The sequence below is a fragment of the Parasteatoda tepidariorum genome, chromosome 3, assembly GCF_982258835.1.
Source record: "Parasteatoda tepidariorum strain Cologne lab strain chromosome 3, Ptep-v5.0, whole genome shotgun sequence".
NCBI classification, from domain to species: Eukaryota; Metazoa; Arthropoda; class Arachnida; order Araneae; family Theridiidae; genus Parasteatoda; species Parasteatoda tepidariorum.
Window position 1 is genome coordinate 119889197 of NC_141757.1, and position 288358 is coordinate 120177554.

The 288358-nt window shown below is 30.4% G+C and overlaps 6 protein-coding genes and 2 long non-coding RNA genes across 9 annotated transcripts; 4 read left to right on the forward strand and 4 right to left on the reverse strand.

Annotated features, from left to right (window-relative positions):
- Nucleotides 1-1660: 1660 nt before the first annotated feature.
- LOC147814235 (uncharacterized) lies at nt 1661-32760 on the reverse strand. Its single transcript, XR_015432724.1, has 2 exons — nt 31166-32760; nt 1661-4812 (listed from the first exon to the last, which is right to left on the reverse strand). It is a non-coding gene; the product is annotated as an uncharacterized LOC147814235 (long non-coding RNA).
- An 871-nt stretch (nt 32761-33631) lies between these two features.
- Nucleotides 33632-35767, reverse strand: LOC147814236 (uncharacterized). Its single transcript, XM_087160286.1, has 4 exons — nt 35061-35767; nt 34664-34857; nt 34173-34550; nt 33632-34122 (listed from the first exon to the last, which is right to left on the reverse strand). Exons 1-4 carry the CDS (start codon nt 35765-35767, stop codon nt 33632-33634), a joined length of 1770 nt encoding a protein of 589 aa, XP_087016412.1.
- A 700-nt stretch (nt 35768-36467) lies between these two features.
- LOC147814237 (uncharacterized) lies at nt 36468-37319 on the forward strand. Its single transcript, XM_087160287.1, has one exon. It carries the CDS (start codon nt 36468-36470, stop codon nt 37317-37319), a length of 852 nt encoding a protein of 283 aa, XP_087016413.1.
- Nucleotides 37320-39426: 2107 nt separating this feature from the next.
- LOC147814238 (uncharacterized) lies at nt 39427-40566 on the forward strand. Its single transcript, XM_087160288.1, has one exon. The coding sequence runs from the start codon at nt 39427-39429 to the stop codon at nt 40564-40566; it is 1140 nt and encodes a 379-aa protein (XP_087016414.1).
- A 10485-nt stretch (nt 40567-51051) lies between these two features.
- Nucleotides 51052-211448, reverse strand: LOC147814239 (pancreatic lipase-related protein 2-like). Of its 2 annotated transcripts, none has more exons than XM_087159988.1 (8): nt 211178-211424; nt 119435-119733; nt 115042-115188; nt 111232-111361; nt 98467-98577; nt 96507-96632; nt 80535-80804; nt 51052-54203 (listed from the first exon to the last, which is right to left on the reverse strand). In XM_087159988.1, the coding sequence occupies exons 1-8, from the start codon at nt 211227-211229 to the stop codon at nt 54172-54174; spliced, it is 1167 nt and encodes a 388-aa protein (XP_087016114.1). In that variant the 5' UTR covers nt 211230-211424; the 3' UTR covers nt 51052-54171. The 2 variants fall into 2 exon arrangements, with proteins under 2 accessions (XP_087016114.1, XP_087016113.1); XM_087159987.1 differs by lacking the exon at nt 51052-54203 and adding an exon at nt 75683-75902 and having other exon boundaries at nt 211178-211448.
- LOC147814240 (uncharacterized) lies at nt 101816-105824 on the reverse strand. Its single transcript, XM_087159986.1, has 2 exons — nt 105317-105824; nt 101816-104229 (listed from the first exon to the last, which is right to left on the reverse strand). The coding sequence occupies exon 2, from the start codon at nt 104003-104005 to the stop codon at nt 101816-101818; it is 2190 nt and encodes a 729-aa protein (XP_087016112.1). The 5' UTR covers nt 104006-104229; nt 105317-105824.
- A 9721-nt stretch (nt 211449-221169) lies between the features above and the next one.
- Nucleotides 221170-226441, forward strand: LOC122272295 (uncharacterized). Its single transcript, XR_006226916.3, has 3 exons — nt 221170-221214; nt 222372-222581; nt 225917-226441. It is a non-coding gene; the product is annotated as an uncharacterized LOC122272295 (long non-coding RNA).
- Nucleotides 226442-251585: 25144 nt separating this feature from the next.
- LOC107451122 (uncharacterized) lies at nt 251586-251984 on the forward strand. Its single transcript, XM_016067117.1, has one exon. It carries the CDS (start codon nt 251586-251588, stop codon nt 251982-251984), a length of 399 nt encoding a protein of 132 aa, XP_015922603.1.
- Nucleotides 251985-288358: the final 36374 nt, after the last annotated feature.

Sequence of the window (288358 nt, forward strand, 5' to 3'; positions counted from 1 at the left end):
CTGTATCTGTAGCAATTGAATTATAAATTTTTAATAATTTAGTGTAACGTAATAAAAGTTTTCTTTAATATACAAAATTTACAGTCATTTCTTTTATAATACTAATTTCTGTGACTAATAGTAAATTAATAATTTCATAATTGACATTCTACATCATTGAAATGTGAAAATTCGACTTTAATGAAAATCTTGCAGAAAGGATTATCCCAAAACCGGAAGACTTTCGGTGTATCCCTCCGCTTATGAGAGTGAACAGGCTCTAGGAAGAGTTTATTATTCGTGTTTAAATTTACCATTCATAAAAATTTTCTGCAATTAATAAATTTTAACTAGTTGTGAGTCTAACACAAATTTCAGAAAATTAATATCACGAGATAGTTATCCCTTATTTGTCTATATTTAATGTAAAATATGCATCTTGCTGGGTATAGCCTGCTTGCGGAGTTTCACAAATTCTTATGTTTCGTTGGCGTATCAAGTTAAAAAAACGAGTTATATTGTAAACGATACAGGTATAATAAATATTTGATCTTTTTCAAGTTTAGGCGTTAAAGTGGTAACCCAGAAGCGACAAATTTTAGCCCAATCCATTTCCAGATTTCTTCCGACGCCTAGTCATCCTTTCAGGAAAGACGATATTTTTTATTTAAAAGGCGATATTAACATGATTTCATTATTCCTTGTTAAGAAAATCATTTATAGTCACATTAAAATATTCTAAACAGAAAATTCTAATTGGGTGTGGAATTAAGTTAAAACGTTTTCTTTTTAAATGTAAGTGGATAATTATCTTCACTTAGTTTAAAAGTAAACATCTAAGCACTTTCTGAATGGGAGCATTTTTCACATGATCTCATTATTAAAATTCTGGCGTTAATGTATGTGATGCAATCGGAACTCATTTCATATTACAAAATTATAATAACAAAATATCGTAGAAACTAATATCGCTAATTAGAATATTGCTCAATTTTCACAAAATAATTTCTCCCTATAGTTTATTAATGTGTGTTCTGTTTTCGCGGGTGCATTTCTCTATATTTATCTTCATTTCACATAATTATAATTGCATTAAAAATATGATAAATTCTGCACAAATCCAAATCAAACTGGACTTTTTTCTAAATTTTATATATAGTTATTATCTAAATTTTATATAGGCTCTATTCTGATGGGATGAACTACAAAACACGAGTTTTGCTTAATTTAATAACTAAAAGCCATCGGAAAGGGCAACAAACAATGATAAGTAAAAAAAAATTAATTATTTTACCTTTATTAATTGAAATTTAGTGGAAGAACCAGATAAGCAACACTTTCAGAGAGGCTATAATCAGGGTACGAAAAAAAAGAACTATTTTATTACCAATTTAAAGTCGGGACTAACAATTCTTTGCCTTATTTTATTTACCACTGCCTAATTTAAAATAAAAAATCATACGAGCATACAGAATGTGGATTTGTTATGTTAAGATTAAAGTGAAAGCAAAATAAAAACCACACTTTACTTTATGTTAATTTTCCTGATTCCCCACAAAAATGCCACTTACTTAGTTCTTCCACTAATCTGTTCAGTTTTGAGCATGACTTCGTAGTGTTGCTGAATACTGATTTAATTCGTGCGAAGGACAGGTATTCATATTATAAATATTAATTAATACAGAGTTTAATAAATTTATTCATTGAAATATATAATAAATAGTCCAAGTAAAGAAATAGTTGAATAATAAATGGTTTAACAAACAATATGCAAACAAGAACAGCAAACAATTTCTATTGCAGTAAATCAGTGTTTCCCAAACTTTTGATGAATGTATTTTTTACTATAAAAAAAATTACACTAAAGTTAAAAATCACAACTGGCTGTTGAAACAACTAATTATTAACTGTTAACTCTGCAAAAACTAGCCAATTGAAAAATACGTAATCGTAGATTTTTCTTTCTAGCTTTGTTTTTTTTTTAAAAAAATTGAAATTTTCGTTTGTAGCAAAATATTTCGCATAAGAACGCGTACCCCCGATAAACTGTTCCCGTACCCCTGGGGGTACGCGTACCACACTTTGGGAAACACTGCAGTAAATAGTGCAGCAAACAATTATACACTCATATTTGTGAAAATTGCAACACTAAGAAAGAGTTATGCATTTCACCAAACTTTAATGAAATGTAAAGTGAGGTAAAACATGCAAATGATTAGAATTACAAAGGGACTGCGCATACGTGGGACGAGATCCTACACCTTGTATATAAAGGACTGCAAAGAATGATTGAAACTAATTTATCGTCTTCTGTCTACGATAAACGCTTAATTAGTGGTCAATTTGCCTTTGCAAAAGCGGTAAGTGTCACATCAACAACTGATTGAGTTTGTACGAGGCCACATCGTCGGTATGCTAGAGGGTGGATTTTTGTATCGAGAAACCCGTACGCTGTGTAATGCAACAACAGTAAAGCTTGTTTGAGGGAAAAAATGAACAAACGAGTCGAAAACCTTACAGTGGAGCACGCAATAGTTCCGGAAGACATCATTCGCATGACTGTGACGGACTGTATAGCGTATTCCAGTGGGTCAGCAAAACGTTACAGCGTGACTGCAAGTGTTTTGCTGTCTAGCTGGACTTTTTGTCCCTATCTGCTGCAACGTCAACTGCGTGCAAGGATTCCTCTGATCATCAACTCCTCCGACTCGTACAGCTTATGGAGTTAAGACTGCACTTTGGAGTCAATTTGAAGCAAAATGGAATGCCATTCACCAAGATTAGATTCAAAACCTGTTTAAATCAATGCCACGACGTGTACAGGATTTCATTGCTCAGCGTGGGTGGCTCATAAAATACTGATTTCTTTTTGCTTTGTAAATATGATCGTTTACTTGAACCACTATCAATAATATAAGGAATAAATTTCATTAATTTCTGACTATTCCTTCATAGTGTTGCATTTTTCACAAACAGTAGTGTTTTATTATAACAACAAAGTTTTGAAACTAAATACACCAGCGAAAGGCAGTGAAGCGTTATTTAAAGAATATCTGTGCATGATAAGTCAAATATTCAAGAGTAATTTTTGTCTTCACTAAAGAGCAACAGAAATAGGCATGAGTAAATCATTAAAGAACTTCAATACTTATAAGCAAAGGTATGCAAAAAAATATTTTTGCATACTTTTGCAAATAATATATATCTATTTAAAAAAATACACATTAAAAAATAATGTAATCAAAATATATACAGTAGAACCTCGATTATCCGAGCTTATTGGGCCCACTAGTACCTCGGAAAGAAACTGTGTATAAAAAGTCGCCTCGCTCGCTAAAATTAACTTTTTGAAATAGAACGATTTTTTAAATGATAAAAATAAGCATATATAAAGTTATGTTTCTCAGCTCAACAAATTTCAAAAGGAAATCAACTACTAGTAGTAAATTTTAAAAAGTAAATAGAAAAATTTTTTAAAATAATTTTTTAAATTAAACTAAAAGATGTATTTTCAAAAATAACACAAATCTCAAGAAATTATTGTATTTTTTTAATTTAATATACATTAATTTATTAATTTTACATTACTATTTCCTAAAATATACTGTTACCTTTTCTTGCAAAAGTATATTGTTGCAAAAATACTGTCCGGTAAAATATTGCACCTGGTGTTCAATAGAGCCACACCGCCACTGGAAACAAAGCATTGTTCGCCACTGTTGACTTTTCATGGTGCAAAATTTGTTGGAGGTTGAGTGTTTTCGAAGGAAGTTGAGCCGGACAACAAACTAATTAGTGCTTTTTTTTTTTTTTTTTTTTTTTAGGGCTCATTCAGAAGAAGAAAAAAAAACACCCGTTACCGACTCGATTAACAGAAACCTCGGTCAATCGAGGTTCGACTGTATATGATAAAAAACATATAATATAATATAATATAATATAATATAAAGAAATGCATAATATATATAATATAAAAAATGCATAATAAAAAATATATGTTAAAAAATATATTTTTTTATAAACATTTTTGCTTAAATTCCACAAAAAAATTAAATCTGTTGAATGTATATTTTAACAAGAATTCCTATTGACTGTCGGTAGGAGACTTATTTACAGTCGTGTGGATAAAGACAATTTTGAACCAATTAATTATCAGGTGCCTCAAAAATAGACAATAATTCGAAAAATCAGTAAAAAAAAAGTATGAAATCTGTATGAAAAATCAAGCTAAAAAACAAAAAATATATTAATGTACTGTTTGCTGCGTTCTGCTTAGGAAACTTTAAACTTCATATCCCCAAGCTTTAAAATTAGTTTCAGAGTTCATCGATACTGCTGAGAAAAACTATAACAACATTCGAAAAAACAATGTGTATTCTGAGGACAAATTTAACAGATGCCATGCATGCAACAGAAAACAATAATTCATAGTTCTTCTCTCATCTCCATCTTTGATATATTTCGTAACTAATTTTAAAAACTTGTTGAATAACATAACCTGATTTCTTTAGCAAAGTTCCAGCTTGAAGTTCGTCTCTAAATCCATCCACTTCTTTTTTATTAACTATCAAATTATTGTCAATCATTTAAACGACACCTGGTATATATCCATATAATTCAAAAATAAAAGTCAATGTAATTTCTATTTTCTTCCTCGTCAATCTTTAAAAAAATCTGATGATAACATCTTTAAAGTGTATCTGGCATATCATATTGTTCCTTTCAATTATCATAACCATAATCAATATCCTTATTATTCAATGAGTTCATTTAGCGTAGCCCTTCATACCATGTTTCCCATTCAGCAGTCTTTGTTAATAATATCATAATCTTCTGAAATTCAAAAAGAAGTTTAGGATCAAATTTAAAATGTTAAATCTAAAGATCAGATCAGTTACATTAAAAGTATAAAAAATGGAATTAAACAAAAATGAAGACCAACGTTTTAAAAACAATAAGTCAAAATGGAAAAGCGTTAAAAGCAGCGTAAAACCCAAATTGTCTTTCGTACACAATTTAAAAAAATAAGAAGTTAAACCAAACGAAATTTCAAAAATTAGCATATCTGCTAAAACAGTACTTCCAGGGGACACACTACCCTGCTCGAGCCTTTCAGTTAAAAACTTATTGTACCCCGAGGTTCCATTATGGTAGACAAAATAAGAATAAAAACACAATACTTCAAACATTCAAGGATTAAAATAAAAAGGAAAAATCTAGTGAAACATAATTATATTCGAAAAACATAAGCCAAAAGTTCTCATAACTTAACACGTTAAGATATAAAAACTACAAATTGAAAATTAAAATTACCAAAAAAATATAAATTGCCAAATCTTTAAGTCATCTAAAAGTGAAATTAAGTGCTGTCCTCTTTCGAAAAACATTTCAGTAGAAAGCTTCACAACTGTGCGCTTCAGAACGTGTGTTAGTTTTAAATGATAAGGACTACATATTATGATGCTGCCATCTGGAGAGTATTGTATTGACATAAAAGCTTCCCTTTCGAAGAGCGTCGTAAATAAAATTTCCTTTTCATGTGACTGACACGTCGTTAAAATATACTTCACTTATTGTTAATTAAGAGAAACGGAACAGAATATCAGGAGAAAAAAACTTTTCTTGAAATAGGAAAATAAATCCCTTTTGATTAAAGAAGTTACTCTCTGTTATTAAATCTTCAAACCAAAAAATATAACTATCTTGAAGACTTTGTTGTAACATTTGAAACCATAATTACTATTTATTATATAAATAATCATGATAAATAAATATTTTTTTAAATAAATAATTGACTTTTATTAATAATTGAAATTTCCCCAGACATCCAAATAGGCTATAACATTTTTTTTATCTTACCGCCTTAAACAGTGATTCTATTTTCTTTTTTCCTCACTTAACATAAAAATATAAGCATATTAGCAAACAGAATTATAGCTGACCGAGGTCTTCAATTACAATCAATAAGTAAACGAAACTTCCGATTTCTTCACTGGTGCTGCCATCTAGTTGGTTGGTGTCGTATCTTCTATTGAATCATTTTTCATGGTGTGCTTGAATAGTTTTTGTTATTTCTATGGCATTAAATTAATACAAATCCTCTTCGGTGGTAATAATTATATATAAAGTAAATTTGGAGAAAGTATTGTATGAAAAACAAGCTCTTAATGCGACTAGCATGTTGAATTTTTTTGAAGACTCTGTATAAACTGTTGCTGTTTGTGTTACTGTTAAAATTTAAAGAGAATAAATTATTAATTTAAATCATCAATAATAGTAGTATTTGTTACTAAATTTTTTCCCGAAGTATTTTTTAAATATAAAGAATTGAATACAATTTATTATTTGTGTTGTGCACAAAGCATCTAATAATTTTTGCTTTATTAGGAAAAAAATTTTTTTAAGCAATTGATGAATGAAGAATATGACTACACCACGAGTGGTGATTTTATAAATTGAGAAATGTTCTAGAAAATTTATTTGACCTGTGGAAGGTTTTAGTGAATTAAAATTTGGGATTTTAAATTGTTTTAAATTCAATTTTTTAAATAGTAATATTCAATACCACGGTTGTTATTTGAAGTCTAATATGATTACATTTGTAGCGCCGCTAACTTTGAAATTTCGTGATCTGGCAACTGAACAAAAAGTTTCAGTTTAGTTTTCTGCAAAAAGGGTTTCAGTTTACTCTTTATGTTTTACTTCGGATATAGCTGTCAGCGATCTTTGTCTATAGTTGTGCTCTTATTTCCGCGAATGTTATTTACTTGTTAAATGTTATATTAAAGTTGTTAAGTTTTTACTGTTCGCATTTCATTTACTAAAAGCATTAGTTTCAATTACATAGGCTTGTATATCTGGTAAACTGGTGACCCGGACGTGATGAATGGCGAAAATAAATACAGTTCTAAAACGGAGCCTGCAATGTCAGAACTTACGCGTGTAGCTGTTAAAGTTCCCCAATTTTGGAAAGAAAATTCTGCAATATGGTTTTCACAGGTGGAATCTCAATTTATCACTGCTGGAATTACTCAAGATAGCACAAAATATGATACGATCGACGCTTCAATCGAGACGGGCATTTTATAGCAGGTCAGTGACATTATTGCTTCACCTCCAGTTACAAACATGTATGATTCTTTAAAGCAATGATTAATTGAAATATTCAGTATTTCTGAAGAATGTCGTTTAAAAAAACTCTTGCAAGAAATCGCATTAGGTGATAGACGACCGTCCGCATTGCTGCGACAAATGCAAGATTTGGCTGGTGATCGTGATGGTGATGCATTGCTAAAATCATTATGGCTTCAAAGACTTCCCACACAAATGCACGCTATTTTAAGTACTTCATCAGATACTCTTAATAAATTAGCTATAATGGCGGATAAGATTGCTGATGTTACGTTTTCAAACGAAATCTTCTCTGCTAGTTTGGAAACGAAACTGAAAGTGCCAAACGATAGCGATTATTCAAAAGCTCAAGTGTGTGAATTAAATAAAAAACTTGATAAAGTGTTACGTTTCCGAGGTCGGAGCCCTGGTAATATAAATAAGCACCGTAATCGCTCCACAAGCAAAAATAGACTTTGGTGGTACCATTATCGTTTTCGTGAAAGAGCTAACAAATGTATCCAACCATGCAGTTTCAAGCAGGAAAACTAGACGGCCATGCGTTACTTGCGGCGAGCGTCAACGGCCATGCAAATTGTCGCCTTATAGTTATTGATAGGACTTTAGGGCTTAAATTATTAGTAGACACTGGCGTCGATATTTCTGTTTTGCCACCTTCTCAGAATGAATGCAATAAGACTCCGTCCATCTTGAAACTCTTTGCTGCTAATGGTTCTCAAATTTCGGTTTATGGAACACGAAAATTGGATCTTGATATTGGCCCATATAGCACTCATCTTCCGAAACCTTTCCCTAGGACCAGTGGCGTATCTAGGGTATGGCAAGTATGGCGAATGCCATGGGCGCATTATTTCAAAAAGGCGCAAAATCGATCAACATCAACGATTTTTTTACTTAAAAATTTTATTAAGTGTTTTTTTTAAATTCATATATATATATATATATATATATACAGAGAGAGAGAGTTAGTTAGAGGGCGAATTAAAATCAGGTATACAACATTTAACCATTTCATGTGGGCTCGAAAAGAAGACATCGTCTTTTGAGGGACTCTTTTTGTCACTGGGAGAGTGAAGTATGAAAGGGAACCGCTAATCGTAAAACAAAGTAGGTGACAAGCGTCAAACAATTCAGGTTAAATATAATTTGTTAATGTTCATGAATACATTCACGTTAAATACTAAAATAAGTAACTGAAAAAAATATCTTTGTCCTTTCTGCTGTTATATTTACGACGATTTCGGCAAAAACAAAATTTTAATTATAAAATCATAATTTAAAGAATAATGCTTAATTTTTAATAATTATTACTCTCGTTGCTAACTTTTTGATACATTCCAATTAAAATATTTTTAATTTTAGAAAATTTCCTAAATAATTCCCATTTAATTTTCATCAAAATCCTTTTACTAAAAGTCTTTTAACCACATATATAATTTCAAATGCATTTAAAATTTTCGAAAATGTAGCTTATCATTGCTTCACAACAAGTCAAAGCTGTAATAGAAAGAATTTAAGTTCTCGCCAGGGCCGGATTAAGAACCTCAGAGGCCCTAAGTACTTATATCTTTGGATGCTCCTTAAATATAATTAAGAAGATCAATATAAATAAATAAAATATTTTTCTTAAGGAAAACTAAAGTTTACAAAAATAAATAAATGTATATAACTGCAAAATTTAACACTTTTTGCAGAGAATCTGGTGGAAATCAAAATTTTTCAATTAACTCTGTGAATGTTTTTTAAGACTAATCAAGTATTCTTCGATTTTAGAGGAAAATTAAAATAATTCCAGGTATTTCATTTTTAAAAATTCATTTTAAAAATTGCCTTTCAAATCTATAAAATATAACCTAATTTTATTTTCAAACTTTCCGGGTGTTACGTAATGTTTTCGAATATGCTTTTTAAATTTTTAATAAAAATATTTTCACTGCGGGTGTCAAGTTAATATTCACGTAAAAAAAAAAATATCGAACTTTAACCAATTTTTATGGAGAATACAAAAGGTTAATTCAGTATATAAACGAAATTAGTAATTAATAAAAATAACAAACAACTCTTTTTTTTCTTTGTCCTAGAATGTTGAGAAACCTGAGACAGTTCTCCATGAATTAATAAAAGATTTCTTATTATCTACCGCATTTATTATTATTATTAATTCAACTATTTCGCTTTTTGTGTCAAAATCGGTTTGCTTCCACTCCTTTGAAAAACGTAGTGTTAAGTTTATTTTACATTATTATTTTATTCATAATAATCAATCAAAAATATTCTATACATTTAATGTGTTTAATGTAAAACAATTTAAAGTTCTGAATTAATAATAAACTTAATTTATAATTAAACCGTTACATGCTGCTTCACTTTAATTTCATGTTTGTGAAAATTAACAACAGAAAGTGAGTTTTGTATATAAGTGATAGTGTGATTATTTTAGAACGCACAATCATGGTTATATATAAAAATAAAATAATTAACTAATTAATATAATAATTAACTAATTAATATTAATATAGTTTATATAGCCTGTGCTATGTATGATGTTATAGCTTTTGAGTAGTAAATATATCGATATATCAAATTTCTTCTTCCTCGGCAATGCATAACGTATTTATTTAAAATCATGTACTTTTCAATAATAAAAAAAGAATACAAATCCTAAAAATATTTATTGATTTTTATTTAGAATAGCTTACTTTGATATTCATTTCAGTTTAAAATAATTTACTTAAAAAAATGCTTTCGACTTAGATTATTTGATATTATTTATGTATATTTGAAAATACCATACGTTAAAATTAAACTATAATAAAGAAGCTGAATCCTTAAATTTAAAATATTTATCTATATGAAAAAATTGAGTAAAAATATAAGAGACTAAAAGAAAATGAAAGACGAACGAACGAATTTTAGGATGTTCAAAAGTGGGTGAGAAATGTAAAGAAACTTTTTCTCCTTATCTAAAGGAAAGTGAGACCTCCCATAGTGCATCCCACTGTAACTTTACTCTTTCTTTTGAAGAAGTCCCCCATTCTTAAACAAGAAAAGATAAGAGAAAGACCAGAATGCAGAGAATCCATGATCCCTGAATAAATTTTTATTTTCTTTATTTTTTCACTACCACAAGCAAAGAGAAAAGAATTTGTTCCTCCTCTTCGTATCACATTACAAGATTGTAGTCGTTCTAAAAAGGCAATTAATCAGGGAACCCCTTCAGGCAGAGATAGATCTTTGGTGATGACCAGAGGACAGAGAAATGTAAAATCCATAGGGTGTCTCATGCTTGTAAATCTTCAGTTTCATCAGGGGTTAAAATCTCTTTGAAAAACGTTTTCGGGATCTGTTGAATAGATTTCAAAAAGAACCCCTGCTGTAAATTAGTGTAAATCCTTCCAAAACAGGAAATATTTATCATCCATGGTGGGAATCACCTCCACAAAAGTGTGAAATACTAAAAATGGGAGGTGCCTCTGTCTGGTAGTACACCCCTCTATTTTGAAAAATAAAGACAGACGTAATTGTAAGTTGTTAGGTGTTCACGCTCCTATGAAAAATTCTGCTCGTTCTAGTTGTTTTTTAAAAATTTAATTCAAGAAAATAAATATTTATAGTCGATTTTGGAATTTTATAATCTAATTTGATAGGTTACAGCTTTTTCAGATAGGTTTTAATTCATTCAACTATTTAAGTGGTAAGATTTTTTTCCTTGATTGTAAGTAATCATTTCCTAAATATTTAAATAAATGTATTACGCATAAATTATTAATTAGCGTTATAGGCGTTCGTTATATTTTTTAGAAATGATGTCTATGTGAAGGGATGCCAACTGCTAAGATTTCTCAGAAATATTTTATTAAGTGGTGGAAAGTTAAAGACCAAAGCTTGCAAACGTTTGGATAATTTTGGTTAAATTTTAAATGCTTACAACTAGATAACTGGAATGAAATTGTGTTTAACACGAAATTCCGAATTATACATACGTAGTGACTTAAAAAATAATTTTATATCAAATTTAATAATTAAATAATTGTATATCTGCATAAACCAAGAAACAAAACATAAATTTTGCTACCACTAGAAAAAAGTTTCCCATTAAACAGAGCAAGTTGTCATCTCTATATACATATAGATCGAGAGGGACATTTGGCTCTCCCCCCTTTTAATTTTATAAATTAGAATTTATAATATTTTTTAGTTTCTATTATTGCTGTTTTATATGAAAAAACATTTAACATGCACAAGGAATTTTTTGTAGTAATAATAAAACATTGTATAATTAAATATTCGTTAATGCTTTAGTATTAAAATTAATATGTAGTAAAAAAAAGATAAATGTTAAAATTTCAAATGTTATTGGGGACATAATTTTTTAAATTTTCTGAAAATTTATTGCGATAGGTAAATAATTTTTTGTTTACAAGTAAGTAACATTCATGAAGTAACATGCTTTTCTTTTTATTTATTAATAGATAAATTTTGAATTTAACCACTTGTAAAAGTTTGATCTTTTTTTCTTCCTTTGAATGGTTAGGAAGCATATCGTCAGTTGTTGGCATTTTTTTTTTTTTTTTTTTGTACTCTAAGTTACAGAAGTATATTCACTCACAATTTTAATTATATTTTAATGCTTTAAATGTGAATTGCAATAATCCTTCTACTTACAAATTGAAATTTTTTCTTCTAATTTTTAGACATGTTTGTTCTGAATTTTTAAATTATATTCAGTTAATATTTATCAAACTGTCTTTGACTTTGAAATTGAATCAACTTCTTCCTTATTTCTCGGCCACAAAATTTCGCAAATCTTTCTCCTATATTTTTTCTTTTTTTTTTCAGATTGCCATTTTCTTCCCTTTTTTTTTAAATAAAAAATAGATAAAATAAATACTACTTTTTTAATTTTATATAAATACTATTCTTTTAATTTTCAAGTGTTTTACAATATATGTTACTTACATTACATTTATATCATCCCATATCACATTGCTTGAAAAAAATTGGTATACTATTTTCAAATGGGTTTATTAAGTGTCCTCCATTTATATATTATATTTATTTCTTATAATCAAAGTAAAATGGTAGCAAAATAATATTAATGTTATAATGTGTAGTTTATAACCCAATCATTACAACAGTTTAGTAACTTGAAAGAAAAAGTTATCAATAAAGTGATAATCACAATAATATTTATTCATTAAATTATTATCTTTATTTTAAGAATATATTTAGAAATGTATTTCCATAAAGATGCAAAAAGTCATCTTCTCGAATATTTCAATGATTTATATTTTTTTCTTTTTCTTTAAAAACAACTTAATTTACACAATTATAAACGACCTTTATAATTGCGCAGAATTTTTTTTTCACTTTGCTTGAAAATCTCTCTAGGTACTTCTCAGATTGCGATTACCCCCTAAATTTTGGGATTCAGAAATCCAAATCCGTCGAAAAAATGGCATGTATAAACAGAAACTTCAGAGAAAGTACGTTTTAGTATCTGATTTCGTAACTTAAAATATCATACCTGCACCTATTAATTATCATATTTTAAGTCACCCCTTGAACCATTGAGATGAGAAGAAAGTGAAGATCTGATCATTAGATCAAAAGTTATCAGAATGGTCCGTTTATTTATTTTTTTGCGCACTGAACGTCTAAAAATTCATAATTCAAATTTGTTTAATATTTTGCTTTATTTTTAATTTGTTCCATTGTGATGCGAAGAGAATTTTTCATATTTTTTTTTTTAATTAAATATGCTAGAATGTATTCTGGTCTATTTTTTTACTTTTTGCCTTTTTTTTACTGTTAGCAAAAGAATTATTTCTAGATATTCTTAAAACTAATCGTCAGCTTCCCCAAATTTATTTCTCAATAAAAAATGTATTATTGTCGTTATTAAGTCTTGTTTTGTATGTAATTGTGTGTATATTTTTTCTTATTATCTGTTTTTATATAAGGATTGTAAAACGTAATTATATTAAGAGCATCGGTTTTTTTATTTTATTGAACAGTAAATAAACTAATCAAAATATATCTTTTTTTTTATTGTTGCTATTTTATTCGTAATTATCATAACAAATCGTAATTATTTACACTGTAATCTTTAATGAATTTATTATATCGCGATGATTTTATTTTGATGTTAGCAAAGCGTGATTATTTAAAAAAAATCAATTTCCTTCACTTTTAATTTTGAAAATGTTGAGTAATCATCCGGTTATGTTATAGTTCTTCTTTAACTCAGAGCTACATTTGTTGTGTGTACGTAATTCTGTTACCAAATTATATTTGTAAAACTTTAAAATATAATTGTGCTTAATTAAACAACTTCTTAGAATTTTTATTGACAATTGAAAAAACGCAATAGAATCTTCTATAAATATGATAAAAAAGGTATTTTAATTTCTTACCGATGAGGATTTCGAATACACGTGAATGCATAACAATTAAAAAGAGATAATTTTATTGTTATATTTAATATTTATTTATTTATCAATTTTTTTTTTTAAAAATTCAATTCAATCTTTTTGTGATATTGTCAAAAGAATTAAATACTTCAAACAATGCTTTTATTTTGTATTGGATAAATAAAAAAAAGAATTTTAATATTTTAGTAAGGGCGCCAGTAAGAGGTTTGCCATAGGCGCTTCTTTCCATAGATACGCCTCTGCCTAGGACCTCCCAAATGCATCCCTTTCTTCCCAGGGAAGGTGCGGATAAATAGGGGAACGCCGAGGGAAATTCCATTCTAACATTCCTACGGATAACGATACGTAGGAAGTCATTCGGAAACATCGCCTACGGATATTCCTCCACCGGTCATCCGTTAGAAATCAATCCAATGGATTTTTCTCCCTGGTTATTCCGTAGGAGCATCATAATTACTTATGTCTGTGCGTGCAACCGGCTGAGCAATTGCGCATGCGCTAGATGTGATTAGTCCCTGTTCTCACCAAAGAATTTTTGAAAAGTAACCCTGCTGAAGAAATTGCGCGGAGGTATACATAGTTTGTTGCTTTTGACTGTTGTTATTTTGAGTTCTTCATTTATGATTCAGTAAATAAAGTAAATTAATTGTTTTGAATAATTTTTTTCTGTTTATAATATTGTATCTATATATTTTAAACGTTTACCACATTTTATAATTCTAATTATCTGTGTTAAAGTAGTTAATGATTTCCACGTTACTGAGTTAGGCCTAGTAACATACTTGTTCTCCGATTTTATCTTTGATATAATAAGAAATGTCTGCTAATAAAAAGAGTTTTATTTTAAAGATACGATAGTTTATTATTTTGTATATAAAAACTATAATCAATAAAAAAATTTCTGAACTGTTTAATTCTTTTATGTGTGTAAAAAGGTAAAATATAATAAAAGGTAGGTGTCAATGAACCATCATTTACAATTAAAAGGTTTTCAATTGTAAATGATGGTACATTGACATTGATAATTAATTTTCTTTAAGATTATATAACCGTATTTCGTAATGTGGTAATTGTAGACTTGTATATCACATTGAATTAAACTTAAGTAAGTTAATATAAAATAGCACTGTAATAAATCTATCAAATGTTATCTGATATATTTATTGTTTCATTAATGGTGTAGTTTTTACCAAATGATGTATTTAGCGGCATATTTTCAACTGAATCTACTTGTGCAAAGTGCCAGTAAAGTTAAGATTATTTTATAATTATTCATATTTTTCATCAATAATTGATGAAATACCAGAATGCATATAAGTACAGTAAGATTTCCTAAGCAGAGGTTGCGTAAGCATTATCTTTAACTGTGGAGAAGTGATGCAGTTTAGCGATTATCTATGATGCACGATGGCTCAGTGGGGCTTTAGTGAGGGAACTTGTTTATTATTTTGATATCAAGTCTTTCCTTCTATTGCCCCTTCTAAGCCGCATCTTTTGATTTCCACAAACAACTTGGAGTTTTTGGGAATCTAATAATGTAGATGTATTAGTAAGTATAATTATATGTATTAGCATATATGGCAACGTTACTTTTGAAAAGTAACGAGTAAAAGTACAAGTATTTTTAAAAAAAGTAACGAGTAAAAAGTTCTTATTTTAAAAAGTAACGAGTAAAAAGTACAAGTAAAAGTATAAGTACTAAACAAAAAAGTAACGATTTAAAAGTACATTTCTAGGAAATCGAAAATTCAAAGTAACCTAAAATTTTATTGAATAATATTCTGATGCTCTTTAATGTTTTCGCAAGATTGTTGTTATTTATTTAATTATTTTTAATTTTGAAAGTTATGGACATTAATTTTTTTTTTAATTTGGAAGAATATTATAATATAATTTTATAATATAATCGTGTAATATAATTTTTAAATCAAATATAATTTTAATATCAAACTTTTTATGGATTTGCACGAAAAAGAAATTTTATCTATTGATTTAAATTTTTAGTTTATTATTTTTATTTATTTAAATTACCATCGATTTAAAATTGTTTTACTCTATAGAAGCGCGTTTTAAAGTCACAAACATAAACAAAGCAAAAACGCGGGATTTCAGATAGCTTTGTGATCTTTGAGCTAGTAAAAAATAATTTAATGTGCAGTATAAGTTGAAACAGAACAGTCTACAGTTTTATTTGTAACAATGGCTAATGCTGAAGTCATGCGAGAAAATCATTTTCCGAACATTTCTGCCTAACGGAATAATTAAAATTTGTAAACGAATTTTAGTATCAGCGGCTAAATTAGTACCTTCGAGTTTTCAAGAGTTAAAATATTAATTTTAACAGTAATAGCACAAATAGTTCTGAAGTTCTTAGAGATTTGACTGGGCGTTGTTTGACAAGGTCGGGCATAAACATAATTTTTGTAAAAAAATGTACTAGGTAAAAATTTATTTAGTAAAAAATGTGTTAAGACAAAAATTAGTGAGTTAAAAAAAAAATGGAAAAACGTAATAACAAAATCAAAATTTTTCTATTTAAAATTTATTGAAATGTATCTACGATTTTGTAAATGTATTACGATTGGATATCGATTAAAAATTGATATGCTTTCCGTTAATTAAAAATAAATCCGTTAATTAATCAATAAATTAAAAAAACATAAGCATTTTTTTTAATTTAATTTTTTTTTAGAAAGCTTACCGAGTTATGGAAAAAAGTAACGATTTCATTCGACATTTCCGTTACAAATACTTGTACTTTTTCCCTAAAAAAGTAACGAAAGTACAAGTAAAAGTACTAAATTTAAAAAGTAACGAAGTACAAGTAAAAAGTACGTACTTTTTACTTGTTCCGGCGGTACAAGTAACGAAAGTAAAAGTACTGCCATATATGTGTATTAGTAGCCTAAGGGAAAGCCATAAGATTCAAATCTACCTCAGTACCCGAGGAAAGTATGCGACCTTGAAACTTCCTCAGTACTGCCTTAGGAGACTGCCCGGGAACAGCCATCGGAAAGTATGAGAGCTTGAAACTTCCTCACCGTTCTTCCTCGGCTCCTCCTATGGAGTGACTTTCGGGAAGTCCGCCGGAGGAACTGAGGAACTGAAAGGTGCGGACATTTTGCATTACTGAGGAGCTCCGCGGGAGGAATTTGGGAAAAGTCGGGAGCTCCGGGGGAGGTTGAGCGATTCCTCCGTGGGAGCTACTACGGAAGAATTTTTGCTATATGGGGGACTGCGTCGCATCTTTCCCTGGACTATTGCTGATGTATCACGACCCATTCTTGGAGCTGATTTTTTTTTATCACATTATGACATTTTAGTGGATCTAAAATCCAAGTCGTTGATTGATAAGTTAACTAATGTTACATTTAGCGGAAAAATTTCTTATGAATCAACGGCTAAAATAACTGTGTTGAAAATGTCTGCTGAATTTCATTCTTTAATTAGTGAATACCAAAACATTTTCGAAGAGCCAGAAAAAAGATTATACCTCATAATGTCAGTCACGTCATCGAAACAAAGGGTCGACCAGTGGTTGCAAAAGTGAGAAGACTATCTGCTGATAAATTGGAAGCGGCAAAAGAAGAATTTAATTGCCTAGTACACCAAGGAATATGTAGCCCATCCAAAAGTTGCTGGTCATGCCTATTGCACATGGTTAAGAAACCGGATGGTTCTTGGCGACCATGTGGAAACTACCGTGCGTTAAATGCCAATGCACTTCCTGACAAGTATCCCATTCGTCATTTACACGATTTTTCTACCAATTTACATGGAAAAACTGCTTTCACAACGCTTGATCTCCACCCAGTTTATCATCAAGTGCCCATGCGCAAGGAAGGCATTACAAAAACTGCCATCATCACCCCATTTGAACTTTTGAATTTAATTTCATGACTTTTGGGTTGAGAAATACTGCACAAACGATGCAGCGTTTTGTTGACCAGATTCTGCAAGGGTTAAACTTCCATTTTCCCTGCATCGACGATATTTTGATTGCCTCGTCCACAACCCAAGAACATCTCCTTCATGTTAAGAAAGTTTTCAAACGTTTGAGACAATATGGCCTCATCGTTAACTTTTGAAAATGCACTTTTGCTGCAAAAAAAGTCAAATTCTTAGGTCATCTGGCTGATGAACATGGTATTATGCCATTACCAGAAAACGTTGAAGTGATTTCCACTTATCCTAGGCCAACAACAGCAAGCAAACTCAGACGATTTTTAGGAATTCTAAATTTCTATCGCAAATTCTTGCAGCATGCTGCTCAAAAGCAATTACTATTACATCAAATGCTTGGACGTTGCAAGAAAAATGACAAAACCCCCCTCTCTTGGACAACTGAAGCTGAAAACTCATTCCAATCTTGCAGATCAGAATTAAAAGAAATCTGTTATTTGGCTCATCCAAATTCATCTGCAGTGCTGGCTTTTCTGACAGGTGCTTCAGATACTGCTGTTGGTGCACGTGTTCATCAGAAACGTCATCAAGATGCGGAGTGGCGGCCTTTAGGTTTCTTTTCTCGTAAATTGAGTGCTTCAGAGAAAAAGTATAGTGCTTATGATCGTGAACTCCTTGCGATTTTTACATCCATAAAATACTTTCGTTACATGTTGGAAGGAACTAATTTTATAGTGTTCACTGATCATAAACCTTTACCTCATGCATTAACTCAAAAATATGACAATCTTTCACCACGGCAAATTCATCAACTAAATTTCATCAGTGAATTCACCAATGACATCCGGCACATCAGCGGCTTAAACAACGCAGTTGCTGATGCCTTTTCCAGAATTCAACAGATTGCAGTTCCAAGATACTTAAATTATGCTGATATTGCTGAAGAACAAATAAATGATCCAGAATTAGAAGCCTTACTTAACAGTGAAACTGGCCTGCAGTTGAAAAAGATTAGCATTTCTGATCCAAACACTTTCCCATATTGTGATACCTCTACTGGGATGATCCGGCCATATATCTCAAAATCACATCGCACTGCAGTTTTCCATTGCTTGCACGATCTGGCTCACCCTGGAATAAAAGCAACCGTCAAGTTTATAAGTGAGAGATTCATTTTCCCAAACATTAAAGAAGATGTCTCCCTCTTGACAAAGAGTTGTGTATCATGCCAACGTTCCAAGATCACGAGACATGTGCATTCTCCTCTCTTTAAATTTACTGTTCCCAACAAACGAATCAATCATGTAAACATTATTTGGTAGGTCCTTTGCCGTCTTCGCAAGAATTTACCTATTGTTTAACTTGAATCGACAGATTTACCCGTTGACCTGAAGCAATTCCATTAACAGATATAAAAGCTGAAACTGTTGCTCAGGGATTTTACAGTGGATGGATCGCACGTTTTGGAGTACCTCAAAGAGTGACTACCGATAGAGGAACCCAATTTACTAGTGAACTTTTTAAAGGCTTTGCAAATATATTTGGCATATACCTGTCACGAACTACATCATATCATCCACAGGCTAATAGCCTGATTGAAAGGTGGCACCGTGTCCTTAAAACATCAATTATGTGTCATACATCAGTAAATTGAACTCTTGCCCTACCTTTAGTTCTACTGGGACTGAGAACTGTGTTTCGAGAAGACCTACAATCTTCCACGGCAGAAATGGTCAATGGAGAAAATCTTTATTTTCCAGGTCAATTTTTTTCTGATGAAGAATTGGATGTGACAGAACCTGATTTTATCAAGAAATTAAAAAAAAAACACGCTCAACAGTTAAAACCAAAGCAAACCGCTTACCATTCTTCTCCATCTACATTTGTTTTCCGAGACCTAGATACATACTCTCATGTCTTTTCACGTGTTGATGCTATGAAACCTTCATTAGCAACGTCTTATACAGGTCCTTATAAAGTAATTTCTCGAAATGACAAAAATTTCACAATTCTCATAAATAATAAAAAGTGTACTGTGAGCATCGATAGACGTAAACCTGCTCATCTACCTGATGTCTCATCTACCTACTTGCTCATCTATCTGATCAAGATACTTTCCATCCTCTATAAACACAACCAGAACCTATGCCTAAAGAAACATCTCAGCCACAAAAGCAAATTGTAAAAGAAATTGCCCCAGATCAGAACATCCCAATTCGGACTCGTTCTGGAAGACGAGTTCACTTCCCCGCCAAATATACACAGTTTTCTACATATTGAACTTTCGCGATCTTTCAACTGAACAAAAAGTTTCAGTTTAGTTTTCTGTAAAAAGAGTTTCAGTTTAGTCCTTGTGTTTAACTTCGGATATAGCTGTCAGCGATCTTTGTCTATAGTTGTGCTCTTATATTTCCACGAATGTTATTTACTTGTTAAATGTTATATTAAAGTTGTTAAGTTTTTACTGTTAGTATTTCATTTACTAAAAGCATTAGTTTCAATTACATAGGCTTGTATATCTGCTAAGCATTTATACCGGGCTAAGCATTTGAGGGGCGACATTCTTTTTGTGTCTCATCCATTCTGTTGACTGCATATAGAAACTTATTGTAGGCATTTCATTTATCGACCATTATATATATGAAATTAAACGTTTTCCTCTACCAGATGGTGCTAGTTTTTATTTGAAGAAGTCAAACCATCGATTTCGCTAGTTTTTTAGCAGCTTGTTTACTCAACGATGGCTGCAAAAGTGTTTTATTAATGATGCAATAAATGCATCTGGAGCCGTTCATATCAAGTGCAGAGTTGGATGAGAGACAAGGCAGAGGTGAAGCAAAGCAGCAAAATAGGTCGGCTAGAAAGGACAGTTTTCGGGAGGAGAGATATATGGACCCGGCATTGCAGAATAAAGGTTAGTCATTACTAATTTACTAGATTGAACATAAGTCAAAACTTTAAACGTGTTGTTTTTCCTCAAAACGCTGTTTTTTTGACTTGGCCTAACATTTTTCTCATGATCTGTGCAACGAAATAAGCTGTTCTTTATTTCAAATTACGTAAAAATATATTCTTTAGAAAGTAGCATAGGATTTTTTTGATATTTTTATATTTCGATTTTATATTAGTATTTTAATGCACATTTTTTTAATGAAAAACTTAACTTTTTTTCAAGTTTCCGCCATTTTGGTAATTTTGCGAATATCAAAAAACCGCTTTGCTACTTTTTAGATAATGTCTTTATGTTTCAGAAAATCTAAACAAAATTGTTTTCGTATGTTTCAGGACTTTTAAATCCATGAGGCCAGTGAGGTGCTACTTTTTGATGATCAGCCATACACGGAGCTGCCACCAACTTATTTTTTTATTATTTTATAAAAGAAAATTTTTTAAATAAGACTTAAAATGTAGCTAAAAAACATAAAAAAACAAGGAGTCTGCATTGTCTCTATTACTTAAAAAAAATTCAAGAAAAACGCTAATATTTTACCATCTCAGGGTGGGGTCCCCCCTTAAATCATCCTTATTTATTTAAAACTATTAAATTTCCCAAAATTCCAGTTAAATTTAGATTTGTTACTTGTAGTACTGGATGTTTAATTCTGTTTTTAGAAAAAAGTTTTTTTAATAATTGAACACATTATTTTAAATAAAATTATTTCTAATGATAAACATCTTATTATAAATAGCAACCGAAAAGTTATTAAATATTTAAAATACAATAAAATTGATAATATTCTTACATGCAATTTTTAAAATTTATATATCACACATTATCTATTATATATAATTCTCTTACGTGGCTCCCAAATTTTGGCTGTATTTCTTTTCCGCCGGTGGCAACGTTTGCTTTGTTTTGAAAACACCAAAGCATTCTGCCTTTTAATGATGTGTTTCTGATCTAATATATATAATTCTCTTACGTGGCTCCCAAATTTTGGCTGAAGTACTTTGTACAACTAAATAAGATTCTTTTCACAGCAGTTAAATATGTACTTTATTTTCTTCATTCATAGAGAAAACAGTCGGGAAAGAATTCTGTTAGGTTAAAAAGCATTTCGCTAAAAAAATTACGAATTCTAAAAGAAATAAAAATAAACAATTTAAAAAATAAAAATGCTGTTGCCAGCCATAGAATTTTTTGATAGTTAACTTATCAAAATAACATAGAAGCGCAACTAGATCAAAATTATGATACCTGAGCGCTTGACGTAACAAATCCTTCAATTCTATAAGTGTTGTATCGCCAAATGCCCAAATCAGCAATTGGGTAAAATATAGCCTACGTCACAGGTTGTGTTGTTCCTACTAAATTTAACCCATGAACGGCATTTTCTGCGAGCCTAACTTCAAGCCACAAATAAACAAACGAAGTGTTCGATCGTTTAAATAGCTGCTCGCCAGATTTTATTGCATTATAAAGAAAAGTTATTGAAACTAAATACAACTAAATAAACAACAACAACTAAAACAAATAACAACAACTACTAATAACAATAACTAAATAAACAACAACTAAATTCCATTCGTTTAGCATTGCGTCATATGTTGTTCCTACTAAATCGAAGTAGTTGTGTTTTTTTCATATTATACCCAATTGTGTTCTTAAAGAAATTCGATAAAAAGTTTTAAATAAACAACCTACTTCTACAACTGCTTCTTGAAGAACTTGGCTCATTGATTAAAAATATTGTTTTAATTTTACAGTACCAACTTTACTTCTACTTTTATTATTGCTATGACCCTCCTTTATTACATTTTACAACTTCATGCTAAATTTGAGGACTTTAAGTTGTTTTGTGGTTGAATACTGACATTTAGAAATGTGTACATAAAAAAATTAATATTTAGAGGTTAAGAGTTGCCTCAGAAAAATTTGAATTGTTGACATTGAACTTAACAATGGAAATAATCGTTTCTGTGAAAAATTGAATTGTATTGTTGACATCAAAACTAAAAAATATTGTGTTTCAACTTTACAATACTACCTTAATTTATACTTCAGAATTGCCTCGGAGAAATTTGAATTGTTAGCAATGACTTAAACAAAAAGTTTTATTTTAACTGACAAATACTATATTATAATTTTAGCTATGCGAAGATAGCCCCCGAAAATGAGGAAATTCAAAAATTCAAACTGCATTCGTTTGACCATTTTTTGACCACAAATGACCACCTTTTAAATTTTTTTGACCACCCTTAATTTGGACACAATCCCAAAAATTAAATTCGGAGGCTAACTTCGCATTTTTTCGAAAAATATATAAAAATTCAATTTTTATATTGTATTCGTTTGACCACTTTTTGACCACAAATGACCACCCTTTAAATTTTTTTGACCACCCTTATTTTGGACATAATCCTGAAAATTAAATTCGGGGGCTAACTTCGCATTTTCACGCCAAATGAATAAAAATCAAATTTTTATATTGTATTCGTTTGGCCACTTTTTGACCACAAATGACCACCCTTTAATTTTTTTTGACCACCCTTATTTTGGACACAATCCCAAAAATTAATTTCGGAGGCTAACTTCGCATTTTTTCTAAAAATATATAAAAATCCAATTTTTATATTGTATTCGTTTGACCACTTTTTGACCACAAATGACCACCCTTTAAATTTTTTTGACCACCCTTATTTTGGACATAATCCTGAAAATTAAATTCGGGGGCTAACTTCGCATTTTCACGCCAAATGAATAAAAATCAAATTTTTATATTGTATTCGTTTGACCACTTTTTGACCACAAATGACCACCCTTTAATTTTTTTTGACCACCCTTATTTTGGACACAATCCCAAAAATTAAATTCGGAGGGTAACTTCGCATTTTTTCGAAAAATATATAAAAATCCAATTTTTATATTGTATTCGTTTGACCACTTTTTGACCACAAATGACCACCCTTTAAATTTTTTTGACCACCCTTATTTTGGACATAATCCGGAAAATTAAATTCGGGGGCTAACTTCGCATTTTCACGCCAAATGAATAAAAATCAAATTTTTATATTGTATTCGTTTGACCACAAATGACCACCCTTTAATTTTTTTTACCACCCTTATTTTGGACATAATCTTAAAAATTAAATTTGGGGGCTAACTTCGCATTTTCACTCCATATGAATAAAAATCCAATTTTTATATTGTATTCGTTTGACCACAAATGACCACCCTTTAATTTTGTTTGACCACCCTTATTTTGGACATAATCCCAAAAATTAAATTCGGGGGCTAACTTCGCATTTTTACGAAAAATAATTAATAATCTAATTTTTATACTCTATTCGTTTCCCCACTAATGACCACCTTTTAGTTCTGGTTGACCACCCTTATTTATGCCGTAATCCTAAAAATACGACTTGGGAGAAGCATGAATTTAGCCCCCGAAAATAAGAAAAATTACTTTCTTAACAACATTCGTTTGGCCACAAATGAACCATTTGAAAATGAGAAAAATTAAAAAATTTCAAGTGCATTCGTTTGACCAATTTTGACTACAAATAACAACCTTTTATTCTTTTTCTTACTATTCTTATTTTAGCCGTAATTATAAAAATAAAGTTTTAGGGTGGAGTTAAGTTGGACCCTGAAAATGGTTAAAATAAAAATTTCAACAGCATTTGTTTGACTATTTTTTGACCCCAAGTTACCACTTTTTAGTTTTTTTTACCACTCTTTTTACAGCCGTAATCATAAAAAAATATATAGTTGTTAATGAAGTTATACTAAAGCGCAGCATAAAATTATCAAAATTATAAAATTATATTTATAGCAATTATTAAAATTATAAAATTATTATTAATTTTAACAATCTGTCTTTATCTCATTTCATTTGTACATACTTTACATATGTTCTTACTTGTATTAGAGTAATTATTTAACACATTTATTTGGTTACAACATTGTGAAAAAAATACCTTTCTATTTGTAATTGCTAAAATTCTAATAATGATTAAGACCCGATTGAAAATAGTATTGGTAAGTTTTGTGCAGTTTGTTTGAAATTGTTTTCTCCATTGTTTTTGCATAAATTAAAGTTATGTCAGTTTGAGAATGTAATTTAATATAGTGATAAGATATGTGTTTCTATATTGTATATAATTATTTCTATATTTTACAAAAATCAATGTTTTTAAAAATAAAATGCCTAAATGCTAATGAAGAATTCTTAGCTACTCTTAGATTTGAGAATGTAATTTAATATAGTGATTAGATATGTGTTTCTATTTTGTATATAATTATTTCTATATTTTTCAAAAATCAATGTTTTTTAAAATAAAATGCCTAAATGCTAATGAAGAATTCTTAGATAGTAAAGCTAAATAATACTTGTTATTGTATGCTAATTTAATATATAACTAATTTTATGTACCATGGCTAAAGAAGAATAACTATTTACTATCTATATATATATAATATTGATGAGAGCTAATACACTACTGGAGAAAAAGGTGTTATGGTTGGTCTCTAAAATAACTTTATTGCTATGAAACTATTTCTACTCTTTTATAGAGGAAATATGTTAAATTTTATATATCATTATTGAGAAAAATGTTTTTAAACAGTATAACTACTTAATAATTGTTTTAGAAATGTTTTAGATTTACTACATCTTATTAAACTTTTATTTTTCTACTTGTAAAACAATTTTAAAATAACATTGCAGAAAATAAAGATACGATTAATGTGAACAAAACTTATACATATAGTTTTTAGCATTCCTCGTTTTTATGGATTATAATCATTGCATTTGAAGTACATAGTCGTTTTGGAATTTATTTTTAAAAATTTTATATTGCAAGAAAAAGTTTTGGATCATTACTACGTTTAGATGTCAGCTATAATTAAAATATATTATATTGATATCGCTAAAAGAAAGACTGAAATAAGAATTGTCGGAAAAACTTCAAGGTCGTCATTTGTAGTCAAAAATGTTGTGCAGTTGAACGTGTTGAACGAGTGCAGTTGAAATTTGTTATTTTCCTGAATTTTGGGGACTAAATTCACGCCAGTTTTGTCTTTAGGAATATGTCCAAAATAAGGGTGGTCAAAAAAAAATTAAAGGGTGGTCATTTGTGGTCAAACGAGTACAATATAAAAATTGGATTTTTATATATTTTTTGAAAAAATGCGAAGTTAGCCCCCGAATTTAATTTTTGGGATTGTGTCCAAAATAAGGGTGGTCAAAAAAAAATTAAAGGGTGGTCATTTGTGGTCAAACGAATACAATATAAAAATTTGATTTTTATTTATTTTCGTGAAAATGTGAAGTTAGCCCCCGAATATAATTTTTAGGATTATGTCCAAAATAAAGGTGGTCAAAAAAAATTAAAGGGTGGTCATTTGTGGTCAAAAGGTGGTCAAACAAAAACAATATAAAAATTGGATTCTTATTTATTTTTTGAAAAAATGCGAAGTTAGCCTCCGAATTTAATTTTTGGGATTGTGTCCAAAATAAGGGTGGTCAAAAAAAATTAAAGGGTGGTCATTTGTGGTCAAAAAGTGGTCAAACGAATACAATATAAAAATTTGATTTTTATTCATTTGGCGTGAAAATGCGAAGTTAGCCCCCGAATTTAATTTTCAGGATTATGTACAAAATAAGGGTGGTCAAAAAAATTTAAAGGGTGGTCATTTGTGGTCAAAAAATGGTCAAACGAATGCAGTTTGAATTTTTGATTTTCCTCATTTTCGGGGGCTATCTTCGCATAGCTTATAATTTTAACTTTTTCTATGACTATACTCATTTTCTTACTCTTTTCTTAGTTTTTTTTATACATTTTGTTTTTTTCTGATAAAATAAAAAACTTATAGTTGTTCTGCTTCTGAACACTGATGAAAACACAAAATGATGAGCTTCATGAACAATCAAAAATATATACATTTATTTTACAAATTCTACATTATTAAGGTGGCGCCCTTCAGAGAATTATAAATACAAAATTATCTTCATCAAAGCCGATGCTTTACATCCTGCGTTCAGTGGCAGACTACTATTTCATATTGTTTTACAACACATGGCTTTAGCCCTCTGGTGGGAAAGACTTTAAAACAAAACTTACAACAGTTACTTTTCTCAACAACTGAAATTTAGAATAGTGTGATTAAAAAAAAAATATGTGAACTGTTTGCAATTTCAAATTAATATTGAAATGTACAGGTTTAGAATTTTCTACAGTGAAAAGTTTTCGGAACTTCAGTATTCAAAAAAGTATAAAAAAAACTGGACGTTAAGAACTCATCCAGTGAGCGAGCAAAGCGAGCATTGGATTGCGAAGCAATTCGAAATGAACTGTGAAAGCAGTTCCGGGGGTTGGTGAGCGCCAGCGAGCAGGGGGCGAAGCCTCCTAGTATTACATAAGTATACCACGTAATAACTTAAAACACATCTGCTTAGAGATTTTTAATACCTACTTGATTAATGAGGATATTATTAGGGAAGATTGGATTAATTTATGTAACGTAAACTTATTTGAAAATTATCTTTTAAATGGCATTTGTTTTTATAAGCAAATTAAAGGTATTTCAATGGGAAATTCCAGTGCTTTTGCTAATATTTATTTGCATTTTTATGAATAAATATCTTAGAACATATTTTATTAATAGGCTTTAGATTTATTGATGATTTGATTATTTTTAATTGCACTGATTGTGATGTAATTAATTATATTTATCCTAAGGAATTTAATTTAATAAGAATTAACTCAGATATTAAACGGGCCGATTTCTTGGATCTTGAGATTAAAATTCATAAAGATAAAAGCTTACTTGGATTATATAATAAAAGAAAAGATTTTTATTCTAATGTTATGAACACATTTTAATTCCGATTTATAGTTTAAAATATTTTGAATAATCTAATTTTAAGATTTAAATATGTTTGTAATAATATCGCAAATTTTCGTACAGCTATTAATAATTTCAGAATTACTTTGGATAATAATAATTTTTCTTTTAATTTTTGTAACTATAATCTTTCAATTCAAAATGTTTTAAAGAAGTTTACTTAATTCGTCCGATATTGAAGTCCGCATAAGTAGACCTATGCAGTGAAGAAATGATTTTTGTTCCTGTTTCGCGATCGCAACGAACTATAGGGGGCGTTGTTGTATGAGACTAATACCTGCGATTTCTATATGAACAGTCATTCAGTTACTCTAGAGACGTCGTTAATGTAGCACGTAGCATTGCAACGTTCCTTCTTTATTGTGGCTAATTAAATTTAAAAAAGAAAAATGCTTGATATTCTTTCTTATGCAAACGAAAACAAAATGGTATCTCTTTTTTTTAGAGAAGGAATATCCAAAACACATCGGAAAAATATTTGTACATTAACAGAAAAAAATATGTATATTCTTATAAGAGTTAAAACCTAATGCCCGAGAAATAGTTTTACTAAATTTAATGATATAACATGAAAGGCCCATTTAAACTTTACATTCTATAGTTATAAGAATCATATTACTTCAAAAATTAAAATGAACAAAAAGTATACAAAAGCCTCATAATTTTATGAAATTTAATTTTGTAAACAAAGTTTTTTGACAACAATTTTTATCAAAAACTTTCAAGTTTCAATAAAAATCATTATTTAGAAACTAAGAAACGTAAAATAAAGAATGCTGACGAAACAAAAACAAAAAAACAATTCTGTTTTGTCGCCATTTTTAGTGCTACAAAAATTCGTCTTTGGGATTTGCCAAAAACAAAACAAGATGCAATTGTATTTTTTTAGGAGGGAAATATTTTACCGAAAAAACGAAAATGTACCAATTCCCACAACATAAAACTTTATCTTGGTAAACGTACGTTTTGGAAATGTTATTTCATTTGGAATCTTATTTATCAGAGTTCATATGGCGATATGATTGTTTTGAATCTATGCTAAACTCTATATCGGCTAATTTTCCACCGAAATCCGATTGACTATTTTGATTTTAAATAAAGTGTTTTATTTTAGGAATTGTCGCAAAAATTTTAAGTGTAGATTAGCGGCACTTAAAAACCGCCAAATCTGTAGCGGCGGGGGCGTTAATACGTAAGTACCGAATTTTTATTCCATACTTTTTTGAATCATATTACTTCAAATATTGGAATATACAAGAAGTATACATTAACACATAATGTTATACCATTTAATTTTTCAAAAAAAGTATTTTGAGAACAATTTTTATCAAAAAATTATAAACTAAAAAACGGAAAATAAAGAATTCTTAGGATAAGAAAACGATTTTAAGAATTCTTTACATTGAAATAAAAACTTTCATATTGTTTCTTTTTTTATTATTCTTATAGTTCTTAATCAGACGTAAAAAACCATTCTGTAGAGAGCCGTCATCAAATGAAAAAAAAATATTTACAGGCAAATTTTTTATTGTAAAAATCAGTGTACTTACCTGATTTATAATTCCCGGAGAATTCCAAAATGATAAGTTCCTTGTTTGAAAACTTTATTCTCAAATAATAGATACATAGTTTATCCCTTCATTACTTTTAGATAACATACTACACAGCAAAATTTTATAATTGATATGAATTTGAATATGTAGCTTAAAAAGAATAGCTGAATTCTAGTTGAACTTATTCTTTCAAAACTAAAAAATACTTACCAAGAAAACGATTAAAATTAATTAAGAATCAGCACAAATGGCACTATTTCAAGTAACTTGGATAATTTTTTACTGTTGTTTTCCGAATTATATGGATACAGAAATATATATTATTCTATAACGAAGAAGAATATGTTATAACTATTACAATTCTGTATGTTCTGAATTCATATTTATTCACTGGAATGACGAAAGCAATGTTGACTTCACTTTAATGAATTGAAGACAGAAGAAATGCATTTTACCTTAATACACACATCTGTAACAGTATCCGAAATCGGAAGTCATCAGTTGCAAGTTTGTTGATAATAGAAATTAAAAATTATTGAGGAATTTTTCTTCAAATGTTTGGCGTGTTCTGTTCCTGAAAGATTTACTAATATTCTGGAGATTTTTTTCAAGTTCTTCGGCCTTTTCCTTAGGGAAATTTTGTTTCTTCTTTGCTGCTAAAAAATGGCGTCTGATTCTGTCAATGATTTCGATGGAACTAAATGAAAACGTGATAAATTAATGTCTGATATTTACAGGCTCCCGCTAGACGGCGTACTCGAGCGTTGCGATCTCGAATTGGCTTCATTCATTTATATTTTCAATTTTGGTCTTTGATTTCATTCAGGTCAATGGGTTCATAGATCTGGTCTGACAGCCCAGATGAGGATAAGCAGCATATTTTCAATTTAACTGAGCAGCATTAAAATATTTTTCGAAAGAGGATTAATTTCGAAAGAATATTTTATTTTTTTCGTTATTTTAAAGATCTCAATTTGTAGATCTTATATGTTAACTAAGAACTTTTGGCTAATGCGTTTTTTTAAATATAATTGTGTTTCACTGAATTTTCTTTTTTATATTAATCTTTGAATGTATTGTGTTTTTATTCTTATTTTGTCTTCCATTATGGGGTCTCGGTGCAAAGTCAGTATCTTATTGAACCACTGAGTACAGAAAGGCTCCAGTATGTAAGCAGGGTAGTTTGTCCCTTGAAAGAGTACTGTTTTTGCTGACATGCTTATTTTTGAAATTTCGTTTGGTTTTTAAGTTCTTCCATATTAAGATAAGATCTTAACATATAAAAACTGGAAGGTCCAACACCAGTTCACAAAACTGTTAACCCCCGGAAGTGCTTTCGAAAGGCTATCGGTTTTTTAACAACATATACGTATCAGTGTTTTATATAATCAATTTCTGATAGTATATTTAAAGAAAAGGCATATTAATATTTATGATGTTATAATAGAAGCCACTATGGCACAATTCCTAGGGTGCTAAGCTGTCAATGCGAGTAATTTGAATTTTATCCGAGGTGAGAGCTTGCACAGCGACCATAGATGGCTTTGGTGGCCATCGATGGCAACCAAATTTGTCTTAGAAGACAAGGCGGTCGGTGCGTAATATTTAACCAATACCGTTGTTCACGAGTTTGCTAAGAATTAACCTCTATGACACATAGCCCATGTGATATAATAAAGTTACTCTGATAGGATTCCTTTGTAAAATATATCCTTTTGGGATATGTTATTTTCCATTTCCTCAATATGCTAATTAGATAAGGCTAACTAATAATTAAGTTACTAAATTAGTAATTAGTCAAATGCACATCTGGAAGTTTTGGTTTATTCTGAATAACATTCAAATTTGCTACAATTTAAAAAATATGAGAAGTTGAACTAGATTATCACGCAAATTAATGATTGCTAAACTTGATTACACAGTACAGTTTATAGTTCATTTTGAATGAAGAGATATTGTCAATTTATCACGTTATCAAATTTAAAGTTTTTTTTTTTTGTATTTAGATTCTAGGCTATGGTTTAACGTTGTCTCTAGTTTCGAGTAAGCGAATCAAATCTTACCTTTAATGATCAGACTAAATTAAACTGAGCAATAATTTTCATTTTAAAGCAAAAATTTTGCCAATTAATCTTTTTTCTGTTAAAATTCGAGATAAAGTTACCAGCCTTTTACATTTTTGACAAAATTACTTAAACTACTTTGGATTTTTTTTAAATTCTCTATTCACACGCACGTTTCTTTTTTATTGATCTTAAGACACAAAAACATTACATGCATTCAAGCTCAGATATGATTGACAAATACATACTCACCATTGTAGGGGCATACGAGTCCTAAATTGTAATAGTACTTCCTCACTTTCCTTGGTTCACCTAAATAGGGAAAATAGCGTTCAGCATCCATTCCTGCTACAGCACAATTCATTCCATTTTCCTTACAGCAACGTGTGCATTTTCCAGATAAAAAGTCTTCGTAGCTGTCGCACTCCACTCCTATTTGCAATCCCCCAGGATGATTGATAGATACTTTAAAATATTCAATTGCTTGCAAATGAAAGCATAATTGTGGAAGAAATGAAAAAGCTAAAAAATAAATTTTTGAAATGATTAGCCAACTAAAATAAGTGAATATTTACAAGATGCGTGCATCATACATATTAAATTGTTATGATGCGGAAGTAGCTCACGTCATAAGAATTATTAATGGTATGGAAATATCCATTACCGAAATTGTTGTGGTGTAATCAGCGTACTTGGTTCAAGTACCGAAGTTCATGCTCTGGCGAACGTTCAAAATACCATCAATGTATTTCTGTTGTTGTTGTAGTTCATTTACGTCGCACTAGAGCTGTACGATGGGTTATTGGCGACGATCTGGGAAACCTCCCTCAGGATGATCCGAAGACATGCACGCGAAGTCGAGCACTTTACGGTAGAACAGTTTAATGAGGACCAATACAGCACACCCTCGGTTTCTACGCAGACTAATCCAAGTGGTCACCCACTCACACACTGACCGCAGCCAGTGATGCTGGACTTTGGTGATCTGCTGGGAACCGTGTCTTAACGATCAGTCCATTGCGGGACCAATGTATTTTTGTAATCTTCTTCCTGAAGTATAATGAACTGAATGGAATTTTCAAGGAATGAAATGTGATACACCATCGAAAAACTTTGTTCTTTTTTCTCTTTTGGGATTTGCTTTACGTCTATTCTTCGGTTCTACGTGTTTGAATGTAATCCTAGAAGTTTTTAATTTAGTTTCTGAAATATTATTAAAGTTATGCTTAAATTTCATATTTCTCTTTTTTTTTTAATCTTTGGCGATTGACTTACCTAAAATGCAGAATATAATACACGCAACCTATCTCGCCAATGATAAGTGGTGACCCGGTTTTTGGATTTAGCGCCTCTATTCCAGTTTGTGGATTGAATTCTTCACATATGCAATTGTGCAACATCAAAATTTTCTAGAATACTTTAAATATGCTATTGCCGGAAAGTAATAGTTCAGAAGCAGCACCATTGTTGGAAATATCACGAATAGCAGTCAAACCTCCACCTTTTAGGAAGAATAATCTTAAGTTGTGGTTTGCCCAAACGGAAGCCCAATTTGAAATTGAGCTTCTTATACGATCAAAAATTTTAACAGCCATAAATTATCAAACCCCCTTATCTAAGATTTCAATGGTTTTTTTAACCATTAAAACTCTTTGTTTCTCAAATGTCCTACAAGTTCTCCCCATTTATGCAGAGGATGTATTTGGTTCCTTTAAAGGATCATAAAAAGAGACGCGTGTATTATGACAAATCTCTGCAAGAAGAATACAATTGATCTTTTCTTTGTTTGCTTCGTAAAATTCATCTGACAATACCTTGCTTTTATTTTTAATCCGAAGACAAAAGTCTATTTTAGACACAAACTTTATTATGAAATCTTGATTCACTTCCTGATACTGCATAATATAGTCCCAATTCACTTCAATTCACTTCAATTCACCAATTCACTTCAAATCTACATGAACAGAATGCTTTTCGATAAAAGCCTCTGATAGTTTTTGGTATTGAGAAATAGTAAACCAATCATCTGGTTGTGCATATCTTTCGATTAAAATTTCAGACAATTCGGAATATTGAAACACGTATTCCCATTTTAAATAGTCAGCTAGACTTATAATCACATCTTCGGAAAGATTCTTTTTGGAAAAGTCGCACCAATTAAGCCATTTATTGTAACTAAAATTTTTCTTTTATTGTGTAATGTCCTAAAGCCAAAGTGTGAATGCCATCTTCCAATATATGTCGTTTATCGTCAATCTCTGATAAGGCAATCTTATTTACTCGTATGGAATGAATCTCATGTTTCTTGCTTCGAATGAGATTCATGGTTTTGTACTGCTTTTCCTGTCAGAATAGACAGCTTTTATAGTCCTTTAAGGAGATTCCATTTTATACAACACACTTCTTCACTCCTTTCGATTTTTTCACTAAACTTTCTTCTATTTTGCAGGCATACATTTTAGATCTCAATCCGACAAACTCTTCTAAAATTTTACCTGCATTTTCGTCTTTCATTTTTCCCAAAACCTTTTTATTTACTCGCGGCAGTCCATATCTATTATTTTCCGGGTAATCAGAGGTGTCAAAGTAATCGATCATTCCTTTCATATCTTCATAAAAATCATTCGTTTTTACATCGTAAATAAAACTGTCCGTATCCATATATAATAACTTAATGTTTTCTCCGTATTTAGGTTTCATCATATTGTAATGAAAGTCTTACATTAAATGTTTCGATAGATCTAATATACTCATTCCAACATATATGGGTTCATCGAAGATCACTTTAGTTTTATGCATATGAATAGCGGCTGAGGTTTCTTCAAAAATTGTCCTCCCTTTAAAATTGGGCTTAGCTATAAGTTTTTCAGCTTTCCTGGGATCGCAGCAGAGTCTAATATCAAGCCTTTTTCTAATATTTTCCATTGTCTTTCCAAATACTGAGTTATTCATGAGTTTATGAAATTCTTTTTCAAACTCATTAGCTGCTTTTGTTCGCAGTTCCGTGTTTAAATCTATATATGTCTTCATCCAAGGTGCTTGAAAAAATTGTAAAACTCTATGGACTTTTTCAAGTTTAGTGCCTATTTGTAAAAATTGTTTCGAAACCCTATAATGAACCACAGAATGTTCTTTGTTATATAGGGTCGTGAGTAATTTTGTCTGTTTTGAGTCATCAGGAACTCTGTTCTCAGCTCCTATTGGTAGGTCTGAATGTAGATCGTGCAAATATGTAGGATACTCCAAGTCGCATTCTAACAATAAGATGTATCTGAATCGTCAGGGATCATCGCTCCATCTATGTCGTTATGACCCCACATGAAGCCATCGTACGGAAGGAATTGGCTCATTGCCCAACCGTATAAATTTTTGGCATCAAGGTACATTAAATAATTAGATTCTTTACTTTCATCATAGTTTTTCGTGTATTTATTATTGGCTTTTCCAAACCTATTACAACACTGGGAAATCCCCCCTCTGCTTCCCTTTTCTAACATAAGTATCATGTCATAATCATTTAATAATTGTAATTTGACTCCAGTTGGTTTAAGCTTAGCATCCCACGATAGGCCAGGAGCAGTGAAGTACCATGCAGGATCCAGTTTATAGGTCCTCAGACAGACATCCCTAAAATTTTCTACAATATCGGATAAGATCAATACATCAGTCTTCACATACGAATCAGAATACTCGCTAAATTTTTAATGTTGAAACTTTTCCATACTCTTTTGGCATGTGCATAGTCCTTACGCTTTATATGCGACTCAGTCATTTTGTTGTAAAATTCTTTTTTATTAGGTAGTCGCGTTTCTTCACATTTATCCCACGAGTCCATATAATCATGCGGATATACGCCCTTTTTGGAAACGATGTCTAGTTTATCCCTGGGAAAGTATTTGGCTGTTTCTCTGAACTCTTTCACATTCTTGGCTAAACTATCGATGCTAAAGGGGATGAACCGAAATGAATCTATAAACCTCAATTTTATCCCCGGTGACTTGACCTTTTTCCCTCCTTTTCCATCCACCATTTTAGCCCCGACTTCTTTACCGAATGAAATGTATTTTTCTTCGGTTTTTGGAATGACATCGATGTCCCCTTTATCTCCCCCCCCCCCAGTTCTTTTATGAATAAATGAGAATCATACCCAGATAGGTTATGAAAGAAAACTGGAATGAAGGAAGGGTTTTGGTACATTAAGTTGCATAAATTATGAGCTGGACCTCTATAGTTTGATGCATATTTTGATGGATCGACTAAATGATCGTGATCTCTAACTTTTTCGTAGTCAGGGTTGTCCTCGGTTGAGTAGGGTGACGGCTCAGTTTTAATATTCAACCAGCAAATATGGCATATATCGGTTCTCTGGAAATGCTCCTCATCTTCAGCAGTCATCTTTATTTGTTGCTTCTTGTCATAAATTTCCTTTATTGCTGAGGCTTCAGTCTTCATTGTATCATAAAATACTTTAGTAGCATCAGGGCCTCTATAAATGATGGGCGGTTTATAGTCTTCTTGTTTATTTTTGATATAGAGACAGAAACTCATAGGTTCGTGCCTTTGATAGTTCTGCGTGTAGGACTTGTTACCAGCAGGTCGATAGGTATCTATTTTGTTCGTCAAGCTTTCAAAATCTGCGTAAATCACAAAAGGTGTTCGCAATGACTTATGGTAATTTTGAAATTTTATGTATTTGTCCTTCTCAGGCATTACTATTTTAAAGGCCTTATTTTTCTTACAATCCACTTCATGAGTTTGAAGACCTTCCTCAGAGTGAAAATATAACAAACATCTTTCACAGAGATGAATTTTTCCATTATGATTGCTTAATTGACCGCTTATTAGTTTTGGCATGCCTTTTATCCAACAATATCCCCCCTCATTCTTTATGTAAAGTAAATTTACATGTTTATCTACTTTAGTTTTAGCTATCCTCAGAGGGTATATGTCCCTTATTATTTCTGTTTTTTGATCGTATACTTTCACCGATATATTATTTAACTTTTCGAACTTTCTGAATTCATTTTTTCCCCTTTTTCACTGGAAATTCTATACCTTCGAAACTCAGCTCATTTTCATATGGCTTATATTTGGAGACTCTATCTGCGTTATCTTCAGCTGGATAAAGAGCAGACAATACCGACCATCTAAAGCACTAGTTGTCATCTTCATTTTTTACATTTATGACTGCCTTTCTATCCTTAATCTTTTTTGGTAAATCAATGTAGGATGATCCTCTCAGTGGGTTGTATTTATTGATTCTCAGTTCTAAGTATTTATTTGAATTAGGCGCCAACTCGGTCCTCGGGCTTCGAACTCTTCCACCTCTGTTTTCAATTTATCCATGACATCATCGTAGAATGCATTTAGATCGGTAGATTCTAAAATGATATGATTTTGTGCTTTGAAAGAGAACTCCTGGACTTCTTTTTCCCTTTCGAAATCGCATTTTGAAAAACGCAAAATTAAGATATACAAACATTGCAGAGTGGTATTCGGCCTTACGTCGAGTCCGTTTTTGCTCATGGCAACAATTTATCACCATTTGGATAAAATGAAGGAAACTGAAAATGATATCGCTGTGAAATTGAAAGATGCATTTTACGTTGACAATGTAGTGACAAGCGTTGAAAACAAATGGGAATTACAGCGATTTTCAAAGACAGCTTGTCAAATTATGTCTCAAGCAGGGTTTGAGCTTACGGGTTGGGTTTCTTCCTCACAGGGTGAAAAACAAAATCTAGATTTAAAAGAATATAGATATTCTCCTGTTCTCGGACTTTTATGGCAACCCAATTTAGATACAATAGCATGTGATATTAGCAGCGTCACAAGTGAAGTACATAACAAATGTACAAAACGGCAACTTTTGTCGATTTCCCCAAAAATATTTGACCCAATCGGTTTTACCGCACCCGTGACGCTCATTCCAAAGCTTCTAATGCAAAGAGCATGGAAAAATGATAAGCTGGGATGGGATCATAAACTTCCATCTGAAATAGTGGAGGAATTTAAAAACTGGCTATCCAGCTTAGGATTTTTGAAATTAATTCAAATTCCGCGTTATTTTGGAGGATTAATTAATAAATCAACTACTACTATTCACATGTTTAGTGACGCTAGTGGGAAAGCCTTCGCGGCGTGCGTATTTTTGCGAATTGAATGCGAAAAAAAAGTTCAAATTAAATTAGTGCAGGCAAAATCACGTGTCGCTCCTCTAAAAAAGGATCCCATCACCAAAATCAAAACTGAAATGTCTATTCCAAAATTAGAACTTTTAGCTGCACTGATAGGTACTCGTCTTGTTCAGACAGTCAAGACTTCCTTAAACATTTCTAATATCGAAACCTTCTATTGGACTGACTCTAAAGTGGTTCTTTGTTGGATCAAAAATCCCGGAACATGAAAAACATTTGTGAACAACCGAATACAAGAAATTCACTTGAACTCATCTAAAGAACATTGGTGTTATATCCCATCTCAAATGAATACAGCGGACATCGCTTCTCGTGGGTGTAACGCACAAACTCTTTTCAGTCTTCGTTGGTGGGAGGGTCCCACATGGTTAAAAAATCGACACTCTTGGCCAAACACTCACAATGCTGATTTTTCAGACGCTTTAGAACTTGCTACCTTGGAGAAAAAACCTACAGTTTCGACGAATCTTTCGTTAGGTAATTCCGAACCTAATTTTTTCGAATGGACTAAGCGAATTTCGAAATTTTCTACAATCGTTCGAATTTTGGCCTATGTTAAACGATTTATCTTCAATGCTAAATCAGTAGTAAATAAACAGAATGAATCCCTCTTGAATGGAAACTTAAAAGAAGAAGAGCTCACCAAATCTGAGCTCGATATACTCCTTTTCATACAAAATGACTCATTTGGGAAAAATCGTCGACTGATACCTCCCAATTTCATCATTTACCGCGACTCTAGTGGTCTTCTAAGAGTTGAGACAAAACTTATCTCGACTGGTGATGGTGATTTTTTCAGACGTCCTATCCTGTTGCCAGACAGGAATGAACTACACTGGTTATCATAAATTAAGGAAAATTCACAAAAATCGCGATAACTCAAGAAATTACACATGGAATTTTATGAAACTTACCCACAATATACAACACATAGTAAGGTATTAAACAACATAAAAATAAATTATCAGACATTAATAGTAGTATAGAAATTAGCACATGTATAAAATAAACAAATTGGAAGTATCGGTTTGCAATAGAAAAAGTACCTTTAATATGGAATATGATTGCCTCTAGAAGCAATACAGCACAAACAGCGATGTGTGATGCTTTCAATTATGCGGTCTATCAGTTCAATAGGAAGTGAGAGCCATTGCTCTTGTAAAGCAGTTGCAAGCGTGGCAAGGGTCTGAGGGGGCGGATTGATGGCAGATACACGCCTCCCTAGAGCATCCCAAACGTGCTCGATAGGATTCAAGTCCGGGGATCGAGCTGGCCACTCCATGCGAGTAATTGTTTCCTGTTGAAGATAATCATCAACAATGCGAGCTCTGTGTGGTCTTGCATTATCGTCCTGTAACAGGAAGCAATCACCAATTGCCCCGGCATATGGGCGCACATAAGCATCAAGGATGTTGTCTCGATAAACCTGAGCATTCACGGTTCCCCTTGGAAAGACATGGAGGTATGTGCGCCCTCCTAAGGATATGCCTCCCCAAACACAGACACTGCCTCTTCCGTATGCATCTCTTTCACGGATGTTTGATGGATGATAACGGGTCCCAGGTTCTCTCCATATCAAATAACGTCTACTGTCACTTTCTAGACTAAACCTGGACTCATCCGTAAAGAGAACAGGCCTCCATTGATCTGACGTCCAGTGGACATGTTGTCGGGCCCACTGCAAACGGTCTCTCCTATGGCGTGATGTGAGCGGCACGCAAATGGCTGGTCGTCTCGCATACAGACCACCTTCGTGGAGCCTTCTGCGCACAGTTGACGTTGACACCAACCTTCCGGTGGCTGCAGCAAGAGAGGATCTAAGATGTGTCGGAGTAGCGGTTCTATTCCTGCGTGCACTTAATGTCAAATATCGGTCATCGGCACTGGTCGTAACAGTTGGCCGTCCTTGACTGAACCTCCTAGATGCCGAATCTGTGGTTTGAAATTGCCTCCAAAGTCTATGAACCACAGATGGACTCACATTTAGCCATCTGGCCACTTCTGATTGACTCTGCCCTGCCTCTAGTCTCCCGATGGCTCTCCATCGTAGTTCTTCAGGCAAATGATGCCTAGAGGTCATTATTACGAATTGGCTATCTCAGATTTTCAATGTCGCAATCACAGTAAAATTTGTGTGCTTTCTCTCAAACTTGGACTTTTATGCTCCAGGCAGATGACGTAAGCCGAGTGCAGCGCCACTAATTTGCATATTGCAATTTTACTCAGCTACTCTTAGTGGACAACATATGCAAATTTTGCACGGTTTGGCTTACTTTTGAAAGAGTTATCGCTATTTTTGTGATTTTTCCTTAATTTATGATAACCAGTGTAGTTTTCAAACTCATCGAAGAGACTCATCGGACCTACAGCCATGTAGGTGTACAGACACTTGTCACAACCCTTCGTGAAAAGTACTGGATTTTGCGATCAAGAAAAACCGTTCGATCAGTTGTTTCCAAATGTGTAATTTGCCAAAGATTTAAATCCAAATCTGCTACGACGATGTTTGCTCCTCTTCCAGAAGAACGTGTGCGAATATCAGCAGTGTTCGAAACAACTGGAGTTGATTTAGCTGGCCCTTTGGTTCTGCGAAATCGTGACAAAGTTTGGATTGCAATCTTCACGTGTGCCGTGTACCGTGCGGTACATTTCGAACTTGTTTCGGACATCTCCACGCAAAGTTTTCTTCTCGCATTGAGACGATTCATTTCGCGTCGAGGTCGAGTAAAATCAATCTATTCAGATAATGGCACAAACTTTGTTGGTGCAAACAACGAACTGAAAAGTATAGACTGGAATGTCATCATTGCTCACTCAGATTTGAAAAAAATCTCCTGGCATTTCAACCCACCTACCGCTGCTTGGTGGGGGGGTTGGTGGGAGAGGGTGGTAAGAATGTTGAAGGAATTGCTGAGACGCAATTTAGGAAAAGCGTGTCTTAACTACGAAGAACTGTACACCGTTGTGTGTGAATGTGAAGCTCTACTTAATAGTAGACCTCTTACTTACCTCTCCGAAGAACCATCAGATCTAGTGCCATTAACTCCTTCTCTCTTTTTACAGGATCAGACTGAATTTTGTGTTGATGATCTCGATCAGAATGATATGCAGAATCTTCGCAAACGCGCGAAACACCTTCACTCCATTAAGCAAAAACTAAAAACGCGTTTCTATAAAGAATATATTTCGCTCCTTAAGCAATCCAGACACTCTCATCAATCCCCACTTGAAGTGGGAGATATGGTTCTAATCAGTTCAGATAATAAAAAACGTGTTGATTGGCCTCTAGCCAAAGTAATTGAAATTTATAAAGGACGTGATGGTGTTTCCCGAGTTGCGAAGGTTAAGACTCAAAATGGCGAAATAATTCGACCATTTCAACGATTATTTCGTTTAGAAACAACAAGCATTGCAGGTAAAACTCTGAGATCTACAGTCAAACCTGTTAAGCTTTAACTTCAATTTTGTATTATACTTTAACTTTTATTTAATATTTTTGATAATTTTAAACTTTAACCTTTTGCGGTTGGAGGATGTTACATCTTCCTTCCATTAAATTAAATTTTTACCTTGCGATAGATGGCGCAGTGTGCGCATCTGTAAGGATACATAGCTTTTCTCTTCAGTCTTTTGTTTGTTGTCGTTTCGTTAAGTTTAAATAAAAAACACTAAAAAATATTGGCTCGCACTGATTCATTTCAAACCAATAGCCAAAAAGATCCCGAGATACAAAAATGTAAAAAAAAGTTAGATAACTTACATAATATTGTTTTAAGCTTTTGGTGGTTTAAATAATAAGTAGTAAGATGACCAAGTGAAGGAACACTTCTTACTAGTGAATAAACACTAAATTTTCCAGTGAATGAACACTTAATTTTGAGAATGTTTGATGCTCGTTAGGAATCCATAGGCCACAGAAATGTCTAAAAACAAGATTTTTCTTGGAATTACGACATATAACCATAGTTAATGTGGAAAATATTACTTTTTTTTCAGTCATGGAATGGAAAGTAAAATATGTTTGAATACATAATTTTAAAAAAATGTTTTTCATTTTTTTCTCACAGTTTAATAGTCCGTTCTAAGTTATGAATGTTTATCATTGCGTAATCCGATGATGTTTTTATTATTATTATAATTCGATCATTTTTTTGTTTACTCTTTTCCCCATATTTTTTAAGCTTTTTTTAAAATCTTTTTAAGTATTTTTTTTTCTCTTCGTCATGAGTAATTTATTTCTTTTTCTTTTGATTTAACCTTCCTCTTTTTTCCAAATTTTTGGCCAATGTAAATGTATCTTTGAAAATTTCTTTTGATTTTCCAGTTCCATTTCCAGAATCCAGAATCCAGTTCCAATTTGGAAGATTAAACTTTTCTGTCAATGTTCCTTTAAAAATTTGCAACATAACTTGTGAGATTTCCTTCTCAAGCTTCTGAAGAAATAGCGCATCGTTACTCTCGAAGCATGTGTTTTGTTGATAAGTTGTCTTGCTCATTAACTCTTGGTGTCTGTTTTGCATGCATTTGTTAAAGTCAACATTTTCTACATCGAATGGAAAAATATCGCATTTCATAAAAGCATTTTAACTTCATCAGTTGATGCCTCAAATCTTATTTAAAAATGGATGTAAAATTTTCTAGACATATTGTTTTACAATTCTTTTGTTTTCAAGATCTAACGAGAGATTTCCTTGAATTAGGTAGAAAACTAAGCCAGAAAATTTGTTTTGAGGAACAAAACTTGATCAGTTTCAAATTGATATGAGATTTATACCTATCCAGAAGAAGCAAAATATGGAATTTGATTGCATTTTTAATTAGCCATGGGTAGAAACATTTGCAATATATTTGTAAAATGTTGCTGCGGTCATCGTTTCATTTCATGAATAGCTTTTTCCAATGAAATATGTAGTAGAGACTGATTCTGTAATATCTCAACGAATTCTTCTGTAAGGAAAAATTACCAATGGAGGTACTTTTTCTTTCCTAGGTACTTTAGAATATAAATCCTTATAATTTTTAAGACCGAAGATTTTTCCCGTTTAAGGGCAGTATTCAACTCTTGTTTTATTCGCAAATTCGCATTGTAAATGCAATCACTTTATAAAATGATGCCAGGGCTACTTCCCGCTTAAAGATTCTTCTGAAGTTCTTAAAACCAGTATTTCGAATATTATTCTCTAAGGGAAGTTTTGCCTTTTGAAATTATCTTCGCATTGCACTGAGTTATCGGTCGATGTCGCCTTAAAAAAACTTCACCCATTTTTCACCTAGATAATTGTCTTTAAATGGATTTTTCCTACCAGTTCCCGTTAGGACATTAAAGACGGCAATAAGATAATAATTTAGCTAATTATTGGCACAAAATCCTGCAAAGAAATTTTCCATTCAAGCTTTTATTATTATATTTAGTTGTTATATTTAGTTAATAAACATAGTTTATTAAGGTGTCTAAGGTATGATGTAATAACTAATCACTACATTTATTAAGATAAATAATAAATTAATTATTATTATAATTCTTTAAATAAATTTAGCAATTAAATTTGCATATTTAAATGAAATTGTTATAGGAATTATTCATACAACATTTAACTGAATTTTAGGAGACTTCTATGTCGCTGAACTACTAATTATCCATGTAAAATCATATTTCACACATACTATTCATTCACTGGGAAATCTATTCTCAGTGAAGGAACATGTCTGTTCCTTCACTGGTTAGAAGTTTTTTTTTTTTTTTTTTTTTTTTTTTTTTAACATAAGTTTGATTTATAATATGACAAAAGGTACAGAAAAATAAAATTTTTCTTTTATTTTCATTAACTTGAAAAAATCCCAGTAAAGGAACACTTGTTTACTCATTGGTTTTTCATCGTTCGGTAATCCAGTTAATAAACACCCCCTAATCTCAGTACTTGCTTATGTTATGATGCTTAAAATAAATAAAGCGTTACTTCAATGACCATATTTTGAATTCTTTTTTTCACAATGAGAAGAAAAAGCATTATTATATGCAATTAATTGTAGTTTAAACGGATAACAACAAACACTGACCTTATAATTTTGTCAAAGAAACAAGGCGTTGAACAGATACTAACAAATTCAAAACTTTTTCCAGAGAAGACTCAAAGACCAGGTAACTAAATGTATTGTTAGATGACTTCCTATTGTTAGGTAGTAAGCTACTGTTACCAATCAATCTAAATTAAAACGTTTAAAATTTTATTTCTAAGAAATATCTATGAAATGCTTCTTCATTTGTTGGTTTTTCCTATATCATCCTAATCTTAAAAGAAATTTCCGGAAGTGTGTCGCAGAACTATTTTACCAACTATTTAATTAAATTTTAACATTTCAAAAATCTTATTCTCTACCATTTTACATTTATTATTTCTTCATTAATATACTAATAAATTTTTTTAGAACTTTAATTTAGATTTTCTTTAATTTAGGTTTCCTTTCTAAATTATAGTCGAGTTTTTTTTTAAAGAATTATTGTCTGCTAGCTAAGAATGAAACCTTGTTAAGAAATTAAAAACATTCTGCTGTTTAAAATTATTTAATGCAAAACAGCTGATTATTTACTTAGCATACTATTTTTTTTGAAAAAAGAATATAAATTATTGATTGTCTTTTTTTTTGTTTCTTGTGACTTCAACTTAGATTATCTAAAATAGTGTTGATGATTTATAAGTCACTACAAAGTGATAAAGATACCGAACATAAAAAGCTGTGGAATACGTAGCCAATTTTTTTAGTATCTTAAAATATCTCAGTATCTTAATGACGTCCTACTATCTTAGTTGTGAAATTAAATTTTTAATTATCTGACCACGTGTGATTCACTAATTATTTCATTATATCTTTTACTCTTTATGATACCAAGTATATTTTTTTTCTGATAATATACTAAACTATTTTGTTTAATTTTTTACTTTAGCATGATTTCCAAGATATTATTGTAGTATAATTTGTTATCAGGAAAATGCCTTATTTTGTTAAGCAGGAAATACTAAAAATTGAAATTTGTAAGGATTCCGAAGCTGTGCCAATTTTAGAGTCATCTGATTTTTAAAAAAATGCTATAAAAAATACACACTTTCCGAACTTATTTTAATAAAAAAAATTTTTTTAAAAAAACGTGGCAAGTAGGCTAACATACGTTTTACAGAAACTGTGAAAACTAATCTTTCCTATATTTCGTCAAAAGAGGATAAGAATGATATTGCTCCAAGGGACTTACTCAATAATTTCGCTATTTCTAGAATGAAATCTGTTTGATCGAAACATATTATTCCTTGAAAATTAAAACGAGGGAAAAATTAACTTTTATTATTTATCTAAGCTTATTCCATTTATTTAATGATAGCGGTATTAAGGTTAAGGATATGCGTTGGAAGCTCCGTTTATTATTATACTATAAATGCATTACATCATGTAGCTTGAATAATTTATTTTAAGTAAATTATTTAATAATTTTAAGCAAATAAGGGTGTAAAAATAAACTCGATCGAAATACTCCGAAAGTATACCCTGAAATATATGTAGAATAAACTTTGGAATCGATATATAAGAAATACCTTTTCAAACATATTCGAGTAGGACGGAAACGCTAACTTGTTTAAAAAAGTTGTTCTTGTAACTATTTAATTTCGATTCCTGGTACTTGGGGACATTCCATTTTCACATTCGACTTTTGAAATTTCAATTGTAAACGGAATTTTTTTATGACCTTAATTTAAAATGTTACGGCTTGCAGCGAAAAAAAAAATTTTTTTTTACTGCATTGATTTTTTTACAAAGTAGTGAATTATTATTTTTTCAATCTAAGAACCTGTGCCTATAACATATGTAAAACTTATTTTAATATCGAGTGAAATAATTTAATATGTTGTGTAACTAAATGGATAATCCCAAGAAACTGAATCGAAAATATAAAAACTTCATTGATTTAAAAAAATAATAGATGATAATAAAAATAGACATGTTTTGAACGTCCAATAATAAAAGTCACAAGTTATCCAAGCCTGACAAGTCTTGAAAATGGGCGATTATATTTGAAATCTCGAAACATGTCGACTTTTACTTCCCTCTTCATATGTTTTGAAGCCAGTTGAGTTTTTATCGTCAATTATACTGTTTTACATTTGGGTCTTGATCCTTATTTTGATAAGGATTTTACACTCGTTAAGGTAAACATGTGCATTTTAATATTTTATCAGGATTCATGTGGTCTTTAAAAACGTAAGAACATCAATATTGTAAAAGTTATATTTAACTTAAAAATTAATATTTTGACACCAGATATTTTGAGTTAATGAAATTAAATATTTTATCTTTTAAGTTTTTGTGCCCCCATTTCAGTATCTTAAGGATCTTACGAGCTCTGTTTAAAAAAAAGAGTATCAGATATATATAAGAAAACAAAAATAACCATAGTAGCAGTATTTGGTGGTGAATGTAGCTTATCGTAATTGAAGAATATGCTGTGCGACATTTTATGGTGAATTTGCGAACGTATAAGTTTCAGAATGTATCGAAACATGAGGATGCTATTTTCTAATCATCTTTATCCAAAGAAAACGATGTAACCTAAATATCTAGTAGAAGGAAGCGATTTTTTAAACAATGAATCCTACAATATGCAACATATTATTTCAATATCTTATTCTTAAACATAACATATTTCAATCTTTTTAAAATGCCACTAAACATTCAGCAATTCCTTGAGTTATAGACAAAAGAAATATCGTAAATTATAGAAAACCTTGTGAATGTGCATTAGAACTGTTATACAATCTACATTTTATTTTTCAAGCACTTTTTTTTTCTTCAAACTTTCTTGCCTAGAAGACTCGATTAAAGCTGTAAAAATGATTATCCCTAAAATTTTGTATATAGCTATAATAAGTTATGTTCATTTGATTTTAGTACAAAATCCTCGAATAAATATAGTAAAAACAGTGTAATCTAAATAATACCAGATAAAAAGTTCATGTATTTAAATTCTAAAAACTATCATAAATAATTTATAAATCGATTCAAATTTACTTTTCAAAGGAGATTAAAATTATTTTTTTTTTTTGCTCTATGGACAGAAATCCCCTAAAAAATTGTTTATTGCCTAGAAACCTCGAGATATTTTCTATTAATAATAAATTAAACCTCTCCGAGCAATCACTGAACATTATTTCAATTTTTTTACTATCAGAGTTTGGTTGCGTAGCAACCTAGTAAAATTAAGCACTCCTCTTTTGAATTAGTCAATGGGTTATCTTAAAATATTTATTTGCGCAGGCGACTTTTTTTGGCGGTTTTCTGGACTATCGCCAAATATATAAACCTTTATTGCGGCCCAATTTACCACCCAATTTTTTTAAAATTTTGTGTCTAGATTCCAAATATGTAAAAAAAAAATTATTTGTTTATTCAGAGAAAGTACGTTTTTGTGTCTGATTTCGTAACTTAATTAATAGTTAGCACTAACTAATTAACATATTTGAGGTCACCCCCAGGAACCATTAAGATTGACACTTAGTTCGTGAAAATCCGATCATTAGAACGAAAGTTATTCAGGGTGATTCGTTTTTTTTTTTTTGCGGACTGTACAACAATGGTATATTATGCTACTTGGATGACATATTTGTTATAGCAAAAACGTGGGGAGAAATGATACGGAAGCTAACTGAAGTATTTAAAGCATTACTCTCCGCAAATTTAACTCTGAAATTACCTAAATGTGAGTTTGGAAAGAAGGAAGTGGAGTATCTAGGATTTATTATAAATAAAAATGGAATTGAGCCTGGATCAAGAAAAGTAGAAGCTATATCTAAGTTTCCCCAACCTAAAAATGTGCACGATGTTAGACGATTTCTTGGATTAACAAGTTTCTTTAGAAGATTCATTCCAAACTATGCCGTTAAAGCTCTATACTTAACGCAGCTGACAAAAAAGAATGAAAGCTTCAAATGGGAAAAAGACCAAGATGAAGCTTTTGAAACCTTAAAACGTGAGTTAACGAATCAACCAATTTTGGCTCTTTGTAATCCTGAAGCGAAAACTGAAGTTCACACCGATGCATGCGCAGATGGTATGTTGCTTCAGCATGGAAACGATAACAAATGGCATTTAGTTTACTGTGTGAGTAAGAAGACTACAGAGACTGAAAATAAATATCATTCGAGTAAGCTGGAATTAATAGCAATTGACACTTGAACGACTTAGACAATTTTTGTTGGGCTTCAGTTTTACTGTAGTTACAGACTGTCAAGCTTTAATTTAAATGAATGCTAAGAAATCAAATAACTCACAAATTGCACGTTGGAGTCTCCTCATTCAGGAATTTGATTTTAAAATTCGGGCCGGGTGCTAAAATGTCTCATATCGATGCAATCAGTAGGGCTCCAATTTTGAACCCTTCAGATACCCTGGGTTCTTTGTTAGAAAATAAGTTGGAAGTTCGTTTAACATTGAGTGTCGAAGATCAAGTACTTATAATACAGCATGCAGATAATACTTTGAAGGAATTGATTAAGATTCTCTAGAAGGATGCAGAAAACAGGACCAAAGAAGAAAAACAAAAGGCCCAGAATTATGTTTTGAAAAGAAACAGACTGTTTTGTGTCATTAATGAAGGAGAAAAGGAAAAACTTCTTTTTGTCATACCAAAAAGCATGAGGAAAAGCATGGCTGTAAAATTTCACGACCTTAAGGGACACTTTGCTGTAGATAAGACTATGTCTAAAATCAAGGAGTTGTATTGGTTTCCTGCTATGAAGAGATACGTTCGTCGTCATATATCGATGCGCTTCGAATGTTTAGTAAGCAATGTTCCAGGTGGGAAGAAACAAGGCCTTCTCCATCCTATTCCACCAGGAAAAAGACCATTTGCAATAGTACATCTTGATAACTTAGGCCCCTTTGTAACCAGTCTCAAAAGAAATAAAGGATTACTTGTTATTATTGATAACATGACAAGATTTGTACGTCTCTATCCTGTGAAAGACACGGCGTCTAAGAATGTTTTGAAATCAGTGAAGAATTTCGTTGAAGATTTTAGATTACCGAATCGCTTCATATCGGATAGAGGTTCCTGTTTCACTTCAATGTATTTTCAGAGATATTGCAACGAAAATGGCATCTTGCACATATTGAATTCTACCTCCCATCCTCAAGTAAATGGAATGGTTGAGAGAGAACAAATCGAACAATATTGTCCACTATAGTTACGTCGATCGAAAAAGTTGATCAAAAGGATTGCGACAGTAGGATTAAGGAAGTCGAAAGAAACTTGAACAACACCGTGAACAAAACTCTTGGAAAAACACCTTTTGAAATTCTTCATGGCTATATACCAAGATTTAAGGATGGAATTATAAGGTTGTTTGCTGAAGAAGAGGTTGAAAATGGAATGATCCAAGGAAGCTACAACTAGAAACAGGAGAAAAAATCGAAAAAGAGCAAGAGAAAGTTAAAGCACATTGTGACAAAAAGAAATCTGGAACACTAGCGTTTGATAAGGGCGAAATCGTTGTAATCAGAAGACTTCCAAGGGCGACAGGGGAGTCAACGAAAACTCAACCACGGTATCGAGGACCTATGGTTGTCACAGAAGTACTTCCTAGCGATACATGTAGAATCTCTCAATTAGAGGCTAACGATGGCCGCCTATATGCCACAACGGCTCATGTCAGTCAATTAAAAGCTTGGAGAAGCTGGAATGAAGATGATGATAATTTCAGCGAAGATTCTGATGAAGAACCCAGAAGGCAAATGCCCAAACGAACTGTACGTAGACCACTGCTTTATAATGATTTTATAAACTGTTAGAAACTTATCAATATTTCATATTTTTAGTCCAGTTAATTTTATTGTAATGTATTTTAAAGTTTAGTTCAATTGAAAGGTCAGGATGGTCGAATGTAAGCGCAATTGTAAATTTCGAATGGCAACAGCGATTATTTAGTTCGAATGTAAGCGCTTTGGCCCACCGTAAGCGCATATATATTGTAAAAATTATGAATGGCAACAGCGGTTATGTTTTAGTTTCGATTTTGTGATGTAAACATTATTATTTTGTAGAACGTAGATACGTGGATGTAGTAAGCTACGAGTATACTTATATTATCAATAAATATTGTTTTCTATAAAGACTTTATTAATTCAACAACATACGAAGCTAACATTTGGTCGAAAAGAATTGCTTTAATCTCGTCCAAACAAAATAAGAGTGACCACCATGTAATTAGAATCAGTAATTTTAAGTCACGAAATTGGATCTGTATCTGTAGCAATTGAATTATAAATTTTTAATAATTTAGTGTAACGTAATAAAAGTTTTCTTTAATATACAAAATTTACAGTCATTTCTTTTATAATACTAATTTCTGTGACTAATAGTAAATTAATAATTTCATAATTGACATTCTACATCATTGAAATGTGAAAATTCGACTTTAATGAAAATCTTGCAGAAAGGATTATCCCAAAACCGGAAGACTTTCGGTGTATCCCTCCGCTTATGAGAGTGAACAGGCTCTAGGAAGAGTTTATTATTCGTGTTTAAATTTACCATTCATAAAAATTTTCTGCAATTAATAAATTTTAACTAGTTGTGAGTCTAACACAAATTTCAGAAAATTAATATCACGAGATAGTTATCCCTTATTTGTCTATATTTAATGTAAAATATGCATCTTGCTGGGTATAGCCTGCTTGCGGAGTTTCACAAATTCTTATGTTTCGTTGGCGTATCAAGTTAAAAAAACGAGTTATATTGTAAACGATACAGGTATAATAAATATTTGATCTTTTTCAAGTTTAGGCGTTAAAGTGGTAACCCAGAAGCGACAAATTTTAGCCCAATCCATTTCCAGATTTCTTCCGACGCCTAGTCATCCTTTCAGGAAAGACGATATTTTTTATTTAAAAGGCGATATTAACATGATTTCATTATTCCTTGTTAAGAAAATCATTTATAGTCACATTAAAATATTCTAAACAGAAAATTCTAATTGGGTGTGGAATTAAGTTAAAACGTTTTCTTTTTAAATGTAAGTGGATAATTATCTTCACTTAGTTTAAAAGTAAACATCTAAGCACTTTCTGAATGGGAGCATTTTTCACATGATCTCATTATTAAAATTCTGGCGTTAATGTATGTGATGCAATCGGAACTCATTTCATATTACAAAATTATAATAACAAAATATCGTAGAAACTAATATCGCTAATTAGAATATTGCTCAATTTTCACAAAATAATTTCTCCCTATAGTTTATTAATGTGTGTTCTGTTTTCGCGGGTGCATTTCTCTATATTTATCTTCATTTCACATAATTATAATTGCATTAAAAATATGATAAATTCTGCACAAATCCAAATCAAACTGGACTTTTTTCTAAATTTTATATATAGTTATTATCTAAATTTTATATAGGCTCTATTCTGATGGGATGAACTACAAAACACGAGTTTTGCTTAATTTAATAACTAAAAGCCATCGGAAAGGGCAACAAACAATGATAAGTAAAAAAAAATTAATTATTTTACCTTTATTAATTGAAATTTAGTGGAAGAACCAGATAAGCAACACTTTCAGAGAGGCTATAATCAGGGTACGAAAAAAAAGAACTATTTTATTACCAATTTAAAGTCGGGACTAACAATTCTTTGCCTTATTTTATTTACCACTGCCTAATTTAAAATAAAAAATCATACGAGCATACAGAATGTGGATTTGTTATGTTAAGATTAAAGTGAAAGCAAAATAAAAACCACACTTTACTTTATGTTAATTTTCCTGATTCCCCACAAAAATGCCACTTACTTAGTTCTTCCACTAATCTGTTCAGTTTTGAGCATGACTTCGTAGTGTTGCTGAATACTGATTTAATTCGTGCGAAGGACAGGTATTCATATTATAAATATTAATTAATACAGAGTTTAATAAATTTATTCATTGAAATATATAATAAATAGTCCAAGTAAAGAAATAGTTGAATAATAAATGGTTTAACAAACAATATGCAAACAAGAACAGCAAACAATTTCTATTGCAGTAAATCAGTGTTTCCCAAACTTTTGATGAATGTATTTTTTACTATAAAAAAAATTACACTAAAGTTAAAAATCACAACTGGCTGTTGAAACAACTAATTATTAACTGTTAACTCTGCAAAAACTAGCCAATTGAAAAATACGTAATCGTAGATTTTTCTTTCTAGCTTTGTTTTTTTTTTAAAAAAATTGAAATTTTCGTTTGTAGCAAAATATTTCGCATAAGAACGCGTACCCCCGATAAACTGTTCCCGTACCCCTGGGGGTACGCGTACCACACTTTGGGAAACACTGCAGTAAATAGTGCAGCAAACAATTATACACTCATATTTGTGAAAATTGCAACACTAAGAAAGAGTTATGCATTTCACCAAACTTTAATGAAATGTAAAGTGAGGTAAAACATGCAAATGATTAGAATTACAAAGGGACTGCGCATACGTGGGACGAGATCCTACACCTTGTATATAAAGGACTGCAAAGAATGATTGAAACTAATTTATCGTCTTCTGTCTACGATAAACGCTTAATTAGTGGTCAATTTGCCTTTGCAAAAGCGGTAAGTGTCACATCAACAACTGATTGAGTTTGTACGAGGCCACATCGTCGGTATGCTAGAGGGTGGATTTTTGTATCGAGAAACCCGTACGCTGTGTAATGCAACAACAGTAAAGCTTGTTTGAGGGAAAAAATGAACAAACGAGTCGAAAACCTTACAGTGGAGCACGCAATAGTTCCGGAAGACATCATTCGCATGACTGTGACGGACTGTATAGCGTATTCCAGTGGGTCAGCAAAACGTTACAGCGTGACTGCAAGTGTTTTGCTGTCTAGCTGGACTTTTTGTCCCTATCTGCTGCAACGTCAACTGCGTGCAAGGATTCCTCTGATCATCAACTCCTCCGACTCGTACAGCTTATGGAGTTAAGACTGCACTTTGGAGTCAATTTGAAGCAAAATGGAATGCCATTCACCAAGATTAGATTCAAAACCTGTTTAAATCAATGCCACGACGTGTACAGGATTTCATTGCTCAGCGTGGGTGGCTCATAAAATACTGATTTCTTTTTGCTTTGTAAATATGATCGTTTACTTGAACCACTATCAATAATATAAGGAATAAATTTCATTAATTTCTGACTATTCCTTCATAGTGTTGCATTTTTCACAAACAGTAGTGTTTTATTATAACAACAAAGTTTTGAAACTAAATACACCAGCGAAAGGCAGTGAAGCGTTATTTAAAGAATATCTGTGCATGATAAGTCAAATATTCAAGAGTAATTTTTGTCTTCACTAAAGAGCAACAGAAATAGGCATGAGTAAATCATTAAAGAACTTCAATACTTATAAGCAAAGGTATGCAAAAAAATATTTTTGCATACTTTTGCAAATAATATATATCTATTTAAAAAAATACACATTAAAAAATAATGTAATCAAAATATATACAGTAGAACCTCGATTATCCGAGCTTATTGGGCCCACTAGTACCTCGGAAAGAAACTGTGTATAAAAAGTCGCCTCGCTCGCTAAAATTAACTTTTTGAAATAGAACGATTTTTTAAATGATAAAAATAAGCATATATAAAGTTATGTTTCTCAGCTCAACAAATTTCAAAAGGAAATCAACTACTAGTAGTAAATTTTAAAAAGTAAATAGAAAAATTTTTTAAAATAATTTTTTAAATTAAACTAAAAGATGTATTTTCAAAAATAACACAAATCTCAAGAAATTATTGTATTTTTTTAATTTAATATACATTAATTTATTAATTTTACATTACTATTTCCTAAAATATACTGTTACCTTTTCTTGCAAAAGTATATTGTTGCAAAAATACTGTCCGGTAAAATATTGCACCTGGTGTTCAATAGAGCCACACCGCCACTGGAAACAAAGCATTGTTCGCCACTGTTGACTTTTCATGGTGCAAAATTTGTTGGAGGTTGAGTGTTTTCGAAGGAAGTTGAGCCGGACAACAAACTAATTAGTGCTTTTTTTTTTTTTTTTTTTTTTTAGGGCTCATTCAGAAGAAGAAAAAAAAACACCCGTTACCGACTCGATTAACAGAAACCTCGGTCAATCGAGGTTCGACTGTATATGATAAAAAACATATAATATAATATAATATAATATAATATAAAGAAATGCATAATATATATAATATAAAAAATGCATAATAAAAAATATATGTTAAAAAATATATTTTTTTATAAACATTTTTGCTTAAATTCCACAAAAAAATTAAATCTGTTGAATGTATATTTTAACAAGAATTCCTATTGACTGTCGGTAGGAGACTTATTTACAGTCGTGTGGATAAAGACAATTTTGAACCAATTAATTATCAGGTGCCTCAAAAATAGACAATAATTCGAAAAATCAGTAAAAAAAAAGTATGAAATCTGTATGAAAAATCAAGCTAAAAAACAAAAAATATATTAATGTACTGTTTGCTGCGTTCTGCTTAGGAAACTTTAAACTTCATATCCCCAAGCTTTAAAATTAGTTTCAGAGTTCATCGATACTGCTGAGAAAAACTATAACAACATTCGAAAAAACAATGTGTATTCTGAGGACAAATTTAACAGATGCCATGCATGCAACAGAAAACAATAATTCATAGTTCTTCTCTCATCTCCATCTTTGATATATTTCGTAACTAATTTTAAAAACTTGTTGAATAACATAACCTGATTTCTTTAGCAAAGTTCCAGCTTGAAGTTCGTCTCTAAATCCATCCACTTCTTTTTTATTAACTATCAAATTATTGTCAATCATTTAAACGACACCTGGTATATATCCATATAATTCAAAAATAAAAGTCAATGTAATTTCTATTTTCTTCCTCGTCAATCTTTAAAAAAATCTGATGATAACATCTTTAAAGTGTATCTGGCATATCATATTGTTCCTTTCAATTATCATAACCATAATCAATATCCTTATTATTCAATGAGTTCATTTAGCGTAGCCCTTCATACCATGTTTCCCATTCAGCAGTCTTTGTTAATAATATCATAATCTTCTGAAATTCAAAAAGAAGTTTAGGATCAAATTTAAAATGTTAAATCTAAAGATCAGATCAGTTACATTAAAAGTATAAAAAATGGAATTAAACAAAAATGAAGACCAACGTTTTAAAAACAATAAGTCAAAATGGAAAAGCGTTAAAAGCAGCGTAAAACCCAAATTGTCTTTCGTACACAATTTAAAAAAATAAGAAGTTAAACCAAACGAAATTTCAAAAATTAGCATATCTGCTAAAACAGTACTTCCAGGGGACACACTACCCTGCTCGAGCCTTTCAGTTAAAAACTTATTGTACCCCGAGGTTCCATTATGGTAGACAAAATAAGAATAAAAACACAATACTTCAAACATTCAAGGATTAAAATAAAAAGGAAAAATCTAGTGAAACATAATTATATTCGAAAAACATAAGCCAAAAGTTCTCATAACTTAACACGTTAAGATATAAAAACTACAAATTGAAAATTAAAATTACCAAAAAAATATAAATTGCCAAATCTTTAAGTCATCTAAAAGTGAAATTAAGTGCTGTCCTCTTTCGAAAAACATTTCAGTAGAAAGCTTCACAACTGTGCGCTTCAGAACGTGTGTTAGTTTTAAATGATAAGGACTACATATTATGATGCTGCCATCTGGAGAGTATTGTATTGACATAAAAGCTTCCCTTTCGAAGAGCGTCGTAAATAAAATTTCCTTTTCATGTGACTGACACGTCGTTAAAATATACTTCACTTATTGTTAATTAAGAGAAACGGAACAGAATATCAGGAGAAAAAAACTTTTCTTGAAATAGGAAAATAAATCCCTTTTGATTAAAGAAGTTACTCTCTGTTATTAAATCTTCAAACCAAAAAATATAACTATCTTGAAGACTTTGTTGTAACATTTGAAACCATAATTACTATTTATTATATAAATAATCATGATAAATAAATATTTTTTTAAATAAATAATTGACTTTTATTAATAATTGAAATTTCCCCAGACATCCAAATAGGCTATAACATTTTTTTTATCTTACCGCCTTAAACAGTGATTCTATTTTCTTTTTTCCTCACTTAACATAAAAATATAAGCATATTAGCAAACAGAATTATAGCTGACCGAGGTCTTCAATTACAATCAATAAGTAAACGAAACTTCCGATTTCTTCACTGGTGCTGCCATCTAGTTGGTTGGTGTCGTATCTTCTATTGAATCATTTTTCATGGTGTGCTTGAATAGTTTTTGTTATTTCTATGGCATTAAATTAATACAAATCCTCTTCGGTGGTAATAATTATATATAAAGTAAATTTGGAGAAAGTATTGTATGAAAAACAAGCTCTTAATGCGACTAGCATGTTGAATTTTTTTGAAGACTCTGTATAAACTGTTGCTGTTTGTGTTACTGTTAAAATTTAAAGAGAATAAATTATTAATTTAAATCATCAATAATAGTAGTATTTGTTACTAAATTTTTTCCCGAAGTATTTTTTAAATATAAAGAATTGAATACAATTTATTATTTGTGTTGTGCACAAAGCATCTAATAATTTTTGCTTTATTAGGAAAAAAATTTTTTTAAGCAATTGATGAATGAAGAATATGACTACACCACGAGTGGTGATTTTATAAATTGAGAAATGTTCTAGAAAATTTATTTGACCTGTGGAAGGTTTTAGTGAATTAAAATTTGGGATTTTAAATTGTTTTAAATTCAATTTTTTAAATAGTAATATTCAATACCACGGTTGTTATTTGAAGTCTAATATGATTACATTTGTAGCGCCGCTAACTTTGAAATTTCGTGATCTGGCAACTGAACAAAAAGTTTCAGTTTAGTTTTCTGCAAAAAGGGTTTCAGTTTACTCTTTATGTTTTACTTCGGATATAGCTGTCAGCGATCTTTGTCTATAGTTGTGCTCTTATTTCCGCGAATGTTATTTACTTGTTAAATGTTATATTAAAGTTGTTAAGTTTTTACTGTTCGCATTTCATTTACTAAAAGCATTAGTTTCAATTACATAGGCTTGTATATCTGGTAAACTGGTGACCCGGACGTGATGAATGGCGAAAATAAATACAGTTCTAAAACGGAGCCTGCAATGTCAGAACTTACGCGTGTAGCTGTTAAAGTTCCCCAATTTTGGAAAGAAAATTCTGCAATATGGTTTTCACAGGTGGAATCTCAATTTATCACTGCTGGAATTACTCAAGATAGCACAAAATATGATACGATCGACGCTTCAATCGAGACGGGCATTTTATAGCAGGTCAGTGACATTATTGCTTCACCTCCAGTTACAAACATGTATGATTCTTTAAAGCAATGATTAATTGAAATATTCAGTATTTCTGAAGAATGTCGTTTAAAAAAACTCTTGCAAGAAATCGCATTAGGTGATAGACGACCGTCCGCATTGCTGCGACAAATGCAAGATTTGGCTGGTGATCGTGATGGTGATGCATTGCTAAAATCATTATGGCTTCAAAGACTTCCCACACAAATGCACGCTATTTTAAGTACTTCATCAGATACTCTTAATAAATTAGCTATAATGGCGGATAAGATTGCTGATGTTACGTTTTCAAACGAAATCTTCTCTGCTAGTTTGGAAACGAAACTGAAAGTGCCAAACGATAGCGATTATTCAAAAGCTCAAGTGTGTGAATTAAATAAAAAACTTGATAAAGTGTTACGTTTCCGAGGTCGGAGCCCTGGTAATATAAATAAGCACCGTAATCGCTCCACAAGCAAAAATAGACTTTGGTGGTACCATTATCGTTTTCGTGAAAGAGCTAACAAATGTATCCAACCATGCAGTTTCAAGCAGGAAAACTAGACGGCCATGCGTTACTTGCGGCGAGCGTCAACGGCCATGCAAATTGTCGCCTTATAGTTATTGATAGGACTTTAGGGCTTAAATTATTAGTAGACACTGGCGTCGATATTTCTGTTTTGCCACCTTCTCAGAATGAATGCAATAAGACTCCGTCCATCTTGAAACTCTTTGCTGCTAATGGTTCTCAAATTTCGGTTTATGGAACACGAAAATTGGATCTTGATATTGGCCCATATAGCACTCATCTTCCGAAACCTTTCCCTAGGACCAGTGGCGTATCTAGGGTATGGCAAGTATGGCGAATGCCATGGGCGCATTATTTCAAAAAGGCGCAAAATCGATCAACATCAACGATTTTTTTACTTAAAAATTTTATTAAGTGTTTTTTTTAAATTCATATATATATATATATATATATACAGAGAGAGAGAGTTAGTTAGAGGGCGAATTAAAATCAGGTATACAACATTTAACCATTTCATGTGGGCTCGAAAAGAAGACATCGTCTTTTGAGGGACTCTTTTTGTCACTGGGAGAGTGAAGTATGAAAGGGAACCGCTAATCGTAAAACAAAGTAGGTGACAAGCGTCAAACAATTCAGGTTAAATATAATTTGTTAATGTTCATGAATACATTCACGTTAAATACTAAAATAAGTAACTGAAAAAAATATCTTTGTCCTTTCTGCTGTTATATTTACGACGATTTCGGCAAAAACAAAATTTTAATTATAAAATCATAATTTAAAGAATAATGCTTAATTTTTAATAATTATTACTCTCGTTGCTAACTTTTTGATACATTCCAATTAAAATATTTTTAATTTTAGAAAATTTCCTAAATAATTCCCATTTAATTTTCATCAAAATCCTTTTACTAAAAGTCTTTTAACCACATATATAATTTCAAATGCATTTAAAATTTTCGAAAATGTAGCTTATCATTGCTTCACAACAAGTCAAAGCTGTAATAGAAAGAATTTAAGTTCTCGCCAGGGCCGGATTAAGAACCTCAGAGGCCCTAAGTACTTATATCTTTGGATGCTCCTTAAATATAATTAAGAAGATCAATATAAATAAATAAAATATTTTTCTTAAGGAAAACTAAAGTTTACAAAAATAAATAAATGTATATAACTGCAAAATTTAACACTTTTTGCAGAGAATCTGGTGGAAATCAAAATTTTTCAATTAACTCTGTGAATGTTTTTTAAGACTAATCAAGTATTCTTCGATTTTAGAGGAAAATTAAAATAATTCCAGGTATTTCATTTTTAAAAATTCATTTTAAAAATTGCCTTTCAAATCTATAAAATATAACCTAATTTTATTTTCAAACTTTCCGGGTGTTACGTAATGTTTTCGAATATGCTTTTTAAATTTTTAATAAAAATATTTTCACTGCGGGTGTCAAGTTAATATTCACGTAAAAAAAAAAAATATCGAACTTTAACCAATTTTTATGGAGAATACAAAAGGTTAATTCAGTATATAAACGAAATTAGTAATTAATAAAAATAACAAACAACTCTTTTTTTTCTTTGTCCTAGAATGTTGAGAAACCTGAGACAGTTCTCCATGAATTAATAAAAGATTTCTTATTATCTACCGCATTTATTATTATTATTAATTCAACTATTTCGCTTTTTGTGTCAAAATCGGTTTGCTTCCACTCCTTTGAAAAACGTAGTGTTAAGTTTATTTTACATTATTATTTTATTCATAATAATCAATCAAAAATATTCTATACATTTAATGTGTTTAATGTAAAACAATTTAAAGTTCTAAATTAATAATAAACTTAATTTATAATTAAACCGTTACATGCTGCTTCACTTTAATTTCATGTTTGTGAAAATTAACAACAGAAAGTGAGTTTTGTATATAAGTGATAGTGTGATTATTTTAGAACGCACAATCATGGTTATATATAAAAATAAAATAATTAACTAATTAATATAATAATTAACTAATTAATATTAATATAGTTTATATAGCCTGTGCTATGTATGATGTTATAGCTTTTGAGTAGTAAATATATCGATATATCAAATTTCTTCTTCCTCGGCAATGCATAACGTATTTATTTAAAATCATGTACTTTTCAATAATAAAAAAAGAATACAAATCCTAAAAATATTTATTGATTTTTATTTAGAATAGCTTACTTTGATATTCATTTCAGTTTAAAATAATTTACTTAAAAAAATGCTTTCGACTTAGATTATTTGATATTATTTATGTATATTTGAAAATACCATACGTTAAAATTAAACTATAATAAAGAAGCTGAATCCTTAAATTTAAAATATTTATCTATATGAAAAAATTGAGTAAAAATATAAGAGACTAAAAGAAAATGAAAGACGAACGAACGAATTTTAGGATGTTCAAAAGTGGGTGAGAAATGTAAAGAAACTTTTTCTCCTTATCTAAAGGAAAGTGAGACCTCCCATAGTGCATCCCACTGTAACTTTACTCTTTCTTTTGAAGAAGTCCCCCATTCTTAAACAAGAAAAGATAAGAGAAAGACCAGAATGCAGAGAATCCATGATCCCTGAATAAATTTTTATTTTCTTTATTTTTTCACTACCACAAGCAAAGAGAAAAGAATTTGTTCCTCCTCTTCGTATCACATTACAAGATTGTAGTCGTTCTAAAAAGGCAATTAATCAGGGAACCCCTTCAGGCAGAGATAGATCTTTGGTGATGACCAGAGGACAGAGAAATGTAAAATCCATAGGGTGTCTCATGCTTGTAAATCTTCAGTTTCATCAGGGGTTAAAATCTCTTTGAAAAACGTTTTCGGGATCTGTTGAATAGATTTCAAAAAGAACCCCTGCTGTAAATTAGTGTAAATCCTTCCAAAACAGGAAATATTTATCATCCATGGTGGGAATCACCTCCACAAAAGTGTGAAATACTAAAAATGGGAGGTGCCTCTGTCTGGTAGTACACCCCTCTATTTTGAAAAATAAAGACAGACGTAATTGTAAGTTGTTAGGTGTTCACGCTCCTATGAAAAATTCTGCTCGTTCTAGTTGTTTTTTAAAAATTTAATTCAAGAAAATAAATATTTATAGTCGATTTTGGAATTTTATAATCTAATTTGATAGGTTACAGCTTTTTCAGATAGGTTTTAATTCATTCAACTATTTAAGTGGTAAGATTTTTTTCCTTGATTGTAAGTAATCATTTCCTAAATATTTAAATAAATGTATTACGCATAAATTATTAATTAGCGTTATAGGCGTTCGTTATATTTTTTAGAAATGATGTCTATGTGAAGGGATGCCAACTGCTAAGATTTCTCAGAAATATTTTATTAAGTGGTGGAAAGTTAAAGACCAAAGCTTGCAAACGTTTGGATAATTTTGGTTAAATTTTAAATGCTTACAACTAGATAACTGGAATGAAATTGTGTTTAACACGAAATTCCGAATTATACATACGTAGTGACTTAAAAAATAATTTTATATCAAATTTAATAATTAAATAATTGTATATCTGCATAAACCAAGAAACAAAACATAAATTTTGCTACCACTAGAAAAAAGTTTCCCATTAAACAGAGCAAGTTGTCATCTCTATATACATATAGATCGAGAGGGACATTTGGCTCTCCCCCCTTTTAATTTTATAAATTAGAATTTATAATATTTTTTAGTTTCTATTATTGCTGTTTTATATGAAAAAACATTTAACATGCACAAGGAATTTTTTGTAGTAATAATAAAACATTGTATAATTAAATATTCGTTAATGCTTTAGTATTAAAATTAATATGTAGTAAAAAAAAGATAAATGTTAAAATTTCAAATGTTATTGGGGACATAATTTTTTAAATTTTCTGAAAATTTATTGCGATAGGTAAATAATTTTTTGTTTACAAGTAAGTAACATTCATGAAGTAACATGCTTTTCTTTTTATTTATTAATAGATAAATTTTGAATTTAACCACTTGTAAAAGTTTGATCTTTTTTTCTTCCTTTGAATGGTTAGGAAGCATATCGTCAGTTGTTGGCATTTTTTTTTTTTTTTTTTTTGTACTCTAAGTTACAGAAGTATATTCACTCACAATTTTAATTATATTTTAATGCTTTAAATGTGAATTGCAATAATCCTTCTACTTACAAATTGAAATTTTTTCTTCTAATTTTTAGACATGTTTGTTCTGAATTTTTAAATTATATTCAGTTAATATTTATCAAACTGTCTTTGACTTTGAAATTGAATCAACTTCTTCCTTATTTCTCGGCCACAAAATTTCGCAAATCTTTCTCCTATATTTTTTCTTTTTTTTTTCAGATTGCCATTTTCTTCCCTTTTTTTTTAAATAAAAAATAGATAAAATAAATACTACTTTTTTAATTTTATATAAATACTATTCTTTTAATTTTCAAGTGTTTTACAATATATGTTACTTACATTACATTTATATCATCCCATATCACATTGCTTGAAAAAAATTGGTATACTATTTTCAAATGGGTTTATTAAGTGTCCTCCATTTATATATTATATTTATTTCTTATAATCAAAGTAAAATGGTAGCAAAATAATATTAATGTTATAATGTGTAGTTTATAACCCAATCATTACAACAGTTTAGTAACTTGAAAGAAAAAGTTATCAATAAAGTGATAATCACAATAATATTTATTCATTAAATTATTATCTTTATTTTAAGAATATATTTAGAAATGTATTTCCATAAAGATGCAAAAAGTCATCTTCTCGAATATTTCAATGATTTATATTTTTTTCTTTTTCTTTAAAAACAACTTAATTTACACAATTATAAACGACCTTTATAATTGCGCAGAATTTTTTTTTCACTTTGCTTGAAAATCTCTCTAGGTACTTCTCAGATTGCGATTACCCCCTAAATTTTGGGATTCAGAAATCCAAATCCGTCGAAAAAATGGCATGTATAAACAGAAACTTCAGAGAAAGTACGTTTTAGTATCTGATTTCGTAACTTAAAATATCATACCTGCACCTATTAATTATCATATTTTAAGTCACCCCTTGAACCATTGAGATGAGAAGAAAGTGAAGATCTGATCATTAGATCAAAAGTTATCAGAATGGTCCGTTTATTTATTTTTTTGCGCACTGAACGTCTAAAAATTCATAATTCAAATTTGTTTAATATTTTGCTTTATTTTTAATTTGTTCCATTGTGATGCGAAGAGAATTTTTCATATTTTTTTTTTTAATTAAATATGCTAGAATGTATTCTGGTCTATTTTTTTACTTTTTGCCTTTTTTTTACTGTTAGCAAAAGAATTATTTCTAGATATTCTTAAAACTAATCGTCAGCTTCCCCAAATTTATTTCTCAATAAAAAATGTATTATTGTCGTTATTAAGTCTTGTTTTGTATGTAATTGTGTGTATATTTTTTCTTATTATCTGTTTTTATATAAGGATTGTAAAACGTAATTATATTAAGAGCATCGGTTTTTTTATTTTATTGAACAGTAAATAAACTAATCAAAATATATCTTTTTTTTTATTGTTGCTATTTTATTCGTAATTATCATAACAAATCGTAATTATTTACACTGTAATCTTTAATGAATTTATTATATCGCGATGATTTTATTTTGATGTTAGCAAAGCGTGATTATTTAAAAAAAATCAATTTCCTTCACTTTTAATTTTGAAAATGTTGAGTAATCATCCGGTTATGTTATAGTTCTTCTTTAACTCAGAGCTACATTTGTTGTGTGTACGTAATTCTGTTACCAAATTATATTTGTAAAACTTTAAAATATAATTGTGCTTAATTAAACAACTTCTTAGAATTTTTATTGACAATTGAAAAAACGCAATAGAATCTTCTATAAATATGATAAAAAAGGTATTTTAATTTCTTACCGATGAGGATTTCGAATACACGTGAATGCATAACAATTAAAAAGAGATAATTTTATTGTTATATTTAATATTTATTTATTTATCAATTTTTTTTTTTAAAAATTCAATTCAATCTTTTTGTGATATTGTCAAAAGAATTAAATACTTCAAACAATGCTTTTATTTTGTATTGGATAAATAAAAAAAAGAATTTTAATATTTTAGTAAGGGCGCCAGTAAGAGGTTTGCCATAGGCGCTTCTTTCCATAGATACGCCTCTGCCTAGGACCTCCCAAATGCATCCCTTTCTTCCCAGGGAAGGTGCGGATAAATAGGGGAACGCCGAGGGAAATTCCATTCTAACATTCCTACGGATAACGATACGTAGGAAGTCATTCGGAAACATCGCCTACGGATATTCCTCCACCGGTCATCCGTTAGAAATCAATCCAATGGATTTTTCTCCCTGGTTATTCCGTAGGAGCATCATAATTACTTATGTCTGTGCGTGCAACCGGCTGAGCAATTGCGCATGCGCTAGATGTGATTAGTCCCTGTTCTCACCAAAGAATTTTTGAAAAGTAACCCTGCTGAAGAAATTGCGCGGAGGTATACATAGTTTGTTGCTTTTGACTGTTGTTATTTTGAGTTCTTCATTTATGATTCAGTAAATAAAGTAAATTAATTGTTTTGAATAATTTTTTTCTGTTTATAATATTGTATCTATATATTTTAAACGTTTACCACATTTTATAATTCTAATTATCTGTGTTAAAGTAGTTAATGATTTCCACGTTACTGAGTTAGGCCTAGTAACATACTTGTTCTCCGATTTTATCTTTGATATAATAAGAAATGTCTGCTAATAAAAAGAGTTTTATTTTAAAGATACGATAGTTTATTATTTTGTATATAAAAACTATAATCAATAAAAAAATTTCTGAACTGTTTAATTCTTTTATGTGTGTAAAAAGGTAAAATATAATAAAAGGTAGGTGTCAATGAACCATCATTTACAATTAAAAGGTTTTCAATTGTAAATGATGGTACATTGACATTGATAATTAATTTTCTTTAAGATTATATAACCGTATTTCGTAATGTGGTAATTGTAGACTTGTATATCACATTGAATTAAACTTAAGTAAGTTAATATAAAATAGCACTGTAATAAATCTATCAAATGTTATCTGATATATTTATTGTTTCATTAATGGTGTAGTTTTTACCAAATGATGTATTTAGCGGCATATTTTCAACTGAATCTACTTGTGCAAAGTGCCAGTAAAGTTAAGATTATTTTATAATTATTCATATTTTTCATCAATAATTGATGAAATACCAGAATGCATATAAGTACAGTAAGATTTCCTAAGCAGAGGTTGCGTAAGCATTATCTTTAACTGTGGAGAAGTGATGCAGTTTAGCGATAATCTATGATGCACGATGGCTCAGTGGGGCTTTAGTGAGGGAACTTGTTTATTATTTTGATATCAAGTCTTTCCTTCTATTGCCCCTTCTAAGCCGCATCTTTTGATTTCCACAAACAACTTGGAGTTTTTGGGAATCTAATAATGTAGATGTATTAGTAAGTATAATTATATGTATTAGCATATATGGCAACGTTACTTTTGAAAAGTAACGAGTAAAAGTACAAGTATTTTTAAAAAAAGTAACGAGTAAAAAGTTCTTATTTTAAAAAGTAACGAGTAAAAAGTACAAGTAAAAGTATAAGTACTAAACAAAAAAGTAACGATTTAAAAGTACATTTCTAGGAAATCGAAAATTCAAAGTAACCTAAAATTTTATTGAATAATATTCTGATGCTCTTTAATGTTTTCGCAAGATTGTTGTTATTTATTTAATTATTTTTAATTTTGAAAGTTATGGACATTAATTTTTTTTTTAATTTGGAAGAATATTATAATATAATTTTATAATATAATCGTGTAATATAATTTTTAAATCAAATATAATTTTAATATCAAACTTTTTATGGATTTGCACGAAAAAGAAATTTTATCTATTGATTTAAATTTTTAGTTTATTATTTTTATTTATTTAAATTACCATCGATTTAAAATTGTTTTACTCTATAGAAGCGCGTTTTAAAGTCACAAACATAAACAAAGCAAAAACGCGGGATTTCAGATAGCTTTGTGATCTTTGAGCTAGTAAAAAATAATTTAATGTGCAGTATAAGTTGAAACAGAACAGTCTACAGTTTTATTTGTAACAATGGCTAATGCTGAAGTCATGCGAGAAAATCATTTTCCGAACATTTCTGCCTAACGGAATAATTAAAATTTGTAAACGAATTTTAGTATCAGCGGCTAAATTAGTACCTTCGAGTTTTCAAGAGTTAAAATATTAATTTTAACAGTAATAGCACAAATAGTTCTGAAGTTCTTAGAGATTTGACTGGGCGTTGTTTGACAAGGTCGGGCATAAACATAATTTTTGTAAAAAAATGTACTAGGTAAAAATTTATTTAGTAAAAAATGTGTTAAGACAAAAATTAGTGAGTTAAAAAAAAAATGGAAAAACGTAATAACAAAATCAAAATTTTTCTATTTAAAATTTATTGAAATGTATCTACGATTTTGTAAATGTATTACGATTGGATATCGATTAAAAATTGATATGCTTTCCGTTAATTAAAAATAAATCCGTTAATTAATCAATAAATTAAAAAAACATAAGCATTTTTTTTAATTTAATTTTTTTTTAGAAAGCTTACCGAGTTATGGAAAAAAGTAACGATTTCATTCGACATTTCCGTTACAAATACTTGTACTTTTTCCCTAAAAAAGTAACGAAAGTACAAGTAAAAGTACTAAATTTAAAAAGTAACGAAGTACAAGTAAAAAGTACGTACTTTTTACTTGTTCCGGCGGTACAAGTAACGAAAGTAAAAGTACTGCCATATATGTGTATTAGTAGCCTAAGGGAAAGCCATAAGATTCAAATCTACCTCAGTACCCGAGGAAAGTATGCGACCTTGAAACTTCCTCAGTACTGCCTTAGGAGACTGCCCGGGAACAGCCATCGGAAAGTATGAGAGCTTGAAACTTCCTCACCGTTCTTCCTCGGCTCCTCCTATGGAGTGACTTTCGGGAAGTCCGCCGGAGGAACTGAGGAACTGAAAGGTGCGGACATTTTGCATTACTGAGGAGCTCCGCGGGAGGAATTTGGGAAAAGTCGGGAGCTCCGGGGGAGGTTGAGCGATTCCTCCGTGGGAGCTACTACGGAAGAATTTTTGCTATATGGGGGACTGCGTCGCATCTTTCCCTGGACTATTGCTGATGTATCACGACCCATTCTTGGAGCTGATTTTTTTTTATCACATTATGACATTTTAGTGGATCTAAAATCCAAGTCGTTGATTGATAAGTTAACTAATGTTACATTTAGCGGAAAAATTTCTTATGAATCAACGGCTAAAATAACTGTGTTGAAAATGTCTGCTGAATTTCATTCTTTAATTAGTGAATACCAAAACATTTTCGAAGAGCCAGAAAAAAGATTATACCTCATAATGTCAGTCACGTCATCGAAACAAAGGGTCGACCAGTGGTTGCAAAAGTGAGAAGACTATCTGCTGATAAATTGGAAGCGGCAAAAGAAGAATTTAATTGCCTAGTACACCAAGGAATATGTAGCCCATCCAAAAGTTGCTGGTCATGCCTATTGCACATGGTTAAGAAACCGGATGGTTCTTGGCGACCATGTGGAAACTACCGTGCGTTAAATGCCAATGCACTTCCTGACAAGTATCCCATTCGTCATTTACACGATTTTTCTACCAATTTACATGGAAAAACTGCTTTCACAACGCTTGATCTCCACCCAGTTTATCATCAAGTGCCCATGCGCAAGGAAGGCATTACAAAAACTGCCATCATCACCCCATTTGAACTTTTGAATTTAATTTCATGACTTTTGGGTTGAGAAATACTGCACAAACGATGCAGCGTTTTGTTGACCAGATTCTGCAAGGGTTAAACTTCCATTTTCCCTGCATTGACGATATTTTGATTGCCTCGTCCACAACCCAAGAACATCTCCTTCATGTTAAGAAAGTTTTCAAACGTTTGAGACAATATGGCCTCATCGTTAACTTTTGAAAATGCACTTTTGCTGCAAAAAAAGTCAAATTCTTAGGTCATCTGGCTGATGAACATGGTATTATGCCATTACCAGAAAACGTTGAAGTGATTTCCACTTATCCTAGGCCAACAACAGCAAGCAAACTCAGACGATTTTTAGGAATTCTAAATTTCTATCGCAAATTCTTGCAGCATGCTGCTCAAAAGCAATTACTATTACATCAAATGCTTGGACGTTGCAAGAAAAATGACAAAACCCCCCTCTCTTGGACAACTGAAGCTGAAAACTCATTCCAATCTTGCAGATCAGAATTAAAAGAAATCTGTTATTTGGCTCATCCAAATTCATCTGCAGTGCTGGCTTTTCTGACAGGTGCTTCAGATACTGCTGTTGGTGCACGTGTTCATCAGAAACGTCATCAAGATGCGGAGTGGCGGCCTTTAGGTTTCTTTTCTCGTAAATTGAGTGCTTCAGAGAAAAAGTATAGTGCTTATGATCGTGAACTCCTTGCGATTTTTACATCCATAAAATACTTTCGTTACATGTTGGAAGGAACTAATTTTATAGTGTTCACTGATCATAAACCTTTACCTCATGCATTAACTCAAAAATATGACAATCTTTCACCACGGCAAATTCATCAACTAAATTTCATCAGTGAATTCACCAATGACATCCGGCACATCAGCGGCTTAAACAACGCAGTTGCTGATGCCTTTTCCAGAATTCAACAGATTGCAGTTCCAAGATACTTAAATTATGCTGATATTGCTGAAGAACAAATAAATGATCCAGAATTAGAAGCCTTACTTAACAGTGAAACTGGCCTGCAGTTGAAAAAGATTAGCATTTCTGATCCAAACACTTTCCCATATTGTGATACCTCTACTGGGATGATCCGGCCATATATCTCAAAATCACATCGCACTGCAGTTTTCCATTGCTTGCACGATCTGGCTCACCCTGGAATAAAAGCAACCGTCAAGTTTATAAGTGAGAGATTCATTTTCCCAAACATTAAAGAAGATGTCTCCCTCTTGACAAAGAGTTGTGTATCATGCCAACGTTCCAAGATCACGAGACATGTGCATTCTCCTCTCTTTAAATTTACTGTTCCCAACAAACGAATCAATCATGTAAACATTATTTGGTAGGTCCTTTGCCGTCTTCGCAAGAATTTACCTATTGTTTAACTTGAATCGACAGATTTACCCGTTGACCTGAAGCAATTCCATTAACAGATATAAAAGCTGAAACTGTTGCTCAGGGATTTTACAGTGGATGGATCGCACGTTTTGGAGTACCTCAAAGAGTGACTACCGATAGAGGAACCCAATTTACTAGTGAACTTTTTAAAGGCTTTGCAAATATATTTGGCATATACCTGTCACGAACTACATCATATCATCCACAGGCTAATAGCCTGATTGAAAGGTGGCACCGTGTCCTTAAAACATCAATTATGTGTCATACATCAGTAAATTGAACTCTTGCCCTACCTTTAGTTCTACTGGGACTGAGAACTGTGTTTCGAGAAGACCTACAATCTTCCACGGCAGAAATGGTCAATGGAGAAAATCTTTATTTTCCAGGTCAATTTTTTTCTGATGAAGAATTGGATGTGACAGAACCTGATTTTATCAAGAAATTAAAAAAAAAACACGCTCAACAGTTAAAACCAAAGCAAACCGCTTACCATTCTTCTCCATCTACATTTGTTTTCCGAGACCTAGATACATACTCTCATGTCTTTTCACGTGTTGATGCTATGAAACCTTCATTAGCAACGTCTTATACAGGTCCTTATAAAGTAATTTCTCGAAATGACAAAAATTTCACAATTCTCATAAATAATAAAAAGTGTACTGTGATTATCGATAGACGTAAACCTGCTCATCTACCTGATGTCTCATCTACCTACTTGCTCATCTATCTGATCAAGATACTTTCCATCCTCTATAAACACAACCAGAACCTATGCCTAAAGAAACATCTCAGCCACAAAAGCAAATTGTAAAAGAAATTGCCCCAGATCAGAACATCCCAATTCGGACTCGTTCTGGAAGACGAGTTCACTTCCCCGCCAAATATACACAGTTTTCTACATATTGAACTTTCGCGATCTTTCAACTGAACAAAAAGTTTCAGTTTAGTTTTCTGTAAAAAGAGTTTCAGTTTAGTCCTTGTGTTTAACTTCGGATATAGCTGTCAGCGATCTTTGTCTATAGTTGTGCTCTTATATTTCCACGAATGTTATTTACTTGTTAAATGTTATATTAAAGTTGTTAAGTTTTTACTGTTAGTATTTCATTTACTAAAAGCATTAGTTTCAATTACATAGGCTTGTATATCTGCTAAGCATTTATACCGGGCTAAGCATTTGAGGGGCGACATTCTTTTTGTGTCTCATCCATTCTGTTGACTGCATATAGAAACTTATTGTAGGCATTTCATTTATCGACCATTATATATATGAAATTAAACGTTTTCCTCTACCAGATGGTGCTAGTTTTTATTTGAAGAAGTCAAACCATCGATTTCGCTAGTTTTTTAGCAGCTTGTTTACTCAACGATGGCTGCAAAAGTGTTTTATTAATGATGCAATAAATGCATCTGGAGCCGTTCATATCAAGTGCAGAGTTGGATGAGAGACAAGGCAGAGGTGAAGCAAAGCAGCAAAATAGGTCGGCTAGAAAGGACAGTTTTCGGGAGGAGAGATATATGGACCCGGCATTGCAGAATAAAGGTTAGTCATTACTAATTTACTAGATTGAACATAAGTCAAAACTTTAAACGTGTTTTTCCTCAAAACGCTGTTTTTTTGACTTGGCCTAACATTTTTCTCATGATCTGTGCAACGAAATAAGCTGTTCTTTATTTCAAATTACGTAAAAATATATTCTTTAGAAAGTAGCATAGGATTTTTTTGATATTTTTATATTTCGATTTCATATTAGTATTTTAATGCACATTTTTTTAATGAAAAACTTAACTTTTTTTTCAAGTTTCCGCCATTTTGGTAATTTTGCGAATATCAAAAAACCGCTTTGCTACTTTTTAGATAATGTCTTTATGTTTCAGAAAATCTAAACAAAATTGTTTTCGTATGTTTCAGGACTTTTAAATCCATGAGGCCAGTGAGGTGCTACTTTTTGATGATCAGCCATACACGGAGCTGCCACCAACTTATTTTTTTATTATTTTATAAAAGAAAATTTTTTAAATAAGACTTAAAATGTAGCTAAAAAACATAAAAAAACAAGGAGTCTGCATTGTCTCTATTACTTAAAAAAAATTCAAGAAAAACGCTAATATTTTACCATCTCAGGGTGGGGTCCCCCCTTAAATCATCCTTATTTATTTAAAACTATTAAATTTCCCAAAATTCCAGTTAAATTTAGATTTGTTACTTGTAGTACTGGATGTTTAATTCTGTTTTTAGAAAAAAGTTTTTTTAATAATTGAACACATTATTTTAAATAAAATTATTTCTAATGATAAACATCTTATTATAAATAGCAACCGAAAAGTTATTAAATATTTAAAATACAATAAAATTGATAATATTCTTACATGCAATTTTTAAAATTTATATATCACACATTATCTATTATATATAATTCTCTTACGTGGCTCCCAAATTTTGGCTGTATTTCTTTTCCGCCGGTGGCAACGTTTGCTTTGTTTTGAAAACACCAAAGCATTCTGCCTTTTAATGATGTGTTTCTGATCTAATATATATAATTCTCTTACGTGGCTCCCAAATTTTGGCTGAAGTACTTTGTACAACTAAATAAGATTCTTTTCACAGCAGTTAAATATGTACTTTATTTTCTTCATTCATAGAGAAAACAGTCGGGAAAGAATTCTGTTAGGTTAAAAAGCATTTCGCTAAAAAAATTACGAATTCTAAAAGAAATAAAAATAAACAATTTAAAAAATAAAAATGCTGTTGCCAGCCATAGAATTTTTTGATAGTTAACTTATCAAAATAACATAGAAGCGCAACTAGATCAAAATTATGATACCTGAGCGCTTGACGTAACAAATCCTTCAATTCTATAAGTGTTGTATCGCCAAATGCCCAAATCAGCAATTGGGTAAAATATAGCCTACGTCACAGGTTGTGTTGTTCCTACTAAATTTAACCCATGAACGGCATTTTCTGCGAGCCTAACTTCAAGCCACAAATAAACAAACGAAGTGTTCGATCGTTTAAATAGCTGCTCGCCAGATTTTATTGCATTATAAAGAAAAGTTATTGAAACTAAATACAACTAAATAAACAACAACAACTAAAACAAATAACAACAACTACTAATAACAATAACTAAATAAACAACAACTAAATTCCATTCGTTTAGCATTGCGTCATATGTTGTTCCTACTAAATCGAAGTAGCTGTGTTTTTTTCATATTATACCCAATTGTGTTCTTAAAGAAATTCGATAAAAAGTTTTAAATAAACAACCTACTTCTACAACTGCTTCTTGAAGAACTTGGCTCATTGATTAAAAATATTGTTTTAATTTTACAGTACCAACTTTACTTCTACTTTTATTATTGCTATGACCCTCCTTTATTACATTTTACAACTTCATGCTAAATTTGAGGACTTTAAGTTGTTTTGTGGTTGAATACTGACATTTAGAAATGTGTACATAAAAAAATTAATATTTAGAGGTTAAGAGTTGCCTCAGAAAAATTTGAATTGTTGACATTGAACTTAACAATGGAAATAATCGTTTCTGTGAAAAATTGAATTGTATTGTTGACATCAAAACTAAAAAATATTGTGTTTCAACTTTACAATACTACCTTAATTTATACTTCAGAATTGCCTCGGAGAAATTTGAATTGTTAGCAATGACTTAAACAAAAAGTTTTATTTTAACTGACAAATACTATATTATAATTTTAGCTATGCGAAGATAGCCCCCGAAAATGAGGAAATTCAAAAATTCAAACTGCATTCGTTTGACCATTTTTTGACCACAAATGACCACCTTTTAAATTTTTTTGACCACCCTTAATTTGGACACAATCCCAAAAATTAAATTCGGAGGCTAACTTCGCATTTTTTCGAAAAATATATAAAAATTCAATTTTTATATTGTATTCGTTTGACCACTTTTTGACCACAAATGACCACCCTTATTTTGGACATAATCCTGAAAATTAAATTCGGGGGCTAACTTCGCATTTTCACGCCAAATGAATAAAAATCAAATTTTTATATTGTATTCGTTTGGCCACTTTTTGACCACAAATGACCACCCTTTAATTTTTTTTGACCACCCTTATTTTGGACACAATCCCAAAAATTAATTTCGGAGGCTAACTTCGCATTTTTTCTAAAAATATATAAAAATCCAATTTTTATATTGTATTCGTTTGACCACTTTTTGACCACAAATGACCACCCTTTAAATTTTTTTGACCACCCTTATTTTGGACATAATCCTGAAAATTAAATTCGGGGGCTAACTTCGCATTTTCACGCCAAATGAATAAAAATCAAATTTTTATATTGTATTCGTTTGACCACTTTTTGACCACAAATGACCACCCTTTAATTTTTTTTGACCACCCTTATTTTGGACACAATCCCAAAAATTAAATTCGGAGGGTAACTTCGCATTTTTTCGAAAAATATATAAAAATCCAATTTTTATATTGTATTCGTTTGACCACTTTTTGACCACAAATGACCACCCTTTAAATTTTTTTGACCACCCTTATTTTGGACATAATCCGGAAAATTAAATTCGGGGGCTAACTTCGCATTTTCACGCCAAATGAATAAAAATCAAATTTTTATATTGTATTCGTTTGACCACAAATGACCACCCTTTAATTTTTTTTACCACCCTTATTTTGGACATAATCTTAAAAATTAAATTTGGGGGCTAACTTCGCATTTTCACTCCATATGAATAAAAATCCAATTTTTATATTGTATTCGTTTGACCACAAATGACCACCCTTTAATTTTGTTTGACCACCCTTATTTTGGACATAATCCCAAAAATTAAATTCGGGGGCTAACTTCGCATTTTTACGAAAAATAATTAATAATCTAATTTTTATACTCTATTCGTTTCCCCACTAATGACCACCTTTTAGTTCTGGTTGACCACCCTTATTTATGCCGTAATCCTAAAAATACGACTTGGGAGAAGCATGAATTTAGCCCCCGAAAATAAGAAAAATTACTTTCTTAACAACATTCGTTTGGCCACAAATGAACCATTTGAAAATGAGAAAAATTAAAAAATTTCAAGTGCATTCGTTTGACCAATTTTGACTACAAATAACAACCTTTTATTCTTTTTCTTACTATTCTTATTTTAGCCGTAATTATAAAAATAAAGTTTTAGGGTGGAGTTAAGTTGGACCCTGAAAATGGTTAAAATAAAAATTTCAACAGCATTTGTTTGACTATTTTTTGACCCCAAGTTACCACTTTTTAGTTTTTTTTACCACTCTTTTTACAGCCGTAATCATAAAAAAATATATAGTTGTTAATGAAGTTATACTAAAGCGCAGCATAAAATTATCAAAATTATAAAATTATATTTATAGCAATTATTAAAATTATAAAATTATTATTAATTTTAACAATCTGTCTTTATCTCATTTCATTTGTACATACTTTACATATGTTCTTACTTGTATTAGAGTAATTATTTAACACATTTATTTGGTTACAACATTGTGAAAAAAATACCTTTCTATTTGTAATTGCTAAAATTCTAATAATGATTAAGACCCGATTGAAAATAGTATTGGTAAGTTTTGTGCAGTTTGTTTGAAATTGTTTTCTCCATTGTTTTTGCATAAATTAAAGTTATGTCAGTTTGAGAATGTAATTTAATATAGTGATAAGATATGTGTTTCTATATTGTATATAATTATTTCTATATTTTACAAAAATCAATGTTTTTAAAAATAAAATGCCTAAATGCTAATGAAGAATTCTTAGCTACTCTTAGATTTGAGAATGTAATTTAATATAGTGATTAGATATGTGTTTCTATTTTGTATATAATTATTTCTATATTTTTCAAAAATCAATGTTTTTTAAAATAAAATGCCTAAATGCTAATGAAGAATTCTTAGATAGTAAAGCTAAATAATACTTGTTATTGTATGCTAATTTAATATATAACTAATTTTATGTACCATGGCTAAAGAAGAATAACTATTTACTATCTATATATATATAATATTGATGAGAGCTAATACACTACTGGAGAAAAAGGTGTTATGGTTGGTCTCTAAAATAACTTTATTGCTATGAAACTATTTCTACTCTTTTATAGAGGAAATATGTTAAATTTTATATATCATTATTGAGAAAAATGTTTTTAAACAGTATAACTACTTAATAATTGTTTTAGAAATGTTTTAGATTTACTACATCTTATTAAACTTTTATTTTTCTACTTGTAAAACAATTTTAAAATAACATTGCAGAAAATAAAGATACGATTAATGTGAACAAAACTTATACATATAGTTTTTAGCATTCCTCGTTTTTATGGATTATAATCATTGCATTTGAAGTACATAGTCGTTTTGGAATTTATTTTTAAAAATTTTATATTGCAAGAAAAAGTTTTGGATCATTACTACGTTTAGATGTCAGCTATAATTAAAATATATTATATTGATATCGCTAAAAGAAAGACTGAAATAAGAATTGTCGGAAAAACTTCAAGGTCGTCATTTGTAGTCAAAAATGTTGTGCAGTTGAACGTGTTGAACGAGTGCAGTTGAAATTTGTTATTTTCCTGAATTTTGGGGACTAAATTCACGCCAGTTTTGTCTTTAGGAATATGTCCAAAATAAGGGTGGTCAAAAAAAAATTAAAGGGTGGTCATTTGTGGTCAAACGAGTACAATATAAAAATTGGATTTTTATATATTTTTTGAAAAAATGCGAAGTTAGCCCCCGAATTTAATTTTTGGGATTGTGTCCAAAATAAGGGTGGTCAAAAAAAAATTAAAGGGTGGTCATTTGTGGTCAAACGAATACAATATAAAAATTTGATTTTTATTTATTTTCGTGAAAATGTGAAGTTAGCCCCCGAATATAATTTTTAGGATTATGTCCAAAATAAAGGTGGTCAAAAAAAATTAAAGGGTGGTCATTTGTGGTCAAAAGGTGGTCAAACAAAAACAATATAAAAATTGGATTCTTATTTATTTTTTGAAAAAATGCGAAGTTAGCCTCCGAATTTAATTTTTGGGATTGTGTCCAAAATAAGGGTGGTCAAAAAAAATTAAAGGGTGGTCATTTGTGGTCAAAAAGTGGTCAAACGAATACAATATAAAAATTTGATTTTTATTCATTTGGCGTGAAAATGCGAAGTTAGCCCCCGAATTTAATTTTCAAGATTATGTCCAAAATAAGGGTGGTCAAAAAAATTTAAAGGGTGGTCATTTGTGGTCAAAAAATGGTCAAACGAATGCAGTTTGAATTTTTGATTTTCCTCATTTTCGGGGGCTATCTTCGCATAGCTTATAATTTTAACTTTTTCTACGACTATACTCATTTTCTTACTCTTTTCTTAGTTTTTTTTATACATTTTGTTTTTTTCTGATAAAATAAAAAACTTATAGTTGTTCTGCTTCTGAACACTGATGAAAACACAAAATGATGAGCTTCATGAACAATCAAAAATATATACATTTATTTTACAAATTCTACATTATTAAGGTGGCGCCCTTCAGAGAATTATAAATACAAAATTATCTTCATCAAAGCCGATGCTTTACATCCTGCGTTCAGTGGCAGACTACTATTTCATATTGTTTTACAACACATGGCTTTAGCCCTCTGGTGGGAAAGACTTTAAAACAAAACTTACAACAGTTACTTTTCTCAACAACTGAAATTTAGAATAGTGTGATTAAAAAAAAATATGTGAACTGTTTGCAATTTCAAATTAATATTGAAATGTACAGGTTTAGAATTTTCTACAGTGAAAAGTTTTCGGAACTTCAGTATTCAAAAAAGTATAAAAAAAACTGGACGTTAAGAACGTATCCAGTGAGCGAGCAAAGCGAGCATTGGATTGCGAAGCAATTCGAAATGAACTGTGAAAGCAGTTCCGGGGGTGGGTGAGCGCCAGCGAGCAGGGGGCGAAGCCTCCTAGTATTACATAAGTATACCACGTAATAACTTAAAACACATCTGCTTAGAGATTTTTAATACCTACTTGATTAATGAGGATATTATTAGGGAAGATTGGATTAATTTATGTAACGTAAACTTATTTGAAAATTATCTTTTAAATGGCATTTGTTTTTATAAGCAAATTAAAGGTATTTCAATGGGAAATTCCAGTGCTTTTGCTAATATTTATTTGCATTTTTATGAACAAATATCTTAGAACATATTTTATTAATAGGCTTTAGATTTATTGATGATTTGATTATTTTTAATTGCACTGATTGTGATGTAATTAATTATATTTATCCTAAGGAATTTAATTTAATAAGAATTAACTCAGATATTAAACGGGCCGATTTCTTGGATCTTGAGATTAAAATTCATAAAGATAAAAGCTTACTTGGATTATATAATAAAAGAAAAGATTTTTATTCTAATGTTATGAACACATTTTAATTCCGATTTATAGTTTAAAATATTTTGAATAATCTAATTTTAAGATTTAAATATGTTTGTAATAATATCGCAAATTTTCGTACAGCTATTAATAATTTCAGAATTACTTTGGATAATAATAATTTTTCTTTTAATTTTTGTAACTATAATCTTTCAATTCAAAATGTTTTAAAGAAGTTTACTTAATTCGTCCGATATTGAAGTCCGCATAAGTAGACCTATGCAGTGAAGAAATGATTTTTGTTCCTGTTTCGCGATCGCAACGAACTATAGGGGGCGTTGTTGTATGAGACTAATACCTGCGATTTCTATATGAACAGTCATTCAGTTACTCTAGAGACGTCGTTAATGTAGCACGTAGCATTGCAACGTTCCTTCTTTATTGTGGCTAATTAAATTTAAAAAAGAAAAATGCTTGATATTCTTTCTTATGCAAACGAAAACAAAATGGTATCTCTTTTTTTTAGAGAAGGAATATCCAAAACACATCGGAAAAATATTTGTACATTAACAGAAAAAAATATGTATATTCTTATAAGAGTTAAAACCTAATGCCCGAGAAATAGTTTTACTAAATTTAATGATATAACATGAAAGGCCCATTTAAACTTTACATTCTATAGTTATAAGAATCATATTACTTCAAAAATTAAAATGAACAAAAAGTATACAAAAGCCTCATAATTTTATGAAATTTAATTTTGTAAACAAAGTTTTTTGACAACAATTTTTATCAAAAACTTTCAAGTTTCAATAAAAATCATTATTTAGAAACTAAGAAACGTAAAATAAAGAATGCTGACGAAACAAAAACAAAAAAACAATTCTGTTTTGTCGCCATTTTTAGTGCTACAAAAATTCGTCTTTGGGATTTGCCAAAAACAAAACAAGATGCAATTGTATTTTTTTAGGAGGGAAATATTTTACCGAAAAAACGAAAATGTACCAATTCCCACAACATAAAACTTTATCTTGGTAAACGTACGTTTTGGAAATGTTATTTCATTTGGAATCTTATTTATCAGAGTTCATATGGCGATATGATTGTTTTGAATCTATGCTAAACTCTATATCGGCTAATTTTCCACCGAAATCCGATTGACTATTTTGATTTTAAATAAAGTGTTTTATTTTAGGAATTGTCGCAAAAATTTTAAGTGTAGATTAGCGGCACTTAAAAACCGCCAAATCTGTAGCGGCGGGGGCGTTAATACGTAAGTACCGAATTTTTATTCCATACTTTTTTGAATCATATTACTTCAAATATTGGAATATACAAGAAGTATACATTAACACATAATGTTATACCATTTAATTTTTCAAAAAAAGTATTTTGAGAACAATTTTTATCAAAAAATTATAAACTAAAAAACGGAAAATAAAGAATTCTTAGGATAAGAAAACGATTTTAAGAATTCTTTACATTGAAATAAAAACTTTCATATTGTTTCTTTTTTTATTATTCTTATAGTTCTTAATCAGACGTAAAAAACCATTCTGTAGAGAGCCGTCATCAAATGAAAAAAAAATATTTACAGGCAAATTTTTTATTGTAAAAATCAGTGTACTTACCTGATTTATAATTCCCGGAGAATTCCAAAATGATAAGTTCCTTGTTTGAAAACTTTATTCTCAAATAATAGATACATAGTTTATCCCTTCATTACTTTTAGATAACATACTACACAGCAAAATTTTATAATTGATATGAATTTGAATATGTAGCTTAAAAAGAATAGCTGAATTCTAGTTGAACTTATTCTTTCAAAACTAAAAAATACTTACCAAGAAAACGATTAAAATTAATTAAGAATCAGCACAAATGGCACTATTTCAAGTAACTTGGATAATTTTTTACTGTTGTTTTCCGAATTATATGGATACAGAAATATATATTATTCTATAACGAAGAAGAATATGTTATAACTATTACAATTCTGTATGTTCTGAATTCATATTTATTCACTGGAATGACGAAAGCAATGTTGACTTCACTTTAATGAATTGAAGACAGAAGAAATGCATTTTACCTTAATACACACATCTGTAACAGTATCCGAAATCGGAAGTCATCAGTTGCAAGTTTGTTGATAATAGAAATTAAAAATTATTGAGGAATTTTTCTTCAAATGTTTGGCGTGTTCTGTTCCTGAAAGATTTACTAATATTCTGGAGATTTTTTTCAAGTTCTTCGGCCTTTTCCTTAGGGAAATTTTGTTTCTTCTTTGCTGCTAAAAAATGGCGTCTGATTCTGTCAATGATTTCGATGGAACTAAATGAAAACGTGATAAATTAATGTCTGATATTTACAGGCTCCCGCTAGACGGCGTACTCGAGCGTTGCGATCTCGAATTGGCTTCATTCATTTATATTTTCAATTTTGGTCTTTGATTTCATTCAGGTCAATGGGTTCATAGATCTGGTCTGACAGCCCAGATGAGGATAAGCAGCATATTTTCAATTTAACTGAGCAGCATTAAAATATTTTTCGAAAGAGGATTAATTTCGAAAGAATATTTTATTTTTTTCGTTATTTTAAAGATCTCAATTTGTAGATCTTATATGTTAACTAAGAACTTTTGGCTAATGCGTTTTTTTAAATATAATTGTGTTTCACTGAATTTTCTTTTTTATATTAATCTTTGAATGTATTGTGTTTTTATTCTTATTTTGTCTTCCATTATGGGGTCTCGGTGCAAAGTCAGTATCTTATTGAACCACTGAGTACAGAAAGGCTCCAGTATGTAAGCAGGGTAGTTTGTCCCTTGAAAGAGTACTGTTTTTGCTGACATGCTTATTTTTGAAATTTCGTTTGGTTTTTAAGTTCTTCCATATTAAGATAAGATCTTAACATATAAAAACTGGAAGGTCCAACACCAGTTCACAAAACTGTTAACCCCCGGAAGTGCTTTCGAAAGGCTATCGGTTTTTTAACAACATATACGTATCAGTGTTTTATATAATCAATTTCTGATAGTATATTTAAAGAAAAGGCATATTAATATTTATGATGTTATAATAGAAGCCACTATGGCACAATTCCTAGGGTGCTAAGCTGTCAATGCGAGTAATTTGAATTTTATCCGAGGTGAGAGCTTGCACAGCGACCATAGATGGCTTTGGTGGCCATCGATGGCAACCAAATTTGTCTTAGAAGACAAGGCGGTCGGTGCGTAATATTTAACCAATACCGTTGTTCACGAGTTTGCTAAGAATTAACCTCTATGACACATAGCCCATGTGATATAATAAAGTTACTCTGATAGGATTCCTTTGTAAAATATATCCTTTTGGGATATGTTATTTTCCATTTCCTCAATATGCTAATTAGATAAGGCTAACTAATAATTAAGTTACTAAATTAGTAATTAGTCAAATGCACATCTGGAAGTTTTGGTTTATTCTGAATAACATTCAAATTTGCTACAATTTAAAAAATATGAGAAGTTGAACTAGATTATCACGCAAATTAATGATTGCTAAACTTGATTACACAGTACAGTTTATAGTTCATTTTGAATGAAGAGATATTGTCAATTTATCACGTTATCAAATTTAAAGTTTTTTTTTTTTTTGTATTTAGATTCTAGGCTATGGTTTAACGTTGTCTCTAGTTTCGAGTAAGCGAATCAAATCTTACCTTTAATGATCAGACTAAATTAAACTGAGCAATAATTTTCATTTTAAAGCAAAAATTTTGCCAATTAATCTTTTTTCTGTTAAAATTTGAGATAAAGTTACCAGCCTTTTACATTTTTGACAAAATTACTTAAACTACTTTGGATTTTTTTTAAATTCTCTATTCACACGCACGTTTCTTTTTTATTGATCTTAAGACACAAAAACATTACATGCATTCAAGCTCAGATATGATTGACAAATACATACTCACCATTGTAGGGGCATACGAGTCCTAAATTGTAATAGTACTTCCTCACTTTCCTTGGTTCACCTAAATAGGGAAAATAGCGTTCAGCATCCATTCCTGCTACAGCACAATTCATTCCATTTTCCTTACAGCAACGTGTGCATTTTCCAGATAAAAAGTCTTCGTAGCTGTCGCACTCCACTCCTATTTGCAATCCCCCAGGATGATTGATAGATACTTTAAAATATTCAATTGCTTGCAAATGAAAGCATAATTGTGGAAGAAATGAAAAAGCTAAAAAATAAATTTTTGAAATGATTAGCCAACTAAAATAAGTGAATATTTACAAGATGCGTGCATCATACATATTAAATTGTTATGATGCGGAAGTAGCTCACGTCATAAGAATTATTAATGGTATAGAAATATCCATTACCGAAATTGTTGTGGTGTAATCAGCGTACTTGGTTCAAGTACCGAAGTTCATGCTCTGGCGAACGTTCAAAATACCATCAATGTATTTCTGTTGTTGTTGTAGTTCATTTACGTCGCACTAGAGCTGTACGATGGGTTATTGGCGACGATCTGGGAAACCTCCCTCAGGATGATCCGAAGACATGCACGCGAAGTCGAGCACTTTACGGTAGAACAGTTTAATGAGGACCAATACAGCACACCCTCGGTTTCTACGCAGACTAATCCAAGTGGTCACCCACTCACACACTGACCGCAGCCAGTGATGCTGGACTTTGGTGATCTGCTGGGAACCGTGTCTTAACGATCAGTCCATTGCGGGACCAATGTATTTTTGTAATCTTCTTCCTGAAGTATAATGAACTGAATGGAATTTTCAAGGAATGAAATGTGATACACCATCGAAAAACTTTGTTCTTTTTTCTCTTTTGGGATTTGCTTTACGTCTATTCTTCGGTTCTACGTGTTTGAATGTAATCCTAGAAGTTTTTAATTTAGTTTCTGAAATATTATTAAAGTTATGCTTAAATTTCATATTTCTCTTTTTTTTTAATCTTTGGCGATTGACTTACCTAAAATGCAGAATATAATACACGCAACCTATCTCGCCAATGATAAGTGGTGACCCGGTTTTTGGATTTAGCGCCTCTATTCCAGTTTGTGGATTGAATTCTTCACATATGCAATTGTGCAACATCAAAATTTTCTAGAATACTTTAAATATGCTATTGCCGGAAAGTAATAGTTCAGAAGCAGCACCATTGTTGGAAATATCACGAATAGCAGTCAAACCTCCACCTTTTAGGAAGAATAATCTTAAGTTGTGGTTTGCCCAAACGGAAGCCCAATTTGAAATTGAGCTTCTTATACGATCAAAAATTTTAACAGCCATAAATTATCAAACCCCCTTATCTAAGATTTCAATGGTTTTTTTAACCATTAAAACTCTTTGTTTCTCAAATGTCCTACAAGTTCTCCCCATTTATGCAGAGGATGTATTTGGTTCCTTTAAAGGATCATAAAAAGAGACGCGTGTATTATGACAAATCTCTGCAAGAAGAATACAATTGATCTTTTCTTTGTTTGCTTCGTAAAATTCATCTGACAATACCTTGCTTTTATTTTTAATCCGAAGACAAAAGTCTATTTTAGACACAAACTTTATTATGAAATCTTGATTCACTTCCTGATACTGCATAATATAGTCCCAATTCACTTCAATTCACTTCAATTCACCAATTCACTTCAAATCTACATGAACAGAATGCTTTTCGATAAAAGCCTCTGATAGTTTTTGGTATTGAGAAATAGTAAACCAATCATCTGGTTGTGCATATCTTTCGATTAAAATTTCAGACAATTCGGAATATTGAAACACGTATTCCCATTTTAAATAGTCAGCTAGACTTATAATCACATCTTCGGAAAGATTCTTTTTGGAAAAGTCGCACCAATTAAGCCATTTATTGTAACTAAAATTTTTCTTTTATTGTGTAATGTCCTAAAGCCAAAGTGTGAATGCCATCTTCCAATATATGTCGTTTATCGTCAATCTCTGATAAGGCAATCTTATTTACTCGTATGGAATGAATCTCATGTTTCTTGCTTCGAATGAGATTCATGGTTTTGTACTGCTTTTCCTGTCAGAATAGACAGCTTTTATAGTCCTTTAAGGAGATTCCATTTTATACAACACACTTCTTCACTCCTTTCGATTTTTTCACTAAACTTTCTTCTATTTTGCAGGCATACATTTTAGATCTCAATCCGACAAACTCTTCTAAAATTTTACCTGCATTTTCGTCTTTCATTTTTCCCAAAACCTTTTTATTTACTCGCGGCAGTCCATATCTATTATTTTCCGGGTAATCAGAGGTGTCAAAGTAATCGATCATTCCTTTCATATCTTCATAAAAATCATTCGTTTTTACATCGTAAATAAAACTGTCCGTATCCATATATAATAACTTAATGTTTTCTCCGTATTTAGGTTTCATCATATTGTAATGAAAGTCTTACATTAAATGTTTCGATAGATCTAATATACTCATTCCAACATATATGGGTTCATCGAAGATCACTTTAGTTTTATGCATATGAATAGCGGCTGAGGTTTCTTCAAAAATTGTCCTCCCTTTAAAATTGGGCTTAGCTATAAGTTTTTCAGCTTTCCTGGGATCGCAGCAGAGTCTAATATCAAGCCTTTTTCTAATATTTTCCATTGTCTTTCCAAATACTGAGTTATTCATGAGTTTATGAAATTCTTTTTCAAACTCATTAGCTGCTTTTGTTCGCAGTTCCGTGTTTAAATCTATATATGTCTTCATCCAAGGTGCTTGAAAAAATTGTAAAACTCTATGGACTTTTTCAAGTTTAGTGCCTATTTGTAAAAATTGTTTCGAAACCCTATAATGAACCACAGAATGTTCTTTGTTATATAGGGTCGTGAGTAATTTTGTCTGTTTTGAGTCATCAGGAACTCTGTTCTCAGCTCCTATTGGTAGGTCTGAATGTAGATCGTGCAAATATGTAGGATACTCCAAGTCGCATTCTAACAATAAGATGTATCTGAATCGTCAGGGATCATCGCTCCATCTATGTCGTTATGACCCCACATGAAGCCATCGTACGGAAGGAATTGGCTCATTGCCCAACCGTATAAATTTTTGGCATCAAGGTACATTAAATAATTAGATTCTTTACTTTCATCATAGTTTTTCGTGTATTTATTATTGGCTTTTCCAAACCTATTACAACACTGGGAAATCCCCCCTCTGCTTCCCTTTTCTAACATAAGTATCATGTCATAATCATTTAATAATTGTAATTTGACTCCAGTTGGTTTAAGCTTAGCATCCCACGATAGGCCAGGAGCAGTGAAGTACCATGCAGGATCCAGTTTATAGGTCCTCAGACAGACATCCCTAAAATTTTCTACAATATCGGATAAGATCAATACATCAGTCTTCACATACGAATCAGAATACTCGCTAAATTTTTAATGTTGAAACTTTTCCATACTCTTTTGGCATGTGCATAGTCCTTACGCTTTATATGCGACTCAGTCATTTTGTTGTAAAATTCTTTTTTATTAGGTAGTCGCGTTTCTTCACATTTATCCCACGAGTCCATATAATCATGCGGATATACGCCCTTTTTGGAAACGATGTCTAGTTTATCCCTGGGAAAGTATTTGGCTGTTTCTCTGAACTCTTTCACATTCTTGGCTAAACTATCGATGCTAAAGGGGATGAACCGAAATGAATCTATAAACCTCAATTTTATCCCCGGTGACTTGACCTTTTTCCCTCCTTTTCCATCCACCATTTTAGCCCCGACTTCTTTACCGAATGAAATGTATTTTTCTTCGGTTTTTGGAATGACATCGATGTCCCCTTTATCTCCCCCCCCCCCAGTTCTTTTATGAATAAATGAGAATCATACCCAGATAGGTTATGAAAGAAAACTGGAATGAAGGAAGGGTTTTGGTACATTAAGTTGCATAAATTATGAGCTGGACCTCTATAGTTTGATGCATATTTTGATGGATCGACTAAATGATCGTGATCTCTAACTTTTTCGTAGTCAGGGTTGTCCTCGGTTGAGTAGGGTGACGGCTCAGTTTTAATATTCAACCAGCAAATATGGCATATATCGGTTCTCTGGAAATGCTCCTCATCTTCAGCAGTCATCTTTATTTGTTGCTTCTTGTCATAAATTTCCTTTATTGCTGAGGCTTCAGTCTTCATTGTATCATAAAATACTTTAGTAGCATCAGGGCCTCTATAAATGATGGGCGGTTTATAGTCTTCTTGTTTATTTTTGATATAGAGACAGAAACTCATAGGTTCGTGCCTTTGATAGTTCTGCGTGTAGGACTTGTTACCAGCAGGTCGATAGGTATCTATTTTGTTCGTCAAGCTTTCAAAATCTGCGTAAATCACAAAAAGTGTTCGCAATGACTTATGGTAATTTTGAAATTTTATGTATTTGTCCTTCTCAGGCATTACTATTTTAAAGGCCTTATTTTTCTTACAATCCACTTCATGAGTTTGAAGACCTTCCTCAGAGTGAAAATATAACAAACATCTTTCACAGAGATGAATTTTTCCATTATGATTGCTTAATTGACCGCTTATTAGTTTTGGCATGCCTTTTATCCAACAATATCCCCCCTCATTCTTTATGTAAAGTAAATTTACATGTTTATCTACTTTAGTTTTAGCTATCCTCAGAGGGTATATGTCCCTTATTATTTCTGTTTTTTGATCGTATACTTTCACCGATATATTATTTAACTTTTCGAACTTTCTGAATTCATTTTTTCCCCTTTTTCACTGGAAATTCTATACCTTCGAAACTCAGCTCATTTTCATATGGCTTATATTTGGAGACTCTATCTGCGTTATCTTCAGCTGGATAAAGAGCAGACAATACCGACCATCTAAAGCACTAGTTGTCATCTTCATTTTTTACATTTATGACTGCCTTTCTATCCTTAATCTTTTTTGGTAAATCAATGTAGGATGATCCTCTCAGTGGGTTGTATTTATTGATTCTCAGTTCTAAGTATTTATTTGAATTAGGCGCCAACTCGGTCCTCGGGCTTCGAACTCTTCCACCTCTGTTTTCAATTTATCCATGACATCATCGTAGAATGCATTTAGATCGGTAGATTCTAAAATGATATGATTTTGTGCTTTGAAAGAGAACTCCTGGACTTCTTTTTCCCTTTCGAAATCGCATTTTGAAAAACGCAAAATTAAGATATACAAACATTGCAGAGTGGTATTCGGCCTTACGTCGAGTCCGTTTTTGCTCATGGCAACAATTTATCACCATTTGGATAAAATGAAGGAAACTGAAAATGATATCGCTGTGAAATTGAAAGATGCATTTTACGTTGACAATGTAGTGACAAGCGTTGAAAACAAATGGGAATTACAGCGATTTTCAAAGACAGCTTGTCAAATTATGTCTCAAGCAGGGTTTGAGCTTACGGGTTGGGTTTCTTCCTCACAGGGTGAAAAACAAAATCTAGATTTAAAAGAATATAGATATTCTCCTGTTCTCGGACTTTTATGGCAACCCAATTTAGATACAATAGCATGTGATATTAGCAGCGTCACAAGTGAAGTACATAACAAATGTACAAAACGGCAACTTTTGTCGATTTCCCCAAAAATATTTGACCCAATCGGTTTTACCGCACCCGTGACGCTCATTCCAAAGCTTCTAATGCAAAGAGCATGGAAAAATGATAAGCTGGGATGGGATCATAAACTTCCATCTGAAATAGTGGAGGAATTTAAAAACTGGCTATCCAGCTTAGGATTTTTGAAATTAATTCAAATTCCGCGTTATTTTGGAGGATTAATTAATAAATCAACTACTACTATTCACATGTTTAGTGACGCTAGTGGGAAAGCCTTCGCGGCGTGCGTATTTTTGCGAATTGAATGCGAAAAAAAGTTCAAATTAAATTAGTGCAGGCAAAATCACGTGTCGCTCCTCTAAAAAAGGATCCCATCACCAAAATCAAAACTGAAATGTCTATTCCAAAATTAGAACTTTTAGCTGCACTGATAGGTACTCGTCTTGTTCAGACAGTCAAGACTTCCTTAAACATTTCTAATATCGAAACCTTCTATTGGACTGACTCTAAAGTGGTTCTTTGTTGGATCAAAAATCCCGGAACATGGAAAACTGTTGTGAACAACCGAATACAAGAAATTCACTTGAACTCATCTAAAGAACATTGGTGTTATATCCCATCTCAAATGAATGCAGCGGACATCGCTTCTCGTGGATGTAACGCACAAACTCTTTTCAGTCTTTGTTGGAGGGAGGGTCCCACATGGTTAAAAAATCGAGACTCTTGGTCAAACACTCACAATGCTGATTTCTCAGACGCTTTAGAACTTGCTACCTTGGAGAAAAAGCCTACAGTTTCGACGAATCTTTCGTTAGGTAATTCCGAACCTAATTTTTTCGAATGGACTAAGCGAATTTCGAAATTTTCTACAATCGTTCGAATTTTGGCCTATGTTAAACGATTTATCTTCAATGCTAAATCAGTAGTAAATAAACAGAATGAATCCCTCTTGAATGGAAACTTAAAAGAAGAAGAGTTCACCAAATCTGAGCTCGATATACTCCTTTTCATACAAAATGACTCATTTGGGAAAAATCTTCGACTGATACCTCCTAATTTCATCATTTACCGCGACTCTAGTGGTCTTCTAAGAGTTGAGACAAAACTTATCTCGACTAGTGATGGTGATTTTTTCAGACGTCCTATCCTGTTGCCTGACAGGAATGAACTAGTTTTCAAACTCATCGAAGAGACTCATCGGACCTACAGCCATGTAGGTGTACAGATACTTGTCACAACCCTTCGTGAAAAGTACTGGATTTTGCGATCAAGAAAAACCGTTCGATCAGTTGTTTCCAAATGTGTAATTTGCCAAAGATTTAAATCCAAATTTGCTACGACGATGTTTGCTCCTCTTCCAGAAGAACGTGTGCGAATATCAGCAGTGTTCGAAACAACTGGAGTTGATTTAGCTGGCCCTTTGGTTCTGCGAAATCGTGACAAAGTTTGGATTGCAATCTTCACGTGTACCGTGTACCGTGCGGTACATTTCGAACTTGTTTCGGACATCTCTACGCAAAGTTTTCTTCTCGCATTGAGACGATTCATTTCACGTCGAGGTCGAGTAAAATCAATCTATTCAGATAATGGAACAAATTTTGTTGGTGCAAACAACGAACTGAAAAGTATAGACTGGAATGTCATCATTGCTCACTCAGATTTGAAAAAAATCTCCTGGCATTTCAACCCACCTACCGCTGCTTGGTGGGGGGGGGGTTGGTGGGAGAGGGTGGTAAGAATATTGAAGGAATTGCTGAGACGCAATTTAGGAAAAGCGTGTCTTAACTACGAAGAACTGTACACCGTTGTGTGTGAATGTGAAGCTCTACTTAATTGTAGACCACTTACTTACCTCTCCGAAGAACCATCAGATCTAGTGCCATTAACTCCTTCTCTCTTTTTACAGGATCAGACTGAATTTTGTGTTGATGATCTCGATCAGAATGATATGCAGAATCTTCGCAAACGCGCGAAACACCTTCACTCCATTAAGCAAAAACTAAAAACACGTTTCTATAAAGAATATATTTCGCTCCTTAAGCAATCCAGACACTCTCATCAATCCCCACTTGAAGTGGGAGATATGGTTCTAATCAGTTCAGATAATAAAAAACGTGTTGATTGGCCTCTGAAGGTTTGATTTAACTCCTTTCATTCTGAACGTTCCTTTCTCTCCTACCCAACGAGTCAGTTTTTCTATAACCAATGTTCTGCAACGTGCCAAAAACGTAAGTGGAACTATGTAATTATTTGTATTGTTAATTTTCCACGTTTGGAGTCTGGACTCAAAGGCTGTTTCAACAAGTTCCATTTCCTCTTCCTTGAGCGGGTCTTCCTCGGAGAGTTCAGGGGCTTTCTTGGAGGAGGCTTTCTCGGAGGGTTCAGGGGCTTTCTTAGAGGAGGCTTCCTCGGAGGGTTCAGGGGCTTTCTTGGAGGAGGCTTTCTCGGAGTGTTCAGGGGCTTTCTTGGAGGAGGCTTTCTCGGAGGGTTCAGGGGCTTTCTTGGAGGAGGCTTCCTCGGAGGGTTCAGGGGCTTTCTTGGAGGAGGCTTTCTCGGAGGGTTCAGGGGCTTTCTTAGAGGAGGCTTCCTCGGAGGGTTCAGGGGCTTTCTTGGAGGAGGCTTTCTCGGAGGGTTCAGGGGCTTTCTTAGAGGAGGCTTCCTCGGAGGGTTCAGGGGCTTTCTTGGAGGAGGCTTTCTCGGAGGGTTCAGGGGCTTTCTTGGAGGAGGCTTTCTCGGAGGGTTCAGGGGCTTTCTTAGAGGAGGCTTCCTCGGAGGGTTCAGGGGCTTTCTTGGAGGAGGCTTTCTCGGAGGGTTCAGGGGCTTTCTTAGAGGAGGCTTCCTCGGAGGGTTCAGGGGCTTTCTTGGAGGAGGCTTTCTCGGAGGGTTCAGGGGCTTTCTTGGAGGAGGCTTTTTTGGGGAATATCCAATCATTAGCAAACTTTACACCTTTTTGTAATTTCTCCACGACTGACGAGGTTCATCTTTCTATGTGAGGGCTTCTGTTTCACTTGCTACTTTAATCTGCTTATTCTTGACTATTGCTCGTCTGTGTACCAGTGATCGAAGATGCTGTCCTTTGTATGCAGGTTTGTAATAGACCTCATAGTCATCAAATTTTTGATTTTGAGGTGGTTCGGACTTTGGTTTGATGTTACTTTCTTTTGTTGCTTTCTTCGGCAGGCCATTGGTTCTCTATTCATTTTGATTATTTTTGCTTTGCAAATGTCTCTTCATTCAAGATTCTTTATAATATTGACCGCAACATTGAACTTTGAGTTGTTCTGGTTCTTTCAGTTGTTCTGGTACTTGATAGTTGTTCTGGCTCTGGATAAGCTTGATCAGTTCCCCCCTTTTAAGCTTCGAGTATCCTCTAATTTTATTTTCTCGACAGTAGTTTTTCAACTCCTGAACAGTATTTGATTCCATATTTACTTCTTTATACATAAATCTCTATTCTTTAAGTTCGATAAATATATTAGAAGAAGTACAATCAAATTAAAAAAAAAGGAAGTAAAAGGAACACTCTTTAAAAATAAACATGTTTGATGAATGTGAGCTCATACTCCAGAAAATGAGCAAGGAAAAGATAAATATCTCGAGGCATGTGGTATGTGAGTACAAATATGTAGTACAAAGTGATGATTATTGGTACGTTTGTACGACATGTCACGAAGAACTAAGGTATGACCCCAATAAACCCCCTCACGATATTGCGCTGTTATTTTTATGCCGACAGAGACGAAAAAACCGATTAAAAAATCTGACTAAATGGTTAGATAATTATAAATTACCTTTCGAAGAAGATATTTTGGTCGAATTTTCTTCTTTCATAAGCAAATATGAAGAATTGTTTCCAGAACGGAGGAACTTAATCAGCAAAGAATTCATTTTATTCCTTTTGATTAGAAAAAGAGATTATCAGATACCAATTAAGCTACCTAAACTCATGAAGACGCTTATTCAGAATGAAAAAATCTGTAGAGTCATCTTTGAAGCATTTGATTGGAACTTTTCCTCCGTTTAATAACATGGGATTTGAGTATAAATATGCAAAGACAAAATGATGGTACATTTGCTTGACATGTCATGACCCCAATTTGAATTTTTAATAGCTTTGTCGGCTATTAAAAATAAAATTTAAAGTACTAAATCGTTTTTATCAATCCAGCTAGTCTCGGGATATCCCAACCATTTTACTAAATACTTGTCTCCTTTCTTTTTGACTTTTTCGATCTTGTAGATATTGTCTTTCTTATCGTACTTTACCTATTCATTTTCATAAAAAGTACCTTTAACCTCTTCATTATTTAAATCTCGAACCCTATAAGTGATTGGATCGGTTCCTACTGCTTCAGAAATGACGAAGATTTCTTCAGTGAAGGTTGCTTGATAACCTCTTCTGAAGGTGGATCGATATCCTAACCTTATCTATAATCTGTGCTGCCTTCTCTTTGAACTTACCACTGTTTTCTTCTTCAGCGGATGTCATTTTGATGCTTCTGTGGTACGAGGTGTTGTAATTTTTCACTAATTTATCCAAGGCATCTACGTATTTTTCGGTGTTGTGTTCGGACAAGTGGAGCTTTATTTTATTACCCAGAGTGAGATTAAATCTTTCAATCATTACCACTTTTATTTCAACATTTTCTGTTGTGAACCATTGTATATTATTTTCTTTAAGCAATTTTTGAGTTGTTTTGCCGACTAACTCTAAACCTTTATTCGTTTGAACCCTTTCAGGCATTCTTTCCTTGAAGATCTTTTTAAATGCCTGAGTTACTTCATCCGCTGATTTATCTCTAAGAGGAATGGCCCATGCATATTTACTGAAACAGTCAACAACCGTTAATAAATACTTGGTACCATCATTATGCTTACTCCTTGCAAATTTATAGACAAGCAGTAAATCAGCTTGCCATTGATCGTCGATGTGGGATACGTAAATCCTTTTTCGTTCGAATTTGCGGATGAGTGGCTTATGTTTCGTATATACATCTTGCTGGTGTAAGTAATCTGATGCCTCTTTTCTACTTAAACCAGTCTTCCTTCAGAGCTCCTTGCCACAAAATCCTGCTTCGGAATCGTAATAAACTTTTTTGGGGCAACTTTTCTCAGTTTCCCCTTCAGAGGTAAAAAACGGCACATCTTAGAGCCACAACTCATACAAGCTCCTTTCATGAGAGGCCTACCATTTTTAGAGGTGGTCTGCTGTGCGTGTTTTTTTTTCGGTGTGAGTTTTTTGCATTTTAGATAATATATTTTTGAATCCATTCCAAATGCCTTCTTTGCTTTTATAATAGGCTTCACAATACTTCCATCTTTTTTCTCACGCAGGGTTGGACCTCCAATTCTTTCACCATGTTAGAGTCGCTCACTTTGTTTCTTGTTTCAGTATCTTTATTTTCGAGGTAGCAGACATCATGTTTATAGGCTGCTTCATCGACCCTATTTATGCGTTTACTCCATTGTGAAATCTGGGTTTAATCTAGTTTTTCCTTTAAGCAATTGAGTTTGATGCCGCCCTGGTAGGTGCATTTCAAATGGTAAACTATTAATCGCAGCGTTAACAGCGCCTTTTCCTTTCTTGCAATTCTTTTTACGGCACACTTATTTATACAGTAATTTTATTTGCTCACATACTGAAAACCGTTAAGTTGGGTTTGCTTTATGTACTTTTCTCTGGGAAAGTAGACTAGATTTTTGATAAAATCTTCTTCTCTCATCCGATACCGCATTCGATTTGTATGAATTAAGCAGCTGTTTATAGAAATTGTAGGCCTGTTTATATTCTTCTTTCCTTTCCAGTATATTCAAAGATTTATCAATAACTTCTACAATACCTTCATCTTACAAGAGCGAAAGAAGTGCTATTTGAACATAAAAAATCAAGATATCACCATGATCAAAACATTAAAAATCTGTGTTGCGTCGATTTGTATTTTTTAATTCTTATAGTCTGAGGACTGTAAAACTTTTTCTGTTAAAATAAAGAAATTGTAGCGTATTATCCCCTTTCCGAGGAAGAAATCAAAGAGGACATTTCAGGAATAGGGTTCCATTTAACGAATGACGGATATGGAAAGAAAAAAAAAATTACGAAATGTTTCAGAAGAAAACACCGATTCTGCAACCAAAAATTACGTAGAAACGAGAAAATTAGAGAAACACTTTAACGGATAGCAGCCTGATTCACGATGAAGAATTTTTCAATGCAAAGCAAAAATATATATAAAGAAATCTAGGAGATCCCAGAGACGCTTCAACTGAAAAATATGTAAATGAACAGATTGAAGAAAATAAGTTTAGTAAATTATAATGCAAAGGGAAGCAATATAATAAACGATCCCGCGAACTACTCAAAACATGCGGTTAATAGGAACTATTTTGAAAACAACGCTTTGATTTTAAAAGGTAACAGTTATGATGCTAAAAATAAAATCATATCAAATGTGGAAGAACTTGAAAATGATGTTGTAACTAAAAAACATCTAGACTACTATTGCATAAAGTGGAACAAAGCTGATAGAAGATATTTTGCCCACAACCAAAGAAATTCGAGTGTAAGGAAGTCACAGAAAGATACTGATTGTGCTAATAAGTATTACGTTGACATGAAAACGTTTTGCGCAACTACAGACAAAGGAGTTGAATTTATTGGTGCGGGATATAAAACTTTTCAATTCAGTAAAACTACTTCAAAACTTTTAGATGTAAACTTAAAATTATCACAAGATATGTTTATGAAAATTAGCACTATTTAGCTTGCGATAGAATGAATGAAAAACCAAAAATACTTTTAGAAAAAGTGCAACAAGTTCTTCTTGATAGAGCTACAAGCGTCAATGAAGAAACAATAACTATGTCTACATATGGGAGATTAAATGAAGTTTTAACATTATCAATAGGAGGAAAGTGTAAATTAAGACCTTATTTGCATGTTGAGAAACTAGAATTTCAGTATAAATAAATGGAAAAACTTAATTCTTTAGGTATTAGAACTTATAAGAAAGTAGATCATCTGATTTCTGACATTACTTACCACAATGATTACCACGTTTGGAGAGTGGGTCACTTATTTATCTTCCCTTTGAGACATTACAAGAGGAAGAGATACACTCTCATTAAAGAAGATCCAAGCTAAAAGTACTGGGAAGTATATAGTATTCTCTGAGGTCATTTCAATAATACCTTGGGGATATTAAATACACTTAAAGAGAATATTTCTATATATAAATAAGAAGAAAAATGGAATTGTTGAACAAGTTAAACGCATTCAGTTCACTGAAGTCTTTCAAAAAGATGGATGAGCTAACCGTAGATCAAAATACCCGGTTTCTGAAATTAAACAAATAACAACAAAGTATGGAGATAAAATTGTTGTGCAATTAGATGACGGCGCCGCTATATGTTTACCGCAAAGGTTTGATAGCAAAGCATCAGACTATTTGAAGCTCAATGAAATTAAACCCCTTTTCTTCGTACACCTAGGAAGCAGACATCGCGGTAAAGCTCAACCCGCTCACATGTTTAGATTCGATATGTAACATCAGATATTTAATTTTAGTGGTGACAAAAACCATTTTTTTTAAATATCATACGGTATTGAATTTATTTTCATTTAAAGAAATGAAATGTATAGTAAATAGGAAGTACGACTTATTCGAAAATTTGGGAGCTCTGTAGAGCGGGCGTAATAGAAGAATGACAAGTCTGGTCGGTACGTGTGAAAAGTTACTTCTTGCTTTGGATGAAAAAACAAATGATTTACAAGAATTCCCTGAGATTCATACGATCTTGGCGAACAAAGAGCACGGGGCGAGCTCAAATGATCAGAAAGTCGGGTCCCCAATCGTGGTTGCCGGGAGAAATGTGTTGAACCAAGCAAACTCCTTAATTCTGCTTTTAACATGTAAAATCTATGGCGGGCTTGTCATACTTTGAATCGAATTTTCTTGTTTAAGAATCGGAGTGATCAATTCAAAAAAAAAAAAAAAAAAAAATACTAATAATTTTTTCAATCTTTCCTATCCACGAAAATGTAGGTCAAATCTTTATTACTTTTTGTAATATTGCCTTTGAAACTCAAGTGACCTTTGAGTGAGGGAGGAAAGCAAGAGACGATCTCCCTCTTCAACTCTTTTTGAAAATCTTTTTTCTTTCTCTGTCCTTTTGAAGAACTGATATGGGGGCGTTTTAAAAACCGATAGTTCACTTTTTATTTATAAGCTTGTAATTTATTATGAAAATTATATTCGCTGATAATTCGTTCATTTTATATATACATTTTATTTATTTAGTAGTAATAATTTTCTTGTTTTTATTCATTTTGAGAGTGGAATTTATTTTTTAAATACATTATTTCCCTTTTTTTAAACCTTTTTCCTTGTTTTTTTAAAGATATTTCAGAATTAAAAAATTTAGCTTCTGAATAAAGTGAGATTAATTAAAATCGAGACAATGGCGTAAAGATCTTCCAATGCATCACAAAACTGCAGTTTTTCTTTTTTTTAAAAAAAAAATATATCGTACACTCATTTGTAGGTATAAAAAAAAAACATTTACATTGAAAACATTTAAAAGGTTGCAATTTTTTCCATTCCATAAATAGTTTTAATTACAACACAGGAGCGACCAACACCGTGATCTTAATACAGCTCTCCCGGCTTCCCACAAAACAGCAATGAATCAACTAATGGTATCCGTTCATCGAATTCTATCACAGATAAAATTCTGGTGGGGGAGTACTGTAGTGTGTCAAAATAACAATTCCAATTCAGTAGTATATAAGACATGTTAACTAGATTCTATGGTGGGGTATCTTTTTATTGATGAAGGTTGACATTGTCGATAGCTACTATCCCGATGGATTCGGTATCCTAAAACTGTTTCCATTACACACGACGCTGGCCTTGAATTGAACTCTCTACAAATCTGGACCTGAGATTCACTTGCTTCTAGCCTCCCCACAATTCACCACCTCATTTCTATGTTGGTGGTTACTCGTTTTTACTGTTACAATTTGAATTAAACCTATTGCTGCAAAACGACACCAAGAAATTCGCCGAGGTGAGCTGGAGAACGAAATACGCCTTAGCTTACGCGCACTTATAAAGCCTTTTCCTCTACCGGCTCCACCCACATGCACGCGTACACTTACGTATTTGATGAACAAGATTTGTATTTTTGTCTAAAAGCAATGATTTTACATTCAGTTCAGTTCTTTTCATGAAATTCGATAAAGTAAGTAAATTCTCTTAATTTATTTTACCAGATTAGTTAAGGTTTAAAATTTATAAATTTAAGAGTCTATAGAAATTGAAATGCCATTTGTGTTTATCATGACGTTCAAATACAATATTTCTTCAATTTTCGATAACTTATGCATTATTTGTTCCCAGCACGTCTTACTTCCACACTTAAACTATGAGTTTCGCTAACTTTCAAGATATTTAATTTCTTCTAGTGGTTTAGCCTTTTTTTAAATTTTTTTTAAATTTAAATATTTGGTAAAATGCTGTTTCCAAGACAGCGCACGTTTCAATCTATGTTTAAATTTTCATTTATTTATTTTTTTCATCAATGAAATTTGTGTTTCAACCACACAACAGAGGTGATTGACCCCCCCCCCCTCATCTCAAGTTATTAGCTAACATACATCCGTGTATTTTGCCTTTATATAGACAGAAAAGCAAAAAGTCTTCTTTGTCGAGCTATTCTGAATACTTGTATACTAAATTGTAAATCTGTGAATTTAAAAATGTAACATAAATTCAATTCTCTTTCCAGAAAGCTTAAAATTTGTTTGTTGTTCTTTTGGTTATTGGCAAGGATTAAAGAAAATAATTTTAATAGTCCACTTAAATTAGTAATTTATGTTGTTAACTTTAACAGATAATGTTATTTAGTTTATGCCTTTTTATATTCGATGTTCTGTTTTTCATGTTTATGACTACTCATTTGCCTGATATTTCGATTTTCATTTCTTTTTTGTAAAAGCAAAAAAAATCGGTTTTTCAACATTATATAGATACACATTTATGTTTTATATGATAGGATCCATTATCGTATGATTGTTAATGTATTCTCAATATCGTACTCTCATTATAATATGATTAATTTCTTATCATTTATTAGTAGTGCATAAATTACAATTTCTCATTTATTCGTAATTATGTCTTCTTTCCTTAAATTTGTAAAAAATTGATATAACTTATGACATATAAGCAAGAAAATTTTTAAAAATATATAAAAGAGTAGAAAAGTAACATAGTAAAGTTAGCATGTTTTACTGTACTTTTCTTAAAGCTGTACTTCTAATTCAATTAGTATATTCTAATTATTACATTTTGATATTCAAAAAAACTTACCCCCCACTAGTAAGTCTCCTCTCAGTATTGCTTCTATAGCATGAAAGTAACAAGAAAGTTGCAAAGTTCCTCCATTTGGAAAGAAGTCAGCATGGCCAAGAGGAGATAATGCTCCAACAACAGATCCTACAAGATCGCAGTTATAAAACAGCAAATGCTATCGATTTTGACTAAAATTTGAAATTATTCACAATTCTAATTTAACAAAAACTGTTTTTCTCTATGACTTACCAACTTGTTTACATTAAATAAATTAGACACACACATGTATATAGTTTAAATGCTTCTTGAAATTGAGAAACAAAATTTTCAAATAAGTATAAAAACATGCTACGTGTAAGATAGTTACCAAACGTGAAAACATGTTGCTTAAATCTGTTACAAACAGATTTGAGCAGAACACCTACCTATCTTACAAACATGAAAACATTACTACTTATTACTTACTAAGTTTACAAATTTCCAAACTTTCTAGCTTTGGAATCAACTCAAACTATAAGAACATGTCACAAAGCTTTCTGTCTGAAGAACAACACAAATGCTGATATTTTGTTCCTGCCGACCGGCCTGTGTAGGGGGCAGGGAACTGTCCTTGCATCAGAAAGGTTCTGGGTTCGAATCCCGGGCAAGGCATGGATGTTTCTTTCTCTCTATCTGTGTTCTATGTCCTTGAATGTGAATGTGACTGTTCTTTGTGTGTGAATGTGACCTGCCCTATAAACGGGTTGTGGTAGTGCGACGTGGGCGACGCTGCTCCACCGCCGTGGCTTCGCCACAGGTGCCCGCTGGGTAACGAAAAGAGAGTTAGCAGTTCTGGCACTTTCTGTGGCCAATGGACAATAGTTCCAAGTGCCAGTCGTTAAAAAAAATAAAATTGTTCCTTACAAAAAGAATTTCTTAAGAAGGCATTCATTTTCAATTAAGAAGGCTAATGAGATTTGGTACACTTTCTCCCCGATAAAGATTAAAAAACTTCCGTAGATTCAAATCTGGTGTAAGAAAAAGTGGCGATAAGACCTGAAAATTTAAATTTTCAAACAGTGGACGGTGGACTTTAATAACTTAATATCCACTTTTTCCTCAAACCTTATGAGTCGGTAACCAATATCGTTAGGTGCTTTCTAATTCATAACCTCTTTTGCAAACTTTTTTTTTGGCTTGGATTAAATTATAATTTTACAAAAATTCCTATTAGAAATAATCTGGAACTAAAAAAAAATACAAATATGCAACAAAATTTGGTTAACAAACTGACTTTTAAAAAACTTTAAGTAAAACTATTTGGTGTGGCAAAATACATTTAATGTATACATTTCAACTTTGAAATACGTGAATTGTTAAAGAACTCTCCTTCTACATGAATTGGATTCTGAAAAATCAAAATTTTAAAGAGACAACAGACATTTTAAAGAAAATTCTGTTTTTCAAAATCTTGTACATTGATGTACATTTTTGATTAAAAGAAAAAAAAATGATGGGAATTAATGGGAAAATAATTATGTTCAGTAATTTTTTCAAAAAAATTATAAGGATAAAAACACTAATTATGAAATTACCTCTCAATAAATTATTGCATAAGTGTAATAGTTAGTGTAGTGTCTAAAAAAATATTACAATGAAACCTTTTTCTATTAAGTTGTAGAAACTGCTAAGATGCTTCCTTTTTGTGATGCAGTGTTGATATCTCGCATAACTTAATTTCTCAAATTTTATGGAAAGTAAGCCAGTTTCGTTTTCCCCTTAAAAATTCTCAATATTTCTCAAAATTCTTATTCATTTTTCAAAACTCCATCTTCACAAACTGAGCTTTTTTTTTTGCAGCATTAACTTCTAACCCTAGAAATCATTGTAACTGGTTTAAAATATTACTTTAAAATTTCATTTCATGCTTTTTTAGATGATGTAATAATATATAAATGATTTTAATATATGTGAGATAATTACAACAATATTTGCTCACCGAAACAAGTACCAGCATCGGCATGTATGACATCAACGAAATGAGCCTCTTTGTAAGTTGTATTGTGAGCAAAATCATCATTCCTATATACGAGTACACCAGTATCTAAAACTGTATGGGAAAAAAAAGAATGTATTTATTACTTTCGTCAGGTATAAGATTTATTTTTCTTTTTTTAAAGTGAATAACTCCGAAGCGCAATAGACAACTTAAAAGAGAGCGTCCTTCTAACATTTAGATAAAACAGTAAGTGATGGCTACAAGCTATTATTAATACACCGCGATTAACCTTTCCCGGATATCAAAAGTCCCTTAAAAATGAAAGATTTCAATAATTCTAAAACTAGTTTAATAGAAGGGGGGGGAGAGACGTCATGAAATATTCAGACATAGAAGTGCGGATATACAAAAAATTTCACATGTCTACTGTTATTAATTTCTGCTAAACTAAACTAAGCAGAGTAAAACCAAATGTTATGAAAAAAGATTTAACTAAGCACAGATCGGTGGTTCAAATTAATTAACTAAACACATTATTTTAAAACAAAACAAACTTTAATAGATTATGATATGAAGATACGTAGATAGTCAGTATTATAAGGGCTGACATTTCCCTTCAACATTCATCTAATCAAATCAAGATTATAATGACACACAAAGAAAAATATGTAATTAAATTAATAGGAGAGCGCCATCTCGTGGCATTCCGTGACACTCCCCACCAAATTTAAGCAATTTAAATTTACAAAATAGTAAACAATTTACCAGATTTGACATTTCAGCTTCTCTGGAAAGAAATCTACTAAATATAAAATAATCATTAATAAAAAAGCACAACATAAGAAAGAATAACAAATATATAAAAAGTTTGCATACAATTTTTTTTTTTTTTTTAGTTATTAATTTCCATATTATATAAAAGCTGAATAGGCCTTCTAATAATTCCAGTTCGAGTTTTTATTGAACAAGAACGGACCTTGCCATCCCTTCCATGAAAAACTTCAGTTATTCTGCCCAATGACCACATGTTTCTAGGATAAAGTTCCTCGTGAATTAGCACTATGTCATTAGGTTTAAACTCTTTTACATTCGAGACCTTTTGGCTCGTGTTAGCTGATCTTAAATTTAACAAGTAGCCTTTTCGCCAACATTTCCAAAAATGATTCAACAGATTCTGTTGATGTTTAAATTTTTTCACAATTGATTCTCTCGATCCCAATAGATCGACCTTAGAAATTCTGGTAGGAGGGAGGGATAGCAAGCGTTTACCTATTAAAAAATGAGCTGGAGTGAGTGGGGATGGTTCTGAGGGGTCACTATATAAATAAGTGATGGGTCTGGAATTTATCATGGCTTCAATCTCGACAAACACTGTTTCGAGTTCGACGAGAGAGAGCGATGATCGACCAACAATTTTTCTGAGAGTAATTTTGATAGTTTTTATCATCCTCTCCCAGAATCCTCCCCACCATGCTCCACGCTCAACAATATATTTCCATTGAATGTTGTAAGCAGAAAATAAGTTTTTAACAGAAGGATCTGAAATACATTTCCACAATTTTTGAAGTTCAATATCTGCTCGTTTGAATGGTTTTCCATTATCGGAATATATTGTGGAACATAATCCTCGACGAGATACAAATCGTCGAAAGGCTAACAGGAATGATTCTGTGTTCAGGGAATGTACAAGTTCTAAATGTACAGCGCGTGTGACGGCGCAGGAGAACAAAAGCAAATAATGTTTATTCTTGTTTTCGTTGGAAAAAAAGGGACCTGCATAGTCACATCCCGTTATAGCAAACGGTGGTGATTCCAGAATGCGATCTGGAGGAAGTGGAGCCACATCTTGTTCTCCATGACGAGCACTATATCTTTTGCAAATGATACATCTACCAAGTAGGGATTTGATTCTTTGTCTCCCTTTTATGATCCAAAATTTTTCCCGCACTTGAGTTAGTGTTGAGTCTACTCCCGAGTGCAAGAACTGTTCATGAGCATTGAGAATCACCAGTTCTGCATAGCGACACTTGGACGGTAGTATCCATGGATGTTTAGTGGATTCTAAACAGTCTGCAAATTGTATCCTGCCTTTTAGTCGCAAGAGACCATCTTCATCGAGTTCTGGATACAATGAGTAAATATTCGATGTTTTGTCCATAGCTCTTTGATGAGACAAATCTGAAATCTCTTTATGAAAATAGTTCATTTGAGTATTTTTTACCCAATACTTTTCAGCAGTCTTTAATTCAAAGGCAGTCAATGGTCCATGATATTTTTCAGACGAAGAATTGGAATTATGGATAAATCTGTGCACCCATGCTGTTATACGATGGACTTTACTTAACTCGCTAAATTTATTCAAATCAAGTAATTGGTGAGAGTTTTGCAAATTTTCATCACCTGTAGCAGTTTGAAACACATTGAGATGTTTTCTCATTTCATTGTTTACCAATTGTTCGTCAGGCACAACAATTGACAGTTTGGGCCACGATATTTCATTCTCGAGAAGCCAACTTGGCCCGTTTTGCCACAACGAACTGTTGAAAATTGTTTCCGCTCGTTCCCCTCTGAACAAAAGGTCAGCTGGGTTTTCACTGCCACTACAATGATGCCACTGAGTGGGATCGCAAATATTTTGAATTTCAGCTACGCGGTTGGCAACAAACGGCTTCCATACATTCGGAGATTTCCTTATCCAACATAACGTGATCATAGAGTCACACCAAAAATGTATATTGTCACATAGTTTAGGGAGAATGGATTTTAGATACTTTGCCAATTTGGCAGCAACAACAGCTCCCATTAACTCACATCTAGGAAGAGACAGTGATTTTAAAGGAGCGACTCTGCCTTTTGACATAATAAAGCTAGTTTTAATTTCTCCAGTTTCATCTATATATCGAAAATAAGCTACGGCTCCGAATGCTCTAGGGGTGGCATCGCAAAATATGTGTGCAGTCAGTTGCGTATAATTGGTGCTCTGGAAGAATTTCCTCGGAAATTCAGGATTTTTCAAATATTTAGTTTCAGAGCACCACTCCATCCATCTTTTATTTAAATCAGGCGGAAGGATTGTATCCCAATCTAAACCTAACAACCAGGAGTCTTGTAGTATGATTTTAACTCTAACAATGAAAGGTTGTAAGTAGCCAACAGGATCAAATATTTTAGCTACAGATCTTAACACAGTTCTTTTCGTATTACATTCACTAATTTCAATTGATTCCTTAAGAGACTCGAAATTTAGTTTAATTAAGTCATTTTTTGGATCCCATATCATGCCCAAAAATTTGGTTCCTTTATCAAAATCATCAGACCCCTTAATTTTTGCCATTATCCATTTCTTATTTTATTCCTCTGAATTTGTTTTCAATTTCCTTAAATTCATACCCGCATCCTCAAAAATATTTACTGCATCTACAGACAATTGGTATGCATCCTCTACAGTTTTTCCTCCATGATAAAGATCGTCTACATAAAGGGACGAATTAAGCATTTCAAAACATTCAGGTTTTTCCCTCTTATATTTTTTGATATGATATTTAATCGTAGCTGCTAAAATAAAGGGACTAATTACAGTACCGAATGGGGCCCTGCACATGCGCAGAATACTGTGAGATTCATTATTATCCCCAAACCAAAGAAACCTTAAATAATCTCTATCCTCCTCAGCAATCCCAATTTTTAGAAAAGCTTTTTCCAAATCTCCACAGAAGCTCACCTCTGGTTCGCGAAATTTTAAAATTACATCAAGAACTTTAGGATTCAAATTTGGGCCAGTTTCGAGACATTCATTCAAAGATTTATAATTTTCCTGTTTCGAGGAGCAATCGAAAACGATTCTGCATTGTGAAGTCTCACTTTTTTCGCGCAAAACTTCCCTGTGCGGCATAAAATACTGCGAAGCATTAATTTCATTTGAACATTTTTCAACTATATCTTCCCGCAGCTGCTCTTCTATAATTTCCCGATATTTTTTCATGATTTCTGGCTTTTTTTGTAATCTTTGCTTTAAAAATTCAAAACGCCTACTAGCAACCTTAAAATTATTTCCTAATTCCTCAGTATTAGATTTCCACAATAATTTACATTCGTATCGGCCGTTAACGAACCGTAAATCCTTTTCAAATAAGTCTATTAAATCATTTTCGCTTTGCTTACATTCATTATACTCCTCATTTATGCCCATTGAGTCAAGTTCCCAAAACACGTTAAGATCATTTAATGTTGTGGTATTTCCCACGACTATCGATAAATGTTTTGATTCGTTTTGATTTATTATATTTCTTTCCGAACCTACCAAGAGCCATCCAAACAAAGAATTTATGGCTTGCAGATGTCTGTTTATTCTCCGCCGAGAACTTAAAACTATATCCCAAAACTTATCGGCACCAATTAATATTCCTACTCGAGTCATTTCTTCTTTGTTTACATTTAATTCAGCCGGCGACATACCTAAACTTTTCATTTTCTCAATTGCGTTGTGGGTGGGGCTTTTTATTTGGCAAGCGGTTATCATGTTAGTGACTAAGCATTCGACTTTTATTTTATTTTTTCCAGTCCTGTCTTTTAATTCTATTATGACTACAGGATAATTCTTTATTATTGGTGTTAAAGCTCCAAACGCAAAAACTGACAACTTTTCATTTCGAATAGGTTTTAATTTTAAGGATTCCGCTAAGCTATCTAAAATGAAGCATTTTTCACTTCCTTGATCGAGAATCAGTCTCGTTACTTCAGTTTTGTTTTCATTACAAGCCAAAACTGTACACGTTTGTAGCAAAGTACTTTTTGAAACAGAGATATTACTATGAGAAATTAAAGCGTTAGAGTTAACATTTGATACTGACGCTTCATTATTTGAATGGGAAACAATTGATATATTTTCAGATACATTTTGTTCCGGACATTTTTTTTCAAAATTTACTTTTTCTTCATTATATTTTAAGCAAACAGATTCGTGATGATTTCTCCCATTACATTTAGCGCATGCATTTTTATCTCTACAAAATCTGCTAGTATGAAATTTTTTGAAACATTTAAAACAACGATTATTTTCTTTTAGTACCGCAATTTTTTCTACTGGTTTTTTATAGCATTTAATAGAGTCATGAGATTTATTGCAGAAGATGCATGACTGTCTCGTAACTGCAGTAAATGCACTCGCCGTGGGTGTATTTCTGTTATTGTATTTTTTATTTACTGTTTTGGGATAACTTTGATTATAATTTATTTCATTTCTTTCATTTCCTCCACACGCAAAAGAAGTGCTTTCGCGACATTCAACTTCTTTTTTTAAGAACACGAGGAATTTAGAGATATCGATATCCCCTTCATCTCTTTGTCTATTAAATTCCAAAATTAAATCGTGCGGTAAAATCTTTTGCAAAATAGGCATTAACAAATGTCCGAAGGAGTTTGATGTAACTTTTATTGCTTCTAAATTTCTTATTGAAATTTCTAGCTCATCATATATTTTACGCAAAGCTTTAATATTTGAACTACTTTTAACTTCTTCTAAACTTAATATTTTATTCATAAATGCATTTATAATTATATCTCTCTTTCCGAATCTATCTTTAAGAATTTTTATACAATTGTCGTAATTAGCGCTGGATAATTCGAAACCGGAAACAACGTTAGCAGCTTGTCCAGTTAAATAAGACTTGAGGTACGAAAACTTCTCTTCCTTTGAAATATATTCATTTTTGTCTATTGAGCAAGAAAAACTATTCCAAAAGCTATTCCATTGTTTTGGATCACCTTAGAGTGCCTGTATTGAAAAGAGTGATGACAATATCCAAGAGCGCATGCGCTGCCGTCAGATTTTTGTCCAAGGGGGTAGCCAGATGATACACCGAAATTGGCGCCACTCGCTCATTTGGTGTTATTCTGAAGGTTCTGTTATTCTAAGAGTATATACTAAAGTATCAATAATATAAACTTTAAGATTGGAAAGCACATGATATTACAGATTTTTTAAGAAACATTGTCTAGCATCTGAAATTGTTAAAAAATTAACGTCAATGAAAAAAAAAAAGACTAATGAAAAGACTTCAGCTTTTAATAAATGCCTTAAATAAAATATAAAAATTAATAATGATTATGCCATTTATTTCAGAAATAATAATTAATAATACAAATTATATAATTTATTATTATTTATTACTTTTTCAGGAAAAAATTATCGCATATTCACCTGAAAAGGTATTGTTTATTTCAACAAATTGTAAACAAAAATTTCCATAATTAGTTGAAATTTAAAACAAACTAGCATTTTATACAGTTGGTAACGAAAAGTAAACAAATGCTACTTTAACGCGCATTGTAACATTGTAACGCGAACATTGTAACGCGCCAACATGTCAAAGTAATATCGCCAAACTCTGCACTTCTGAAGTTTTGATAAAAAGATGCTCAAATCTTAAAATTTATAAGTAATTTAGATAGAAATTATGTGCATTAAAAGTAAATACATTTATTCTTATCTAACCATTAGTTATTTCATCACCTTGTTCTCTTTACAATGAGATAAACATAACTTTATATGCACGCAAGTAAGTAATAATAAGGATAAATTCTAATAACTAACAACTATCCAAATTTTCAGCCATAATTTTAACATTTACTGTAACTGTGAAGTTTCTTATTGAAAAAAAGTAAGTAATGAACTTATTACATGCATTTATTAATACAGAACATAATTTTTTTGAGTCAGATAATTTTCACTCCATGTAATTCCAATGGCGAATTTTCCACTCTCGCCTCCGGCGGTAAAGTTTTTCTGTCCACCAATCAGGAATCGTTTCTCCCTTGTCCACTCTCTTTTACTCTAGGCTCTCTAGATCACCTGAAAACGGTTCTATGACAAGTTTCGGTAATTTAATTGAGCATTGATTTTTTAAATTTTCACTTAAAGATGTGTCTAAACTTCTATCATGTGGTTCATTTAAGGTTGGATTTACTTTACATTTAGTTTCTAGATACCGCAATATTCTTTTTGAATATTTTAAACACTTTGTTTTATATTCGTCATTGCTTGTCACTTCTTTTTCAACCTGTTCGAGGGTTAGAGAACTTTCGATTACGGAATCAAGTTGTTTTAATTCGCTAGATTTTTCAATTAAATTCTCGTAGTCGTCTCTAAGATCCTGCTCATCAATTTCGTCTGCTGATTTAATTTCGCATCAATTTGATTAATTAACTGCGTAGTAAGTTTCCTTACAGTTGTTCTCTTTGCCTTCGCGATTTCAATTGCAGACATTGTTATAACAGAAATTCACCCACTGTATATATACAAAATTTACGAATGATGAAAAAATAATAAAGGCCTACCTTTTATTTCTTGAAGAATTTGGGCATGATATGTTTATCCAAGCTGAATTTTGCCTTGAGCACCATGAAAAAAGATTTAACTAAGGTCGGTGGTTCAAATTAATTAACTAAACACATTATTTTAAAACAAAACAAACTTTAATAGATTATGATATGAAGATACGTAGATAGTCAGTATTATAAGGGCTGACATTTCCCTTCAACATTCATCTAATCAAATCAAGATTATAATGACACACAAAGAAAAATATGTAATTAAATTAATAGGAGAGCGCCATCTCGTGGCATTCCGTGACATGTTATACTTTGATCAAAATTTAACATTCAAATCAATAATATTTTCAGATGAAATGTTATTAATTTTTTTTTTTTTTAAATGTGCAAAATTTCAAGTTTTTAATCCATTAGTTTTAGCGTTACACGAATGACACGTGCGTGCGACGATAATTCTCTGAAATAGAGGGGACGGTGGCAATTTTGGAAATGGTTTTCGAAAATAAAGTCAAAAAATTTACACAATAAAAAAATCAGGCTAATATTTAAGGGATAAAAAAAATATCAATATTATTTACAGGAATCGAAGCCAAATCATGTCATTTTAGGTGAATGAGAGGATGTTTGATTTGTGAGATGTATGTGTAGCCAGGATATCTCTCAAATGAAAATTTCCAGATTTTTGGTCAAATACTAGAAAGATGGAAAACGAGATTTAAGAAGAGAAGTGCATTATTACCGCACATTTAGTTAAAACAAGAAATATAAAAAATTTAAGTCAATTCCTACATAGGTCAACAACAAAAAAAAATTATTTCAGTTTTTTTAAATTAAGTAATGAAAATTTTTTCACCTATGTAAAACTAAAATTAACTAATTAAATTTAATTAATTAATTAAATTTAATTAATGAATTAATATGTGAAAAAACTGTATTGACTTCAAGTGACAACAAGTTCAAAAAAATGTATTTGGACTTGAGTGGATGAATAAAAAGTATTCGCGATCGCAACGAACTATAGGGGGCGCTGTTGTATGAGACGAATACCTGCGATTTCTATATGAACAGTCAATAAGTTACACTGGAGACGTCTTTAATGTAGCATGTAACATTGTAGCGTTCCATCTTCATTGTGGCTTATTAAATTTGAAAAAGAAAAATGTTTGATATTCTTTCTTATGCTAACGGGAAAAAATGGTATCTCTTTTTTTTTTTTTTTTAAGAGAAGGAACATCCGAAACACATCGGAAAAATATTTGTGAATAAACAAAAAAGAAAAAAATATTTATCTTTTTATTAGAGTTAATGCCTGAGAAATAGACTTACTAAATTTAATGATATAACATTAAAGGCCTATTTCAACTTAACATTCTATAGTTTTAAGAATCATATTACTTCAAACATCAAAATAAGCAGAAAGTATGCATAAACCTCATAATTTTATATAATTTAATTATGTAAAAATAGTTTTTTGACAACAATTTTTATCAAAAAATTCTAAGTTTCAATAAAAATCATTATTTAGGAACTAAAAAACGTAAAATAAAGAATGCTTACGAACCAAAAAAAAAAAAAAAAAAAAAAAAAAAAACAATTCTAAGAATTCCTCACATTAAAATAAAAAACTTGCTCATGTTTTGTGTTTTTTTAAATTCATAATCGGGCGTACAAAACCATTTTAAAAATTCCTCACATTAAAATAAAATAAAAAAACTTGCTCATGTTTTTTTTTTCATAATCGGACGTAGAAAACCATTCTATAGAAAATTATCATCAAATAATCCTGGATATCATCTTTTGGATTCCTTGTTGTTTGCTGATTTTTGACGCCATTTTAGTGCTAAGAAAATGCGTCTTTGGGATTTGCCAAAAACGGAACAAGATGCAATTTAATTTTTTTCAAGAGCGAAATATTTTACCAAAAAAACGAAAATGTACCAATTCCCATAACATGAAACTTTATCTTGGTAAACGTACGTTTTGGAAATGTTCTTTCACTTGGAATCTTATTTATTAGAGTTCATATGGCGACAGAATTAGGCAAAAGAAAATAGAGATTGTTTTGAATCTATGTTAAACTCTATATCGGTCCATTTTTCACCGATATCTGATTGACTACTTTGATTTTAAATAAAGTGTTTTATTTTTTGATTTGTCGCAAAAATTTTAGGTGTAGATTGACGGCACTTAAAAACTGCCAAATCTGTAAATATGAATCTCGATATGAATTTCAAAATGTAACTTGAAAACAGAATAGCTGAATTCTAATTGAAATTATTCTTTCAAAACTGAAAAATTTATTAGTAATCAGCACAAATGATACTATTTCAAGTAATTCGGAGGATTCTTTATTGATGTTTTCCGAATTATATAGATGCAGAAATATATACTATTCCATAAAGAAGAAGAATATTCTATAACTATTACAGTTCTGAATTCACATTTATTCATTGGAATGACGAAAGAAATGTAGACTTCACCTTAATTTGTAATGAATTGAAGAGGGAAAAAATTATTTTACCGTAATACACACATCTGCATGCGATCCCAAAATCGGAAGTTATGTTATTGGTAATAGAAAGGTAAAAATTATTGAGAAATTGTTCTTCAAATGTTTGGCGTGTTCTGCTTCAATGTTTGGCATGTTCTGGTTCGTTTTTTCAAGTTCTTCTGCCTTTTCCTTAGGGAAATTTTGCTTCTTATTTGCTGCTAAGAAAATGGCATCCGTCTTTGCCAATGGTTATGATAGAACTAATGTCCGATATTTTAAGGCTCCCGCTAGAGGGCGTACTCAAGCTTTGCGATCGTCGATTTTATTAACGATTGAAAATTTGAACAAGCTACATAAATATATATAAGGAGAGTGTGAACTAATAGTAGGAATCGGAGCAGCGATGGCTCAGGGGATAGAGAGTTTGCCTTCCAATAAGGCGTACCGGGTTCGAATCCCAGTCGAAACGAATTCCGCATCCGGCTTGCATCGACCACAGTGCTGACATAAAATATCCTCATTGGGAGACGGATCATGGGTTAGAGTCCCCTTTCCGTGAGGCTAACCGTGGGAGGTTCTCGTGGTCTTCCTCTCCATGCAATGCAAATGCGGATTAGCTCCATCGAAAAAGTCCTCCACGAAGGCATATTTCTCCCAATACTCGATCCAGTAGTTCCCTTGTCTTCTGGATTGGGTTCAAAATGACAAGGCTACGGAATTGAACATTAGTAGTCGTAAACCCATTAAATTATGTCGGCTGCTCAACGACAGTTGTAAAATCATAAAATAAAAATTTAAAAAAATAGTAGGAATTGGAAAAAAAGGCTCCTGGTATCAGATAACTATAAATTTGGTGACGTGGATCACACGTGCTACCACGCAATGTTCTTTATAGAATTTTACTCTGACACAGCGAATATAAAATAATTAAATACTTAAATGTGTGCAATAAACTATTTTTTTGTTCAAATAGAGCTATAAGTTAGAAATTTTCACTGATGTTATCTTTAAAGTATGTGAAAAATGACTCGCTTTTAGTAAAATTTAAAACAAATCCCTTTTAATTAATGAATTAATATTTGAAGAAACACTGTATCAACATCAAGTTTCATCCACTACAAGTTTTAAAAAAATGTATTTGAACTTGAGTGTATTTTATTAAACGATTGAAATTTTGAACAAGATATATAGGGAGATTGTGAACTAATAGTAGGAATTAAAAAAAAAAACATTGTTTCTTCAGTTTTTTAAGAAATGCTCAAAGATATAAACTCTCATTAGAATATACCCAATCAAGTAAATATATTTCATTTCATAAGCACAGCACAAATTTGTCTTAAATTTTCCTTCATTAAAAGTAGTCAAAACTCTATAGAAGCGATCCGAAAGTCCTGTTTGCCCTAAATTTCAGATCCAATGTTATTGTCACTGCATTGAATCTCCACTCCCACGAATGACTTTAGAATGTAACATTTATTCTTTCTCTTACGCGCTTGTCTAAATGCCTCAATCAATCATCATGCGTCCTTTACATAGTATGATGCAATGAACAAATCTTTGCATTCAAATTTTCGTTCTTCAAAACTAGTTGCGGATATTAATTATCTATTTATTTTTATCAAAGTTGCGGATATTAATTGACTTTGTTTTTGGCAACCAGTGTTTAGTAAAATAAAATTAATGGAAGCCATTTTTCCAAGCTACAGCTTCATGAATAATTAAATTGAAATCATCATATTTTGTACACTTTAGATGAAAAGTTGTAAATTAAAAAGAAATTAAGAATAACAAAAAAAAAAGAAAAAAATTATGAACGGTAATGTACAGTGCGCAAAGTACAAGAAACGGACCACCCTGAATAACGTTGGATCTAATGATCAGATCTTCCCATTCTAGGACACAATCTTGAAGGTTTGAGGAGGTGACCTCAAATATGCTGATTAATTAGAGCAGATTATATTTTAATTTACGAAATCAGTCACAAAAGCGTTTTTTCTTTGAATAAGCATACCTTTTTCGACGGATTCTGATTTCTGACTCCCAGAACGTAGAGCAATTTGGGAAATATGGTTCCAATAATTTGGTCCAGAAAACGGTTCAAAGTTTGAACCATTTAATGTTAATTTTACATTTTAAGTATTTCACCCTATCTCGAGAATATGTTTAAGCGATTTCTGAAACTTTTGCAGGCAATTATAAAATTCACTTAGCCGAAGAAAATTTTACGCAAAATACAACTTTTACTAAATATTTGTTATTTTTTATTACTTTATTTAATAATAAAACAAAAAAGTTTTGAATAGTAAGTTATACACTTTTTTACTTAATTTTTAAAAATGCAGTTTTAAATGGTAAAATATAAAACTTGGGGCGAAATCTGTTGAATAATTCCTGAGAAATCGAATTTCGAAAAAGTCTTATTTTTAAACTTTGGTTTCTCAGGAACTATTCGACAGATTTTGCTCAAATTTTGTATTCTGCCATTAACATTAGGAAGTCCAAACTTTGGACAGCTTTCCCGACCAAACTATTGATACCATACTTCCTAGATTGCGGATACCCTCTATGTTTTGAAAGTCAAAAGTCCGATTCTGTTGGGGGGGGGGGGAAAGCGTATGTTTATTCAGAGGAAATACGTTTTTGTGTCCGATTTCGCAACTTAACATACTGTCTGTACTAATTAATTAGCATATTTAAGATCACCTTTTCGAACCATTAAGATTGAATCCTAGAATGTAAAGATCCAATCATTAGTTCAAAAGCACACAGTACATTTGCATTTTAGGATCAGATTTTGTGTCATGCAAATTGCACAGAGCTAGTTTAAGACTTGAAAAACGAGAAAAAAAAATTGAACAGGGACAACATTATTCTGTGAATACGATATATTCAGAACATTGTGTTAAATACTGTTAAGATATTGCATAAATATGAACTTTTCTTACGGGTGATTCTTCTGAGTTTATGAGCTGAACTCCACTCTCTAATAAATTTTCCAGCAGTGATTGAAATATATGCTCCTGCACTATGGCCAATGATATGAAATTTTGAACCATCTGCATAATTATTTTGCATCTGTAATAAATTATTAAATGTTAATCTTCTTCAATTGATATAAGTTAGTTGTTTGACTTATGCCAGCAACTGTACTTTATTGTATTAATTTTAAATTGAAATTTCGCTATACCTAAACTAAAATTTAAACCTCTTTTCCTCCTTAAACGTGACGTATTATCAATTAATAGTCGGGGCTATATTATATCTTGTAGTCATGTATTCGTTGACAGTTCCCAAACGGTGATCAAGAGGGTGTAAATGACGTCATTTAGACGATAAAACATTTGTTCATCAGAATTTAACATCAACTACAACTGCTATTGATTACAGTTAATGACTACATGCTGAAAAGTTACTTGCAAGCATGAATATAGATATTGATTTAGTTTATACTATTGTAGACATGATTACAATTCAGAACAATTACAAGTAATTATGGCCTATTATTACAAACAATCTCTGCTACATACAATTATCTCATGATTCCAGTTACATTAATGATTGAAAAGTATTTAATGTAATTTTAATTAGATGATTACTGATAATCATCTGATCATAAAATTACTTTCAATCCTAAATTCTTGTTATCTTTGATAATGATTACTTGTCAGTGTATTACAAGTGTACTAAAAGTCTACAAGTGTATTAAAAGTAATCATTTGTCTACAAGTGCAATATCACAATTATGAGTAATTTATTCTTTGCAATGAATTATATTTTTGCCTAACTCGAGTTTTAGATTAATAGGAGAATTTTTCGAGTAAAACTCTCTACCAAATGTTTTCTAAGGCAATGTAGCAGGAATATCAAAGTAACAAACATATAAGAGCATGCATACAATAAAATCGCGCGTGTGAATTCAGAGACACAAACGAGAACTTGATCGACGCGTTTTTCTCGGATAAATATATTTCACCAATCATATTCCAGTTCATATATGCGATTTTGAATGTCCCTATTTGGAGAGTGCTTTAGAGAATCGGAAGCAGATGGATCCAAAATATTTCTATGCCAGTCATAGTTGAAAGAAGCGAAGATAAAGAAAGAACAGAAACACACTAGTCAGTTAGTGTGACAATTTTCGAGCTAAGTTTTTCATTGGCAAACAGCTACAGGTTACAGATTGTGCCCAAAATTCCAACAAAAAGCAACCACACAAGCTTCAAATCTCAGTTGATCAAATTCCTAACGTTCTGGAAAATTGTTGGTGTACTTGTTATCGACCCCAGGGGCGGATGCAGAAATTTTTCCTGGGGGGGGGATCATAGACTCAGATCCCCCCCCCACAATGAATTTTCTTTTATAAAAAAAAAATTTTTTTTGACATTTTTTTTCTTGAAGAAAAAAAAACTGGGTTTTTAAATGCTAGTCTTCTCATTAATTTTTTTCATAATGAACAATACATAAATAATTCAAGTATTCAAAATCCTTAAATAATAAATGTAATGCGTTTTTTTAGAAACTTTGGCAAGCCTGTCAATGATTTTTTCAACATTCAAATCAATTTCTCGACAAATGTTTAATAATGCCGAGTCCATTTTATCGTTCTTGATTTTGAGTTGCTCTAAGCCAAGTTTTGAGACGTCGAAGAGTTGAAAAGGAACGTTCTGCTGTTGTTGCTCTAACTGGCAGTGTTATTAAAATTCTCAACAACATATTGATTGATGGGTACAAATCAATGACACAGTTATTAATAATCTTGGAAAGATCGTTGGGCACTTCAAGTCCTGCTTCTGTTTCACGTTGCCATTTTGCCACCCGAAGACGAAATTCTGTTTCGACAACTTTTACGGAAGCATTTTAGAGATTCTTTTAAAACTCGGCAGTTTCACGAACGGCTATAAGATCTTCTTCTGTAACAGTTTGACGAGGTAAAAAAACTAAGGATGATATTGCGCAAGCGTTGCTAGAGACAAACTTCTCCGCCTTACGCGAAGCGCTGGCATGGTGCCAGATTTTAGTTACGAGTTTCGCAAGTTTCCCATCTTTACCTGTTGACCTGTTGAAGCGCGCTGGGAGTATTCGGCGCGTTTCAACATTAATAATGTTTACAATGAAACTATGACGAATTTCGTTTTTATCCTTTGGATTATGATTCTTGAAACAGTGAAGAACATAATTAGATGAAGAAGAAAAATCGATTTTTCCGACCTACCTAGGTGCATATGCCACCTTAAATAATTTTTTAAATATTTCATTTCTTTTGTAAACTATTGAAAAAATTATTATTTTAATTTTTTTTAATTTGGGGGGGTCATGACCCCTATGCTGGATCCGCCACTAACCTACCCTGAAGAATGCAAATGACGATGGGAGTTTCATGTACCGATTTTTTTTAATCCCATTCAGCCTACGAACGAGTTCTTCAACGGACACAGAAGTTTTCATCAGATCGAATACAATATACAATCGACGAGATGTTTAACAGCAGTCAGATGTGCCAAAGTCTTCATTTGATTCCACATACGACAACAACGTCTCTAACGGCAGTCTGATGTGCCTGTATTAATTTGATCACCGACAGCATACGATTAACTAGGTCTTCAACAACAGTCTGGTATCAACTCTTCATTCGATCCCAGGCAGTATAAAATTAAAAAAAGTCTTCAACGGGAGTCAATTTAACTGATGCTGTCACGTTACCAAAGGACCTGAAAATGAAATATCTCTGTCCCACCCAATAAACAGGTGGAGGTAATGTTGCATGTTTCTGTAACACAGGTTGATAGGTGATCATCGGATAACGTTAAATTAGCAACACATTCGTTATCTTCCGTGACGAAGAACAGGGAAAGGAAAAAAAATGATAGTAAAAATATTTCAGTGACAGCTGGCTTCCAGGAAAGGTAAAAAAAAAGTCTTATTATTCTTAATTATAAACTATTCATTAATTTTGCTTTTTCTCAAGTAAGAAACAATAATGTTTGCAGATTCTTTTATTGTTCATTTGCAGTCATATCCTGTTCTCATATATCCAAAGAAAGAGATCTACAAATTCATGCGGGATAAATCTTTATTTTAACGCCCTCCTCTGTACGATGCTTATAACTCGATATGCCTTCGGTACCTCCTGCAAGTTTGTCACACTGATTTAAAAAACGTTGCATGAAAAACTTTAGGAATTAAATATGTAGAACATTCTCAAGAACTATAAAATAAAAACAAAATATTAGAATGTTTTCCTCAATCACTATATATATATATATATATATATATATATATATATATATATATATATATATATATATATATATATATATATATATATATATATATATATATATATATATATATATATATATATATATATATATATATATATATATATATATATATATATATATATATATATATATATATATATATATATATATATATATAAACAATAAGTTTACATTTTTTTTATTTAGAAAAAAAAACACGATTTAAAAATAACAAATTTCACATTCCTGGTAACAAATACATTCTCTACCAATAGCTTCATAAAAAAGTGTGAATAGGCGTTGACGCATAATTAAAAAAAATTAAATACATCGGAAATGGTCATCACCGTTATATTCTTAATAACAAATCCAATTATAATCTTCCATCTTATAATCTTCCAATTGCTTTATATATTTAAGTGATTAGGCAATATGCTTTAAGCTTAGTTTCAAACGCTAAACATACTGGAAACTTAACCACTATTTGAATTTTACCATAATATTCTTGATTACAAATCCAGTCTCTTCACCAGCTACAAAAGAATTAATAATAGCACCATCCGGATCGGGAAAATTACCCCACGTCCAGTCCACTAAAATGACGTTATATCCTCCTCGAATAAATAGTTGTTCTTTATATTCCTAAAATGTTAATAATTTTTTACTATTAAAATTTTTTAAATGCTAGATAGTGATATGTTCAAAAAACAAACAATTATAATGAAATTAAATTATACTTATTAAAAATAAATTGAACCATGTCATTTTTTCATATATATATATATATAATCAAACCCCACTATAGTGAACACGTCTTATAGTGAACTCCTGGATATAAAGAACGAAATGTTCGGTCCCGTGCCTTACTATACAATGTTATTTTTTGTGGATATAGTGAACCAAAAAAGTGAGGAAGTTGGATATTATGAACTTTTTTCTGTCTTCGACTGATATTTTTAGTTGTTGTAATAATTGTGAAATTTCTATTTCAAAGCAACTGATTTTTAAAACCATCTACAGAGAGGAGTTTCTTGTTTGCTTCTTCCTTTATGTCCATCCCTAAACAAAGGCTGGCAGATCCTGTAAAGGGATCCATTTTCTGTCAGAGAGAGAGAGAGTTATTCATTATTGGTCAAAGGGGTGGACACTAATCTTTGTTAATACTCCTTTTTCTCTCAGTTCAGTTAAAGAAGTTCCCAAATTTAACTATGGCGAGCAGTAAAACGTTCTCCGTTGATGATAGAATGGGCATAATCAGAAAAATTGAAAATGGATGTAATCAACTCGATAATTGCAGGAAAATTCATAAATTCAGGAAAAAATTATCGGAGAGTCGGGAAGTGTTTCCATATCTGATGTTGAGGATTGGAAAAGAAATGTTTTGGAATGATATCTCTCGTAACTATGAAGAGAAAGACATATTCAACTCGGATGAGGCTGGATTATTTTATAAAATGATAACCAAACATTGAAATTTAAAAATTCAAGTGTTCTGGTGGTAAACTTTTAAAAGTGCGACTCTCCGCTCTAGTATGCGCTAATATGAATGGATGGGAGAAGCACAAACTTTTGGTAATCGGCAAATCTCAAAAGACAAGATGCTTCAAAAATGTTAAAAACTTTCCAGTTTCATACAAAGAAAGCATGGATGACATCTGGTCTAGTTGAAGAAGAAATTCGAAAATAGGCTAAAGAACTATCGGCCAGAAAAAGAAAATTTTTGCTGTTGATTGATAATTGCACAGCACATTCAATTTTTGAAAACCAGGAATGGATAAAGATTGTTTTCCCGTCATCAAACGCAACATCTATAGTACAGCCTATGTAACATCTATAGTACAGCCTATGTAACATCTATAGTACAGCCTATGTAACATCTATAGTACAGCCTATGTATGATTGATAATTGCACAGCACATTATATTTTTGAAAACCAGGAATGGATAAAGATTGTTTTCCCGTCATTAAACGCAACATCTATAGTACAGCCTATGTAAACTCTTGTGCCGTGGCGGTTCATTCATCATTATTTTGTTGTTTCCAAGTATTTGAATGTAGAATAAATGTAGAATAAAACAAAGAAAAATTATAGACATATGAAGAAAAAAAAAGGGGGGGGGAGAATAATAAGTAAAGAAATAACAAACAACATTTAAAAAAAAAGAAAGAATGAAATTTTATTTAAAAAACCGGAAAAAAAATCGGAAAAAGAGATATAATCTTTTCATCACCCCACACGATTATATCCGCAAAACAGAGTGCTTTCTGATATTGCATCAATGAAGCCAAAGCAAAATATATTAATACAATAGTGTGAGGAGCACTCAAATGTTTTTTTTTAAAAATTACAACAAATGAAATAGAACACAAAAAGTAAAAATAAGTAAAAATAACATGTAAAAACAGAAAATAAAATAAAATAAAAAGAAAAAAAAACAGTATAGAAATGGACTATAAAGCGAGCAGCGAAATCAGATCAACTTACATGGACGGGAATTTTTCAAGAATGATTTAAAAATGTTTTCGCAGAAAGATTGCCAGAATACAAAATATGAAAACAAAAGCGCAAATTGAGTGTAACAAGAGGGTTTTAAAGTGTCGTTCTTACTGCACTGCTGAAGTGATTTGTTATTCTGCGCATTGATTTGTTAGTTACCAAGGATGGGCCCGAAATGGATGCGCGCAAGGTAATATTACACTGGATAATTTTAAAAATTGACCATAAAAAGTTTTCGAAAATAGATGTTTATTTAAGAAAAAATATAAGATAGAAAAGAGAAACATAAATTGCCTGTTTTGCAAATGGAAAAATTATATAAATTATCAAAGAAAAAAATTTTAATAGATAATCTTAGCACGGATTTGCACATGGAAATCCGTGGTTAAAATTATTTACTGAAAATTCCTTTACTAAATAATTTCCTTTGTTAATCTATAAAATTTTTCCATGTGCAAATCCATTTCGGGCAAATCCGTGGGTAAAATTGTTTGCTAAAAATTTTTTCTTTGTTAATTTTTCCATGTGCAAATCCATTTCGGGCAAATCCGTGTTAAAATTATCTATTAAAATTTTTTTCTTTGATAATTTATATAATTTTTCTATTTGCAGAACAGGCAATTTATATTTCTCTTTTCTATTTTATATTTTTTCTTAAATAAACATCTATTTTCTAAAACTTTTTATGGTCAATTTTTAAAATTATCCAGTATAATATTACCTTGCGCGCATCCATTTCGGACCCATCCTTGGTAACTAACAAATCAATAGACAGAATAACAAATCACTTCAGCAGTGCAGTAAGAACGACACTTTAAAACCCTCTTGTTACACTCAATTTGCGCTTTTGCTTTCATATTTTGTAATCTGGCAATCTTTCTGCGAAAACATTTTTAAATCATTCTTGGAAAATTCCCGTCCATGTAAGTTGATCTGATTTCGCTCCTCGCTTTATAGTCCATTTCTATACTGTTTTTTTTCTTTTTATTTTATTTTATTTTCTGTTTTTACATGTTATTTTTACTTATTTTTACTTTTTGTGTTCTATTTTATTTGTTGTAATTTTTATAAAAAATTTTTTTGAGTGCTCCTCACATTTTTGTATTAATATATTTTACTTTGGCTTTATTGATACAATATCAGAAAGCACTCTGTTTTGCGGATATGATCGTGTGGGCTGATGAACAGATTATATTTTTTTTCCGGTTTTTTAAATAAAATTTCATTCTTTTTTTCTTTTTTTTAATGTTGTTTGTTATTTTTTTACTTATTATTTCCCCCCCTTTTTTTTTCTCCATATGTCCATAATTTTTCTTTGTTTTTTTCTACATTTTGAACTTATCTTCTAATGAGTTTTGTTTACTTGCAGCTTAAGCGCAATAAATGAAACTTATTGTTTTTCTTAACTTTCTTCGTGTTTTCTTGTATTAATATATATATATATATATATATATATATATATTTATTTCATCTAAAATATATACAGTTGACTCACGTTATAACGATAATGCGTTATAACGACCCAATCTGGTCGTCATATCAAATGGTCGCTATATCAAAATGAGCAAATTTCCTTCGAAAATCGGTCACATAATGGTTTTAAACGTCATAATGCATGCATATACTATTTGTGGTATACATGTTATAAACCAAAAAAAGGGCAAGATACATACATTAATAAAACATAATGACATTCTAACAATTGAGTTACAACTGTTAACAATTAAGAATTTTATTTTAAAGTACAGATTAAAAAAACATAGAATGACAAAAAAAAATCTAGTTTCGAATGAATTAGTTTTTTGATGTACATAATTTGCGGTATATTAAACGAATTTTTTTTTATGTACATAATCTGCAGTATTATAAAGAAGAGTAAACCGAGGAACATAAACGAGGCTTCATTAGACGAAGATATTAATTTTTTGATGTGCATTAATTTGTAGAAGTTACATGTTAACAGGACTTAACGGAAGTGTGCTTGTTCAAGGTCAACCATTCTACCCCAGTTTCCAATAGGAAGTTAGAAAAGAGCTGTGTTCAAATTCAGAGAGGGTCGTTATATTAAGAGTTGACCTTTTTTACGGTCGTTATAGCAAGAGTAAAATAACGTTATCTTTTATGGATGTGAATTGGGACTCCTTCACAGGGTCGTTCTATCATGTTGGTCGTTCTATCACAGGGTCGTTATAACACGAGTTGACTGTATTTGCTTACCCTCTGAAAAGCTGACCGGGACAGGTTTTCGTAGTCTCCATGAATAACAAATGCAATATTCTGTATTATTGTTTCGAAGAAAACCAAAATTTTAACGATCCACTTTCAAACTTCATGTTTCAATTAAAAGACAGAACACTTCCTTAAAATTTATTAGAATGAATGTTAGTTTACCCTCTGAAAAGCTGAACGGCACACACCTTCGTAGACTCCGTGAATAACAAACACAGTTTTCTCTGTTGAATTGAATGAACTATTTTTCGGTAGTTTTCCTCCACAGTTATGAAGAAGTTCAGCCCTCTCTTTGCTCTTGGATGTAAAAAGATAAAACTTAGTATTTGGTGTGGTTGTATCAGTTCCTTTATATTTTGGCGTGAAAACCTCATGTATTGGTGTATGACAATTTTCACTTTCAACCGTTTCAAAACATGGTTGTTCTCCCTGTGCTATTAGTCCAACAAAAGGATCGGAAGCTGAAAAGATAAATAAGAAAGGGAAAAAATGTCATTTTTATTGCCAACGTGTTAATCCTCGAGTCGAGGGAAAAAAAATTAATATTTTAGGGCTCTTTCATGAAAATTAAAATGGTATTCATGTTTTTAAATTTACGTGAGTGCTCATTACTTTCTATTCTGGTATATTATTTAACGCTTAATTTGTTAACTCAAGGAAGGACGGCGTAGAAAGCTGTTCGTGATAGCGTAAAAGTTTTTTTTAAAAGGAAAGAAGAAATTGTCCAATAGCTTCCTCCTCTTTTTTAATTTATAATTTCATGGTAATCACAACTGAAAAAAGTTATTCGTTATCACATAAAATATGTTATAAAAGATGTAAAAAAAAAGGGGACAAGGTTACAATCTTAATCTCCAAAGAGAACATTAAATCTATCCCTGGTTACTATTCAGGCTTTAACTAAGCTATTGCTTTCAGATAACCATGACTAAAGTTGTCCGAAATGGCTTAAAAAGTGTCTCTGTAAGAAAGAAGTGACTTGCGTCAGTTTGCAAACTGCCTCGCATACTATTAAATGTTGCAAAGAAAGGAAGAAACCAACCAGCAATTTCCAAAAATAAGGGGGCAAATTTTAAGTATGCAAATCATACTAATGTGCTTCAAGGTATTGCGTCATAGAAATTTACAAAAAAATTTATTTCATGAATTCAATTAAAATTAACAAGTGAATCTGCAAATTGTGATCTTGCATTCCTAAACGATTTAAACACTTTCTTAACATGAATATTTAGAGCCACATTTATCCAAACTATTGCATAAAGCGAACTGATTATGTGTATTTATAAAAAATATTTTTCAAATAAAAAAATTCCTGAATACAAATTGCAATATAATATCAAAAAAACTTTGACAAACACCGAGTGTCATAAAAATAACCAGAAATTTGAACCGAGAATTTTCGTAAATTCCACAACCGACTAAATAGAAGGAAATGCTCCGTGCGCTGCATTCTGCTCATGAAACCAAAAAATTTGTTATCAGCAAATTTCAAAATTATTCACAATTATCGTCAAGAAATGTAACTGCTGAATATGAACAACTACAAAATAATATTTTTGAAATCAGCAACATTTTTCTGAAATGACTACCATATATGGCAAAATAGGGTCAGTTCAAGATCAAAACGCTCGGAAACTATTCTACGGTGTGTTCAAAGCGTCATCTGTTAATGAAAATTTTAGCTAATTTTGAAACAAGAAATTAATAATTTAAAAAAAAATTGGTTTCACTGACAAGAGCGAAACAAATTTCCAATTTGTTTATCATGCCGTCAGTTATTTTTGAGACACCCCGCATATATTATTTTGTGATTTGCACATCACATGAATAAGACTCGTGATAAAACGAGCAATGTAACATCAATAAGAAATCAATTACTGTAAGATAAACTGAATTCGCATTTCAATTAAATATCGAAAACTTCAAATGCGTAATTGAAAAATCATGTAAATATGCACGGCTGAGTTATAACGAGAGAGGCGAGCATCGTGTTATGAAACTAAAAAACAGCATTTTTCTAGCTGCATCTCATGGACTCAAAGTCACGTAGATACGGATTATAATAAATTGAAAAAACAATTAGAGTTTGACGGAAAATCAAAATGAAAAGATCATAAAAAGCTATTAAAATTATAGCGCATATATATATATATATATATATATATATATATATATATATATATATATATATATATATATATATATATATATATATATATATATATATATATATATATATATATATATATATATATATATATATATATATATATATATATATATATATATATATATATATATATATATATACAGGTGGTTATCAAAATAACGGAAACACTTGTGAATAAAAGCGACATTTGAGAATTCGCTTCAAAAGCATTAAAATATAATCTTACATATCAGTTTTTTTTAATATAAAAAGTAAATATATTAGGTGGTATGAGAGAGCTTTAGCAGAGTTGTCTACGTTTTGATTTTCTGTCAGAAGCGTAAAATGTCAGACCTCACAGATTTTCAGAGTCGCCAAATTGTAGGAGCCCGACTAGTTGGAGCAACAGTGACCGAAACATCCCAGTTATTAGACGTTTCTAGAGGTACGGTGTCTAAAGTCATGACAGCATACACACAGCGCGGAAAGACAAGCTCAGCAAAGCAAAATAGTGGACGGAAGGAGAAAGAGACCGACGGGTAGTGAAGCGGATTGTAATGTCTAAAAAGAAAACAACTGCAGCGAAAGTGACCGCAGAGCTCAATCAGCGTCTGGATTCTCCAGTGTCAACAATTACAGTTAGGAGATACCTTCATAAAGAAAACATTTACAGCAGAACACCTTCATAATCTAGGGTGTTTCCATTATTTTGATAACCACCTGTATATATATATATATATATATATATATATATATATATATATATATATATATATATATATATATATATATATATATATATATATATATATATATATATATATATATATATATATATATATATATATATATATATATATATATATATATATATATAAATAAATACAAGAAAACACTAAGAAAGTTAAGAAAAACAATAAGTAACATTTATTGCGCTTAAGCTGCAAGCTGCTATCTTCTAAAACTATTTATGATCAATTTTTAAAATTATCCAGTATAATATTACCTTGTGCACATCCATTTCGGGCCCATCCTTGGTAACTAACAAATCAAAACTCAGAATAACAAATCACTTCAGCAGTGCAGTAAGAACGACACTTTAGAACCCTTTTGTTACACTCAATTTGCGCTTTTATTTTCATCTTTTGTTTTCATATTTTGTAATCTGGCAATCTTTCTGCGAAAACATTTTTAAATCATTCTTGAAAAATAACTGTCCATGTAAGTTGTTATGATTTTGCTACTCGCTTTATAGTCCCCCCCTTTTTAATGTTTTTTCTTTTTATTTTATTTTTTCTTTTTATTTTATTTTATTATCTGTTTTTACATGTTATATTTACTTTTTATGATCTATTTTTATGTAGTTATTTTATAAAAAAAAATTTTTGAGTGCTCCTCACACTATTGTATTACTATATTTTGCTTTGGCTTTATTGATACAATATCAGAAAGCACTCTGTTTTGCGGATATAATCGTGTGGGCTGAAGAAAAGATTATATCTTTTTTTTTTCCGGCTTTTTTTCCGGTTTTTTAATTAACATCTCACTTTTTTTTTAATTTTTTTTTTTTTTTTTTTTTTTTTTTTTTTTTTTTTAAAATAAAATGTTTGTTGTTTTTTTTACTTATTATTTCCCACCCCCTTTTTTTCATATGTTTATAATTTTTCTTTGTTTTATTCTTCATTTTGAACTTATATATATATATATATATATATATATGTCACGGCGAAAGACCGAAATCGGTGGTTGTTGACTTTCACCGGTGAATGTCGACAAACACCAAATACGTCGGTGCAAGATCAAATATTTCATTACATTCTTGTACATTCGGACCCTCACCGGTGTATGTCGACAATCACAGATATGCTTTGGTGAATGTCCGAAATATGTATTACATTGGATTTGATGTGAATTTATTCGTGGATATAATTACATTTATTCGAAATTTTAACCCTACACTGATGTTTTTTTAAGGTTAAGTGCCACTGCCCGGTATAAATTTGTCCGGTATACCCTACACTGATGTTTTTTTCAAGGTTAAGTGCCACTGCCCGGTATACATTTGCCCAGTATACCCTACATTGATGTTTTTTCAAGGTTAAGTGCCACTGTCCGGTATACATTTGCCCGGTATACCCTACACTGATGTTTTTTCAAGGTTAAGTGCCACTGCCCGGCATACATTTGCCCGGTATACCCTACACTGATGTTTTTTTAAGGTTAAGTGCCACTGCCCGGTATACATTTGTCCGGTATACCCTACACTGATGTTTTTTTAAGGTTAAGTGCCATTGCCCGGTATATATTTGCCCGATACTTCAAACACTGAAGTTTCTTCTAATCTATCGTCAGTAAGTATTAAAATATAGAATACATATAAATATATCAAATAAATATAATAATATTAACGAATAAATTAATATAAAATTGGATATAACAAATATTTCGGAAATTCACCAAAGCAACTATGTGATTGTTGACATTCACCGGTGAGAGTCAGAAATAAGGGTATTTAGCAAATATTTCGGACATACACCAAGCGACTACGTGAATGTCGACATTCTCCAGATTTCGATGTTTCACCGTAAACATATATATATATATATATATATATATATATATATATATATATATATATATATATATATATATATATATATATATATATATATATATATATATATATATATATAAAACACAAATGAGAATAATAAAATAAAATAAAAAACTTTTTAATAGGAAAACGTAAAGGTCATCATTAGGAGAACTCCTTTACTATAAATGCGATATTTCTGAATAAAGAATAATTATCCTAAGATAAAATTTACTCTTTATACGGTGTCTACATCGCTGAAAATAATATGAAAATATAGTAGAAAATGAGTTTGAGATGAAAGAAAACAAACAACAAACTTACCGACATGGAGCAAAAGTAAAGAATGACTTAAAAATAGTTATACTAATTTAAGAGTTAACAAAATTTTGCAAGGAAGAAAAGAATAAAAACAGGGCTTACAGCTTAAATCGTAAAAAATTATTTTAAAAATACATTTGGTAGAAAAAATATGAAGCAAATTACATTTCAGTGCTGCCATCTATGAGATAAATGTAGTTAATAAAAGTTATTTGGAAAATTTATTAACTGAACCTTGAATAGGAAGAAAATTTAATTAATAACAAAAAAATAAATAAGTAAAATTTTCAAAATTAATTAAAAAATTTATTAAGAAACTTTAAAATAAATTAAAAAAAAAACCCAATGAAATAGGTAATCGTTGTAGTTTAAATTACAGACTTAAATTAGGAATAAACCATTTAATTGGCATTCCTCCTTTCATTGGGTGATTGTTCATAAATCAATTAGTATAGACTTTATCCTTCATTCATTAATGCATCCTTTCATAATTTCAAAGTCTACAGGCATTACCTGATTCGACAGGGGTCTCTCTCTGTTCATAAGCCAGAGTTCATTCCATTCTTTCCAAAAAATGAATAAAATATTTAAGAAAATTAATAATAAAAATAAGTAAATAATAATAAATAAATAAATAATAAAAAATAATAATAGATAAATAAATAATAAAAAATAATAATAAATAAATAAATAATAAAAAACAATAATAAATAAATAAATAAAAATAAACTGTTTATTACACTGGGCAATCAAAATTAAATAGTTATTTAATAAAGGCTACAGTTTATTTAGAAGTTTTCTTAATAAATTAACTAATCCAGTGTAAAAGGTCATGCATCAAAACTATTCCGTCCAATGGCTTTAGGGATAGCTTATCATAGTTAGTTCTTATCCTACTTAGTTCTTACCTTAAAAATAGATCATCGCTAATTCTAAAAACAAAATAATAATAATACCAACAATTAATGTTCTAAACAGTTTAAAATATTTTTAAAATGAAATTGAAGAAATGAACTAGGAAAATGGCTATTAATTAAATGTGTTTTAAATTTATCAGTTTCTTTTGAAATTTCTTTATAGTTTGCATTATTTCTGTTAAACCTATGAATCTGGTAATAGTATTAGAAAAAACATTATTGGCTAAGTTAGAGTTAAAATCAATGCTCTTTTTTGTTGGAAAGTTAAAATCATTTCTTTTGTCAAAGAGTTTAAATGTAATTTTACTATCTTCATTAATATTAAGAGTTAAATCTAAAAAATTTCCTTTAGAATAATTAATATTAATTTTATTAAGAATTAATTCACTTGGATTTATTTGTTTAGCTAAAATATCAAAATCGCTAAAGTTAATAACTAAAAGATCATCAATAAATCTGAGAAAAAAGGAATTAATTGGAAGATTAACATATGATTTCACGATTCTTCTAGAAAAAGAAAAATATTGCAAATGTTAGTACTAAAATTATTTCCCATGGAAATACCATTAATTTGTTGAAATAGGCAGTGATTAAAGAGTATATAATTGTTGTTGAGGTTAATATGAACTTGAAATTTCCAGTTGTCTTCATCAATAATATCATTGAGATTAAACATGCATTCAATTTGAAGAAGGTTTTCAAGAATTTTATTAGTTGAAAGTGAAGTATATAAGTCTTCGAAATCAAAACAGTGTAGAGCAGGGATGGGCAAACTACGGCCCGCGGGCCAACTGTAGCCCGCCGGAAGGCTTCATCCGGCCCGCGGATAGAATTTTAACTCGCCAATCCGTGACGACTATAAACAATATACATCCATTTTCTTGTCTACTTAGTTTTTTTTTTTTTTTTTTTTTTTTAAACTAAGTTTTGATGACCTTCCTACTTTCTCTATTTTTGTTCTACAGAGCATAAATTGATGGAAATAGTTAGCACAGACAGTTTAAATTGGTAAAATGTTGAAAGCAGAAGTTCTTTATAGAATAGCCGTAGATTGGCTCCAACGAGGGTCTGCCTTTCCCGACGAGCAGATTTATGGAATCTACTTTAGGTGAATTGCACTTCACATGTGGCAGACTGCGCATTTTAAGCTCCAACGAGTGGATTTTTCTGCTGGCGCGAGTTCTAACTTTTTTTGGAGTATGGAAAAATTGCACACACGTCATTGTAAATAATGGTGAAATTATTAAATTTATGAAATGGTTAGTGCTTTTTTGACTTATTTGAAAACTTTTTTAACCCCAAACAAGCTACTAAAAACGCAAAGTTGATTTAGAATGCCTTGCGCTTAATGACGAATGGACTTGGACAGATCTTCTTTGTGTCATATGAACAACTTGATTGTTAAGATGAAAGGGAAAAATCAATTTATCGATATCTTGGCCCATATCAAAGCTTTTAAACTACAGCTTCATCTGTTTGCTTGCCAGCTAGCTAAGAACGACTTGTCGTATTTCTCTATATATCAAAACTCTCAGTAAATAAGGAAAAGCTTAAGAATTAGGAAGATGGCTTAAATAAACTCAATTTTGAATTTGAATGCAGATTTCAGTGCCATTCATACAGAATTAGATATTTTTACCATGCTTTTCAACGTTATTGAGAAACATTGAGGTCGAATTAAGAAGCTTGAATTAATTGAGTTGCAATCTAACAATCATCTGAAGCAGTTGTTTCTAAATGTGCTAAAGTTTGAGTTTCACAAATCATTACCAAAAAGTTAGTTTCCAAAATTTAATCTCAAGCCCAGAAAATCAGTGCTATGTTTGCTTCCTCTTTTATATGTGAACAAGCATTTTCAACTATGAATCTTAGAAAAAAATCATTTTAGAAGTAGACTAATAGACAAGAATATAGCCTCGTTCCTTAAAATAAGCACATCTCACTTCGAACCTCAATATAAGAAAATGAAATCGCAATTTCCTTCATCTCATTAAGTATCTAAACTAGAACTTGTATATCGTATTTTTTTATATCGTTTTTTATATTTTTATATATTGTCTTTACTTGGCCCAGCACTTTTTTTTTTCTCGATTTTTGGCCCTCGACCAAAAAAGTTTGCCCATCCCTGGTGTAGAGAATCAACATTAGTCAAAGTTTTTGGTGTATTTGGCACCTGTATACTATTTTTAATATTCCAATTATTATTGTTTTTAGGATTCCTTTTAATATTATTGTATACTTTTTCAGGAATATTTTTAAAGTAAATCCCGATTTATTTCATTGTATTAATGCCACTAACAATAAATCTGAAGTTGGTTGGTGTTTTATGGAATTTTGGATCAGCAAAAAGAAAAGGAAAATTGTTAATATTTTTTGGTTTAATTTTGAGTCCTTTATAAAAAGCATTAATTTTATTAACAATTATAACACTGTAGGTATTGAATTTTTTCTATGTTGTTTTATGTTGTTTTGCTGTTAAGTTCATTAGAAAGAAGTTGCTCATAAAATTTTTTTAAATAATCAAAATTATTACTAGCTTTATCCCCAGTGGTATTACAAAAATCATTTTGAATCTTTTTAATTTCTTGTTTTAGAAAACTCCCCCCCCCCACACGCGCACACGCACACGCACACACACACACACACACACACACACAGGTACGCCAGAGCCTGCAACAGGGGACGTGTGTGCCGGTACCCGCGACCGAGGACCTCCGTTAATAATGGGTGTATTTTGATAAAATTTGGGTATATATATTCTAATACATGGTTGATAATAGTTTTATGCTCAAATTTGAAATATTTTTATTTTTTCGAAGTAGGCAATTTTGCAAGGTAAGCGAGGACTTCCATACACAACATACACACTTTACACAGCTAATCGAGGACCTTCAGTAGAAAAAGTCGCATAGCATGCATTTTCACAGAATTACTCTGTTCCAAGTCATTTAAATTTTAAATCATTTAGTTAGGAGATGCTTATACTTTGTGTTTTACATTTTATTTGAATGTTATTGCAAAAAATATATATATATTTCGTGTTTAGATGCTGAATTTTTTTAAAACCTTTTTGGTCCTAGAAATATGACAACTCGAATGAAAATTAATAACTATATGGCAAAATAGACTCTATTTTATAGCTTTTAAAAATTAAATTTTCTTAAAATTTAAGATACATCCCTTCAATTCTCAAATACCATACTTTTTCATTATTTTGCTTATGTTAGGGCACTAAACTCGGTCGCACATTAAAGCTCATCCAGATTCAGATCAATAAAAATAAACTTATTTGGGAAGTAAAGGCGGTCGGTGTGCGCAATGCAGACTACAATGACAGTACCATTCCTATAAAACTGGAGTTCCTTGCGCATCACGGATATTTTGTTCTCATGATTTATAGTTTTTTTAAAATTTGTTTATTTAATTTGTTAATTTTTTTAAAATTTGTTTATGCTTGTCATTTTTTTAAATATTTAGTTAAGAAGTGTGTTAAATTTTTTATTGATGAAACTTATAACATGTCCATAACTAAAGTTGTTTTCAACTGCAAAGTAGCGAATGAAGAAAGGGGAATGCTTAAAGTATCGAAATCAAGGAAACTCTTAAATATTCTATTAGTTTCTTTTCCGAAAGCTAAATATGTGAATGTAAACCTCTTAAAATCTAAGATTTTTGTAAATCAGCAACTAAGGTGTTACTGCAAACATATAGAACAGCGAAATTATTTCTAATAAGAAGAGCAATGAACAAAAACTACTTATACATTCATTCAACTGTGTATTTCTACTATACACCCCGGCAGCCGCGGACTCCTGCAATACACGCCGGCAACTGAGGACTTTAAAAATGCATGTTTTAAAAATACAGGAACAAATTTAATGCGATCAATCACAGTGCTATTCTAACCGAACAAATGCTGTATGAGAGCCAAAAATTCTCAGATTAAATAAAAAAAATGATTTTTTTTAAAAATTCCTTTCTCTGTGATTAGTCATTAATTGTGTTATTTTTCTGCTCTGAATCCCGAAACGAATACAACATATTTCCAACAACAGGTGAACAAATAGATTATACCATCTGGCTAGTCAAGAGGGGTTGCTTTTAAATACTCTCGCACAGAATCCGCTTCGAAAACCTATTGTATAGATCCCTTTTAAAAAGTAAATGTACGTTTTAAAAGCAATGAAAATCAATGTTGAACGAATGAACCAGAAGTTAAAAAACTAAATATAAATAAATGATATTTTCAGGCATATTTTCGAATTTTCTAAGAATTGTTTAAAAAAATTTGAAGTAAATTCAGACTAATATATAACAATTCTAAAATCAGATATTTCAGCAACGTGCATTGAGTTGGCTAACAAGGTATTTCGGAGGGACACTATTAAGAAAATTTCAGTAGAACTCATAATTAGCTAAATATACTTTACGGGAAACACTAAATTTACTTCTTTTTATCATGCTTGAGTTAGAACAATTTAGATTCTGATTTAGAAATTTAAGTCGAAATCAGCATTTAATTAATATTTATGATGTATTCATCCATAATGAATTTAAACCTAAAATTGAAATTTTTCATAGATGATCCAGTTATTTCAATTTATTTTAAAAACTACATTCATTAACGGTTGACTCAGCGATTAAATTACAACTTTCTAGCAATGTGATTAGAACATTCTAGTTAGTTTTTAACTATTATCTAAGTTCATTGCGACTAAACTTAGTGAATTCATTTAGCGGAATTAGTTATAAAAATAGGTTCGAGAAAATTTGCGGCCTCCCAAATTCGTTCCAAATAGTCGTTCTATTTATTTATTTTCAAATTGATTCAAATTTAAGCTGATGGCATATTCTTTGATTAGTTCAATCACAGATTCACTCCCTTGCCCAGTACGAGCCACTGACCCCTCTCCAATTCAGAAATACATTGATTTCGTCACAGATTTATAGCCGTATTGCAAATTTACCGGTCCTTCTAATCATTCATTAATTCATTTCCTATATTCCTAAATTATAGTAATTAGTTTATTTGTTCTTATTGATCACTCACTTACTAATACAAAATGCCTCTTGTTAAGTAACTTTCGACTGAAAGATATTAAATGGTGTTATATTAGGGAATCAAGGATCATTAGAAATCAATATTGTTAATATACATCGTACACATACCTAGGAACTTTTGAGATTTTTTCACATGAGACAATATAATTTTTAATCTAAATATTGATTATTAACCGAATTCAAAATGAGAAAGAACTTTTGCAGCCCGAAATACTCCAAGAGTATACGCACTAAAGAGTATGTATACATATGAATACAATATGTAATAAGAGTCTAACGTATAAAAAACCCATCCTTTGTGATTTTGGGCTACTAGAGAGAGAAAATTTTGATACCGTGGGTAGTGAAGAAAGAATCACGCGATTTACATCCTTAAGGGATTAAAAACAATATAATAGAAGATATAACTAATTTGATAGTTCAATAGTTTGTTGTTTTTCAACTTTAGAGAATCACATACCAATTTTTTGTAAACATTTCTAAAATTGTATTATTAAATTATCCAAAATTTAAAAATTATTTTAATAATCATCATGTAACTATAATTATTTTCATCTTATTAGTCAGTGTAATATATAGATAGCAAAAAACTCCCGACGAACACGAAAATTTAAAATTTTAGCTATTTATTACATTGCAGCAAGATCTTACCACTCCAGGTTTCCAGGTTTTTTTAGCAATAGTATGCGAACAAATATTAAATGAAAAAGATAAAAGGATTAATATTAAATAAATTAAAATAAAAATATGAAATAAAACAATAAATTTTGTTAATACTAAATTCATTCAAGAATTTCATTTAGGAATGCCAGCATAACAAAAGAATATTAAAAGGAAGATACTCATACTCATACTCGTGAAACAAAAGCATGCTAAAGAATAAAATCTTAACAATGTTAAAGACTAATAAAAAACATTACATTTTCTTTTCTTCTGCTGAGAGCATTCTGAGATATTAAAATCTGAGTCTGACTAATATAAAAAAGGAGTTTAATAATATCCAAAAATCAAAGTGGGAATATATTTACTAGCCGCAAAAACTGATTGTTGTGCTGGACTATTCTGCATCATTTGGTATAATGGAGTTGATTTGTTTATTAGCTTCTTTTGTTATCTATTTTTTTTTTCTTGGAATAATATTGTTGCAGTTAGCAAGACAACCTACCCCTTTCTTATACACAATTATAAGTCAAAAATTATGAAACACAAAATTTACGTCATTCTAAATACCCATAGATCTAAATTCTAAGCGTCATTCTAAAAACACCTTACCGTTCACTACAAAAATCTCTAAACTTTCACGCTTCTAAGTCGTATAGTTTTTGAGAGCAAAACGTAGAGTAACAAAATGTTGAACATCCAAAACAGAAGCGTTGATTGAGATATTTATTATTTTCTTCCTCCAATGCACCATATTAGGTGAGCCAATGTTGCTCCCATAGTAAGGACAGATAGCACAGAAAATGAAAAAAACATCCTTGCCTTGTCCGGTATTCGAACCCAGAACCTTTCCGATGTAAGGAAGATGTTTTAACCCTTTGAAATAATTGTTTTTCAATATAATTGTTCCTTAATATAATTGTTTCCAACTGCATCAAAGGGTTAAGAAATAATTGTTTCTTAACCCTTTGATCCAGATGGATCATCGGTGTCTCTTATGTATATATTTTTAACGCTTTAATTACGATCAAAAATATATTTTGGTATTTTTTAAGTGTAAAAAACAGTTTAATAGTTACTAAAAAAAAGTCAGTTTATCGGATTTATATTTGGTTAAAAATATAAAATCCAAAAAATGTGGCCTGACATTTTTTTTTTTTTATTCATGTTCAAAAATGTATGGATTATTAATTCTGTAAAGTAAAAAAAAGTTTTACGATGGCTAACTGTTTAGCTTAGATCTAATGACTTTAATTCAATACAACTGGTGTTTCATGTTGTTTTTTATTTCCAAAAATTATTAAAAGGCACGATATTATAATCATTTATTTTGTCCTAAATTAATACAAAATAATGAAAAAAGTATGAAATAAATAAGTCCGGCTCAAAAGAAAGACCTGGTTATCTTATTGTAGCTTAAAATGTGATAATTTCGTTGAGGGAAAAGTTTTAGCATTTTAATTGATGTATTAGGATTTTCAAATTTTCTTCACATATAAACGTTTCTACTTTTTTAACAGTAGCTGCTAAATAGTTCCTGATTATTGGAATGTAAAAACATTATTATTTGAAGTTTTGCTTCCTAAGAACACGAAATTCATGCCTTTATACATGCTCTAAAGTTTGGTTGTAGGGATAAATTTCTGTGGGATTATTTGCAACTTTTTTTTTTAGAAATGTTGAATTATTTTAATTAAAAATGATTTTTATTCAAAATAAAATGAAAGTTTTAAGACTTTTCATTCGAGAATTCAAATTTAGAGAAAAAATTACTAAATTTCATTTTGTGCATTGCCTTGCATATAGTGGAAATTTTTTTTTAATTACTTCGTAAGGGTCTATATTTTATTTCACTGTGAAAAAAATTTGATATCCTTATAAATAAAACACTATATATAAGATAAGATAAGATATAAGTAAAAGAAAAAAAAGATATTTTAGGAAATAAGATAACTAAAGCAACGTTTCCTTTTCCTTTCCTTGCCTTGCCTCCTGTTGTCTCCCTATAATTGCAATTTTTAATTGTTTTTTTTTTATTTCTTATGCTTTATAATTAGCCATTTCTCTCACTGTCTTATATAAGTCTACAAAATATAGATGAGGACGTTTTTCATTTTTAACTAGTATTTTTTAAAATTATTCTAGTGCGCAGTATAGAAAAAGTAACTAGATAATAACTAGATAAAAAATAACTAATAATGATAACTAGAAAAACATAATAGTTTCGCTTAAAAATTATCTTTGAAAGGGTCTCGGATATTTAAAAAATTGTAGAAATAGTTGGGAAGTTTGGCGCTTCTAGAATTTTAATAATAATAAAATAAATTATAATAAAAAATCGAAACATTGATAAATACTGGCATTTTTATTTATAATTTTAAAGGTGTCGAAGCATTATTCATTAACAATTAGAATATTCAGTGTAAGGGAAAGTGTTTACTGTTTGCATTTATGACAGAAAGGTCACTGTCCTTATATTATTTATCAGCTTGACCCTTCTCTTTGACGGTTCATTTTGAAAAGAGAGGGAAGTCTCCCCTCCCCCATGCTTTGGGGCAAAGAAAGGTTGGTGCCGGATGGACATGGATGGACCCTACACCCTACCTAATTCCTGAAAAGATGATTCGGAGAAATTCCCGCGCTTTCTGCATTCCAGCTCTTTTTGTAGAAATAGAACACATGTACTGTACCCTTTGAAAATTCCTTTTCGAGAGACTTTCATATTACTTAAAACTGTGTGAATAAACATATATTTTCTTATTTGATGGAAAATTAGGAAAATCACTCTTTACACTTATATTTGTTTACTCGAATGCATTACTTTAACACAGCAATGAGAACAAAAATAAGAAAAGAAACAACAAATTCCAGCTCATGTAACAAGTAGACATTTAAATTCCAACTTCAAAAATACATTAATAAAATGCCAATTTAACTTCTTCAAAAATAAATTGAATTATTGAAATGACTTAAAATTGAATTGTTGAAACTACAATTAGGAACGCTCAAACTCAGTCAACATAATTAAGCAAAAAGTTGTCATTTTTACTTCATTCTATACTAAAAATTTGTAAACTTATTAAATCAATCTAGATAGGATATTAATGTAAGGCAGAATACTGCTCTCATTGAATTGGTTAAGCACAAGTTTTTCACAACGCAAGAAATAATAGGTGCTAACATGCTCCTTGCAATTCTTTTTATTATTTATTTATTTAAAAAAAATTTATTGATTTACTTATGTATTTATTTTACATATGCTCGCATTGAAGTTGAAGGAACTGCAAAAAGAAAAAAAAATGCAGGGGCAGCATGTGCATTTTCAGGGGGCATAAATTTGTATTTTTCAAGAAATATATTTGAGTGGTTAAATATTGACCAATGCCTCTGAAAATATCAGCAACAGTAGATTTTATTAAAAAAAAATTGGATCTTTGAACTTATAATTAATTTGAAAATTGAAGTAATAATTTTTAAAAAAATAACAATAATAATTTTAGCAGATTCTTAAGCTTTGAAAAAGAAATTATAGATAATTCTACAAGATATAATTTTAAAAGTACGGAGTATAAATAACGAAGCTCATTTAGATTTGCATACTTTTCTTCGAATTGAAATGTTTAGTCTAATTAAATGTAAATTATTTGATTTGAAAGTATTTAGACGCGACTGATCAGAGTATATAATTATTTTTCACATTTTTATAATTCTGAAAATTGTGTCACGCATAACCTTTTCCCCTACTGATTGTGACACTTTTCCCCAATAGGCTTGCCATTCTTGAACTGCATTGTAGCAGAATAAATAAATTCTTTTTAAGAATTAAAGAAACATAACTTTAAGTATTGTGGATCACATTTTAGCTGGCTGAATTTAAAGCTTGATGAGAAAAAGCTGAAAGGGGTTACGCTGCACCGAACGTCTAATAAAAAATCATATTAAGTAAAATAAAAGGAAAGACCATAGAAATATTTTGAACTTTATTTACGGAAGTCCTTCAGGGTACCAATGCTATCTTCGTGGGAGCGATTAAAATTTCAGTGAGTTACAATTCAAATAAGTTTCAAACTATTGTGGAAGTTTACACGTTGTTTCTACAAAATTTTCGCGTTTCACATGAAAGTTTCCTTGTTTAAAAACTAGTCTAAAGTTTCCTTGTTAAAAACATGTTCATGATTTAGGAAGTTTTAATTCTTAACAGTTTAACTGGAATGAATAAAAATAGTAGTTTCAAGAATAAATATTACGATTAAAAAATTATTTTACAGTATTTAGTATAAGTTGTAATGCTTCAACATATATTTTAGGAAATCTCCAGACTAAAATTTTTTGTATGTTAAAAAGATTGGGGGAAAATGATTACGATAAAATTAGAAACTATTATTGATTCTAGGAAAAAAAGGTACCGGAAAAAAAGGTACGGAAAAAAAGGTCCCGGAAAAAAAGGTACCTGGAAAAAAAGGTACCGGAAAAAAAGGTACGGAAAAAAAGGTCCCCGGAAAAAAAGGTCCCGGTAAAAAAGGTACCTGTGTAGGGAAAATTCTGTAGGGGAAAATATTTTAAATGAGAAGATTGGATTGAAGCGCTTTTTGCTGTTCCGTGCATGTTTTTTTGCGTGTCGCGCGTGTTCAAAGAGCTTTTTATCCAACTTTTGTTTCTTATTTAAGCATTTATTCTTAAAACGTTAATTAAATATGAAAATGTTCAATAAAATTGTTTATTTATTTTCTAAGATCATGATTCTATCGGGAATCTTGACTCTTATCTATTGAAAAAGTGTTATCAGGCTACATGAAACTTTTAGGGGAGGGGGAGTAAAATTAATGTGTTTCGCTTATAACGCTTCTAACAGAAATTTTTTGACAGGTATTTTTTGACAGGTGTCATTTTCTTTCATTTTTCGCTTTTTTTTATTTTGTAATAAGTTACAATTGATAACATAGCACAGAACCGTTTCAGTTAACCAATGGCATGTTTGGGAATCGGTTTATGCATTGACGGTCTTACTTGACCCACTGTTTGCCACCTCTTGTTTACAATATTGGGGAAAAAAATGAAGTTTAGAAAAAGTTTTTGATTTCAATTTTTTTTAAAGTTTTTGATTTATTAAAACATAATATCCCCTAACTATTGAATTTATAATTTAAACCCTAAAATATGACAAAATTATAATTTATCTAAAAAGATATTGCAATAAACAAGGCAGAGCATTCTATATCCACTATCTGGTTAATGTTTAAATATCATTTACTATCGAATTCGAGAGCATATTTTTCTTTTTTATATTTTGGGTTTTAAAAACTTCAATTTTCGGTGCCATTTCTCTTAAAGATTTTTTCTCTGTTAGTGACTTTTTATTTTCATTATTTTAGTGAATAAATCTAAAAATTATTTTCGATTATTTTTTAAAATTTGATAAAAATTATAAATATTTGTAATGTCTTAATTGCTTTTAAAAGGCTACTAATGTTCAATTACGTAGTCTTATAAAAGTGAACTCAACCCAGAAGACAAAGAGAACTCCTAGATCAAGCATTGGGAGAAATTTGCCTTCGTGGGGACTTTTCAATGGAACTTAAAAGCATGTGCGTTACATATAGTGTAAACCACGAAAACCATCCACGGTTAGACTGACGGCAAGTGAACTCTAACCCATAATCTGTCTTCCACAGAGGATATTTTACATTAGTACTGTGATCAGTGCGAACTGAGTGCATCTTCATATTGACCCGCCGGCTCTGGCATTCGAACCAGGTGCGGCTCTTGAGCATTTGATTGGTGGTAATGGTGGTGTTATTCGCTTATTTCTCTCTTTAAATAGATAATAATTCTTATTTATTTAATTGGCAATAAGAACAACTTAAAAAATTATCTAAACAATAACAACTATCATTTTAATTACTTTACATCTTTAGTAATTAATTTACTAATTGAAGCGTAAAAGGTTATTTAACGTTGCATTACAACGTAGTATTATAATTAATGAATTTTTTTTCACATTTATTTACATTCACAATTAACATTTATTCAATGTACTATATTTAAGAGCAAATTAGAATCAAAATGCTGGAAACTTATCAGAAGCAAACCTTATTGAATATTTTTAGCAGGATTTCATTGATTTAATCATGATTTAAGTCAGTTGGTTTTTTTAAAAATATCATTGTTTCGTATTGAATCGAATGTTATTTTAATACTTAAATATATATTAGTCATTTAATGTATATATGTATTATAATATCTGGTCTTTTACATATTTTAATTTGTAATTATGAAATTTCCAGAAAAAAAGAAACCATTCATTAAAGTAGGATTGCTTTTTTAATAAGTAAATAAAAAAAATTAGTATGCTTGATTTGTTTTTTGTTTTTTTTTCATGTATTTTTCTTTATTTTTTTATGATTCATTTATATTCAATTTCCAATTAGTTTGAACAAAAATTGTGCATCCATTATGCATTTGCTAGAAAGTAATTTATAATACAGTAATATTGCCTGAAATATGTAATTATTTTTATTACATTTTCATTGGATTTAAATTATTTTAATATTTATAAAGTTGAATTAAATGAGATGTGTTTTATAAGTAGATCAGTTTTTTTAATTTAAAATAAAATATATCACAAACCTTTTATGACGTAGTTGACAACTTTTTTAACTATTCCTCTAAAAACTTCAGCTTAGACGTATATGGAGAACTTCGTTTCTGCTTACAACAATATATTTATAAACATCATTTTTTATGACATTATTTTTTGAAAACACAAGAAAATTAAAAAATAACTTGATTGGAATACATTAGAGGAAAATTTTTTATTTTTTTGTAAAATAATGACGATTTCGATGTTTAAAATATACAAATTCACAAATATACAATATACAAAAACATAAATAGTTCATTGCTATGAAACTCTGCAAAAAAGGTATTACATATCATCGTTAAAATATCTTATAAATTTTTTAAATGGTATGTCTTTTAGATGTTAAAGAAAATTAAAAACTTACATTTGGGAATATTTAAATATAAAATTTGCTTTATTTAAAACTGCCATGTAGTATCATTTTTAGCTATTCAAAAAAATTTATAAACTAAAGTAATGAATACAGATTTTAATATGAAATTGGAAATGAATGAAAATTTTGTATGTTGACAATTTTGAGTTTTTAGGGGTTTTAAATTTAGTTAGTTTTTAAATTTACATGTTTTTCTTTCTTAGATTATTAGCTATTGAACTTAAAAATTCTGGGATGTCTAGATTTTGGTTTAAAAACTTAACGCAAAATGTTTTCAACCTTTTTTGAAGAGTTTCATAGCTCCTCTTTTTTCTATGTGCGATATGCACTCCAGCTTTGATTTGCTGGAAACTGAAATACAAAGAATGACAAAGAATGAAAAACTGAAATACAAAGAATGGCTGAAACATTCTTAGAAAAAGGTTGAAAGGGTTGTTAGAGTGAAACCCCCTCTTATTCTTGTAGGTGTATTCAAGAAACCTCAAGGACATCCATTTGCAGTACACTAATGTACACATACGTCAAAGTAATTGCTATCTTCAGAAATTTACAAGATTAATGAAATGCACTGATTCTAGCAGTAGACTCACAAAAAAGTACATAAACATCTTTCCTTTTTTATAACACCAATTTCCTTTTGTTTGCAAAAATTTTAATATAGCCACAAATGCTTGTTTTTTGATAAAGGCACACTTCAGTGCATCTAGCATGATTCAATCTGTAACATACCTTATTGAATTTGATAATCATGGATTTATAATATATATTATTCACTTTGTTAAAATGATATTTGTTTTAGACGAGGGGTTTCCAACTGGCAGCCCGGGGGCCGCATCCGGCCCGCGAAGCCTTTTTTTGTGGCCCGCGGACTAAACTTTACTAGTTGTCATTTTTTTGCGGACAATTTTCGTAAAGAATCAATATGGGTTTAAAATGCTTTTCTCGTTAATAAAAACCTAATTTCTTCGTATCTGTGAAATTTAACATACCAATTGTGCAAAAAAATTTATTTCTCAGGTTTTACACCCAGGAAAATATTTATTCAAATGCAAAAATAATCATGTATGTAGCTCTATTTTATTTCATTTCTTTTTGTATTTTGTTAATATAATTTAGCATGTGCGTATCAGAAATTTTCTCGAAGAAATTATCCGATTTAACTTTTTGAGACCACTCATTTTGGACGAAAATATTTGCACACACATTTGTAAATTTTAAATGTAAATATCTATTCTCTGGTGGTTGTAGCAGACAAATCTCAATTTTCTCATTGAATATTTTGTGTGCTACTATGTAAGTTTTAATAAAAACCTAAGTTATTGTAGCCCGAATTTTTATTATTTATTTAATATTTTTAAAAATATTATTAATAAGAATTAAATATTTCTAAAAATCTACTTCTTATTTTAATTTGTAATTCAATACTTTTGTTTTGTACAACTTATTAAAAATCTGACAATAATATTTAATGTTCTTTCAAACATGAAAAAGTCCTTCATAAAATTTTGATAAAGTTGTGGCCCCACCATTTGATTTGAATTTTTAATTGTGGCCCTCGGCCTCATGTAAGTTGGAAACCCCTGTTTTAGACCATTATAACAGAATCGTCCTTTTAAAAACATTTCTCTGATAATGAAAGTGCATAGAGAAAGTGATTTTTATTAAAAAATGTAGCTTCATGAATGCTGTTTTTAAAAAGAATTAAAAATAAAACCGTCTTTAATGAAATAAAAAAAAATATTTAAAACTGAATAAAAATAGACATAACAGAACAGAAATGTCTATTATTTATTATTATTTCTTAACAGAAATAATAATAAATAATAGATTTTAAACAAAGCGAAATTTACTTATATATTTCCTAAAAATAGCTGAGAAATGTGTTACAGGCTATTTAATGTAATTTATCAGCGCAAAATAACGCGTGTTTGAATAAGTTCTTTGAAATTAAATTTTTTTTATGCCGAAATCTTAAATTAAATCTTAACCGTGCTAAAATGAAATGTATTAACAAAAAAATATTCTTAATAAAATTCAGTATTAAAATAATCCTTTAAAAGACTACCTATCTGGCAAAAGATTCCTCATTTTACCAAAATAAATGAATCATAACTGTTAAAATAGGGTGAAAACAATTTTGCAGAGAATTGTATCTCCACTAATTACTTAAAAACTGACATATGTTTTAAAAAAATCCTTGTTTAATTAAGAAAAGAAATATATTTAACAAAAAAATATCTAGTTTAAGAAACTCCTTCTTAGAAATGAAAAAAATTTCTTGCATCAAATCCCTCCTCCTCCTACTTGCACTAATTAACGAATCTGAATCAAAATTATGAAACGGCAAGAAAACTATTCATAACGTTAGCGTCGTGTCAACTACTTCTATAAACTATTAGTTAAATAAAGAATAACACACATTCTGTAACAGAAACAACAAAAAAAATTTAAATAGTCTTTTTATCATATAAAGGAAGGGGAGAAAAGTAACATTGTGCTTAAATGTTCGTTCTCCTTTACCTCAATTAGCAAAACTAAATATCAATTAATATGAACTTAAAATATTTCCATGACACCAACCATCCGAATCAGAATTTTCGACAATAAAATAAGTTAATAGAGATAAACGTATCTCTTATAAGAAATAAAAAACCTATAAATAAATAAATAAAAGACGAAACCTCTTATAACAATTTAAAATCTTATAAAAAGAAAGAAAAAATGCATCCGACACGAAAGTCCTCCTACCTTCCTCAATCGGCTAATATGAATATCTATACCCTCTTTCCAATTTATCATTTAAAATAAAAAAATAACATCTTTTACATTAAACATATTAAAATGCATCTTCCCCTTAGAAAAATAAAATAAATAAAATACATCCAGCTTCTAAGAAAAGAAATACTGTGACTCTAATTAAAAAAGAGCAATACTTTCCTTTCTCCACAATTAAAGAATAAACATCCAATACAGAAATCCACCCACCTTCCTTAATCGGCTCATATAAATATCAACACCCTTTTCAAAAAATATCATTTAAAATGAAAAAAAAATAGCATATTTTATATTAAATCTTGCCCTAAAAAAATAAAATAAATAGAGAAATTAAACATACCCAGCTTATAAAAAAAAGAAATACCGCTACTCTAATTAAAAGGCACCAATACTTACACCTCCAATCACGAATAACCATCCAACACATAAATCCTCTCAACTTCCCCGATTGGCTACTTTAAGCCTCACATTAGCAACTTCTTCACAAAATATAATTTAAAATAGAAAATAACACATTTTTCGCTTAAAAAAATTTTAAAAAAAAGTAAAATATTATTGAAAAATTTAAATTGTATCTTCCTGCTTTAAAAAATAATCAAAGAAGAATAAATAAGTGAAATAAAATTAAAAAAAAAGCGTAATACAACCAGCCTATAAGTGCCCCCCCCCTTACCCTTCTCGTTACCTCAGTAAATATGCGTAAATACTTTGACATTAAGTTGATAGAAAAACACTTTATTTTTTATTTTTTTTCTTATAAGAAGTACGCATAGTTTATTGTATCGTTATTCATAAGTTGAAAATTATTTTTAGATTAAAAAAAGGCAAGTTAGAACGTTAAATCAAAAAATAATAATAATATTAGAGCAACATTCTCATAATATTTTTGCGGTGTTTCTTAAATTCAATATTTCAGAAAATAATTCTTGCATTCCTTAATTGTTAACAAATACTATACTTCACGCATATTAAAATATTAGTAGAAGTCTTACTTTAAAATTAAACTTCTTTGATGCTTATAGCTATCAAGTAGCTTTGATGCTTATAGCTATTCTACGTTTTTAAAAATTAGCAAAAATATGGCTTGTACATGTTTTATTGCTACAAATGTGTGTAGCAGAGCAACAACAATGTAACACTTTTTTGTAAAAAAAAAATTAAAAAAAAAAAAAAGAAGAAGAAGAAGAAAAGAGAAAAAACAGCTTTTAATGGGCTACTATGGACTATGGCTGATATGCAAAGTTATACTGTCTAAAACGGAAATAAGAAAAGTAAAAAAAAAAAAAAAAAAATGTTATTTAAAAAGTCACTTGGCTTTCAAACATAGTTTGAAAAAAAAAATGGATTTGTATTCCAGAAAAAACCCATTTACTAAGATTTTGTGGGGTAACTTAAGGTATTTGTTAGGTTTTTAAGAATTTTTTAAAACATTTTTTTTTAACTAATTGATTTTTTTTTATTCTTTAAATATGTCTCTTAAAATAAGTCTTGCTACATTAGTAAATAAATCGGAATAATTTAACTGTGTTAATTTAGCTATATTAAATAAAATCATTTCTAACTGTACATAACAAGATTTACAGTCGGGGAAATAGTATTTAAAATATAATTTTTATAAACTTTTGAACTCAAATTATTGAATTCCTTGATTCAATTTGCAAAAATCATAACTAACTGCACTTTTTTTTATATAAAACTATGCGAAGAATTCGTGTACTAAACATTAAATTTGTTCACCCCATTTATCTTATTAAAATTTTTTGAAGAAATTTTTCGAAATTTGCGTTTTTTGTGAAAATCCTCCTGAGTCTTACCTGTATGATAGAAATTTTGTTGTTGTTGTTGTTAATTTACGTCGCACTAGAGCTGCACAATGGGCTATTGGCGACGGTCTGGGAAACATCCCGGATCTTTTAGTTTTAGTAGTGGCATCTTTTAGTTTTAGTAGAGAAATGAAATTTAGGAAAGCAATTTTTTATCACTCAAAAACGATTCAGCCGATTTCACTCAAAATTTCGTATTTTATGAATATCAACAACGTACTTTGAAAATGATGTACAAATTTGTATACCTCATGATTTAAACAATATTTGACCGTCAGTAATAGTGTGCAAAGATATTAAATAGTTCATGAGATATGACACTATAATTAACATCAAAGGACTTAAATTTTCGTTCTCTCTCTACATAAACTATTGTGACCATGCGTAATCTAATTATCATACTGGTTTTTAGCCTCATGAAATATTGTGAATGCATAATAGTACGTGACACTGTACATTTAACAGTTTGAAATCAAATACGCGGTGTCGAAAACACAAATCCATTGCTAGAAGGTTTCTAGGGGCTGACGCAGATGCTACATCGCGACCCAGGCGGCAACGATTGTCAGAGGTATAATAATATTGATAATAAAGTAGGAATCCAACAGAAATCCAAACCAAAGATCTTGCTTTAAACAAGCAATGATTTTTCTGAGTAGTGATGGAATTACCGTAAGTTTCGTAACGTGAGCACTGCTTAGAACCTAGAAGACATGCCAACGCATATGCAGAAAGACATGCCATTGCTTGTCTCATCATCAGATTCTGAGCACGACTTAATGCCCATTTCCTTAGCATTTGGTTTCTCATCGTGCATGTGAAAATTATTAGAAACTGCTTCAAGAAAAACTTCTTGCTTGTTACAATAGGATATTCGCATGCAGTAAGAATGGCCCCTTAAATATGAAACTTCGGATAAAATCTTAAACAGGAAAATGATAATTTAATTTAAGCTTAGCATTTTCAAACTTCATCCAACATGAGTCCATATTTTCTCTTCCAATGATAGAATCATAGTTTAATTTCATTTCGAACAGCCCTTGCGCGTGACTGTTGACGCAGTACCTGCGTCAGACTCTAAGAAGTATCTAGTTAGGATTGTATTTCCAATTAGAGTTAACCAACCAGGTTATTATTTCTTCTAGTTTTGAATTCCTTTGTATAATTTCAAAATGAGTTATTGTTTTTATTTTTATGAAGTCTTCTGATCGTAACTCTTTCAAAACGTGATTTATCACTCTATTAAAGTACATTAAATTGTATGAAGAATGGATGTACTATATTGTCGATAAAAAATATAAAATGTTCCAATAATGTGTAAGGAAAAGAAAATTACAAATGAATTTTATATTGCTTATTTTTCATTTAAGATAAGAGGATGTCGATGAAATAATGGATCAATCCATAAGGTCGTAATGGATCAATCCATAAGTAAAATAAGATCGGATTAGTAATTTTTCAAATTTATTTATTTATAATTTTTAAATAGGCGTATTTTAGGAAAATTACCCAATTTTTTATCTCAAGTGTCTGTTTAGTATCAGGTTTTAATTTTAAGGTCTTTAAAATGAAGAAATTCGGAGCAGACATCTCTGAAGCAGACTTTCTTTTCAAACGAGCTTAGCTTTTAAAATTTTATTGTGTATAAAATGTTCAGACAAATATAAAACAGTCGACTAATTAACGAAGAAATTTTCTTACAAAATTATTTTTTAACGCATCACACTAACATCGCAACATTACATCACCCTAATTTAATGTAAATCTAAAATCCAAGATTTTTAATAATGTAAATAAAGTAAATAAATAATGAAGTATTCCACAAGGATAAAAAAAATCAGAAAACTGGCTCTGTAATATTGTTGAATTTAAATTTCTCCTTAGTAGCAATTTTTTATTAACCGTGATAACTTCGTAACCGTGTTGTTACGGCAGGATGACTATGGTCCAGAAATATTTAAAAAATGCTGTTGTTTAAAATTTCACCAATTTCAATTCCACTTTCAAAATAAGATTTTAACAATTTTAACATACATATTTGATTTACGACTATTTTTTTTATTTTATTAAAATGAAAAATTTTGTTTCGTTTAATATTTTCTTTCACTTTGTAAAATTTTCCAGACTCTTGCAATCCTGTGATAACTTCAAGCGCACATTGCGCAAAATGAAATTGCGAATTCTCTGAATAACTTCGGGCTAGTGGTTACAATTTTATGTGCTAGGATTATTCAGTATTGAGAGCTAGTTAAGCATAGACTATATTTTAAGTTTTGAAATTAGATACAAAAACTTACTTTCTCTGAATAAGTATACCCTTTCTTAAATCGGATTTGGATTTCTGATGAATTTCTGAAGATATGAAGGGTATTCTTAGCTGACCAGCGTCCTCAGAAAACTAAATAAAACTTTTGCTAAAATTTTAAAAAATGTGCATTTGAAAACCCAATGATTAACCTTTGCAATTAAATAATCTGAGAACAGAAGCCCCTCGTCGAGAGTGTCTGAAAAAGATGTATATATTTTTGAAACAATTGAAAAGGTAAAAGGATAAATTTTAGAATGTTCTTTTAAAAAAATTTTCTACCAGTTTAGTTTTTTTGAGGACACTGGTCACCTTGTAGCTACTGTGGAAAATATGGCCCTCATAGTTTAAGTAGGAATGCAATCTTTAACGTTAATTTTTTTTTACGTGTCTTGTTATATCTCGAGAAGTTTTTAAGCTATTCGAAAAGTTTTTACACACATTCATAAAAATCTTTATTCGAAGATAATTTCAAGTAATTATGAGTACCTAAATGTTCGATGAATCTTATTTTGTGTCATATATTTGAATTAAAAAGTAAATTAAATTAGATTTTAATTTTAAAGTTTTTTACAAAATTTGGAGAAAAGAAATATTAAAAATTAACTTTAATAAGTATGCTTTTCATGCTAAAGCATTGAGACGAAAATAAAAATAATAATATAAAAAAATAATAATGTCAAATAAACTGAAAATAATGAAATATTAATAATAAAATAAACTAATAATATAAAAATAATATTATAAATTATAAAAGCATTAAAAAACTGGTCTCCAAAAGCCCTCTTGGCATTTGTTTGGAAACAATTCTTAGGGGGTCGGGAGTCAAGAACCAGTTTTACTCTCCCCTCAACTAGGATGAGGAGGGAGTGTTACTTCCGCGTCATTGTAAATAGTCTGAGAATAAAATAATAGAGAAAAGAGGATACCTTTTTACTACCCGCTAAACATTTTTATTTGGTAAAATATGCATGGAATACGTAGAGTTTGTTTGAAATGCATTATTATCAAAATGATAATATTATATCTAATAAAAAGAGATAAACTGAAAACTGTCGAGATCTGTACTTGGGTATTAATAAAACATGATTTCTTTAGAGAAAATTACTTGAATGTTTCTCATCTAGTTTTTATGATATATTTTAATTTTTATAAGTTGTTTTACTTATTCTTCTGCTTTATGAAGTATTTAAATTAAACACTTTTTAACCCAACTCTTCAGAGTTGTTTTGAAAATTAAAAGAATCAAACAAAAAGAGTGAATAAATTAATTAAATAACTACGATAGTTGCTTAATTAAGTAAACACGTAGTTGTTGACATGGAATGATTTAATAAAAATGGTTTTTAAATGGTTGCAAAATAAGTAATGAAAAATTCTTTAACTTGTACAAAGAATTTTGTTTTATTTGAAAACTATATAAGAGATAGTATCAGTGGTTCTTACTTCTTCTATGTTGCGAATTATATGATGCGTTTAAATTTTTGTAATAAAAATAAAATTAAAAAAATTATATTAAAAGAGAATTTTTAATTTTCTGTTTTAAGGTTAATTATCGAAATAGTGTACTCGCTTTAGTACATAAATGTTCGGCTTTTTCCTAATGAAACGAAGCAATGTGTTATAAAAAAGTAATAAAAAGAATTATTTACTTTATTATTTTTTAAAAAAAAGATACGTAATGTGCGAATTTATTGTGGACAATGTAGCTAGTTCATGACTTATTTAAAAACATGCTTGAAAATTTTAAAAAGATAGCTCTTAGAAAAACGCGTTTGAATTAGAATATTATAGCATCTAACATAAGAGTAACATAGAACATCTCTCATCAAATTGATAGTTTTTAATGAAGAGATAAGCTCACCAACTAAACATCTTAAAACTATTAATAAAATTTAAAAAAAAAGAGCATATCGTTCGTAGGTCGAAAATTTCAAGTGTAGTAATTTTTTGTTAAAGATTGTTATTAACACTAGAAAGACGGAAAATTAGTATGTACCTATATTGCCGAAAAGCAGTCAAAATGACTAAATTGTGAATGCGTCAATAAATTTGTTTAAAATTAATTTTTAACATTTTTTATATTATTTACAATTATGAAACGAGTTATTAGTAAATATTAACAATAAAAAAATTTATATGTTGTTCAAAAAGTCACAAAATTCTTAGAAATTGTGTCATTTTATACGTCATTGTTTTTCGAATTGAAATTAAAAGATGTCAAAATGACTTCCTTAGGCAATCTAGTGTTAATTGAAGATGGTGATTAATTTTTTGTCAATATTTTTTTGAAACATAAAATATTTACCACTAAAATATATTGGTTTCATGCTTTCACTTTTTATGTATTAGATAAAACTAAGTATTCAATAGGTCATTCAAGGATATAAAGGATCACTCAGTAATTATTGATTCATAGAATTGGAATTATGGAATTTGAGTCAAATTGTTTTTATTTTATGTTCATTAAATTCTAGATGGAAAGTTTCTGATAAAAAATGGGAGTCCAATCATATTATATGATGATTATCGTTGATTTCAATTTTCTGACTGTGCAAAGTTATTCTCGGTTATGTTAAATTATTAAAGTAGAATGGAACATAAAGACTGAAATTTTTTTCCGCAGTCCTTTGTAATTTTATATTATGTTATTTTTAGTATAATTGTACAGATATATTTTGTAACGGGGAAGTAAAGCCTTATCATCTGTGACATAATAATAATATAACTTTTTTCTTGCCTCATTCTACGGAATTCAAGCGTTTGTGGTAATTTTAAAACTCAAGCTACATCGTAGAAAGGAAATTATTGATACAGTATCTACATAAACCACATTTTTTGCTGAGACATGTGGACCACTGCACTGCCGCGTTGCGTGAGGTAACCAGGGTCCTCAGAAAACTAAAAACTGGTAGCAACATTTTTAAAAGAGCATTCGAGAACTCACCTCATTAGCTTTCTAATTATTTAAAAAAAATATTAGAGAATCTCTGCGAAGTACTTCTATTCTCCGCATATTTAATTTTATGTATTAATTTTGAAATTTAAGAACCAGTTTTTAGGTTTCTGAGAGCGCAGGCCAGCTTAGCATAGCAGATGCATTCATGCCTACTTAAAAACGATCGTAGAGAAAGACTTTGCTGAGTGGTAGCAAAAGGATAATAAAATTAGGAGATCAGTTGTGGGACAGGGGATAGAGCACTTGCCTCCCAATGAGGCGAACCAGTTTCAAATTCCGGCAATGGCTGGTTGATTCGAATTTTGCACCCGGCTCGCGCTGACCACAGTGTTGAGGTAAAATATCCTCGGTGATAGACAAATCATTGGTTAATGTCCCTCTTCAATCAGGCTTACAGTGGGAGTTTTTCTTGATATTCTTCTTCATGTAACGCAAATCTAGTTTCATCAAAAGTCCCCCACGAAGTCAAATTTCTCCCAATACTTGATCCATGAGTTCCTTAGTTCTTTTTTTGCAAACTCTGATTTAAAATGAATTTTCAACTTTAACAAAAAGACGCAAATGTATTAAGTGATCCTATAATAATGTTGAAAAATGTTATCAATTGACGAAATAAATCTGTCTTTGCTTCGTAATTTCAAGATTTATAATAATTTAAAGTTAAGCTATTGCTCAATCAATTTCTTCGGATATACTCATACCATTCTTTTGAAAATACTTATGCAATATTTTTGGATATACTTTGGATATTACGGATTTTGGATCCCCCCCCCCCCTTTTCAAGGAGGATTGTAAACATTTTTCTTCAGAAAAATGCTCAGCTAATAAAAATAATTTATATATATTATTATTTCCATGATATTTAATGAAAACATAATATCTGAAGAATGAATTTTTTTTTTATCTAGATTTAAACACAGGCAATTAGGAGCCATATTTTCATCATAGATATTTCTTAAATTATTATTTAAGAAATATTTTAACATTTTTAACTGCTGTATAATGTAATAAGGCAGAATTTAAACACTATTATTCAACTCCTGAAGTAGTTAAAATCAAGTAAAACGATCAAATATATTATTTAAATAACTACCATTGTAGCGCATGGCAGATAAGTAGGAAATACTATTCGATTGTAAAATTAAAACCCAAGATTTTTAATAATGTAAACAATGTGCATAAGCAGTAAAATAATCCAAAAGAATAAAGTGTGCTTGTAAACTTTAAAAAGGTAGTTCTTAGAAAAACGCGTTTGACATCTAGCATAAGAATATTCTTTTATAAAATTGATAGTTTTTAATGAAGAGATAAGCTCATCAACTAAAAATCTTAAAACGATCGATAAAATTAAAAGAAAAAGATAAGTATATCATGCGTAGGCAGAAAATCTCATATATAGTAATTTTTTGTTAACAAGCAATATTTTTTTGAAACACAAAATATTTGCAACTAAAATATATTGGTTTCATGCTCTCACTTATTATGTATTAGATAAAACTAAATGTTCAATAGATCATTCAGGGATATAAAAGATCACTCAGTTATTTTGGAATTATAGAATTGGATTTATGGAATTTGAATTAAATTTTTATTTTATTTTATGTTCAGTAAATTCGAGATGGAAAGTTTCTGATGAAAAAATGGGAAGCCATTCATATTATACGGTGACCATTGCTGATTTCAATTGTCTTACACTGCAAAGTTGTTTTTGGTTAATGCTGAATTATGAAAGAAAAATAGAACATAAATACTGAAAATTTTTTCTCTCGCCCCTTGTAATTTTACATTATGTTATTTGCAGCATAATTGCACAAATATATTTCGTAAAGAAGAAGTAAAGCGTTATCATCTGTGTCATAATAATATAAATATATATATATATATCTTTGTCTCATTCTATGAAATTATGAAATTCAAGCATTTATGTTAATTTTGAAAAAATTATGTCTTAGGAAAGAAATTATTCATATATTATCTACATAAACCACATTTTTTGCAGAGGTATGTGGACCACTGCACTGCGGCTTTGCGTAAGGTGACCAGGTTCTTCAGAAAATTAAAAACCGGTAGCAATCTTTTTAAACGAGCATTCGAGAATTCACATCTTTATCTTTCCAATTATTTACAAAAAATAATTAGAGAACCTTTGCTAAGTATTTTTGTTCTATCTAATTTTGCTCTATTTGATTAGTAAGAATATTTAATTTCATGCACTAATTTTGAAATTTTAGAACCAGTTTTTAGCTTTCTAAGGGCGTAGACCAGATTAGCATAGCAGATGCATTCATGGCTCTTTAAAAATGATAATTGACAAAAAACTTTACTAAGTGGTAGCAAAAGGATAATAAAATTAGGAGAGCAGTTGGGGTCAGGGGATAGAACGATTGCCACCCAATGAGGTGAACCAGGTTCGAAGGCCGGCAATGCCTGGTAGATTTCAATTTTGCACCCGGCTCGCACCGACCTCAGAGCTGAGTTAATATCCTCAGTGGTAGACGGATTATGGGTTAAAGTCTCCTTGCAATTAGTCCAACTGCGAGAGGTTTTCGTGGTTTTCCTCATCATCTAACGCAAAAGCGGTCTAGTTACTTCAAAAAACCCTTCACGAAGTAAAATTTCTCACAAAACTTGATCCATGAGTTCCTTAGTCTTCTGGTTTGGGTTAAAAATTGGAAGGATATGGAGATGGTAGACGTATACCCTACATTGGGTCGGTTGTTCATCGACTGTTAAAAAAAAAAATTAAGAATATTATTCCTAATTTAAGTTATGTAACCTTCATAGAAATACCGTCCAACCAACAGATATCTATATATAAAATCTGTTCGATCTGATCGATTCTCTCATCAACCCCTATTACTTCTACGCATTCATTTTTGCTATGCTACCGCATCAAATTAAAAATATAATTATGAAAGTATCCCGAATTTCTTTTTTAAATCCTCTATAAATGAAATTCCCACATTAATTTTATTTATGTAACAATTTCTAATTTTATTTTTTTTGGAATTTAAATGTAATAAATTTGTTTGATTATTTACTCCAATTTATCTACTTAATTTGTTGCTACTATAAAAATATTTTAAATGTTTTTCGCTGAAGAAAAAGTGTATAAATAGTGCGAAAAATGACTCTCTAATATTGCTCAACTATTTTGCATGTTTTTCAACTATTTATTATTCTAGTTAATAGGAAGTAGTTATACTTAAAAAATATTTATAAGCAAATATAACTTAATTATCGTTTATTGATTGTAAACCGATAACATGCTTATCAAAAAATGTAGCGTAATTAGATAACATCATGAGAAATTATAATAAAGGGACCCCACCTTCAGCTTTTATTTTATGTCTTTGATTTTATATTTTTGACTGCTTGTGAGAGTTCAAAAAGTTGGAAATATCTTCAATAAATTTATATTAAATACCTCTGTAATCAAAATAGAACCGAATAATGATACCTTCAAACGAGATAAGTAAAAAGTAGGATCTTGATTTTTATTATTGCCGAGCATTAGTTAATATTAGAGCATTTTCAGTTAGTTTGCAATTTTAAAATTAATTTGAATTAAAGTCTGATGGAAAAAATATCACTAACAAAGCCTTAAAGTATAAGTCAATATCATATGGATGATTAGTCACTAATCTTAATAAAATTAGACACTCCTCATTATCCCTTAAAAAAGCTCAATTAGCTGCGAGTAATTAAGGTCCGCGATTGGCTGTGTGTATTGTAGGCCCTCGAATATTTTTTTGAAACATAAAATATTTACCACTAAAATATATTGGTTTCATGCTTTCACTTTTTATGTATTAGATAAAACTAAGTATTCAATAGGTCATTCAAGGATATAAAGGATCACTCAGTAATTATTGATTCATAGAATTGGAATTATGGAATTTGAGTCAAATTGTTTTTATTTTATGTTCATTAAATTCTAGATGGAAAGTTTCTGATAAAAAATGGGAGTCCAATCATATTATATGATGATTATCGTTGATTTCAATTTTCTGACTGTGCAAAGTTATTCTCGGTTATGTTAAATTATTAAAGTAGAATGGAACATAAAGACTGAAATTTTTTTCCGCAGTCCTTTGTAATTTTATATTATGTTATTTTTAGTATAATTGTACAGATATATTTTGTAACGGGGAAGTAAAGCCTTATCATCTGTGACATAATAATAATATAACTTTTTTCTTGCCTCATTCTACGGAATTCAAGCGTTTGTGATAATTTTAAAACTCAAGCTACATCGTAGAAAGGAAATTATTGATACAGTATCTACATAAACCACATTTTTTGCTGAGACATGTGGACCACTGCACTGCCGCGTTGCGTGAGGTAACCAGGGTCCTCAGAAAACTAAAAACTGGTAGCAACATTTTTAAAAGAGCATTCGAGAACTCACCTCATTAGCTTTCTAATTATTTAAAAAAAATATTAGAGAATCTCTGCGAAGTACTTCTATTCTCCGCATATTTAATTTTATGTATTAATTTTGAAATTTAAGAACCAGTTTTTAGGTTTCTGAGAGCGCAGGCCAGCTTAGCATAGCAGATGCATTCATGCCTAATTAAAAACGATCGTAGAGAAAGACTTTGCTGAGTGGTAGCAAAAGGATAATAAAATTAGGAGATCAGTTGTGGGACAGGGGATAGAGCACTTGCCTCCCAATGAGGCGAACCAGTTTCAAATTCCGGCAATGGCTGGTTGATTCGAATTTTGCACCCGGCTCGCGCTGACCACAGTGTTGAGGTAAAATATCCTCGGTGATAGACAAATCATTGGTTAATGTCCCTCTTCAATCAGGCTTACAGTGGGAGTTTTTCTTGATATTCTTCTTCATGTAACGCAAATCTAGTTTCATCAAAAAGTCCCCCACGAAGTCAAATTTCTCCCAATACTTGATCCATGAGTTCCTTAGTTCTTTTTTTGCAAACTCTGATTTAAAATGAATTTTCAACTTTAACAAAAAGACGCAAATGTATTAAGTGATCCTATAATAATGTTGAAAAATGTTATCAATTGACGAAATAAATCTGTCTTTGCTTCGTAATTTCAAGATTTATAATAATTTAAAGTTAAGCTATTGCTCAATCAATTTCTTCGGATATACTCATACCATTCTTTTGAAAATACTTATGCAATATTTTTGGATATACTTATTCCTTTTCTTAGACTTACTCTTACCATTGTTTTTGATACATTTAGTCCTATTTTGTAAATTTTTTTGTTGCTATAATTGAACAATTTAATTCATTAGTTTTGTCCTCGTATTGGATTCATTCGTTAATTCCTTCCGGTAGCTTTACGTCGGAAAATATTGATCAATAATATTGATTGCGGTCAAAATTTTTCATGATTTTTAAAATTCGGTTGTTACTTGAAAAAAAGAAGAAAAATAACAATAATAATTTTAAGTTGGATTGCAGTTAAATTTGTTGTTAAAAATTCCTATTTAAAGCTTTTCGGGAAAATTTCAACTACATTATTTAAATATCAGTTATTGGAATATTTTAAAGTTATTTAAATTATTAAGCATGATACCAGATTTGAAAAGAAAAATTTGAATTAATTTATACTTCGGTTCGTTTAGTAATAACCAAAATATGCTACATTTATTTTCATATAACAAACAGAATGAGGAAAGTAAAGATATCCTATTGGAGAGAAGTAAGATTGGAGTTAAGATATCCTAAGAGGAAAGTAATATTCTTAGTAAATTAGTGTGTTTCTATTCAAAATCTATTTGTAGCCCAGTCCATATCTAACTTTCATTTCTCACTTTTTAAGTATAATGTTTAAAAACAGTAGTAATGAATTTTTTGGAAGGTTGAGGTACACCTGGATAACTCGGAATAACATTGCAATCCACTGTCATGACCCACGTTTTCCCTCTCTGAGATTTTCTAACAATAATTTTTTTAAAAAGGTAAATTTTTGAAAGTTTTTTCAGAAACTTCATTGCTAGTTTCTTAGTGTTTCTGATGATGCCAGTTATCTAATAATAGAGAGTAATTCGAGGTTTACGAAATACAGTATTTTTGTAATTATATAAAATATTGATTTTAGAGTTTGTATAAAATAATGAAAATATATTTGTAAATCCTATACATTTTAGAAAACGGGGATTTTAAAGTCGGTTAATCTGTAATATTAGGGGGACCAGAAAGTAATGTCTTTTTGGTGCATTTGATATTTCGTATCAAGATTTTATTTTTAATCAATAATATATTCTCCCTCATTAGTAACAACCTCTCAATGCCAGATAAAAAATGAATCGACATGGATCGAAAAGGAATGAATTGGCTTTTAAGACTAACGAACATTTAATGGGCAGGAAAAACGACATTAATTTCCAGTCCCCCTATTACTTTCAAATCTTAACTTATATTTCTGACAAAATGCAACATTTCAAATATTGCTGAAATAAAGACAAGGGCTACAAGACAGTTTTTCTTATAATTGTTTCGTAAGTGTTATAATTAGATTGACAGCATCTAATTTATTGTTGAAAGCACGCCATGGAATATAAATCATGATAATTAAAATTATAAGAATCGAATTTGTTTTTGCAACATAACTATAAATTTTAAATAAAGTTTAATTTTCCAAATTTTCAATCTTAATAGCATGACTGCAGAAAACTCTCCACCTATAATCATTTCTCTTCCAGTTATTTTCGCTAAACTAAATTACAATCCAACAAAAAATTTCTTTAATTTCTACATGAAGTAACTCGAAAATTAAAGAGCGCATCAATAAAATTTTGATATTACAAAATTTCAGCCAATCGTTTTTAAGTTTTGAAAATGAGAAGCACATTCGAAACAAAAATTTTTCAAACTGCATTGTTGGAGACAATAACTTTTTTGAAATCGACTTTTTTATACAACGATTAACGGTACGACGATTTTATGTATATATTCATTTTAGAACTTCTCTGTCTCTTAAAGTCTCATTTTTAGGTTATACAAACCATAATTTTAGTTCCTTGGGTTGGGGGGGAACTGAGTATGTTTATGTCGTTTAATTTTAAAAGTGATGTAAAGTGCTTATATGAACTATCAAATTATTACATAATTTTTTTTGAATATATTACGTTTAATTATGTTATTTTTACCTTTTTCTCTCCTTCATCAAGCATAACGATGTATTCATGAAACAAAAATATCGCTATTTTGTTAATTTGATTAAATATTTGATCTACAGTTGAATCAGACAATAGGCTTCATTTCAGAATATTTAAAATTGTTTCTAGATCTTAATTGCGAAAAACTTACAGCGAGTCAATTTAATTTTTAGATAAAAATCTCTTAGCACATCTATTGTGTGTGATTTGGATAAATATCGTCATTAATTTCCAAAGTTCATTTTTTAATAAATTTTATACAAATTTATTTTTATTTCTTTTAAATTTTTTAGTAAATATCTAAAGTAACTGATTTATCATATTTTATAGTTTCAACTAAATTTATGAAGAACAGTTGCATTTGATATTTTATTTTCCATTAGTGCTTAAATGTTAGAAAACCGCATTTATTGCAAAATACGGGGATTTAAGAAAGTTACTAAAAATTGGAATGTCATATTCCCTAATTTTTAGGAAATTTGAAGGGGGGGGGATGAATTATTTGTAGTTAATTCTTATAAACGTACTTCCCACGTCAAAACCTTATAAACAAAATTGGCGAATAACTCAGTTATACATCATCAAAGAATTAAAAATAGAAAAAAAAAATGATTATGATTGCAGCATAATAAGAAATATTTTATTCACTTTGTGTGTAATACCAATCCCGATAAAATTTTGGAATTCTTGGATTTAAAAAAGAAGCTCTTTAAAGTCATTTGTGCAAAAGGAGTATGTGCACAGTGAAGAACCAGTTTAATCACTCCGCTCCCCTTTTAGCTTCCAGGCATTAGTCTCTCACTGTAAACAATCACAACCCCGTTGCTCCCCCCCCCTTTTCAAGGAGGATTGTAAACATTTTTCTTCAGAAAAATGCTCAGCTAATAAAAATAATTTATATATATTATTATTTCCATGATATTTAATGAAAACATAATATCTGAAGAATGAATTTTTTTTTTATCTAGATTTAAACACAGGCAATTAGGAGCCATATTTTCATCATAGATATTTCTTAAATTATTATTTAAGAAATATTTTAACATTTTTAACTGCTGTATAATGTAATAAGGCAGAATTTAAACACTATTATTCAACTCCTGAAGTAGTTAAAATCAAGTAAAACGATCAAATATATTATTTAAATAACTACCATTGTAGCGCATGGCAGATAAGTAGGAAATACTATTCGATTGTAAAATTAAAACCCAAGATTTTTAATAATGTAAACAATGTGCATAAGCAGTAAAATAATCCAAAAGAATAAAGTGTGCTTGTAAACTTTAAAAAGGTAGTTCTTAGAAAAACGCGTTTGACATCTAGCATAAGAATATTCTTTTATAAAATTGATAGTTTTTAATGAAGAGATAAGCTCATCAACTAAAAATCTTAAAACGATCGATAAAATTAAAAGAAAAAGATAAGTATATCATGCGTAGGCAGAAAATCTCATATATAGTAATTTTTTGTTAACAAGCAATATTTTTTTGAAACACAAAATATTTGCAACTAAAATATATTGGTTTCATGCTCTCACTTATTATGTATTAGATAAAACTAAATGTTCAATAGATCATTCAGGGATATAAAAGATCACTCAGTTATTTTGGAATTATAGAATTGGATTTATGGAATTTGAATTAAATTTTTATTTTATTTTATGTTCAGTAAATTCGAGATGGAAAGTTTCTGATGAAAAAATGGGAAGCCATTCATATTATACGGTGACCATTGCTGATTTCAATTGTCTTACACTGCAAAGTTGTTTTTGGTTAATGCTGAATTATGAAAGAAAAATAGAACATAAATACTGAAAATTTTTTCTCTCGCCCCTTGTAATTTTACATTATGTTATTTGCAGCATAATTGCACAAATATATTTCGTAAAGAAGAAGTAAAGCGTTATCATCTGTGTCATAATAATATAAATATATATATATATCTTTGTCTCATTCTATGAAATTATGAAATTCAAGCATTTATGTTAATTTTGAAAAAATTATGTCTTAGGAAAGAAATTATTCATATATTATCTACATAAACCACATTTTTTGCAGAGGTATGTGGACCACTGCACTGCGGCTTTGCGTAAGGTGACCAGGTTCTTCAGAAAATTAAAAACCGGTAGCAATCTTTTTAAACGAGCATTCGAGAATTCACATCTTTATCTTTCCAATTATTTACAAAAAATAATTAGAGAACCTTTGCTAAGTATTTTTGTTCTATCTAATTTTGCTCTATTTGATTAGTAAGAATATTTAATTTCATGCACTAATTTTGAAATTTTAGAACCAGTTTTTAGCTTTCTAAGGGCGTAGACCAGATTAGCATAGCAGATGCATTCATGGCTCTTTAAAAATGATAATTGACAAAAAACTTTACTAAGTGGTAGCAAAAGGATAATAAAATTAGGAGAGCAGTTGGGGTCAGGGGATAGAACGATTGCCACCCAATGAGGTGAACCAGGTTCGAAGGCCGGCAATGCCTGGTAGATTTCAATTTTGCACCCGGCTCGCACCGACCTCAGAGCTGAGTTAATATCCTCAGTGGTAGACGGATTATGGGTTAAAGTCTCCTTGCAATTAGTCCAACTGCGAGAGGTTTTCGTGGTTTTCCTCATCATCTAACGCAAAAGCGGTCTAGTTACTTCAAAAAACCCTTCACAAAGTAAAATTTCTCACAAAACTTGATCCATGAGTTCCTTAGTCTTCTGGTTTGGGTTAAAAATTGGAAGGATATGGAGATGGTAGACGTATACCCTACATTGGGTCGGCTGTTCATCGACTGTTAAAAAAAAAAAATTAAGAATATTATTCCTAATTTAAGTTATGTAACCTTCATAGAAATACCGTCCAACCAACAGATATCTATATATAAAATCTGTTCGATCTGATCGATTCTCTCATCAACCCCTATTACTTCTACGCATTCATTTTTGCTATGCTACCGCATCAAATTAAAAAAATAATTATGAAAGTATCCCGAATTCATTTTTTAAATCCTCTATAAATGAAATTCCCACATTAATTTTATTTATGTAACAATTTCTAATTTTATTTTTTTTGGAATTTAAATGTAATAAATTTGTTTGATTATTTACTCCAATTTATCTACTTAATTTGTTGCTACTATAAAAATATTTTAAATGTTTTTCGCTGAAGAAAAAGTGTAGAAATAGTGCGAAAAATGACTCTCTAATATTGCTCAACTATTTTGCATGTTTTTCAACTATTTATTATTCTAGTTAATAGGAAGTAGTTATACTTAAAAAATATTTATAAGCAAATATAACTTAATTTTCGTTTATTGATTGTAAACCGATAACATGCTTATCAAAAAATGTAGCGTAATTAGATAACATCATGAGAAATTATAATAAAGGGACCCCACCTTCAGCTTTTATTTTATGTCTTTGATTTTATATTTTTGACTGCTTGTGAGAGTTCAAAAAGTTGGAAATATCTTCAATAAATTTATATTAAATACCTCTGTAATCAAAATAGAACCGAATAATGATACCTTCAAACGAGATAAGTAAAAAGTAGGATCTTGATTTTTATTATTGCCGAGCATTAGTTAATATTAGAGCATTTTCAGTTAGTTTGCAATTTTAAAATTAATTTGAATTAAAGTCTGATGGAAAAAATATCACTAACAAAGCCTTAAAGTATAAGTCAATATCATATGGATAATTAGTCACTAATCTTAATAAAATTAGACACTCCTCATTATCCCTTAAAAAAGCTCAATTAGCTGCGAGTAATTAAGGTCCGCGATTGGCTGTGTGTATTGTAGGCCCTCGAATATTTTTTTGAAACATAAAATATTTACCACTAAAATATATTGGTTTCATGCTTTCACTTTTTATGTATTAGATAAAACTAAGTATTCAATAGGTCATTCAAGGATATAAAGGATCACTCAGTAATTATTGATTCATAGAATTGGAATTATGGAATTTGAGTCAAATTGTTTTTATTTTATGTTCATTAAATTCTAGATGGAAAGTTTCTGATAAAAAATGGGAGTCCAATCATATTATATGATGATTATCGTTGATTTCAATTTTCTGACTGTGCAAAGTTATTCTCGGTTATGTTAAATTATTAAAGTAGAATGGAACATAAAGACTGAAATTTTTTTCCGCAGTCCTTTGTAATTTTATATTATGTTATTTTTAGTATAATTGTACAGATATATTTTGTAACGGGGAAGTAAAGCCTTATCATCTGTGACATAATAATAATATAACTTTTTTCTTGCCTCATTCTACGGAATTCAAGCGTTTGTGGTAATTTTAAAACTCAAGCTACATCGTAGAAAGGAAATTATTGATACAGTATCTACATAAACCACATTTTTTGCTGAGACATGTGGACCACTGCACTGCCGCGTTGCGTGAGGTAACCAGGGTCCTCAGAAAACTAAAAACTGGTAGCAACATTTTTAAAAGAGCATTCGAGAACTCACCTCATTAGCTTTCTAATTATTTAAAAAAAATATTAGAGAATCTCTGCGAAGTACTTCTATTCTCCGCATATTTAATTTTATGTATTAATTTTGAAATTTAAGAACCAGTTTTTAGGTTTCTGAGAGCGCAGGCCAGCTTAGCATAGCAGATGCATTCATGCCTACTTAAAAACGATCGTAGAGAAAGACTTTGCTGAGTGGTAGCAAAAGGATAATAAAATTAGGAGATCAGTTGTGGGACAGGGGATAGAGCACTTGCCTCCCAATGAGGCGAACCAGTTTCAAATTCCGGCAATGGCTGGTTGATTCGAATTTTGCACCCGGCTCGCGCTGACCACAGTGTTGAGGTAAAATATCCTCGGTGATAGACAAATCATTGGTTAATGTCCCTCTTCAATCAGGCTTACAGTGGGAGTTTTTCTTGATATTCTTCTTCATGTAACGCAAATCTAGTTTCATCAAAAAGTCCCCCACGAAGTCAAATTTCTCCCAATACTTGATCCATGAGTTCCTTAGTTCTTTTTTTGCAAACTCTGATTTAAAATGAATTTTCAACTTTAACAAAAAGACGCAAATGTATTAAGTGATCCTATAATAATGTTGAAAAATGTTATCAATTGACGAAATAAATCTGTCTTTGCTTCGTAATTTCAAGATTTATAATAATTTAAAGTTAAGCTATTGCTCAATCAATTTCTTCGGATATACTCATACCATTCTTTTGAAAATACTTATGCAATATTTTTGGATATACTTATTCCTTTTCTTAGACTTACTCTTACCATTGTTTTTGATACATTTAGTCCTATTTTGTAAATTTTTTTGTTGCTATAATTGAACAATTTATTTCATTAGTTTTGTCCTCGTATTGGATTCATTCGTTAATTCCTTCCGGTAGCTTTACGTCGGAAAATATTGATCAATAATATTGATTGCGGTCAAAATTTTTCATGATTTTTAAAATTCGGTTGTTACTTGAAAAAAAGAAGAAAAATAACAATAATAATTTTAAGTTGGATTGCAGTTAAATTTGTTGTTAAAAATTCCTATTTAAAGCTTTTCGGGAAAATTTCAACTACATTATTTAAATATCAGTTATTGGAATATTTTAAAGTTATTTAAATTATTAAGCATGATACCAGATTTGAAAAGAAAAATTTGAATTAATTTATACTTCGGTTCGTTTAGTAATAACCAAAATATGCTACATTTATTTTCATATAACAAACAGAATGAGGAAAGTAAAGATATCCTATTGGAGAGAAGTAAGATTGGAGTTAAGATATCCTAAGAGGAAAGTAATATTCTTAGTAAATTAGTGTGTTTCTATTCAAAATCTATTTGTAGCCCAGTCCATATCTAACTTTCATTTCTCACTTTTTAAGTATAATGTTTAAAAACAGTAGTAATGAATTTTTTGGAAGGTTGAGGTACACCTGGATAACTCGGAATAACATTGCAATCCACTGTCATGACCCACGTTTTCCCTCTCTGAGATTTTCTAACAATAATTTTTTTAAAAAGGTAAATTTTTGAAAGTTTTTTCAGAAACTTCATTGCTAGTTTCTTAGTGTTTCTGATGATGCCAGTTATCTAATAATAGAGAGTAATTCGAGGTTTACGAAATACAGTATTTTTGTAATTATATAAAATATTGATTTTAGAGTTTGTATAAAATAATGAAAATATATTTGTAAATCCTATACATTTTAGAAAACGGGGATTTTAAAGTCGGTTAATCTGTAATATTAGGGGGACCAGAAAGTAATGTCTTTTTGGTGCATTTGATATTTCGTATCCAGATTTTATTTTTAATCAATAATATATTCTCCCTCATTAGTAACAACCTCTCAATGCCAGATAAAAAATGAATCGACATGGATCGAAAAGGAATGAATTGGCTTTTAAGACTAACGAACATTTAATGGGCAGGAAAAACGACATTAATTTCCAGTCCCCCTATTACTTTCAAATCTTAACTTATATTTCTGACAAAATGCAACATTTCAAATATTGCTGAAATAAAGACAAGGGCTACAAGACAGTTTTTCTTATAATTGTTTCGTAAGTGTTATAATTAGATTGACAGCATCTAATTTATTGTTGAAAGCACGCCATGGAATATAAATCATGATAATTAAAATTATAAGAATCGAATTTGTTTTTGCAACATAACTATAAATTTTAAATAAAGTTTAATTTTCCAAATTTTCAATCTTAATAGCATGACTGCAGAAAACTCTCCACCTATAATCATTTCTCTTCCAGTTATTTTCGCTAAACTAAATTACAATCCAACAAAAAATTTCTTTAATTTCTACATGAAGTAACTCGAAAATTAAAGAGCGCATCAATAAAATTTTGATATTACAAAATTTCAGCCAATCGTTTTTAAGTTTTGAAAATGAGAAGCACATTCGAAACAAAAATTTTTCAAATTGCATTGTTGGAGACAATAACTTTTTTGAAATCGACTTTTTTATACAACGATTAACGGTACGACGATTTTATGTATATATTCAGTTTAGAACTTCTCTGTCTCTTAAAGTCTCATTTTTAGGTTATACAAACCATAATTTTAGTTCCTTGGGTTGGGGGGGAACTGAGTATGTTTATGTCGTTTAATTTTAAAAGTGATGTAAAGTGCTTATATGAACTATCAAATTATTACATAATTTTTTTTGAATATATTACGTTTAATTATGTTATTTTTACCTTTTTCTCTCCTTCATCAAGCATAACGATGTATTCATGAAACAAAAATATCGCTATTTTGTTAATTTGATTAAATATTTGATCTACAGTTGAATCAGACAATAGGCTTCATTTCAGAATATTTAAAATTGTTTCTAGATCTTAATTGCGAAAAACTTACAGCGAGTCAATTTAATTTTTAGATAAAAATCTCTTAGCACATCTATTGTGTGTGATTTGGATAAATATCGTCATTAATTTCCAAAGTTCATTTTTTAATAAATTTTATACAAATTTATTTTTATTTCTTTTAAATTTTTTAGTAAATATCTAAAGTAACTGATTTATCATATTTTATAGTTTCAACTAAATTTATGAAGAACAGTTGCATTTGATATTTTATTTTCCATTAGTGCTTAAATGTTAGAAAACCGCATTTATTGCAAAATACGGGGATTTAAGAAAGTTACTAAAAATTGGAATGTCATATTCCCTAATTTTTAGGAAATTTGAAGGGGGGGGGGATGAATTATTTGTAGTTAATTCTTATAAACGTACTTCCCACGTCAAAACCTTATAAACAAAATTGGCGAATAACTCAGTTATACATCATCAAAGAATTAAAAATAGAAAAAAAAATGATTATGATTGCAGCATAATAAGAAATATTTTATTCACTTTGTGTGTAATACCAATCCCGATAAAATTTTGGAATTCTTGGATTTAAAAAAGAAGCTCTTTAAAGTCATTTGTGCAAAAGGAGTATGTGCACAGTGAAGAACCAGTTTAATCACTCCGCTCCCCTTTTAGCTTCCAGGCATTAGTCTCTCACTGTAAACAATCACAACCCCGTTGCTCCCCCCCCCCCTTTTCAAGGAGGATTGTAAACATTTTTCTTCAGAAAAATGCTCAGCTAATAAAAATAATTTATATATATTATTATTTCCATGATATTTAATGAAAACATAATATCTGAAGAATGAATTTTTTTTTTATCTAGATTTAAACACAGGCAATTAGGAGCCATATTTTCATCATAGATATTTCTTAAATTATTATTTAAGAAATATTTTAACATTTTTAACTGCTGTATAATGTAATAAGGCAGAATTTAAACACTATTATTCAACTCCTGAAGTAGTTAAAATCAAGTAAAACGATCAAATATATTATTTAAATAACTACCATTGTAGCGCATGGCAGATAAGTAGGAAATACTATTCGATTGTAAAATTAAAACCCAAGATTTTTAATAATGTAAACAATGTGCATAAGCAGTAAAATAATCCAAAAGAATAAAGTGTGCTTGTAAACTTTAAAAAGGTAGTTCTTAGAAAAACGCGTTTGACATCTAGCATAAGAATATTCTTTTATAAAATTGATAGTTTTTAATGAAGAGATAAGCTCATCAACTAAAAATCTTAAAACGATCGATAAAATTAAAAGAAAAAGATAAGTATATCATGCGTAGGCAGAAAATCTCATATATAGTAATTTTTTGTTAACAAGCAATATTTTTTTGAAACACAAAATATTTGCAACTAAAATATATTGGTTTCATGCTCTCACTTATTATGTATTAGATAAAACTAAATGTTCAATAGATCATTCAGGGATATAAAAGATCACTCAGTTATTTTGGAATTATAGAATTGGATTTATGGAATTTGAATTAAATTTTTATTTTATTTTATGTTCAGTAAATTCGAGATGGAAAGTTTCTGATGAAAAAATGGGAAGCCATTCATATTATACGGTGACCATTGCTGATTTCAATTGTCTTACACTGCAAAGTTGTTTTTGGTTAATGCTGAATTATGAAAGAAAAATAGAACATAAATACTGAAAATTTTTTCTCTCGCCCCTTGTAATTTTACATTATGTTATTTGCAGCATAATTGCACAAATATATTTCGTAAAGAAGAAGTAAAGCGTTATCATCTGTGTCATAATAATATAAATATATATATATATCTTTGTCTCATTCTATGAAATTATGAAATTCAAGCATTTATGTTAATTTTGAAAAAATTATGTCTTAGGAAAGAAATTATTCATATATTATCTACATAAACCACATTTTTTGCAGAGGTATGTGGACCACTGCACTGCGGCTTTGCGTAAGGTGACCAGGTTCTTCAGAAAATTAAAAACCGGTAGCAATCTTTTTAAACGAGCATTCGAGAATTCACATCTTTATCTTTCCAATTATTTACAAAAAATAATTAGAGAACCTTTGCTAAGTATTTTTGTTCTATCTAATTTTGCTCTATTTGATTAGTAAGAATATTTAATTTCATGCACTAATTTTGAAATTTTAGAACCAGTTTTTAGCTTTCTAAGGGCGTAGACCAGATTAGCATAGCAGATGCATTCATGGCTCTTTAAAAATGATAATTGACAAAAAACTTTACTAAATGGTAGCAAAAGGATAATAAAATTAGGAGAGCAGTTGGGGTCAGGGGATAGAACGATTGCCACCCAATGAGGTGAACCAGGTTCGAAGGCCGGCAATGCCTGGTAGATTTCAATTTTGCACCCGGCTCGCACCGACCTCAGAGCTGAGTTAATATCCTCAGTGGTAGACGGATTATGGGTTAAAGTCTCCTTGCAATTAGTCCAACTGCGAGAGGTTTTCGTGGTTTTCCTCATCATCTAACGCAAAAGCGGTCTAGTTACTTCAAAAAACCCTTCACGAAGTAAAATTTCTCACAAAACTTGATCCATGAGTTCCTTAGTCTTCTGGTTTGGGTTAAAAATTGGAAGGATATGGAGATGGTAGACGTATACCCTACATTGGGTCGGCTGTTCATCGACTGTTAAAAAAAAAATTAAGAATATTATTCCTAATTTAAGTTACGTAACCTTCATAGAAATACCGTCCAACCAACAGATATCTATATATAAAATCTGTTCGATCTGATCGATTCTCTCATCAACCCCTATTACTTCTACGCATTCATTTTTGCTATGCTACCGCATCAAATTAAAAAAATAATTATGAAAGTATCCCGAATTCCTTTTTTAAATCCTCTATAAATGAAATTCCCACATTAATTTTATTTATGTAACAATTTCTAATTTTATTTTTTTTGGAATTTAAATGTAATAAATTTGTTTGATTATTTACTCCAATTTATCTACTTAATTTGTTGCTACTATAAAAATATTTTAAATGTTTTTCGCTGAAGAAAAAGTGTAGAAATAGTGCGAAAAATGACTCTCTAATATTGCTCAACTATTTTGCATGTTTTTCAACTATTTATTATTCTAGTTAATAGGAAGTAGTTATACTTAAAAAATATTTATAAGCAAATATAACTTAATTTTCGTTTATTGATTGTAAACCGATAACATGCTTATCAAAAAATGTAGCGTAATTAGATAACATCATGAGAAATTATAATAAAGGGACCCCACCTTCAGCTTTTATTTTATGTCTTTGATTTTATATTTTTGACTGCTTGTGAGAGTTCAAAAAGTTGGAAATATCTTCAATAAATTTATATTAAATACCTCTGTAATCAAAATAGAACCGAATAATGATACCTTCAAACGAGATAAGTAAAAAGTAGGATCTTGATTTTTATTATTGCCGAGCATTAGTTAATATTAGAGCATTTTCAGTTAGTTTGCAATTTTAAAATTAATTTGAATTAAAGTCTGATGGAAAAAATATCACTAACAAAGCCTTAAAGTATAAGTCAATATCATATGGATAATTAGTCACTAATCTTAATAAAATTAGACACTCCTCATTATCCCTTAAAAAAGCTCAATTAGCTGCGAGTAATTAAGGTCCGCGATTGGCTGTGTGTATTGTAGGCCCTCGAATATTTTTTTGAAACATAAAATATTTACCACTAAAATATATTGGTTTCATGCTTTCACTTTTTATGTATTAGATAAAACTAAGTATTCAATAGGTCATTCAAGGATATAAAGGATCACTCAGTAATTATTGATTCATAGAATTGGAATTATGGAATTTGAGTCAAATTGTTTTTATTTTATGTTCATTAAATTCTAGATGGAAAGTTTCTGATAAAAAATGGGAGTCCAATCATATTATATGATGATTATCGTTGATTTCAATTTTCTGACTGTGCAAAGTTATTCTCGGTTATGTTAAATTATTAAAGTAGAATGGAACATAAAGACTGAAATTTTTTTCCGCAGTCCTTTGTAATTTTATATTATGTTATTTTTAGTATAATTGTACAGATATATTTTGTAACGGGGAAGTAAAGCCTTATCATCTGTGACATAATAATAATATAACTTTTTTCTTGCCTCATTCTACGGAATTCAAGCGTTTGTGGTAATTTTAAAACTCAAGCTACATCGTAGAAAGGAAATTATTGATACAGTATCTACATAAACCACATTTTTTGCTGAGACATGTGGACCACTGCACTGCCGCGTTGCGTGAGGTAACCAGGGTCCTCAGAAAACTAAAAACTGGTAGCAACATTTTTAAAAGAGCATTCGAGAACTCACCTCATTAGCTTTCTAATTATTTAAAAAAAATATTAGAGAATCTCTGCGAAGTACTTCTATTCTCCGCATATTTAATTTTATGTATTAATTTTGAAATTTAAGAACCAGTTTTTAGGTTTCTGAGAGCGCAGGCCAGCTTAGCATAGCAGATGCATTCATGCCTACTTAAAAACGATCGTAGAGAAAGACTTTGCTGAGTGGTAGCAAAAGGATAATAAAATTAGGAGATCAGTTGTGGGACAGGGGATAGAGCACTTGCCTCCCAATGAGGCGAACCAGTTTCAAATTCCGGCAATGGCTGGTTGATTCGAATTTTGCACCCGGCTCGCGCTGACCACAGTGTTGAGGTAAAATATCCTCGGTGATAGACAAATCATTGGTTAATGTCCCTCTTCAATCAGGCTTACAGTGGGAGTTTTTCTTGATATTCTTCTTCATGTAACGCAAATCTAGTTTCATCAAAAAGTCCCCCACGAAGTCAAATTTCTCCCAATACTTGATCCATGAGTTCCTTAGTTCTTTTTTTGCAAACTCTGATTTAAAATGAATTTTCAACTTTAACAAAAAGACGCAAATGTATTAAGTGATCCTATAATAATGTTGAAAAATGTTATCAATTGACGAAATAAATCTGTCTTTGCTTCGTAATTTCAAGATTTATAATAATTTAAAGTTAAGCTATTGCTCAATCAATTTCTTCGGATATACTCATACCATTCTTTTGAAAATACTTATGCAATATTTTTGGATATACTTATTCCTTTTCTTAGACTTACTCTTACCATTGTTTTTGATACATTTAGTCCTATTTTGTAAATTTTTTTGTTGCTATAATTGAACAATTTATTTCATTAGTTTTGTCCTCGTATTGGATTCATTCGTTAATTCCTTCCGGTAGCTTTACGTCGGAAAATATTGATCAATAATATTGATTGCGGTCAAAATTTTTCATGATTTTTAAAATTCGGTTGTTACTTGAAAAAAAGAAGAAAAATAACAATAATAATTTTAAGTTGGATTGCAGTTAAATTTGTTGTTAAAAATTCCTATTTAAAGCTTTTCGGGAAAATTTCAACTACATTATTTAAATATCAGTTATTGGAATATTTTAAAGTTATTTAAATTATTAAGCATGATACCAGATTTGAAAAGAAAAATTTGAATTAATTTATACTTCGGTTCGTTTAGTAATAACCAAAATATGCTACATTTATTTTCATATAACAAACAGAATGAGGAAAGTAAAGATATCCTATTGGAGAGAAGTAAGATTGGAGTTAAGATATCCTAAGAGGAAAGTAATATTCTTAGTAAATTAGTGTGTTTCTATTCAAAATCTATTTGTAGCCCAGTCCATATCTAACTTTCATTTCTCACTTTTTAAGTATAATGCTTAAAAACAGTAGTAATGAATTTTTTGGAAGGTTGAGGTACACCTGGATAACTCGGAATAACATTGCAATCCACTGTCATGACCCACGTTTTCCCTCTCTGAGATTTTCTAACAATAATTTTTTTAAAAAGGTAAATTTTTGAAAGTTTTTCCAGAAACTTCATTGCTAGTTTCTTAGTGTTTCTGATGATGCCAGTTATCTAATAATAGAGAGTAATTCGAGGTTTACGAAATACAGTATTTTTGTAATTATATAAAATATTGATTTTAGAGTTTGTATAAAATAATGAAAATATATTTGTAAATCCTATACATTTTAGAAAACGGGGATTTTAAAGTCGGTTAATCTGTAATATTAGGGGGACCAGAAAGTAATGTCTTTTTGGTGCATTTGATATTTCGTATCAAGATTTTATTTTTAATCAATAATATATTCTCCCTCATTAGTAACAACCTCTCAATGCCAGATAAAAAATGAATCGACATGGATCGAAAAGGAATGAATTGGCTTTTAAGACTAACGAACATTTAATGGGCAGGAAAAACGACATTAATTTCCAGTCCCCCTATTACTTTCAAATCTTAACTTATATTTCTGACAAAATGCAACATTTCAAATATTGCTGAAATAAAGACAAGGGCTACAAGACAGTTTTTCTTATAATTGTTTCGTAAGTGTTATAATTAGATTGACAGCATCTAATTTATTGTTGAAAGCACGCCATGGAATATAAATCATGATAATTAAAATTATAAGAATCGAATTTGTTTTTGCAACATAACTATAAATTTTAAATAAAGTTTTATTTTCCAAATTTTCAATCTTAATAGCATGACTGCAGAAAACTCTCCACCTATAATCATTTCTCTTCCAGTTATTTTCGCTAAACTAAATTACAATCCAACAAAAAATTTCTTTAATTTCTACATGAAGTAACTCGAAAATTAAAGAGCGCATCAATAAAATTTTGATATTACAAAATTTCAGCCAATCGTTTTTAAGTTTTGAAAATGAGAAGCACATTCGAAACAAAAATTTTTCAAACTGCATTGTTGGAGACAATAACTTTTTTGAAATCGACTTTTTTATACAACGATTAACGGTACGACGATTTTATGTATATATTCATTTTAGAACTTCTCTGTCTCTTAAAGTCTCATTTTTAGGTTATACAAACCATAATTTTAGTTCCTTGGGTTGGGGGGGAACTGAGTATGTTTATGTCGTTTAATTTTAAAAGTGATGTAAAGTGCTTATATGAACTATCAAATTATTACATAATTTTTTTTGAATATATTACGTTTAATTATGTTATTTTTACCTTTTTCTCTCCTTCATCAAGCATAACGATGTATTCATGAAACAAAAATATCGCTATTTTGTTAATTTGATTAAATATTTGATCTACAGTTGAATCAGACAATAGGCTTCATTTCAGAATATTTAAAATTGTTTCTAGATCTTAATTGCGAAAAACTTACAGCGAGTCAATTTAATTTTTAGATAAAAATCTCTTAGCACATCTATTGTGTGTGATTTGGATAAATATCGTCATTAATTTCCAAAGTTCATTTTTTAATAAATTTTATACAAATTTATTTTTATTTCTTTTAAATTTTTTAGTAAATATCTAAAGTAACTGATTTATCATATTTTATAGTTTCAACTAAATTTATGAAGAACAGTTGCATTTGATATTTTATTTTCCATTAGTGCTTAAATGTTAGAAAACCGCATTTATTGCAAAATACGGGGATTTAAGAAAGTTACTAAAAATTGGAATGTCATATTCCCTAATTTTTAGGAAATTTGAAGGGGGGGGGATGAATTATTTGTAGTTAATTCTTATAAACGTACTTCCCACGTCAAAACCTTATAAACAAAATTGGCGAATAACTCAGTTATACATCATCAAAGAATTAAAAATAGAAAAAAAAATGATTATGATTGCAGCATAATAAGAAATATTTTATTCACTTTGTGTGTAATACCAATCCCGATAAAATTTTGGAATTCTTGGATTTAAAAAAGAAGCTCTTTAAAGTCATTTGTGCAAAAGGAGTATGTGCACAGTGAAGAACCAGTTTAATCACTCCGCTCCCCTTTTAGCTTCCAGGCATTAGTCTCTCACTGTAAACAATCACAACCCCGTTGCTCCCCCCCCCTTTTCAAGGAGGATTGTAAACATTTTTCTTCAGAAAAATGCTCAGCTAATAAAAATAATTTATATATATTATTATTTCCATGATATTTAATGAAAACATAATATCTGAAGAATGAATTTTTTTTTTATCTAGATTTAAACACAGGCAATTAGGAGCCATATTTTCATCATAGATATTTCTTAAATTATTATTTAAGAAATATTTTAACATTTTTAACTGCTGTATAATGTAATAAGGCAGAATTTAAACACTATTATTCAACTCCTGAAGTAGTTAAAATCAAGTAAAACGATCAAATATATTATTTAAATAACTACCATTGTAGCGCATGGCAGATAAGTAGGAAATACTATTCGATTGTAAAATTAAAACCCAAGATTTTTAATAATGTAAACAATGTGCATAAGCAGTAAAATAATCCAAAAGAATAAAGTGTGCTTGTAAACTTTAAAAAGGTAGTTCTTAGAAAAACGCGTTTGACATCTAGCATAAGAATATTCTTTTATAAAATTGATAGTTTTTAATGAAGAGATAAGCTCATCAACTAAAAATCTTAAAACGATCGATAAAATTAAAAGAAAAAGATAAGTATATCATGCGTAGGCAGAAAATCTCATATATAGTAATTTTTTGTTAACAAGCAATATTTTTTTGAAACACAAAATATTTGCAACTAAAATATATTGGTTTCATGCTCTCACTTATTATGTATTAGATAAAACTAAATGTTCAATAGATCATTCAGGGATATAAAAGATCACTCAGTTATTTTGGAATTATAGAATTGGATTTATGGAATTTGAATTAAATTTTTATTTTATTTTATGTTCAGTAAATTCGAGATGGAAAGTTTCTGATGAAAAAATGGGAAGCCATTCATATTATACGGTGACCATTGCTGATTTCAATTGTCTTACACTGCAAAGTTGTTTTTGGTTAATGCTGAATTATGAAAGAAAAATAGAACATAAATACTGAAAATTTTTTCTCTCGCCCCTTGTAATTTTACATTATGTTATTTGCAGCATAATTGCACAAATATATTTCGTAAAGAAGAAGTAAAGCGTTATCATCTGTGTCATAATAATATAAATATATATATATATCTTTGTCTCATTCTATGAAATTATGAAATTCAAGCATTTATGTTAATTTTGAAAAAATTATGTCTTAGGAAAGAAATTATTCATATATTATCTACATAAACCACATTTTTTGCAGAGGTATGTGGACCACTGCACTGCGGCTTTGCGTAAGGTGACCAGGTTCTTCAGAAAATTAAAAACCGGTAGCAATCTTTTTAAACGAGCATTCGAGAATTCACATCTTTATCTTTCCAATTATTTACAAAAAATAATTAGAGAACCTTTGCTAAGTATTTTTGTTCTATCTAATTTTGCTCTATTTGATTAGTAAGAATATTTAATTTCATGCACTAATTTTGAAATTTTAGAACCAGTTTTTAGCTTTCTAAGGGCGTAGACCAGATTAGCATAGCAGATGCATTCATGGCTCTTTAAAAATGATAATTGACAAAAAACTTTACTAAGTGGTAGCAAAAGGATAATAAAATTAGGAGAGCAGTTGGGGTCAGGGGATAGAACGATTGCCACCCAATGAGGTGAACCAGGTTCGAAGGCCGGCAATGCCTGGTAGATTTCAATTTTGCACCCGGCTCGCACCGACCTCAGAGCTGAGTTAATATCCTCAGTGGTAGACGGATTATGGGTTAAAGTCTCCTTGCAATTAGTCCAACTGCGAGAGGTTTTCGTGGTTTTCCTCATCATCTAACGCAAAAGCGGTCTAGTTACTTCAAAAAACCCTTCACGAAGTAAAATTTCTCACAAAACTTGATCCATGAGTTCCTTAGTCTTCTGGTTTGGGTTAAAAATTGGAAGGATATGGAGATGGTAGACGTATACCCTACATTGGGTCGGCTGTTCATCGACTGTTAAAAAAAAAATTAAGAATATTATTCCTAATTTAAGTTACGTAACCTTCATAGAAATACCGTCCAACCAACAGATATCTATATATAAAATCTGTTCGATCTGATCGATTCTCTCATCAACCCCTATTACTTCTACGCATTCATTTTTGCTATGCTACCGCATCAAATTAAAAAAATAATTATGAAAGTATCCCGAATTCCTTTTTTAAATCCTCTATAAATGAAATTCCCACATTAATTTTATTTATGTAACAATTTCTAATTTTATTTTTTTTGGAATTTAAATGTAATAAATTTGTTTGATTATTTACTCCAATTTATCTACTTAATTTGTTGCTACTATAAAAATATTTTAAATGTTTTTCGCTGAAGAAAAAGTGTAGAAATAGTGCGAAAAATGACTCTCTAATATTGCTCAACTATTTTGCATGTTTTTCAACTATTTATTATTCTAGTTAATAGGAAGTAGTTATACTTAAAAAATATTTATAAGCAAATATAACTTAATTTTCGTTTATTGATTGTAAACCGATAACATGCTTATCAAAAAATGTAGCGTAATTAGATAACATCATGAGAAATTATAATAAAGGGACCCCACCTTCAGCTTTTATTTTATGTCTTTGATTTTATATTTTTGACTGCTTGTGAGAGTTCAAAAAGTTGGAAATATCTTCAATAAATTTATATTAAATACCTCTGTAATCAAAATAGAACCGAATAATGATACCTTCAAACGAGATAAGTAAAAAGTAGGATCTTGATTTTTATTATTGCCGAGCATTAGTTAATATTAGAGCATTTTCAGTTAGTTTGCAATTTTAAAATTAATTTGAATTAAAGTCTGATGGAAAAAATATCACTAACAAAGCCTTAAAGTATAAGTCAATATCATATGGATAATTAGTCACTAATCTTAATAAAATTAGACACTCCTCATTATCCCTTAAAAAAGCTCAATTAGCTGCGAGTAATTAAGGTCCGCGATTGGCTGTGTGTATTGTAGGCCCTCGAATATTTTTTTGAAACATAAAATATTTACCACTAAAATATATTGGTTTCATGCTTTCACTTTTTATGTATTAGATAAAACTAAGTATTCAATAGGTCATTCAAGGATATAAAGGATCACTCAGTAATTATTGATTCATAGAATTGGAATTATGGAATTTGAGTCAAATTGTTTTTATTTTATGTTCATTAAATTCTAGATGGAAAGTTTCTGATAAAAAATGGGAGTCCAATCATATTATATGATGATTATCGTTGATTTCAATTTTCTGACTGTGCAAAGTTATTCTCGGTTATGTTAAATTATTAAAGTAGAATGGAACATAAAGACTGAAATTTTTTTCCGCAGTCCTTTGTAATTTTATATTATGTTATTTTTAGTATAATTGTACAGATATATTTTGTAACGGGGAAGTAAAGCCTTATCATCTGTGACATAATAATAATATAACTTTTTTCTTGCCTCATTCTACGGAATTCAAGCGTTTGTGGTAATTTTAAAACTCAAGCTACATCGTAGAAAGGAAATTATTGATACAGTATCTACATAAACCACATTTTTTGCTGAGACATGTGGACCACTGCACTGCCGCGTTGCGTGAGGTAACCAGGGTCCTCAGAAAACTAAAAACTGGTAGCAACATTTTTAAAAGAGCATTCGAGAACTCACCTCATTAGCTTTCTAATTATTTAAAAAAAATATTAGAGAATCTCTGCGAAGTACTTCTATTCTCCGCATATTTAATTTTATGTATTAATTTTGAAATTTAAGAACCAGTTTTTAGGTTTCTGAGAGCGCAGGCCAGCTTAGCATAGCAGATGCATTCATGCCTACTTAAAAACGATCGTAGAGAAAGACTTTGCTGAGTGGTAGCAAAAGGATAATAAAATTAGGAGATCAGTTGTGGGACAGGGGATAGAGCACTTGCCTCCCAATGAGGCGAACCAGTTTCAAATTCCGGCAATGGCTGGTTGATTCGAATTTTGCACCCGGCTCGCGCTGACCACAGTGTTGAGGTAAAATATCCTCGGTGATAGACAAATCATTGGTTAATGTCCCTCTTCAATCAGGCTTACAGTGGGAGTTTTTCTTGATATTCTTCTTCATGTAACGCAAATCTAGTTTCATCAAAAAGTCCCCCACGAAGTCAAATTTCTCCCAATACTTGATCCAGGAGTTCCTTAGTTCTTTTTTTGCAAACTCTGATTTAAAATGAATTTTCAACTTTAACAAAAAGACGCAAATGTATTAAGTGATCCTATAATAATGTTGAAAAATGTTATCAATTGACGAAATAAATCTGTCTTTGCTTCGTAATTTCAAGATTTATAATAATTTAAAGTTAAGCTATTGCTCAATCAATTTCTTCGGATATACTCATACCATTCTTTTGAAAATACTTATGCAATATTTTTGGATATACTTATTCCTTTTCTTAGACTTACTCTTACCATTGTTTTTGATACATTTAGTCCTATTTTGTAAATTTTTTTGTTGCTATAATTGAACAATTTATTTCATTAGTTTTGTCCTCGTATTGGATTCATTCGTTAATTCCTTCCGGTAGCTTTACGTCGGAAAATATTGATCAATAATATTGATTGCGGTCAAAATTTTTCATGATTTTTAAAATTCGGTTGTTACTTGAAAAAAAGAAGAAAAATAACAATAATAATTTTAAGTTGGATTGCAGTTAAATTTGTTGTTAAAAATTCCTATTTAAAGCTTTTCGGGAAAATTTCAACTACTTTATTTAAATATCAGTTATTGGAATATTTTAAAGTTATTTAAATTATTAAGCATGATACCAGATTTGAAAAGAAAAATTTGAATTAATTTATACTTCGGTTCGTTTAGTAATAACCAAAATATGCTACATTTATTTTCATATAACAAACAGAATGAGGAAAGTAAAGATATCCTATTGGAGAGAAGTAAGATTGGAGTTAAGATATCCTAAGAGGAAAGTAATATTCTTAGTAAATTAGTGTGTTTCTATTCAAAATCTATTTGTAGCCCAGTCCATATCTAACTTTCATTTCTCACTTTTTAAGTATAATGTTTAAAAACAGTAGTAATGAATTTTTTGGAAGGTTGAGGTACACCTGGATAACTCGGAATAACATTGCAATCCACTGTCATGACCCACGTTTTCCCTCTCTGAGATTTTCTAACAATAATTTTTTTAAAAAGGTAAATTTTTGAAAGTTTTTTCAGAAACTTCATTGCTAGTTTCTTAGTGTTTCTGATGATGCCAGTTATCTAATAATAGAGAGTAATTCGAGGTTTACGAAATACAGTATTTTTGTAATTATATAAAATATTGATTTTAGAGTTTGTATAAAATAATGAAAATATATTTGTAAATCCTATACATTTTAGAAAACGGGGATTTTAAAGTCGGTTAATCTGTAATATTAGGGGGACCAGAAAGTAATGTCTTTTTGGTGCATTTGATATTTCGTATCAAGATTTTATTTTTAATCAATAATATATTCTCCCTCATTAGTAACAACCTCTCAATGCCAGATAAAAAATGAATCGACATGGATCGAAAAGGAATGAATTGGCTTTTAAGACTAACGAACATTTAATGGGCAGGAAAAACGACATTAATTTCCAGTCCCCCTATTACTTTCAAATCTTAACTTATATTTCTGACAAAATGCAACATTTCAAATATTGCTGAAATAAAGACAAGGGCTACAAGACAGTTTTTCTTATAATTGTTTCGTAAGTGTTATAATTAGATTGACAGCATCTAATTTATTGTTGAAAGCACGCCATGGAATATAAATCATGATAATTAAAATTATAAGAATCGAATTTGTTTTTGCAACATAACTATAAATTTTAAATAAAGTTTAATTTTCCAAATTTTCAATCTTAATAGCATGACTGCAGAAAACTCTCCACCTATAATCATTTCTCTTCCAGTTATTTTCGCTAAACTAAATTACAATCCAACAAAAAATTTCTTTAATTTCTACATGAAGTAACTCGAAAATTAAAGAGCGCATCAATAAAATTTTGATATTACAAAATTTCAGCCAATCGTTTTTAAGTTTTGAAAATGAGAAGCACATTCGAAACAAAAATTTTTCAAACTGCATTGTTGGAGACAATAACTTTTTTGAAATCGACTTTTTTATACAACGATTAACGGTACGACGATTTTATGTATATATTCATTTTAGAACTTCTCTGTCTCTTAAAGTCTCATTTTTAGGTTATACAAACCATAATTTTAGTTCCTTGGGTTGGGGGGGGGACTGAGTATGTTTATGTCGTTTAATTTTAAAAGTGATGTAAAGTGCTTATATGAACTATCAAATTATTACATAATTTTTTTTGAATATATTACGTTTAATTATGTTATTTTTACCTTTTTCTCTCCTTCATCAAGCATAACGATGTATTCATGAAACAAAAATATCGCTATTTTGTTAATTTGATTAAATATTTGATCTACAGTTGAATCAGACAATAGGCTTCATTTCAGAATATTTAAAATTGTTTCTAGATCTTAATTGCGAAAAACTTACAGCGAGTCAATTTAATTTTTAGATAAAAATCTCTTAGCACATCTATTGTGTGTGATTTGGATAAATATCGTCATTAATTTCCAAAGTTCATTTTTTAATAAATTTTATACAAATTTATTTTTATTTCTTTTAAATTTTTTAGTAAATATCTAAAGTAACTGATTTATCATATTTTATAGTTTCAACTAAATTTATGAAGAACAGTTGCATTTGATATTTTATTTTCCATTAGTGCTTAAATGTTAGAAAACCGCATTTATTGCAAAATACGGGGATTTAAGAAAGTTACTAAAAATTGGAATGTCATATTCCCTAATTTTTAGGAAATTTGAAGGGGGGGGGGATGAATTATTTGTAGTTAATTCTTATAAACGTACTTCCCACGTCAAAACCTTATAAACAAAATTGGCGAATAACTCAGTTATACATCATCAAAGAATTAAAAATAGAAAAAAAATGATTATGATTGCAGCATAATAAGAAATATTTTATTCACTTTGTGTGTAATACCAATCCCGATAAAATTTTGGAATTCTTGGATTTAAAAAAGAAGCTCTTTAAAGTCATTTGTGCAAAAGGAGTATGTGCACAGTGAAGAACCAGTTTAATCACTCCGCTCCCCTTTTAGCTTCCAGGCATTAGTCTCTCACTGTAAACAATCACAACCCCGTTGCTCCCCCCCCCTTTTCAAGGAGGATTGTAAACATTTTTCTTCAGAAAAATGCTCAGCTAATAAAAATAATTTATATATATTATTATTTCCATGATATTTAATGAAAACATAATATCTGAAGAATGAATTTTTTTTTTATCTAGATTTAAACACAGGCAATTAGGAGCCATATTTTCATCATAGATATTTCTTAAATTATTATTTAAGAAATATTTTAACATTTTTAACTGCTGTATAATGTAATAAGGCAGAATTTAAACACTATTATTCAACTCCTGATGTAGTTAAAATCAAGTAAAACGATCAAATATATTATTTAAATAACTACCATTGTAGCGCATGGCAGATAAGTAGGAAATACTATTCGATTGTAAAATTAAAACCCAAGATTTTTAATAATGTAAACAATGTGCATAAGCAGTAAAATAATCCAAAAGAATAAAGTGTGCTTGTAAACTTTAAAAAGGTAGTTCTTAGAAAAACGCGTTTGACATCTAGCATAAGAATATTCTTTTATAAAATTGATAGTTTTTAATGAAGAGATAAGCTCATCAACTAAAAATCTTAAAACGATCGATAAAATTAAAAGAAAAAGATAAGTATATCATGCGTAGGCAGAAAATCTCATATATAGTAATTTTTTGTTAACAAGCAATATTTTTTTGAAACACAAAATATTTGCAACTAAAATATATTGGTTTCATGCTCTCACTTATTATGTATTAGATAAAACTAAATGTTCAATAGATCATTCAGGGATATAAAAGATCACTCAGTTATTTTGGAATTATAGAATTGGATTTATGGAATTTGAATTAAATTTTTATTTTATTTTATGTTCAGTAAATTCGAGATGGAAAGTTTCTGATGAAAAAATGGGAAGCCATTCATATTATACGGTGACCATTGCTGATTTCAATTGTCTTACACTGCAAAGTTGTTTTTGGTTAATGCTGAATTATGAAAGAAAAATAGAACATAAATACTGAAAATTTTTTCTCTCGCCCCTTGTAATTTTACATTATGTTATTTGCAGCATAATTGCACAAATATATTTCGTAAAGAAGAAGTAAAGCGTTATCATCTGTGTCATAATAATATAAATATATATATATATCTTTGTCTCATTCTATGAAATTATGAAATTCAAGCATTTATGTTAATTTTGAAAAAATTATGTCTTAGGAAAGAAATTATTCATATATTATCTACATAAACCACATTTTTTGCAGAGGTATGTGGACCACTGCACTGCGGCTTTGCGTAAGGTGACCAGGTTCTTCAGAAAATTAAAAACCGGTAGCAATCTTTTTAAACGAGCATTCGAGAATTCACATCTTTATCTTTCCAATTATTTACAAAAAATAATTAGAGAACCTTTGCTAAGTATTTTTGTTCTATCTAATTTTGCTCTATTTGATTAGTAAGAATATTTAATTTCATGCACTAATTTTGAAATTTTAGAACCAGTTTTTAGCTTTCTAAGGGCGTAGACCAGATTAGCATAGCAGATGCATTCATGGCTCTTTAAAAATGATAATTGACAAAAAACTTTACTAAGTGGTAGCAAAAGGATAATAAAATTAGGAGAGCAGTTGGGGTCAGGGGATAGAACGATTGCCACCCAATGAGGTGAACCAGGTTCGAAGGCCGGCAATGCCTGGTAGATTTCAATTTTGCACCCGGCTCGCACCGACCTCAGAGCTGAGTTAATATCCTCAGTGGTAGACGGATTATGGGTTAAAGTCTCCTTGCAATTAGTCCAACTGCGAGAGGTTTTCGTGGTTTTCCTCATCATCTAACGCAAAAGCGGTCTAGTTACTTCAAAAAACCCTTCACGAAGTAAAATTTCTCACAAAACTTGATCCATGAGTTCCTTAGTCTTCTGGTTTGGGTTAAAAATTGGAAGGATATGGAGATGGTAGACGTATACCCTACATTGGGTCGGCTGTTCATCGACTGTTAAAAAAAAAAATTAAGAATATTATTCCTAATTTAAGTTATGTAACCTTCATAGAAATACCGTCCAACCAACAGATATCTATATATAAAATCTGTTCGATCTGATCGATTCTCTCATCAACCCCTATTACTTCTACGCATTCATTTTTGCTATGCTACCGCATCAAATTAAAAAAATAATTATGAAAGTATCCCGAATTCCTTTTTTAAATCCTCTATAAATGAAATTCCCACATTAATTTTATTTATGTAACAATTTCTAATTTTATTTTTTTTGGAATTTAAATGTAATAAATTTGTTTGATTATTTACTCCAATTTATCTACTTAATTTGTTGCTACTATAAAAATATTTTAAATGTTTTTCGCTGAAGAAAAAGTGTAGAAATAGTGCGAAAAATGACTCTCTAATATTGCTCAACTATTTTGCATGTTTTTCAACTATTTATTATTCTAGTTAATAGGAAGTAGTTATACTTAAAAAATATTTATAAGCAAATATAACTTAATTATCGTTTATTGATTGTAAACCGATAACATGCTTATCAAAAAATGTAGCGTAATTAGATAACATCATGAGAAATTATAATAAAGGGACCCCACCTTCAGCTTTTATTTTATGTCTTTGATTTTATATTTTTGACTGCTTGTGAGAGTTCAAAAAGTTGGAAATATCTTCAATAAATTTATATTAAATACCTCTGTAATCAAAATAGAACCGAATAATGATACCTTCAAACGAGATAAGTAAAAAGTAGGATCTTGATTTTTATTATTGCCGAGCATTAGTTAATATTAGAGCATTTTCAGTTAGTTTGCAATTTTAAAATTAATTTGAATTAAAGTCTGATGGAAAAAATATCACTAACAAAGCCTTAAAGTATAAGTCAATATCATATGGATGATTAGTCACTAATCTTAATAAAATTAGACACTCCTCATTATCCCTTAAAAAAGCTCAATTAGCTGCGAGTAATTAAGGTCCGCGATTGGCTGTGTGTATTGTAGGCCCTCGAATATTTTTTTGAAACATAAAATATTTACCACTAAAATATATTGGTTTCATGCTTTCACTTTTTATGTATTAGATAAAACTAAGTATTCAATAGGTCATTCAAGGATATAAAGGATCACTCAGTAATTATTGATTCATAGAATTGGAATTATGGAATTTGAGTCAAATTGTTTTTATTTTATGTTCATTAAATTCTAGATGGAAAGTTTCTGATAAAAAATGGGAGTCCAATCATATTATATGATGATTATCGTTGATTTCAATTTTCTGACTGTGCAAAGTTATTCTCGGTTATGTTAAATTATTAAAGTAGAATGGAACATAAAGACTGAAATTTTTTTCCGCAGTCCTTTGTAATTTTATATTATGTTATTTTTAGTATAATTGTACAGATATATTTTGTAACGGGGAAGTAAAGCCTTATCATCTGTGACATAATAATAATATAACTTTTTTCTTGCCTCATTCTACGGAATTCAAGCGTTTGTGGTAATTTTAAAACTCAAGCTACATCGTAGAAAGGAAATTATTGATACAGTATCTACATAAACCACATTTTTTGCTGAGACATGTGGACCACTGCACTGCCGCGTTGCGTGAGGTAACCAGGGTCCTCAGAAAACTAAAAACTGGTAGCAACATTTTTAAAAGAGCATTCGAGAACTCACCTCATTAGCTTTCTAATTATTTAAAAAAAATATTAGAGAATCTCTGCGAAGTACTTCTATTCTCCGCATATTTAATTTTATGTATTAATTTTGAAATTTAAGAACCAGTTTTTAGGTTTCTGAGAGCGCAGGCCAGCTTAGCATAGCAGATGCATTCATGCCTACTTAAAAACGATCGTAGAGAAAGACTTTGCTGAGTGGTAGCAAAAGGATAATAAAATTAGGAGATCAGTTGTGGGACAGGGGATAGAGCACTTGCCTCCCAATGAGGCGAACCAGTTTCAAATTCCGGCAATGGCTGGTTGATTCGAATTTTGCACCCGGCTCGCGCTGACCACAGTGTTGAGGTAAAATATCCTCGGTGATAGACAAATCATTGGTTAATGTCCCTCTTCAATCAGGCTTACAGTGGGAGTTTTTCTTGATATTCTTCTTCATGTAACGCAAATCTAGTTTCATCAAAAAGTCCCCCACGAAGTCAAATTTCTCCCAATACTTGATCCATGAGTTCCTTAGTTCTTTTTTTGCAAACTCTGATTTAAAATGAATTTTCAACTTTAACAAAAAGACGCAAATGTATTAAGTGATCCTATAATAATGTTGAAAAATGTTATCAATTGACGAAATAAATCTGTCTTTGCTTCGTAATTTCAAGATTTATAATAATTTAAAGTTAAGCTATTGCTCAATCAATTTCTTCGGATATACTCATACCATTCTTTTGAAAATACTTATGCAATATTTTTGGATATACTTATTCCTTTTCTTAGACTTACTCTTACCATTGTTTTTGATACATTTAGTCCTATTTTGTAAATTTTTTTGTTGCTATAATTGAACAATTTATTTCATTAGTTTTGTCCTCGTATTGGATTCATTCGTTAATTCCTTCCGGTAGCTTTACGTCGGAAAATATTGATCAATAATATTGATTGCGGTCAAAATTTTTCATGATTTTTAAAATTCGGTTGTTACTTGAAAAAAAGAAGAAAAATAACAATAATAATTTTAAGTTGGATTGCAGTTAAATTTGTTGTTAAAAATTCCTATTTAAAGCTTTTCGGGAAAATTTCAACTACATTATTTAAATATCAGTTATTGGAATATTTTAAAGTTATTTAAATTATTAAGCATGATACCAGATTTGAAAAGAAAAATTTGAATTAATTTATACTTCGGTTCGTTTAGTAATAACCAAAATATGCTACATTTATTTTCATATAACAAACAGAATGAGGAAAGTAAAGATATCCTATTGGAGAGAAGTAAGATTGGAGTTAAGATATCCTAAGAGGAAAGTAATATTCTTAGTAAATTAGTGTGTTTCTATTCAAAATCTATTTGTAGCCCAGTCCATATCTAACTTTCATTTCTCACTTTTTAAGTATAATGCTTAAAAACAGTAGTAATGAATTTTTTGGAAGGTTGAGGTACACCTGGATAACTCGGAATAACATTGCAATCCACTGTCATGACCCACGTTTTCCCTCTCTGAGATTTTCTAACAATAATTTTTTTAAAAAGGTAAATTTTTGAAAGTTTTTCCAGAAACTTCATTGCTAGTTTCTTAGTGTTTCTGATGATGCCAGTTATCTAATAATAGAGAGTAATTCGAGGTTTACGAAATACAGTATTTTTGTAATTATATAAAATATTGATTTTAGAGTTTGTATAAAATAATGAAAATATATTTGTAAATCCTATACATTTTAGAAAACGGGGATTTTAAAGTCGGTTAATCTGTAATATTAGGGGGACCAGAAAGTAATGTCTTTTTGGTGCATTTGATATTTCGTATCAAGATTTTATTTTTAATCAATAATATATTCTCCCTCATTAGTAACAACCTCTCAATGCCAGATAAAAAATGAATCGACATGGATCGAAAAGGAATGAATTGGCTTTTAAGACTAACGAACATTTAATGGGCAGGAAAAACGACATTAATTTCCAGTCCCCCTATTACTTTCAAATCTTAACTTATATTTCTGACAAAATGCAACATTTCAAATATTGCTGAAATAAAGACAAGGGCTACAAGACAGTTTTTCTTATAATTGTTTCGTAAGTGTTATAATTAGATTGACAGCATCTAATTTATTGTTGAAAGCACGCCATGGAATATAAATCATGATAATTAAAATTATAAGAATCGAATTTGTTTTTGCAACATAACTATAAATTTTAAATAAAGTTTAATTTTCCAAATTTTCAATCTTAATAGCATGACTGCAGAAAACTCTCCACCTATAATCATTTCTCTTCCAGTTATTTTCGCTAAACTAAATTACAATCCAACAAAAAATTTCTTTAATTTCTACATGAAGTAACTCGAAAATTAAAGAGCGCATCAATAAAATTTTGATATTACAAAATTTCAGCCAATCGTTTTTAAGTTTTGAAAATGAGAAGCACATTCGAAACAAAAATTTTTCAAACTGCATTGTTGGAGACAATAACTTTTTTGAAATCGACTTTTTTATACAACGATTAACGGTACGACGATTTTATGTATATATTCATTTTAGAACTTCTCTGTCTCTTAAAGTCTCATTTTTAGGTTATACAAACCATAATTTTAGTTCCTTGGGTTGGGGGGGAACTGAGTATGTTTATGTCGTTTAATTTTAAAAGTGATGTAAAGTGCTTATATGAACTATCAAATTATTACATAATTTTTTTTGAATATATTACGTTTAATTATGTTATTTTTACCTTTTTCTCTCCTTCATCAAGCATAACGATGTATTCATGAAACAAAAATATCGCTATTTTGTTAATTTGATTAAATATTTGATCTACAGTTGAATCAGACAATAGGCTTCATTTCAGAATATTTAAAATTGTTTCTAGATCTTAATTGCGAAAAACTTACAGCGAGTCAATTTAATTTTTAGATAAAAATCTCTTAGCACATCTATTGTGTGTGATTTGGATAAATATCGTCATTAATTTCCAAAGTTCATTTTTTAATAAATTTTATACAAATTTATTTTTATTTCTTTTAAATTTTTTAGTAAATATCTAAAGTAACTGATTTATCATATTTTATAGTTTCAACTAAATTTATGAAGAACAGTTGCATTTGATATTTTATTTTCCATTAGTGCTTAAATGTTAGAAAACCGCATTTATTGCAAAATACGGGGATTTAAGAAAGTTACTAAAAATTGGAATGTCATATTCCCTAATTTTTAGGAAATTTGAAGGGGGGGGATGAATTATTTGTAGTTAATTCTTATAAACGTACTTCCCACGTCAAAACCTTATAAACAAAATTGGCGAATAACTCAGTTATACATCATCAAAGAATTAAAAATAGAAAAAAAATGATTATCATTGCAGCATAATAAGAAATATTTTATTCACTTTGTGTGTAATACCAATCCCGATAAAATTTTGGAATTCTTGGATTTAAAAAAGAAGCTCTTTAAAGTCATTTGTGCAAAAGGAGTATGTGCACAGTGAAGAACCAGTTTAATCACTCCGCTCCCCTTTTAGCTTCCAGGCATTAGTCTCTCACTGTAAACAATCACAACCCCGTTGCTCCCCCCCCCTTTTCAAGGAGGATTGTAAACATTTTTCTTCAGAAAAATGCTCAGCTAATAAAAATAATTTATATATATTATTATTTCCATGATATTTAATGAAAACATAATATCTGAAGAATGAATTTTTTTTTTATCTAGATTTAAACACAGGCAATTAGGAGCCATATTTTCATCATAGATATTTCTTAAATTATTATTTAAGAAATATTTTAACATTTTTAACTGCTGTATAATGTAATAAGGCAGAATTTAAACACTATTATTCAACTCCTGAAGTAGTTAAAATCAAGTAAAACGATCAAATATATTATTTAAATAACTACCATTGTAGCGCATGGCAGATAAGTAGGAAATACTATTCGATTGTAAAATTAAAACCCAAGATTTTTAATAATGTAAACAATGTGCATAAGCAGTTAAATAATCCAAAAGAATAAAGTGTGCTTGTAAACTTTAAAAAGGTAGTTCTTAGAAAAACGCGTTTGACATCTAGCATAAGAATATTCTTTTATAAAATTGATAGTTTTTAATGAAGAGATAAGCTCATCAACTAAAAATCTTAAAACGATCGATAAAATTAAAAGAAAAAGATAAGTATATCATGCGTAGGCAGAAAATCTCATATATAGTAATTTTTTGTTAACAAGCAATATTTTTTTGAAACACAAAATATTTGCAACTAAAATATATTGGTTTCATGCTCTCACTTATTATGTATTAGATAAAACTAAATGTTCAATAGATCATTCAGGGATATAAAAGATCACTCAGTTATTTTGGAATTATAGAATTGGATTTATGGAATTTGAATTAAATTTTTATTTTATTTTATGTTCAGTAAATTCGAGATGGAAAGTTTCTGATGAAAAAATGGGAAGCCATTCATATTATACGGTGACCATTGCTGATTTCAATTGTCTTACACTGCAAAGTTGTTTTTGGTTAATGCTGAATTATGAAAGAAAAATAGAACATAAATACTGAAAATTTTTTCTCTCGCCCCTTGTAATTTTACATTATGTTATTTGCAGCATAATTGCACAAATATATTTCGTAAAGAAGAAGTAAAGCGTTATCATCTGTGTCATAATAATATAAATATATATATATATCTTTGTCTCATTCTATGAAATTATGAAATTCAAGCATTTATGTTAATTTTGAAAAAATTATGTCTTAGGAAAGAAATTATTCATATATTATCTACATAAACCACATTTTTTGCAGAGGTATGTGGACCACTGCACTGCGGCTTTGCGTAAGGTGACCAGGTTCTTCAGAAAATTAAAAACCGGTAGCAATCTTTTTAAACGAGCATTCGAGAATTCACATCTTTATCTTTCCAATTATTTACAAAAAATAATTAGAGAACCTTTGCTAAGTATTTTTGTTCTATCTAATTTTGCTCTATTTGATTAGTAAGAATATTTAATTTCATGCACTAATTTTGAAATTTTAGAACCAGTTTTTAGCTTTCTAAGGGCGTAGACCAGATTAGCATAGCAGATGCATTCATGGCTCTTTAAAAATGATAATTGACAAAAAACTTTACTAAGTGGTAGCAAAAGGATAATAAAATTAGGAGAGCAGTTGGGGTCAGGGGATAGAACGATTGCCACCCAATGAGGTGAACCAGGTTCGAAGGCCGGCAATGCCTGGTAGATTTCAATTTTGCACCCGGCTCGCACCGACCTCAGAGCTGAGTTAATATCCTCAGTGGTAGACGGATTATGGGTTAAAGTCTCCTTGCAATTAGTCCAACTGCGAGAGGTTTTCGTGGTTTTCCTCATCATCTAACGCAAAAGCGGTCTAGTTACTTCAAAAAACCCTTCACGAAGTAAAATTTCTCACAAAACTTGATCCATGAGTTCCTTAGTCTTCTGGTTTGGGTTAAAAATTGGAAGGATATGGAGATGGTAGACGTATACCCTACATTGGGTCGGCTGTTCATCGACTGTTAAAAAAAAAAATTAAGAATATTATTCCTAATTTAAGTTATGTAACCTTCATAGAAATACCGTCCAACCAACAGATATCTATATATAAAATCTGTTCGATCTGATCGATTCTCTCATCAACCCCTATTACTTCTACGCATTCATTTTTGCTATGCTACCGCATCAAATTAAAAAAATAATTATGAAAGTATCCCGAATTCCTTTTTTAAATCCTCTATAAATGAAATTCCCACATTAATTTTATTTATGTAACAATTTCTAATTTTATTTTTTTTGGAATTTAAATGTAATAAATTTGTTTGATTATTTACTCCAATTTATCTACTTAATTTGTTGCTACTATAAAAATATTTTAAATGTTTTTCGCTGAAGAAAAAGTGTAGAAATAGTGCGAAAAATGACTCTCTAATATTGCTCAACTATTTTGCATGTTTTTCAACTATTTATTATTCTAGTTAATAGGAAGTAGTTATACTTAAAAAATATTTATAAGCAAATATAACTTAATTATCGTTTATTGATTGTAAACCGATAACATGCTTATCAAAAAATGTAGCGTAATTAGATAACATCATGAGAAATTATAATAAAGGGACCCCACCTTCAGCTTTTATTTTATGTCTTTGATTTTATATTTTTGACTGCTTGTGAGAGTTCAAAAAGTTGGAAATATCTTCAATAAATTTATATTAAATACCTCTGTAATCAAAATAGAACCGAATAATGATACCTTCAAACGAGATAAGTAAAAAGTAGGATCTTGATTTTTATTATTGCCGAGCATTAGTTAATATTAGAGCATTTTCAGTTAGTTTGCAATTTTAAAATTAATTTGAATTAAAGTCTGATGGAAAAAATATCACTAACAAAGCCTTAAAGTATAAGTCAATATCATATGGATGATTAGTCACTAATCTTAATAAAATTAGACACTCCTCATTATCCCTTAAAAAAGCTCAATTAGCTGCGAGTAATTAAGGTCCGCGATTGGCTGTGTGTATTGTAGGCCCTCGAATATTTTTTTGAAACATAAAATATTTACCACTAAAATATATTGGTTTCATGCTTTCACTTTTTATGTATTAGATAAAACTAAGTATTCAATAGGTCATTCAAGGATATAAAGGATCACTCAGTAATTATTGATTCATAGAATTGGAATTATGGAATTTGAGTCAAATTGTTTTTATTTTATGTTCATTAAATTCTAGATGGAAAGTTTCTGATAAAAAATGGGAGTCCAATCATATTATATGATGATTATCGTTGATTTCAATTTTCTGACTGTGCAAAGTTATTCTCGGTTATGTTAAATTATTAAAGTAGAATGGAACATAAAGACTGAAATTTTTTTCCGCAGTCCTTTGTAATTTTATATTATGTTATTTTTAGTATAATTGTACAGATATATTTTGTAACGGGGAAGTAAAGCCTTATCATCTGTGACATAATAATAATATAACTTTTTTCTTGCCTCATTCTACGGAATTCAAGCGTTTGTGGTAATTTTAAAACTCAAGCTACATCGTAGAAAGGAAATTATTGATACAGTATCTACATAAACCACATTTTTTGCTGAGACATGTGGACCACTGCACTGCCGCGTTGCGTGAGGTAACCAGGGTCCTCAGAAAACTAAAAACTGGTAGCAACATTTTTAAAAGAGCATTCGAGAACTCACCTCATTAGCTTTCTAATTATTTAAAAAAAATATTAGAGAATCTCTGCGAAGTACTTCTATTCTCCGCATATTTAATTTTATGTATTAATTTTGAAATTTAAGAACCAGTTTTTAGGTTTCTGAGAGCGCAGGCCAGCTTAGCATAGCAGATGCATTCATGCCTACTTAAAAACGATCGTAGAGAAAGACTTTGCTGAGTGGTAGCAAAAGGATAATAAAATTAGGAGATCAGTTGTGGGACAGGGGATAGAGCACTTGCCTCCCAATGAGGCGAACCAGTTTCAAATTCCGGCAATGGCTGGTTGATTCGAATTTTGCACCCGGCTCGCGCTGACCACAGTGTTGAGGTAAAATATCCTCGGTGATAGACAAATCATTGGTTAATGTCCCTCTTCAATCAGGCTTACAGTGGGAGTTTTTCTTGATATTCTTCTTCATGTAACGCAAATCTAGTTTCATCAAAAAGTCCCCCACGAAGTCAAATTTCTCCCAATACTTGATCCATGAGTTCCTTAGTTCTTTTTTTGCAAACTCTGATTTAAAATGAATTTTCAACTTTAACAAAAAGACGCAAATGTATTAAGTGATCCTATAATAATGTTGAAAAATGTTATCAATTGACGAAATAAATCTGTCTTTGCTTCGTAATTTCAAGATTTATAATAATTTAAAGTTAAGCTATTGCTCAATCAATTTCTTCGGATATACTCATACCATTCTTTTGAAAATACTTATGCAATATTTTTGGATATACTTATTCCTTTTCTTAGACTTACTCTTACCATTGTTTTTGATACATTTAGTCCTATTTTGTAAATTTTTTTGTTGCTATAATTGAACAATTTATTTCATTAGTTTTGTCCTCGTATTGGATTCATTCGTTAATTCCTTCCGGTAGCTTTACGTCGGAAAATATTGATCAATAATATTGATTGCGGTCAAAATTTTTCATGATTTTTAAAATTCGGTTGTTACTTGAAAAAAAGAAGAAAAATAACAATAATAATTTTAAGTTGGATTGCAGTTAAATTTGTTGTTAAAAATTCCTATTTAAAGCTTTTCGGGAAAATTTCAACTACATTATTTAAATATCAGTTATTGGAATATTTTAAAGTTATTTAAATTATTAAGCATGATACCAGATTTGAAAAGAAAAATTTGAATTAATTTATACTTCGGTTCGTTTAGTAATAACCAAAATATGCTACATTTATTTTCATATAACAAACAGAATGAGGAAAGTAAAGATATCCTATTGGAGAGAAGTAAGATTGGAGTTAAGATATCCTAAGAGGAAAGTAATATTCTTAGTAAATTAGTGTGTTTCTATTCAAAATCTATTTGTAGCCCAGTCCATATCTAACTTTCATTTCTCACTTTTTAAGTATAATGTTTAAAAACAGTAGTAATGAATTTTTTGGAAGGTTGAGGTACACCTGGATAACTCGGAATAACATTGCAATCCACTGTCATGACCCACGTTTTCCCTCTCTGAGATTTTCTAACAATAATTTTTTTAAAAAGGTAAATTTTTGAAAGTTTTTTCAGAAACTTCATTGCTAGTTTCTTAGTGTTTCTGATGATGCCAGTTATCTAATAATAGAGAGTAATTCGAGGTTTACGAAATACAGTATTTTTGTAATTATATAAAATATTGATTTTAGAGTTTGTATAAAATAATGAAAATATATTTGTAAATCCTATACATTTTAGAAAACGGGGATTTTAAAGTCGGTTAATCTGTAATATTAGGGGGACCAGAAAGTAATGTCTTTTTGGTGCATTTGATATTTCGTATCAAGATTTTATTTTTAATCAATAATATATTCTCCCTCATTAGTAACAACCTCTCAATGCCAGATAAAAAATGAATCGACATGGATCGAAAAGGAATGAATTGGCTTTTAAGACTAACGAACATTTAATGGGCAGGAAAAACGACATTAATTTCCAGTCCCCCTATTACTTTCAAATCTTAACTTATATTTCTGACAAAATGCAACATTTCAAATATTGCTGAAATAAAGACAAGGGCTACAAGACAGTTTTTCTTATAATTGTTTCGTAAGTGTTATAATTAGATTGACAGCATCTAATTTATTGTTGAAAGCACGCCATGGAATATAAATCATGATAATTAAAATTATAAGAATCGAATTTGTTTTTGCAACATAACTATAAATTTTAAATAAAGTTTAATTTTCCAAATTTTCAATCATAATAGCATGACTGCAGAAAACTCTCCACCTATAATCATTTCTCTTCCAGTTATTTTCGCTAAACTAAATTACAATCCAACAAAAAATTTCTTTAATTTCTACATGAAGTAACTCGAAAATTAAAGAGCGCATCAATAAAATTTTGATATTACAAAATTTCAGCCAATCGTTTTTAAGTTTTGAAAATGAGAAGCACATTCGAAACAAAAATTTTTCAAACTGCATTGTTGGAGACAATAACTTTTTTGAAATCGACTTTTTTATACAACGATTAACGGTACGACGATTTTATGTATATATTCATTTTAGAACTTCTCTGTCTCTTAAAGTCTCATTTTTAGGTTATACAAACCATAATTTTAGTTCCTTGGGTTGGGGGGGAACTGAGTATGTTTATGTCGTTTAATTTTAAAAGTGATGTAAAGTGCTTATATGAACTATCAAATTATTACATAATTTTTTTTGAATATATTACGTTTAATTATGTTATTTTTACCTTTTTCTCTCCTTCATCAAGCATAACGATGTATTCATGAAACAAAAATATCGCTATTTTGTTAATTTGATTAAATATTTGATCTACAGTTGAATCAGACAATAGGCTTCATTTCAGAATATTTAAAATTGTTTCTAGATCTTAATTGCGAAAAACTTACAGCGAGTCAATTTAATTTTTAGATAAAAATCTCTTAGCACATCTATTGTGTGTGATTTGGATAAATATCGTCATTAATTTCCAAAGTTCATTTTTTAATAAATTTTATACAAATTTATTTTTATTTCTTTTAAATTTTTTAGTAAATATCTAAAGTAACTGATTTATCATATTTTATAGTTTCAACTAAATTTATGAAGAACAGTTGCATTTGATATTTTATTTTCCATTAGTGCTTAAATGTTAGAAAACCGCATTTATTGCAAAATACGGGGATTTAAGAAAGTTACTAAAAATTGGAATGTCATATTCCCTAATTTTTAGGAAATTTGAAGGGGGGGGATGAATTATTTGTAGTTAATTCTTATAAACGTACTTCCCACGTCAAAACCTTATAAACAAAATTGGCGAATAACTCAGTTATACATCATCAAAGAATTAAAAATAGAAAAAAAAATGATTATGATTGCAGCATAATAAGAAATATTTTATTCACTTTGTGTGTAATACCAATCCCGATAAAATTTTGGAATTCTTGGATTTAAAAAAGAAGCTCTTTAAAGTCATTTGTGCAAAAGGAGTATGTGCACAGTGAAGAACCAGTTTAATCACTCCGCTCCCCTTTTAGCTTCCAGGCATTAGTCTCTCACTGTAAACAATCACAACCCCGTTGCTCCCCCCCCCCTTTTCAAGGAGGATTGTAAACATTTTTCTTCAGAAAAATGCTCAGCTAATAAAAATAATTTATATATATTATTATTTCCATGATATTTAATGAAAACATAATATCTGAAGAATGAATTTTTTTTTTATCTAGATTTAAACACAGGCAATTAGGAGCCATATTTTCATCATAGATATTTCTTAAATTATTATTTAAGAAATATTTTAACATTTTTAACTGCTGTATAATGTAATAAGGCAGAATTTAAACACTATTATTCAACTCCTGAAGTAGTTAAAATCAAGTAAAACGATCAAATATATTATTTAAATAACTACCATTGTAGCGCATGGCAGATAAGTAGGAAATACTATTCGATTGTAAAATTAAAACCCAAGATTTTTAATAATGTAAACAATGTGCATAAGCAGTTAAATAATCCAAAAGAATAAAGTGTGCTTGTAAACTTTAAAAAGGTAGTTCTTAGAAAAACGCGTTTGACATCTAGCATAAGAATATTCTTTTATAAAATTGATAGTTTTTAATGAAGAGATAAGCTCATCAACTAAAAATCTTAAAACGATCGATAAAATTAAAAGAAAAAGATAAGTATATCATGCGTAGGCAGAAAATCTCATATATAGTAATTTTTTGTTAACAAGCAATATTTTTTTGAAACACAAAATATTTGCAACTAAAATATATTGGTTTCATGCTCTCACTTATTATGTATTAGATAAAACTAAATGTTCAATAGATCATTCAGGGATATAAAAGATCACTCAGTTATTTTGGAATTATAGAATTGGATTTATGGAATTTGAATTAAATTTTTATTTTATTTTATGTTCAGTAAATTCGAGATGGAAAGTTTCTGATGAAAAAATGGGAAGCCATTCATATTATACGGTGACCATTGCTGATTTCAATTGTCTTACACTGCAAAGTTGTTTTTGGTTAATGCTGAATTATGAAAGAAAAATAGAACATAAATACTGAAATTTTTTTCTCTCGCCCCTTGTAATTTTACATTATGTTATTTGCAGCATAATTGCACAAATATATTTCGTAAAGAAGAAGTAAAGCGTTATCATCTGTGTCATAATAATATAAATATATATATATATCTTTGTCTCATTCTATGAAATTATGAAATTCAAGCATTTATGTTAATTTTGAAAAAATTATGTCTTAGGAAAGAAATTATTCATATATTATCTACATAAACCACATTTTTTGCAGAGGTATGTGGACCACTGCACTGCGGCTTTGCGTAAGGTGACCAGGTTCTTCAGAAAATTAAAAACCGGTAGCAATCTTTTTAAACGAGCATTCGAGAATTCACATCTTTATCTTTCCAATTATTTACAAAAAATAATTAGAGAACCTTTGCTAAGTATTTTTGTTCTATCTAATTTTGCTCTATTTGATTAGTAAGAATATTTAATTTCATGCACTAATTTTGAAATTTTAGAACCAGTTTTTAGCTTTCTAAGGGCGTAGACCAGATTAGCATAGCAGATGCATTCATGGCTCTTTAAAAATGATAATTGACAAAAAACTTTACTAAGTGGTAGCAAAAGGATAATAAAATTAGGAGAGCAGTTGGGGTCAGGGGATAGAACGATTGCCACCCAATGAGGTGAACCAGGTTCGAAGGCCGGCAATGCCTGGTAGATTTCAATTTTGCACCCGGCTCGCACCGACCTCAGAGCTGAGTTAATATCCTCAGTGGTAGACGGATTATGGGTTAAAGTCTCCTTGCAATTAGTCCAACTGCGAGAGGTTTTCGTGGTTTTCCTCATCATCTAACGCAAAAGCGGTCTAGTTACTTCAAAAAACCCTTCACGAAGTAAAATTTCTCACAAAACTTGATCCATGAGTTCCTTAGTCTTCTGGTTTGGGTTAAAAATTGGAAGGATATGGAGATGGTAGACGTATACCCTACATTGGGTCGGCTGTTCATCGACTGTTAAAAAAAAAATTAAGAATATTATTCCTAATTTAAGTTATGTAACCTTCATAGAAATACCGTCCAACCAACAGATATCTATATATAAAATCTGTTCGATCTGATCGATTCTCTCATCAACCCCTATTACTTCTACGCATTCATTTTTGCTATGCTACCGCATCAAATTAAAAAAATAATTATGAAAGTATCCCGAATTCCTTTTTTAAATCCTCTATAAATGAAATTCCCACATTAATTTTATTTATGTAACAATTTCTAATTTTATTTTTTTTGGAATTTAAATGTAATAAATTTGTTTGATTATTTACTCCAATTTATCTACTTAATTTGTTGCTACTATAAAAATATTTTAAATGTTTTTCGCTGAAGAAAAAGTGTAGAAATAGTGCGAAAAATGACTCTCTAATATTGCTCAACTATTTTGCATGTTTTTCAACTATTTATTATTCTAGTTAATAGGAAGTAGTTATACTTAAAAAATATTTATAAGCAAATATAACTTAATTATCGTTTATTGATTGTAAACCGATAACATGCTTATCAAAAAATGTAGCGTAATTAGATAACATCATGAGAAATTATAATAAAGGGACCCCACCTTCAGCTTTTATTTTATGTCTTTGATTTTATATTTTTGACTGCTTGTGAGAGTTCAAAAAGTTGGAAATATCTTCAATAAATTTATATTAAATACCTCTGTAATCAAAATAGAACCGAATAATGATACCTTCAAACGAGATAAGTAAAAAGTAGGATCTTGATTTTTATTATTGCCGAGCATTAGTTAATATTAGAGCATTTTCAGTTAGTTTGCAATTTTAAAATTAATTTGAATTAAAGTCTGATGGAAAAAATATCACTAACAAAGCCTTAAAGTATAAGTCAATATCATATGGATGATTAGTCACTAATCTTAATAAAATTAGACACTCCTCATTATCCCTTAAAAAAGCTCAATTAGCTGCGAGTAATTAAGGTCCGCGATTGGCTGTGTGTATTGTAGGTCCTCGATTAGCTGTGTGTATTGTAGGTCCTCGATTAGCTGTGTGTATTGTAGGTCCTCGATTAGCTGTGTGTATTGTAGGTCCACGATTGGCTGTGTGTATTGTAGGTCCTCGCTTGGCTGTATGTATTGCAGGCTGTGTGTACGAAAGTTTTTCGCTAAGTTCTTTAAAATAATAAAGTTCTAGTTTGAAGAAAATATCTAAAACTGATTTCCAGCTTAATCTCAATTAGAATCCATTTAAAAAGCAAAAAGCTTAATCGTTTTTTTTTTATTTAGAACAATTTATTTCGAATATTAAATTTAATTACAAAATATGTTTAATTTTATTTTTTTTTTAATTTTATTTCTAATTAATAATAGAGACTTAAATAATATTTTAGTCCTAAGAAAATGTCAGATATAAATTTTTAAAAGCTTCTAATGTAATCACTAGATTATTTTACCAACAAAATAAAAATAATTCGATTACAATTTATTAAAAGAAGTCTTATCATACAAGAAAATTAAGAAAATGGTTTTCTTCGAAACGCGTGTAAACATTAAAATATGTGTAAGGCGAATTTTTAAAAAGCTGTTATTTTGAAAGGTAATTCATGTTAAAATCATCTGAATTTAACAGAAAAAAATAATTTAAAAAAGGAGAGCTTTTTAAGATAACAATTTAACATTAAATGACTGCATTTTAATTAATAATGACTAGCTAACGGTATTATTTTTCATTAACATGTTCTTCGCTATAAACAGCTGTGCGAAGATAGCCCCCGAAAATGAGGAAATTCAAAAATTCAAACTGCATTCGTTTGACCATTTTTTGACCACAAATGACCACCCTTTAAATTTTTTTGACCACCCTTATTTTGGACATAATCCTGAAAATTAAATTCGGGGGCTAACTTCGCATTTTCACGCCAAATGAATAAAAATCAAATTTTTATATTGTATTCGTTTGACCACTTTTTGACCACAAATGACCACCCTTTAATTTTTTATGACCACCCTTATTTTGGACATAATCTTAAAAATTAAATTCGGGGGCTAACTTCGCATTTTCACGCCATATGAATAAAAATCAAATTTTTATATTGTATTCGTTTGACCACTTTTTGACCACAAATGACCACACTTTAATTTTTTTTGACCACCCTTATTTTGGACATAATCCTAAAAATTAAATTAGGGGGCTAACTTCGCATTTTTTCGAAAAATAAATAAAATTCCAATTTTTATATTGCATTCGTTTGACCACTTTTTGACCACAAATGACCACCCTTTAATTTTTTTTGACCACCCTTATTTTGGACACAATCCCAAAAATTAAATTCGGAGGCTAACTTCGCATTTTTTCGAAAAATATATAAAAATCCAATTTTTATATTGTATTCGTTTGACCACTTTTTGACCACAAATGACCACCCTTTAATTTTTTTTGACCACCCTTATTTTGGACACAATCCCAAAAACTAAATTCGGAGGCTAACTTCGCATTTTTTCGAAAAATATATAAAAATCCAATTTCTGTATTGTATTCGTTTGACCATTTTTTGACCACAAATGACCACCCTTTAAATTTTTTTGACCACCCTTATTTTGGACATAATCCTGAAAATTAAATTCGGGGGCTAACTTCGCATTTTCACGCCAAATGAATAAAAATCAAATTTTTATATTGTATTCGTTTGACCACTTTTTGACCACAAATGACCACCCTTTAATTTTTTTTGACCACCCTTATTTTGGACACAATCCCAAAAATTAAATTCGGAGGCTAACTTCGCATTTTTTCGAAAAATTTATAAAAATCCAATTTTTATATTGTATTCGTTTGACCACTTTTTGACCACAAATGACCACCCTTTCATTTTTTTTGACCACCCTTATTTTGGACATAATCCTGAAAATTAAATTCGGGGGCTAACTTCGCATTTTCACGCCAAATGAATAAAAATCAAATTTTTATATTGTATTCGTTTGACCACTTTTTGACCACAAATGACCACCCTTTAATTTTTTTTGACCACCCTTATTTTGGGCACAATCCCAAAAACTAAATTCAGAGGCTAACTTCGCATTTTTTCGAAAAATATATAAAAATCCAATTTCTGTATTGTATTGGTTTGACCACTTTTTGACCACAAATGACCACCCTTTAATTTTTTTTGACCACCCTTATTTTGGACATAATCCTGAAAATTAAATTCGGGGGCTAACTTCGCATTTTCACGCCAAATGAATGAAAATCAAATTTTTATATTGTATTCGTTTGACCACTTTTTGACCACAAATGACCAACCTCTAATTTTTTTTGACCACCCTTATTTCGGACATAATCCTAAAAATTAAATTCGGGGGTTAACTTCGCATTTTCACGCCATATGAATAAAAATCAAATTTTTATATTGTATTCGTTTGACCACTTTTTGACCACAAATGACCACCCTTTAATTTTTTTTGACCACCCTTATTTTGGACATAATCCTAAAAATTAAATTCGGGAACTAACTTCGCATTTTTTCAAAAAATAAATAAGAATCCAATTTTTATATTGTATTCGTTTGACCACTTTTTGACCACAAATGACGATCCTTTAAATTTTTTTTGACCACCCTTATTTTGGACATTATCCTAAAAATTAAATTAGGGGGCTAACTTCGCATTTTTTCGAAAAATATATAAAAATCCAATTTTTATATTGTACTCGTTTGACCACAAATGACCACCCTTTAATTTTTTTTTGACCACCCTTATTTTGGACATATTCCTAAAGATAAAACTGGCGTGAAGTTAGTCCTCAAAATTCAGGAAAATAACAAATTTCAACTGCACTCGTTCAACTGCACAACATTTTTGACTACAAATGACGACCTTGAAGTTTTTCCGACAATTCTTATTTCAGTCTTTCTTTTAGCGATATCAATATTATATATTTTAATTATAGCTGACATCTAAACGCAGTAATGATCAAAAACTTTTTCTTGCAATATAAAAATTTTAAAAATAAATTCCAAAACGACTATGTACTTCAAATACAATGATTATAATCCATAAAAACGAGGAATGCTAAAAACTATATGTATAAGTTTTGTTCACATTAATCGTATCTTTATTTTCAGCAATGTTATTTTAAAATTGTTTTACAAGTAGAAAAATAAAAGTTTAATAAGATGTAGTAAATCTAAAACATTTCTAAAAAAATTATTAAGTAGTTATACTGTTTAAAAACATTTTTCTCAATAATGATATATAAAATTTAACATATTTCCTCTATAAAAGAGTAGAAATAGCTTCATAGCAATAAAGTTATTTTAGAAACCAACCATAACACCTTTTTCTCCAGTAGTGTATTAGCTCGCATCGATATTATATATATATATATATAGATAGTAAATAGTTATTCTTCTTTAGCCATGGTACATAAAATTAGTTATATATTAAATTAGCATACAATAACAACTATTTTTTAGCTTTACTATCTAAGAATTCTTCATCAGCATTTAGGCATTTTATTTTAAAAAGCATTGATTTTTGAAAAATATAGAAATAATTATATACAAAATAGAAACACATATCTAATCACTATATTAAATTACATTTTCAAATCTAAGAGTAGCTAAGAATTCTTCATTAGCATTTAGGCATTTTATTTTTAAAAACATTGATTTTTATAAAATATAGAAATAATTATATACAAAATAGAAACACATATCTTATCACTATATTAAATTATTTTCTCAAATCTAAGAGTAGCTAAGAATTCTTCATTAGCATTTAGGCATTTTATTTTTAAAAACATTGATTTTTGTAAAATATAAAAATAATTATATACAAAATAGAAACACCTATCTTATCACTATATTAAATTACATTCTCAAATCTTAGAGTAGCTAAGAATTCTTCATTAGCATTTAGGCATTTTATTTTTAAAAACATTGATTTTTATAAAATATAGAAATAGTTATATACAAAATAGAAACACATATCTAATCACTATATTAAATTACATTCTCAAATCTAAGAGTAGCTAAGAATTCTTCATTAGCATTTAGGCATTTTATTTTTAAAAACATTGATTTTTGTAAAATATAGAAATAATTATATACAATATAGAAACACATATCTTATCACTATATTAAATTACATTCTCAAACTGACATAACTTTAATTTATGCAAAAACAATGGAGAAAACAATTTCAAACAAACTGCACAAAACTTACCAATACTATTTACAATCGGGTCTTAATCATTATTAGAATTTTAGCAATTACAAATAGAAAGGTATTTTTTTCACAATGTTGTAACCAAATAAATGTGTTAAATAATTACTCTAATACAAGTAAGAACATATGTAAAGTATGTACAAATGAAATGAGATAAAGACAGATTGTTAAAAGCACTAAAAAAAACATAAAATAGAAGTAAATCCAAGCGTGTATTAACACATTTTTCAAAAGGTATTCTTTCATGAATCATTTCGTTACTATTTTAACAATTGAACAATTCGAAGTCTCGTAGACCCATTGAAATTTAAGTTTCAGAAAAGACAAATATTTTAATATTTATAATTTAATATCAAAACTTTCTTTTTCGTATTTTACAATTTAAATAATTTTCAATTGTTAAGAGTCCCAAAGAAAGCGAACACCTTGAAATCTTTTGATCTTATGATCAAATTGAAAATCCGATCAAATGATCATTAGCTATTAAGAAAATATGTTTTCTTTCTGTACACTACATTAAACAACTACTTATGAAAAATTCGAACAGTATTTAAAAAGATTAATTCGACTAATCTTCATAATTTGTATAGACCAAAATATGTGGATTAATTTTTTTATTTAATGAATCATTTAAAAGTTTACGGTCACCTAGCATATCATCTCGTATTTCCCAGGAATTCCGTATTCGTCTGCAAAAGGAAATATAATGCCCTATTGAATTGTGTTCGATTGGTCCCATATACTGTACGAATCCAGCTAATATATACTGCTGTTTCTGAATCAATATTTTTTCTGGTATATCTTGAAGTACCGTCTGTTCATTGTGATGTTGGCGAAACTGTTGAACAATTTCTATGTCGCAGAATATATGGATACCAGGCTCTTTTTTCTTTGTCATATCTGATTCGCAATTGGGACATTTCAGTTTTTTATCCAAGAAATATTGTTCCACAAAGGTTTCAATGTACTCTTTCAAACATAGCTCAATAATTTCTTCATAAGGAATTTCAATCAAAGTATAATCTTTCTTCAAAATTCCACAGTGAGGACACATGCCAGTTTCGATTGCTGATGGAGTTACTTTAAACAACTGATTTATAATTGATCCAATATTTATTGCGCAGTTTAAAATACTGCAGTTATCGCTATTTATTATATTCATTAAAATTAGAGCTCTATCTTTGTAGAAATTTCTTGTAAAACCAGCTGTTGCATAATTTTTTATGAATGAAAATATTTGCTCATCATTATTGATATCATTTAATTTTAAAAAATAATGCCTGTTATCCATGTAAGCTGTAGACATTATTTCCACTATGGAATCAAACGCACATGTATTTCGAATTTCCATTAATCTTGTCCCAATATATAGAGCAGACTGAATGTTACCATTCCTTATAATAGAATTTTGTTTTTTTCTGATGGGTCGATTATGTATGAAAGATATTTCTGGACAAGGTGTTAGGTATTTCCCTCTTTTTTTATTATTTTGCTTTAGTGAAATTTTTAAGTTTTCTTCATCTGCATTCGTATTATTGGAATGGCCACATTTTTCTAAAACGGTTTTTTCGCAATAAGTATCCAATAATTTTTCTAGTTTATAGATTTCATTTGTCTTATTTTTGTTTCTCCAATTCTCTTCTGCGAACAGATAGCCAAAATTATCATCAAAAGCTTCACAGGTCGTACTTGTTTTTGCAGTTTTCTCTTTATTCAAATTATATAACTCATAATTTTCTGTATTATGACACGCTTTAGGTAAAACTTCTTGCTTATTCGTGTTATCCACGAATCCACGTACCACATTATCCACGTTATCAAAAATAATATTTTTTTTATTCGAATCCAATTCATTTGATGCTGTTTGTCCTTCTTTTGAGTTAATTATAATTTCTTTATCAAAAATTTTTTCTCGTTTCGGACGTTTATTACTTGAAAAGTCTGTTTCGTCCTTTATTGTAGTAATACTTCTTTTTCTTTGGGTATTATTTATTGCTCTGTTGTATACACATGCTGATTGAATATAACTCATATGCTTTACAAAAAATTTGTCAGCTCGAAGTATACTGCCATATCCATCTAAGACAGTTGTTTTTAAGTTTTTGAAATAAGCTTCAACTATTGCTGAAGACGCCACGTCGTAAGTGGAATTAAACGTTTGTTTTAAGATATTAGTCCATAAAACAAAATATTTGGCCAATTTTAGTAAGGGTTTAATTATTTCCGGTAAATAATAGGGGTTAGGATTGTTAGTTTCGTGGCTCTTATCGGCATTCTTTCGAGCACGCTTATGAATTTTTTCTAAAAACTTATCAATAAGCTGCTCATCGCTTGAACCTATTTCATTTTCAAAAATATCGATGTCTGTATAACTTCTTGTGCCCACTCCATCATCTCCACTTTCTTCATCATTATCGAAGGAAACGTGATCCAAATTAATTTCATATGTTTTTATTCTGTCAATTAACAGGCAAATTTTTTTTTGACATTCTATATCTTTTCCGTTGTCATCTTTACCACAGCATTCGCTCAGTGCAACTGTAAAAAGGGCAATTAACAGTTTTTTGAAATCCTTGATTTCGTTACACATAGAAAGAATTCCTAATGATCTTACGTAAAAATCTTTAATTTTGCTCAACTTACGATAAAAAACTTTTTTCGTGCTAAGTATTTTTATTACATGTGCAATATCAACACGCACAAAGCAAAATAATTTATTTGGCACATCTTCAGAAAATATCATTCTTAAAGAGTGCTGCACATATGTTTCTAAACGGCAGCTGTTGAAACTCAAAGTTATTGCATTTAGCAAAGCGAAAGAGAAATCAGACACGCATTCTCTTGGAATTTGCTTTGTATTTTTAACAAAAACTTGAAGCCAGTACTGTATGCTTATGGTGTCATGTTTCGTAGATATCATTTGAAAAACGGGTAATATTTGTTCTTCCCCTTCGACAACAGTTTGATATAGAAATATATGCTTAGATTTACCATTCAATTTTACAATGGGCTTTGCGATTCCTCCTGTGGCATCAATTACTATACGTTTTCCCCGTTTTATTGCATTTTTATATAAAATTATTTGAGAAGGAGAAAAATAAATACAATAAAAGTCATCTAACCCTATGTCATGAATATAACCAGCAAATTCGCCTTCATATTTTTTATACAGTAAAGATGAAATACAATCTAAATTTTTATTAATATTTAAATCCCTGTTTACAGCCTCTTCACGAGCTTTACGAAGCACGCTCAACGAAGGAATATAACTTGGTACAGGTTCACCAAAATGCATACCTCTTGAAGCATCCATTCGCCAGGTGGATGTCTTTTTATGAAGGAGACTTTCGCCAACTTCTGAGCGCCTGTTACCTCTTAAGTGTCTTTTCTGGATGTGCAATATTCCTCTAGTGTCAGACGTTGAAACTTGAATTGAAATTCCACGATCTTGTTTGGGTTCATTCAAACAATGACCCTTAAGCTGACAACCACACTCGTTACAGACACCTTCAATTTTCAACCAAACCTTATTTTCAATGTTGGAAATTTTCGCATGTTTGAAACTAAACGCACATGGCAGCTTGGCTATTTCACTAATTTTATGGGCAATTATGTCTGTCCAACCTGTTTGTAATTCCCTATAATTACGAATTCTAGTTTTTTCTCTTCTCAATACATTCGTCGGGGCAATTTTTTTCCATTCTTCTTCTTCCAAATCTATTTGAAAATTCATAGGAGGTAATGCATTCTGTCTTATTGGCTCAGTAACTGAGAAGTCAGAATCTTCCGAAGTCGAAATCGAAACATCGCTAATTTCCTTTACTTCTTCGATTCCACACTTTCGTTTCAGATCTTTCAAAATATCATAACGATTGAGTCTAACGTATACGTTCAGTGTCTTTGCATTTATGTTTAGTAATTCACTTGCTTTATTCCACACTGCATCAATTCTTGACTTTAAATTTCCAATGGAATCTTTAAAAATATTTACTTCTGATAAAACTTTAACAATATTTTCAGAATTGACAAAAGCTGGTCGAGGCATTTTGTGTAAAATGATATCTTTTAGGGAATTATACCCTGTTTGTTTACTTCCTAGTTACGCCAACTCCATTCGCCAAAATGTAGTCGCCAATATATCACATGACTCTCCAAGGTTATCAGAAAACAACGATAGTTATTTTCACTATGTTGAATAAAATTAAAAACAGCTTTCGTTTTTGTTCATTAATTAAATTTATTTTCCCCATTTTTGTTAATTTTTTGTTTTTCTTTAAAGTTATGTTTTTTTTTCCTTTGAAGCAGTATTAAAAAAAGTAACAGAGTTTTCAGAAAACTTTGCAAGTAACAAGATGGTATTTTAAATTTTAAAAAAATTGTGAAATTTAGTAACTTTAGTATAACTTAACAGCATAACTTAAAAGCAACTTAAACGCCAACAGGATGTTTATATTAAAAGCTTGAAAATAATTAATGCTTACAAAAACAAAATTTTTTTATCCGAGACCAAACATTACCTTTGGAATTTTATTTTTCAGACAATGTCATAATTAGACGATCAAAATCATTAAACATTGTAGAAAAAGGCTTGGCCAAGATAGACTATAGGCAAATTATGTCCTTTGAATTAAACATTCGAATTCAGTTACAATTTTCTCATTTTAGAAGGATAATTTTATGCTGCGCTTTAGTATAACTTCATTAACAACTATATATTTTTTTATGATTACGGCTGAAAAAAGAGTGGTAAAAAAAACTAAAAAGTGGTAACTTGGGGTCAAAAAATGGTCAAACAAATGCTGTTGAAACTTTTTATTTTAACCATTTTCAGGGTCCAACTTAATTCCACCCTAAAACTTTATTTTTATAATTACGGCTAAAATAAGAATAGTAAGAAAAAGAATAAAAGGTTGTTATTTGTAGTCAAAATTGGTCAAACGAATGCACTTGAAATTTTTAAATTTTTCTCATTTTCAAATGGTTCATTTGTGGCCAAACGAATGTTGTTAAGAAAGTAATTTTTCTTATTTTCGGGGGCTAAATTCATGCTTCTCCCAAGTCTTATTTTTAGGATTACGGCATAAATAAGGGTGGTCAACCAGAACTAAAAGGTGGTCATTTGTGGGGAAACGAATACAGTATAAAAATTAGATTTTTAATTATTTTTCGTAAAAATGCGAAGTTAGCCCCCTAATTTAATTTTTGGGATTATGTCCAAAATAAGGGTGGTCAAAAAAACTTAAAAGGTGGTCATTTGTGGTCAAAAAGTGGTCAAACGAAAACAATATAAAAATTGGATTTTTATTTACTTTTTGAAAAAATGCGAAGTTAGCTCCCGAATTTAATTTTTAGGATTATGTCCAAAATAAGGGTGGTCAAAAAAAATTAAAGGGTGGTCATTTGTGGTCAAAAAGTGGTCAAACGAATACAATATAAAAATTTGATTTTTATTCATATGGCGTGAAAATGCGAAGTTAGCTCCCGAATTTAATTTTTAAGATTATGTCCAAAATAAGGGTGGTCAAAAAAAATTAAAGGGTGGTCATTTGTGGTCAAAAAGTGGTCAAACGAATGCAATATAAAAATTGGAATTTTATTTATTTTTCGAAAAAATGCGAAGTTAGCCCCCTAATTTAATTTTTAGGATTATGTTCAAAATAAGGGTGGTCAAAAAAAATTAAAGGGTGGTCATTTGTGGTCAAAAAGTGGTCAAACGAATACAATATAAAAATTTGATTTTTATTCATTTGGCGTGAAAATGCGAAGTTAGCCCCTAATTTAATTTTTAGGATTATGTCCAAAATAAGGGTGGTCAAAAAAAATTAAAGGGTGGTCATTTGTGGTCAAAAAGTGGTCAAACGAATTCAATATAAAAATTTGATTTTTATTAATTTGGCGTGAAAATGCGAAGTTAGCCCCCGAATTTAATTTTCAGGATTATGTCCAAAATAAGGGTGGTCAAAAAAATTTAAAAGGTGGTCATTTGTGGTCAAAAAATGGTCAAACGAATGCAGTTTGAATTTTTGAATTTCCTCATTTTCGGGGGCTATCTTCGCATAGCTGCTATAAACATACATACACTTTCGGAGAAATAAAAGTAAAGAAAATCATTAATTTCTCTTAAAATTGTGTGAAAACGTTTCTATGCATTTCTTACATACCAAAAAAGTTACTAAGGAAAAGTTACTAGTTAATATGGATGTGATAATATTTCAAATAGAAACGATTATTTATTCCTATACATTAACTGATGAACTTTCATCTACATTTATCTGATAAAAATGAAATGAAATCAGTTAACATCGTACGTAAATATGTTTTAAGTATTTCCTTTATTTGTTTCATACTTATTCGTTAAATACGAAAAAGACCGGGGTGTGTGTTTCCGAGAAGGCGGTTTTTAAGTGCAAACGAGGACCCCCGCTGAACGTGTGGTTTTATCGACCAACCGAGGACGTCGTTTTTGCACGCATACACACTTTGACTCGGCTCTTTATACACAACTTTGATAAATGCTGCCAATCGAGGACAAAATTAGATTTTGCTAAAAATTTTTCTGGGACTATTTCATGACCCCCTGAGTACGAAAATACCATTTTCTAACCGAGGAACGCGAAGAAAGTTAAGAAAAACAATAAGTTTCATTTATTGCGCATAAGCTGCAAGTAAACAGAACTCATTAGATAAGTTCAAAATGAAGATGAAACTATAGACATATGCAAAAAAAAAGGGGGGGGGAGAAATAATAATGAAAAAATAACAAACAACTGATTAAAAAAAAATGAAACTTTTTTTAAAAAAACTGGAAAATAAAAGATATAATCTTTTCATCAGCCCACACGACTATATCCGCAGAAAGAGTGCTTTCTGATATTGTATCAATATAGCCAAAGCAAAATATATTAATACAATTGTTATGTTGGGTTGGTGCTGTTATATATAAAAAAAAAAAAACTAAAGATTATAAAAATTTAAGAGAGATAATGGCCGAACAACTCTATATGGTATTTTTAAAAAAAATTTATGATAACTCATGATGTTACGTTATAGTGGCAGACATGAAGTTATATTACAGTGATAAGAAAACATACCTGTGGGCGAGCACAATCACAATAAAATGGAGGTACTTCTAGAGGTAAAGAGAAATCCAAATTCGCACAGAGTCTTTAGTAGACATACAAAAACACATTGAAGTTCACTAAAAGATTTTTCTTTATTTTTGCTACGTATCAGAGAGTTTCATTCTTAACATAGACACAGGAAAAACATAGATGAACATTCCAAAAACATCCAGGTCAGCATTCCGTACCCACAGGGCCGGATTAACCTATAGGCACACTAGGCACGTGCCTAGGGCCTACGAAATTTAGGGGCCTACGAAAAACTTGGGAGAAAAAAATTTGTTGACAAAAATAATTTAGCTTTATAAACAACAAGTGTATTTTGCACAAAATTATGAAGATACAAATAAAAATATAATATTTTTCGGTAATAAATTATTTTGCATAATCTTATGATCTAATATATTACTTTTTTGCGATTTTTGGATTCAACGAAATCTTGTATTAAACTGTCGAACTCCAAACTACGCAAAATGTCGTAATCAATAGACATAAGTGCGAGCGATGCCGAACGATCTTGATTCATTGTTGAACGCAAATAATTTTTTATCAATTTTAATCTGGAGAAAGATCTTTCTCCTTCTGCATTTGATCCAAGAATCGACAAATATATTCTTAATGCAATGTGAAAGTTAGGAAAAGTATTCACAGGTTTATCTTTAATTTGAGCCTTCAACATTTCTTGTGCAGATTTACGTTCATACAAATTTGAAAATAGTAAAAATTCATCTACAAAGTTTTGCTTTAAATCCGATGAGTAAATTTTCACCAAATTTTGCGCTTTTAGTTTAATCTCAGATTCTGACAAAGGGGGGAGGAGTGGGGGAAGGAGGGGAGGGCCCCAAAACGGCTATGCCTAGGGCCTACGAAAGGTATAATCCGGCTCTGCGTACCCATATGGTTATCCACTAGTTTTTCATGATGGTGACAGGTAGAGGATCTGGAGACGGCCCAAATTGGTCAAAAATGAAATAGAAAGGCTGGGGCGATGGATGGCGAACGTTGTCATACAAAATGACCAACTTCAAAAAAACAGGAACTTTGCATATTTAAGTCGAGGAGCAATGAAGTTTGCTCATTCCAAAATAATAAATCTGAGTGAACCTCATTAGAAACGACATGATCAAACTTGAGTTGTTGAAAGATTCCGCAGCACAAAAAAATCACTCTCGCAGCCTGTTGAGATAGTTGCAATGGCGGAGAAAGAACGCCATGATAAAATTAAAACTCCGTCTCTCAAAAGAGAGGAGGGGGTGAAAAAGAAAAATGAAAAATCCCTGTTAAGGGATCGTAGTATATTGGATGTACCTTAATTCGAATGCTCCCTGCTCAAAAAAATGGGCGATATTTATATAAAAAGGTTTAAGATTGAAGTTAAAGTACCTAAAATGCCGCAGAATCGTGGCTAAAACGGGAACCGAAGTGAACTGATGAACCGGTAAAAATAAATCATAATTATGCACTAACTGTGACCATAACGGACCATCTTCCATGTGTTCACATCAAAGGCTGCCGAAGGTCACAGGCGTGAAAGTCGACAGACAGTGCGGCGTCGCGGGAGAGGGGTCAGGAGTCGGCCTAATTTTTAGGTCACAATCTAGTTAAAAAACTTGTGATTACGTGACACAATGTCACAAGAATAGTGTGAGGAGCACTCAAAAATTTTTTTTTTACTAAAATTACAACAAATAAAATAGAACACAATAAGTATAAATAACACGTAAAAGCAGAAAATAAAATAAAATAAAAAGAAAACATATAAAACAAACATTATAAAACATGACAAAAACTATAAAGCGAGTAGCGAAATCAGATGTACTTACATGAACGAGAAATTTTTCAAGAATGACTTAAAAATATTTTTGCAACAATTTTGCCAGATTGCAAAATATGAAAACAAAAGCACAAATTAAGTGTAACTAGAGGAATTCAAACTACCGTTCTTACTGCATTGCTGAAGTGATTTGTTATTCTGAGTTTTGATTTGTTAGTTACCAAGGAGGGGAGCGAAATGGATGTGCGCAAGGTAATATTATACTGGATAATTTAAAAAGGTGACCATAAATAATATTAGAAAATAAATATTTATTTAAGGAAAAATATAAAATAGAAAAGAGAAACAAAAATTGCCTGTTTTGCAAATAATTTTAGCCACGGATTTGCCCGAAATGGATTTGCACATGGAAATATTACATAAATTATCAAAGAAAAAAATTTTAGTAGATAATCTTAACACGGATTTGCCCGAAATGGATTTCCTCATGGAAAAATTAATACAGAAATGTTCAGTAAATAATCTTACCCACGGATTTGCCCGAAATGGATTTGCACATGGAAAAATTATACAAATTAACAAAGAAATTATTTAGTAAATAATTTTGGGAAAGGATTTACCTGAAATTGATTTGCACATGGGAAACTTATATAAATTAACAAAGAAAATTTTTAGTAAATATATCCACAAAAATATACGATTAATTCAATGATTTTACATAAAATTTTATTACTTTAGTTGGGAATCCATTTTTTTTTTATCAAATTTTCAAAGAAATTATCTATTTGTTTTTTGGATAAATAAATATTACTACACATTCTTTTAATTCTGTTCATTTCATTAAAAGTGGTATTTAAATAGATGCTCCTAGAAACATTAGAATTCCAAGTAATTAGTTTATTAATATTAAAATTAAAATCATTTCTTTTATCGTATAAATCAACAAAGCAGATATTTTCAACTTTTGTAATACCCAAATCCAAAAAATTAAAATTAATATTATCACCATGATTAAGAAGCAATATTAATTCCTCAGGGTAAATATCATTTAATAAAATAGTATAATCTTGAAAATTAAAGATAATTAAGTCATCAATATATCTAAAAACAAATTTAGTACTAAGAGTATAATTTTTTTCATAACAATGCAAAAATAAGTTAGCTAAGAGAGATGAATAATTAGATCCTTGTGGTATTCCATCAATTTGAAGAAAAATATCCTTTCCATTGTAAAGATAATTATTAAATAGACAAAAATTTATCAGAATATCCCAATATTCAAAATCGCAACAAAGGATATTTTTAAAATCATAGTAATAATTCAAAAGGACATCTTTTAGTTTAGAAAGGGGAATGCTATTGAAAAGATCCTGGAAATCGAAAGTCGCAATAGAATTAATTTTATTATGTTTAATGAAATCTAAAATCGGTTAATTATTAGTGATAATCCAAGAGAAACCTTCTTTAGAAATATTGTTAGTAATTTTATTTAAGCAGTTAGAAAAAATGGTGCCAGGTTTAGTTAGATAAGTATTAGATCCACATGTGATAGTTCTAAATTTTACAGGAATTTTACGAAATTTAGGACTGATAATTAAGTAAGGAAATTGTATATTGTTAATTTTAATTTTTAATCTCTTATAAAAATCTAAAAATTTTTTAATGACAATATTATTATTGAAATTATTAAGTTTAAAATTTTTACTATTTTTTAATTCCGTATTTAAAAGTTCAGCATAGAATTTTTTACAGAATATAGCATAATTATTGTTAGCTTTGTCTATGGGAGTAATTACAAATTTTTTTTGAAGTAGCTTAATTGATTGAATAATGAAAGGAAAATTTATTGGATTGTTACTCTTATTTAAATTATCCTTATTATTGAAAACAAAGTTTTTAAAGTAATAATAAACACCCCATTTCCATTCTATTAGCATACCTAAAGGTAAAGAGAATCTATTTGATATCTTTAAACAAAAACTATATATATATATATATATATATATATATATATATATATATATATATATATATATATATATATATATATATATATATATATATATATATATATATATATATATATATATATATATATATATATATATATATATATATATATATATATATATATATATATATATATATATATATATATATATATATATATATATATATAATAAATAAATAAATACAAGAAAACACAAAGAAAGTTAAGAAAAACAATAAGTATCATTTATTGCGCTTAAGCTGCAAGTAAACAGCACTCATTAGATAAGTTCAAAATGAAGAATAAAACAAAGAAAAATTATACCCCCTTTTTTTCATATGTCTATAATTTTTCTTTGTTTTATTCTTCATTTTGAACTTATATATATATATATATATATATATATATATATATATATATATATATATATATATATATATATATATATATATATATATATATATATATATATATATATATATATATTAATTTTTATTAAAGTTTCAAATAAACTGGATAATCTTGGTAATATTAAACTTATTGTTAATTAAAATTATAATTAGTTGGTATTAAAATGTTTTGGTATTAGAATTTAATAAATTTAAAAGGGTGTGTATAAATATAATTTAAATATGATATTCAAGTATGATATTTCTATTTAAAGGATAATAACTTAAAGTTTGAAAGTTTAAAATTCGAAATGAAAAACGATGTGAACAATTAATTATTATTATTAGTTGGTATTAAAATGTTTTGGTGCTAGAATTTAATAAATTTAAAAGCCTTGAACTTGAAATGCCATTAGAAGGAATAAGAATAAGCATTTTTATGTTTAACATTGCCACTGACGGTAAAATATATAATATTTGTTCAGTTTTCGATAACTACTTGTTTTTAGCACGTTTTGCTTTTTCACTTAAACTGTGAGTTTTTCGAGCTTTAAGAGTATTTGATTTTTTTTTCTAGTAGTTTCATCTGCTTCTATTTTTGTAAAAAAATATTTTGGAAAAACTCTGTTCCCATGATAACGCATATTTTACTCTATAACAATGGTTTTCATCAATGAAATTTTGTCTTCCCTAAATCACATAACGCCGGAAAGAGGTAATTGTTTACAAACCTTGGAAATTTGAAAACTGGCGGAAAGAAGAAAAAAAGATGCGATTCAAATCCGTGCTTCCGTTCTCCAGTTATTAACGAATATATATTCTGACAGAGTTTTGCTTTTATATATAAAAAGGGTATGCTTACAAAAGGAACATGGCAGGAAAAAAAAACGCTGTAAAATATGATTGCAAACAATAATACAAAGTAATTTACATTTATAATTTTCTTACCATTAGACTTTAGAACCAAAATTGATGATAATACACACAAAAAGTAATTCATGATTTATAAAACAAATTGCCTTAAACAACCACCTACTAAATTCCTTGAGTATTGCTATAGTATTCTTTAAGACTTTACTTTTTTTTTTTTTAACTTGGCATATATTTTAATACATTGAATTAATATGATTTTAACAGCACATCCAATTACTGCTAGGAAAAATAATGAGCATCAAAAAGAAAAATTCCTGCATTTAAGTAGAGAAAAAGCACGAAATCCTGTGTGTAAGTCATGTTGCAAGTATTATAACTTTTTATCGATAACAAGGAGGTATTAAAAGCTTACCGCTGGATAAATTTCCATAATCCTGAAGACAAATACAGGGTGCTAATAAACTTAATCAAATAAATGAGTATTTACCTTAAAAAGTTAAAATCAGCCTTCTAATTTATTATTATTGTATTGTTTGTCATAATGGGATCAGCCAGCAAATATAATTTTAAAAAACAACGTTTTGTGAAAATCTGAATAATTTTTATAATAAACTTGCCGCTTCCGGGCACCAGCTATTTAAATAAGTAAAATTTCGAGTATTTCGGAATTTAAAATCGTACAGTTAAAAATTATACTTATCAAATGTGTAAATGTAATAAACTCCTATTGTTCAAGTGACGGTGGATTTAATTTTTTGTATCTCACATGTTTATATCAAATCATGGTGAATTCGCGATTGCAACACTTGAGTACGCCCTCTAGCGGGAGCCTGAAAATATGAGGCATTTATTTATTAAGTTTTCATTTACTTCCGTCAGAATCATTGGCAGAGTCAGGCGCCATTTTCTAAGCATCAAATAAGGAGCAAAATTTCCCTTAGGAATAGGCCGAAGAACTTGAAAAAACTCTCCAGAACATTGGTTAATCTTTCAGAAACTGAATACGCCCAACATTTGAAGAAAAATTCCTCAATAATTTTTAACTTCCATTACCAACAAACTTGCAACTGATAACTTCCGATTTCGCTATCGCATACTGTTACAGATGTGTGTATTAAGGTAAAATGCATTTCTTCTGTCTTCAATTCATTACAAATTTAATTGAAGTCAACATTGCTTTCTTCATTACAATGAATAAATGTGAATTCAGTATGTACAGAACTGTAATAGTTATAGAATATTTTTCTGCTTTATAGAATAGCATATATTTCTGTATCTATATAATTCGGAAAACAACAATAAAGATTCATCCGAATTACTTGAAATAGTATCATTTGAGCTAATTATTAATACATTTTTATCGTTTTCTTGGTAAGTATATTTTAGTTTTGAAAGAATAATTTCAACTAGAATTCAGCTATTCTGTTTTTAAGCTACATATTAAAGTTCATATCAAGATCTTACAATTATAAAATTTTGAGGTGTGTTATGTTATCTAAAAGTAATGAAAGGATAATCTATTTATATATTATTTGAAAATAAAATTTTCGTATGAAGAACATAGCATTTTGGAATTCTCCGGATTTATAAAGCAGGTAAGTGTTATGATTTTTATAATAAAAAATTTTGCTAGTAAATAATTCTATTTTGATGATAGTTCTCTACAGAGTGGTTTTTTACGTCTGATTAAGAACTATAAGAATTAAAAAAAAAAAGAATACGAAAGTTTTTTATTTCAATATGAGGAATTTGAATCGTTTTTTTGTTCAAAGAATTCTTTATTTTACGTTTTTTTGTTCATAATGTTTTGATAAAAATTGTTGTCAAAATACTTTTTTTGAAAAATTAAATGGTATAACTTTATGTGTCTATATATACTTCTTGCATATTCTAATGTTTGAAGTAATATGATTCAGAAAAGAATGGAATAAAAATTCTGTACTGATGTATTAACGCCACCACAGCTGCAGATTTGGTGGTTTATTTGTGCAGCCAATCTGCACCTAAACTTTTTGGGACAAGTCATAAAAGAAAAAAAGAAAATTAAAATCAGAACACTTTCAAAATTCCATTTGATACCATTTTGTTTTCGATTGCGTAAGAAAAAATATCAAACATTTTTCTTTCTTAAATTTTATAAGCTACAATAAAGAAGGAACGTTACAATGCTACACGCTACATTAAAGACGTCTCCAGAGTAACTGAATGACTGTTCATATAGAAATCGCAGGTATTCGTCACATACAACAACGCCCCCTATAGTTCGTTTCGATCGCGAATTTAATATTAAAATGTTAAGTACAACTCATGCTAACATTAAAAAAATATGCTAATTATCTCAATGATGCCGTTGATGGATAAATAAATTAAATTAGCAACTTTGTCAAAATCAAACTGTACACTTCTATTAATAATAATGCGAGCCAATGAATTTCATTTGCAAGTGTTTTTTAGCCAAAACGAAACGAACTACAACTGTTGTTTTGATGAATCCATAAATCACTAATTATCAAAGGCAAATTAACGACAAATGTAGTAGCGGCTATAAAAATTTTAATTAATAATCTATCTACATATTTACAAATAGCTTACATCATAACAAGTTCCATTAAGAATCTTGCAGTCACGACTGGCTGGCAAGTGCATAGACAGGGTTAGTCCTACGTCATCAACGACGTCACTAGCTCTCTTCACTCCAAACTTTGTTTTGAACGGAGCAAACAATATGGCGTTTCTCATGTAGTTAAAAGTGGGTCAACTAAATCTCTGAATATATTAATATAGAGTCGAATTTAACCACTGAAATGGCATGAAAAAGTGCTGCATATATTAATATTATGTTAATCTCTTTTTATGATATTAATTGGAGTAGCTTATTAATTGTAAATGATTATGAAAACTTTTTGTATGTATGATAGGGAGAATTTGTATTTAATATTTACCATATAAATTGTAGTTATAATCTGGAAATCGGAAATTTGTCAATCTTATTTTTTGGAAAATGTTATTTCTAATTTATGTTTAATTTTTCTTAAAATATGTATATTATATTAAATCGATTTTTTTTTATAATATTGAGACAACTTATTAATAGTAAATAGTAATGAAAATTTTAAAACAAATTAAAAACTTATGTAAGGAGCATGAATAAAGTCAGATAAATTAGTGAAATTTATAAAGCATTTAAGATACACGTTTTTAAAATAGTAAATTTACCAATAAATTTGAGCTAAAATGATAGGAAGTAAAAATAAGTTATTAAATAAGTTAGTAACATAATTTATTCCTATTTAGTAGTTAAAAACTAAAGCTAATGAGAATTAGCAGCAATAATCAAAAAATCTTACGCAAACAAAGTTTACAATAACTACAAATTTAATCATCAGACATAATTAAATAAACAGACATTAGTATTGATAAATACAATCTAATTATAGATTAAAAATTACAAAACGTTTTAAAACAATGCATGCCTATCCATAACTAAAGAAAAAAATTAGATGTAGATCAAGAATATGTAACAAATTCTAAATAAAATAAAACATTATTATAAACATGAAACAAAAGTTAAAAATATTGACGCTTAAATTTTTATACATCAAAATTAAAGATAACTTGACCATTTTGAAACTTTTTTTTTATAGAATTTAATGCACTTAACTCGTAAAATCTACTGATACCCCGTATAAAGAAAACTACTTAAATTAGGAATAAGTCCCTTAGAAGCGCTATATAAATTTATTTATTTCAATAATAAACTAAAAATCTTCCGTCTTAAATTCGCATAGGAAATGCCATTGAAATGGTTCGTTCGAAAAAATGTTTGGAACGCGTTTGGAAGGAGGCGGGGTTAGACGTCATAAAATACGTCATCACTGTCCCTGTCTATTGAGTTACAATAGAATAATTAAAGTGTTCCTTTGCAGAGGGCGCTGTTTTGATATTAGAAATATCCCGAAAGTTCCAAGTAAGACCGAACATTCTGGTCCCTGTTGAAATATACATATTTAAATTATTAAAATACAAGTACAAATTTAAACTGCAAGTTATAACTATTACACTAAGCAAACACGATAGATTCATAAACAATACTAAAAGTAGAAAGATAAGATGTGAATACTTGTATAAATGCGATTATATGATTACAATGATTATTAATAGCCAAAATAAATATTTTAAAAAAAAGACATAAAAGCAGAGTAACTTTGATATGTAAAATACTTAGTTTATGAATCGACTTTTAAAGATACCAAACAACACGAACTTAATTATCTTTTCCTGGTAAAACTGATTCAACCCTTTCTAAAATCCAGTGGCAAACTGGAAGATTATCTTCCCTAACAAGAACCATAGTACCTGGTACTAAATTATTTTTACTAAATTGCCACTTGGTACAAGAATTTAAAACAAACAATACATTCATGAACTATTTTCCTGTCAAGGTTCCTGCCATGCATTGGCCAGAATTTTTGTCAAGACAAATTCAGAAGGGCCTGAGGACCAAGATGTAAATATTTTAGATGAAAATGCAACGATGGATGCAAATCTATACTTAGATGGGAGAATAATGGGAAATTTAACTGGGGATCGACTAAATGTCCATAATATTCCGTCGGAATCTAAAAAAGGCATTCAAGAAGGGCTTGAGACGACATCGAAATATTACCTTTTTTAATTGCTGATAAAGTCAGTCGAAATCTCTTTGAACTTCTCTAATTAGAAAGTTTTCTGCTAATTTTAATTCCTCCCTAGAAACAGGGTTCAATATTTTTCTCCAGCTATTTTTCGCAGTTTCTAATAAACCAGAAAAGATAAATGAGAATTCTAATTAATTTCATATAGTTATTACTAATATTTAAAAAATCAGTAACAAAAGTGTTCCTCTCAAAAATAGCCAAATTAGTGTCCAATAATGTTTTAAGTACTTTTTCATAGTCAATGTCCGAAATAGTTTGTTCATCAAATTCTGCAAATTTCGTTTCTGTACCGAACCAAGCAATTTTAAATCTGTACCAAACCACCAGATTTTTCATGAGGCAATGTCTTCGGGAAATGATCACGGGAAATGACATCAGCTGGATTGTTGTCTGAAGATATATGCAGTGCCGTTCCTGGCGGGTATGCAGCGAATGCCCCGCACGCAGGCGCCCAATACAAGGGGCGCCAAATTCAACTATTCGAAAAAAATCAAATTATAGCAAATTATTAAAAATCAAATTATTAAAAATCAAATTATAGCAAAGCTGTAAACTTTGATTACAGGAAGAAACAGTAAACTAATATAAGAAGTAACTTCTACACTTTGCTTCTACACTGGAATTTATGACCTCTATATTGTACGTTAATAGTCTATTTTATTTGATGTCGAAAATAAATTTTTGTCATATTCTTTCGTTGTTTTATTTTATTACGCCCATTTTCATAATCAAACACTTACACTAAAGTGATAGTCTATAAGGAAACCATTCAGTTTAAACCTCAAACTAAAAATGATTATGAAAATTGGCCTTATCATCAAAATTTAAGCATAGTATATAGGGGCGCACAAAATTATTCTTGCACGCAGGCGTTCGCCACCCCAGGAACGGCACTGGATATATGTTTTCACTCATAACATTCGGTCAGTTCATGTATTTGTGAAGCCCTGTTGCTCACAAATGTTTTAAGAAGGCGAGGAAAGTTTTTTAATCTATGTAAGTACAATAGTCGAGTCTGTCCATAAAATTACCCTCTCACAATTCCTATCTGGGTATGGTGTTGTTGTTACTTCAAATCCCCAAGAGGTCCATCCTAATTAGACCAATTCCATAAGTCCAAAAATGTCCAGAAAGTCTAAAAACAGATGAGGCTTTTAAAAAACCTCGTCGATCTTAAAATCGATACAGTTTAGAATATGCTCGGGCGAAGCCTGAGCAGTCTTACATTTAGTGCAAAGTCCAAAAGTCTTTTGCCCTTGAACATAGAGACACCTCAAGTGACCACTTGCAAAGCGAGATAAACATGTCTGCTGGCATCTAGGTCCCTCAAAAAGCAAGGAACTTCCAGGTCGTTTTCTGAAATACCAACTATGCGAAGGAGGAACCCTCCAGAGGTCCATAAGCATTTTTTTGCACTCTGCAAAGACCTCATTGAAAGTGGAAGGTAAATCTGGCTGTAAATGTTCTAAAGAAGCATCTTTAGCCAGTGAGTCCGCCATCCCGTTACCTTTGATTCCAACGTGTGATGGCATCCATTGGAAGTGTACCCCAAAGTCCGCTGAGAGCCTGAAGAGCATCCCCAAAATTGAAGCCGCAGCCCTGTCTTCAACATTCATTCAGCTGCTAAGGTGTTGGATTGAAGATTTGCTATCCGTCAGTATCCATATATGCTTAAAGTCAGGCTCAGCAATATTCTCAACATGTCTTAGGCCATTTTCAATCGCAATAAGCTCAGATCTGAAAACCGAGCAAAATTCAGAATTTCTAAATTTGAGACTCAATGTGTACGTGGGTGTTTTAATAAAAACCCCACTACCTGAATGACCTTCGTCGCTCTTGCTGCCATCTGTGTATAGTTGTAAAGCATCTGTTGGTATTTGGCTAATAGTTTCAAGAGCCATTTGTCTCATAAATTCTGGGTTGTCTTTACTTTTATAGGCCGGGTACAACAGATGGATACCAGAAAAATCAGTAACAGGGCTAAAATATGACCTCAAGGAATGAGATTCAATTCGGCAGGGATATTGCAAGTCTACAAGGTGAATTGAAACAGCCAAAGAGAAGGGACTGTTTCTATTCAGTCTATGGTTATTTTTCCAATTTTTGAGATAGTAAGAGGTTCTGTTCTGGTCACCAAAACTGATGAGCTTATAGTAGTATTTCTTGAGACTGGAGTTCCTTCTCATGTATAACGACTAGAGGTCAGATTCAAACAGAGCAATTTTATCTGGACAGCTACGCCTCAAACCTGTAATAATTTTTGCAGCACTAATTTGAACTCTTTCCAATCTATTCAGGTTTGTCTCTGAAGCACAGGAATAAATAGGTGCCCCATATTCCAGTATGGGTCTAATAAGTGCAGTGTAAGTTAATTTCAAAGTTGTAGCATCTACTCTCCCCAGTCTTGCCCAGAAATATATTTTAGGATATTTAACCTCTTTCTACACCTCGATTCCAGCAGTTCGATGTGCTTATTGCCATGAATCTCCTGATCCGTAATAAAACCCAAATATTTTGCATTCTTTTCATAAGGCAAATTTTGACCGTTAAAACAAATAGTAGGTTTATAATTGTATATGTGCCTATTGGTAGTATAAAAACTAACAACAGATTTAGATGAGTTAAAAACCAGTTTGCGTTTTTGAGCAAAGTCACTCACATCTTTTAGAGTGAGGTTGATATTGTCTTCAACAGTCTTAATGTCATCACCAGAGTGCCAGAGGACGACATCATCTGCAAAAATACCAACATTACATCCCTTAGATATCACCTTTTCGATGCCATCAAAAAATAGGCAGAAGAGCAGAGGTCCCAAGACGGAACCCTGGGGGACTCCCTGGCCGAGTCTTCAAGAAAGATTCCGAGAAGAATTTCTTGAGAGGGTCTTATTGAATTTAACTCTGATGGTTCTGGCCCTTAAATAATCAGAAATCCAGGGGAGAGCGTTACCTCTAATTCTAAAGTCATCAAAAAGTTTGATTATTAGCTTATTTCGCCACACTTTGTCAAAAGCCTTCGTTAAATCCAAGAATGCAGCCACAGTATGATTAGTGGGCCGCATATTCTGAGCGTTTCTTACACTCTGGCAAAAATATAAGATTTGGTCAATCGTACTATGGCCTTTTCTAAAACCGTACTGCTCTTTTGGGAGCAGGTCGTTTGTTTCGAAATAAAAAATAAGCCCATTTAATACCATTTCTCCATTATTTTACACGGGATGCTAGTTAAGGAGATGGGACGATAACTCTCAGGAGATCCAGCATCTTCGTCCATCTTCCTTATTGGGATGACAATCGCCTTTTTCCAGTCAAGTGGTATACGACCTCTTTTCCATGACTGATTAATAATATCCAATAATTTGAGTTTGCCAATTTGGTCCAAGATGCAGAATCATATGAGCATGTATATTATCTGGACCAGGGAATTTCTTTGGATTGGCATCACTCAAAACAAAGTCAAGTTCATGCATAGTAAAAGCAGTAATAAAGATCGAGTCTCCAAAGTTTGAACTGCGACATTTATGAACCTTATTTCTCGCATTTGCTTCAATTGGTTTATCATTTTCATTGAATGACAATTTACTCACTTGCGTGTAGTAATCACCCAAACAGTCTGCAGCAGCCTTATCGTTGAGGGGAATATGATCGACCTGGCTCACAATTGTATTACATTTTTCTATTTGAGGATGCTGATTACCCAGAGCCTTGGCAAGTTTCCACAGTTTTGTGCTGGGAGTTCTAGCATCAATTTCATTGCAAATCTGGGTATGGTAAGAGATTTTATCGGAGCTCCCCGTGATTTACTGCACAGCAATATCGAAGACCCGATAATATTTGAAAACAAATAGCTGCTCTAAATGCCAACAAAGAAGCAACAGCAAAATCATGCAATGCTATGTATCTCGGGATATTAGATGTATCATTTTTTTAACTCTGAAAGGGTGGTTGCAAAACTATTCCACTCCTAGACCAATTTTTCTGGTAGTGGATCACCCCAATCAATTTAGGAAAACCACTGTTTTTGAATTATAATTTTGGCCCTTGTGAAAATTGGACCAACTAAGCCAAGAGGATCGAATATCTTCGAAGTGTGGGATAGAGCATCTCGTTTATTGTAAGACTCCTTTCTTGCAACTGTCACAGTATACGAAAAACAATCAGCGTTGGGATTCCAAAGAGCACCTAAAGCCTTACTGAGCACGGTTCCGGTTGATGATCGAAATTATAATCTGTACCATCCTGATTTTCATTAGCAAGTAGTTCTGGATGCTTAGCACATCATTTTTGCAATTTCATGCCGTCTCGTTCTAACAGTTCGTAATTGAAGTATTCTAGCTTTATCTAAAGTGGATTCGCCAGATGAAATATCATCAATATAAAAATTAGTAAGAGTAAAAGGATATGCCAAAGGAAAATTTTCATACTCATCACGAGTCATCATACTAGTTGACGAAGTCTACGTGTAGCCAAATAAGAAGCGTTGGAATCTTCGTATGTCACAGTTTTGAGTCTATATATATGTAAATGTTCATCAGGAGTGTCCTTCCTGAAAATTCTAAGGAAGTCTCTTTGATCTGAATTTACTACGATCTGTAAATATATTTTTAAAATGGCTGCTGTGAAGCATGCCGATGTTTACGGAAACGAAGCATAATTGGAAAAAAAGCTCTTGTTGCGGAATTTTTCAATTCAAAAGAATACCATTCAACAATAAGCCCTATGTTGAAGGAGCTGATGCGTTAAAAACTACGCGAAGCTTAGTAGAAGTTTTGTGGGGGCGGTAAACTCCGTGGTGAAGCAAATAGTAACAATTACTGTGATTTAGATCTTTATATTCTTTTAGAAAATCAGTATAAAGTGGTTGTCGGTTTGATTTCCGCTATAATCTCAAATGTTGAAAAGTGGATGTTGATCTATGTTGTAAAGTGGAGAGCATATCTACTACTCCATTTACAATGTATCCTAAAGCCGTCCCAGGTAGCAAAAAGATATTATCTAATATTAGAAAGATGCAATATAATACTGCCGTGCTAGAAAACGCAATACTCTTGAATCCTATCTTCTAATATTAGAACTAATATTATATAAAATTAAATAGTATTCGATCCAACATTCAAACTTTCAAAATTATTATCTATTTCATTATTTTTGGTACAGCGCCACATTTTTGCGAAAGGGTATCCCATATTATTAATAAATAAACATGTATTTATGAAAGAAAACAATAAATTAAATTTTACTTAAAATATAATTTTCAGCCAACGCAATGTTAAGGTCAGAAAGCACAATATAATATTGGCAGAAATAAGCTGAGCTCGCGAGTTCAGTTGTTGAGTTGTATAACTTCTTCACGGTTGTTTACATTCGCCGCCATTGTTTGTGGTAGTCTGTGAGAATGAAATTTTTAACTTCAAAGGTATTTATGATTGAGTATTTTTTAGTTAACTTTATAAATTTCAATGATAGATACATAAAACCTTAAAGTAGTATCGTAGGTAGTGTTTTTCCTGTAGAAACATTCAGTGTAGGTACTTAATAATCTTGACCACTTAATCAAAACATTCATGAATTCGTTTAATGATCTAATAAATTTATCAGTAAATATTATGATTGTGCTCATTTTTGACAATGCTCGCTCGTAGTAGTTGACTACTATGTTAAAACTTATAGTCTGACTATAAATAATAAGTATTGTAGTTAGTTTAGAATAGGCTCGTAAAAAACATTTGTTTACTAGGTAATTCGCATCTGACAGAATTTCACTACCACAGTGATAAAGATAAAAATTAATTTTTAATAAAAAAGTTTTCCATGTTAAAATAATTATTAATTAATCGGCTACTTTTCAGTTAAAACCATTGCATTGTAGAATGTTTGAAATTTTATTCATAAAGCGAACACTATTGTTACATTATTTAAATTTCCTGTTTAATATATTGTAAAATAATAAGTTATTTTAATTTCTTGAATATAGGCAGATTTGCATGTTTTTGATACATGATTAATTATATTAATTTATAAATGATAGCAAATGGTTTAAAAATAAGCAACAATATGGTCTAATCAAAGTGTGTTAACGTTAAATGAAGAGCAGTGCTTGAAAGGTGCTACAATTTTTATTTAGGAAATTTTTAATAAAAGTGTGAACATTTCCTATTGGCTGAACGAGCTTATACAATGCACAAAAATATTTTTATAGTTAAGTGTCATTGTACTTAATCTTTAAAAAAAATTCAAAAGCATTAAATTTGATATATTTTTGTATCTGTATATATTCTTGAATATTCACTTCAAATAAAAAGAGCTTAAGGGTTTTATACTATAATTTCCCCTTTTTTTTACAACAAAAGAATGAAATTATTACTTGAGAGTGTTTATAAATGAAATATTTTTTGACACTTGCGTGGTGATAATGAGATTTTTTGGTGCCGATATTGTTACGGAAATCTACCCATTAAATTTTAGGCATTTTCAAATTAAATGATTTAAGTTTTAAGGAAATATTCAATTCTTAATAGTTTTAAATTTAATGTTTTCAATGTATAGTTTCACTTTTTTCTCTTATAATTTTAGCTTCGTCTGCTGGCTTTAGAAGCTTATCTACCAGGAAGGATTGGAAGGTATTTTGAGATTGACAGCTGGACTCTGCAAATGGAAAATGATACACGGTGGTAGAAAACTGAGAGCTTTAAGTTCGATCCGTACAGAAAACAGAACAACTGGTTTGGAAATGCTATCGATGTGCTTAAAATTTGTCGGGGAAGGAAATTTTTAACTTCAAAGGTATTTATAATTCCGTAATTTTTAGTAAACTTTATAAATTTCAATGAAGATACATAAAACCTTAAAGTAGTATCTTAGGTAGCGTTTCTCCTGTAGAAACATTGAGTATACTTAATAATCTTGACCGCTTCATAATCAAAACATTCAAGAATTGGTGTAATAAATTTATCAGTAAATATTATGATTGTGCTCATTTTTGACAATGTTCACAAGTAATAGTTGACTATTCTGTTCAAACATATTGTCCGATTATAAATAGTAAGTATTGTAGTTAGTTTAGAATAGGCTCTTAAAAACAATGTTTACTTGGTAATTCGCATCAGAGAGAATTTCACTACAACAGTGATAAAGATAAATTTTTAGTAAACAAGTTTGTAATGTTAAAATAATAAATAATTAATCAGCTACTTTTTAGTTAAAACCATTACATTTTAGAATGTTCGAAATATTATTCGTAAGACGAACACTATTGTTACATTACTTAAATTTTCTGTTTAAAACATTGCAAAATAATAATTTAAACATCTTTATTTTCATTTCTTGAATATAGACAGATTTTCATGTTTTTGTTACATCATTAATTATATTAATTTGTAAATGATAGAAAATGGTTAAAAAATAGCAACAATATGGTCCATTCAACGTGTGTTTACGTTAAATGAGAAGCAGTGCTAAAAAGGAGTTACACTTTTGTTCAGAAAGTTTTTTAAAAAAATTTTGAACATTTCCTATTGGTTCTATGAGCTTATGCAATGTACAAAAATATTTTGATAGTTAAGTGTCATTGTACTTTATCTTTGAAAAAATTAAAAAGTATTAAATTTGATATATTTTGTATCTGTATATGGGTGATTCTTACGAAACATGACAAATCGGACCAAACAATTTCTTCAAATTTAAAGTATTCAAAATAATCTAAAATTTTTTTTGTATACTTCTGTAGCTACACTTATTAATATCTTATAGACAGCAGTGTAGTTTATTGACATTTGCACGAGAAAAAAAATAATATAGAAATTCACCAAATCTTGAATGCCAGGAAAATGACATATTACCTTAGAAGTCTAAAAAACAGTCATTTTAAGTTAATAGTAAGTAACTCAACTTAAGCCTTTATGTTAGATGGACCATAAATTGCTTAAATTAATTCTTTTTATCCACTGTAGAAAGAAACAAAAAAATTTTTGTTGCTGATATGTACAGAATAAAATTGTGTTTAATAATCAATCATTAAATAAATAAATAACTTTGATTGCATCCAAGCATATTACAATCATACATAAACTTGGTATTAGGTTAATATTTGCCTTCCCTCTTTACAGTATTAACAGTTAAAAAGAATTTCTGGTAACACTTCAATGTCCTGGCATTCATAAGCCAGGAAAATGACAGAGAAGGATAACGACAAATTCGCCATTTTATAGCATATAACTTTAATTTAATATTTTGGTTGAAGACGTTTATATTCTGCAGAAAACAACAATATTTCTTAAAATAACTCAGATAAATCTATGTAGTTTTTGTTATTAATGATTTCAAGAAGCCAGGAAAATGACAGCATAAAAACCTACTCACCTTGAAACATTTTTTGAAATAGATTTTGAGTCAGAAAATTGGTTCTTTATTCATGCAACAGGACATAGGAGGGTATCTAATCAATCTATTAACATAAGATATTGATTCCTGGCGCTATCTATTTTGGTTATAAATCACTAAATAAAAGTAGCCAAAATGACAGATTTTCATAGGACAAACAAATTATTGACAGAAAAAATTATTTTAAACGAAGTTTTAGTAAACAATACCCTCTGAGTATATTCTAGAAATGCTTACATAGGATAAGAAAGAAAAAAAATTAGATTTTGAAAAATGTATGGGAAGTTTTGAAGCTAGTTATTATTGGAAATATTGTTTGGGACATGCCAGGAAAATGACATTTTGATATTCAATTAAAATTTTTAAGTATACAAAACAGTCAATGCTAGTGCAAAGTCATTTTAAAATGCTAACAGCAATACTATTTATTAATTTTTTTTTTTAAAAAAAGTTCTTTTAGTATTATAGTATTAAATCTTGGAGCAAGGGACAGTGAATTGTCATGTTTCGTGAGAATCATCCATATATACTTGAATATTCACATCAAATAAAAAGAGCTTAAGGGTTTTATACTATAATTTCCCCCTTTTTTTTACAAAAAAAGAATGAAATTATTACTTGAGAGCGTTGGGGACACGGGACCTTTCAAATGAAAATTTATGAAAACTTGTTTTTTAATTTAATTTTACTATTATGAACATAATTTATTTATTTTTTAGCATATTTTAGGAAATAGGCCAAGTAAAAACAATTTTGGTCAAAATTTTTTTAAAAATTTAATAAAATATAAAAATTTTAAAAAATACAAAAATTGTCCCTTGTGTCTGAAATTTCATCCAAATAACTTAAAATTTTTTCTATAGATAGATAATGATGATATAAAGACTCTCTAGCATCAGTTATTGTTTCACTTCAACAGGTTTTAAGAAAAAAAAAAATTTTAGTTCCATCGCTTTTTTTTCGAAAATTTTCATTTCCTCCTACAGTTAAAGTTGTATAAAAAACTTTATAATTAATATTTCGTGAAAACAATGCTATATTGTCTTTATAACAGTCATATGAAGCATATGAAAAATTTTCAGGCAAAATTTTCAAATATTCAGACACAAGGGACAAATTATAAAAGTAAATTATGCAAAAAAAGTTAACGGAGAAAAACTACTTTTTTTGTGTAAATTAACTAAAACTCACTGTAATAGCTATAATATCATGCTTAAAATATAAAAAGAACTTCCGATGTATTCTTAATATAATATATGCTAAATTTTTACCAATACAAACGATTTTTACATAAAAATATTGTTCGTTATGCATCATATCAATATGTCATATGTAACCTTGAAACAAAGAAAAAAGATTATTTTTGTGTGCATAAAAATTACACTAAAAACATTATTCTCCATAATTATACCAATTAAAAAATATTTTATAGAAATATTGATTTGAACATAAAAAAAAATCAAAATAAGCTTGATAACTACAATGTAAACAAACAGACAGCTTATGGAACGTCAAAAGTGCCACGCCCACTTTTCAGAAAAATAGCTATAAAATCATAAAAAATCATCGTATCGAAAAAATTTGAACAACACGTGATTCAGGCTGACTATCTTTACATTTTTAACAAAAAAAAAATTTTTTTTTGAAAATTTTATGATTTCAAGGTCCCGTGTCCCCTTAATAGTTTTAAATTTAACGTTTTTAATGTATAGTTTAACTTTTTTCTCTTGTAATTTTAGCTTCGTCTGCTGGCTTTAGAAGCTTATCTACCAGGAAGGATTGGAAGGTATTTTGAGATTGACTGCTGGGTTCGGCAAATGGAAAATGATACACAGTGGTAGTTCGATCCGTACAGAAAACAGAACAACTGGTTTGGAAATGCTACCAGTGCATTTAAAATTTGTTGGAGATAAAAGTTCTCTTTTTGGTTGCTGTGAAGAAGTTTGAAAAAAGGTGCATTCCTTTGTAATTCATCTATACTGTGTGTTTACATTATTAACTTGCTGATCATTATGAAAATCTTTCAATAAAGCATTTAAAGATACCCGGGTTTATTGCTCTGAAATATAGTTGCACATAAACGAAAAATTGCAATTGAAGGAAAACAAAACTTCAAACTGCATGAAATGACTGTAAAGTTTTGTAACTTTTTTTATTTAAAAATAATAATTAAAATGATAACCAACTGTTGCTTTTTGGAATAAAAATTATTTTATTTAATGACAAATTTGTGTCCTTAAACTGTATTTTACTAAAGGATTATCAGTGAGAATATATTGCTTTTTTAGTTGAGTGAAGTTTATATTCATATTGTCTTTTGTTTTAGAATAAAATAATTAAGTTGTGAAATAATGTTTGTCATGATTTTATTTTTTTTATTCTTAACTACTGCATTGTGTAATTTATTGTGCAATTTTGAAATAAATCTTCGGAATTTTAGAAAATGGGTCTGGCAGATATGTGTTCATTAAGGAAACTTAATAAGATATAATGTTAGAAAATTTTTTATAGTCATTATAGTAAATTTTAAGTATTATGAAAACAGATATAGTTAAAATTCGGTTTCTTTTAAATTTTCCAGATATCGGAAGCAATTTTATTTTAACATTGTTAAACATTAGCTATAACTTATAAGCACTTATACTACTAGCATTGTATTTATTACTCTAATTTTGAATTATTCAGTTTAAATTTGAAATAAGAAGTGTACTTATGTATTTTTATGAAACAATGATAGTGAAAATTTCTTTGGCTTAACATTTAAAATTTAGCTGAACATTTATATACATTATTGGAAAGGCGAAAAATTTTAGCCAATGTAGAGAAGACTCTTTTTTAAATTTTGATCTATAAAGTTCTTTGAAAAAGCAAGTTTTATAAATGCATAACATAGTTCTTTTATGGCTAATTCATCGATACCAGAAACTTGACTCCCGTGTCTGCTTAATTTTTTAAATCCTATTTTCTGAAAAGCTCTGTTTAAAATGTTTACATATTACACCTGCTTTTTTTTAAACCCATTTATGTCATAATACATAATCTATAATGCAGCGAAATACAAGCAGTGGAATTGTTTTAAACAAAAGTCTATTTTGTTATATACCAACGATCTCAAAAGAGTAATGGATTGTAGTCAAATTTTGATAATTCATACTAAAGGCAACTTTTAAAGATAATGTTAAAAAAATATTATTTATCGTCTCATTCTTGTTTGCAATTATACCTGTATATGTGTGCAAATTTAATTTAGATAAAACATAATATTTATTGACAGTTTTGAAATTAGAATGTTACGTAAATTGCTCCAAAGATTGTTGGTTTAGTACATAACACCTTTAAAAAATTATCGAATTGATGAAAATTTCTGATGTGCCCATAAAAGTTATTTTTACAATATTAAAAAATATGAGCAATTTTCATAATATTAGTTGCTTTCCTGTTTTCATTCCCTGGAAAAATTTCTACGTTCCATTTGGGTTTTGTTAATAAAACTTCAGATACTAAAAGAATAAAGTTACGTAAGTATTTCTCCATTTGATTTCAGTGAAAGAAGAAAGGGAAGAAAATGTGTGTAAATTTGTTGAAGTAAGTAATTTGAATATTTTTAAATTATGTTCTTTATTGTGTCAATTATTACAAGAAATGACAACTTAAAAATTGAGCAATTTTATTTTAGAATGAGGGGGGGGGGGGAATTTAAGTTGAAATTTCCATTGAGTTCAATTGTAAATATATAACTTTAAGATTATATAGTGTGATTTTTATTATGTAATTTCAGAATATAAATAATGATAATTGTGAAATTACAAATGGCTTAAGTCACAACTTTTATAAAGCATGTTTTACAAACTATCAAATTCAATTAAAATTTTTATAAAAAAGGCTCATTTATAAAAAAATTAAGAATACATATTAAAATTATTAGTGATATAAAATTCATCAGAAAACCCATTGTATGAAGAAAAGAAAAAAATATTCATAAAAGTTGCGATATAATATTTCTTAATTAAATTTGAAGTATTCAAAAAATCAGCCGAACATAAGATATATTTTGGAGTAAGAAGGAGGAAAATGGATGGTTAGCAAAAAATCGCTGATTTAGTATTTCTGTATTGCTAAGTAAATAATGCATGGAATGGCATTATAAAACTATTGTTCTATCCTTCACAACAATACAGAAAATTAAGTAAAATTATATTGCCGAATTATTCTACTACCATCCATATCTTCCTCTTGCTTACTCCCAAAAATAAAAAGCAACGCAAGATAATGTCAGAAAATATAAAATCTTATTATTATATAGCATCAAAACTAATGCAAGATTATATTATGGCGAACGCTAGATAATATTAGTTTGAATAGAACCTAATATTATATAATGCAGAGCAAACAGCGACCTCTTGTATCTTTCTAATATTAGATGTTGTGCAAGATAACGTTAGATTTTACCCTTTTTCTGATGTTATCTAATATTATGTGCTACTTGGGGTCTCTGGGAATAAAAGTTTTTGTGTGCTGCAACAAACTTGGCCTGGTTTTCAATTAATCATAAAAACATGCCGAACCTAATAATAAATCAATTTTTCCAGATTTCATAAAGTTAATATCTTTCAAAGAAACATGGGAAGGTATTTTTAGTCCCTTAACATTTATATGCGTTGTTGGGGTCAAATCTATAATTTTTGGAAGAATCAACTCCTAAGAGAAATTCCCTTTCTTATTCGAAATAGCTGAAGAAATCTTATAAATTAATGCGATTAATGTTCCATTAATACCAGAAACTCGAGTTAAGTGTTTTTCTCTTTTTGAGACACAATTGTTTTTCAAAATCAGGCGATATGAAATTTGTCATAGAGCCACCATCAATCTAAGCACGTGCTTCGATAAAATTATTATCTCTATTTCGAATCTATAAACTAGCCGTAGATAAAACCACATCATTATATTTTCAAATGTCAAGCAACTAAGCGAGATCAACCAGTTTTTACATTTATATATTTGACTAATTGTTAATTAACATGGCATCATCTTGAAAAACAGTTTTATTTTGCTTTTAGAACCTAAGTGGAAGAGTTTTGCTAAAAACTCTTCGCGTGTCGTAATAATATCATAGTGAAAATACGGGAATTTCAAAATCACGTGCAAAAAGGTAACAATAACTACGCTTAAAAAAATCATTTAAATTTATAATGAAATTGGCAAAAATGATACACGTGAAAAAGAGATCAATTAAATGTGTAATTTATAACCCACGATTCGTGGCATTGTAATAAATGTACAGGGATTTTAAAAACCACATGGAAATTAGTGGTTATAAATGACAAAAAAAAACATTCGAAACATCACTTGGATTTATAATAAAATCGGCGAAAATAATGCGAGTCAAAAAGTTATTACTCAAATTCGAAACTCGTGTATCAAAAATGTTTGATTTTTTTAAAACCATATGAAATTTCGTAACAATAACCGTTGAAAAAGCGAGCGAGAAACAAATGGATTTACAATAGAATCCGTGTAAATTGAGTGCATCAAAAAGACAACTCAAATTTAGAATTCAAAATTTTCGTTTTTCTTTTTTTTTCATTTCAAAAATTGTGTTTAGAAGCTCTTTCGGGTCGCAGGTTGAGCACCCCTAGAATAAATTATCCTATTATTTTACATAATTCTTTTACGACTCATATTTGAATAATTTAATGCTAAATTGAACTTCTCTTGTCATCGCAGACGGGACAATGTACGACAGCACAGCTGTCGCAAAAAAAGGAGGAGGAAACAAAACTGTAAACCTTCAGCACATATTCATTTATTAAGCTATCAACTGAATCCACTAGATAAAAAGATGTATTTTTGAATTATATTATAGCTATTTTATTTCTTACTTGGGATTCGATGTCAAATTCAACATTAAATGAAGTATTGCAATGCGTATAAATTTAAATACTTGACACGTATAAAACCATAAATCATAAATTAGGTGCACTATTTAAAATTAATTACATCTTCAAATTAATTATTATTATTATTGTTTATTTTTATAAATTAATTGCTTTTTTGCTACTAACTTGTTACTTATTAATTATTATTTTATTACTTATTAATTCTTCTTTCATATTAGAAACACAGACAGCGGGCTCAATGTTAAAAATAAATGAAAAGTAATTTTACTCGTTGACGAGACTTATAACAATTCAAATAGGAAACAGTTTTTATAAGTCGTATTAAAATTTTTTACTTTTATAAATTTCACTATAAATGTTAAGATTTATTAGATCTAGCACCAACTGTAATATCGTAATCGTATGCATTTCTTAACTAATTCTAAGCTTGTTGAATCTGGCAACGACAGGAAAGTAGCTTGTCAATAAAGCATCTAACATCTTATGCTCATGTGTTGATTTTTCTAATTTGTACTTTAACGTTAAATGTATTCTCTCTAAAGTAGTTTAGTCATGCATAATTAATATATATTATAATGGCGACGAGGTAGTTGATTGAGAATAGTATTTATTCTTCATAAAATTCGACTCGAACTTAGAAAAATTACTACAACATGAGTAAACTAGGCCTAATCCACAACATCACGTTGTTCGATGATGATGATTTTTCTTTGTACATTGAACAGTTGGAGCAGTATTTTGTGGCCAATGATGCTGACAATTCAAAGAAAGTGTCTGTTTTACTTTCTGTTATAGGGGAAAAGTGCGTATAAACTTTTACGGAGCTTATTGACGACTGAAAAGCCATGTGATGCAACATATGATCAACACTTTAAATGAGTATTTCAAGTCAGCTCCAATAACAATTGCTGAAAGATTTTGCTTTCATCGGCGTAATCAATTATCGGGAGAGTCTATTTCCGAAGACTAGCTTTGACCTGTTCCTTTGGTGCTTTTCTCGACGAAGCTTTGAGAGACAGATTCGTTTGTGGTTTAAATGATGAAAATATGCAGAAACGTCTGCTGGCGAAAAAAGACTTGAAACTTTCAGATGCAACAGAAATAGCAGTTGCCACGGAGATAGCCAATGCTGATGCATCCAATATGAAAATTTTTTCTCCAGTTGTGAATAAAATGTTGAGTCAGTCTGGAAATCGTGGACAAAAGAAGGTGAACTTTTCTAATAATGCGTCCAGTAAAGAGTCTAAAAGTAAATGCTTTAGCTGTGGTGCAGTTCACAATCCTAGAAACTGTAAATACAAGAGAGCAAAATATCATTCTTGTGGCAAAATAGGCCACATATCTCCTGTATGCTTATCAAAAAAATAAACGACAAGACTCGACAAATAAGGTTGAAGTCAACTTTATTCCATTAAGTCTATAAATCAAGTAAATGTGAAATACACAGTAAATGTTAAAATTAACGACAAACCTATAGAGATGGAACTGGACACTGCCGCTGATATATCTATAGTGTAAGAAACGTTTATTGATAAACATTTACCTGATTCCATTTTGCACCCTACCTCTCTTAGAGACTATAATCAATCAGAAATTGAGGTAGGTGGTGAAATGCATGCTGTCGTTAATTATAAAAGTCAACTGTATACTGTTCCGCTCATAATTGCAAAGGGAGATAGGTCTGCCTTGTTTGGTAAAAACTGGATTAGTAAATTTAAACTCGACTGGAAAGAAATTTTTACCATACACTCCATAAAAGGCGAAAACTCCCTCAGTATTGATCAGATCAGACTCAAGTATGCAGAACTTTTTAAGCCAAGCACTTCTCCTATTTAACATTTCAAAACTACATTGAAGATACAAGGTAATGCTGGACCAGTTTATTTGTGGAGCAGGACCTGTGCCCTATGCATTGAAGCAAGCGGTGTCTGATGAAATTAAACTGTAAGAGCAAAGAGGTGTATGGAAGTCAGTTGAACATTCCAAATGGGCAACACCATTGGTAGTTGCACCAAAAAAGAATGGTGTTGTTAGGCTTTGTAGAGATTTCAAAGTGACTGTAAGCAAAATGTTAGAGCCTAATCAATACCCTCTGCCTACGAAACAAGACTTGTTTGCAACACTAAGAGGTAGTAAATACTTTTAAAAACTAGACTTAGCTCAGGCTTACTCACAAGTAGAGCTTGATAGTGAGTCTCAGGAGTTATTAACCCTCAACACTCACATGGGTTTAGTTCGACCAGCTACACTACAGTATGGAGAAACTAATGCACCTGCTATATTCCAGTCTATAAAGGAGCAAATGCTGCAGAACTTCTCTTCAGTCATTTTCTTTCAAGATGACATTTTGATATCACCTGTGTGTCTGCGTCTAAAGAGCAACATTTCCAGTTGTTAGAGCAAATTTTGCAGCAGTTCCTTAAGCTCAATGTGCATCTTAATGGGGATAAATGATTTTTTTATGCAACATAAGGTAGAGTTCCTGGGTCCCATAGTGAATGAAAAAGGAATTCACGCAACTGAAGAAAAAGTGTCAGCAATTGAAAATATAAAACCTCCTCAAAATGTTACAGAACTTAAATCCTTTCTTGGTCTGCTGAGCTGTTATGCAAAATTCCTTAAAAATGCCTCAACATTGCTATCATCTTTGTATGAATTATTAAACAAAGATATTCCGTGGACTTGGTCTGAAAAATGTCAGAAGACTTTTGTAAGGTGTAAATCTCTATTGACATCCAATGCAGTTTTAGCTCACTGTGATGAGAAATTACCTCTGCAACTTTGCTTGGGATGCTTCTCCTGTAGGCCTTGGGGCAGTATTGTCTCATATTGTGAATGGCGTCGAGCAACCAGTTGCGTATGCTTCAAGAACATTGTCAAAAGCTGAAATGAACTATTCGCAGACAGAAAAAGAAGCATTATCTCTAATTTTCGGCTGTAAGAAGTTCCACCAATATTTATTTGGTCGTGAATTTGTCTTAGTCACAGATCATCAGCCACTACTAACTATCTTCGCTCCTGATAAGTCCGTACCTGCAATGTCAGCTGCACGTCTGCAAAGATGGGAGCTTTTATTGCCTTCATTTAAGTATTCAATCAAGTACAAAAAAGGCATTTTACACCGAAATGCAGATTCTTTGTCAAGGCTTCCATGCGAAAGGAGCAATGATATACATCTCACAGAGGTTTTTAAAGTATACTATGTTGATGAAATACCTCTCACATCAGCTGAAATTTCTCGTGCATCCAGGAATGATAGAGTTCTTGGTGTTGTTCTCAAGTATGTGCAGTATGAGTTCCATGAGATCACTAAGGATCCTGAGCTGAAACCCTTTTTCAACAGAAGGGATGAACTTTCTTGTGACAGTAATTGTCTGTTATGGGGAATGCGCGTTGTCATTCCTGAGATACACCGAAAAAGAGTACTAGATCTACTTCATGGAACGCATCCAGGTATAACCAAAATGAAGGCCATTGCTCGTAGCCATTTATGGTGGCCAAATTTAGAGAAGGACATTGAAAAGATTTCCTCGGAATGTTTGGCATGCCAACTAACCTCTAGAGATCCTTCTGCCTCACCACTTCAACCATGGCTCTGGCCAAAAGCACCTTGGCATCGAATCCATATTGACTTGCCCAAAAGAATCAATGTGATCATTTCCTTGTTGTTGACAGTTTCTCCAAATGGATGGAAGTAATAAAAATGTCTTCAACTGTGACCTCCAGCCCAATAACAGTCCTTCAACAGTTATTTTCAAGATATCCAGTGGAATTTGTTTCTGACAATGGTCCTCAGTTTATAGAGCATGAATTTCAACAATACATGAAGACTTTGGGCATAGTGCATACCCTTATACCTGCATATCATCCACAGTCAAACGGTTTGGCTGAGCGTTCTGTTCAGACATTCAAACAAGCTTTAAATAAGATGTTAGCGGATAAAGAGGACACTTTACTGTTTCCAACAAAATACAACGCTTTCTGTTGACATATCGTGCAACTCCTCACAGTACCACTGGCAAGTCTCCTGCCGAGATTTTCCTGGGTCGCTGTATTAGAACAACATTAGATCTGTTACACCCCAGCACATCTTCACATGACACAAAAAAGCAAGCCTCACAGAAATCCTATCATGACCGTGCACACTATCGGTATTGTACATTTGAGTCTGACCAAATGGCATGGGTACGCTCATACAAACCAAATCAGAAATGGATCCAGGGCAAGTTGGGCGGATGGATCCAGGGCAAACCCAAAGGTCTTGCCTTGGATCAAATACTTGGATTGTACAGATCTCTGGGAAGTTGTTCCTTGCTCATACCGATCAACTTCGCCCCTGTTCAGTTGATGATAATGATTCAACCAGAGATGAAATTCCAACTGAGTCTCATAATTGTAACGAAGTATTCCCCGACTGTGATGTTAACCAATACATAGCTCCCAACTGTCATGCTAACCAAAATACACCTCCCAAGTGTGACATTAACCAAGATTCCAGGTCATCTACCAATTTACCATCCTGTATGGATGGCAATTAACCCCTAAAGGCCATATCACACATAGCGAAAATTCGTTCAATTCAACCTTCAACTCAACCCCAACTTCTACTCCGAAGACAACCCCGTCCGAAAACATAGGTGTGCTATACTTATCCGAGTTGGAACAACTGGTGTTCAACTCTTTCACATCTCTTGGAAAGTGTTGAAGCAACTTCACAATTCAATCAATCAGGTGGCAGCAACCGCATGGGGTTATGGGATAGCACAAGTCAAAACAATATGGCGACAAAGTTTATGTGAGGAAGCAGCGTATCATATTTGTTATATATTAATTCAGGTGAGTTTTTAATTGAGTATTGATTTTAAAGTTATTTTATAAGAAGTATAAATCTGTTTCTAACCATTAAAGAAGTTTATGTTATAAATGTGTTATGTTTTTAACCGTGAATTAAAAGTATGATTTTCTACGCCGAATTCGCCAATCTGAAGTAAATTTTGCAAGTACATAAAAGTAGTTTTGATATACCGCAATTACTTTAAATGATAAACAAATTTTATGAATTGCATTTAATCTTTTTTGTACGTAACTGTATATTTGTTAGTATTCGCCGAATTAAAATACAGTTTTTTTTTTCAATTACTTTGCTCTTTCTATAGTTCCGATAAGATTATACCAGCAATTTTTCTAGAGTTGGTACTGAATTCAGTGATTTTGAATATTTTTTTACAAAGAAAAAAATTGCGTTATAAAACGTTAACTTTTCTGAAAACTTACTCATACCTAAACAATATACTGACAGAATTAATTTCTTTGTATTATTTTATTTTTAAACTGTATATTTGTCAGTTTTCGCGGAATAAAAATTTGTTTTTCTCCAATTACTTTGCACTTTCTATTCGACAAGTGAGCCCACCTTGTAAAAACCCACTTGGGACGCTAAGTGGGTTTTATTAAAAAAAAATGTTTTTATTAAAACTTATTGATTCACATTTAATTTTATGTAATTTATTGTGTGCATAAGTTTGTCAAATAGATTTGCATGCTTTATATGATTAAGTTTTTAATATTTATAAAGTTGAAGAAGCTTGAATCTGTAATTTTATATTATTAAAAACTTTAAGCGGGTTTTCTCAAAAAGTACCTAATATTTAATGAAATTAAATTAGATGGAAATTTAAATAACATAGTCTGTAAGGATCAATTTTTCAAATGCAGTTGCATGCTTTATATTATTTATAAGCAGGTTTTGAATAAATTATGAAGGAAGTTGAAAATATTTTTTTACCCGTTAAAGCACTTAACAGGTTTTTTCAAGGTAATATTTTTAATAAAAAAATATTAACACAAGTTTAACTTTAAATATACTAATATATAGGTACTTTTTATATCTGCTTTTTAATTTATTAGATATAATTTAATAGATTAATTAATTTTTTTAAATTAAAGATAAAGTTAAAATTATTTATCTAAAAATTAAGTCTTTTTCTTAAGGTTAAATATTTTAAAAAATGGGACAAGTAACTGATTTTCCTTGTAATTATACATAATTTTAATTTCACTTTCTATTAATCTTATTATAAAAACATGGAAGACCATGAAAAATTTATTTCAGCTTTTACTGATAATAAAAAACTTACTCATAACATAACAATATGCTGACGGAATTAATTGGTTGGTATTATTTTATTTTTAATGACTGTTCCTTATTGTCTGTTTGCCTTAAATAGACTTGCTTTACCTTTCTTAATAAAATTTTTTACTCGCATTGCAGCAAAGATGAGTCAAAATTTTGAACTAGCTCCCATTGGGGAAACTTTTAAATGGAACATCGAAATGGAGAGCACATCTATTGAACTCTTGAAGAAAACATTTGGAATGTAACATCCGCCACCACAGGAAATATCATTTAAGAGCTCATAAAAAATTAATCGAATCTGCTTTTACATTTCTTTTGGAATAAATTGATCACTTTTATCAGTTCTTGTTTTTCCTAATTTTTAAATAGTTTGTGTTTATTCATGTTGAATCTTTAACAAAATAGTGCCGTTTAATAGCTTTCTTTTTTTTAAAATTCAGTTTCACATAAACTTTTAATTTTCTATAAATAGCACAATTTTTTTCAAACTAGAGTATTTCACTAAACATATATATAATAATACTTATCGAACTCTTAAAAAACTATTTTAATAATTTTTCAAAAACTTAAAAGTCAACATTAAAAAAATTTATTGCATTAATTTGGTGCAAAAAATTATCAGACTCCTAAATTTTGTTCTTACTGTTTATATTTACTTTTATATTAGATTTTGTTTTCTCCGTTGTAAAATATACATAGTAAATGTAAGTTGCAAAAAGCTATATTATGTTATTAAATATATGAAAAACTTAAAGATAATTTATTTGAATAATTTAAAATAAGTAGGGGAGAGTGGGGTCAATTGTAACATTTTTTACTTAACTATTTTTAACTAACAAAAAAATCCAATATATTATTAGTATTAATTGACAGACGAGTAAAGTAGACTATCCTCTACTAGAAAAAATAATAATTTCCTTATTTTAAATGTTATTATATTAGTTATTAACAATTTTTGACAGTCGTGCACTTGTTACAATTGTCCCCACTTACGGGGTCAATTGTAACAGTTCATAAATTCAACTAAAGCATAGTTAATTATACATATTATCATAGTTGTGATATATGTTTTTATTGATCAAAATTGAAGTGATATTTTAGGAGTAAAAATAATAATGAGCAGAGACCTAAAGGGTTAAACTTTTAACTTTAAAGGGTTAAAAATTTTAATTTATGCTGCGAAAGGTGACAAATGAAATAATGCACATGCAACATAATATAAATGATACACGAAACTATTGGTGGTTCTTAAAGAGTTAAGTAATGGTTTGTGAACATAAGATTATTTATTTTCAGCTGTTACAATCGTCCCTTTACTTATTGTTACAATCGTCCCCAAGACGCCATTTCAGCTTCATTTGTTAAAAACATTGTTAGTTAATTAACAAAACTAATTCTTTTTTTATTGAAATGCTAATTAAGGTGTCCACTTACATATTTGGTTAATAATTTTTATTTGTTTAAACAAAATTACTTTGTTACAATATAATAATCTAATACCAAAAAAGTACTTACGTAGCTTGAAAATATCTTTTGTGATGTAACTCTTTCAAAAGTACATAAAAATGGTTGCCAGCAGTACATGTAGATTTATTAAATACACCTTGTGCGCCATCTAGGAACCAAATCTAGAACGCGACACTCGAAATTTTTGCTTTGTTACAATCGTACCCTGTTACAATTGACCCCACTCTCCCCTACTATATGACTAAAGGTAAAGAATAATCTAAAAATATATTTTAAAAATATATGATGTATAAAGCGCTAAATCGCCTAAAAAGAAAGAAATCACTCGTTTATCAATGATCAACTCTTTTCAACCGTATGGCAACCATAGTTCAACTGTTTCAGGTGGTTGTTGAACAGAAAGTCGAAGATGGGGTTGAGTTGATGGTTGAATTGAACGAATTTTCGCTATGTGTGATATGGCCTTAAGTGATCAACCTAAGACTACAGATAATGCCTTTTCTACTCCATAAGTAAGTAGTATTTACAACTTAAAAGGAACCTGTTCGGAGAAACCCTCCTATAAATAGAAGAAGCAAACTTGACTTATGATAACTTAATGTTTTATTTCTTTTGAAAGGGAATATTGCAATATCGCAATTATGTGCATTTCTTAAATATTGTAATATCGTAATCGTATGCATTTCTTAACTAATTCTAAGCTTGTTGAATCTGGCAAAGATAGGAACGTAGCTAGACAATAAAGCATCTAACATCTTATGCTCATGTGTTGATTTTTCTAATTTGCACTTTAATGTAAATGTATGCTCTCTAAAGTAGTTTAGTCATGCATAATTAATATATTATACCAACAGTTATATTTTCAATAACTTTCAAACAAATTTAAATTTCAAAAAAAAAAAAAAACATTGCTTTAAGTTCACAAATATAATCGGCTCTTTTCAGCACGTTAAATGTCGCATTTTAACTGGGTAGGCTACACATCAACTGAACATAATATTCTTTTCCTACAAGTTTGACATCTAATAATTCCTAATTGTCGAAACTTAATTTTTGTTCTTTATTTCATCGTACTGGTTTTTTCTTCATACCTTCGTTGTCTGAATAACTTCCAAGTCTCTAAGTATTATAGATTTTGTGCAGCAAAGCAAAATGTGACATAAAACAAAAACAGTTCGAAAAAATTCGCAAGAAAAATAAGCTCTTTAAAATACAACAACTTTCGAAACTTTTGATCTTAAAAAAAAAAACTCATTAACAAACATGTCCCTTTCACCATACTGATTTTAAACTCCGTAGTTACATTCCTGCCTGTAGAGTATGGTATTTATTCCTGCAACAGTTAATAATTCTCTAACTAATTATCAATGTTACATTTTTTTTATTTCATCGTATTTTTCTACACACCTTCATAATGTCAAATTTCTGAAATTTAAGTCAGTTTTTTCGCAGCAAAACAAAATGTAACATTAAGTTGAATTGAAAAAAAACAGCGTAGGCGGCTTTTTGATTTTTTAATCTTTTACGACTCTTACGATTAGTGCTTCTTGTAATTTTTGAACTTTTTTAGGGGCGATATTTTAAGATTTTTTTAGCTTGTATTATAAAGAGATAAAAATGATTTTAAAGCTGTTTTGGGTATTTTTTTCCCATCGTAGAAAACTACGAGAGCATGATTAATTAAGTGACTCTCATTTTTCTACATAATTTAGATTACTCAAATTCCTGGAGTTGAACAGCCAATCCACTTCTTAAACTTGAAAATCTGGAAGACAAGAGAGCATCTATTTCACCTTCGAGGAGAACTTTTGGTACATACATACTATCGCAACCAGATCAATTTTGGAGATGAAGCTAGCCCAAAAGGCACCAAACCCGAAAGGTGCCAAAGTAGCAACCATAAGCTTACATACACTTTCCCGCTTTTTTGTTTTCTTTATAAGCGTTCGATGCGATGGCAAGAGCGAGTATAAGTATTATGGGATTTACACTCAATTTGCGTTTTAGTGCATAGCTTATTTATTTTTATTTCAAAACCCGTTGATTTTAGATTATTTAGTTTTAAAGAGTCATTTTTTTAAAGTATAGCTATAAACATGTGGTTTCATATAACTCTAATAATACTAATTTTGTGACGTAGCCCGTTAATGTAAAGTTCACCCTAATTATTCAGTTTATCTGACATAACGAATAAAAAATAATTCGATATTAAACAATGTGAAAAAAAACTTTTTTTATTAACGAGAGTTCGTGCTTGATGTTATCATTTAAGTATTTGAAAAAACAGAATCGTCTGCTGTTTAATTTATATTGATGGCGAGCCAATAAAAAAATTCCATTTCTCAATCGTCTCTCAAGAACTATCAAATTGAAATTTTTGAAAGATTTTCAGGATCGGGGAATAAAATTGTCCCTTATTTCATCCAAATTTCTGGCATATGGATCTGGAGAGAGACTGACTATTTATTTTATTACTATGGATTATCCGAACTTTTGGCAATTGTTACAGTGCTAAAAATTATTTATTTATGTGTTAAAAAGTTTGAATAAAAATTACTTTAGTTTAATTAGAATGTTTTAAAGGGAGGTTTAAAAAAAGGAATGTTGTTCAAAAAAGGTAAAGACACGAGATTGTAAATAGAGAGTCATGCAGTGATGGGCTCTCGTCGGTTATTTTAAGGGTGAAATAAAAGGAAGGCAGTAATAATTGGAGAAGTGAAGTGCAGAACAACAATTAATGATAAGCCAGAAGGAGAATATGAAATAAAAAAGAAATGACTCGTGCATCGCCTTAACTCATAAAAAGACAAAATTTACATCAAGAATTACATTTTGATCTGGAATAAAAAGGAAGGAATAAAAAGAACTATGTTACTCACCCAATAATGTTGAGGATCTGCAATTTGAAGTGAGAATCAAAAAATTCTCGAACAAATAAATCACATCGGGAACTTTTTGGGTGGACGAAATGATTGCTTTATTTGATATTAAAAAAAAACATTAAAAGGAAAGCAAATTAAAAAGTAATTAGATTAAATTTAAAGGTAAAAGTAAATTATAGAAAAACCATGTTAAACAAAATAATGTCGCATATCACTGTGACAGCAATATTACTTATATTATCTTTATTGGTGCTGTTTCAATCTGTGCTATTGTGATGCTTATCGTCACTCAAAATCACGAGAAAGGGCTAAAATTAGATTTCTATAACATCTCAAGGTCTTCAATTAAATAAAACTACCGTGGGAAATCTCCATCGGCAAATAGTAACTTAAATACGGATAGAGTAATTCAAATAAACAATTAGGTTAAAATCTTACAATGTCACCCCCATCATGGGACTCACTCGAAAGCGCCATTAACTTATGGACTTCCCACAAATTTGTAGCTTTTTATCACTCAAAAAAAAATAGATATAAACGCAGCCGAAGGAAAGGGTTAGGAGAGCAATCAAAGTGAGTGTCTACTCTAGGCAGATACCGAAACCATGAATAAACTTGGTATAAGTCTCTCTTTCCACTTATTCAAAAATAGTTTTAAGCACTAATGTTAAGTTGGTTTAACTGTAAATGCTAATGCTAAAATGGTTTAATTGTAAATAAAATATTATCTGTTTTAATTTAAGACGAGTAAATTTCTTTTATTTAATCTAATTACGAAAACTAGATGATACTATCCAAAAGCGCCACGACACTATTTAATATAGGTACTGTGAAAATAGATATTTTAGGGCCCACTTAATGGGATAGGAGAAAATCGTTGGTAATGCTTGGCCACCAGGAGTTGGACTGCAGCAATAACTTTATGCAAGATGATATTGAATATCATCAATCTTTATTTTGATAGTATAAACTTCCTTAATCTAACAATCTAAAGCAGTCAGAAAGAGGGACAAATTATAATAAATGAGGAAAACTAGATTTGTTTTAACGTGAGTATATATATCTTTCAGTTTTGTTCATGATTTCGTACAGTTGAATATTACCACTTTGTTGATTATTTAGTTCGTTTTTTTCAACTCGTACGAAAAACAAGTATTCCGCTAGATACAATAATAATATACTTAAAAAGTTCCAAAAGCACAAAATATTTCTTTTCAACTCCACTTTGCTCCGAAAAAAAAATTTAATTCATAAACAGGGCAGTGTACCTGAATCAAAAGGTATTGCAAACCAGAAACAGTAAAATTATAATAACTGATTAAAAGCTTCCTTCGCTTCAAAAATACATAAAAAGTAAATTACAGTCGACATATTTCAAGTGCTTCACAAATAGGCTCCCACTTTCAAGATTTGCAAGACATGAATGAGAAAAAACAACAGTGATTTGAAATATCAAGCGCATAGTTGCCTACGGAAAAATAAAGATGAGAAACCAAAGCAATAAAAACCACAAAAGACAAGCTTCTTTTCTTTCTTTTTTTTTTTGCAAATACTTAGATGAAAGTCGTTCTAATAATTTAAGTTATTACCAGGGCTAAAGAGAATAGAAGGGCTGGTTCACTCCTTTGAAGTATCTCTCGCCGCGCCGATCCTCCGGCGTCACTCTAGTGACGTCACTTTGGCGCAAAGCTCGCACTTTTACTTCAAGAACGGAGCGTTTGGCCTTACTAGCTCTAACTAATATTGGATCATTTCTTTTTGCGAGATATTCTAAGACATTTGTTATTTTCTATAATGACTTTCCTCAGTTTTTGCAGTGAATTTACAAGAATTTAAAACTATTATCGAAATGCCAGTTTGCGCGATTACAACTTGCAAAAATTCTGATACAAAAACAAAAGGAAAAAGTATAATTTTTCGCGTGTTCCCTAAAGTAAATGAACACTTATATAAAGAATGGATTCCGAAATGACACAGTTAATACGTTTATTCTGTCGTAAAGAACTTTTATAAAAATTCATTATCTAAATAGAAACCGCCTCGTTTCTTCATAAAGAAAGGCAGGTGAAAAGAATTAAAAAATGGATAAAGTCAAAGAAAATTAAAATGTAAATAAAAAGTATAAATAAAATATATAGTATATAGTTGAAATTCTCCTAATTTCTTAACATATTATGTAGTTATTCTAAATATTTATGATTTTTTTAAAAAATTATATTCTCTTCAATTTAAATATCTATAAATTATATCATGTAAATTTAAATGTCTATAAACAAGTGTAAAATTTCTAATGTCATTATGAACCTAAATTATTATTTTGTTTCAGTAATTAGCGTTTAAGGTTGATGTTTCGTTATGATTAAGTATGAACAAATTGCTATTAACTACATATTTTAAAATCAGGGATTCTAAATTTATCTTAACTTATCGTTATAAAAGAATATGTAGATAAAAAAATTGTCGATATATGCATTCATTTTTCTTAATAGTTAAAGTTAAAACTGAACTTTTTAAAATAAAGTATTTATCGTGTCATTTTCACCAACTAGCAAAACATTTTTATAAGTTTAAAATGGTTTTTTTTTTAAATATAATAACCAATAAAGTTTTTTTTGAACTATGTTTATGAACGGAAATAATGTGTTAATTACGTAAAGTTTGAAGGCTAATAACCAGAAAAAGTCTAACTTATTTTTACAAAGAGAAAGATGCAAAGTTATCATAATATCTTTGCTTGCGATCTCCGAGATGTGTGGACGTCATGAGGAGGGAAATCGTAGCTTCAGTTCTAAGAGCGGAGTGAACTACTAGCCCTTCGATTCTCTTTAGCCCTGAGTTATTACGTCATTATTAAGAAAGGTTCTGATTTCATGTTCGTAAATGCAAGAGCGAAAGTTCTCCGAGACAAAAAAATTCCATGAATTCGTGAGTTTTCATGAGAATCTCCATATCACGCAGCAAAGCGGAGATAACATAGTACTTATTATTATAAAGTACATAAGACTATCCTCACGGCTTTCATTAATACCTTGCGTCTGCCGACTCTATCTACAAGAGATCGTTACATAACTTCAGCACGATTCTTTTCCCAAGGTTTTTAGAACAATACATAACACCTACTTTTTTCTTTCTCGTATACATCATTACCTCAATAACGAATCATTCATTCCCTATACATCATTCCCCTAATCATGATTACCATGAAATTATAAACTAAGCGGTATATCAGAACGAGTAGTAACGAGCACTTGCGTTAATTAGATAATAAATTCGCCCTTCTTTCACAATGAGACATTTTTTAGATAATTATAAATTACTTTCTTAGTCACGATTACCTTGAAGTAGTAAATTAAGTAGTTATGATATATTACAAGGCGTATTAACGAGCACTTATGTTTGTTAGACAATAACTTCTGTAACACCCTGCAACATCTTTTTCATAATCAAAATCACTTTCTAATTCATGATTGCCATGAAATAATAAATTAACCCTCCTGGCGGCTGACCCGAAATAACTCGGGCATGATTTCTACTCGTAAAGCGGCAAGCCCGAAATAACTCGGGTTGCCTCTCTGCCGCTCTAGCGGCCGAATTTTTGGCTGGTATTCTTTTTCCTTCCCCTACGACCGCCGACTGAGTGCTAATTGAGGGGTGGGTTATAGCTGTCATCATAAATCACTATAACAGAAGAGTTGTGAGTTTATTTAAGAGTTCATAGTATGTTAGCAGTTTAATCGTACTGATAGTAAAAGTTTGTTTGGAAGGGAAAAAAATATTAATTTTATGTTTTCTTTTGCTAATACTAAATCAAACATTGTGTTGCTTTTCTTGTTATTTTACTTCTATTTTTTTTAAAAATTTAAGTTTAAGATGGAGTTAATAAAAATAGGAATAAATAAAATATACTATCTAAAATTGCTTATAAATTTCTTTTTAATTGAATACTCGCATATTTTTAATAAGTTTTAAAATATCTCTAATAATAATAATGTTCTGCTGTTTCATTATAAGTACTGTAAATTCGATATTTTGAAAATATTCATCAGCTAAATTTTATTTTGCGAACTTAACTATGAATTTTATTTTGCGAACTTAACTATGAATTTTATTTTGCGAACTTACATACTTATGAAAGAAGAGATTTTAACTTAGATTAGATTTTGACTTATTTTATTTCTTTCTAACTGCCTAAAAATACTTTACTATTTTGTCATTAAAGTTTACTAATTTTAAATTGTTAAAATTTTGCTTTGCAAACATTCTTTTAATCACATTCTTTTTTTCTTTTTTTTCATATTATTCTAAAAATTTGAGCACAAATTTTCAAAGTTATTCTAAAAAATGCTGAAACTAAGTCTTATTATGTTGTTGTTTTGTCATGTTTTATGCGCACGTTAATAACCATCCTAACCACCACCATCGTGTTCTCTGTCAGAGCCTGAAGCCTTTGCTTCTTCATCTGATTGTTCTTCATTAGAATATTCAGCATCTGATTGCGCCTTATTGGAATCTCCTTCATTGTCAGATTGGGTTTGATTTAGGTTAGTGGACCCTTCTGATCTATCACGCTCTATTTTAATCCCTAAACAATAATTTAAATCTTTCATTTCAAATCTTTTGCTTAGTTGCTTCATCACTAAATTTTTAAGTCTTACTGAGTTGATAAAAATTACTAAATCATCGACGTAGCTACAATTACAAGTTCTTTACTCTCATGTAGTTTAATATACGCACAACTATTAAAAGAACTTTGCCTAAATCCCATTTCAACTAAGCCTTCTTCTAATGTCAGATGCCAAAGCCTGCCACTTTGCTTTAAGCGATCTAGAGCTTTATTAAGTTTAAGAACTTTCCCGTTTAGATTTTGCTCGTAATATTCACTAAACCCATCTGGAATTTTCCTGTATATTTCTTCATTTAGTGTCCCTTGAACAAAAGCTATAACAGCATCCATTTGATCGATTTCCCAATCATAAATAGCTGCATAAGCCAACAAAACTCTTAATGTTACATAACGAACTACTGGGGAAAGCGTTTCTGTATAATCTATTCCTTCGATCTAGGAGAAATCTTTAGCTACTAAACGAGTTTTGTACCTTTCAATATCTCCATTAACATTATGTTTTATTTTGAATACCCATTTCCAATCAACAATGTTTTTTTAGGCTTATCTACTATGTCGCAAATTTTGTTTTTAATGTGACCCGCTATTGTTTCACTTAAGGATTCTCTCCAATGCCTAGCATTACTACCATTGAGTGCCTCATCAATAGTATTAGATTCAGAAAGAAGTTCATTTATTGCCACTAAAGCATCGACAAAGCAAATAGGATCAAAATTCGGCACTTGCAAATCTGGCATACCATTGGTAACAAAATTTTGATAACGAACAGGAACTTTAACTGTTCTTCCTATAGGTGTCAGTTTCGGCATTGTCATTATCTACAGTTATATTATTACTCTCATCATTATTTACAAAATCGTCTCTATTTAAGCCATTAATGTTATCATCAACTGCGTTAATATCATTTTGAAAATTTAATTCATTTTTACCCCCTGCTAACATTATCATCATTTTGGAGTTTATCTGATGCGTTGTCAAAATCAACAATGCTCCCACTGAATAAAAAGTCATCGCTGAACTCTGGTGAGCTTTTATCATTATTATTGTCATGATACATATCATGTTCCAAAAAATGTACATCTCTGACTACAACAATACTACAATTAGTTGGATCAATTAGACGATAGCCCTTCCTATCCTTACAATACCCAACAAACATTAACTCTCTAGCTTTCACATCCCATTTTAAACGCTTCTGTTTGGGAATATGAACAAAAGTCCGACACTCTTAAGTATCTCAAGTTTGGCTCTTCACCACTCCACTTCTCAAAAGGTGTCATGTCTGGAACTGCAATGGTTGGAGATAAATTTTTACAATGAGCTGCTGTTTCAACTGCTTCAGCCCAATATTCCTGGCCAAGGTGGGCATCCACCAACATAGACCGAGCTCGCTCAACGAGTCTTCTGTTGTTGCGTTCTGCAACCCCCATTTGCTCCGGTGTATAAAGGGATAGACTTTTGATGCTGAATCCCTTTGGAAGCTAAAAAACTATCCATTTTATTATTAACGTACTCCGTCCCATTATCAGAACGTAAAAGCTTAATAGGTTTGCCAGTTTGTATTTCTACATATGCCTGAAAGTTTTTGAATTTTCCAAGAACTTCAAATTTATTCTTTACAAAATAAACAAAAGTCATTCGTGACAAATCATCTATGAAACTTATAAAGTACTAAGAACCCCCTATTGATGAAACACTCATGGGTCCATAGAGGTCACTATGCACTAAGTCTAACAATTCTTTTGCTCGTTTAGCCTTACCCTTAGGAAATGGTTGTTTATGCATTTTACCTTTAATGCATGGTATACAATCATTAATTTTCGCATTAAAAGGGAAACCCTCAACCATATCTTGCAATCTAACCATCCCTCCTTCACATAAATGACCTATTTTCTTATGCAATATTTCATTTGATGAGTTTTGAGCAGTAACTAAAGCCATATCATTATGAATAGCTAAAGAATATAATCTATCGCTTACACTTGTTCCCCTAGCTACTAAATTATTACCCTTATGAACAAAGCATCTTTCCCCTGTAAAGGTAGTAACCATCCCAAAAGTTTTGTTTAAATACTTAATAGATAGCAAGTTAGCAGTTAGTTTTGGAACATGCAATACATTATTAAAAGTTACTTTTGCTTTCTGCCAATTTCTAGATAAAAGAAAACTAACACTCCCTTCCCCCTCAACTTCTATAACTGTCTGTTTTAATTTGACTAATACTTGCAGCTTGGTAATCTGTTATCAATTCTTTATATGGGGTAATACGGAACGAAGCACAAGAATCCATGTACTAAACATTAGGATTTGGATTAGAATTTGCGACATAGATACCTGCTACACAAGCTTCTTCCTTCATAGGGGTCTTACTAGAAGTTTTACATTACCCTTTTTGTTAAATTTATCATACATACTTTTCTCTCGTGGGGCTCTTTGACAATCTATACTTTTATGCCCAAACAAATTACATTTGAAGCATTTCTCCTTAAACTTATTCCTGCCTTTAAACTTCTCATTAAGGAAAGCTTGATCTAAATTCCCATCATCGTCAGCCATTAATCTAGTTTTAACGTTATCAACAGTTATCTCTTCCCCACCATTTTTCAAAGCCATAATAAGGGGTTCAAATCTATCAGGTAAGTTTGCTAAAATTATTCCAGCTATTAATTCCTCATCTGCTTTAACTCCTATTGATTTTAATTGCTGATATGCTGAAATTATTTTATGAAGGTAGTCACACATGTCTTTACAATCTGAATACTTAGTGTTAACCAATTCTTTAATTACAGACACTCTTCTAGTTATTCCTTTATCATCATAAGTTTTTGATAATACTTCCCAGGCTCCTTTGCCACTAGATAAGTCCTTCAAATCATTAAAAATTGTTTCACTAACCCCTTCAACTATGTATGACAAAGCTTTGGCATCTAAAGCTACATCTTCCTTTTTCCCTTCAACATAGTCCTATAAACTTCTTTTAATTAAGTGCATTCCCATGGCAAACTTCCAATCAGCATAATTTGCCCTCCCAGTTAATTTCTTATGGCTAAAAGAACCTTCTCCCCCTGACATGATTATTTTTCTTTGCTAACTTTAAATTAAACTATCAAAAAATATAACTATAAAATAATAAATTTTCTATTAAAACTTAGTTAAATTAAATTAGTTACAAAGTTTAAAAAAAGAAAAACAACAACATTTATTTAAGTGTTAAGCATTTAAGCCTAACCATGTGTTAACACATGCTACCATAATTTATCTATCTTCAATTCTAAAATTTAACAAAGAATTTAAAAATAAATAAATTAAACTTAATAAATATTAGCTATAAATTTCTTGGACCATTCTGGGCCCATAACCTAAAGACTTAACCCAATAATTTAAGCATGGAGGTCACAAGAAATAAAGAAACATACCTGGGTAAAGGCTGAAACTGGACTATATATTTTATTGTAGATAAGAGGTTATATTAAGGACAACACTGCTGCCATCTATGTCAGCATTTGCGATGCCATCTATGTACAACAATACAAACTAACTCAATCAACAAAATCAATTTTAAAATCTTCCGCACTTTGAATGTCGCCACTTAGTTTCTCACCATGTTGAGAATAATCACACTCCCTAGTTTGTTTTTGTATTACTTTTTATATGGCAACCACGTATTTTCTGTTGTATAGTTTGCAACGCTGGCTTAAGCGGTAGTAGTAAACATAAATGTGTTAAGTGCATTTGTCATGTGCGTGTTTCAGTCTTTTCTATATTAATTGAACTTACTTCATTGATTACTGGTCTCTTATGTTGTTTATTTATCTTAACAGCAGAGCGTGGTTCTGATATTGAACACGCTAGAAGTGAGTGAAGCATTTATATTGCTTGTATTTTATTTTTGGTCTGAATCACGTGGAAGCGAAATTTGAAATGGCAGTACGTGACGATAACACTGAGTACTGTGTTGAACCGCTTAACGGTAAGAACTTTGCTTTATTCAAGCGTCGTGCTGAAGCTATTTTTGCAGCGAAGGAGCTTGATAAATATTTAGAAACTGAAGCTGATGTAACGAAAGATGCTGAAATCAAAGATGCAAAAAAAAGGCTTTCGCTCTACTGCTAACCCTGATGGATGATACTACATTAGCAACTATGGCGACAGAATCATCTGCTTGTCAGATATGGACTAGTTTAAAGCAGAAATATTTGAAAATAAGTGCTGTTAGTCAAATTCTAGTTCGAAAGAAACTTGCCACTTTGAAGAAACGCCGAGATTGAAAGTATGCAGGAACATATTAATGAACTGTTAGCCATCGTGAACGAATTACGACTCTCGGATGCAGAAGTTAAAGATATGGATGTTGTTATTTACTTATTGAAGTTATTACCTGCGGATTACGATATCATTAAATCAACGATTGAAAATAAGCCAAATGAAACCCTGACGTTGGACTTTGTTATACAGAGACTTTTGAATGCTGAACAATTGAAATGTGACAAAACTCCTGACAATATTCGTGTTTCTGCTTCAAGTGACAACATCGCTTTTAGCGCTGATAAGCGTGATATTATTTGTCACAAATGTAAAAACAAAGGTCATGTTGCCAGGTTCTGCAAAAGGAAATTAGTTTGCTTTGGCTGTGGGCGACCAGGGCATTACAAGAAGGATTTCAGATTTAAACCTAAATCAGATTACAAAGAATTAGCTGCAGTAACATTCATGGTTGGTGAGCCTGCTGATAATTTCATTCTGGACTCTGGAGCATCTACCCATATGCGTAATATAGGTGAGTGGTTTGAAGAAATTAAACCTTTTTCTGGAACTGTTGCATGTGCTTCTAAAAATGAAGTATTAAGAGTAGAAGGCATTGGTACTGTACCTGGAACTTTACATGGTAGAAAAATAATTCTGACAGATGTATTATATGTGCCTGAATTGAATGAACAAATGATTTCTGTTAAAAATATTCAAGAGGCTGGCTACAGTGTGATTTTCAAGAATGATGTAGCTGTTATTGAGAAAAGCAGTGAAAAGTTTGAATTTTCTAGACTTAATGAGAAAGGACAATATGTGAGTCAATTTGAACCTATTAAAGCTTCAACGTATGCTGCAAATCACAGTGCGGAATTATGGCACAGACGCCTGGGGCATTCCTCTAACAAAATCTTGAAACAAATCGGTTTGCCAGTTTCTGAATCACTGTCAAGTTTTTGTGAAATGTGTGTTATAGCAAAACATTCCAACACTCCAGTGAGCAAGTGCCCTAGAAGCAGAGAGCATATGCCTATGAGAATGGTTCACACTGATATTTGTGGTCCCATTGATCCATCCACTAGGGAGGGCGAGAAGTATTTTGTTACTATTATTGACGATTGTTCAAGATTTTGTGAAGCTCACCTCCTAAGGCACAAAAGTGATATTGTTGAAGTATTTTAATTGTTCATAAAACCGAATTTTGATATTTACAAAATCCGTTGAGATTATGCCAAGGAATTTGTATTTGGTGAATTAGCACGTTACTGCAAGAAAAGAGGTGTCATGATAGATCCTGCTCCGCCATATTCACCTTCTTTGAACGGTGTTGCTAAGAGAGCAAACAGGTATCTTTTAGAGAAGGCTCGAGCTCTAATATATGAAGCGAAGCTCTCTAAATCCTATTGAGGTTATGCTGTACAAACAGCTGCCTACCTAAAGAATCGGATTCCAAACCAGACTGTTGGAGATCTACCTTTTGAGCTGAAATATGGTAAGCAACCTGATTTGAATATTATCAAAGTCTTTGGTTGGCATACATGAGAATTCCTAACAACTTAAGAAAGAAGCTAGATCCCAAATCCAATAGGATGACTTTTATAGGATATTCCACTATGGGTTATCGTTTGTGGTGACCTGGCTACTACAACTCAACGCTGCCAGTCTGGTATCCCATAGCAACGAGGAACACAAAAAAGGAAAACTAATGTTTTCTTTCTGCTGCTTGATAATTCTACTGTTTTTAATATGTACGTTATTGTTATTATTCAAGAGTGTTTAATATATTATATTTTATAGTGAGAAGCGAGTCCACTTATTTCTCACAAAAAGTTTTCCTCCACAAACTGGTGACCTCGGATTTATTACGAATCACAACCTGCAATGTTGTACAAATATGGAGTTTACATGCTAAAAGCCTGAGCAACAATAAGTTGTCAAGTGCGATGAAATGCAAGTAAGACATTTTACCTTTGATTTAAAGTCTTTTGCCACATTCTGGTAAGTCAACCTATTTCTGTCAGAATTTTATCGGATCTATGTATGGTGTGTTGAATTTGAGTCGCCAATTCCTCTGATTTAAAGTGCCAAGAAGCTGTGTCGGTATATACGTATATTGATTATTTTTCTGTGTTACTGCTTATATTTGACTGATCTAAAATGGTTGACAACAATGCTTCTTCAAAATTGGCGCGAGTTGCAGTTAAGCCTCCGCCATTTTGTCTCCAAGACCCATCGTTATGGTTCATTCAACTGGATGGGCAGTTTAAATTGAGTCACATTACTGCTGACGAAACTCAATTTTTTACAGTGATCGCCGCTTTAGAATCAAAAGTACTTCAATCAGTTCGTGAAATTATCTTGAGTCCACCGGCGACGGAAAAATACAAATCCGTGACAGTCAAAATCAAGCAACTATTGCAAGATTTACAGTTGGGTGATATGAGGCCTTCTCAATTGTTGTCTAAAATGTCAGACTTATCCGCCGGTAACCTAACGGACAATATTCTTAAAACATTATGGATGAATAGACTCCGATCAAACATGCAAGATATTTGAGCTGCCAGTAGTGAGCCTCTTACAAAGCTGTCCGAAATCGCTGATAAAATACACGAGCTGGTCATGCCAACGCAAAGACATGCAGTTCAGACTTCTGATCAAGGTATTGTGGCGTTACAGGCTCAAATTAACGAATTGTCCAAACAGGTCTCTCAATTAGTATCCATTCAAGCCAATACTTTTCGGCGCCATCGCTCTCCGTCACGTGGTCGATTTGCACGCCGTAGCTCATCAAGGAAACGTTATAAAAGCCCTCCTCCGGTTATTTGCTTTTACCATCACAATTTTGGAGACAAGGCAAACAAATGCCACCAACCGTGTCGTTATAACAACCAGGGAAACGAGACGGACCGTCGCTAAAAGCCGTGAACGACAGCAGCCGGAATAGTGCACGCCTTTTTGTCATCGATAAGAATTCGGGTCTAAAGTTTCTTGTAGACACCGGGGCTGATGTTTCTGTCGTTCCACCACATTTTTATGAGCAAAAGGGCCTAACCAAATTACAACTTTATGCAGCAAATTGAACCCCTATACAAACTTTTGGTGAACGCCTGATATCTGTGGACTTAGGATTGCGCCGCAAATTCCAGTGGCCATTCATTATTGCCCCCGTTTCAAGTCCTATTATTGGCGCTGACTACTTGCAAAAATTTTCTTTGCTTGTTGATCCGAAAAAATAGCCGTTTAGCAGATTCTTCAGCGAACTTATCTTACCCGGGAGAAATTCGCAATAGACAAGATTTAAACATTAAACTGATTTCCGATACTTCTTCATGACATCAACTTCTCAGAGAATTTCCTACAATCCCGCTCCCAGTTATGGGTAATTCACAACCCAAGCACAATGTACTACATTATATTGAAACTACCAGACCTCCAATTGGTTCTAAACCAAGACGCTTACCTCCAGACAAGCTCAAAGCCGCCAAAGATGAATTTCAATACATGATGGAACAGGGAATTTGCCGTCCACCGAAAAGTTCATGGGGCAGTCTGCTCCATCTAGTTCGGAAACGAAATGGTAACTGGCGCCCGTGCGGGGATTATCACCTGCTAAATGCAGCTACAATTCCTGATTGTTACCCAGTCCCGCACATTCAAGACTATATGCAAGTCTTAGAGGGAAAAACAATTTTTACAACTGTTGATCTTGAGCGGGCGTACCACCAAGTGCCCGTTAATCCAACTGATATTCCAAAAACTGTGGTTATAACGCCTTTCGGACTATTTGAGTTTCCGATCATGACTTTCGACTTATGCAATGCCGCTCAAACGTTCCAACGCTGCATGAATCAGGTGTTAATCGGCCTGGACTTTTGTGTACCTTATTTTAATGACGTCTTAATCGCCTCCTCTTCAGAACAAGAACACTTATCCCATTTAAGAAATATTTTTGAACGGTTTCAGAGTTACGGAGTCAGTCTCAATCCTTCCAAATGCGTTTTTGGCCAACTGGCCATGAAATTTCCACTGATGGTGTTCGACCCCTTTCAGATAGAGTCACCGCTATCTGCGATATGCCCGAATCATCTACAGTAAAGGACTTAAGAAGATTTCTTGCCATGCTCAATTTTTACCGACGTTTCCTACCTCATGCCGTGACCATACAAGTACCTCTAAATTCTTTTTTGGTTGGAAGCAAGAAAAATGACAAACGTGTTATGACCTGGACCACAGAATCACGCGATGCATTCCAAAAATTTAAAAATGATTTAATTTCGGCAACAAATTTGCAATATCCTTCAGCATCTAAACCATTATCACTCTACGTTGACGAATCGACAACAGGTATAGGAGCAGTTTTACAACAGAAAGATAAAAAAACATGGAGACCACTTTCATATTTTTCTAAAAAAAACTCTCACCAGCCCAAACCAGATACAACACTTACGATCGTGAATTATTAGGAATTTATGAAGCTGTAAAGCATTTTCGACGTATGCTGGAAGGACGCGTTTTTATGATCTTCACTGATCACAAACCATCAACCTATGCTTTTCAACAGCGTTCGGATAAAGCCTCCCCTCGTCAAATGAGACACCTAGACTTCATAAGCCAATTTTCAACAGATATCCGTTAAGTGGAGGGTTTCTCATGCGGAAATGTAAAACTATAATCACTTTACCACTTTCAAAAGGTACGAAATCCCCTGAATTCAATCTGAGTTCCACATGGATAGTTTAAAAGGAGTGTCGCGTTAAAGGTAAGTATTGAGGTCTATCATAATACTGGCTGATTGTTTCACCATCATATCCTTTTATTCGAACAATCCGCAGTAAAGGAGCTTGCGTATCTCCGACAATTTGTGGTGAAATGAAATCTGAGTAGACGTAAAAAACGGAAAAATTAGACCACGCGTCAGCCACAAATTCGGTTTTCCGGTTACCCGTAATGACTGCATCAGGTTGGAATCCTAACAATTCACCTAACTTTTCTAAATGAAGGCTACAACCTTGAACGGCGTTAATTTTAACTCGTTTCGTAGCTTTATTGTAATTTATTGTAAATCGACTTGGATTTTTTGGTAAAGCAAGTTGTATAGCTGATACAATATCGAACATTGATTCATAACACCCGACATCAATTGTTTGCCTCACAGTCGATATGATATTACCGTTACTTATCTTGTAATGAAAATAATTGTTACTTTCATTTACGTTCAGCCAAGAATGCGGATAGATGATTTCAGATAGGCCTACTTCCCATTCACCTTTTATAGATTAACTGGTATCGGTAACTGCGTCTTAAAATGGGAGATTTTGTTGTTAGGAAAAAACTGTATGGAGCTATTAGAAGGTAACGTCACGTAGAAAGACATTTTTGAGAATGAGTCTTCAGAGGTTAAGTTTCACTATTTATACTTTTTGAATATCACTCACCCAGGCATTAAACTTTTCAGGATAACCTAGAAATTTAACAAAATATTCCGTGCTTCCTCCTTTCTTTCTCTTTTTGATAACTTTTTCTACGGGATAATAGCCCGAGTTGACTACTTTTTGTAATTCTTCTGCATAAAAAGTACCTTCTATTGCTTCATTCTTTAAATCTTTCAATTTATACACTATTGGATTTCGATGAACTATTTTATCTATGACAAATAATTCTCGAGTCCAATTATTTTCATATCCTTTCTCAAATGTAAGTTTTGATTTACTAATGCGAACAGTGTCACCTACTTGAAAAACAGGGTTATCAATATTCACCTTGTCGCTATATAAATTATTCCAAACTTGTTTCTGATTATCGATATTCCCTGAGGCTGGCTCCATTTTTATACTTCTATGCTTTGTATGATTATAACTATGGATTAATTTAGAAAGGACATCAATATATTTTTTCGTGTTGAATTCTGTAAAGTATTTCCACATCTTAGTTTTCAAAGTGCGATTAAATCTTTCAACTATACTCGCATTAGTTTCATTATTTGTAGTAAAAAAATGAACTCCTGTCTTTTAAGATATTGCTGCACAAGTTTATTTGTAAATTCCGTACCCTTGTCTGATTGTAAATTTTCTGATTTTCTTTCTTTAAAAATAGTTTTTAAAGCAGACAATATATTTTTGGCTGATTTGTCTTTAACAGGAACAGCTCAAGCAAACTTTGAGAAACAATCTATACAAGTTAACAAATATTTGAATCCATTATTAAATTTTGCTAAAGATTGCATGTCAACTAAATCAATTTGAAATTGTTCATCTATACCTCCAACAATCACTCTATTACGTTTAAATTTATGCCTCACAGGTTTATGTAAAGTATAAGAATCTTTAGTCTCCAACCATTTCTTAACGTCACTTTTCTTCACTTTACCTTTCACAGAATTATAAATAACATTTACACCTCCAAAACTTCCTGGATGTCCAGGTTTCGTATAAACAGATGAAAGTAAACGATCCATAACCTATTTCAAAAATATTTTAGAAATTATCAGATTTTGTTTCTCTAATAACAGTTTAATTCTAATAGTTAAAACTAACAATCATAAACATTCTTAAAAAATAATGGTATACAATAATTTCTATAAAATTAAATAATAATACCTATTTAAGTATAAAATAGTTTTCCTTATTGTATTACAGTAAGAATTTTTTATTAAAAACCTGAAAAAAAGTATTATTCTGAAAAAGAAAATTTATGTCTGCTGAAAAAAAAGAAATCTATTTTCCTCTGAAAACAAAAGTTCACAGTAATTTTTACAAAATATAAAAATAACAACTAAATGTAGTAAAACTTAAGTTATTTTATTTGCAAAAATCATTTTTAGCAGCAGTTAATAAAGTATCTAATTTAATTTCTTTTAAAAAACCTTCACACAAAAAGTCTTTAAGGGGTTGTCTAAACAACCTTCGTTCACTTAGTTCATTACTAAAATCCAGAGCAATATTCTCCACATGTAAGTCCAAACAAGATTCATTGAAATCGTGAACACTGCACACAACCTGGTCTAGAAAGTCAGCAGACCTGTCTACTCGCTTCAGACCTTTCTTCAGTCCAATATATTTATACAACACAATTTTCAGGCAATCTTTCATAACAGGATCCGCTTCGTTGATGTCTGAATTCTTTGGCACCACTGGACACTGTTGATGGGTGGATTCTTGAAAAATGTTCAAAAAGTCCACGGACCTGTATTTTAAATTAATATAGCCGAATGTCACACTATCTCGACACTTCTGTAGTTCTCTCCATTGTTTGAAACTGATTTCCGTCTCGTGCTTGTATACGCGGCCACTTTTGCAGGTATATTCGTCCACTAGCAGATACTTTCCCTCGTCATTCATCAGCACATAAATTTTTTCACGGGGATTAGCTGGAGGGATCTCTACCAAAGCCATGTTGATGTCTGCAATGCCGAAGATACATGTCGGTGGACCATGACAGAATCAAGTATTATACTGTTCAGGCTGTAGAGTTATACCATATCCTGAAGGATAGTATGATTCTCCATATCTGTTAAATCTTCGTATGTGAATGGCTGATTTCTTGTTATACGTACTGGCCAAAACGAATAAGTCCTCACCAATTCGATAGTAATACTCTGGAAAGTTTCCCTCCTGGAACAAACCTTTCCTCTTTGGTTCAATGATAATATTAAATAATATTATATCTTTAATATTATTCAAATAATCTTTAATATTATTCAAATAATATTAAAGCATTTTTAAAGTTATCTAAGTTTTGCCACATGCTCTGCTTAAAAAAGAATTAATGCTAGAAGTTACAATAAAACGATTCTATTAACAATAAATTTAAAAGCATAGTAAATTACAAAAGAAATCAATAGTACTTACTTCAGTTTCAACGTGTTTTCTCTTTAAATATCCGTCCATAACAACTCGGTGAATCAAAACACTTTAAAAATTTAATCGAGACACAACAGAAGAACAAGTGAAATACTAATATAAGAGGGGAGGAAATTTAGTCACTCTATCCTTCTAGTTGCCAAAACAAGAAAGTATAACTTTAACAGCCAATCAGAAAAATGTTAAGCTGTCACATGCTTAACTATTTACCAGCGCAAGTGAAAGGAACTGAATTCAACACACACGTCATAGACCAAGATCTAGCTTGTTATATCTTATCAGAATGACTCGCGCTGTAATCAGTAGTTGTGCTATCACACAAAACACGTCAAATCTGAACACGTGTATGGTCAGTACCGTTGCCATCCAGAGAAAGTTATAATAACGTTAAGAGGGGCAGAAATAGTTATTTAATAACTGTCAAAGGTTAAGTGAAAAATATATCGATGAAACTGTAGGATGATATCGATATCAAATCCTTTTCATTTATACACGTGTTCAGAATACAAAAGTTTAACTTATTAACACATATCTAACCAAGCATTCGTGGGTCAGTGGTTATGATATCCAACTACTGACCCACGTAGGCTTTTTGATGGCGTGAGTTCGATCCTCAGCCTTAATTATATTTAATAAATAATATTAAAAACAGATTTAAATAATAAAATAGATTTAAAGTTATTTTATTCCCACATAGATGGCGCCACTAGATCAAAAGCATGGTATCATTTATTTATTATGTAATAAAAGATGACGTCAGAACTTCATAATACACAATTTCTCCCCCAAATAACAAAGTTTCTAAGTGTTGCCATCCTTAAGAACTAATATTTAAATAATAAGTGTTGCCACCTTAAAAAAACTAATAAATTAAATAATATTTAAAAAAACGAAACTAAATTAAAAACAGAAACCGAAACTAAAAATATATTAGGCTTAAGAAAAAAAAGAAATAAACTCCCCATGACGCTGCAGACAAAGCTTCGATTTTCAGGCGGGCAGAAATAAGCAACTTCTGGTTGTAGGCGGGGCGAAATATTCCACTTCCGGTTGGGGCAGAAATAAGCACCGGTTGACTTTCCATGATAACGTCACTTCCGTCCCTCCAAACCCCCTGTATACTACTACCATCACTATCTATTGCTAGCAAGTCAAAAGACTGATTATCAGGGGGAAAGGATTGTATTAATCCAAATCTTTTTTGTCGCGGTTTTTTATTTAGTTGGCACGTATGACAATGTTTACAAAATTTTGTTATATCTGAAGTTATGTTGTTCCAATAATAAACAGGGGTTATTAAGTTAATCATCTTTTGCACTCCTGGATGATTAAATTTTTCATGAGTAATTTGCATAAGTTTTAATCTTAGCGAAAATGGAACAACTATTCTAGTAAAATTTTTCTTACGTACACATAAAACATTATTGACATCAACAAAATTACCTTGTAAGTTATCTTTCCTTTGAGCTTCAACAATTTCATTCAATTTTAACAAATGTGAAACATGAACATTATTATTATTGTTACCATCAATTTTGACAAGTGAATGTGTTGCATCTCTCGAAAGCCAATCTGTTTCAAAATTAGTAGAACCTTTTGTGTATTTAATATCATATTCATGCATACTTAACAATAATGACCACCTAAATAATCTACCTTTTAAATTTTTAAACTGTTTTAGCCAAACTAAAGCAGCATGGTCAGTATGTATGGTGAATTTTTGGCCAAAAAGATAATGATGGAATTTATTTAAAGAATCTACAATAGCAAGACATTCAAGTTCTGTAATTGCATAGTTTTTTCATTGTCCCTTAAGGAACGAGAATGAAAAGCTACAGGATGCAATACACCACATTCATCTGTCTGTTTTAACACAGCACCAATTCCAACTAACGATGCATCAACAAAAAGATGACATTCATGATTAGGATTAAAAATTTTCAAAATTGGTTTACAAATAATAGCATTTTTTAAAAGTTCAAAAGATTGTTGGCATTTTTCTGACCACATCCATTTTACATCTTTCTTTAACAAGTTATTTAAAGGATGTTGAATACTTGCATAACTATCAATAAATTTATTGTAAACATTTATTGATCCGAGAAATCTTTGCAATGATTTTACATTTTTAGGGGGTAATAATTTTTAAATCACTTCAATATTATGGTTATCGGGTGATACAATTCCATTAGTAATTTCATATCCTAAAAATTCTATTTGTTTTTTCAAAAATGAACATTTTGAAAGTTTTAATTTTAAGTTTTCTTGTTTACAAATATCAAAAATCTTTTTGAGTTGGGTTAAATGTTCATCATAAGAATTAGAAAATATAATGATATCATCAAAGTAGTTTGAAGCAAATTTAATTTTGTGTTTATTTAAAATTCAACGAACTGTACGTTGAAAAATGCTCGGTGCATTCTTCCAGCCAAAAGGTAATCTTAAATATTCAAATAGACCAGTGGTTCCCAACTTGGGGGCGATCGCCCCAAAGGGGGCGATAGAGCTCCTCATGGGGGCGATCGGGGGGCGACGAGTATTCAAAAGATAAAAATTGCTAATAATATTAATGACAAAAGCTATTTGAGATCAAAATTGAAAACATATATGAAGCTTATGGTTCTGGTGTAGACAAAGAATTACGATAGTTAAAAATTAAAAAATTTCAAGTTCAGGATCGTTTTCGTCATACGTTTTGGTATCACTGGCGGAAATCTGACCTTCAAGAATTCTCTTTTGTTGAAAGTCATAGTCTTTTATATATCTTCTTCTCCTCAAATGTTCCTCTCTCGTCTCATTCCCATCCCTCCGATTTTAAAAGGCATGTAATAGGAGAAACGGATTGATAGACGAAATATTTATATAACTATAAACCTCACACATTTGGTGAACTCTTATTTTACCTGCTACTAAAAAAATTGTTGACATCATGTTGGGTGAGGGATCGAGCAATAATATAAAACCTCTGAGCAATAATACTGTTTCCAGGCTTATTGATGAAATGGCCGCAGACGTTGAATCAAAACTCGTTAAATTTAAGAGAGAAGGTAAATTTGCGTTGCAGATTGATGACTCAACTGTGATAGATAACAAAGCTATTGTATTAGCTTACGTGAGATTCATAAATGAGAGTAAGGAGATTGGATGAACGAGGAAATGTTGTTTACAAGAATTTTGATCACTGATACAAAATGGTCGTAGATTTTTAAATTGATCAAAGACTATTTTGTGGAAAAAGAAATTCCCCTTACAAATGTAAGTGCTTGGGCATCAGATGGTGCTCCTGCCATGTCTGGTCGCTATACTGGGCTTCTAGCGCACCTTAAAAAAAGTACCGGAGGTCATCACCATTCATTGTGTCATTCATCGTCAACATTTGGCTGCAAAAAAGTTGAGTGGTGCCCTGCATGACACTTTACAATTCGTTATTTCTGGCATCAATAAAATCAAAGCTAATTCTCTCAATGACCGTTTGTTCCGAGAACTTTGCCGTGAAAATGATGAAGATTTCGAAAGCTTGCTCCTACATGCATATGTGAGATGGCTTTCAAAAGGAAACTGTTTGCGTCGCTTTTTCGAATTGTTTGACTCGGTTACTGAGTTTTTCGACACCACTGATCCTGTTTTAAGTGAGAGTTAGAAGCAACGCAAGTTGGAAACTGCATACCTCACGGGATATTTTTGAAAAAATGTACAAAATCAAGGTAAAACTTCAAGGAAATAAAGTGAACATTATCAAGGCCACCGCAAAGAGCTAATGCAATTTCCAACTCTTAGAAAGTGTTCAATGGCAGATATCGAGATTCTCGAAAATAAAAGCTTAATTTTTACTGATTACCTTGATCAGTTAAAAACTGATATGGAATCAAGATTTAAAGATTTGATGAAATTAGAAATTCCGGATTGGATTTTCGATCCTTTCTCTTTTGAAGTTGTGGATAAGCTCACTTCCTCTTTACAGATTGAGTTTTTAGATTTGAAGTATGCTAAGGTCGTCTTTAAAAAATACGGTTACGAGTTAGCTTGGGTAAAGCTTATGGACACTTATCCACAATTGTGGAAACAAACTGAGCCGCTCCTCATCTCGTTACCGTCAACATATTTAGTGGAGAGAGGTTTTAGTTCTGTCGTCCAGCTCCTCACAAAGCAAAGATAGGTTGGACATTTGCTTCAAAGGAGAACTGCGACCTGCGTTTAAATCTGACGAACATAAAACCTGACATTCAAGCTTTTACTGAAATACACTAAGCACAGGGCAGTCATTGAAGTGGTAAAAATGTACTTTCTCACTCTTCATTTTTTTCTCATATTTTAGTTGCTAACGTTTTAACCTTTTCTTGATTACATTAAAATATGAATTTTAAGAAATGTACTTATGTTTTGATTATTCCGTTTTAAATATCATTTCTTTTTGAAAAAAAAAAGATGTACAATTTTTTTTTAATTAATAAAAATGGCAGGATAAAATTGCCTCTTTATTTGCATTACAATTTAAATTAAATCAAATATAACTTAGCGTTTGGTTGCTCACGGGTAGCAATGAATGGTTTTTGAACAAAAAGAGAAAGAGGCGATGTGTGTCAGCCAACCCCAAGAGGGGGGCGATTGTCCACAAAAGGTTGGGAACCACTGAAATAGACCATTGTGAGTAGCAAATGCTAATTTCTCAGTGTCATCAGGATGAATACACGAACATGATGATATCCCTGTTATAAATCTATTTTAGAATAATAACTACTATTAGACAATTTTTCAATTAAAGACTGTATTAAAGGTAGAGGTTCAGAATCTGTTCTTGTAATTTGGTTTAATTTCCTAAACGATTCATCTTTTTTCTTTTCGATTCATTTTCATCTTTTTTAAAGACTAAAGTTACTGGGGCAGCATAAGGGGATGAACTTTCTTTTATTATGTTATTTGTTAACAATTCCTCTATTTGTATATCAATTGCTGTTTCTTGTTGCTGTTTTGGGGATGTTTTGTAAGGCCTTAGAGATATAGGTAAATCTGAGGTTAACCTGACTCTTTGGGGTTCCATTCTGATTTCTCCTACATCATGTTTGTGTTTCGCAAAAACATCATCATAACTTTTTAAAATTTCTTTTAAGTCCACATTTTTTTATCTCGCTCTCATTTTTTATTTTTTCTTCGATATTAATCTGATAATGTGTGCACTCATTACCTAGATCTATCTTCGAATCATTTGAAATTTTTGAACATTCTTTCTTTTTCTTATTTTTCCTTTTATTTTTGTTACCCTTTACCTTATTTTTTTCAATGTTTACTTTTACCGAAACATCTTTAACTTTTATTTTTTCAACATTTTTAACCTTAACATTTTGAGAATTTTGCTGTCTAATGTGCAAAGATAAGTTGTCACTATTAGAATTAGCAGAGGTGATCAATCTCTTACCAAATTGAGTAACAACTGGCCCGACACAGTCAATAAACAAACAAAAATCTTTGCAAGTCTGCAACCCTAATAAAGCATATGGTAAATCAGTATCAATTATAAAAAACTTAGCTGAGTTAACAATTTCGCCTATTTTAAGGGGAAACTCACAAATTTGGTTAAGTGTTAATTGTCCTTTCGTTTGGATAACGTTTAATTCCTCACATTTTTTAATAGGAATATTTAATTTTAACACCAAATCTTTTAGCATTATATTCAATGTTGACCCGGTATCAACATTCAATAATATCTCTTTATTTACATTTTTATTTTGTTTTGGACGTCCCTTTTGGTACTTATTTTCTACTTTATATCCATTTAGGTATTTATTTTCCACTTGATATCCATTTCGGTATTCATTTTCAACTTTATCCGGATATTAGTAATTGCTATTGATTACTTGTCATATTTTGAATGTTCACTTCAACCTCATTATAAGGGTTGTTTACACACGAGGAGCCCATGTGAAATTGATTCAAAAGTCCTTTCTTCGAGCAATATTTACATTTATTTCATGGGTTCTCCTGCGTTGTGTGATGTATTTTGGGTTTTGTCACATTCGGGGTTACACTTTTATTTTTAGGACAAGCCGGAGCTTTATGTCCTGGTGCATTACATTTAAAGCACTTAATGTCATATTTTGGGTTTTCCATTTTCTTCATAAATGATCCCTTATTATTTTGAAATTTATTTTTATCTAAGTCACATTTAATGTTTTCATAAATTGTAAGTTTTTGTTTAAATTCAAAAAGATTATTGGCTCCATAAAGAATTGATTTATTATTTGTTTGGTCTGGTATTCCCTGAATTATGTAAGTGATTAGAGCTAACCCTTATGAAAAAATCGAGGTATAAATGAGGTATAAACAAGGTATATTTTAAAGGTATAAAGGAGGTTGTTATTTAAAGACGTCGTTGAGGTTGAAAAGGGTGCAAATGAATACCTCAAAACCAACCTCAAATATACCTTAATATATACCTCCAGAGGTATATATGTTTCAACTTGAGGTGTTTAATTTTACATCTTGGGAGAGGTAGATATTTACTACTTTAAAGTGTTTCATTTTCAACCTTAGGTTATTACTTATCAGCTTGAAGTATATTTATTTACACTTGTGGAAGTATTTATTCAACAACCTAAAGTGTGTCATTTTACACTTCAGGTTATTATAAATCAACCTCAGGTGTATTTTGTTCCACTTCAGGTAATTATTTTTCAACCTCAGGTATCTAATTTTATGCTTGTAGAGATATATATTTTTCAACGTATGGTGTGTCATTTTACACTTCAGGTTATTTCAAATCAACCTCAGGTGTATTTTGTTCGACCTTAGGTTATTACTTATCAGCTTGAAATATATTTTTTTACACTTGTGGAAGTATTTATTCAACAACTTAAGGTGTGTCATTTTACACTTCAGGTTATTATAAATCAACCTCAGGTGTATGTTGTTCGACCTCAGGTAATTATTTTTCAACCTCAGGTATCTAATTTTATGCTTGTAGAGGTATATATTTTTCAACCTGAGGCATGTCATTTTACTCTTCAGGTTATTTCAAATCTACCTCAGGTGTAATTTTTGATAGTTGGAAAGGTGATTTTTTACTAACGTAAGGTGTATTATTTTTCACCTCAAATATAAGTTTTTATGCTTGTAAAGGAAATTTTTTTAATCAAACTAAAATATGCCATTTTTCCCTTCAGGTTATATTTTTTTATGCTAATGCTGGTAATTAAATATAATTAAAATGTTTCTCCTTAGACTGCTAATTTTTAACCTAAAATATATATCTTTTCACTTGTAGAGGTATTTATCACTCTGATGGAGTTTTTAATGTTACACATTAGGTGGTAATTACTTATTAACTTTTTACGGTCTGTCTTAATTTTCACTGCTAATCCTGATGCTAAGAAACTATTTTCTAAACACATAGGCGGAATACGGATGAATCTTTCTTTCGAAAGAATTTTCGACTGATTTCCATGTATTGTGTGAAGAAAAGTAAAATGCAATGCAAAGAATATATCTTCCTTTAATTTTGAAATACAACCCATTGGAATGTATTCTTCCTTACACAATTCAAAATAGGAATTTTCACTTAACGCCTTTAATTTATAGTTTGTGAACCTTGTGCTAATTTGCAATTAAATAGTTCATAAAATTTATTAATCTTGAATTAACATGTAGAGTTGAATAATGTTAAGTATGCTGACTCATAAACCTTAAAAGAACATTTCAAATGTTTCTGTAATTTTAATAATTTCAATTAAACTATCGTGAAAAGAGGATACATTTGTTTCAGAAAAATGTGGGAACTCATTTATATAGAACAGATGTTAAAGGCGCTAATTTTTTGTAAAAGCGAAATAACAGCAAATTTAAATAATTTAGCCAGCTTACAAATAAAAATTTTTATTAACAAAAAAAAATTAATTTTTCGTTCAAGAAATCAAAATTCTTGACAATTACTCTGCTTCTTCTGCAAGTTTGCTGTGCTTACGTTATTTGGAGCATTGGAACCTATAAATAAAAAATTTGAATTAGCGAGAGTCATATTTACATTGATAATGACAAATTTTAAAAGATTAGAATAATATTTTAAAGCTTATTTCGTTGCATAAATCACCTTTTATTATTATTTCTATTCAATTTTGAATAAATAAATGGTTTCTTTAGTAACAGCAGATGAATAATAATAATGACCTGCAAAACTCTCCTCCCAGTATATTTCAATTCTTTATTTTGACTGTTTAAACATATCACTTAAAAAAGCTAATTTTTCTATAAGATGCATATAAAAACTGCTGTAGAAATAACACGCTTATTGAAATTCTTAATTTTCCAATAATTCAACCGACCATTTTTAATTATGGATTGTTATGCTGATATTTAAATTTTTTTCTCAGCAAATTTTGAATAAATTCAATTACACTGGCCTGCTTGTTTAAATTTTTAGTCCAATTTCGCAAAAGAAATTGTACTAAAACCAATTCTCAATGCTGCTGATTCCGAAAATAATTGTCTATCACGTAAGGTTTTTAAAAACAAAAGGTCATTTTCAACCTTTTATTTAATGTGATCAAGAATCAATCATCTTTTAATAAAAGAATGTAGAACATCAATGTTTTGTGTTTTTCATGCCCCATCGAAATAAAAGCAACATTAAGTTTATATGTTTACTTGCCTGAGGGAATAATTTAAGATAATGCTATAAAATAATGTTTTCAAAAATCAAAGATCATGCAAACTTTATCAGTAATTTTTTAGGTGAAAAGATTTCATTGAATCAAAGGAGAATAATTTACTTGTCTTTTTTCTTTTTGGTGTATATTTAGAGTTACTCCCAGGGGAAGGCTCTCCAGTTACTAGTCTCCACTTCCTCCTAGCTGCAGAGTACGTATTATTGACAGCCTTATTCAAACCTTGAAATTCTGGATGCCATTTACGGAGCAGCTCTGTAAAAGTTGCATGTTCAAGTTGAGTAAAATCAAGTTATATAAAAGTTGCATAGCAAGTATTCATTTGGAAATTTTCAGATGAGATTTTTTTTTAAGAAATTGAAGGAAATTGAAATATATATTTATATAACTTTGATAAGTTACTAATGTTGACAACAAAAATCCAGAGTCAATAATACTTTTAAACTTTTTTAACTACAATATAAGCAGATTAAGTATAGGTTCACCAAAAGGATTTTAATATTTAATTGAAATAATAAAATTATTTTTTTGGAATAGCTGTCTCAGTAAATTTGTTTTATACAATATTCTTTGTGGATTAAAGATAAAAACTATTTTATTAGAGCACACTATTTATACGAAAAGTTTTCATGTTCTTTTAGTCTCTTTACGAGTCTTCACGAGTCTTATTAAAAATAAATTGAAAATCATTCCAAAATATTAAACTGCATCATGTTGATCTAGAATAATATTCAAGATTTTGCCTTAGCGGACTAAAAACTAAAATAAAACTAAACACAGTGGCGCGACAGCCCATAGAGGGCCAAGGTCTACTGTGCCCATTTCAGTTTTCTTGACCTTGGGCTCTGGGATGCAGGAGCAGATGTTCCGGTTAGGTGGTCAGCCGAACGCGGAACCCCCAGTGTTTAGTTCCCAAGCATGCTTGGTACTCATTTATCGACCCACTGAAGGGATGAAAGGCTGAGTCAACCTTGCCCGGCCCAAGGATCGAACCCAGGACCTGTGGCACGGAAGAGCGGGGCGTTGCCTTAGTGGACTAAACGGACAAAAAGTTTGAATTTTGCATGAGAATTTTTTAAGTGGATGCCAGTTTTCCTTTACCTATAGTTGCCTTTTTGCTAACTAACTTCAGATATTATTTAATAGGTGATACACATACAAATACTTTTAAGATACTCAACTAAACCAAGCTTATGTATAAAAGGGCAAGTAAACTTAAACTAGGCTGCATTAATTTCTTCGTAAAAATTTTAGTAACTTGTACTTGTCAGAATTCAATATGCTGTTGCTGGAATTATTATGGTGTTATTGAAGAAATGATTTCTGGTGAAAAGATGCGTTCTCTTAATCTTAATTTTAATGTTGAACTAAGCCATATTACACAAGTAACTAATTCTGGCAACTTTAACTTAATTTCTGTGACAAATATATCTTCTGTTTCTATTTCCATCCAGTGCGATGACACTGGAAAAATTTATTTTGCTAATGTGGTGAACAATCTAGAATTAGAATAACTTTTTTCTCTCTAGAGGCAATGTATATGTAAGTTCAGTAATCCCCGCTTATATATAATGTAATCGCTGCTAATATCAATCACTTATTATTACCGAAATTATTCGGTTCTGATTTTTTTTCATTGATATTATAGTTTTCTGTGATCCTTACATAATTTAATGTTATTAGAATTTAATTTTCAAAATTCTTTATTTATTAGCGTTATATTTTTATTTACTCTGCACATTTAAAAATAAAAAAAATTCTTTTCTTTCTCTGCGATAATGTTAGAATTTCCAATTTCTCATCATTTCTGGAGTTTAAAAACAAAATATTTTTCAGATTATGAAAATTTATGAAGTTTGCTTTATTAATTTGTGAGGGGGGTTAAAAAATTAGTTCACTAAAATTAGCTTGAATCTTATCTCATATTACATATATTTTTATTAAAAAAAAATTTCAGATTTTATTAGGAATTCTCATATATTTTTTAATGAAATTTGTTGATTTGATATGGTAAACTTGTTTCCTACCTTAGAATCACCTGTTAATAGTAAACATTAATTTAAAAAAATGAATATTTACTTCGAAAAACAGGATTGTTTTTTTTCTTCATGTTTGTAAATATATATTTTTATGAAAATGCAACTTTTGAAGAAATATTAAAATTTTTGTGTGATGTATTTACCCTGATTGCAATTTTTATTGTATATGTTTATTTTATTAGTTAAATATGTATGTTAGATTTTTGTTGAAGGCAACAAATATGCATTTCGTTCCTTACAATAGTATTGTTTATTTGTTTTATTACCTGCAATATATAGAAACTGTTAACTTTCAATTTTCAGTGATTTATTTACAAGAGAAATTATGAACCTTTTACTCAATCAGCTTGCATACTGCTACGTTAAAACATATACATTTAAGCAAAACAAAAAGAATAGTTATATTTGAATAAAATACAAACAATAAAATATACTGTGCGTAACCTGCTGTAACGATTCACCAGTAACGTTACCCTAAACAGCGACGAGAAATATTTAGAATGATCTGTCTTATTGCTAAGCCTACAACAATAGCCTCAAAGAATATCCTCCGACTTAAATAATGTAAGATCAGGACGCGTCTTTAAAACAAAAATAATGAAATTTAAGTTTGAAAGTTGAGGCATATTTGATTAAAAGTGACAAAGCTAAATTAATAAATGTCAAGCACACTTACCGAATTTTAAAGAAACTTTCGATTGTAAACACACACGCCATTTGTCGGCTAGCACGGAACTCTGGGAAGTGAGCTAGTTGATATGAAGTGTACTTTAAACAACCTTAGGTATAAATAAAATGACTTCATACATCTCAATAAAGACCTCACTCTCTTTAGTTGAAAAAAATTATATTTTTTATACCTCGTAAATACCTCTTTTGTTACAAGTGTAAAAAAAACAACCTGGTGAACCTTAAAAACTGCCTCATGATTCTGGTTGATATGAAGTGAATTTTAAACAGCCTCAAAATAAGCTTAGGTATAAATAAAAGGACTTCATATACCTCAATAAATATCTCACTCTCGTTAGTTGAAATAAGGTCAATTTTTTTATACCTCAAAAATACCTCTTTTATTACAAGTATCAGAAAATCAACTTGATATACCTTAAAAATCACCTTATCAGTCTGGTTGATTTGAAGTGAATTTAAAACAACCTCAAAATAAGCTTAGGTATAAATAAAATGACTTCATATACCTCAATAAATATCTCACTCTTTTTAGTTGAAATAAGGTAAAAAATTTTACACCTCAAAAATACCTCTTTTGTTACAAATGTAAGAAAATAAACCTGGTATACCTTAAAAATCACCTTATCAGTCTGGATGATTTGAAGTGAATTTTAAACAACCTCAAAACAAGCTGAAGTATATATAAATCAACCTCGTACACCTTAATTACAACCTTTACGAGGTATAATTTTTATTTCTGTTTTCTCTGCAACCTTAAATATACCTGAAATATACCTCAAAACAACCTTAATACCTCAAAAATACCTGAAATCAACCTTAAATATACCTTAAATTTTCATAAGGGAAGTCATCAATATCACTTTGAGTTGCAATTTCTTTCATTTTTAGGAAATATTCTTGAAGTGTTTCATTATACCTTTGCTTTCTTTTTTGCAACATTGCATGTACTTCTGCACTATTACAACTAAGTCCGAATTCTTCAAGCAAAAGATGTTTTAATTTTTCATAAGAATTTAAATGAGTTTCACTTCTAATTAAAGTTATAATGCATTAGCCTACAAACATCTTTTAGCAAATAAAAATTTTTGCATATCAGACAATTTAAATAAATTAGTATGAGTTTCAAAATTTTCAAACCAAGAATTAATATTTTCATGGCGATTTCCATTAAACATAGGGGTAACTGCTTTAACATCAGCGAAATTAACTATTAATTTAGTTTCAGGTTAGCTATAATTTAAATCATTACCAGAATTTTGACTATAGGATGCCATATCTTTATCAGTATAAACATGAGTTTGTATTTCTTTATCAATATATATTTTAGTATTTAAACTAACTTGTGTAAATTGACTTACACAAGTTTTAATTGGTAAATGTGATTCAAAATCAGTTTGAGTTTGTTTACATTGAAACTGATTAGTTTCCTCCTCATCTTCAGAGGGATTTTCAATTGCTATAGAATTTTTTTAAAAATTGAAATTGCATAAACAAGTTAAGATGTGTTTGGCAATTTCATCTTTATTTCCCTCACTGGAAATACTTCGAATGTCTGAAATTTTGACTAAGTCCGAAAAATTGAAAGTATTACAAATTTCTTTCAGTTTGTTTGAAAATTCTTCATCGTTAGGTTCAAAAGAAAATTCTGAAAAATGTGGAATTTTGTTACGGTTTAATCTACAAAAATCATTTGCAAACAAAAGTTTAAATAATAACTTAGTTTTGTTTGCCGTCACTAATTTAATTGACGTTTGAATAACATTTATTTCCTTTAAAAACATTTTAAATACACGATAAATAACAATATTATATCATAATTTTAAAAAAAAAGCAATATAAGCACAAGAAATGCAATCTAACTCTTAATAATATACTATGAATTATTCATAATAAAAAGTTTAGAGCAAGGCTCAAATCTAATTTCAATAAAATATTTACAACATACTCGCCAACGTCGACCTTCATCAATTTCGTTGAAGAGAAAGAAAAAAAATCATTTTTTTTATTTTTCTTTCGCGCACTTAAATTGTAGCAATTCATGAATATTCATGATTAAGATTCTCGCACATTCACTTTTGTTTTCACAATTTGAGCAGTAAGAATTGTAGTCTCACTCGGTGTCGAATCACTACTATGGATAATGTAAGTTTCCTCCAAAGGTTTCCTTAGCAAGCAATCATGCTGCCGACTTATAATAACAGGGCTACATCTCTGTTATCATTGGTGTATTCATATTAAGAAATGCAGAAAAAAGCCATCATAAGTTATCAAAAGGTTTATTAACAGGTATGCTGGTGGTTATAACAGATCACATCCCCACTTCTGCAAAGGAGGGGGGTGTGGACGAATCTCCAGATGGTTATTGGAACATGTTATTCAGCAAGACTCACGCGAAAACCTTCGCTCTCACATTAAATACTACAGATATTGGTGTACTTCGGTCCCAGTCGCACATGCCTTTGTAACTCTACGCACTATGGAAAATCATTTAATGCTTCCTAATATGAAAGTGAAAGAGGGACAGGATTCTAAAAATAATTCCTCCTTTCAAATATAAATCTAATTATTATTCAATGGTATGTTTTCAGCCTTGAATTCCCAAAATAGAATAGCTCTACGCTTACTCTTTAACAAAGACATTTTATGAAACCGAAAGAGTTTTAATTCTTTTATTGATACAAAAGTATTTATTACTTTTGTATTACATTAGCCCTGTTATTACATATATATATATATATATATATATATATATATATATATATATATATATATATATATATATATATATATATATATATATATGTAAAATGTTGCAGTCGGATCGAGCAGGAAAACAGACACAGGATTTTAATTAAATCAGAGTAACTTTTATTTGATCATTCTTAGTTGAGTGGGAGCGAAGAAGTGATGTTTACTCCATCAGCAAACAGTCTTTCTGGTAGGGAAAATCTTGCAAAAAATCCTAAAATGTCTCTATTTAGGGAAAAGAGGGAAATCTCAGAACTTACAATTGGTTAATGAACTTGCTCGAGTGATTCCCACGGCTTAAAAGGGAAAAAAGATCTTTATTTAAATGTATGCATACTTTGGCTAAAAATAGATTTAGAAACAGGATGTGGCTTTTAAAAGTGTGAGAAAGTATTTCAAATAGAATAATTAATTAGTAATAAAGTAGGAGTTGTTTTATAGCCAAGAAACTAACATAAAAAGATTAATAAAAGCTTTTTATGTTACATCCCCCCTCGCCGAAAAATTTTGACTAATATCTAAAATTTTTTAAAATTATCCCTTTGCAAAACTTTCCCTATGATGACACAATTAAAATAAAAAAATAATAATAATATTTGTAATATCAACAAGATATAAAGTAACATGAATCATAAAAAAAAACACACACTACTATCAAAATGAAGTGTTAGATCTCCATTTTCAATAATTTTTTGTGATTAAGTTTTTTCAGTCTTTCTTGATAATCACAGTAAATAAAGTTATTATTCATACTAATACAATTAAAATAAACTTTTCACTTAAGACAAGAAAATCTATAAAAATTTTCTAAAAGATGTAAATATTCACATTCAACAACATGAAAGATAAAAAAAAAAATATGAAAATGCAAGTGATATGAGATATAAAAATACAAATTGACACTTTTTATCAAAAAAAATTTCAATATAAAATGTAAAAAAAATTTGACACAATGGTCTTTAATCTGAAATTTAGGATTTCAGTGTTGTTAGGGGAAAATTTTTGCTGGATTAGGGGCTGTATTCCCCAAATGGAGGAAAACAGTCCCTAGTCTCAACAATGATGTGCTGGAAGATCCTAGTTTCAATAGATGCTTAAGTTTAAATTTTTTTGGTTTTCACCACAGAGAGAAACTACCACCGCCCCATATCCTTTTAGATTGGGTAAACATTGAACTTGAAGAAGAAAATTTGAAAGGTCGGATCTTCCAGAAAAAAGGGGACCACATGTTCATTGAACCATGTGTAATGTTGTCATATTCGGTGTTTTTAATTTATTTTAACAATGAAAAATCATTAAATTTAATATAAAATATAGTCAATTCCATTTAAATAATTACATGTTTCTAATTCGTGACATAATTTAAGTTTGTCAGGTGGGTGGTACCTTCGCAATTTTGATATATGAACTATTTCTGTATTTTCTTTATTATGAATATTCTTTTTATTTATTTTATAATTAACATCAGAAATTTTTTCAAGAATTATATATGGATCGGAAAAAGTGGGGGTAAGTTTCCTAGTATTGGGGTATTTAAAATCTTCATACATTACAGTATCATTTGGGGAAAATTCAATATGAGTGAATCTTGCATCATAATAAATTTTATTTTTTTCATGATATTGTTTAGTTCTTTCAACTGCAATTTTCCTTGCTTCTTCTATTGGTGGAAAAATTTCTTCAGATAAAGGATGATTAAATGGGAGAGTGCCAAACATTAAATAAGCTGGTGGGAATTTAGTTACTGAATGTGGAGTTAAATTATATTCTTCAGTTACTTCTTTTAATAATTTAGGCCAAGGAATTTTTTTAGAAGAATCATTAATTTTACATTTTAAACGTGTTACAATGGTTTGTCCTAAACGTTCAACTTTTCCATTAGTCTCGGGTCTATGGGCTGTAGTTAACAATTGTTTGATTTTGCTATGTTTAAGAAATTTTTTAAAATGGGAAGAAGTAAACGCGGCATTTCTATCACTCAAAATACTTTTAGGGGTTTGAATTTGAAAAATTTGGTGCAAAAAATTTACATAGGTTTCCGTAGTTATTGATTTCGAAGCAAAAGACCACATATATCGAGTGTGATGATCAATTACTAAAGTTAAATATTTTTTGGTAGAATTATAATAATTAAAACCACCTACACTATCGATTGCAATTATTTCAAAAGGTTTGTCAACTGGGGGCATTTCCTGAAGTAACCCAAATCTTTTCTGTCTAGGTTTTTTATTAATTTGACAAGTATGACAATGTTTGTTAAAACTTGTAATATCCAAAGTAATATTTTCCCAATAGTAAACAGGAGTAAGTAAATTAATAGTTTTTTGAATTCCCGGATGGCCAAATTTTTTATGAGTAATTTCAAGTAATTTATGCCTTAAAGAAAATGGAACAACAATTTTGGTAAAACCCTTTTTACGTATACACAAAACATTATCTATTTTAATAAAATTTCCAGTTAAATTATCATTTTGTTGGGCTTCGCCAATTTCGTCTAATTGCAAAAGATGTGAAAAATGGCTTACATTATTTAAATTAACATTACTATTGTGTTCAATATTGTCAGGAATATCTCGGGATAACATGTCAGCTTCAAAGTTTAAGGTGCCTTTTGTGTATTTTATATCATAATCATACATACTCAATAGTAAAGACCAGCGGAACAATCTACCCTTCAGATTTTTTACATTTTTTAGCCAAACTAAAGCCGCATGATCTGTATGTATGGTAAATTTATTTCCAAATAAATAGTGATAAAATTTGTTTAATGCATCAACAATAGCAAGACATTCCAGTTCCGTGATTGCATAATTTTTCTCATAGTCTCTAAGAGAACGAGAATGGAATGCTATTGGATGTAAGACACCTGAAACATCTGGCTGTTTCAAAATTGCTCCAACACCACTTTGACTTGCATCAACAAAAATATGACATGGTAATTTAGGGTTAAATATTTTCAAAATTGGTTTACAAACTAAAGCATTCTTTAAAATTTCGAATGCCTCTTGACATTTGGGAGTCCAACACCAGGTTGTATTTTTCTTTAAGAGATTATTTAAAGGTGCTCTAATTTTAGCATAATTGTTTATAAATTTGTTATACACATTTATTGAACCTAAAAATCGTTGAAGAGACTTAACATTAGTTGGAGGTTTCAAGTTTTTAATTGCTTCAATGTTGTTGTTATCAGGAGTTACTATACCATTGCATATTTCGTAACCCAAAAATTGAATTTTAGTTTGCAAAAAAGAACATTTAGAAGCTTTTAATTTTAAATTTTCAAATCTACATATTTCAAAAATTTCCTTTAGATGATTTAAATGTTCTTCAAAATTATTAGAATAAATTATGATATCATCAAAATAATTAGCTGCAAATGAAACTTTATGTTTAGTGAGTATTCTACGTATTGTTCTTTGGAAAATACTAGGGGCGTTCTTCCACCCAAATGGCAATCTTAACCATTCATATAACCCACTATTGGTGACAAAAGCAAGTTTTTCAGTGTCCTCATGGTTGATTGGAATTTGCCAATAACCACTTACCATATCAAGTCTACTAAAATAAACACTGTTCCCTAATTTATCTATAAGTGTTTCTATAAGAGGCAACGGTTCTGCATCTGATTTAGTAATTTGATTTAATTTTCTAAAGTCCATACACAATCTACTTTTTTTATTTTCATCTTTTTTATAAACTAAAGTTACTGGAGCCGAATAGGAAGAAGAGCTTTCTTTAATTATATTATGCTTTAACAATTCTTCAATTTGTTTATCTATTTCCTCTTGTTGTTTTGGGGAAGTTTTGTATGCTCGTAAGGATACTGGTAAGTCTGATGTTAATCTTACCCTTTGAGGTTCAATTCTTATTGTCCCTACATCATATTTATCTTTAGCAAATATATCTGAAAAATCTTCTAAAATTTCCTGAAGTTGGAAACTTTTTTCATCATCTTGAATTTGCATAATTCCGTCAACATGATTTTGACAATGTTGCGCACCATTATCACGTTTAGTCTCAAGAACATTTGAAAACTCAAGATTATTTTCAGTTTTGCTATTTAAATCTTTATTTTTAAGTCTATTTTTTATTTTATTCTTCTTTAAATTCTCTTTGTTTACATTTTTATTTTTGTTTACTTTCATATCCAAAATTTTATTTTCCATAATCATTTCACTTTGTTTATTTTTAATTGATTTAACATTGTTTCTTTTATTTCTACTTTCCTTATTTTTATTCTTAGCTTTATTTTCTTTATTGATATTTTTGTTGCAATCATTAACCTGGATTTCAGGAGAAATGTGTAAAGACAAGTTGCTTTTATAATCCGAAAAAGTGATCAGTTTTCTCTGATTTTGCATTACAACTCGTTCAACACAATCTATCACAAATTTAAACCCATTACATTCCTTTAAACCCAATATGGCATAAGGTAGACCAGTATTTAAAATGTAAAATTCCACTGACCTAGCTATATTTCCAATTTTTAAATTTAAAGTACAAGTGTGGTTAAGTTGCAAAATACCTTTTGTTTGTTTTACATTAACAAAGTTCTTTCTTTCTTTTCGGACATTTAGTTTTTCAAAAAGTTTAGTTGGGATGATATTTAAAGTACTACCTGTATCAATATTTAACAGGATAGTTTTATTTGTCAAAATCGGGTATTTGTCACTTTCATAGTTTTCATTTTTATTTTGTATGTATCCGGATACTATTAATTGTCAATTTTGTGGTTGTTCACTTTCTTGTTTAGGCTGGGTTTGATACTCAGCCATAAAAGAATTAGGTTTGTTTATACAATTTTGGCCCCAATGATAAGCATTGGTTATACCAAGCTTATCACAGTATTTACATGGCTTAGGAGGCAACTCCTGGGAAGCCTGGGCGAAATGACTAGTTTGTTGATTATTTCTTTGAAACTTTTCATTTTGAATTCTAGGTCTAAACTGGGATTGTTGGTTATAACTTTGACTAGGCCGGGAAAAATTTTGATTTTGTCGAGGATTATAATTTGGATTACTTGAGTTGTTAAAGAATGGCCGTCTTGGTGCCCAGCCTTGATTTTGTGGTCTATACCCATTAAATTTGGATTCTGGTAATTTTTGTTTAGTTTCAGTTTGGGGTAAAACCGTAGGTACATCATGAATTATTTTTGAAACAATAGTGAGCCATTCAATTGGGGTGTTAGGTTCTTTTAAAACCAAAAGTGTTTTGATTTGGTGGGGCAAACCAATAGATAGACCCTCAATTATGTGATCATTACTTAAATTTATTTTTCGACCCAACTCTACCTTTTCGGTAAAATATGAATTTAGGTCTTCAGCTTGGCCAGAAAATTTTAAATTTTGAAAATCATTAAAGCCAAAGGGAGGTGAAAAATAATGCTCTCTAAAAATTTCAACTATTTCTTGATATGAATTACAATTAAGACAGTTATTAATATACAATTTCAAAGCTGAAACTTTAATGAATTTTTGAAAATTTCTAATTTTCAATTCGTCATTACATTTAGCATCTAGAGTTTGTTTTTCAAAATGTTTGAGCCAGGATGTGAATTGAACACCAATGTCAGGCTCAAAGACTAGTATGTCTGGTTTATCCTGTACACTTTGATCCATACTTAATTTTTGTAAATTATCACTCAATTCTGTTTCAGAATTATCTGTATTGCTTTTAGCGTTTTCATCCATGTTAAAATTGTAGTTTTTGCCACTCCGTAAGGGCGTTCAAATAATAATCAAATTTCAATAATTAAATATAACATTTAGAAGGGGAAAAAAACTTAAGTATATGAATAGCACATCTTTTGCTTTTTTAAACACCATAATAAAATAACAATTTAAATTTCTCTTCTACAATTAATATAATATACACTGTGATATATAATGCAATAAAAAGAGTGATTCCTTAAATAATTAAAATTATAATCATACTGAATCAAAAGTGAGAAAAAAAAATATGATGGTAATACTAAATTTTAATATTATTTAATTTAAACAAATAATATGGTAAACCATTGAATAATAATATCAATAAATTGAAATATTATCAAAATATAAATAGCCATAAATTTGTTTGTTTTAATTTCGAGATATGAGCGTGAATGATTAGAAAGCATTCACGTTTAAAAATTTCACCATTAAAAATCAATTAAAAATTTCATCATTAATATCAATCATTAAAAATATCAGAGCACGATTTGTCAAGTAAGTATAATTGATATAAAATGTGTAAAATATTAATCCCCCCAAAGAAGATTTTCATAGCATTCATCTATTTTTGTTCACAAGTTTTCATCACTAAGCACGATCCACTAAAGTTCACACACTGAACACATAGCACCAACACATAGTTGAGGATTTTGTTAACGGGTGTTGAAAACCATTCAAGGTTTCGTTTTTGAACATATCAGCTGACAGACTATCTGACCTCTGACGACGCATCGCGTTGCACAAACCTATCGTAAAATCATTTTCTTTTTATTATTATTTTATATGATGACATTTCCATCAAGTTGATATACACAAATGGGATTCCGTCAAAAGAGAAAGTGCTTCTAGCATTCAAGTGGGTGAGAATCAAATCAGGCAGCGTTGAGATCCATTTCTGTAATGGTTATAACGGAAACGAAGACGTCAGGCACTGTTAAAATACAGTTGAGACCACTCCAATGGATACTTGAAAGAGAAGTCCCAAAAATCTTCTTTTAATTATTTTTGGCATCAAATTTCCTTAGTCATGTTTCAAAAGAATAATGTGTGTTTCACGAGCAATGTCAGTTCAGTAGCAATTTTATGATTCAGCCAATTGTATTTTTATTCTCACTTTTGAATTATATTTTGAAGAAGCATTTTATATTATCCTGCGCCCGTTTCATCAGTTCTTATAATCCTGCTCGGCTTGTAAAATGTTGCAGTCGGATCGAGCAGGAAAACAGACACAGGATTTTAATTAAATCAGAGTAACTTTTATTTGATCATTCTTAGTTGAGTGGGAGCGAAGAAGTGATGTTTACTCCATCAGCAAACAGTCTTTCTGGTAGGGAAAATCTTGCAAAAAATCCTAAAATGTCTCTATTTAGGGAAAAGAGGGAAATCTCAGAACTTACAATTGGTTAATGAACTTGCTCGAGTGATTCCCACGGCTTAAAAGGGAAAAAAGATCTTTATTTAAATGTATGCATACTTTGGCTAAAAATAGATTTAGAAACAGGATGTGGCTTTTAAAAGTGTGAGAAAGTATTTCAAATAGAATAATTAATTAGTAATAAAGTAGGAGTTGTTTTATAGCCAAGAAACTAACATAAAACGATTAATAAAAGCTTTTTATGTTACATATATATATATATATATATATATATATATATATATATATATATATATATATATATATATATGAAAGGGTAGCAGTCATGGTGAGTGATGTTAGGCCACGCAGATAGCAGTTGGAAGGCAAAAAATATTTTATTAAGTTCACATAGTGTATTTAAGACATTTTCTAGCAAAGGCGGACCTCAAAATCGCCCAGGGAAAGTAGCAAAGGAATTTCCCTCTATTTTGTTATATTTGTGGGGAAAAGGGAAGTGATAAGGATTACTATTGGTTTATGAAAGAAATCTAGCGTTTCCCACACAGAGCATAGGGAGATATGTCCTGCTCTTAATTAAATGCATAGTTGAGCCAAAAATAGATTTAAGAACAGGATGTGGCTTTTAAAAGTGTGAGAAAGAATTTGGAATAGAATAATTAATTAGGCTTAAAGTAGGAGTTGTTTCATAGCAAAGAAACTAACATAAAAAGATTAATAAAAGCTTTTTATGTTACATCCCCCCTCGCCGAAAAATTTTGACTAATATCTAAAAATTTTTAAAATTATCCCTTTGCAAAACTTTCCTTATAATGACACAATTAAAAAATTTAATACTATTATTTGTAATATCAACAAGATATAAAGTAACATGAATTATAATGAAAAAAAAACACATTTGCACACTATGTAAAAAAAATTTTCATGCAGTGTTAGAGGAAGAAAAAAAAATTTGAAGTAGCGCTACTATCGAAATGAAGTGTTAGATCTCCATTTTCAAAAATTTTTTGTGATTAAGTTTTTTCAGTCCTTCTTTATAATCACAGTAAATAAAGTTATTCCTCATACTAACACAATTAAAATAAACTTTTCACTTAAGACAAGAAAATCTATAAAAATTTCCTAAAAGATGTAAATATTCATATTCAATAACAAGAAAGATACAAAAATATGAAAATGCAAGTGATATGAGATATAAAAATACAAATTGACACTTTTTATCAAAAAAATTTTCAATATAAAATGTAAAAATTTTTTTGACACAATGGTCTTTAATCTGAAGTTTAAGACTTCAGTATTTTTATTTCAATGAGAGAATAAAAAGTTTGACACTGGTAAACTTGATGGTTATTTTAACCTTTGAGGTTCAATTTTTATTGTCTCTATATACTATTTATTTTTAGCAAAAATATCTGAAAAATTTCTTAAAATTCCTGAAGTTGGAAATTTTTTTCATTGTATTGAATTTGCATAATTCCGTCAACATGATTTTGACAATGCGGCCCCACATTATCACAATCAGTCTCAAAAACACTTGATAATTCAAGATTATTTTCAGTTTTGCTATTTAAATCTTTATTTTCAGTCTATCTTTTGTTTTATTTTTCTTTAAACTCACTTTGTTAACATTTTTCTTTTTACTATTCTTTTTTTTTATGCCCAAATTTTAATTTTCTTCCTTTCTTTTTGTTTTTCTTAGATTTGAAATTTTTTTCTTTTCTATCTACTTTCTTTTTTGGTATTTTTATTGCAAACATTAACCAGGATTTCAGGAAAAAAAATGCGTAAAAACAAATTGCTTTTACAATCAGAAAAGGTGATCAGTCTTCTCAGAATTTACATTACAACCCGTTTAACACAATTCATTATTAATTGAAATCCAAAACAAAGCTTTCAAATTCAATATGGTATTAGGTAAATCAGTTTTTTAAAATTTGACTGACCTAGCTATTTTCCTTATTTTTAATTTGAAGTGCAAGTTAGGTTAATTTGCAAATTACTTTTTGTTTGTTTTCATTTATCTTTTTTTTTTCTTTTTGGACACATAACTTTTCTAAAATATTTGTTGGGTTTATTTTTAAAGTACCACCTGTGTTAGTATTTAACAAGATAGTTTTCTTAGTCACCATCGGGTAGTTGTTACTTTTATTATTTTTATTTTGAATGTATTTTGAGTGTATCCGGATACTATTCATTCTCAATTCGTGGTTTGGTCACTTTATGTTGGACTTGACTCTTTCTCTTATAAACTTGATCTGTTAATGGGATTGCCTGAACCTTCATTTAAATTTTAATTTTGAAAAATTTTGTATTGATTTTCAAAATTATTTGTTGCACTATTTTTGATTACCATCTTTAATTTGTAATTTTTTCCACTCCGCATTCAAATAACCAAAATAAATTTCATTAACTAAACATAACATTTAGAAGGAAAAAAATTTAAATTTATGAATAGCACATATTTTGCCTTTTTAAACACCATAATAAAATAAAAATTTAAATTTTACTTCTACAATCAATATAATATACACTGTGATATATAATGCAATATAAAAAGTGATTCCTTAAATAATAATTAAAACTATAATCATACTGAATCATAAATGGAAAAAAAAAATATGTGATAGCACTAAATTTTAATATCATTATTTAATTTAAACAAATAATATTATAAACCATTGGATAATAGCATCAATAAATGGAACTATTATCAAAATATAAATATTAATAGATAAATATAATATTACCGGAATAAATATTTGGAACAATAAACATAAAATTATATGTTCCTATTTCAGTATATGAGCGTAAATGATTCAAAAGTATTCACGTTTAAAAACTTAAACTTTTGAGAGTAAATACCAATCACATCTGTAATTAATCACCAATAAATCACTTCTAATATTTGATGAATCACGCGCACACGCGAGCGGAATCATAGCTACCACTTGAGATCACATTTTTGGTCATCTTCCGTTCAAGGAAACACAGAACACTCGAGAAAATCGCCAGAAAACGAAATCAATTCGATCATATGCTGAACCTTTATCAATCCTCAATGAGACCGACAAGCAGCAAGCAAGTAGGGCAACACAGCAAGCACTTGCTGTAAATCCGCAAGAAGCTAATTGTTGATGGTAACACACGGCAGGCGAAAACGAAACCAAAACAGCGAAGACATCAATTCTTTAACGGCGATTCCGGTACGACGATAGAGGCAACGTCTGGACCCATTATGAAGGAAAGTCCCGAAATTCTCATTCTTTTAGTCAGGATATCTGTTTCACGAGCAACGCCGGCATCTCCTAAAACTTCATTCCATTATTTTCTTCTTTCCTTTTATATTTATATATTTTTTACTTATTTGAAAAAAGCATTTTTTTTTTTAATGGAGCCAGTGAAAAAAAAAGTGCCAAACCAACTGCAAAATTTATCCTGCTAGGCTTGAAAGGGTAGCAGTCATGGTGAGTGATGTTAGGCCACGCAGATAGCAGTTGGAAGGCAAAAAATATTTTATTAAGTTCACATAGTGTATTTAAGACATTTTCTAGCAAAGGCGGAGCTCAAAATCGCCCTCAAAAACTGTGTGCTTAAGTTTTTATCTTAGGGAAAGTAGCAAAGGAATTTCCCTCTATTTTGTTATATTTGAGGGGAAAAGGGAAGTGATAAGGATTACTATTGGTTTATGAAAGAAATCTAGCGTTTCCCACACAGAGCATAGGGAGATATGTCCTGCTCTTAATTAAATGCATAGTTGAGCCAAAAATAGATTTAAGAACAGGATGTGGCTTTTAAAAGTGTGAGAAAGAATTTGGAATAGAATAATTAATTAGGAATAAAGTAGGAGTTGTTTCATAGCAAAGAAACTAACATAAAAAGATTAATAAAAGCTTTTTATGTTACATATATATATATATATATATATATATATATATATATATATATATATATATATATATATATATATATATATATATATATATATATATATATATATATATATATATATATATATATATATATATATATATATATATATATATATATATATATATATATATATATATATATATATATATATATATATATATATATATATATATATATATATATATATATATATATATACCAGCTGTACCCTGCGTGCGTTGCAAAGCTTTCAGTTTGAATTTAAATTTTGTATTTAAGTGTGTAAATGAGATTTGTGATTATGATTTGAATAGAGAATTTTATTTAATGGTGAAAAAACCAGTGCTAGTCTCAACAGTTAATTCTCTAGGATATCGTTAGTGCATTTTCAAACAGACATGTATGGTGATGCACACCGACCATGAAACATATTTTGGATGATGATCTGAAATAATTCTGGATCAATGGCGTCATGAATATTTCTGCTGATATGAGCTGACCAATTTGTCCTGGTGTGAGTTTTTCAATAAGCCAAATCATGTGGCAATTCTCTTTTGCTGCCGTTCAATAGAATGCATCAAACACCGTGTCTCTCTAAAAGCATGACTTTTCGCAATAAAACCAAGTTTAGAGCTTAATATTTGTTTTAACTCACGTGTGATAATGCATCATGAAGATCCGATGGTGTTTGCCTAAGTTACTAAAGCTCTTTAATTTTAGCTCAAGCAGGATTGCATGTGAATGTAATAAATAACTCTAGCTGTCCATATGCGCACCGATACTTGTAGCAGCACCGAATGAAGTCATTTGGAAACACGAATGTACTGACCTATATTCGCCAAGAAAAGTTTCTATTGATTTGCTTGACCCGATAACAACGTTGATAATGGCTCGGCTGGCGACGTTAAATCTGGTAGTTACACTTTGCCTCCAGAACTGCAAATTCCAGCTGTTTCATTCTTAAATTTGAGAGCACTACAAAACATACATAATTGATCCATTTTTCCGATGATGACGCTTGGGTGAAAGACTATAGTTGGTTGTCGGATCATAGTGAAATGCACTGAGATTCAAATCAGAGTATTGGCAGCGTCTGAATAGCGAAGTGCGTTCTTGATTGATTTTTATTCTTGCATCCCGTTGCTCTGATGTTTCCGACGAACGGGCTTGATAAGTGCGTAGTTGATTTGTTAACAGTCTTCTTTCCCGTTGCTCTGATGTTTGCAAGGAACAGGCTTGAGTAGTGCGTAGTTGATTTGTTAACAGTCTTCTTTCCTGTTTCTCAGACGTTTCTAAGGAACGGGCTAAAGCATTGTGTTCTCGATTAGTTTCAAGTCTTTCTTCCCGTTGCTCCGATTTTTCTGAAACACGGTTAGTTCTCTTCTTGCGTGCTTGAGATGTTGATCGACTAAGAGCGATTCGTTTAGGCGGCATATTTTTGCAAATATTCTCTTTCAAACAAAAAGAAATGTAGAAGTTGACAGTGGTTGCAAATTTGCTAATTCGAAAATTCACGCATTTATTTTGAATAATAAAAAAGTAATAAAAATGAAATAAATTAAATAAGAAATATAATAATGATAAAATTTAAAACAAAAATCTATTTTTGGTAAAAATATACTTGTGGGTGCCCCTTGACGAAATTGGTAACTTATGTTTATCACCATTCCTGTTTGCGCGGAACACCGCGGTAACAGGAATGGCTGCCAAAATATAATGATATTTTAATAATACATTGGAAAATTTCAGCAAGACATCGGCCAAAACCTTATAAAATTGCAATGAACCCAATGTAAGCAAAATTAATAAACCCAATAAAATGCATTTTGAATCGAAATAAAAATTAATGGAGTAAGCACAGAAAGAAAAGGAAAAAAAACATCTCACTTATTCATTAAGCTTGAATTTCCTCAGTTTTAGGTGCACAGAATTCTCTAATAGCAGTTAGATACTGTCTAAATTTATCATGAATAGAATCTGTGTTCCTCCATCGCCACATAAATTCGGCGAAATACGAATTGAAAATGGCGTCTGTGGTATCGGAATGGCGGTGACATTTTTTTCTAAAGTCCTTTTTTTATGACTGCCCACATACCTTCGATCCTATTGATCAGAAGCAAAAGTAACCTAACCTGCCGGTATCCAACATAGAACTAACGGACTTCTGAAATTACATATACCGTTGAACATTTAGAAATAACGCTGAAATTTAAACGAATCAGAATCACGATTGGGATTCAACATCGGCCAGCTTGGAGATCAACCGCTATCACAACTTGGTGAGAATCAAGGGGCACCCTCAAATATAGTCTACTCCTATTTTTTAAATGAAATAATTAAAATTAAAGTGAATTCGCAAACTTTGTAATAATAAACAATCTAATAGTTTTCAAATGACAACTGTCAGCAATGAAAAATTGCATACTAAATTGAGCTAAAATTGCATACTAAATATAAATAATTATTAAAAGCGTGCAAGATGAATAAAATTTGCTTTTGCCTTGATTGTTATTAAACAGTTTTCACAATTCGCGATCGCAACGAACTATAGGGGGCGTTGTTGTATGAGACGGATACCTGCGATTTCGATATGAACAGTCATTCATTTACTCTAGAGACGTCTTTAATGTAGCACGTAGCATTGCAACGTTCCTTTTTTATCGTGGCTAATTAAATTTAAAAAAGAAAAATGTTTAATATCCTTTCTTATACAAACGAAAACAAAATGGTATCTCTTTTTTTTTAGAGAAGGAACATCCAAAACACATCGGAAAAATATTTGCACATAAACAGAAAAAAAATATGTATATTCTTATAAGAGTTAAAACCTAATGCCCGAAAAATAGTTTTACTAAATTTAATGACATAACATGAAAGGCCTATTTAAACTTTACATTCCATAGTTTTAAGAATCATATTACTTCAAAAATTAAAATGAACAAAAAGTATACATAAGCCTCATAATTTTATGAAATTTAATTTAGTAAAAAAGGTTTTTTGACAACAATTTTTATTAAAAAATTTCAAGTTTCAATAAAAATCATTATTTAGAAACTAAAAAACGTAAAATAAGGAATGCTTACGATACAAAGCAAAAATGAAAAACCCAATTCTAAAAATTCTTTACATTAAAATAAACAACTTTCATGTTTTTTCTTTTTTGATTCATAATCGGACGCAGAAAACCATTCTATAGAGAACTATCATTTAAATCAAATAAGAAAAAAATTACTTAAAAGTAAAATTTTTTATTTTATAAAAATTAACACTTACCTGCTTTACAAATCAGAAGAATTCCAAAATGATTTGTTCTTCGATTTTTGTTACCATTTTTTAGTGCTATGAAAATTCGTCTTTGGGAATTGCCAAAAATAGAACAAGATGCAATTTTATTTTTTCAGGAGCGAAATATTTTGCCCATTGTCCACCGAAATCCGATAAACTACTTTGATTTTAAATAAAGTGTTTTATTTTATGATTTGTTGGTGTAGATTGGTGGCACTTAAAAACCGCCAAATCTGTAGTTGCGGTGACGTTATTACGTAAGTAACGAAACATATTACTTCAAACATTAGAATATGCAAGAAGTATACATTGGCACATAATTTTATACCATTTAATTTTTCAAAACAATTATTTTAACAACAATTTTTATAAAAAAGTTATAAACTAAAAAAAGTAAAATAAAGAATTCTTAGGATAAAAAAACGATTTTAAAAATTCCTCATATTGAAATAAAAGACTTCCATATTGTTTCTCTTTTCATTCTTATAGTTCTTAATCAGACGTAAAAAAGCATTCTGTAGAGAACTATTATCAAATAAGAAAAAAAAAATTTACAAGCTAATTTTTTATTATTAAAATCATGACACTTACCTTCTTTATAAATCCGCAGAATTCCAAACGAAATGCTCTTCGTTTGAAAGTTTTATTTTCAAATAATATGTACATAGATTATCCCTTTATTACTTTTAGATAACATACCACACATCAAAATTTTATAATTGTAAGATCTCGATGTGAATTTGAATATGTAGCTTAAAAACAGAACAGCTGAATTCTAGTTGAAATTATCTATTCTTTCAAAACTAAGAAATACTTACCAACAAAACGATAAAAAATTTATTAATCATCAGCACAAATGACACTATTTCAAGTAATTTGGATGATTCTTTATTGTTGTTTTCCGAATTATATAGATACAGAAATATATACCGTTCTATAACAAAGAAGAATATTCGATAACAATTGCTGTTCTTGACGTTCTGAATTCACATTTATTTATTGAAATGACGAAAGCAATGTTGACTTCAGTTTAATTTGTAATGAATTGAAGACAGAAGAAATGCATTTTACCTTGAAACACACATCTGTAACAGTATGCCATAGCGAAATCGGAAGTTATCAGTTGCAAGTTTGTTGATAATAGAAGTTGAAAATTATTGAGGAATTTTCTTCAAATGTTTGGCGTGTTCTGTTTCTGAAAGATTTAACAATGTTCTGGAGAGTTTTTTCAAGTTTTTCGGCTTTTTCCTTAGGGAAATTTTGCTTCTTATTTCGTGCAAAGAAAATGGCGACCGACTCTGACAGTGATTCTGGTGGAACTGAATGAAAACGTGATAAATTAATGTCTAATATTTACAGGCTCCCGCTAGACGGCGTACTCGAGCGTTGCGATCGCGAATACTAAATCCGTGATACGACCAATAATTACGAAACTTATTCTCGTTGATTTTACGTGCTTGTGCTCACCTGAAATAAAGAACCGAATTATGATTAAATATTAAAGTATATGTAATTTACTTTTCTAAAAGAATAGAACTATAAGATAGAAAATATCACTGTTGTTATCTTCAAGATATTTGAAAACTGATTCGTGTACAGCAAAATTTAAAACAATGGCTAACTTTTAACCAATCAGAAAATTCCATTTCGATTTTCGCTGATACCGCTGGAACGGTTTGCGGCAGAATGTTCTATTGTGAATCTAAACCATTCTCGAATCCTTCTGAAGGTACACAGAAAATTTCATTTAAATCAGTCCAGCCGTTTAGGAGGAGTTCAGTGACATACACACGAACAGACGAAATATATATATATATATATATATATATATATATATATATATATATATATATAAACAATATAAACTTTGCAACAGATATCCAAGCTATAATCATACAGCTATAGTAGAATTTCAAAGCAAAATTGCTATTTAAAAAAATCTTTCAATTTTCAATAATTTATTTATAAGAGAAATTATGAACATTTTACTCAATTAATCAGCTTGCATACTGTTACATTAAAACATATACATTTAAGCAAAATAAAAAGAATAGTTCCATTTGAATAAATTACAAACAATAAAATATACTGTGCATAACCTGCTGTAATGATTCACCAGTAACGTTACCCTAAACAGCGACGAGAAATATTTCGATTGTTCTCTCTTATTGCTAAACCTACAACGATAGCCTCTAAGAATATCCTCCAACTTAAATTACACAAGCCTGCGAAATTGAACTTTTTGAAAAATACAAGAGAGGTTATTGTTTATTTATATATTATTTGATGTGCTGAGTTTGAAAATGACCTTCATTTTCCTCAATCACATCAGGATTTTTTATAAAATCGATATTAATGTTTTTACTAAAATCCTATTTGGAAAGGAATTCACTCAAATAATTTTTCATGTACTATCCGGTAACTGTTCTCTTCATTCATTTTGATCTATGTAAAATTTAATCTTGTGAAAGAAAATTGATTTTTGAGTTATCAACTGATTTTTTATAGGTTAAAATGAATAAAAAATACTGTTACCAGACAGCAGAAGTCACCTCTGGTCAAGAGAAAAACAATAAGTTCTTTGTGTTCAAACTTTTTACATCAGTTTCTAGAAGAAAATCACCAACATACCATTTTATTGAGATAACTTATGTAAAATT

What these genes read in the sequence shown, in the direction of transcription:
- LOC147814237 (XM_087160287.1), top strand. Translation starts at nt 36,468, where the DNA reads ATGAAGGAAACTGAAAATGATATCGCTGTGAAATTGAAAGATGCATTT.
- LOC147814236 (XM_087160286.1), bottom strand. Translation starts at nt 35,767, where the DNA reads ATGCCAAAACTAATAAGCGGTCAATTAAGCAATCATAATGGAAAAATT. An exon ending in TTCTTTCATAACCTATCTGG is followed by an intron (nt 34,858 to 35,060) that starts GTATGATTCTCA and finishes CATCCCCTTTAG; the next exon opens with CATCGATAGTTTAGCCAAGA. An exon ending in CGATTCAGATACATCTTATT is followed by an intron (nt 34,123 to 34,172) that starts GTTAGAATGCGA and finishes ATCTACATTCAG; the next exon opens with ACCTACCAATAGGAGCTGAG.
- LOC107451122 (XM_016067117.1), top strand. Translation starts at nt 251,586, where the DNA reads ATGGTTGACAACAATGCTTCTTCAAAATTGGCGCGAGTTGCAGTTAAG.
- LOC147814240 (XM_087159986.1), bottom strand. Translation starts at nt 104,005, where the DNA reads ATGAATAAAATATTAAGTTTAGAAGAAGTTAAAAGTAGTTCAAATATT.
- LOC147814238 (XM_087160288.1), top strand. Translation starts at nt 39,427, where the DNA reads ATGATAACCAGTGTAGTTTTCAAACTCATCGAAGAGACTCATCGGACC.
- LOC147814239 (XM_087159987.1), bottom strand. Translation starts at nt 211,229, where the DNA reads ATGAATTACTTTTTGTGTGTATTATCATCAATTTTGGTTCTAAAGTCT. An exon ending in TTTGGTTCTAAAGTCTAATG is followed by an intron (nt 119,734 to 211,177) that starts GTAAGAAAATTA and finishes TTATCTTTTCAG; the next exon opens with CTTCCGATCCTTTTGTTGGA. An exon ending in TTGTAATCAAGAATATTATG is followed by an intron (nt 111,362 to 115,041) that starts GTAAAATTCAAA and finishes AATTTATTACAG; the next exon opens with ATGCAAAATAATTATGCAGA.